A 237,074-nucleotide genomic window follows, 5' to 3' on the forward strand; every position below is an offset into this window, starting at 1 on the left:
CATTACTATCACTGTGCATCTTTTGTTTGTCATGTTCCTGCATGGTGAAATGCACATACTGATATCCAATAAATATCCATTAGTCCAGTCTCTGTCACACCTTTACAGCAGGCATACCTTTAGGTAACATATATTCCCAAGAACAGGGGAACCAGAGTTATGTATGTGTGTAGCAGACTTGGGTTCAATTACAACGTAATTGGTTTAACTGAGTAATTAAGTAGAATTACACTGTATTTGCAAATCACAAATACTGTGATGTCCTTTGGTAGCATTTATGACAGAATCATTAGGGTTGTGATTTTCAACACGGTCCATATTAATAATAATTCTAATACTTAAAAAAAAATCACTGAATTTTAGTATAAGACCCACTCCGATATGATACAACAACCCATTAAAAGGTCACTCTCAGTTTCTCTCTTTGTATATGTAATATTGTGATGTTAATGTAATGTGTATGACGTTGCCTTTCATCTCTCCTCTTCGAATCTCTGTCATCTACAGGTTCTTCCAATATATAATGTGTATGACGTTGCCTTTCATCTCTCCTCTTCGAATCTCTGTCATCTACAGGTTCTTCCAATATATCACTCTGTCACTCTCACATGATTTCTCTCTGATCTGTAACAACTCTTCCAAATGGTTGCCTGCATTTCATTAAATAGTTTTGTTTGGTTCCTTTGAACTTCTGTCACTAATCGAGACACCTTGTGTGAATATTGTAGCCCATTTCTTAACGCATTTACGGCCACACCTATTGCTGTGCTAAGGCCAGTGATGACATTGCCCACATTGTCCATCATTTTATTTGAACATGATGATAATGTTGTCCCTGAGCTAGAGTTGGAACATGACTCACTCTTCTACCGCAAGGCCAGCAATTCCTTACCTGTAACACAGCAGTTTTATTCTGACTTATTTTCTATCGCAAGGCCAGCAACTCCTTACCTGTAACACAGCAGTTTTATTCAGACTTCTTTTCTACCACAGGGCCAGCAACTCCTTACCTATAACACAGCAGTTTTATTCAGACTTCTTTTATACCGCAAGGCAAGCAACTTCTTACCTGTAAAACAGGAGTTTTATTCAGACTTTTCTACCTCAGGGCCACAACTCCTTACCTGTAACACAGCAGTTTTATTCAGACTTCTTTTCTACTGCAAGGCCAGCAACTCCTTACCTATAACACAGCAGTTTTATTCAGACTTCTTTTCTACCACAAGGCAAGCAACTTCTTACCAGTAAAACAGGAGTTTTATTCAGACTTTTCTACCTCAGGGCCAGCAACTCCTTACCTGTAACACAGTAGTTTTATTCAGACTTCTTTAGTGACCAACTTTCGTAAGTCATGACACTTTCTTGGCCATTCTAAATCCGGGACAAGGTTGCAGATTCCAGCATCACGTGAGCCTGTATCAAACTTTCTTCACCTCTTCGAAAAACCATTACTTCCAAACCTGATAAAACCCCTTTAAACCGAATGAAAGTTACTTGGCACTCTTTTTTGCCATTTCAAACAATGGCATGGCTAACTTTGTGAAATCTCAAATAAAGCGTCTTAGTAGGAGCAGGTACCCAAGAACGGATGGAGACTCAATCACATTTTCTGGATCCTTTCATTGGAGTATTTCTGCAACATTAGGTCTCAGCTTCAAATTGGACATCCATATACATTGCAATACAGCTTTGAGTTTTTGCACGTGTTCGCAGAAAGTAGTTCCATACACTATGATGTCATCTAAATTGATGATACAGGAAAAATACTACAATCCTCTCAGTGCAACCCATACCACTCATTGAAAAGTTGCAGGACTGTCTGTCAAATCCAGTGACATAACTGTAAGTTCAAATAAACCATGCTTAGTCACAAACACAGTCTTAGAGATATCTTTGTCCCTAAAATGGCACTTGAAAGTATCCTGATGTACGATCTAATGTACCAAATAAGTTTGCACCTCTAACTGCATCAAGGCATTCATTTACTCTTGGCATATAAAAAGCATCCACTTTTGTCACAGCATTCAGTTTTCCTGTAATCTGCCCATGGATGTACAGTACCATTTTTCTTCCTGACCAACACTATTGGAGATGACCATGGAGAGCTGATTCTCTAATTACACCTTGTTCTTTCAGTTTATCTATAACTTCTTTCTCTTCATTTACAAATGCCAGTTGTACACATATGAAGGGCTGCTTTATGGATTTTGTATTCCCTGTGTCAGTCATGTGTTCTTCAAGATTAGTCCTGGATCATTCTCATCTTGAGAGAAAACATCTTGGAAATCAATGAGTAGTTTTGTTGATTATTTCTGTTGCAGAAACTTCTTCCCATTTGATTATTCTATAAAAATGGCTTTCAAATGTTCAGGTATATGTTTTTCTAGGATTTTCTTCTGTGTACTTTATTGAGCTTGCTTTGCTTTTCTGGTTAGAGGTTTCTATTCTTTACAAGTATATTTTATATAATCTGGAAGCTTGCTTGGTGTCACTGTATTTATAATGTTTCTCTCCATTAGCTTGATACATCTGGTGGCAATGTCATTCCCTTTCTCATTTTCATCTTCCTCTAGAGTTAACACAATTTCAGGAATGCCAATCACAGCTCCTTTTTTCAGAGAGACTGTGATATTCACAACCCCCACCTTTATAGTAGATGTAGTGTTACCAATCTATGCTCTTAAAATAAGTAACAGAAAAGAGTGAAGACAACAAGCTTTGTAAAATTGTACAAATAATTTATTTCCAAAGAGCACAAAGTGAAAAATGAGTAAAAAAGAACATAGGGTAATGAAAATTAAATCCAAAAATGATCCAAGAATTAAAGACACAAGTCCTAGTAAAAAAATGTTCTGACTGAAACTCAGTTCAAGTCCCAAAGAGATTAAAAATTGAAGGTGATGACGTGTTTTTATAGCATGCGAAGTACTGATGTGTCAACAGTCTCTTGTTGAATCACAGAAATATTATTCCAGGTTTGAATTCAGTTTAAATTCCAATGAATGTCTTTATCCAAGAATTTTGTAAGAGCACTTTTGTATTTCCAGAGAAAATAATCACTTGAATTCAGTAATTTGAAGAAAATAAATTTCAGCCCAAACTGGTCATGACATAATATAACTTAAAGTGCTAGATATTAAAGCACAACTGGTAAAATCCTGACAGTCACAAGATAATATAGCTCTGTTTGACCTCAGGTCACAAATTAATATTTTTTAAAAAACTACCATAATTTGTTACCATTACTCCATGGAAAATAAGTTTCTAGCATGATCTCATGAGCTCAGTTTTGGACAAGGTCAAGTCAAAAAAACAATATTTCGTTACAAAAGCAATGAATAAAACAAATATTGCAACTAACATACAAACAATTAAATTCAGTATACATAACAGTAGCATTAAGAATAGCAAGACTGGAAGCCATCACAAGGGGATAACTTTTTTCACAAAGCAGTGTTGGTTCAATCAAAACATCACATTCACCTTTCGGATCATCAGTTTTATGGCGATCAACAAGCACATCTACATTATGTTCTCTCAAATCAGGCATGATGTAATTATCAGCTTAACAAACTCTTCTGATTTGATTGTTAACAATCTGTTGACACTTTATCTCTTTGCCATTAAGGAAATTTATATTCTCACTCAAAATAACATCTAGCTTTCTGATCAGAACCTTTGAATGTACCAATATCAAGGAAAACATCATCTTCGATTTTAGTAACAATTGCTACATCATCCATTTTGACAGTGTTTAGTTCTAAGGTGACTTTACACATCCCATAATCCAGAAGTGGTTCTCCTGCTGCATGTACAAGACATCCTTTGCTCCTTATTTCTGGTCTTTCAGACTCCTCTATTTTCTTGTATGCATGTTCAGCTAGAACAGTTTTCTCATCACCAATATCTACTACAAATGTAACTGAACTGGGACTCCTTGTACAAAACCCTTAACATGCATGCCTTTTGACTTTGTTATACCTCTACAAACAGTTATATTGACAGAGATATTAATGTCTGTTCATTGGACAATTGCTGAATTTGATCACTAACAAGGCCATTTTCCTTTAAAGCTCGACTGTCTCTTGGCCAATGGAGCAATTTCCCATTAGTTTAAACATTTTTCCATGCTGTATGCCCTTAGTTCGGAGCTGTTTTTGGAGGTTTTATCTGTTGTTGGCTTTCTGTCATATCTCTTCTGGTTTCTTGGACATTCACGTTTGAAATGAGAAAGATCAACAGACCTAAAACAGACCTTATTGCATGACTGGTAACTCTCCCTTTAACCTTGTGATCCATCTGTGTAACTTTGTTTCTTATGTGACAATTATCAAACCTGCTGTATGTTGGTTTCCATGAGCTTGCATGAGAACTCTGTTAAATTAGCAATCTGTTTCTTTATCTCTTGTATAACCTCCCTCACCTTATTCAAATCAACTGAATCTGTCTTTGAGTCTTTCTTCTCAGTGTTGCTTTTGTCAGCTCTTGCAGATTCTTCCATGTTTTTCTTAAAGATTTTATTCTTGTTCTTCCCTGCTGCCCTTGCAACTCTGGCACATTCCCCACCCCCCCCCCCCGCCCGGTTTCACCTATACACACTATACACATATTTTGGCCTACATCCATAAAACGAAATAGCTGACTACTACATGTCTGCCCCACCCACCAATTCTTCGGGTGCCCTGTCTGACATGCACAGTTTCAATTATTATTTTGACAATTATTTCATGTTTAACAACCGGACATCCTTACACATATGGATGAACAGATGGTACCCGGATAAACACATCACAATGTTTTATTATTGGTCAATACTGTTCGAGCACAAAGAGCTGATGCCATCCAAAACACAAATGCCAATGCAGGGCGATAACATATTTTGTTAAACATTAGCTTTACTTTCATTCACGGCTAAGGCAGACATTCTTCATTTTTAGGAAATTATATGGATAGCGGCATAACTTGCACAAAAAACAATGCAGAAGCACATGCTATTTTGGTATATTGCTGTAATTCATTCCCCATTCAATGATTGACCATTCATTCTTTCATCCACATCTCCATGGATCCATACAAACATGCACACACACAGACACATACACAGCTAGAACGATATACGTGTCCACAAAATGAAATTAAAACATGTCCATTATCTTTTGCAGACATAAATAAGATTGTTTGTGCCCGATTTACTCAGCGAAATAGTCCAGTCCCTCATTTGAATAGCGCACTTTTCTGAATGGAGTTTCTGGCTGCAAATACTTGATTTCAAAACTATATATTGTTGATGGCAAAACACATTCATACTGGATAAACCTGATTGACTAATTTGTAAATTTTACAGTCAGAAGATACCGACGCTCAACAGTTGAAGATGGCGAGTACAATGTCAAGCAGGTATGCATCAACACCTGAGAGTCGGAACTTTGCAAAGTTAACCCGCCTTTTTGTGGAATTGCTCAGAGATGTGTTGTGGGAAACATTGACTAAACGAATTCATCCTGAAGAGCTTCCAGATAAAGTGCGTATAAACAAGCAGAAGCTCGAGACACACGGCAGGATGACAGAGGACCAGTACAAGAGAATATGCAGACCTGGTGGTAGTGTAGTCTCAAATGTGGATTTTGATATTACTTTGCTTTATATTCTTCTTAGAAATTTACCCATGGAGGAGAAAAAAATTCAGCGACCTTCCAAACAATGGGGATGCGAGACCTATCCTGATAAAAAGCATTTAACTGAAGGAGATGACATTGAAAGAATACGTTTAGGAAGAAATCTGGTGTTTCGTCACGTGGGAAAAGCGTCCATGTCAAAGGATGTATTTGATCAGATTTGGGCAGATATGCTGGCCGTGGTAAAGCGATTTGACATTCGTTTAAAGACACATTTTGAGAGTGAAATGGAAGTCATATATAATGAAGAAATGCCATCCGACTTAGAGGATTCACAAACAAGAGAGATTGCTATGGAAGCAAAAAGAGAGGCAGAAGAAGTCAAGAAATTGGTGGAAAGGAACTTACAAGATGATAGTACGGTTAATTATTATTTGTTTCTAAAAACTCCCTTGATCACTACTGTAATTGGCCGCATTGTCATTATGGTTGGTATCAAACAAGGTATTTGTTTGGGGAAAAAAGCTTGGATACAGATATGTGATGTTTTAGTTGGATTTTTGATCTGGTAAAATTTGTATGCTATAGTCTCATGATTTTGTGACAGACAAAATGGCTGAAACTGATAGAAAAGTAGATGAACTTACAAAAGATGTCAAGGAGAAAAGAAACGGTAACTTGAGAATTACACAGTATGGGGGGGGGACAGCTATGTAGTTTCTTTGATTTTTGCACTAAATGCAAAGAAATATAAAGATATTTTTGGAAAAGCATGTTTTCTGTACATTGTTAGTAATAAGATTATTGTCATACTTGAAGTATATCAATATTGGTGTTGTATGTATCTATGTATGTATGTATGTATGTATGTATGTATTCGAAGTTGTACAATTATGTTTAGTGTCTATCACTGTTCTATAATGGTGTAGTTCAACAAAGTACAACAATACAGTACAATGCAGTTACAATTCAGTTTTTTCCCCATGTAAATAATAAACAAACAGAGAAATCTGATTGTGGTCAGACACTAATCTGCTAATTAAGTTGATCAGATTCTTGTGACTCTAAGGCGCTTCCCAAAATGGAAAATATTTTTTGGTTAGAATATGACTTGGACTAGGAGAGGAACAAATCCCTAAAATTTGCATGTAAACGATATTGAACTTCTGTAACATAGGTTTCATATGCGTGTTATTTTTATTTTAGATGCTGACCGAGAACCGAATGAAACCTTGAAAATCATGTTAGGTACGTATATTTCACGCCTTTAAAGAGATTCATGGAATTAAAATACAAAACAGTTCTATAGAAATAGTTTGTACGCTTCATTTGACAATAACAAAACATTGGCTAACCAATGGTAAAATGTTGGGAAGCAGAGGCCATGACATCAGAAATAAAGGAATTTTTCCAGTGAAATGACATGTCCAATGATTTATGGTATTCAGTCTATTGTCACATATCATTTACGTAAAATGTATTTTCCAAAAACAAGATATTTATACTAGTCTATTTTTAGGTATTACATTTGTTCAATTGTTTTGTTATTTAAAAGGTAAAAAGTATGGATTGAATTAGATATCTGGAAAGATCTTGAAGAACATCGATAGATCTATCTCTGCTGTTTTAGCTACTTTATGGTCGTGATTATACAGAAGTGCTAATTATAGACTCCTTATCACTGAAATAGGTACCTTTATCTTGAAAACTTACGCTTGTAAAATCCAACATCAAATTGGTTTAAACTGTAATTATTTCAAAACACAATAACGTTTGCTTTGATTTGTATATTTTATGTATCGATATCAATTTGATCATCTGTATACGATTGTGCCGTGAGGAATAAGTTTATGAAAATAAAACAAACATAATTAAATGAAATATTGTAAAGTTAAGTCTGACCGTTGTTAATTTGGTTTCTATTACATGTAATTGGGGTTGAGCCCAGTAGTCTCAAATCATGTTGAGCAAGACATTCAAGCTATTTCAAGACACCCCCACCCCACGCCAGTCCCCACGGTCATTCTGAGATGCTTTCAGTACTTAGCAGGTTGAACAAGAAAGAACAGTCTTATCTGGAATTTCTTAAAATACTTTTGGCCAGTAGAACAACTGCTGTCTTATGAAAATTAAATTGTTCCCAGATATATTTTACTGTAATCTTTAGTTTGTACAGATTTTAATAAATACATCATTCAAATTCAATGTTTTGCTGTATTGCTAATTAGCTGGGACAAATTTTCTTTTGCTGTAGGAAGTCATCAAGCTTCAGAAGTCCAAGTGAGCAATGAAAGAAGACATCCTGTCATTGAGAATACAGACACACAGATAGGACAGAGAAATGTAAGTGCTTCATACATGCATTTCATATAGCTTACCACACTGTGTACTGGTAGCTCACTTCCAGTATGACTCTGTCACAATACAGAACTTCTGAAGTATGATATGCTTTGATGATACACCTTTACTACTAATCAAGCATTTCTACTTTTAAATCAGTGTCTATTCTACAGTAGAACTGAAAAAGTTAGGGGGAGAGGTTATTTCCCTTAACATTTGAAAGTCAGGGAACATTTGCTAAAAATAACACAGGTTGTAAATGAAGACATGTAGTTGGAGCTGGAAAATAATGACCTTGCTTGAATTTCATTTGGTCAATGTGTTGGCACGAATTTTATATAGCAGTCTACAGGTATATTTAAAGATTAGAAGATTGTATGGGATGGCCCTCATCGGATGCTATTCTTAAACTTCATAGAGGATTGCCATGAAAATTTGCTGACATGTTCATGCCAAGATATAGTTGATCTTAGTGATAGGAATCGGACAGAACTTCACAATCGATAATCGGTTCCACTTAACCAACTGGTAATCAATTATAATTGGTTACTGATAGCAAATTTTAATTTTTGTTCGTTATACAGTTATATCTTTGATCAAGAGTTCCAGATGTTAATACATATACAGGAGTAATCTCTTTTAATGACCTGTATACTTTAACCTGATAATATTTTTACATTTTTTCTATTTTGTGTTAGTTTTGTTCTACAACTTTGTAAAATATACGCAACTTTTTATGGCTGATCAGTCATATGTAACTGAAATATCATAGCAGTCCCCAAAATCCTTTCATCCATATGAGATGCGTCTAAAGTTAGAGTATAGAAGGACATGGTTTTCTTGTTTGTCATTGTTTACAAATACTACAAAGGATTCTACATTTGAACTGAAACAAATCATCAAAACGTGTTTAAATTTATTAACTCAATAATTTAACAGCTTGATCATGTAATCCTGACATTATGTTCCTATTTATGAAATTTTGCACCTATGGAATATCCGATGGTTTTATTTATATTTGTAGTTGTAGAGGGAATTAATAATTCATATCAACTTTACTGGCAGGGAGTGTTATGAGCCTTTGTGCTTTGCATACAACTTAAAAGAAGTAGTCTTCCTTCACACACAGTCGATTATATAGTGTCAATCGATTATCTTATTGGTTTGCTCCAGCAACTGATGATTGATTATATCTGATAAATGGAACAAGACTAGTTGATCTTAAATGAAAACATTGCCACTTGGATATCCAATGTTGCCACTAGGGCTGTACCGAATAGGTGATTATCACTATTCGGCTGAATACAAATAATTGGACCAACTATTCGGCCGAATACGAATACAAAGTATAAAATAGGTCTACCGACAACATTCAGAATTTGAAATGTAGGCAAAAGCTTTTGTTCAGTAAATTTAATACATAAACTAAAAGTAAACAGTTAACTGCATGTAATTTTTGCATCCTTCTGCCAGTCTATGTAAACTAGGAATGGAATTAATTTAACTAAACTTAGAAATTGTCACTTACAGTTCAGCTTTCTGGTTTATGACCTGGTTGTACTCGTCTGGGTGTTTATACGACAAATGGTTATTCAGTGGAGTTGTTGTGATTGACTTCGCTGAACTACCGTTACGAGAAATAAATGCGCTGCACAACTGGTACATTGCTCAGAGAATGAGACTACTGACACTGCAATAGCGCGGTCCAGGCATTAGGCAATGCCTGGCTGCAACCACAGCACATTTTATGTTAATAAGAGAGTTACTTCAGTCCACTCACTGTAGCAACCGCATATGCAGAAACAGGTGTCACATGACCATTATTCGTTAACGGTCCGACCGCTACTATTATACCGAATAGCTATTTGGCTCCGAAGCGAATACGAAGTGAATGGTCGGTACAGCCCTAGTTGCCACCACAATTGCCATCTTGAAATTCGGAATAGATGATCCTATCAGCATGGGATTTTCACTAAAACACTTGCATTGTCAATTTGGTCAGAGATCAAAATGGCATCCAATAACATATATCCCTTTTTGGCGGCCACCATCTAAATATTTTTGGTACTCCTTCTAAACAGAAAGTTATTTCAACTAGTCATTGTTTCCTCTGATCTTTCCCACTGCATCAAAGATTCTTTTTAATATATGTTTGGCTAAGGGTCGTTATGCATTGCCCATCAAAAACTTGGGATTCACATAAACAACATTTTTTGGTAGCTGCTTACTAATAAGCCTGGCAAAATTAAATGACCTTACATTCTTCTATAGTGGTAAAAATCAATTAGAAGATAATTCATCTTCTCAAAAATTGCAAATAAAACTCGTGTTGGCAAGGTTTGACCTAGTACATGTACTCTAGTTTTCATTGTTGGTGAATTGAGTCTGGCGGCCTATACATCTATGAAATCGGAGGTCCAGTTTTCATGCAATAGCAACAGAAGCCTCGTTTCCAATGTTTTTGGATAAAATATCAAAAATATTAAATAAAAGTCATGTTTGTGAATTACAATAACATGACACATAATTTTTAATATTTATTCCAAGAACATCCACAAATATGCTGCTGTCGCAACAAGGTAGAAAAGCAAGATTCATCATGCAGAGAGAACATTCCAACACGTCACATTATACTAACTAGGAAGAATATCCAACATTGGCTGTTCTTGGTGGAATCTTGACAATCTTCTTGTTACTTCTTTTAAATGAAAAGTGACATATACATGTGGTTTTATACCAGAAGACTCATTGTGATCTCTAGTTGGTCCTAAATAAAATGGTGCTGATCTGACCCTGAATATGTTGGCCATCTTGAAAATCTTGTCATCGCTATCACTAATAGAAGCTATATCAACAGGCGGTTTTCCACAAAATACGTCATTTTCATGTATTGTTGGTCCTAGTGAAAATGGTGATAATATGTTATCCAGTATGCCCTCATTACAGATACTGTGAAATATTGTTCTTGCTGCTGATGCTACATAGAAAGTTGTATTGATATAGGGTTTTCAAGAGAAGACTAGCATTGTGTAGTTGGTCTAAAATAAAACTTGTGCTCTTCTGTCATCCAGTATGGCCCAGATGAAGCTATTATGAAATATTGTTCTTGTTACTCATCCTAAACCTTAAATTGTATTGATATAAGTTTTTGAAGAGAAGACTTATTATCATTTTGTAGTTAATGCAACATGAAAACTAGGTCAAGATGACATCAAATATGGCCACCATGGCTGACATTTTAAATCCGTGTTGCCACTGAAAATTATTTCAAGTTAGAAGTTTCTGAAGATTTTTAAAATGTTTTATATGTCACATATGAATGGACATTCAGTATAAGCATGAGAATATTTTAGTAAAATTTATTGGGATTATTTAAAGTTTAAAGCTGTTGAGCAGCATCAGTTATCAAACAATGCAATGTTTTGGTTTTATTTCATTTATATATTTCTTTATTGGTCATATAAATTGAAGTGCTCAATATTTTACTTGGTTTTGAGAAATAAATGAAGAATATTCATGTTGAGACTTCCTGAAGTGTGCTGCTGAGGAGCTAATTTTTGTTAGAATTACTAATATGACTGTAGTTATTTTAAATTAATCCCTTTGTCTTGCTATATATGACTATTTTAAATTGCTACAGGATTATTACCATTTGTCAAATATAATGACTGTAACAGCTAAATTTCTTTTGTATTTTAAGTGCAGTGCAGGCTTAGTAATGGTGTCACAGACAGACCTAGCTTTCGCCAAAAGTCTTAACCATGAGTATGTATCCTACTCAAGTTTTGATCATCTCTGATTTTGGAAATTACAACGAAAATACTATGGGTGTGGAATGCGGTCAGATTTTTTAAAATTCTAAATCCCTGTCATGAAAGGATTATTCACTTTTGCAGTCACACTGGTAATCCTAATGGAGGTGCCGTATTCCAGTCAAGGGAATTATTTTCTCCATTTTTCCTTAAAGTTAGATCCACTGTTACTCTTTTGTGTTCTGCTTCTTTCACTTTCTTCACTAATGATTTTTAGTACACGTTTTAATCTGGAGATCACTTTCTCGTGCAACAAGCATTGAGGTTAAACATCTAGGTGACAGCTTGGAAATTGTGTGAGAGCTCGCAAGATTAGGGGAAGCTACTCCATCATAACATTGCCTATGCTAGTCTGGTTCATTGTTTCGTATGTTCCCTGTGGTCACTCTGCTATACGAATAGAGGAGCGCAAGGCAGGGAGCAAACAAAGCGGGAAACCAGCGAATGCCTATGATCGAAGTATATACGATGCCATCCATCGTCCAATGCACTGGGTAGTAAATAAATCCTGGTGACATTATGAAAATCCTTTGCATCAAAAAAACGCACGGCAACAAAAAGTGTGCGTCAATTTTCTCCAGCGTGTGTCCCGGACGCACAAATGTGCATAAAGGGAAACACTGTTTATATCTGATCTATGTTGGTTCATACGTTTAGATATTTATTGACTGGTTTGTCCAACATTATATCGATCAATCATTTTCATCTCATGTTGCTGCACATTTTAACAAAATTTCCCATACATTGCAAGATTTCTTCTTCCAACCTATTGTTGAAGCTGATTGTGAAATGGAACATCTGCTAAGGAAACCTATTGGATTCACCTTATTAATACGGTATATCCAAAAGGTCTAAATTCAAAAACACTATATGACATTCATTAATTCTGTTTTCCTTTTTCTTCATCTTTTTTTTTTTAATTTTGCCCCCTGTTTACAATTAGATAAGAATAGTTTTATATTATTCTATTTTGCAGAAAAACTTAATTGGTAAAAGTATAATCTAATATCTGTTTATTTCATTGATCACTTAGAAACAACATATTTAATGACGTAAGCAGTGAAATTGAATTCTGTTTGAATTCAGTCTGATGAAGCATTAAAGCGAAACATGTCACACATTCTACGTGTTGGTGTTGTTTATTTTATAATTTATATAAATATTATATATATATATATATATATATATATATATATATATATATATATATATATATATCATCATCATCATGCATATTCATGAAATACCTATGGAACTTATAATATCATTGATGTAAACCAAGACCATCCAAATGAAGATTAAAATTAGGCATCTAGGAACACAATTCAAGTCTACTTTAGAGTTATGTCCCTTTAGTGTCACTAGAATGATTTGTTATATTCTGAGGCTCAATATGGGGATAGTTGTTGGAACAAAAGAAAGATGCTGCCAGTGCATGTGATAATTTGTATGAATTTGCACATTTGGAAACCAGTGATGCCTGAGAACTTCAGCGAATCAGTTTAAAGTTGTGCATATGAAAATACACTCTGTACAGCAATTGCTATTTAGCCATTTACCTTCAAACTGCTTGTCTCAACACAAGTCATGCCTGTGGAAATATTGTAGCACTTATAAGAACTTCTTTTTGTAACTGTCTACACATGTTTTCTTTGTCTTGACATGACTTGTACATGACAACCATTATGCTTTTGGTGAAATTATCCCACTTTTTTTTACACCAAAATACATCTTACTCTTACCTGTTTATGGACAGTTCTTTTCCAGTACATTTAAAATAAAAATAAAAACAAAGCCATAACAAGTTGTGTTTGTCACTTGTATTATCTCTTGAATCCCACTCATCATATAAATTTGAAAATACATGTATTCTTAAATAAAAGATAGCTGTGTCAGAAGAACGTAAGAGTTATTTTTTTTTCCATTGGTGGCCCCATCATTCAGATGTTTTATCAATAAAATATGATGAAATATGTGACAACACAAAATGACCTTGTCTGTTTGTTTGTTTTATTGATAAAACATCAGACTCTTGTGTCTAGACCTGTATATACTGTCCTTATTTTATATTTATAGCAACTCTATATGACCCATTTCAAAGAAGGCCGATTTTTTAAATTAAATTTGAAACTTTGCCTTGCAGATTTGTTATAATGATAATCAAGATAGACAGCGGACTAATCTGTACTTTTTAAGAATTGGTTTCAGATGTAACTTGAAAGGTTGGCGCTCTACAGGATCATATCACAGGACATTGATAAACATAATAAGCTTCAAGGTTGCTAATGATTTCTTTTGTTTGTCACCTAGGTAGATAAAGGGCAGTCAAGTGTAGAGACGGAAATGCCTCCATCTATGCCATTCCCTGGGCATTCTGAAGATAAACAAGGTAACCTTAACTTCACGACATTGTTACAGGTATAAGATTTGATGAATTTAGGATTTTATCCTTAATTGAGTGTTTAGAACAAATTGAAAATTGTAAGGGTTTCCTTATATTAGGTACATTTATGTGACATACTGATTTACCAAAGAACAATTTTTGCATGCCACAAGTATATGAAAAGTAAAGTGATAATACAGTAGTTTGCTGATTGTTATTCTGTATAAATTATGTTTATTTTCAGAATGTCTATCATCTGAAGAATCAATAACATGGTTCCACCTGGTTTCAGCAACCAACATGGTACACAAATGTTTTTGTGTATAACGTGACCGCTTTTTGTTTTCTTAAGAAGTTTGGGTCCTGGAGTGGTGTATAATTTTTTTGTGTGCAAAACATGGAGTCCACTAAGCAGGGAATGAGACTAACTGTTGATCCACTACAGAACAAGATTCCTTTTTATCAAAAACATGCAATGTTTATTTTCTGAGACAATCATCTACATTGAAACTCAATTTTTGTATTGCTCAGTTAGTAAAATAGGATGCTGTGATATCATTGCAAGTAACAGTGAAACATTTAATCATCCTTGAAGATATCTCAACATGCAAATTCTGGTATTCTCTGAAACTCTATTCCCCACAATGATCCGTACCTGTAAAACAAAGTTATTTTATTAGGTTGTCGTTTGCCTTGCTTTCTTTGGTCACAGTTATGAATGAGTCTGTTATTGTAAGGAAGTTTATTCAGATTACTTACCCAATAACCAGAGCCGTAGTGAGCGATCATGCAGTAAGATACACCTGGGCCTGTCTTGTTCAAACAAAATTTTTCTTTTAAGTGTTGTTTGACCTGGGCCCTGGGTATATATTCCTGGTTGCCCCCCCCCCCCCCATCGGCCCAGACAATAACATTAATAACAGTGTTCGATTGATCAACTGAAAAGAGGAAACCAACATGACTGGTGCCGCTTGTTCTTAAGCATACAGGATTTGTATACCTTTTGACATTTTTTTTTTAATTCCAGCAGCAGAGAGGCTGGACAACCTCTAATTGGTTCACTCTCCATTTCATAAAATAAGCCTTTCTCCTGGAAAATCGTGATTTTTCTCAGTATCCAATATGAGACAACCCTGTCAACGAACTTGACCTGCACAGTCTATCACTGATCGCAAAAAATCTCAGGAAGATCAGTTATCGCGTCGGTGCCATGTTGAGAGCCCAACCTCTCTGCTGCTATGAATTTATCCTAAAATGTTATCAAGACCCACATGATATCTTGTTCTGGGATCATGTAGATTTATTCTTATAAATCCGCGTGGAGTAGCTTGCGCTCATGAAATTTATTTATATCCTATCACCGCTACACCAGGTCTGATGAATATTTCTCAGTGTATGTGTATCAACTCTGTTTAACACAGCAAGAATATTACAATTATCCCTGATCACTTTAGGAATTTGTGTATATCACTGGGTTACATAAATCACATCTGTGTTTTTACGTCTACCTCTGGAAAATATCCTAGCTGGATTGGACTGCTTATCCAGCATCACATCATCATAAACGACCAAATTGTTAACGAATCTATCAATATCATCCACAGATGGTGCTTCATCAATATTGGTTATAAATTCAAAAACATCCTCGTTTTCATTCAACGATCTTGCACTTTCATTAAAATCCTTTAGTACATTGTAGCACCATTGATCATCAGCTGATGGTGCTGTCAGATATAATTTATCCCACTTCATCCACTCATTATTAAATTAAGTAACAGTTGCATCATACCACTTCCAGATGGACCTATAATAATCATACGAACAGAGTTTGGTAGCCCAGCATGATGCTTGACTGGTTCTCGTTTCCTTGTTGCAGAAAAGTCAGTGATTTCCATTTTATACAAATATATAAAATACTATGGATCTATATTGTGTGAAATGCAGGACACATACCCTCACAGGTGATCTAACAACTCTTACAACAAAAAATAACATCAGCAGTTACAGGTAAGTGTGAACGATGCGGTACAAAAAAAAAATTAAATTTATTCCCTCACAGTCAGTTGATAAGCCATAGTCAAAGCCAAATAATATTTATAAAAAAAACGAGTAGTTGATATTGCCACAAAATTAACAGAGTTACCCATGACTCCGTGGGCTAAATATCCAGGAGATAAACATCTCCCAGGATATAATCACTGCGGACCTGGTACCAGACTTCATATCAGACTTGATAATCAAGATCAACCAAGACACGGTGAATAAAGTTAATAAATGAAATTGATAAAGATTGTCACGCTCGTGATGTAGCTTATAAAAGTAAGGATCTACAGCAGTAACATATTGCAGATGTAAAATTAATTCAGGCGCTAAATTCCATTCCAAATAAATCTTTCAAGGAAAAATTAGCTAATTGGTTAGTAAGACTCGCAATGAAAGGTAAGCTTGTATTAGGTGCTGGTAATTAACTATAAATGGAATCAATTTATTATTATCTAAGAGGATATTGGAAAGGTAGTACAGCAATCAGTAAACTCACCGAAGCAGCAAAAGTTACACTTGCCACTGCTGAAAAATGGTTAGCACGACAAGCAATATGGCAAATTTCTGTCACCACCTAAACGAATTCACTTTGCACATTTTGATGTTGGAGTTCCTAATAAAGTTCATCAGACTGATATTTTATTTTTACCTCATGACACCGTTAAAATCCAAAGACGTTACATAACATATAAATATGTGTTAACTATAGTTGATGTTGCAAGTAGATGCAGAGAAGCAGAGGCATTGTCAACAAAGACAGCTGCTGAAGTTGCTTCTGCATTTAAACGAATTCATCAACGAGGTTGTCTGCGATGGCCAAAGTTGTTACAGGTTGATCCTGGCAAGGAATTTCAGGGTGCAGTATCATCATTGATGAAGCAACACAACATCCAGATCAGACGAGGACATACTGCAATTCATCGTGATCAGGTGATCGTTGAACGATTTAATCGAACACTTGCTGAGCGGTTATTTAGATATCAATACACAAAGGAATTCATTCAAGACAAGAGATCTCGTGAAAGGGTTGCAAGATTACCGAGTGTGATAGCTGTGTTAAATAATGAAATAACTCGAACAACTGCGTTGAAACCCGTTAATGCAATCACGAGCACGCATATAACTATACAACAACCTGATTTTTCAGAACAGCCAGTGTTGGATAATGTGACTGTTAGATACTTATATGAACCCAGTGAACTTGAAGGCATTAAAAAAAAGAGCAACTTATCCTATTTGGAGCATTACGACACACAAAATATCTAACATAACTAGATCTACTGGTAGACCCACAATCTACAGACTGGATTCAACTGCTCCTCAACACGGATTTACACTTGAACAATTACAAGTCATTCCCTAGGATACACAATTACCACCCCGATCACTTAGCTAGTACCTCTACATTGATTACATTCAAGACATGTCAGTATCACAATTTCTCGTGTATGACTGCGACTACTGTCTTTTCTGTCCACGGTAAATTGTCTTGGATTAATATTCGAGTACTGCCATAACATTATACAATTACTTGCGCAATGATTATTATGTTGTTTCAGCGTGGTGATTAATTCAACATCAAGGTCAGAATCACGTTTTTTTTTTGTCACTATGTTTATAACCAGATAATTTTTTTCTTATTATATCGTTGTCACCGAGGTCATTATTGATCACTGACTCATCCAAGACAACCTTTCGTAATTGTGATATTCTTCTGACTCTAGACAGTGCGAGATAAACTATGTTTGACCATTCGATATGATCATCAGCGATCCAGACAATTGTATCAGTAATAGTTAATCCCTGAAATGAGTGGATTGTCATCGCATATCCTAGCGTCCATGGAGATATATCATCGTGTAGCGCATCCTTGACAACACTGACAGGGACTAAAACAACATCATTTAATACAAGATTATGTTTCTCCCTTGACTCTGTCAAGGATCCTGGTATATCAATGTCACTATTCTGCCGTCGTGTATCAACTAGTCTATAACATAACAGCACTGGCAACACTGAGGATTTTTCTTTGTGTAACTGAAGTAACTGTTGTTGAAGTGTGTCTTTATCTTTCTGCTTGCCACTATCAAATTATTTTGGTCTCCACATATCCCAAAATTCGCTCAGGGAAGTTTCTGGAATTATTTTACGTGCTATTTCACACTGAATTTTATTTGGTTTAAGTCTGATTAGCTTTTTTAACTCCTTTCATTTTTCATCAAGTGATCTATGATCATCAGTTATCTCTGAGTAATAATCAAAATAATTCTTCAACCAATCATGTGGAGATGGTCCAACAAAAGGTGGTGATTGATCGTGATCGCCACACATTGTCACAGCTGTGTTTTTCATTAACAACCGATCGAGAAATGTTTTTAATGTTTCTAATGACACTGTGCACACTTCGTCCCAAATGATAATCCCGGGAATATATTTCTCTCCCATTCGGTCAGGAGTCCACACACCGCCGCTGTATTTGAAAAAGCTCTGATAAGTACAAGAATTAACTCCTCGTTGTTTCAATTCTCGTGCGAGTCTGTGTGTTGGTGTTAACACAATCATGTCATCGTGGCGACATTTAAATAATTCGATCACCCGAGTTGTCTTACCAGAACATCCCGGTCCGTTTAGATAAACCGTCTTGTGTGTGGATACTGAATCATACACGGATGGCTCCGACGTTAATTCTGATATCTGATTGCTGTAATAAATAGCTTTAACCGCAACATCTGCAGATGGATCATAATCACTAACATTTCTTGTTTTATTCTCCATGAACCCCATGATGCACCTTGTCAGTAAAAGGAGTCAATAACATTGAATATTTTTTATCGTTTTAAAATGAATCCGTTGCAACTCTAACTGCAGTGTGAGGAAATCTATTTATCATCGATAATAAATTTTTAGAAACATAAGTGAGCATTGAAGATCTTAAATGAGTATACTGAGGAGATTCTCCGTCGATGTAACTAAAAATTGTGCCTAACTTTTTCCCGTCAGACAATTAAACATTTCTCAGGTCACAAAATATATTACTCGCAGCAGCATCAGCGATTATAAAGCCTAATTCAACATCATCTATAATCAATCTTGCATGATATCGTTTATGATCATATGCTCCATCTTGAGTAAATTTACCGATTATTTTTATACCAAGATCCTTTGTGGTTTTTTCACTGTTGCTGAGTTCAACGATGACATCAATAGGAGTATTTGGACATTCCTGTTTGTATTCTTTGATAACCTCATCTACGTTGATACGTTGTGGTGTTGGTAACCAAACGTCAGTGTCTACCAAACCAAACATAACAACACGGATGAAGATTTTTAGCGAATTCTAACGACGCTGCATGAGCAAATCCAGTTTGATCAAAATCGGGTAATGGTCCGTTATAGCAACTCGTATCATCTCGTTTGTGGTGTGTCCGAATCTTTTAAAGTACTCGCTACATTCACCCATCCTGAGAAAACTTCACAGATAACACGCGACCATGTCCACAGATATCATCTCATCACAATCATACTTGGTATTCCACAAACCACCATGTCCATATTCAATACAACTTACATCTTTGAGAAATTCAGCGCGTGTTGGTTTCTACGAATTTCTCTCTCTCACAACGTGGGCAGCAACTGATGGAACTGTAAAACAATTAGTTAATAATTGCTCAGTATTTTCTGAATATCTCTATGAGTTTTCACATTTCCTCGTATAGAGATTCTCAACGATATAAATCACTGTTTGGTTGAACAAATTGATCATATGCTCCATCTTCGGAACTTTTAAACAACCACACTGACACAGGATTGTTTTTACTTATCTGTTTAATAAAAAACATAATTTCCCCAGAGAAAAATCTCACAACACGATCTCGTGGAAGTATTGTTACTGCATTAGTCCAGGCATGTACGTTATGATCAATAATTTCAGTTGGTGTCCCTTTTCCTTTATTCGCTGATTCATACAAAACCTCTCCGGCTAACGTTTTTACAGTTATTAGAAATTATTTATTTACTTGATAACTCAGCGACATCATTTATTGTAGCTCCTGTATGCTTGACCTGTTCAGCCCACTTCACTATTTTTCATGTCGCAGATCAGTGAAACCATTTCCGCATTTCGCATTTTTAATATGTTCTGTTACTCGCTCGGCTACACAATTCTGATGAAAATCTCGTCGGCGCAAGATCATTAATGTTAGATCTATCATTTAGCTGATAAATTCCATAAATTTACTGCGGTCACAGTATATCCTCGAGCATAATATGGTCTGTCAATTCCAGTTAGCGCTCCTGGTTTGGAATCTTTACTTAACACAGTGGTTTTTCCATTAGCAAGGACAGGGTCACATTTGTCGCGGATAATCCACATTTCAGAATCCAATAACACAATAAACTTTATTATGAAAAGATATTTCTGATCACTTTAATGAATATCAAAGAGGTAATCGATAATCATTTTCGCCCATGTATCATTCATTGTGGCATCAATGACATCGTCGTTGCGTATAATTTCAAATGTCGACCTTACATGAGATGCTCCATCATCACAAAATTCTTTTTTGGCATCTCTGATAATATTAATCAGATCCGTAAGAGCTCATGTCCGCGAATCGGGTTATTCTGTCAAGATTGAATCTGGAAGTTTTCCAAAGCTTGCTTGTGGATAATCTCTCAAATTCTTCCATTTTATAATTAAGACAAGTATTTAAATGAAAAATATTATATATAATGAATCGGTGCAAATGGCTTATTATAGGATCTGTAACTCCATGTGGCAAATCCTTCGTAAATGAATTATGCGGACAACATTTGCAAAGTGTAAAGAGAGGTAGTCTAAGTCCAAAACCCTGCCTATGGTGTGGTGTCGGAGTTAGAGGTAAAACACGATAATTTCAATTTAGTTAGAAATTACCACATTATTTAGATCGCATTGATCATTGTTTAGAATCAAAGAGAAGATGGCATCAAGAAAAGATCACAGGATTTAATTCATTTATGTAAACATAGATATATATATATATATATATATATATATATATATATATATATATATATATATATATATAGTTTATTTCTACACAGAGAGCAATATCGATATACATGTTTATAAATGGGTAGTCCTACATTCGTAACACATTTCACCAGATTAAATGGGAACAAGAAAACTGAGCTCTAACCACTGAGGCCATCGGAGTGGTCGATGCTGATGACTATGATGATGATTTCAATAATGATGCTGATGATGTTGTTGAGTATATTTGATTTTGTTTGCTTTCAGAGCGCTAGGGAACATATAAAGTCCTTGACAGTAGCTGCTGAAAGAGAACATCTCTTTGTAAATAGCACTGATTTAGACACCACAGCCCATACAAACTTTGAAGGTATCAGACAGGATCCAGGCTCAAATACCATCGTGGTGGCTTACCATATGTCTTCAAAAACTGCTTTGTACAGTACTGGTGACGGAGACTGCCTGTTCAGCTCCTTTTCCACCTACCTCGTTGGCAACGAATCAAAAAGTATAGAACTCCGTTACAAATGCAGCATCAAACTTGTCCTAAACAAAGAAAAAATTCAGAAACATCCCAGTATTCAGGCTTTTTACTGTGCTCGCCTGACTTTCACAATGAATGTCTGGAATGTCCAACTCTTGGAAAGCCTATATCAGTTGTTTTGTTCCAGAAAGCTGATAATCTCCTATCTGATATTATAACCAACATCGCGCTTGCCGAATACATTGGAAAATTCTCATCCCAAACATATCATGCATCCGTGAAACATCCGTCGCAAAAAGTCATATACATTAGAACCAAGCCTTCCATTAGAGAAAGATTAACAAACGAACTAGAGTACAAATGAGTGAAGGAAGTAGAGAGAATGGTACATTCTGAAAGAAATGACGATTACCAGCAACCAAGAGACGAGAAACAACTCCGAAATATTAAACATTCAATAGCAAGAACAATGCACAGCCCATCCAAATCAGGGAACATCGTTGACCATATTGTTTGCATGGAAGAAATGACCAAAACAAGCAAATTCGTCCAAACTGTGAAACATATGAATGGCTTACAACATCCAGTCCTGACTCTTTACAACGATCAACAGATGACATACATTAAGAGGTTCTGCCGTACTGAAGGCGGTAGCATTCTTGGAATGGACAAGACCTATAACCTTGGTGATTTTCATGTGACTCTGACAGTTTTCAAAGACTTATCCATTATAAGGAGATCTACAGATGACCATCCAATTGTGTTCGGCCAACTTTCATCCATACCAATTCCAGCACCATTCTGCATTCCTCCATGACGTCGCTGATAACTTGACAGACAACCAGCTCCAGTTACTGACAGATGAGGGATTGGCATTAAAAACTGCTGTAAAACGCTGTTTGCCTGGTAGCACACACGTTCTTTGTACTCGTCATCTAAAGCAAAGCGTAAACAGACAAATGGAAGATATAATTGGATTTCCATTAAATGATCGCCTGGAAGTTCTTGTTTTAGTGTTTGGCTCAAATGGTCTTGTACAAAAAACAGACGTTGACACCCACCAAGAAAGACTAAACCTATTACATTCCATCATCAATGACAAAGACTCGCATGCCTGCGAAAGAAAGTTCCGCACCTACTTTGATATAAGATTGTATCCAGTGCTTAAAGAACATGTCATAGATCCGGTCAATAACAGAAAAATTAAAAGCACATGGACAAACAACAACTCTGAGAGTGCAAATCACATCCTAAAATCGGCCACAAAATGGAAGCTAGCTGAACTACCAAAGTTTGTCAAGCTGCTTCATCAATTAGTTATCAATGAGCAGGAAGAGAGATGTCGTTCCTTGAGAAACATGGGTAATTATCGCCTCAGTGAAAGATATTTAAACCACCTTGTCGACATTGATCACTGGGCCAGAATGATGGAAGAACAACGGGATAAAAGGAAAAAAAAAGATTCTCACTGACTGCGGTAAAGACCATCCAGAAATGATATACTCAAAAGATGGCAGAAGAACTGCAACCAGAACTCCATCTGCAGTCGGAAGAAAGCAGGCAGAAAGGTCTAGAACACCATTAAATAAGCCAATGCGAAATGCAAACTGCAAAGTACAGTCTATTGTATAGCAGTTTCGAATATATATTTACATTGATGCAAATGAAGAGAACGAAAATCTTTGCTATTATTTACTTGTTTTAATTAAAAAAATGTAGAGAAAATGACTTTGTTGCAAGTCTGAGCGATGGAAAATTGGATTTCAGTTATGATATTAACCTTTTGATGCAGTTGTGGAAAGAACATTTCTTCTAAAACAAAAGAACATTTCTTCTGAAACATTATCAAATAAAGGAAATCATTTGTAAACAGTTAACCAAATTTTAGATATAGTATAGCTTTTGGGAACAAAGAAGCTTAAATAATAAATTAAAAGCAACTTTTTTCGTCCTAGCTTAATGTTTTTTATTTTTTTTCTTCATCTTTTTGTAATTTTTCTTTTTTGTGACTTTTCTCAACTTTTCATAACTTTTATCACTTTCGTAACTTTTCGCACTTTTCGTAACTTTTTGCAGTTTAGTCATACCCCGGGTCAGGTGATGGTTGTTTCCATGTCCGAAGTCACTGCCTTGTTGGCATTGAAACACCCTTTTTCATTTCATTAACTCGCTCAACAAATTCTTCATATTTGCGCTTATTTTTTTTGTGCTGATTTGTGAAATATCCTTGTACTCACGAAATACTCTAGCGGTCCACTCGTGTTCTGGAGTGTTATGATGTTCTGGCTTTAGAAGCTGATGCCGTATTTGATATCCCACTGCAGCAACCTAAACAGGATCAACTATAACTTGTGTATAACCCTGCTGAGTCAAGTATCTTGTTTTTAATTCTGGTTTAGATAAATTCTCGACAATATTTTTAACATCCCCGATTTCAGCACGTGTTTTGTTAGCAGACTCCATAACTTCAGTAATTTGTTTTGGGAATTCAGCGATAACTTGCTGTGATGCTGTTATAGCCTCAGCGATCTTTTTGGTTGGTTCAACAATTGTTCTGTTGCTGTAGCAAATTCAACTTGAGACTCCCGACGTTCTTGTAATTTTTGTGTGACAGAATCTTGCATGGGAAGATATTTCTTTATTGCCTCCAATCGCTTTTGAGCTAATCTAGTGGTATATGCCTCTCTGATGTTTGCCATTATTGATATAATAATGATTTAATTCATAGCTGCAGAGAGGCTAGGCTCTCAACTTGACACTGACGCAATTGCTGATTTTCCTGAGATTTTTTGCGATCAGCGACAGACTGTAAGTCAATTTGAGTCTGTTAAGTTCGTTGACTGGGTTGTCTCATATTGGATACGGAGAAAAATCTTCATTTTCCAGGAGAAAAGCTTATTTTGTGAAACGGAAAGTGAACCAATTAGAGGTTGTCCAGCCTCTCTGCTGCTATTCCACCTCCTTTATTTGATTCAAAAGACGTACTTGTCATGATAATATAAAAGATGGCCAGCTTTTTATTTAGTGCAACAATACAACAAATGCTTCTGCTAGTCTGATATCAAAACATGGTCAGTACTTAATTAGGTTCTCAGAGAAATGCTCCTAGACATAACTTTTATACTGACATATTTTATGTTTAATTACAAGAGAATACATTGCATTTATGATTACTCTTAAAAGGGAACTGAAAGATAGAACTAGAACCTAAATTTCATTTGATAAAAAATTTTTAATTGGTATTTATTAATTAAAGTATGTACTGCCTCCACTAACATTTTCATTGATAGAAATTTCCTTGAATATCAGTAATTATGGTGTACTATTAATGTTGTTTGGAGAGAAAATGTAACAAATTATAGGACTTCATTTCTTTTTGGGTATTGTCTGGTTTACAAAATGGGATCCACGCTTGTCCCCACATTATAAGCGGGTTCGCGAGATATCAGGGTTGTTAAACCCGCATGACTTCCTGCTTTTGAAAACTGACAGTCCTTCTGACTGATAATGGGTCCTTCTCGTTTACGGTTATACTTACTGTAAAATGTGTAATCTATACAATAAAATAAAACACTCGTACAAGATTGTATTTTATTATAGTTTATATTAAATTCATCAACGATTTGTATGCTTTGTTTTGTAATGTTGACAGATCTTGTGTGTGGTATTTGTTATCAGCATAATCATCAGAAGCATCAACTTCACTGTCGCACCATCCGTTGGTAGCAAATATTTTCATCCATTCATTGTCAGAAAATTCTGACATAAGGTTCACTATAACATGACTGATGGTTTTACTGTATAACTTTTCTACATTTTCTATACCAGTAAAGTGAGTTTAAACCTAATATGAAATTATTGAAATCTTAAATTACTGAATTAACAATATTAAATAAACTAGAACTGATCTAAAGTTAAATTGGTGGTTTAAAAGTTTCCGTTATAAATGGAATGGATCTAAATTTAGGTTTATGGCTTAATAGTTTAAATTCCTGGTTTAATGATTTAAATTCAATAGTATAAAATGAAAGTTAATAACATTTCACTTTGCGCTCAAAAGCATACATACAATTTCTGCCTCTTTGTTAGACGTGGAGGCATTATGGTTACTAATAACTGACAAAAACTGCCGGGTGAAAATGATACATACCCTGCCCCCAGATATAAGCGTAATTATTGCTATTATAAGTGGAAAAAAGTGTAATTTGGGTGTACAATTTCTAATCTTTATATTACATGCCAGAATTACAGGATGTATGAAAAAGACACATTTGTATGACTAACCTGGTTCTGCAGCTGGTCAAAGTTCTTGTCACAAAGGGCAAAATCCACATCGATTAGAACCAGAATAAAACAAAATATACTGAAAATGTATTTGTATTCAGCAGTCATTTCAACTAGTCTTCATGTGTAACGTTTGAAAGATTGTGAACAGGAATTCTGCAATGATCACGGTCAAGTGCTCAGTGATGTATTACTCTGATATTCTTCTTTTAAACTTTGTAAATTGGTGTTGATTTGTCACTTTTTCTGATCGGACATATTTAGAAGTTTGAATAGATCCATCTGCTCTAACATTTTTGCCATATGACATCCAAACATTCACACCATAAAGCATATCACTTATAGATTGGTTCACTAACTAAACGATGTGATCAGTAAAATGAATCTGATAGGCAGAAATGACTTTTGAAGAAACCAGTCTGTTTTCTATGATATGGGTCATATACAGTTACTATAAATAGCAAATTTGGAAATTACTGTTATGCTATTCTTATGCAGCAGTCACTTTTTTAAAGAATATTCTCAAATTTATGAGTGGAATTTAAGAGATAATAAAATGCCAAAAGTAATTTTTATTGCTTTATTTTTTTTAAATGTAGCAAACAAGTATAATCTGTATGCAGTCTTGCAAAAAACTTTATTTGGTGAAATAAAGCTGAATGGTTGGCATTTCTAAATTGATATGGTCCTGTTCTGATTTTCTGAATATCGACAATAGCCCTGATAAATTGCTAAATTGATAAATGGGCATCCATTCTTTTTGCGCACATATTTTGAGTTTCTTGTCTTTTGGGGAGAGAGACATCAATAAATCTCCACATTTTTCAAACACGCAAAACCTCGTAACAAAAAGTCAATTGCCTAAACGCTTGATGTCTTCTATGATTAACAAAGTAAGCACCCAAATGACAATTTATGGTGAGCGCCCATATGACATTGATAATTTGGATTAAATGGCATATGCAAGATCTTTATTTTTTAAAATTTCTTTTTCCTTTTGATTTTTATCATGGTTGACAATTACAATTAAAAGAAAGATTTATACAATCCTGTAACATGGGATAAATATATGTGTAATATCCACAGTTTAAAATAGCTAGCTTGAAAGACCACCCATCTTTGGGAAAGTGGTGCTCCTTCCGAAAATCTGGTGGCCTTGGGCCAGTGTACCTGCATTAGTGTCAAACCCTGCAGACCTGGGACAGGAGTGGGGGGTAACAAGGCCCCGAGTCTACACTCCGGGGCTTGGAAAAATGCTGAGGTCTTTAATTGCCTAATGCTGTTCTGAGCCTTGTATGTAAACCTGGTTATTAATATCTTGGTGATGTTTTGAAATCCATGGTGGATCAACCATTTTTTTAAACTGAAGAGCCACAATGACCCGTGACATGAGCAATGCCCAGTACACTCCGATGCAGTCACTGGCAGGTGCCCAAAGAAATTGTCGGTTGCACACATCAACATGTTTTCTGAATTTGATGTGCATTTCAGTTTATCTCTGACAGGAGACATGTAATTAGCCGTAGTTTAATAATACTAATAATGAGTGATTCTGCTCTAGCTATGGAATTTTGTACAATTGAACTAGCTCGACAATGACAGAAGTCAATTAAGAAATATCTCCCCATCCAAGAGTCTTTCAAATAGTAACTACAACATCAGGAAGCCCAAGCGGAATTTGTAGAAGACACAGAACAGATATTTAAGTATATTGTCAAACCAACTTTTGAGACATTATCTGCTGATATTGCTGGTAGCCTTCAATCCACTTACCCAGCACCCCAGTAACCCAAGGTTAAACCACCACCAATGCAGTCAACTCCACGTGGTAAAACTGACATAATGGATAAATTGACAGAGGAAGGTATTGCCACTATCAGGGATAAAAACCAAACGATAGGTTTTCCCAATGAATCTGTGAGCGTGTGCATGACTGGGATGTTTTTTTTATTGTTCTCGACAATAACTATTAAATAAATCCTTTGAGTAAAAAGAACGCATGGCAACATAACATATGCATTGATTTTTCTCCAGCGTGCATCCCTGACACACAAATGTGTGTAAAGGGAAACACTGTATTTAATATCATCTCAGCCAGGCAGGGTCATCTCCTCAGTATATAGAAAGAAACATTTCTGTCTATGGATATAATATGAACCCCGAAATAAGTTGTCTGCTGTGGCAGATTTCACTGTTTGGAGCTGTGGTCAACCGAACTGACCATTACATTACTGACATTTATTACAAGGATATATTTCTGAACTGATATATAAAGTTGCATGGGGGATAAAATGAGTGCCCCCTCCTTCTTGAAAGTCCACCCCAGGAGATGGCTAGCAAACAACATACTGAACTTGGCTTTCCTGGGATAGTAGACATTCAAACTAATTTTTGTGCCCCCCCACCCACCCCATGAGGGATCCCTGCCAGCAAAGCTTTGCTTTGCCATATTAGCTTTCCTGGGAAAACAGACACACCAGCTAATTTCTGTGTCCCTCAATGAATGATCCCTGCAAGCAAAGCTTTGCTTTGCCAAATTAGCACACACAAGCTAATTTCTGTGGGGTGGGGTGAGGGTGAGGGATTCCTGCTGGATTTGCTAGCAAACCCCAAGGAAAGATGTGCTTTGCCAAGTTAGCCTTCACACACAGGCTGATTTCTGTGTCTTGAGGTTTAAGACTCCCAGTGATTTACAGACTTATCAGCCTATCTCAATTGGTCAATAGAGAAGAGCCGCGTATACATAAACTTGTATTCAATGAAATCAGCGCTGTGCTAATTAAAACTAGAAATGTAGTTTATTAGAGTTTTGATAAATATTCGCTTATCAATAGCATCAATGAAAATAATTATTATTGCGGTGTGGTCTGTGTGCCTTAACCTAACTAAATGCATCATGATATATACTGCACTATTAAAAATGACGTTTAAGCAGTGTAGTAGGTCATTGAACTAAATATGTCACTAATAATTCCTTGTTATTTTTAGCAAGCGCCAGATAAATCAGCAGGCGAAGGTTCTGGCATTGGTTCATGGGTTGTAAAAAAATGGTACATTACTTGTATCTTGTAAATGCTCAGCGTTTTGATAAATATTCACGCGTCAGTAGTGTTATTGAAAATAATTACAATAATGGTGCTGGCGAAGTGTATCATGTCATTGAACTCAATACATCACTGGAATTTCATGTCATTTATATCAAGTCATTAGACTCAATACATCACTGGAATTTCATGTCATTTATATCAGGTCATTGAACTAAATACATCACTGGTATTTCATGTTATTTTTAGCAGTGCAGTGTAGATCAGTTCATGGGGTCCTGGTATTGGTTCATTTGTTTGAAAGAATACAGTACATTACATGCCTGTTTTATCTTGTATATACTGAAATCTTTTTTTTTTATTTACCAACAACTACACTTTACTGTATTTGGATGAAAGTTCAAATATTCTCCAGCAGCGGATATTGATGGAAATTCTCTTCTTTCGTCTCTGTAAATTTGTAGAACAAAGTTGTCACACAATCTTTTTGTATTGCCTGAACATCCCCCATTTGTTATTCTCTTGTTTAATGGCCTGAAGATTTTCTAAACGATTATCAATTTTATCACTATATTGGTTAATAACAAAACTTGTTTTACCCTTACAACACTTATAAACAAATCTGAGCGAGAGATAATTCATGCTCCTGGCACCAATCATGAGGTAACTAGCATTATTATTCAAGCCAAGATGTCTTCGCAGACAACAATGTCTAATCACATCCAGGCTATTTGTCTCATAATTATACATGGTTGGTTTCTAATAATGGGTTTTCTTTCAAGAGCAAATCTTTAGTGTCTTTTATTGTGGCACCCACAACCTCGCTTTGTTGATCATAGTATTGTACCTCTGACACCCACCCTGCCTTTCATGCATGGTTTTGGCCCTAAACTCCCCCGTCAAACACTTGCTAAATGATATCCACAATTCTCGTTACAACATGGTTTGCCACATGGGATTGTTGATCCATTCATAAGCCACTTACTACCAAATTGTTGCTCATGACATTATTATAATCAGGGATAATCTTTAAATAGAGAAAAACTTGCCTTAATTATGTAACGAGTAAGTGGAGTGTAGCAAAACTAGTGCAGTAGAAATATTTTCAGCTAACTGGAAATAAAGTTCAGTTTCTGAGACCAAAGGTTGCCAAAGAAAATTTGAGAGATCAGATTAAATCATTAGAAATTGTGTGAGCGTTTACAAGATTTTCTATCATTAACCCATTGACCACAAGGTTTGATTTTGATAGAGTAGCCAATAAGAAAAATCACCCAGCATAAGATTTACAATTACATGATTAAATCAGAGCGGTTATGGATGAGTTCAAGCGCGAATGTGCAGATCATGATTGGTCAGTGTTCCGAGATCACGGTGGTATTTTCTTTGATGCTACAATGAATGTCCACAGGGTATGAATTGATAATTTAGTTGGTGATAAAAAGTATTTATTTAGAATTAAATTTGTTGTCAAACATGATGGTGGGCATTGTGATGGCATGACATGGATTATCCAGGATAAACTCGTCCATGTTCGGAAATCACAAGCACATGGGCTGCATATCGACATTGCAGATAAAAATTCTGCACTAGGAATTCTGATGGGCATTGACAGGCTATATTCTATGGACTGCAAGTGTAACAAAATTTATGCCAAGAAAAGCTACTAGATTTTACCAGGGTAATACTTTTGAGTAAGTTTATAATATTAGTAAAAGCAATCCAGTTTATGGACCAAGCAGAACTTGGTATTATAATCACATATACAGCATCAAAAGGTTTGTTAGCTACAAGCATTGTGTCCCCTGGAGGTGAAAGTCTGAGAGTCAAAAATCCCCTTGGTGTCAGAACTGGGGGTCAGTTTGAACAAATGATAAACTTTGGTAACAAAACTGGGAGTCAGATTAAAATTTTGGGGGTCCCTGAGGCACAAATAAGGGTAAAGGGAAACGCTGTAATAGGGAAGCATGCAAACCTACCAAATGGAATCACAATCTGCACCATCATCAGTTACTGTGATGGTGATTCACCCCAGTTTACTCATTGAGATCTTCCATGCTAGAATGCACATCAATAAACCTGTTATCGATGATTAACTGATTTCCATTGATGATATTAGAGTAGCCACAGATTCATTTTCTATAAGTAAATCAAAATTAGATTTTTAAAAAAATCTTCCAGTGATGCATATTGACTGCAATTTTACTTGTGGAATCTTTGGAGAAAAATACGTAATTATTCTGAATTTGCAGATTATAAGCCTCTTGGCGTATATTACTGCAATGATACATTATCAGAACGGTCAGTGGTGCCATCAGTGAATGATCCTATAACATGACATAAAACTGAAATGTTGAATTTATTGTGACTCTAAAACATCAAACGGTTCAGTTTTCTTGCTCTTAAACAAAAATATTGTTGTTTTATTTTCCGTGGACAGAATTAATCGTAGTTTGCACCATACACATGAAAATTTCACACTGACTTGTCATGAGTGTAACCAATGTTGAGAAGCTAGTGTCCTTTGCTAGCGCATGAGGGGTGATGACTGACAATTATATATCACCATGCCCATGAGGCAGGAGGACTTCCAATATTTTAACTTGTACATGCATACAATTATTAAGGGAAACAAGCCGGATATGAAGATTTGCAATTTGATCAATACAGTACCGACAAATGGGCAGACCATGCAAAACATATTGCACTAGCTGGCCAGATTGTAAAGCATATATTGTTTTTGTTATGCTGTTTCCACTGCCGGCTAATCTGTCTCACCATACAAATGATCTGTAAGGTTACTCTGTTTGCTCCAGCTTGTGATTCATCCTTCCAAACAAACCACATAGCCAGCCAGCTGTATCAACTATAGACCATGGTTTCCATTTCTGTTAGGGGGTTGAATTGAGGAGGTGAGAAAGCAGGAGTAAAAATGTTGCCCCTGGTTTAGTTGACTATCTTGGCATGACCCTGTTAGGGAGCATACATGAGAAGGGGATTTTCGTTGCCAGATAATTTACTGTGTCAATTTTCAGCAATGACATGTCATCTGGCCCTATTTTCACACATGGGCATCGAGGAGAGAGAGGAACAGAGTTTCTCCTTCCCCATTTCTTCCATCAATTACCACAGGTATACTCTTGCCCACATACTCTGGTGAGCCACCTGAGGTACCAGACTACTCACTTTTATCAGATTGGACCAACCATTCTTGCAAAACAATAGGTAATCCGAACCATGTCATGGGGTCTCCAAGTTTTGTTTATTCTAGCTTCTGTGCTTGTGAAGGGTGGTGTAGATGATAGAAACACTGCACAAGCAGGGCGTCTACACCAGAACATTTTTGGTTTCAAAGTCCGTTGGTAGTTGAGACCAGTGATAGTGATAGTAATTAATTTTAACAGATTGAAGTAACTAGATTCCAGTATTGTGATTGCAATTTATTAAAAACGATTAATATATATATATATATATATATATATATATATATATATATATATATATATATATATATATATATATATATATATATATCAGTAGAAAGATTTATAACCTGCTTTTAAACAACCCCTGTAAAACATTATCTGAGAGCAAAAGATTAATGCAGAAGTGACTTAAGTTAGACCATATTATTGGTCTCAGTTTCATTTGCACCGAATAAATATTACCATGAATATTCATAGATAATACACTGAAGTATCAAGTCGACATATCAATGAACTAAACCCTTTTTCCAATCAAATCGACACATCCAAGAACAAATATGGCACCAAGATTGACATGTGAGTGTCAAATTTTTAGACAGAGGGATATTCTCTATATAACCACATCACTAACTTCGTTACAACAATATATTTAGGGGCCCCGAGTGGTTTAAAGTGCTCTCCATTACGGATATTAATGTGATAGCTAATTTCAGGTTTCATTTTATATGAACTTGTAGTTCACGTTATTCAGTCATGAATAAGTACCACTATTTGCTTAACTGCTTCTTTTGTATTTCCACAGTAATGACTGGTGTCAGATACAAGTTTGACCATACATAGCTTTTCCTGAGCATACCAGTAGACAAGTGATATCAACAATAAACCACATTCTAATGTTGTAGAGCACATGTGTTTGTGTTAAATATTACTTTGACACAACCTTGACAAGCTCACTGCTGGATGAATCTGGCTTTGTCCAGGTTGTAACATCGACAGGTATCTGGTCATTGCTTTCAGAATAAATATGTCGAGAATTGTGTGTCCTTTTGTAATTTGTCAAACAGTATGTGATGTCTATTTAATATTTTCAAAGTTTTCTACAAAAAACGTTGGAAAGGGGTTTATTGATGATATCACATGACTATTGGACCTGATGTCATGGTTATGTGACCAGTGATGACAGTGGCAAGAACCAGGTCACATTTCATCAAAACTATCATTTCATCTTATCTGTCAGTGGAATAAACACGCCTCGATTAAGTGAGCTTTAAGCCAGAACTGTTTGTTAACTGAATCATTCAGGCTGTGGGATGGAGATCAGAGTGCCCATTCTCTCTCTGGCTCTTATCGTCAAGATTTGACATCCCAGAGGGCACAGTTCTAAATGGTAAGACCTATATTTGCAGCTCAACAGTTCACCCTTTTAGATCGATTGACAACTTCTTAAGATGCTGCTTCACTACTTCCACTGGATTTTGCTGGGGTGGGTGGGTGTTTCCCTTTTGAAACCGTGCCTCTTCAGATGGTGTCCCTTCCAGCCGGTTTATCTAGAAGCTGTCTCAACCTTGGGGGACTGGGGATAATATCACATGGGTAAGGGGATATACCTACTTCCACCTCTTACATATTCTCCTAATGCATTATGACTGGATAACTTGTCTGGAGAAAAAACCAGTTTTTCCCATTAACCCTTTAGCTACGACTACTGCATCTTAGCGTCATCTGTAAATAGCTCCTGAACCCCACTGACGCATATATGCAGCATCGATAAGGTTAGTTTACTATCCCAGTGTTGCTTATGTGCATATAGTTAAGCAGTATTCTAAATCCGAGTGTCGCATCTATGCGGATGGACTGCTATGTTAACGAAGAGTTGATTTGTTGAAAATACAGGAGTTAACAGATTTTTGATTATCATAACCAATGAGAGAACTGTTTACTCAGCATTTTGATAGAAATGTGAAACCTGATTGGTTAAATTTAGACACACTGTTGGGGATTTTCTGCACTTTATGAAACTAGTGTAGTTGAGATAAACAAAGATGGATTCCGATTCAGATATGAACAACTTTAAAGGGTTCAGTGCACGTGATATCTAAGAGTTTAATGGATCATTCTTTGAAAATGGATCGGATATTGATATTAGTCTTGTTTCAATACCAGATGCAAGTAATGTTTAATTGGATGACGAGGCGGACATAGTCCCACTTGCACAATGGAGTTATGACATTGCCGTCTTCGAGATCAGTGATTTTGATTCTCATGTTGGTTCAACAATCAAGCTTGGACTAAGCATTGAGAACCATTTTTGTCTCAAGTTTTTTCCTGAATGTCTGGTGGAAAAGATTGGGAAAGAAACAATTATGTCAAGAAAAATGGGGGACCAAAGGAAAGACCAGAGGCTGAAATGGTATGAAATCAGCATCACGGAGATGTGGGCATAGTTTGGAATATACATCGTCATTTATGTGTGGATAATGACTGTTTTGAGAGGTACCACTCTCAACTCTGTAATATAATGTGGAAATATATGAATAATAAACACTATACAAGGTAAGGTGTTTTTTATTTCAGTGAAATCGAGTAAAAACTAATGAAATAATGAATATAAATGTGAGCATGTTTTCATTGTCAGTTTCTGTCGTCAGCCTAGACCAGCAAGTTGTTCTCCACCTTTTTTTCTTCTTTGACTGGCAGCGGAGATGCCAGTCAAAGAAAAAAAAGGGTGGAGAACAACTTGCTGGTCTATAGTCAGCCTTGATGATGCTCTAGTATTCAGCCATGGAACCAGCCTCAGTAGTCTCAGTAACTGATATGATAGCACACAGCAGTAGTGAAACTGCACAACAGCTCTAGTAGCTAAAGGGTTAAAATATGTTTCTTCATGAATACATACCCAATGATAATACACATACACCCTCCCACCTTCCCCATAGTTACAGCCATAGACTGTGCCTTGTGCTTCAGTAGTAACAGATAAGTTTGCAGTCTTTGCCGCCAGGTCATATACCTAAGTGGAGATCACTCTCTCTGACTGTCACATAGGCCAGCAGACAATTTTTAGTTCCCTTTAGCTAAACATAGTCTCTGGGAGGGCTTGATCTGAGCGGTAGTAGTAGTTCTCTGAAAGTATTATGATTGGGTTAGTATTCCCAAAGAAACATATTTTCTAGGAAATAATGGTTTCCTAACAGAAGAAATTGAAGTAACATTTTTAAGGCATGACCACAGATGTAGGGAAATTAAAGTCACAATCTCCAATGTGTACGTTGCCAATACAAACAACTTATACCAGGCCTTCTCTCAGAAGTATGTACTGAATGTAGAGTGCTGCCGTAAAGACAAAATAGTTATTATTGCTGAATGATTAAACGTTGGCTGTTTGGATGAAACATTTAAGTTGCAAGCGTCTAAACATCCTTTTGAATACTTCCCATGTTTTTCGTTCATGGAACATTATTTATTAATGGCAAAGTCTCAAATTAGCCTAGCATCCCCCTTCCCCACTACCCCAAAATAATACAATGCATATTCTCAATATAGAAACAAATAGTGTGCTATAAGACAGCAAAATGAAACTTTATTCCTGCAATGTTGCTAAAATGTTTCACAGTTGTATATGGATATACAAGAAAAGGTACAAAGAGGTAAAATGCTAATTCTTCTAACACTACTGGTAGTGCATGTACCTAGAAGAAAGTGAATATTGTTTGTCATTTTTTCCCCCTTAATTTGATTACAACTTTATGAAAATAAAAATTGTTTTCCATTTTTCTTTCACTTAATCCATATGTTGTTGAAAATGTCTGTTTTCAGGCCCTATTATTCCTGTGGAGATCCTTCACATGGATAATAAATCCCTTATGTTGTACAAAAAGGCTCTGCAAGATGGAAAGGAGAAAGTTTATAACTGCAGAGTCATGGTGGTTGGTCAGTTTGGGGTTGGAAAGACGACATTAACAAAGCGCCTCCTTGGACATCAAGTTGATATTTCCAAGAGGACGAGCACAGAGGGAATCGATGTATATAAACATTGTTGCAAAATCTCTCTGGACACTGGTGAATGGATAGCACAGCACGGAGGTAGGCCGTCTTTATCCATAAATCTTACGTGTAGGTACTATGAACAAAAGTACAACTTGAAGGTAGGCCATTATTAACTGATAACCTTACGTGTAATCACTAAAAACAGATTTACGCCTTGATGGTAGACCATCCCTATTTGTGGACTTTTTGTGTAATCACATGAACAAATATACAACAGCCTATGTTCTTCATCTTATTCATATGACATATATTGGTGTTGGGATGTTACACCAAAGTCAGATCTTGACATTTCTTGAGATTCATATGATATAGTTTTTGTTGGGATGTTGTGTCAGGGTCAAACTTTAAAAATAGTTGAGACTCAAATGAAATCTATTGGTGTTGGGATGTTACACAAGGGACACATTGAAAATGATTGAGTGTTGGTGTTGGGGTGTTAATGCCAGGATACAATTTGCTGGGAATGGTTGAGATGCATATGACATATATTGGTGTTGGGATGTTACACCTAGTCAGATCCTGAAAATGCTTGAAATTCTAGTTAATCATTTCAGTGTACCAATTTTATGAATGTCAGTTTTACAGTTACTAAATGACCTTGGATGTGTGTAAGACTGAATGGAGAGATTTCAATGATATCTTGAAGACTATTGTTTTGATTATCAGGGGGAAAACTTGTATGAGAGATGACTTTCAGTATATTTTAATGATACCTTGAGGTATGTTCCTTTGATTGTCAGAAGGAAGACTTTATATGGCATGGCTCATCTCAGTGGTTTAGATATTATTTGCTGTCCTTATTTTATTAAAAAACAGGACATATTCCAAATCTGATTCAAAGAGCTATCGTGTCATATGGACAATGCATATTACAAAAGTAAGTTGATCATAGAATAGGCATATTTGCAGCCATGTATGGCTAAAGGCCAGCAAATTATAGCACAGTCCTGTGTACATTTTTTGTGTGTCTGGGGTAATGCATTTATGCAAAATTACTCGTGTATCTACCAAAGGCATTACTGACATAAATTTAAACATTTTGACAGAACTTGAAATGCAACTTTTTCATCCCCTCCCATTATAGCAAGGGGATGTATAAATATTTTCTGCTATCTGTACATAAGCTTATCACCGCCATCTGTCCATCAACCGATATCTGTACATAAGCTTATCACCGCCATCTGTCCATCCACCAACATCTGTACATAAGCTTATCACCTCCATTTGTCCATCCACCAATATCTGTACATAAGATTATCACCGCCATCTGTCCATCCACCAGTGTGCTATAAACAGAAAACCTGTTACTGATTCGACTCCATACATATAGGCCTGTCTCTGAACTGTTAAGCAGTGCAGTGTATTTTACTTTTAACGGCAATTTTAACCATTTTACATTTTTATTTCACATCTATTATGTATTGAAAAATTGAAGAGTAAAGTCCAATCGTTATAGCTGTGTAATTGATTTTCATGGAAGAATTTTTTATGTGCTTTAAAATCTTGACAGAATTCATTCAACGTCAAGTCAGTGAAGCCGCGTGACCAACTGTAGCTGCCATTTTTCATACTCAAAATTTACAAGTTCTTTGTGCCTACATCACTAAGTCATCTGAATTTGATAATTTATAAAAACTAAGTGCTGCCTACATCAATATCAGAGCCTATACCTAAGTTATTGAAGCTTTCATAGTTGTGATTCTAATCGTGAAAACTCAAGTAAGTACTGAATGAAATCCACGACCTCCATTTTAGGAAGTGGAGAATCATCATCATCATTTAAATTATAGACGTTTTTGCCCAAACGGGCATGTACGTCTGGTTAATGTCCATAAGCAGACTAGATCCACATCCCCCAATCATTACAGTGCATAAAAGACACTATTTTAATTGAGCCATCAGGTCTTGGGTCAATATGACTGGCTTCATAGACCCTACTAGCGACCTGAATGTAAGGCTATACTCGAGCGGGGATAGACCCAGCACACACTTGAGTTAAAGGTAGCAATTCAGTCTGCATTAGCTGCACTAGGTGACAGCCAAGCAGTATGTGATGTCAGTAGCAATTGGTCGCCACTATGAGGTCACGTTGGGACACCTAGGCTTTTATTTCCATGCAGACGGTTAATTAATTGTTCATGAAGAAGGAAAAACTGCCTCTCCCTTCATGTATTTAATATGTGCTATGCACGTTTCTTAATTTAATGTCCGGCGGTGGTGAGGAGGAAGGTTTGGTCAGGGAGGAGCCTGCTCACTAGGATGGCACCTTGGTTTATCCAGGGTAAAAACTTTTGACTCCTTTGCCAAAAGGTTAATGAATTGCCATCATGACGGAGTTTTGGAGATGTATTCTGTGCTGTTTTTTTTTTTTTAATGATAGTACAGCACTAGTGATTGCTTAGTAATAGTCTGTAGGGTTATTTAAACTTTATCGATTGAATCTGATTTGGGTGGAGTGGTTCGGTTCTTGGTTTGGGTTCACCCATTTGTGTATGGTTATTTAAACTTTCCTAGGCTTGATGGTGTGCTGCTTTGTGCAAGCTGGGCCGATGGTCCTTGGGGTTTGGACCACCTTATAGGTATTAATTTTGGGGTTATAGTAAGTTTTCCTGTCTTGATAGGCTTTGCCGCCTTGTGCAGCTGGACCTGATGGTCTTGGGCTTTGTAGACCACCTTATATATTCTAGTATTTTAAGGTCTTATCTAGGTGTTGTAATTGTTTTTAGTGCCTCGAGGAGAGGTTGTGCCTTAGTGCAGTTGCATTTATTATACTACAGATAATCTGTGGTCACCTTGCGGTAGGAAAAGATGTTAGTGTACTGAATTTCATGTTGTATGATTGTGGTGCCCTAGAAAAATAAATCATTAATTATGTTTTTTTAAAGGTTTATGGTTGGGCTAAGTACTTGCGAATCTATCTTTATGTTCGATTTATTTTCTTAGGTTTTTGGATGAAGCTATTAGAATGTTGTTATTGTATTTTCAGGCAAAGTCTATTTGATTAAGACTGATATCTTTGCTGAATACTCGGATTGCTAAGACATGTCAAGAAGCTCTGATCTTACTTATTCCCTAAATTTAAGTTTATTAGCCTGTCTACTAGTTATGATAATTGCTTCTATTTTGTTTTATTTGTGTGATGTTATTTTATTTTCAGGCTAAATCTATTTTGATAAGTCAGATATCTTTGCCGAATAATCGGGTCGCTAAGACTTTTCAAAGACATTTGTTCTTATTTATTCCCTAATTTTAAGTTTGTTAGCCTGTCTACTAGTTTTGGTAGGCTGGGACTCGTTTTGTTTTGATTATTATCCTGGCTTGTGGATAGTTATTTATGTGATGTTATTTTCAGGATAAATCTATTTTGATAAGACATATCTTTGCCGAATATTCGGGTCGCTAAGACATGTCAGCAACATCTGGTCTTGTTGTTCCTTACATTTAGTTTGTTAGCCTGTCCCCTAGTTGTAATTAATTGAATGGTATTTATTTATTGTTTAGCGGGTCATATAGTTTTGTTTAAATCCCCACCTTTTTTCCCAATATCGGTGAGGAAGTTTATAATAATTTTGTAAGTAATGTCCTTATTTAAGTTTTGTTCTTCAAGGAAATCTGGATAGGTCAGTGGGGACCCTATTTTATGTTGTTTAGTCCTCAACCTAATTCTTTCAGTTCCATTCTTATGGCAGGTGTTAAAAACATGTTCTAAATCTTCTTGGAGTGGACAGTGTGTGCATTTGCCATTTGAGTTTATGTTGATGGTCAAATATGTCCCAAAGCTGCAGGCTAATTTAGTTTTGCCTATTAGTATGTTATTGATCAGTTTTTGATCCTGACTTATAACAAGTTCTTTTGGGTTGGTATGTCTTGCGACCTTATTTAGTATGGAGTATAGCTTGCGTCCCTTTTTGCTGCTATCCGATTGTTGTTGCCACTTATTGTCAATTTTAATTCTGATGATGCTATACAATTCTTGGATGCTGTAGTATAATGTTATGGAGTTGGGTTCATGGAGATATTGTTTAGCTACTTGGTCTGCTTTTTCGTTACCTGCTAGTCCGATATGGGAGGGCACCCACATGAACTCTATTATATGTTTGTTATTTAGCATTTGTTTAATTAAGTGGTTGGTTTCCTTCAGGAAGCGGCTTCTTGTGATAGAGTGGTTTGATTTAATCAAGTTGATGATGCTAAGGGAGTCGTTAATGATAACTGCTTGTCTAGTGTTTGTTAGTTGAATCCATTTTAAAGTTCAGTAATGGCCCAGAATTTGGCTGTGTAAATGGAGCAGGTGTCGGGTAATCTAGCTCTGAATTCTGTGTTCGTTTCAGGGTTTACTATTGCCGCAGCAGTTTTGTGCAGTTTTGTCATTTTTTGAGCCATCAGTGTATATCTTGGTGTACCCTGTGTATTTTTATTCTGTCTCGGCTGATATATTTGAGCTTATATCATGTACCTGGTCTTTTTTGTTGCCATAAGTAAGGGCTATTTTGTTACAGTTAGGGCTACCTCCCGTCCATGGTGTTGGGTCAGGGTAACTGCATTGTTCAGCTTGTAGAGTGGGTAGGATAAGATCTTTAGTTAGTTCATAAATTTCTTTTGCACCAGGCGGTTGTAGTTTCAGTTTTTTTAATGAAAGGGATATTACTTTCTTTAATAATTTTCCTGGTGGGGTGGCTTGTTTTGTGGATCGAAACTTGCGCGGCATATCTTAATATGCTTTCGTTTCTTCTTAGTTGCAGTGGTAGTTCTCTTGTCAGTATTTGGAGCTCTTCTAGGGAGGTTGAGTTTAGTGCTCCGGTACAAATGATTAGTGCCTTATATTGTATGGAATCTAGTTTACTAAGTAATGTTTGGTTAGCTGATGCATAGACTTGGCATCCATAATCTATTTTTGTTCTTTTAAGTGCCTTATATATCGTTAAAAGCGTTTCTTGGTGGACCCACCATGTAGTTCCCTTGAGGTTTCTTAATAGACTTAGATCAGTTTTACATTTTTGGGTGAGCTCTTTAATGTGGTGTTTCCATGTTAGGTTTTCGTCAAGGAACATTCCTAGGAATTTGGCTATTTTGACAAGTTTGATTATTTTCCCTTGTATGTGTAGTTTAGGGTATTCTATGGTATTTCTGTTGTGTGGTGAGAACATAATGGCTTCTGTTTTAGTGTTGGATATTATAAAACCCCATTTATCTGCCCACTGACCTATTTGGTTAAGACTATCTTGTATTTGAGCGTCTGCCTCAGATGTATGAGGTCGTGGGTTCACTCCTCGGCCGAGTCATATCAGAGACTTACAGAAATGGTACTAACAGCTGCCTTGCTTGGCGTTCAGCATTAAGAGGTTAGTGTTAGGACTGGTCGGCCTGGTGTCAGGATAATGTGACTGGGTGGGACATCATGCTATATGTCTGTGGCATGATGTCCCAGTGCTAGACATCACAATGAACTGCCACATTGAAGACATCGTAGTGATATGACTGAAAAATTGTTAAAGCTACGTTAAAAATCAAAATCACATCACGCACACATCTTGTATTTTCCCTGTGACTGTTTTGCTGTTTGGATTGGCTGCTTTCCAGATCCCACTATCGTCAGCAAATTGGGATAGATCTACCTTATATTTGTTAATTATAGTGTCAAGGTCATTTACCATGATGTTGAATAAAGTGGGGCTAACCATGCTACATTGTGGCATACCGTTTTCTAGGTTATATATATCTGAATATTGATCCCCTACTTTTGTCAGTATCTTCTGATCTGTTAGGAAGTCTGCTATCCATTTATGCATGCAGCCAGTTATTTTGTATAGATTAAGTTTTGCAATAACACCTTTTGTCCAGACCAAATTGAATGGTTTTCTAGATCGAGAAATACTGCGATTAGATGTCTATTGCATTTGCGTTTTGCATTAAATGCTAGCTTGATGCTTGCTTTGAGTCTGAACAATTGGTCCTGGGTGGATGTTTTGTTGCAAAAGCTGCTTTGTGTTTCTGCAATGTAGTTGTTGTTTTCTAGATGGTATTTTAGGCTGCCATTAATCACTGTTTCCATTATTTTGCATATGTTGTCAGTTAGAGATATGAATCTATATGCATTGATGTCATTTGGGTTTTTGTCAGGTTTGGGTATTGGAATGAGAATAGCTTTTTCACAACTTTTGGGTAGTTGGCCCTTCTGACAGCTATTATTAAGTAGATCTAATATGATTTCAGTTATGTTTTCTGGGATGTGTTTGTATATTTCATAGCCAAGTTGGTCTTCTCCGGGTGAGGTTGCCTTTTTCTTAGCAAGTGCAGCTGTCCATTCTGCTATTGTGAAGTCCTCGTTTAATATAGATTGCTTGGATCCTAGGTCGGAGAATAGGTTTGGATACTTTTGTTCTACATTTTGGTGGTGCTCTTGGAATTTTCGGGTATGGTTGGAGTTGCTGCTCATGCTTGCAAAGTGTGATGCTGAGCAGTGTGCCTTTTCTTTGTTGGTTAGATTTCCAGTCAAATGGGTAGTTGGTTGCTTGCTTTTCCCCTTTATTGCTTTTATCTTGTCCCATACCTGTTTTGCATTGGTTTTGAAGTTTATGTTAGAGCAGAAGGCTTGCAAGGATTTTTTTTTTTGCATTTTGGATTATTTTCATTTCTTTTTCCCTATTTTTGTAAATCTTAAAGTCATTGGAGTTCCCTATGTGTTTAAATTGATTAAGGGCCTTTTTTCAGTGTTTTGAGCTACTTTACTTTTTTCGTTCCAACATGGGACAGTGGGTTTAAGTTGTTGTCCTCCTGTTCTGGGTATACTTATTTTAGGAGTGACTATGGTGAGGTCGATTGCTGATAGTGCACCTTTGATGGGGTTTAATTTTGTTCCTGCTCCATTGATAACCCTTTACCTCATAGAGCATAGTTACAAAGTGCAGCGTGCTATAAATAGAACACCTGTTACCTATTCGACCCCATATGCATAGGCCTGCCTGTGAACTGTTAAGCAATGTAGTGTATGTTACATTTAACAGCAATTTTAACCATTTTACATTTTTGGTACACATCTATTATATGTGGAAAAATTTAAGAGTAAAGTCCGATTGTTATAGCTGTGTAATTATTTTTCACGGAAGAATTTTTTTATGCTTTAAAATCTTGAGAGAACTCATTCACCGTCATGTCATTGAGTCCACATGACCAACTGTAGCTGCCATTTCTCATAATTGAAATTTACAAGTTTTTCGTCTGCGTCTACATTACTAAGTCATCTGAATTTGATAACTTATAAAAACTAATTGCTGCCTACATCAATATCAGAGCCTTTACCTAAGTTATTGAATCTTTCATTGTTGTGATTCAAATCGTGCAAACTTCGTAAGTACTGAATGAAATCTGCAACCGCCATTTTGGAGAGTGGAGATTACGACCCAGTCACTTTAGGTAGCAGATATTGATTAGTGCATAAACAGTGACCATGTGATCTGACTTGAATGTGATCACTGTGTCTTTGTGTCTAAGTTCAGTGGGCAATTCATTTCACGTTGCTGGGACCTGGTATGCAAAAGAATGCTGTCCATATGACTTTGTTTTCATAGTGGGAATAATGAGTATACGATTGGCAGAAGAGGAGTGTAAGTATCTTGCGGGTGTGTACACATGGTTGAGGTCGGATAGGTATGTTGGACTAGAGTTCGACAGTGAAACGTAGCACAGAGAACAAATTTTGTGTTTGATTCTGGATCAAATGGATAGCCAGTGTAGGTACAGAGCAGTGGGGAGGTGTGCTCTGATCGTGGTACTCTAAGTATGATCCAAACAGCTGTGTTTTGAACTTTTTGAAGTTTCTGGAGCAGATATTGAGATGAACCATACAGAATTCAGTTACAATAGTCCAGTCCAGAGGCTTTACAATGGCAGTTTTGAAAAATGAATTCCCCGGATGAGAGAGCAGTATTAATAATAACATCAGTTAGTGAAGGCAGTACTGGATTTGTTTCTTGTAAGCAGATAATGTCAGGTTTACATTTGTCAGAGTTTATTTTTGGGATTAGCTCGGGGATATTCTTAATGATCACGCAGCAGTTCCACTGCCACAGTATCAAGCATTTATGTTGAGTGGGATACATATTGATTATTGATATTTACTATTGTTATGATGTTGGTATGGTTTATTATGATCTCTGGTTTTGATTGGGAAATAATCTGTTATTAATTTGGTTAGCACTTGATGAGTCATGTCGATTGGGACATGATCATTCGTTGTATTTTGTACAATGCTATTATTTCACTAATGAACTGAAGGACAACATTTGTAGAGTACCTATTTGATTTGGTGGCTTGATTTTGAATGATATTTAGTTTTGCTTCTTTTTATGATGTGTGGTTCAAATTCATATGTTGTACTATAGCAAATTCACACGAACTTAGGGGGCATTCATATGATTTAGGGTGGTGAGGTCCTGTATAGTTAGCACATTTAATTTCTTTCCTTCTACACTGCTTCTTATGTGTGCCCCCACAGTGGTCGCATTTTGAATTGTTTTTGCAAGAGCTAGTGAAGTGGCCCCACACTTTGCAGTTTCCACAAAAGCATGGTTTGTTTTTGTAGTTTTCCAGTTTGTATAGCTTTCCATAGGGACCTAATCTTACCATTGGTTTTGGGTGGGTATTTGGTTATAGCAATTGGTGTTTCCTGTTTTCGGGAATTCTTGAGTTTGAGTTTGTATGTCCTGTTTGTATTAAACCCGTAATATTCAAAGTCTTCTTCGAGGTGTTTGATTGTTTTAAGTTGTTGTTCTCTGGGCAGCCTAAGGACTTTTTTTGTATATTGTTGCTGTACTGTTTTTGGTTGTGTTTTGATTGATCTCAGTACTAGTGTTTGCAGTTAGTGTAGGTTTCCTGCTTCCAATGTTTCCTTTTAGTGCCGCATGTCTAGTTATAGCAACTCTAATTTTTGCAGTTTGTTCAATTTCCATTTACTTATTTACTTGTTGGATTGCGCTGCATCAGATTATTATATAGTTTGTGTTGGGTCTGATGAACGAGAACTCCCATCCGTGGGCCTCTGTGATTGAGAACTCCTGTCTGTGGGCCTTTGTAAGTGCGCTTGCTATCTTATTTTGGTTTAAGTTGTTGAATTTTGAGTTTTTGCTAGAGATAAAGATTGTGAGATTGATGGAGTGAAATTTTTGCCTATGTCTTGGGTTTTTCTTTGTTTTGGGGGTAGGTTTTGGGTCTGGTTTGGTGTCTGATTTTGTCCCCTGTTTATCTGTTTGGTGTTTTGGTAATTGGTTTGGTTTTTGTGGTTTCTGATTTTGGGTTTTCCTGTTTAATTCCTTTTCGTTAGTGTTGTTTATGGTTATTTTGGTTTGATTTCGCTCATGGTTAGTCAGTGTTAGTGGGTTTGTTATGGGTTGCATTTCTTTCTTTAGTTCTTTCATGGGTAGCTTACTTCTACTTAAGTATGTTTGTTTAGTCACTTGTTTCTTCACTTTTTTGTTCCCGAATTGACTTTCTAAACTATCTAAGAATTCTGCCATTTCCCTTTGTTCTTCTTGTTCTGTGGTTTTGGTGTCTGTTGATGGCCCTGGGGTTTGGCTGCAATGAATGGTTTCCTTACTTTGTTGTGTTTTAAAGTTGTGTCAGATTGTGAGGTTGCTGATTGAGAGATTGATTATATTGCTGTATGATTTTCCTGGGTTTTGGATTTTGTAGGTTGGGGTGGGGGTTATCAGTTTCCTTATCCATGTTTGTTTTGGTAATTTTGATTGTGATTCATGGTTTTCCAGTGGGTGTTAATGAAAGATTTTGGTTGATTTCGTCTATCGAGGGTTTGACTTGTGTTATTTCTGTCCTTGCTGAGTCATTAATTAAAATCGGGAGTGTGTCGTCTAAGTCAGTATATTCTGGTCCTGTACTCGGGTGTAATTTGGGAAAAGTGACATGTGAGATAAAGGGAGGAATTGAGTTTGGACTACTACTTGTGGTTTGAAATGCAGCTAGCCTGTGTGAGTTTGTCTGTGGGGGGTGGTAGCCTTGTGACTGCAAAATTTAATGTTCTGACCAGGGTGTCAGTGGTGGTGGTTGGGTTGGTGTCTGCTCCCACTATATGTTATGGGTTGATTGTTTGGCGTAGTTTTTTGGTGGCTTCGACAGGGGTCATTAGGGGTCCTGTTTGGTGTTGGGGTTTTGGCCATTTTGTTTGAGTAGTTGTTTTTTCTCCTATCCAACTTAAAGTTCCTGAATGAGGTTTTATATGTTGGTTCTGGTTTAGACATGTTTGAGTGTTTAGTTTTTTACTTTTAGTTTTGTTATTTATTTGTTAGTTTGTCATTAAAGTATTTATATGTTATTTGTTTATTGTTTTTACTTGGGTTTAGTTAATATAATATAGGGTACGGTAATATTTGGATTATTTGAATATATTGCAGTTAGTTATATGTTTCAATGGCCCGTTGCAGATATACTCACTTTGTTTACAATAGTTTTATTGTCGTGAGGTAATGCTGCTATGGCGGATGTTAGTATGGTACCTAGTGTTTATGATCTCGATATCAGTTGATTCAACTGTTTGAGCCAATAATCCCTTCCTACGTCTTTGTCTAATCTGATAGCCTGGGGAGGTTTTGGAAAAAGATACCAAATCTGTAATCTTGAGAACCTAGTGCGTGCATCTAGTTTATTCAGGATTAGTAAAATTTATGTTCTTTGTTCAGTGAACTTACTTTGTATGTTAGTTTTAAGTTTGATAATTATGCTTTTATTAGTGTTTTATTTAAATAGTTATTCAATTTTGATTAATATTGATTTAAGAGATTTTATGATCGATTGAAATTGATTATATTGATGTTGAATTGTTGTTTTTATTTCACATGACGGTAAATCTCCGTGGTTAACAATAATTGTTAGCATGTAAGAATACCATCCAGGTGGGTGCTAACATGGTTCCTAGCGCCTGTTGCATTTTTAACTGAACATTATTTCAACTTATCAGATCAATTTTCTTAACTGGTAGGAATGATTGAATATTTGGTAAATAGCGTTATATTAATGTAAGTTACAAGTTTAAAGGTTAAATAGGTGATGTTTTAAAATAGTTATGGGTTAATTAAGTAGATTTGATGTAGAGTTAATAGAAATTTGAAACATGGCACAGAATAATGGTACCTGAAGGTTCAAAAAACTTACTATTCCTCTTTTGATTAATCTATGATTACCTTTGTTAGGTGGTATTAAATGGTGGCGAGGCTGGCTGGTAGGTTATGGGGCTGGTTGTGTACACTGCTGGGCCGACTGGTAGTGGTGGCTTTCTTTGAATTTTGCATTCAGAAAAAAAAAAATTCCCTGTGGCCAACTTTCCCCGTCTCCATCAAGAGGACATTGTCTGAACAAAGCTAGAAAAGTGTTTCTATCACCCAGTCCTTAACTACCAACATACAGCCAAATCCATTAGATGACAGAATTTGTTTTAACTTTACTGTTCCATTTGTTTTGCCTGTATAATCCAATTTCCGTAAACTGACACAATGTTGGAAAGGCTATCTAAATGTCTGTACATGTATAATTTTTAGTCCATTGCTTTATACATATGAGCATTTAAGTTGTACTCAAAGGTTATTCTCTGCATTCACGGGGACCGACATAACTATTTTTAGTGAGTGAGAGTGGAGAATATGACCCAGTTACTTTAAATAGAAGATTTCGACCAGAGCATAACAGCGACCACGTGATCTGATGTAATGGTCATTCACAGCACTGAATGTAATATCTAATAGGTGTTTTCCCTGAGGTGGCGCTACGAAAACCTGCTCAAAATGGTTGATGCTTATAGAAGGCATCGAAAGGTGCTTCCATGAGAATGGTGTAGAGGCATCAAAAAGCGCTTGTATGCGAATGGAGTAGAGGCGTCCAAAGGCGTTTGCATGAGAAAACAGATTATTAATTTATTTGGGAGGGGGATATTCCGAAAACGCATAATCCGAGCACAGATACGCATAAGGCATAATGTAGTGTAAAAAAGCGTAATAGTTGGCATGTATGCACTAATGTGTGAGCTTCTTGTGATTGTTGAAATTGTTCAGATTTTTGTTGCTGGCAGTCTACAAACAATTTCTTGTCAGTCAGGATTGTTTACCAAGGTCAACAGTTTGAGTACCATTGAGTAACAAGTCGACAAAAGTTGCACAATAATACCAGTACTGGTCATTGGAAACGACAAACCTAATTAAGCAACACCTTTTTATCTGATTTCAGCCCATTATTAAAAGATCATCAAATTTGTAGTTGCCTTTGGTGGCTAAACATTTGTAATTGTTTAAGTCATGATAGTCATTACTGAATAAAACCAAAAAAATGGCAAAGTTTGTTGATTTGAATTACTACAAAGGAAAGGACTTATTCAATTATTTAAACCAGGTCAGCTTTGTCCTTTTTTGCAATGTGAATATAGATGGATAGATAGATGGATAGATGCTACTATTCAATGAAAAGAATACAACTGTTTATCAGTGCTAGGGCAATTTTTTTTCGGTTTTGCTTTACTCGTGCAATTAATATGGCAGGAACAGTTTATTTGACAAAATATAGATTTGTAATTAGAGAGGGAGTGGTAAATATGACATTATAGTATATTTGACCGTGTGCAATAATGGGTACGAATTGTCCATCACTTTGGATATGAAATGACCATCACCTTGGGTACGAAACGACTAATTTCTACTGGGTATGAAACAGCTTGAGTACAGATTGACCATAAGTCTATTGGATATCATGTGTTTATTTGTTCACCTCACATGGTGGGAAATATGATCACTGCCAGCACCACAGAGATTAATATCATTGCTTACAAGTTAAATATCGGTCATCCATGTACTGTATTATGTTACACAGTACACATGATTCGCAAATTATAAGCAGTGATATGAGCCCTATGGTTGTAGCAGCCGACATGAATTTATTTTTGTTTTAAAGATTAAATCAGGTTGAGAGGTAGCAATAATCCATTGGAACTGTAGTTTCTGAAATTACTGAAAGTGATTAAGGTTCACTCAAACTTTATAAACTTTTTAGTTGAACAAAATGTTTACAGTTGCTGCCTCAGGATTGAATCTCATTTTTGGACTTGTTTTCCAGCATGACAAGATCAAGACATGGTATATATATATATATATATATATATATATATATATATATATATATATATATATATATATATACAGTGGAACCCCGCTATAACGCGCCCCGCCATAACGCGAATTCGGATATAACGCGGTCGTAGCATGGCTCCCGAAATTTCGTATATTCATTCACACATGGAGAAAAAAAATTGGGAGAAAAGTAAAAAAAAACAAAACAAGAAATTAACTTCATTTTGGGCATGAGATTAGTTGTGACTTTTAAAATAATGTGATCGTGGCATGGTTCCTGAAATTTGAAATTCATTTACGTGTATTTTTATCGGACCGTGAAAATATTTGTTTAACGTACGAGAAATAGTGTGTAAAACGTTTATTATAATTTGGTGGAAAAATTCGCGTATGACTTTTAATAATAAACGATCGGAACTTAACAATTTATCCTGGTTCTTTAAGTGATTTTGGAGAAGTGATCGTGTATGAATTCTAAAATAATACGATATATATAACGTACGAGAAATAGTGTGTACAACGCTTGGCTTCTGAAATTTATCAATTTGAACAGGTTGTGGTGAAGCTCCGTATTCTACTCTAGAAGAGAAAACTGGTTTCATTAGGTTTTTGAATTGTTAAGCCGAAGTAAACATTATCGGAAGTGTTACTTATTACGGATCCATGAGTAAAGCCAGTAAATCGTCTTTGTGATTGTCTTCCATGAATTCTGTATACAGTCGTTGCTCAAACAATAGCCGACATGGGCTTCTTATTTAACTGCAATCACAGCCAAGCAGCAGACAAAGTTGTGGTTGATACAAGAGTCGCACAATTTAATAAACATCAAAGGACGAAAGCCGCCAACATGTATGCTGTGCTTGGCGGTGTGATCAAACAACAAACAGTTGAAAGTAAATAATATCCACTTTATTATCTGTAAATTAAAAGGGTATGAAATTGTACATCCGTTCAGCTTAATTTTGTTTTATATAAAAAGTGATTCGTAACCATTGCAGGCCTTCATTACTTAGTTATTGAGCTTTATCTGTGTACGTTGTTTGCTTATATAAAAAAATATTTTACTGTTATGGAAAAGCAAGTTCAAAAACGCAAGTCGTTTTCTGCTAAAGAGAAACTGTATGCCCTAGATCAACTAAAGAAGGGCAAACAACAAACTCAGCTTGCCAGAGATCTAGGAATCAGCGAGTCCACTTTGCGAGGGTGGAAAACAGATGAAGGAAAGCTCCGTAGTCTACCCAACATTCTTGAAGTGGAAACTGGTTTACAGCGTAAAAGGGTTAAGTTAGCTAATGACAATGTCCTAGATTCAGCTTTGTACCAATTTTTTGTACAAGCTCGCTCAGAAGGTGTTCCAATTTCTGGCCCAATTCTGAAAGCCCAAGCAGAGAAATTTGATCGCCGTATCAATGGAGATGATTCCAAATTTAAGGCGAGTAATGGCTGGCTAGACAGATTCAAGAAAAGGCACGCTATCAGCCAAGTTCTTGTGTCTGGGGAAATCCGCTCCGCTGACAAAGAGGCTGCCAATTCCTACCCGACTGGGCTTAAAAAGTTGCTGGAGGACGGTTGCTACACAGCCGACCAAGTTTACAACTGCGATGAGACTGGTTAATGTTATAAAATGTTACCCGATCGCACCCTTGCAACCAAGACTGACAGTCACAAACGAGAAGGTTTCAAGAAGAGGAAGGACAGAGTGACTCTCTTATTTTGTGTTAACAAGTCTGGCAGCCACAAAGTCAGACCTCTGATGATTGGAAAATCGAAAGCTCCCAGATGTTTTCATCATGTAAATATGAAGGCACTTCCATTCCAGTACACTAACAGCAAGAATGCTTGGATGAATAGCTCCATATTTGACGACTGGTTTCACAAAACATTCGTTCCAGATGTTCGGGCTCATTTACGAAAACTCAAGCTGGAGGAAAAAGCTCTCCTCCTGCTGGATAATTGCCCTGCCCACCCCCCAGCGGAAAATCTTGTCAGCAGTGATGGCAAGATCAAAGTTTCGTACCTCCCGAAAAACACTACGTCAGAAATCCAGCCACTTGACCAAGGCATAATTTCCGTATTTAAACAAAATTATCGCCGTGAAATGATAAAGGGAATGGTAGCAGATAATAACGCATCCGTCGACACATCATTGGCATTACTCAACTTAAAAGAAGTATTAATTTAGCAGTTTTCACATGTTTCTTTTGATGTTCACAAAATCTGAAATAAAAGTTATTTGCACGCTGAAATCATGCGTTGATTGTTAATTATTCTTGCAGTTGTCGCATATGATAAAATTTTAGCGGTATGAAATTTGTACGGACACCGTATGTAGACCCGGGAATAGCTGCATGCAATGGCCGTACGATATCAGACGGCAAGTAAATGGTTTCAATATTTTGTTCATCCTATATTTTACACGACGAATTCAGACTATTACAAAATTATTGAATATTTTAAATCTGTACGATTTTCAATGAAATTACATCCATTATGGATGAACTGCATGCCACGACGGCACGGTAGCATACGGTGTTGATACACTTTTCATGATATAGCGATAGTCTGGTATTATCGGTCAATCTGTATTATCGTTCAAACAAATAAAAATTAGTAAATGTTTTTAATGCACAGTAATAACCTATAAATATAATAGCCTTCGATTATTTTGAATATATCTTAATTAATGCATTCCAGTTAATATTCATCTGATGATAAGCCGACTTTTGATCATTGTACATGTATACACGTATATGTTCTCGGAAAAAAAGTTAAATATTTTAAAACCCCGCATTAACGCGACCCCGCTTTTAACGCGATCCGATTTTATGGACCCCGATCATCGCGTTATAGCGGGGTTCCACTGTATATATATAAAGTAACCACCCTTGGGAAAATGCAAAATTGGCCTTATTACACAGGTGGCCTCTATACAGAGGTTTATCTCATATTATTATTCTACTTACACTATCAACAAAATTGTTTAATGTGTATTATTCAATCATAAACTGTGTAAACAGTATGTTGTTGTATGCCAGTTTAAGCAGACAAATAAAAAGACCAAAAGAATGATTTCTAATGCCACACCCTGTGATTTAAATAAGAAGGTAAAGTACATGAGGGCATAAGTATGAGATAATAAATGCACATTGATTCACATGAAATTTCTGTATGAAAACAATGGTTTCCTTGTAAAGCACAGGTTGAGTTTAATTGCACTGGCAGAATAGTCAGTATCGCTTGACTTTACTGCTCATTGCCTTCTCAGCTGTCTGGGCGGGTTTAAGTGAGAAAGCTGCCAGTAATTTCCTGTTGGTTCTTCCTCCACCATCTATAATGGCCACCATATATATAGCCTATCTTGCAGAGAAATGTTGCTGAGGCACAAAACAGCCAACCAACTCACAATGACTGCTTAATGCCAGGTAACCATTATATATGTGACATTTATGAAGCAAATTTGAAAGGGGCAAATTGGTACATCCTTTGAGGCAAGGTGATATGGTAAGATCAATGTTTGGACAGTGTGTGTGTATATATATATCTAAGACACAGACATGTTACGTTTTCTCTTTTGCAAGATTCTGATCAATTGTCCAGACTTCAACGGCTGATGAAACTGTTGTCTGGACCAGATCAGCTGTCCGCTGTCAGCCAGGAACAGGAAGGTCATATAGATGATATCTACCAAAGGGAACCAGCTTCTGAAGATGACATAACTCATAGCAATGATACATCAACTAGTCCAATACCAGACCAGGAAGTTAAATTAGAATACTCCCAGCCAGCAGAATTGTCCGTTACCAAGGTGGATGGTGGACATGGTGTGGAACATTCAGACCAAACAAAAAGCACTGTTACTGTTCCACTGAGTAAAGCAAAGTCCAGTGAGAAAGAGAAGAAGAAGGATGTAGTGATGGAAATCATCCATTTGATAAATGAACATGCCGACAAACTAGAGAAGGATACAGTGAAATATGCAGCATTGTCAATATGGGATTTTGCAGGGCAGTATGCCTTCTACACGACTCATCAAACATTTCTAACGAGTCGTGCACTGTATCTCCTGGTCATAGATCTCAATCAGCAAATCACAGATCTCATAGAAGATGACAAATGTTTCCTTGATATGGAGGGGATAAAACCATGTAAAGTTCATGGTAAGTAGAATGCTTTTAGCCATGAATAACAAACCAAGAGAATGGGAGTGTACAGAGAGCTAGAGGGAAAGGTTTCTCTTGAAGCTTGTATGTAATAAACTAAGACTACTGTAGTTCTAGGGAGCTGTTTTGAAAAAACGTTAAAATTACATATTGACACAAGTTTTAAAAAAGGCATAAGAAAGTAAAGGGTATTGTTATTTGCACTAATGTATAATGTGTATTGGAGCAAATGGTATTGGTTATTAACACTAATGTATAATGCATATTGGAACAAATGATATTGGTTATTGACACTACATGTATAATGCATATTGGAACAAATGGTATTGGTTATTGACACTACATGTATAATGCATATTGGAATAAAGGATATCGCTATTTATGCTAAATGTATAATGTGTATTCAAATAAAGGATATTGGCATTTTTACATGAATTGTTAATGTGTATTGGGATAAAGGATGTTGGTTATTTACATTAAATGTGGAAAACATATCAAAATAGTTCAAAAACTGGTTATATCTTTGATCAGAATATATTTACTTTGTACATTGTAAACTGTCAGATATTTGGTATAACACATAAAAGTTGTAAAATATAATATATTTGCATTTTTCCATACTTATTTGCTTGCAGAACTGAAAGTCAACCCCAGAATGGGTGTAACAGTCCTGTGTACATAACTTTTCACCAAAGTTTAATTGTATCTTTGTAGACTTGATGTAACATTGTTGAATTTGTTTTTATGTAATTTATGTTATTAATGGAGGACCATAAGGAAATTCATCTAGAAATTAAAATTATTATTATTATTATCATTATTTACTTGATACAGTTATATAGTAAGTAGTTTCTGTTTTCTTCAGACCTGGTTGAGATTTGGATGAACTCAATACACACCTGTGCACCATCACTTCATGCCAACATTCCTCATGTGATTCTGGTTGGCACACATGTGGATAAGCTTTCAGAGGTATATTAAGTTAGAATGTAATTCTTAAAATTTGCATTAATATTTACTTAAAGTTGGTATACACAGCTTTGCCTATTGTATAGTTTTCGCTTTTGTCTTATATTTGAGGATATGAAGAGGAAAGTCTGAAAGGATTTATTGAAAGTAATAAAAATTGAATTGATACGATTTACATTTTGTTGATGTCTATAGAGACAGCATCAAGTCAAGTCCCATTGTCTGATCTTAAAACAGTTTCTGAAATGAAAATTGGACAATTACTCAGGATTTAAACTCCCGGATTCATTATGATTAACATGGACACCTATTCAGATTTTAAAATGTCTTTATCATTACGATCAATATGGACACATCATCAGGCTTTAATATCCCAGACTCATTATGATCACTATGGACAAATATTTAGTTCCATATGTTTGTCTTCCTCATCCATGAATGTTGTCTCTAGAATAGACTTGAATACTAGTTTCATTTATTTGAGGTACGGCCTGTCAGTCATGGTAATATACTAAGACTAAGTAACACCAGAACACCTGATTAGTAGGTGTGGAATTTTTTAATGGACATCAACACAGATTAGTATTATTATATCTCCTTACCAGAGTTTTGAAGTAGGCTTTGCATCCTGTCAAGTGTGTTTGAGATCATGTTGCTCATTAGACAGCATTAACAAACATGGACAATTTATGTTTTATAGAGAGGTTAAACATTTTTGAGGTTCATGGTCCCAAGCTCTCTACAAAATACTATTGGACTTGCTCGTTTTCAAGGAATATGAATCTGATAGACTTCTGTATGAAAAACAGTTTAAAGGGGTTTCATAGAGGCATTTGCTCTTGACAAGACAACATCATTTGGCCATGACCATTGATTAGGACATTTTAAGGGAGAAATAGTGAAATTAAAATGAAAATGAAACTCAACATAACAGTATTCATTACTTGTAGAAATGCATTATTTAGTACTGAATTACTGAATTCCTATATTTGAATAAATAATTATGAAAAGAGTGAATACTGAAATAATACAATAATTGATATGTATTGTCTATGGAGACAGGTGGTTTTAATATGAAGGTGATAGCTATATTTAGGATAGATTGAAATAGAGAGAAGTGCAGGCATATGTGGAGGGACAGACAATTAAAAGTAAACAGTCTGACAGAGAAGTATACAATAGATAGATTGATACACAGAATGTCATGTTGCTAATAAATAAGCAGCAGTGGTCATTAGTATGCTTGATTTAGAATGTAAATGACACTCAAAAATCTGCATGCATGTGAAATGATCACAGTTTAATTCATTTTATTTACAGAAATCTCGAAAAGATGTCATTGAAAAGTACTTTAAGGACCTCCGCTACATTTTGAAAGACAAGCCAACAATATGCCACCTGATGGATGATGTTGTCATTGATAACACCCAGAGTGATCCCATGCTGGAAACACTGAAAAGAAGAATTTTTGAATTAGCATCAGAACAGTCGCATTGGGGGGAGGAAAAACCTGCCCGCTGGATTCCCTTGGAACAAGCAATCATGATGCTAAAAGATTCTGGTGTGAAGGTAAAGCTAACAGGAAAACTTATGACATTTATTGACCTTCCATAACTTAAAACATTTATTGACCTTCCATAACTTAAAACATTTATTCACCTTCCATAACTTAAAACATTTATTCACCTTCCATTCACCTTCCATAACTTAAAACATTTATTCACCTTCCATTCACCTTCCATAACTTAAAACATTTATTCACCTTCCAAAAGTCAACGCATTTGCATACAACTTATCTATTCATCCATATTTTGCATTTCTCATTTCTGTAATAAATGTATAACTTTGCTTTACATGATCTACTTGTTCCGAACTTAGTTGATGTCATGTACTTGGGGTAAAGAAGAATCCTATTGATTTTAAGGTCAGAGACTCTGCAGGTTAAAAAAAATAGTTTCTGTGCAAAAACGGCATTTTTCAACCATATATCTTCAACAAAGATTGTAGATGGCTTACTCTTTTGGTAAGGTTTAATTCTACTGTTATTGGAGTTGAAAGGCTAAAGGTCATGGTTACTGAAATGGAAGAAAAAAGAATTTTGCATAATTTTGTAAGTCATGTACCAAGTCAAGATAAGTCTAATAGCAAGTCAAGTCATAATACCAAGTCATGGTGAGTCTAATACCAAATCAAGATAAGTCTAATACCAAGTCATGTAACTCTGTTCCAAGTCAATGTAAGTCTAATAGCAAGTCAATGTAAGTCTAATAGCAAGTCAAGGTAAGTCTAATAGCAAGTCATGGCAAGTCTAATACCAAGTCATGTAAGTCTTGTACTAAGTCATGGTAAGTCTATTTTGTACCAAGTCAATGTAAGTCAAATAGCAAGTCATTGTTAGTCTAATAGCAAGTCATGGCAAGTATAATACCAAATCAATGTAAGTCTAATAGCAAGTCAATGTAAGTCAAATAGCAAGTCAATGTAAGTCTAATAGCAAGTCAAAGTAAGTCAAATAGCAATTCAAGGTAAGTCTAATAGCAAGTCAATGTAAGTCAAATACCAAGTCAATGTAAGTCTAATAGCAAATCAAGATAAGTCTAATACCAAGTCATGCAACTCTGTTCCAAGTCAATGTAAGTCTAATAGCAAGTCAGTGTAAGTCTAAAAGCAAGTCATGGCAAGTCTAATACCAAGTCATGGTAATTATATTACCAAGTCATGGTGAGTCTTGTACCAAGTCAAGATAAGTCTAATAGTAAGTCACATTAAGTCTAATACCAAGTCATGTAAGTCATGTACCAAGTGAAGATGAGTCTAATAGCAAATCAAGTTAAGTCTAATATCAAGTCATGTAAGTCATGTACCAAGTGAAATTAAGTCTTAATACCATGTCATGGTGAATATAATACCAAGTCATGTAAGTCTAATACCATGTTTAGATAAGTCAAAGTAAGTCTAATAGCAAGTCATGGCAAGTCTAATACCAAGTCATGTAAGTCTTGTACCAAGTCATGGTGAGTCTAATACCAAGTCATGTAAGTCTTGTGCCAAGTCAAGGTAAGTCTGTTAGCAAGTCAAGGTAAGTTTAATACCAAGTGATGTAATTTTAATACCAAGTCATGCAAGTCTTGTACCAAGTCAAGGTAAGTCTAATACCAAGTCATATTGAGTCTGGGGCTCCAAGTGACCAAGTGGTCTAAAGCGCTCTTCGTTTTAGATCACTGTCATCTCACCTCTGTCTGCATGGGTTCGAAGATCAGATTCGGCTAATGTGGGTATGTGAGAAAGATTGCCAGTAGCTTCTCGTGGGTCGGTGGTTTTTCCAGAGTTTTCCCGGGTTCTTTCTCCACCATTAATACTGGCCTCCATGTATAGCCTATTGTGTGTGAAAAATGGCAATAAATCCTACAACAGCAACAAATAATGAGTCTAATATGAAGTTAAGGGAAGTCTAATACCAACTTATGGTGAGTCTAATACCAAGTCATGTAAGTCTAATACCAAGTCATGTAAGTCTAATACCAAGTCAACTAATTCTGATACCAAGTCATCTAAGTTTAATACCATGTCATGTGCATCTAATACCAAGTTATTTAAGTCTTGTACCAAGTCAAGATAAGTCTAATACCAAGTTATTTAAGTCTTGTGCCAAGTCAAGAAGAATCTAATACCAAGTCATGGTGAGTGAGTCTAGTACCAAGTTATGTAAGTCTTGTACCAAGTTATGTAAGTCTTGTACCAAGTTATGTAAGTTTTGTACCAAGTTATGTAAGTCTAATGCAAGTCAAGATGAGCCTAATAAGAAAATAGTTTTCTACTCAGCTCATGTTCATGGAGACATGTTGGTTACTAATCATCTGTCAACATCACTGTGATTGTGCCTACATGGATGACTCTGTAACAAAACAAAATGCCTTGATAATTTGAACTAATGAATAAAGTTGACCTGTTTGGAATATTTAGGATGATTCAGTCCATATGGCTTTTGGAATGAAACAATTCTAGGCCAGTGTAGTCTACTCTAGTAGTTCATTTACATCAAATCATCTTGTTACATAGGACATCCCATCCAAGTCAGTGCAGTGGATGGTTATGTGATATTGTAAACGTAATTTCAGCTATGAAATCAATATGATGTGATGCAGATGTAGAATTTAGCATTCAAATGTAGTTGAAGTGATTTCAACTAAGTGTAATGTGATGAATATTGGAACTCTAAAGGATGTTAACAACAGCATTAGAATAAAATCAACTACAGCATTAAAATACAGCCAACTACAACATTAGCATACAGCCAACTAAAGCATTAAAATACAACCTACACCATTAAAATACAGCCAACTACACCATTAAAATACAGCCAACTAAAGCATTAAAATACAACCTACAGCATTAAAATAGAGCCAACTACACCATTAAAATACAGCCAACTAAAGCATTAAAATACAACCTACAGCATTAAAATAGAGCCAACTAAAGCATTAAAATACAGCCTACATTATTGAAATAGAGCTAACTACAGCATTAAAATACAGCCTACATTATTAAAATAGAGCCAACTACATCATTAAAATACAACCTAAATCATTAAAATAAGCCAACTACAACATAAAAAGACAACATAAAACATTAAAATACAGCCAGCTAGACTTAAAATACAGCATACAGCATTAACACATGGGCAACTACAGCATTAAATACAACCAACAACAGCATTAATATACAAAATACAGCATTAAAATACAGCCAACTACAGCATTAAAATACAACCTACAGCATAAAAATACAAACAACTACAGCATTAAAATACCACCTACAGCATTAAAATACAACATATAGCAGTAAAATACATCCAACTGCAGCATTAAAATACAACCAACTACAGCATTTCAATATAACATACAGCATTAAAATACAGCCCAAATAATAAAAATACAGCCAACTACGGCTTTAAAAACACAACATAAACCAGTAAAATACAGCCAACTACAGCTTTAAAATACAGCATACAGCATTAAAACATGATCATTTATAGCATTAAAATGCAACAGCATTAAAATTCAACATACAGCATTACAATACAGCCAACTACAGCATTAAAATACAACACACAGCGTTAAAATATAACAGCCTACAGCATTAACATACAACCAAGTAGAGCATTAAAATACAACCTGCAATATTAAAATACAGCCAACTACAGCATTAAACTACAACCTATAGCATTAAAATGCAGCCATCTACAGCATTTAAATATAGTTCTATGTGATTGTGAAAACTGATCTTTATTGAGTGAGAAATGAGTAGGGAGTAAGACAATGTGACTTGAGTCCATCTTTCACTTGGGATTGTCTCCATTAAGACACTGTGATTTGAATCCATCTTTCACTTGGGATTGTCTCCATTAAGACAATGTGACTCAGATCAATCTTTCACTTGGGATTGTCTCCATTAAGACAATGTGGCTTGAATCCATCTTTCACTTGGAATTGTCTCCATTAAGACAATGTGACTTGAATCAATCTTTCACTTGGGATTGTCTCCATTAAGACAATGTGACTCGAATCAATCTGTCACTTGGGATTGTCTCCATTAAGACAATGTGGCTTGAATCCATCTTTCACTTGGGATTGTCTCCATTAAGACAATGTGACTTGAATCCATCATTCACTTGGGATTGTCTCCATATGAAAGAGGAAATTGTTTATAGGCATTCAAATGTGATTCCTGTTATTTGATAGGGAGTATTGTATTTTTATTCTGTATATATTATTCCTCAGGGCGAGATTGAAATTGTCTGATTTTTCTACATTTGTTCAGAAAGTTTGCAATGAGAACTTAAGTATGCAAAATATAGATTAGGATGTATCAATCTTGAATGTGCTCATCACATATTACAACTTTTAGTTAGTGGGATCTATCACTTTTATTATTAAGCTATAACTCTTTACATGTCTTTCCATCAGGTTGTTGGATTGTAATACCTCTTTACATGTCTTTCCATCAGGTTGTTGGATTGTACCAACTCTTTACATGTCTTTCCATCAGGTTGTTGGATTGTAATACCTCTTTACATGTCTTTCCATCAGGTTGTTGGATTGTACCAACTCTTTACATGTCTTTCCATCAGGTTGTTGGATTGTAAGACTCTTTACATTTTGTTCCATCAGGTTCTTGGGTATGAAATAGCTCTTTACCTGTATTTTCATCAAGCTGTAGGATTGTAATAACTCTTTACATTTCTTTCCATCAGGCTGTTGTATTGTAATACTCTTTACATGTCTTTCCATCAGGTTGTTGGATTGTAATAACTCTTTATATTTCTTTTGATCAGGTGTTGGATTGTAAGAACTCTTTACATTTCGTTCCATCAGGTTGTTGAATATGTAATAACTCTTTACCTTTATTTTTATCAGGCTGTTGGATTGTAATAACTCTTCATTTCTTTCCATCAGGTAGTTTAATTTTAATAACTCTTTACATGTCTTTCCATTAGTTTGTTGGATTGTAATAACTCTTTACATGTCTTTTGGTTTCCATCAGGTTGTTGGATTGTAATAACTCCTTACATGTCATTCCATCAGGTTGTTGTATTGTAATAACTCTTCATTTCTTTCCATCAGGTTGTTGTATTGTAATAACTCTTCATTTCTTTCCATCAGGTTGTTGGATTGTAATAACTCTTTACATGTCTTTCCGTATCCATCAGGTTGTTCTATTATAATAACTCCTTACATGTCTTTCCATCAGGTAGTTGGATTGTAATAACTCTTTACATGTCTTTCCGTCAGGTTGTTGGATTGTAATAAGTTAAACAATGCTTTACATTTCTTTCCATCAGGTTGTTATCAGGTTCTTGGATTATAATAACTCTTTACATTTCTTTCCTCAGGTTGTAGCACGCAGTTTCATTGAAGATATGAATAGATCGGGATCTGTGAGGATTGAGGACAGAGATGAACTGGATCTGTTCCTTAGGTTCCATCATGAGATGGGCACAATCCTCTATTTCAGGTGAGAGAAAGGCTTATATTTCCCAGTTGAATCGGCAATATCTATTAATTGTCATTTAATGTGAGATTAAAGCTATTTTTCCTAGTTGTAAAATAGCAATGTTTATTAATTCATTCTTTGCTAAGTTAATGATGCATTAAATTGTATGCTTAAATTATTCCATTTTTGTATATCATGTAATATAATGATTGTTTATTATTCAGTGGTCTGTACCATACAAGGGGCCCCAAGTGTAGCTCCCCCTACGAAATGATCATGAATATTTCATGAACTGGCATGAATGGTTCATGAACATGAACCATTCATGAAAGTTCATCAAAAGGTTCATGAACTATCATGAATATGCATGAACTGAAAATGGTAAGTTCATGAAATACTGAATTCATGAACCAACACTTCGCAAAGTGTACTTGAACAGTTCATGAACTATTCATGAACTTAATTCATGAACAGTTCATAAAAGTTCATAAATTGGATCATCATCATTCATGAACAGGTGCATGAACATATTCATGAACTATGATGAACAAAGTTTCTCAGTGATTCATGATTTCAGGAACAGTGCCTATAATTTTTTTTTATATTTCCTGACAAAGTCACAAATACCTATTTCATCCTGAATCATAAAATAACCTTAGATGTGGGGGTTTTAATACAGTATAAAATGCAACATATTATCTTAAAAACTGTATTTAATTTCAGATAAATTTTAATATGCAACAAATAACATGTAAACTGACAAGCGATATTCTTTTTTTTTTTACCCTTAGCAACACTTTTTATAAGTTGTGTAATTTTTCTTTGAAAATTATTCAAGAGATATTGGGGCAGTTGTGTGCAATCAACTGTTGAAGCATATTCCATCGTCATGGAGCTGTCTTTCAGCTGGGGTTTCTCCTGACCAATCTTCTTCCAGAGACTGACCTGTCTGATAACTCTTTTGTGAAGATGTTCATGGCCTATAATTTAATCAAATCCTGCCTATTGTCACTACTGAATGTCTCCATCTGCAACTTAAGCTGTTCCATCCGATTACTGTTTGGATCTTTAACATTGCTGCAGCAGTCACAATTTAATGTATCTTCCATCTTGGCCATAGGATCCTCCAGTTTTCAAATTTCATCCTTAACCTACAAACTTCATCCTCTAACAATTTTACTTTTCTGCAGTCTGGTCTGAAAAAAGAGGTAAAGTTAGTTAATTACAGATAATCTCTGATCAACATTGTTTTTAGCTTTTAGCACATTATCATTATACCCCACTTTATTTACTGGAATAATATGATACAACTCAAAAATTATGTCATCACTTACACATAATACTTACTGAGCATTTATATTATTGCAGAATTGTGTCACTAGTTTTATATTAACTGAAGCTGTCTAGCCATAGGTATAGTCACAGGAGTCGGATGTTTTAATCAATAAAATATGACAATTTTTTTGACAACATCGATACACTAAATAACCTTATCTGTGTGCATGTGTGTGTGTATATATATATATATATATATATATATATATATATATATATATATATATATATATATATTACAGATAATGGTTATTTCGTGCTTTCAAATATTTTCGCCATTTTTTATTGATAAAACATCAGACTTGTGTGGTATAGGCCCTTAGTATGTCACTAATGCATCCACTCCGACTCCACATGTTGCATATAGCTGCTTCCGGTTTCATGACATTGTTATTTGCACCTGTATTGTGTACAGTTTCACGCATTAACTATTTTGTTGTGTTTGTTTTTTTAATTAAAATTACCAAATTACAGCAGATTATAGAAATAGTGATGTCATGTAAAAGAAAACGATCTCGAACATATCAATTCCTATCGTAGATGTCGTACTGCGTCTGGTATCTAGAACAGGGGGTATGATGATGTTTAGTGATTTTGAAAACTTCGTTGAGCAATTTTAAATTAGGTCTGAACAAATTTGTGTATCATTAGCTTGGTTATAATTAATATGCTGACATTTAAAAACCAATAAAATATAGATATAGCTACTACTGAAATAATCGCGAATGACCAAGAAAAAGATACTCATCGTAATTTTGATCATCCAGGCTGGGTATGCTTTTCCACCTAATTTTGCTCACACCAAATAATTAGATTCGGGTGCACATGATATCTCTATATGTCAAATGCACTCCTAGTTTCACATGATGTTTTCATGGCCTCCATTCAAACTAAACCGTGGCATACTTGATCAAAATAATTTGTCAGATTCTCTGCACTTCTACTTACTTAAAAAAAATGATATTGAAAATATTCTCATCTGTCCATTCCACGGTTTTTGTTCAAGGTTTTTGCCTAACCGTCTGCATGCTCTTTTATTTCTGGGAAAAAGGATGCTCAACTGTTGAAACCTCGCGCATATATTAACCAATCATATCACGTCTTCTTTCACAGTCATCCAGTCAGGATAATCGTTGTTAACATATTTCAGTTTTTACGGCAAATTGGCAACTAGTGACTACGTCAATAGAATATGCAGTTCTTAACAGTATTGGAGAAAAAAACTCACATTAGAACAAAGTCATTGAAAGCTTTATATAGCAAATACGTTTTGTTCATGCTGGCCAGAAAATATTTTCCCATATTGATGCAGAACTACTCAGGTTAAGTACACAAGTATTGAATTAAAGTTCTGTATGAACATTTATACAGTATCATATTATTTAAAAAAAGAAAACAATATTCACCTTTATTTAAATTTCACTAATATTGTGAGAAGTTTGTATGATGAATTTTCATGAACATTTTTAAATATAATGCTATAGATATTTAATATACACTTTTTTAGAAATATCTTGGTTGTGCATCAAAGTACTTGAATTGTTCATGAACCAAGTTCATGACATTTCAGGAACTTCAAAGATATTATAATAGTTCATAAACGTTCATCAGTGTGTTCATGAACTTCAAGTACATGATTCATCAAAATTCTTGAAGTGTTCATGGACTTAGTTGTGGAACTTTCATGAACATTTGTTCATGAACTCAAATGATGATCTGATCATAAACATTTGAAGAACGTTCATGAACATTCATAGAAAAAACTACGGAAAAATGATCGTTGCCAAAAATTACGGATAATTGGTTCATCCGTGTTTTATTTTGATCCGGGTTTCATGATAGAAGTAGTGAAATTATGAAACCAGACTAACTTTACAGCAGCACCCCAGATGCTTTACACTGCACTTATTTGTTCATGTGAAGCATCTGCTTGATCAAACTGTCGATTATGACAATTTTAAAAATTACGTCCAGAAGGTGATGCATGTTTAAGACGTAAGGGGAAATAAGCTTCTAGAAAAGTATTAATAATCAAGACAGAAGAATAAAAAAGGAGTATTCAGATTCTTGTGAATAAAATCTGGAAAGGACACAATTACGTTTATATGACATCATGTGCCAATTTTAGTAGTTTTTCTTGGCGGGAGATATGACTGCCGTCGTCTTGTGAAATTTAAAAAAATTTCCAAGAATTATGTCAAGTTGAGAGATAGCAACAAGCCATTGAGCTGAATAGGCTTTAGAATTAGAGGTTTGTGCAACTGTACTAGTGGTAAATAAAGTTGATGCATACTTACAAACTTTTCAGTCGAACATAATTTTTATCATTGCTGCATCAAAATTTTAATTGCGTTTTCCAGCTTTAGAATAGTAGTTATTGATATTTTGTTACACCTTACTGAAAACTGGTCAGTCTTACGGAAAAAAATTGACTGCCTTACTGAGACGGACTCGACAGGGTTAGCAGGTCTGCCTATATTTCATGCACAGTGACCTTATGTTTTGTTTGAATTGAACATAAAACTATAGTTGGAAACAGGAGCACTGTAGGTAGATACAAGTCCTCTTATTTATTGGTAGAATGATATTGCAAATGTTTTGGACGATCAGGTACTTTATTTCTCTTTCACTTTACAACCCGATGCTGCTGATGTCTTATTTGTTAAAGACACCTTATGCACTAGGCTGGATTAAAAGTATGACATAGTCAGCCTTTGTGTGCATACTATACACATTTTATTTCAAGACAAGATTAAAGTAAATCATAACAACAAGTTGAATAACCACCAGTCACCCAGATTCATGGAAATATGTCATGATGGTGGAGATGTGAACCTTGACATAGGGTCTGATGTTCAGGTATTTCGCTTGTACTGTTGATTTTTATCCCTGCCTGTAGTTATGAATGTACAGGGAAAAATATGACTAATTTGTATCTGTGCAGTGCTCAAGAATTATTTTTCAGTATTCTGACAATTTAAAATATCATGCTTTGCATTTTCTGTATGCAGTAAAATCCTCATTTAGAACAAATGATATGTAATACTTTTGTTCTCCTACACGTATCTAAATTATCTTTGATTCAGCTATATTGGGTTGTTCCACAATCTAATCGTACCTATGAAAATTGGCACAATAAGCAGTCTGATATACATCTCACTAGCTATTGTTAGCCAATCAGGTAATATGGGAAATATGATTATACCTTATCTCTTTGCTTTTTAATTGTTGCTAGTTAAGCTGGCTTAAGGATAGTTTTACATCAGCTCCAATCATGACTGTTTACCATTTATTCATGCTACATGTAACCGACATATACTGAATGTGGTTTTTGTTTTATTTTTGGAGATTACATAAAACTGCGTTTTCTTGAAACACAACCAATTTGGAGTTTGGTGTATTACGAAATCATGTTTTAGCATGACATGCCATGTTATAGTTTAATTGAAATCAGATCTTCACTTTACACAGGACGGGTGATTTTGCTTTTAAACAGATTACACCCTATTATGGCATATTTGACAGCATCTTGAAAATACATTTTGCATGTCGTTAGTGAGATCAATAGTTGATCTGGCAAATTGTATTATATTTTTGACAATCCTGATGGAAACCTCTTTTAGAGTACAGGATAGGCCTGATACGAAATTAGACCCCGAGCATCTGGGATTTTTTTTAGCACTGCTATGTGACTGGCGTCCAAAAAATTGGATCGCATTCATATCAGGGTCGCGTTAATATGGGTTTTTTACAGAATTTTACTTTTTTCAGAGAACAACTGATTGTCACATACCGTGTATTCATGTCTAATGTGTATGATGAATAGTGTATCAACACCGTTTACTATCGTGCCGTCGTGGCATGCTGTTCATCTATAATGCATGTAATTCCATTGAAAAATTGCACACAGATTTGCAATATTCAGTACTTTTTTCCCAGATCATTGCGTCTGAATTAAATATCTAATATACAGCATGAACAGAGCATCGACACCGTTTACTTGCCGTCTGACATCGTACCGTCTGTGCTTGCAATTAATCCATAAAATATGTAATTGCATTGCAAAAACTGCATACATATTTAAACTATTCAATACTTTTTTCACACATCATTATGTGTCTGAATTCAGTAGGAAAATTAACAGCAAAATTAGGTTAAGAAAGATGAAGCACATGTAAGTTCATTATTGTTTCAGGATCTATGAACAGTCCACAAATTTCGTACTGCTAAAATTTTCTCGTTCGAGTTTTCGTGGACATTTATCCATTGCAAATTTCCAATAATTAATGCCTGTGTGCCTATTCGTTGAAACGACTACATCAAGAATAATTAACAATCAACACATTCTTTCAGCTTGCATATAACTTTTACTTCAGATTTTGTGAATAGCGAAAGAAATGTGTGAAAACTACTATACTAATCATTGCGCAAAGTGCAGAGATCGACTTGCGCTTGTGAACTTGCTTTTCCATAACAGTAAAATATTTTTATAAAATATAGGAAATTAAAAAGGAGTTCATAAACAAACACCATACCCATGTAAAACCAGAGAACTAAGTGCCATGGGCTTCTAATGGTCACGAGTCACTTTGATATAAAAACTTTAAGCTGAACGCATGTAAAATTTCATACCCCTTCAATTTCCGGCTAATAAAGTGGACATTATTTACTGGTCAACTGGTGGAGTCTAATAACACTGCCAAGCCCAGCAAACACGTTGGCAGCTTTTGTTTTTTGATGTTTATTGAATTGTGAGAATCTACTATCAACCACCGCATTGTCTGCTGCTTAGTTATGTATGCAGTTAAAGAAGAAACACAGGTCAGCTATTGTCTGAGCAATGATTGTATATGGAATTAATTAAAGACAATCACAAAGATGACTTAATGGCTTTACTCATGGATCAGTAATAAGTAACATTTCCGGTAATGTTTATTTTGGCATAGCACTTCAAGAACCTGGTGAAATTGTTATATTTCAGAAGCCAAGCCACAATCGTATTAAATTCGAATTCATACCTGAACACTTCCTGAAAATGATAATAACGTTTTAAACACTATTTCTCTTACTTTAAAAAAGTATTTTTCCGTGTACAAGAAAAATACACATACATGTATTTAAAATTTCCGGAACCACACCATGATCTTATTATATATCATATTATACTCAAATTCATACGTGTATTTAAAATTTCAGGAACCATGCCATGATCGTATTATATATCATATTATACTCAAATTCATACGTGTATTTAAAATTTCAGGAACCATGCCATGATCGTATTATATATCGTATTATACTCAAATTCATTCATGATCAACGCCCCCAAAATGATAATAAATTTTGTTTGCACAAAGTGCAGAGAGAGAATTGTGTTTGTGAACTTGCTTTTCCATAACGTAAAATATTTTTATATAAAAATAGGAAATCAATAACGAGTTCATAAGCAAACCCCATACACGTGTAAACCCTGGGAACTAAGAGCAGTGGGCCTGCAATGGTCACGAGCCTCTTTTATACATTTTTTGAAAACTGAACACATGTTCAATTTTGTACCCTGTCAATTTCCAGCTCGTAAAGTGGACATTATTTACTGGTCAACTGATTGCATATAATAACACCGCCAAGCCCAGCAAACATGCTGGCGGCTTTTATTTTTTGATGTTTATTAAACTGTGATAATATTTTATTAACGACCACATTGTCTGCTGCATGGCTGTATATGCAGTTAAGGAAGAAACACATGTTCGCTATTGTTTGAACAAAGATTATAAACATAATTAACTGAAGACAATTACAGACAACTTACTGGCTTTGCTCATGGACCAGTAATCAGTAACATTTCCGATGTTTATTTTGGCATAACACTTCAAGAACCTAGTGATATTTTTAAATTTCAGAAGCTATGCCACGATTCTATTATATTAAAATTCATACACGAACTCTTCCCCAAAAAAATAATAAACATTTTACAAACTATTTCTCATACTTAAACAAATATTTTTCCCGATACAAGACAAATACACATTCATATATTTGAAATTTCAGGAACCACACCATGATCATATTAAATTAGATTTGTACGCGATCTCTTCCCATAATAATACATTTTTTATACACTGTTTCATGTACTTTGAACAAAAAATATTTTTTCATGTGCAAATGAATATATGAAATGTCAGGAGCCACACCACGACTGCATTATATCCAAATTCGCGTTATGGGTGTGTTGTTGCACTGTGTGTATGTGTGTATATATATATATATATATATATATATATATATATATATATATATATATATATATATATATATATATATATATATATACACACACAGATCAATGCAATGATCACAGATACATTTATTGAATTGAATTGGTGTGATATAAGGATAAATATTTTTTTATCCAATAATCACACAATCTTTACTAGTAAAAGCAACTGAAGAGAAATTGGGTTCATTCAGTGACCACTCACAATTAATAAGAAAGGGGAGATACTATCCAGTTATATTTTCATGCTTAATAGACACACTTATGTGAATATTCCATTCAGCATTGTGATATATAAATGTACAGTTAAAAAGCATTGTCGGTAATAATTACTTATCCCTTTTGTACTTATACTATTCATTTACTTTTGCTTGTATCATCGACTTCTCGTCGCATTTGTATATTTGAAAATTTGGGATATTTGCTTTTCAATTTAATGGGTTTATCTTATTGATGTAGAATTTTAACTGAAGGTCTTTTTCCAGCATGAATTTCGTTACTAATGAAAATGATGTTATGAATGTTTACCAGACTATATATTTTTATTTGCATTTCTACAAAAAAGTGTGACTGCTTGGGTTGCCTAGTGGTTAGAACATCTGCCTTGGAAGCGGGAGGCCGTGGGTTCGATCCCCAGCCGAGTCGTACCAAAGACTTACAAAAATGGTACTAACAGCTACCTCTCTATGCACTCAGCATTAAGAGGTTAGTGTTAGGACTGGTCGGCCTGGTGTCAGGATAATGTGACTGGGTGGGACATCATGCTACGTGTCTGCTGCATGATGCCTCAGTGCTAGATATCACTATAAGCTGCTACACTGCAGACATCAAAGCGATATGACTGAAATTTCTTAAAAGCTACGTTAAAAATCCTAATCACACACACACACACACACACACAAGTTGATTTTGTTATAAAAAACTTATGACTTGCACTGACATTGATTTTGTTATAAAAGCTTTTGACTCTGGTCAAATCCGTTGTTTTGGATTTATGTGAAGATTATCTTGATGGAGTGCCATTTTAGGCACTGTGGCTTCATCTTTTCATATATAATGGTTCGTGAGTAACACAGTTCAAACATATACATCAGATATCAAAATAGCAAACGAGGCGGTCTTGTGTCAGGACTGGTCGGCCTGGTGTCAGGATAATGTGGCTGGGTGGGACATCATGATACGTGTCTGCAAGGAGGTCTTGTGTTGGGACTGGTCGGCCTAGTGTCATGATAATGTGGCTGGGTGGGACATCATGATATGTGTCTGCAAGGAGGTCTTGTGTTGGGACTGGTCGGCCTGGTGTCAGGATAATGTGACTGGGTGGGACATCATGATACGTGTCTGCAAGGAGGTCTTGCATTGGGACTGGTCGGCCTAGTGTCATGATAATGTGGCTGGGTGGGACATCATGATATGTGTCTGCAAGGAGGTCTTGTGTTGGGACTGGTCGGCCTGGTGTCATGATAATGTGGCTGGGTGGGACATCATGATATGTGTCTGCAAGGAGGTCTTGTGTTGGGACTGGTCGGCCTGGTGTCAGGATAATGTGACTGGGTGGGACATCATGATACATGTCTGCAAGGAGGTCTTGCATTGGGACTGGTCGGCCTGGTGTCAGGATAATGTGATTGGGTGGGACATCATGCTACGTGTCTGCAAGGAGGTCTTGTGTTGGGACTGGTTAGCCTGATGTCAGGCTAATGTGACTGGGTGGGATATCATGCTACGTGTCTGCAAGGAGGTCTTGTGTTGGGACTGTTCGGCCTAGTGTCATGATAATCTGGCTGGGTGGGACATCATGATATGTGTCTGCAAGGAGGTCTTGTGTTGGGACTGGTCGGCCTAGTGTCATGATAGTGTGGCTGGGTGGGACATCATGATACGTGTCTGTAAGGAGGTCTTGTGTTGGGACTGGTCGGCCTAGTGTCAGGATAATGTGGCTGGGTGGGACATCATGATATGTGTCTGCAAGGAGGTCTTGTGTTGGGACTGGTCGGCCTGGTGTCAGGATAATGTGGCTGGGTGGGACATTATGATATGTGTCCCCAAGGAGGTCTTGTGTTGGGACTGGTCGGCCTAGTGTCATGATAATGTGGCTGGGTGGGACATCATGATATGTGTCTGCAAGGAGGTCTTGTGTTGGGACTGGTCGGCCTAGTGTCATGATAGTGTGGCTGGGTGGGACATCATGATATGTGTCTGCAAGGAGGTCTTGTGTTGGGACTGGTCGGCCTAGTGTCATGATAATGTGGCTGGGTGGGACATCATGATATGTGTCTGCAAGGAGGTCTTGAGAATATGAGGCAGATTCAGCAGTATTTGATCCATGACATCAGGTTCAAGGTCGAAGGCCATGCTTATAATACACCTGCCTGTATACATGGAATAAAACAGTGTTGATTTGTATAACATTATTTGATGTTGTTGTTGTTTTAGGGTTTAACACTATTTTTGAGCACAAAATAGGTTATACACGATGGCCAGTATAACTGGTGGAGGAAGAACCCTGGAAAACCCAGGGAAGAACCAGCGACCCATGAGAAGCTACTGGCAGGCTTTCCCACGTGAACATTATTTGATATGCATGAGCGGACAGACTGGCCAAAAAGTAAGTTAATTTCCAGTACAATTTCCAGTACACTGGTTGACATGCATGAACTAACAGAGTAGCCAAAAAGTTGGTTGATCTACAGTACACTGGTTGACATGCATGAGCTGACAGACTGGCCAAAAAGTAGGTTAAGTTCCAGCACACTGGTTGACATGCGTGAGCTGACAGACTGGCCAAAAAGTAGGTTGATCTACAGTACAATGGTTGACATGCATGAGCAGACAGACTAGCCAAAAAGTTGGTTGACCTACAGTACACTGGTTGACATGCATGAGCTGACAGACTGGCCAAAAAGTAGGTTAATTTCCAGTACACTGGTTGACATGCGTGAGCTGACAGACTGGCCAAAAAGTAGGTTGATCTCCAGTACACCAGTTGACATGCATGACCTGACAGACTGGCCAAAGCGTAGGCTTGATCTACAATACACCGGTTGACATGCATGAGCTGACAGACAGGCCAAAAAGTAGGTTGATCTACAGTAGACTGCTTGGCATTCATGAGTTGACAGACTGGCCAAAAAGTTGGCTGATCTACAGTGCACTGGTTGACATGCATCACCTGACAGACTGGCCAATTGGACCCCGAGTGGCCGAGTGGTCTAAAGCTCTCTCTGTTACGGATCACTGCCATCTCATCTCGGTCAGCGTGGGTTCGAGTTTCGGATTCAGCCAGTGTGGGTATGTAAGAAAGCTTGCCAGTAGCTTCTTGTGGGTCGGTGGTTCTTTCTGGGGTTTTCCCGGATTCTTCCTCCACCATTAATACTGACCGCCATGTATAGCCTATCGTGTGCTGAAAAATGGCATTAAATCCTACAACAACAACAACAACAGACTGTCCAAAAAGTAGGTTGATTTCCAGTACCATGGTTGATATGCATGAGCTGACAGACCGGCCAGAATGTTGGTTGATCTACAGTGCACTGGTTGACATGCATGAGCTGACAGACTGCCAGAAGTAGGTTGATTTCCAGTACACTGGTTGACATGCATGAGCTGACAGACTGGCCAAAAAAGTTGGTTGATCTACAGTACACTGGTTGACATGCATCAGATGACAGACTGGCCAAAAATAAGGTTAATTTCCAGTACACTTGTTGACATGCATGAGCTGACATACTATCCAAAAAGATAGGTTGATCTCCACTACACTGGTTGACATGCATGACCTTACAGACTGGCGAAAGCGTAGGTTGATCTACAGTACACAGTTGACATGCATGAGCTGACAGACAGGCCAACATGTAGGTTCATCTACAGAAGACTGCTTGGCATGCATGAGTTGACAGACTGGCCAAAAAGTAGGCTGATCTCCAGTACACTGGTTTACATGCATCAGGTGACAGACTGGCCAAAAGTATGTTGATTTCCAGTACACTGGTTGACATGCATGAGCTGACAGACTGGCCAGAATGTAGGTAGATATACATTACACTGGTTGACATGCATGAGCCAACAGACTGGCCAAAAGTAGGTTGATTTCCCAGTAGTATGTTTGACATGCATGAGCTGACAGGCTGGCCAAAATGTAGGTTGATCTACAATACACTCGTTGACATGCATGACTTGACAGAAAGGCCAAAAAGTAGGTTGATCTACAATACACTAGTTTACATGCATGAGCTGCACAGACAGGCCAAACAGTAGGTTGATCTCCAGTACACTGGCTGACATTGATGAGTTGACAGACTGGCCAAAACATAGCTTGATGTCCAGTACACTGGTTGACATGCATGAGATGACAGACTGGCCAAAAAGTTGGTTGATCTACAGTACACTGGTTGACATGCATGAGTTGACAGGCTGTTCAAAAGGTTGGTTGATCTACAGTACACTGGTTGACATGCATGAGTTGACAGACTGGCCAAAACATAGCTTGATCTACAGTACACTGGTTGACATGCATGAGCTGACAGACTGGCCAAATAGTAGGTTCATTTCCAGTACACTGGTTGACATGCATGAGTTGACAGACAGGCCACCAAGTAGGTTGGTTTCGAGTACACTGGTTGACATGCATGAGTTGACAGACAGGCCATATGGTAGGTTTATTTCCCGTACATTAGTTGATATGCGTTAGCTGACGGAATGGCCAAAAGAGGATTAGTGTCGCTAATTAATTTGAAAATTGTTAAACACAGAATGATTACTGTCCCTGATGAAAAAGATGTACATATTGTCCGACATGAATGATTTGTAAGTTATCAGACAATCATTGTGACTGTTATAGATCTTGCAGATTGTATGCTGTACAAAATTGATCAAAGACAACAAGCCCTGTCATTGTTTGAGATAAAATCAGCCCTGTCATTGTTTGGTGTCTTGAGATATATAGAATCTATATTGGGGTTTGGACTGAGACAATAAAAAATCCCCATCAGGGGGTTAAATTATTTATCTCCCCACAAGGTTTGCCTCGTTGAGAGACAAATAATGTAACCCCATGACTAAGATTTCCTTGTCTCGGTCCAAACCCCAACATAGATTAGTTTTCTCACCAAATATTTTCCTTTAAAGTAAACTGAACTCTTCACTAGTGTAATGTAGTTCACATGCACATGTTTACATGCGGCTCATTAATACAGATATGTCAATGAGGGCTGTGGTATGACCGTTCCATCCAAAGTACACAGTTTATACGTTTGGGCAAAGAAAAATAACAACATAAAACATCACATAGTAATGAGGTATTATCATGTGTAATATATGGATGTTATATGGAATTAACAATAAATAATTAATATTTATTACAAGAAACTGTTTCATTTTCATCAGTTCCAATTTTGAAAAGTTCTATTGTAAATAATGAAACAATACTGGGAATTTAGTTCTACTGTAGTTATACTTTGTAACAAAGAGTAACATGTTGCATTAGATTATTCGTGGGTAAGTAGTGATCTGTGTCACTATTGTATATAAGTCTCCTTTTCTTTGGAGGAGGTGAAACTGTTTGTGACATACGTGTGTTGTCCTTGAGATTCATTGTAAAATTACATCCATTTATAAAAGACCCTTCAAATATGGATCCTAGTAGATAACTATGTGCTAAACTTTCAAGTTCATGGATTCTTTGAAAATGTATTTTTCTGTCTTGGAAATATGGCAAGAGCTACAGTGAAATTTGCTTATGGATTAATGTGTTGATGGATAAATGATTCCTTCTGGTTGGCAAATACATTATTTGTCATTAAATATTGTAGGTATATTTTTGATTCAACTGATGCACAATGGAGATGCTTAACAAAATCAGAATAAAGCATGTTTGACATACAGATGTCTAGTTATTACTAAATTTTCTGTAGTTAAGAGAGTTGGGAGGCTATGAAGTGTATAGGTCTATGGTCTATGTGCATGAATCGGTGTTTTCTGTCATAGTTCATTTCACACTGCATTGAAATTTTTATCCTATCTTTGCACAGTCATTTTTCAGGTCTGCATCACTAAATATAGCTAATAGTATATAATGTTTTGCACAAAAGTATTTAAAACTAGTTATGTAGCTTTATTTGATGATGTTGACCTGAAAATGCACTGAGCTATGCCTGCATATAGCATAAAATTGACCATGCTACATGGAATGAGCTAGCATAATACCATAATGCTCAACATCATATGTGTGTGTCTTTGTCTCTCTCAAAATATTTTTGTATGGTGTGTTCTAAAAGATAGACTGACCTTAAGTTGCTATGTTTTTATCATATATTTGTTGTTGTTGTTCCATTTTAGAACAACTACGTCAGGCACAGCAGAAGACAACAAAGGTTTCATTTTTTAAAGTTTGTTCTGAGCGCCTGGACACATTGACTGAGATGATTGGTCTGAGATGATTAGACTGAGATAAGAAAAGTAGCAAAACAGTTGGATTTCTCTGTTGAATGGGTGGAAAAAAATCAGCGCTGTCATTGTTTGAAGTCTTGAGATAAAAAATCAGCCCTGTCATTGCTTGATTTCTTGAGATAAAATCAGCCCAGTTCTTGTTTGATTTCTTGAGATACAAATAATTTTTTACATTTTTTCAGTGTTGAAGCATTGAGAGAGAAGATTGTGCTGGATCCACAGTGGTTGATTGATGCCCTGAAGTCCCTCATCACAGCTGAAACTTTCATCAAGAAATACTCTGCTATCACTAGCAAGTGGTATGAATTCAAAGAAACAGGAAAACTCACCCATGAATTGATAGGTTTGTACATATTTGCCTTTTTAAAAGAATCCTAGTCTCCTTGTTCTATTAATTCTGCATCATATCCAAAGAAAATGTTTATTTACAAATCCATTAATAGTCCAAATTAATGTTGTCACTCTACTGATGATAAACTGCTTGTCCTTGGAAAAAAATCTAATTTGTCTGCTCCACACATTGGGTGACTTTCACCAGGATATGTAATAATCATTCCAGAAGTCATGCCATTTTTCCATGAAGTCATAATTAGTTAACAAAATCTACATCAACATGTGAATCCTTGTGTATGGGTTTAGAAGTTTGCTATTTCTTAAAGCAGTAGGCAGGTATTGCTGATTGTCTGCCCTTTGATAACCAATCTTGTTATGATTGATGCCACCCTTTAGATTCACTCTACTAGCATAGCTATGTGAAGGATGTATTCTAAAAGATTCACCACCAAAATTTATTTTAGAATCCCTCTACCAACATATGGCTGTACTAGTTGTTTTCCGGCCATCTATACCAATTGATTGTCAATATATCTTTACCAAGTAGGAGTTGTCCAACTATATATCTGTACCAATTATTGCCAATCCATCTGTATGTATCAATTAGTTATTGTTCATCCATCTGTCTGTACCATTTAGGTGTTATCTGTCCATTTGTACCTATCAGTTGTTATCCATCTGTCTGTACCAATTAGGTGTTGTCTGTCCATTTGTACCTATTTGTTGTTATCCATCTATCTATCTGTAGCAATTGTAATCCATACATCTGTCTGTAGCAATTGTAATCCATCCATCTATCTGTAGCAATTGTTATCCATCCATTTGTCTGTATCAATTGTTATCCATCCATCTGTCTGTAGCGATTGTTATCCATCCAACGGTCTGTAGCAAATGTTATCCATCCATTTGTCTGTAGCAATTGTTATCCATCTATTTGCCTGTAGCAATTGTTATCCATCCATCTGTCTGTAGCAATTGTTATTCATCATATGTCTGTACCAATTGTTATCCATCCATCAGTCTGTAGCAATTGTTATCCATCATCTGTCTGTACCAATTAGTTGTTATCCATCCATCAGTCTGTATTGTTATCCATCCATTTGTTGTCGGTACCAATTACTTGTTATCTATCCATCAGTCTGTAATAATTGTTGTCCATCATCTGTCTGTACCAGTTTATTCCACGTAATAAAGTTTAGTTTTCCACAATCAGCAGATTCCAAACTTTCAGATAGTTAGCACTTAGGTTAGGAAGAACCCTATTGATTTTTGGTTAAAATACTTAGAGGTCAAGGGCACAAACTGACAGAAGGAGAAGGGTTTGTGCAAAATAACTTGACTTATCCACCATCTACAGCTACCATGTAGTGTGGACATCTGGCATTTGGAGCAAGGAACAATCCTTTTAATTGTAGGATTAAAAAGTCATAAGAAAAACAATGGACCATAACATTAGTCCTACATGACATAGCTTAAACAAACTTTCTTGATGTCTTGCACATGGGGAATGGATGAAAATTTAGACTTTGGGGGCAAAGGTCAAATGTCGAGGTTAATGACTGAAACAAGATAAAAATGGTGTCGCTCTGAAGTCCAGTATGGCCACCATGACAGCCATGTTAGAAATCTTATTATTGCCAGTGACTTACCGAACAGAAAATTGTATTGATAACAGTGTATGTAGTTTTTGCCAAAATACTTCCTTTGCTGCTTAGTTGGTCTTAAATGAACATGGGACCAATTTGTTATCCAAAATGGTTGTCACTTATTGGCCATCTTGTCATCACAATTCTACCTGAATGTATGACCATATCACCATGGGGTTTTCCCTAAAAGACTTCTTGTGATGTCTGCTTATTCCTATGCAAAAATAGTGCCACTTTGAATTACAATATGGTCACCATGGCAGCCATCTTGAAAATTTTCTTATTGCAGCTCCTACTGAAGTTGACCATATAGACAATATAAAGTATGATTCACTGCAGTCTTATCTAGATTTCATTCATGAAGTTCAGTTGGTAGAGCATAACTTTCATTATCCACGTTAGGTTCTTCAGGTAACATTTCTACTTCTAAAGGTTCCACGAGGATAAATCCATCTGGCAATAAGGTAGTGCATGATTACAGTGAACTGGTTATTGTTGTCAGGCTCAGTAATATGAGAGGGAAACCTATTTTTCGATCCCAAGTCCAGTGTTTGCCAGATTAGAACAGTTGATGTAGTTGATAATATCACCTCTGATCTTTTTCCTACCTGAAAAGCCTCCCCAGTTGGTAATTTAAGGATATATGTTGATACTCAGAACCTCACACAAGCCATGTGCTGAGAGTGAAACTGGTCCTAGGTAGTTGGATTTGTGTGTTGTCTAAAAGTGACACTTGTATTGGACTTGTTAGCACACTAGACTGTGTTGGAAAATCCTACGCCTTTTAAGCAGGCATATCGTAGAATTCCACCGTGATTCTATGAGGAGGTATGCCAGTACGTAAAGGAGATGCTAAAGGATGGAGTTATTAGAGAATATGAGTCTCCCTTTATCATCCAGTGTAGTCTTGATCAGAAAGAAGAATGGGTCCCTGCATTTCTCAATCTACTGATATCAACTTAACGCTTGTATCAAACATAACACGTATTTATTGCCATGGTTTGATTATATCCTCGATAGTTTGGTAGACTTTTTCCAAGCTTGATCTCAGATCTGGATACTTGAATGTGGAGATTCAGTAAAAAAGATAAACACAAGACTGCCTTGTCTGTAGGTAAATTAATTTCTTTGAGTGAAACAATACAGGGTGACCTACATTGGAGAGAGTGTTTAATCATTTTGGACGACATCCTGATCTTCTTAAGAACCATTGAGGAACATATCCAATGCATCGAAGCAGTTTTCGGAAGGAAGGACCTAAATCAGATAAGTGTGAGTTCTTCAAGACTTCCATTGTTTACCTCGGTCATGACACTGGTGAGTGAATATTATGTACATTTCTTGCATTGTGTGTGCCTAATATGCACCAGCCAATTTCTGTTGACAAGTTCCCTGTTCCAATGACTGCAGGAGTCAACTTCAACATTTCTGGGTCGAATACGTTACTCATTACTTTGTAAATGGTATGAAAGAAAATAACTATTGGACATCAGAATACTACACAGTGCTGGCAAGGTTTAGGAATTACATTGCAATAGTTTTATAATAATTCCTCGCCTTGTCATTTTGTGAATTGCATGTGTGTTAGATTGGTTTACTTTTAATTATTTATATATTTCATATGTATATGTTGTAGGTCTTCTCATAATTCATTTTCTTCCTCATCACCATGTCTGATTAAATCTGACATCCAATATGGTCATCACACTGTGACTATCTATAACATCATTACTCCCGAATGTATGGTCTTATGATGTCTGCCTGGTCATAAATGAAAATGGTGTTGATCTGGGGTCTAATATGGCTGTATCAGTCGCCAGCTTGACAAAATCTTGTTAACTCTACTTCTCTTCAATGAATCGCCATATCATCATGGGATTTCGCTAATAGACCTTTGTGTTTTTAATGTTGATCTTTAGTTAAAATGGTTCTGATCTTAACGTCAAGTATGTGGCCATATCTCTGAAACAGAAATTCATTTGGCATGGGGTTTCATCAGACGTATTATGATATCCACACATACCTATCAGCTCTCAGCTGGGAGATAAAAACTCTCATAATCTCATATCTCCAGATTTGGGCAGAGAACTCCCAGTTATTACGTTATACATGTTGATTTTAATTTCTCCTAAACCCTACATAGATATATTGCATGCAATCCACAGAAACCATGTTCTGTTTTATTACCTATGAATATTGTTGTGAAGAAATAATATGACACTACAAGGTTTTGTTTCTTCATTGATTATAATGTTAAGTTTAAATATTATTGACATACATTTCAGAATATTTTTTAACCACTGCAACAATACCTTAGTCACAAAATACATCACAGCACTAAAATTTTCACCAGTTAGTTTCAATCCGATGATTGATCACTGTGATTGTTGTGCATTTGTCTCTACATGCAAAATAGCATCTCCATTCCCACCAAAGAAACTTACATCAGTAAACACCTGTCATTCCTGTTCAGTGTATATAACTTTGATAACCATAATTAAATTAATAGAAGGAATGAAAAACTAAACCAACCACATAGTATATGTGCCCCCAAAGAACCACTTCAGAATAACTGCTGTATTTGGTAAACAGTGTTGCATGACTTAACAAGTTGATCTTAAGGTGTTACGAGCCTATCTTTTTTAATATAAGTAACATAAAAGTGTGAAATCAACAAGCTTTGTAAAATTTAACAAATAATTTCTTTCCCTAAAATACAAAAAGAAAAATGAGGGAAAAAAGGAACTTACGGTATTGCGAATTAAAGTAAAAATAATCCAAAAATTAAAGTCAAGTCATGGCAATACAAAGTTTTGAATACAACTAATTCTATTCCACCAGTATAAAAAAACTTTGTTAATTGTTAAACAGTGTCTCAGTGAACTTGATACCATTTAAGCCACAGGACTTGATCATATTGATCCATGATCATTAAATATTCTGGCTCTGCTCTTTTAGATAGCATAACATTCATAATCAGTTTAAGTATTGCAACCTCATTTTCCCCAAGATATGGAAAACTTCATAAGCAACTCCTATTCACAAATCTGGTTCTATGGATGCTGCTGATAACTATCGACCAATCTTAGTACTACCAAACTTGTCAAAGTTGATTGAAAAACATGTCCATGAATCATTCGTGTCATATTTAACCGAACACTTGCTGTTACACCCTAATCAGTCAGGCTTTAGACAGAACCATTCATGTGAGACTGCCTTGATCTCCCTAACTGATAAATGGCTTCATGCACTTAACCAAGGTAGAATAATTGGATCTGTATTTGTCGATTTCAGGAAAGCTTTTGAAATAGCGGATGATAAAATCCTTTTGGAGAAACTGAAATTCTAACTTTGTGATGAAAGCACAGTTAGATGGTTTACTTCTTCTTTAAGTGAGAGAACACAACATGTTTTCCAGGTAACCTTCATTTGGTTTTGCCCGTCACCCTCACAATATCCAAGCAAGACAGGTGCAGGTATACAGTCTTATAATGTATTGTTCCTATAGATGGTATTGTCATAGTTACCTATGCACTTCATTCCTTATTACACTGGTTGTTATCTTTTGCTTGGTCAACTTAACATACAGCTCTGCAACAACATTGCATTCAAAAGACGGGTGCAGGGCTCCCCAATTTGTTGTAATCTGCTCTATTTGTCCTACAGATTAGAACCATGGGCAAAGCACGAAAATGTACAGTGATGGATGATTACATCAGTCTGCATGCTGACGTTTGGTGCAAGATTTTATGGCACACAAGGGAGATAAGTTGACATGTCACCCTTCAGCATCGGAGACGATTGCAGCAACCAAGTAACCACCACTGGATTCAGCCTTTTTGGCAATTCTTATGGTCCTTTCCTCCACAGGATTCAACTTCATTTATGTCGCATAACAGCGAGGGAAAGCTAAATAAACTGCCAACTGTTCCCTCTAACCAGCATTTACATGGATCAAACATCTGTAACCCATCCTAAAATTACAAGTCAGATGACACCTCGCCATACACAGATGGCTTAATTCCATTTCAGTGTCAATGACTAAACAGCAACAAAACTTATATTATATCCAACCTGACCTATGGCATTGTGTACATTCATCAGATGTTATTTTGTAAATCCCTCTCGCTCTGCCATACGAAGAGACTCCTTACAAAGGGACAATTTCAGAGTCATGGCTTATATTTCGGGCGATCTATGAGTTTCATGAGCTGCAGACTTTGTCACACCAGCTAATTGCCAGGTATCACAGGAGACCTCAGCCTCACCTCAGACCAGCAAGAATGATGATGCTTGCTCTCAAGTCATTTCATCAGTTCTAGACAATACGATGACTTCTGCAGTGTGAGAGGATTACAGACATTCTAAACTATCTTCATTATCAACTACATGATCCAAGCATTAACCGACTTTTCTTCTTGCAAAAGTGACTCACATTTAGTTCATGTCAGTGACTACCTTTTGTTTAGAAATCCTAGCAGGTGATTTTGATATCTTATCTTCTGGGGATGAAACGCCACATTCAATATGTAAGGATTGGATGGCCTTTGATGACACTGAGCAGTTAATGCAGAGTATTGTAGCTGTGGGTTTTGTGCTGCACTTTGTCTCTATGGCTATCTTCAAACAGGAGGCTTATCTTCTTCCAAGAATGACCAGATTATTGAACACTTTGGCCAATGCTGAAACAACAGCTACAAAGTTACAAGTGGTGGAAAGTAACTCAGTTTTCTCTCAACCTCCACTTTCCTTAAGGACCAACATAAGGCGAAGCTGCAAGCAGTCTTTAACCCCTGGAGGTTTTTGTCATTTTTCCCTGAAAATCGAGTAGGAAACACATTTTGAAAGCTATTTCAGAATAGATCCAGAAACACCAAATCCCCAGTGATCTTTTAATAACATACTGCCTAGTTGTGTTAGAAACATCATTTTTCATTGGTTATTTGACTCGTGCATGAGCAGAAGGGTAAAAGTTGGAGTTGCTTTTTGTGGGGTTTTTTTTTGGTGCTAAACAGAGCCATTATTTTTGTATCGAGACCACTTTTTATTCCAAATGAAAATCTTATCTTACTTTTTGCAAATGCTCATCTGTCTGTTTGCAGTTCATACCAGTTTGCTATAGATCTGAGATAAAAAAGTCTAAAATCCATTAAAAAAAACCAAAATCAGATAACGACCACATGCGAAGTTTTGGTAGAAAAAGTTGGGTCCAAAAAGTGAGGTTTTTTATCAGTATTTTGTAGCGCAACTAGATTTTCCAAATTGTTTGCTTTCATTGTAGAGCCACATCTGTCTTCCTTTATACAGTACCACCCACTTTAGTGTATCTTGCTTGACCATGATGCATAGCTGCCAACCCTCACGAATTTGGTGTGAATTTCACGACTTTTTCAGCGATTCATGGATTCACGCCACAAGCCAAAAATTCATGAATTCTGCAATCCTCAATTATTTTAAATCTTTAATAAAATAACCGATTTCCCGTTAAGCGCTAGTCGTGATATTTGCAGTTGCCGAAACGGTCCGGTACTGCTGGTCGCAATATTAGTAGATATACAGCCGATTAGTACAGTTGGCCCGGTAGCAAGCATTTTAGCCTATTTTGATCTCTAAGCAGCGGGGGGGGGGGGGGGCGAATCAGACATTTTGTCCAATCGTCATTTGGTTTAATTACTACTTTCTGCACCCAGCGGATCCGGTGTCGTCAGCGCCTGGTAAAAAAAAACCACGTCGTCGTCGGGGGGATCGTCCAATCGTCATTTGGTTTAATTAATACCTTCTGCGCGCCGATCTCAGCGTCAGCGTCCGGTAAAAAAGCGCGATGACCGCGTCGATGTCATCGCCCTCCCTGCTGCTAAGTGGCTATTTACAATGAAAATTATGTACAACTAACCGAATATTTGGTCAAGTCCGATACGATATCGTGTCCGAGGATCATGTAAATTTATCGTTACAAATCCATGTGGGGTCGACTGAGCATGACTAAAAAGGTTTCGAAAAACATTAAAGTCCATGTCACCGCCGCACCATGTTTGCCAAATATGTCGTAGCGTGTGTGTATCAACGCCGTTGAACACAGCAAGAATATTACAGTTGTCTCTGATTACTTTTGGAATCTGAGTGTATCGTTGAGTGACATATATCACGTCAGTGTTTTTATGCCTGCCTCTGGAAAATATCCTAGCTGGGTTTTTTTGATTGTCTAACATAACATCATCGTACACGACTAGATTGTTAACGTCGCCATCAATATCATCGATACCTGGTGCATCATTGATATCTGTAATAAACTCAATAACATTTTTTTCAGCGATCGCTGATGCATTCTCGTTGAAATCTTTCAACACCTCGTAGCATCGTTGATCATCTACGCTAGGGGCGATTAAATACAACTTATCCCACCTCATCCATCTCATTATTAAATTAAGTAACAATTGCGTCTTGCCGGATCCAGATGGTCCGATGATAATCATCCGGATCGAGTTTGGTAACGCTGCAACATGCTTAACTGGTTCTCTTGTTTTAGTCGCCGAAAAATCAATTATATTCATATCTCTATACATAAATTATGGATCTATATTGTGTGAAGTGTAGAGTGCGTACTGGCACAAATGATATGACAACCGTTACAACAAGAAATAACAGATCGGCACTTATTGGTAAGTGTGTACAATGCGGTATAAAGAAATTTAGATTTATTTCTATTAGACCCGGGGATGTTTTAAAAAAAAAGCGAGGAGGTGATATTGCAGCCAAGTTATCAAAACTCCCCGGAACACCGTGGGCAAAGTATCCAGGAGAAAAGCACCTCCCAGGATATAGCTACTGTGGCCCCGGAACACGATTAGATATCAGACTCGATGATCAAAATCAACCCCGGCCCGGTGAGTATCCAATAAACGCTATCGTTAAGGCGTGTCATGCTCATGATGTTGCTTACTACAAAAGTAGCGATCTGCAACAGCGTCATATCGCGGACGTAAAATTAATTCACGCGTTAAATGCTATTCCTGATAAATCCTTCAAAGAAAAATTGGCCTCATGGTTGGTAAAATCGGCTATGAAAGGTAAATTAATGATGGGCGCTGGTAATTAATAACAACATGGAATCCATCTATTATTCTCCGAGAGGATACTGGAAGGGAAAGGCCGCAATTGGTAAGCTTGCAAGCGCTGCAAAAGTAACGAGGGCCACTGCGGCTAATTGGTTATCCAAACAGGCTATATGGCAAATCTATCTACCACCGCCTAAACAAATCAACTTTTCGCGCTTTGATGTCAGCGTACCTAATGAAGTTCATCAAGCTGATATACTATTTCTGCCGCATGACAACGGTTACAAATACGCGCTAACCGTAGTTGATGTTGCGAGTCGATACAAAAAAGCGGGGCCGTTAAAAACAAAGTCAGCAACTGAAGTGGCCGATGCGTTTGAGCGGATTTATCGAAGAGGTCCTCTGCGCTGGCCAAATCTATTACAAGTTGATCCTGGTAGTGAATTTCGCGGCGCTGTTTTATCAACGCTGAAACATCATAGCGTCGCGATACGACGAGGTCATACTGCGCTACATCGTGATCAGGCAATTGTTGAACGATTCAATCGGACTCTTGCTGAACGGTTATTTTGGATATCAATACGCGAAGGAATTCATCCAAGAAAAACGATCTCGTGAATGGGTCAAAAGGTTGCCAGGCGTAATTGCAGCGTTAAATAACGAGATTACCCGAGCAATCAACATGAAGCCCAGCGACGCGACTAAAAAAAAGTATATACCCGGAAGATCAAAAATAGATAGCGTTTCCAAGCCAATTCTCGGCGATGTCACTGTTAGATATCTGTATGAACCAGGAGAGCTTGAAGGCGGTAAAAAAAGAGCTACTGATCCTATCTGGAGTGTTACCACACATAACATATCAACGATAACACGATCAACTGATAGACCACCGATCTATAGACTGGATTCAACTGCCCCGCAGCGGGGGTTTACACGCGAGCAACTACAAGTGATACCTGACGATACTCAATTGCCCCCGCGTGGTCTTAACTAGCGCCGTTGCGTCTATTGCACTCAAGATAGGTCAACCTCACATTGTTTTTAACATGACTGAGACTGTTATCGATCCTGTCCACGGTAAATTGGCGAGCGTCTTTATCCGAATAACGCCAGCGCATTACACAATTGCAACTCGCGCAGTGATTATTCTGTTGTTGTCGTAACGCAATTATTAATTCGGCATCAATATCAAAACGCCGCTGTTTTTTTGTATCCTGTTGGCGGTAACCCGAGAGTTTTCTATCAATGACGCTTTCATCGATGATGTCGTTGGTGACTTTGTCGGTGACTTCGTCACTGGCTTCGTCAATAACAATTCTTCGAAGCTGATTTATCCTCCGTACTCGGGACACTGCAAGATAGACTAGATTTGACCATTCGATGCGATTATCAATTATCCAAGCAATTGTGTCCGTGATGGTTAGTCCCTGCGAGGAATGTATTGTTGTTGCGTATCCTAGCGTCCACGGGGATTTATCAGCACGTAGCGCGTCCTCGACGATGCTGATATCAACGAGCACGATATCATTCAGCACAATAATTTGTTCTGTTGTCCCTGACGCTGTCGGGCCTGGAATTTCAACTTCAGTGTTCTGCCGCCGTGTATCCGCGGGTCTATAACACAGCGGCACTGGGCGCGTTGGAAACTTTTCCTTATGCAACGTAAACAACTTTTGCTGAAGTGTGTCTCTGACTATCTTTCTACTCGCTACAATTAAATCGTTTGGTCTCCATGTTTCCCAGAATTCATTTAACGATGTTTCCGGAATCACATCGCGGACTATTTCACATTGAACTCTATCCGGCTGTAATCTGATTAATTTCTTAACCTCGCGCAGTTGTTCATCAAGTGCTCGGTAATCAGTATCGGTTTCTTCATAATAGTCCACAAAACCCTTTAACCAATCATGTGGACCCTCGCCGACAAATGGTGGTGGTTGGCCATGATCTCCGCACATTATCACCGCTGTATTCGCGCGCAGCAACCACTCAAGAAACATTTGTAAAACATCTAACGAAACAGTACATATCTCATCCCAGATGATAACCTCAGGAATAAATTTTTCACCCATTCGATCAGGAGTCCACTCACCACCGCTGTATCGAAAAAAGCTGTGATAAGTAACGGCGTCAACATTTCGTTGTTTTATCTCTCACGCTAGTCTATGGGTTGGTGTAAGCACGATTATACTTGCCCGCGTTCGAAATAATTCAATTGCCCGAGTCGTCTTTCCTGACCCGCCACAGCCGCTTAAATAAACTGTTTTGTATCTACAAATTGGATCAGAACACGGTGGTGCATTAGACCATTCTGATAGATTATCACCGCGTAAGTAGTTGTTCTCAACGGTGACATCTGCTGATGGTGAATAATCGCGTTGTATTTCTTTTTTAATTCTCCATGTACCCCAACTCTCGTCCGGACTAGTAAACTCGGCTATGTTTCCCTTATACTTTACGTCTATGTAAAATGAATCAATTGCAACTCTAACCGCGGTGTCGGGAAATCTATTTAACATTGAAAATAAATTTATGCAAGCATAACCCAGCATAGACGCCCTCAAATGTGGATATGCCGGGCTGTCTCCATCGCTGTAAGTAACAACTGTACCCAACCTTGTTCCATTGGACAAGAAAGCTGTTTTGCAGTTCACGTATCTATTTTTCGCCACTGCGTCCTTGATTACGAAATCATATTCTGCGTCATCTATAATCAGCCGTGAGCAATATCGTTTGTAGTCGCAGTTTTTTCCACCTTGTGTAAACTTACCGATTATTCTTCTACCGAGATCTTTTGCCTCGCGGTTTCGTTGGTTAAATATCCTCCTGGACCATTCGATGATATATTCCTCGTCGGCATCAATCTGTTTTCTGGATTCGTCAATTATACTATCTAGACGCTCCGGTTCTGGTAACCAGACTTCAGTCTGCGCCCGGTATGATATAATTGCGTCACTGACAATCAACGAAACTAGCATTTTACAATCAATCATATACCGTAGCAGCGCTATTGGCAACCACTTCTTTTCAGCCATGTGTCTACCGATCCAAATATAACAACAGCGATGAAGTCCTGCTGCGAATTCAAATGATACTATGCTAGCGAATCCGGTTAAATCAAAATCAGGCAGTGGTCCATTAATAGCAACACGAGTCATTTCATGTCTGGGGTGTCCAAATCGTTTAAAGTACTCAGCGGCGGATCCATACCCGAGAAAACTCGCTGGATAACAGGCAACCATATCAACCGAGATCATAGCGTCGCGGTTGTATCCAGTGTTCCATAGTCCACCGTGATAGTATTCCAAACAACTGGATTGTACATCCGGTAGAAATTCCTTGCGTGTTGGACTCCACGCATTTTTCCTTGCTGCAACATGAGCCGCAACCGATGGAATCGTAAAACAATTTGTTAGCAGTTGTTCATCATGCTCTTCAAATTCCATGGCGGTTTTTTTCATCTTGTTGTGAAACGCTTCAGTGCGATATAATTCACCGTTTGGTCTTACAAACTGACCAAAGGTATCCGCATCGTTTTCAGCGCTGCGAAGTAACCACACTGACACAGGGTCGTTTTTACACAAACAAGCAATAGCATCAAATAGTTTCCTCTCCGCGAGAAAACCGTCCTCTCCCAGGAATTCCCCCGGGATATACTTTACTGTTCTATCCCGTGGAAATATTGTGACCGCGGACGTCCACGCGTGTTCGTTATGATCAATAATTTTGATTGGGGCTCCCTTTGATTTATACTTTGATTCGTATAATACTTCACCGGTTATCGTTGTAACGGTTATTGGAAATCTCAACGACGTTTCTAATTTCGCTATGTCGCTGATGGTTGCTCCTCGCTCGCGCACTGTCTCCTCCCACTGGTTGATTTTGCTACGTCGTAAATCAGTCAATTTGTTTCCTCGACATGCATTTGTAAAATGCTCTATTATTCGTTCTGCTACACAATTTATCCCCGTTGACTGTTTCATCGGCGCTAGTTTTCCGATATCAGGTTTCTTATTTAACGGGTATATTCCATAAACAACTGCTGTTTCAGGATACGCTCGTTCATAGTATGGTCTGTCAATTCCGGTTAACAGCCCGGGCTTGGAGTCGCGGCTAACAATAACTGTTTTCTTGTCGCTGAGAACTGGTTCAAATTTATCACGTATGATCCAATTACCTGATTCCACCCGGACAATGAATTTTACTCTGAAGAAATACTTTTTACCGTCAAGTTCTGATATTATCGTTGCTGCGCGGTTGTCGTTCATGGTAGCATCAACAACACCATCAATTCGAAATGTTGACCAACTATGAGATGCACCATCACGCTTGAATTCATTGATACAATCGCATATTTTATTCAACAGGGTTCTATCGTTTATTAACGCTTTTGGTGCGTCCTTGAGGGCTCTATCGAGATTGAACTTAATATTTTTCCAGGGCTTAATTGCTGATAATTTCTTGAACTCCTCCTCCATATAATTAAAACAAGTATTTAAATAAAAGAATATAGTATAATGAATCACTGCAAATGGTTGATGATTGGGTCGACAACCCCGTGCAATAAATCATGTAGAGGTGAATTCTGCGGGTATCATTTACAAAGCGTTCGTAATGGTTCAAACGGCCCCCTCCCGTGCTTGGTTTGCCACGTTGGGGTGCGTGGTAAATCACAATTATGTATCAATTGTGGCGGCAAACGATACAGGGAACTAAAACGCTATTATGACAAACGAATAAAAAATGCCGTCATTGACCCCACCGCTGACTCCGTCAAGGACAAAATCATCAAAACTCCTCAAGACTACATTGAAAGGTTTATAATTAAACCAAATAATGAATTAGACAGTAGTATTATTATACAAATGGACCAAGAGTTCAGACCTCACCCTATGCTTGTTAATTACGAGGCATCTCGCGACAGCGTTGTTCGAAATCGCAGACTGAAGAGGCCGGTTGGTGTTGTTAGTAATAGCGGGTATTTGATGTTTACTGCGGGAGGAAAAAGCTATTATGTTCACAGGATGGTATTTGAAGTATTTAACGGATTAATCAAGAATGGGTTTGTGATTGATCATATTAATAATAATAAGACTGATAATTCTCTTATAAACCTGCAAGCTATCTCGCAAAGTCAGAATACCAAAAAAGGCGGAACTGGTAAATACTCAAAGAAAGCAAAGAGTGTAAAATCATTTGATACAACAACGCACGAAGAAAAAACTTTTCAGTCGATGAATGAAGCCAGTAGATATTTTGATATTTGTATGCCCGCAGTACGATTTGTTGCAGAAAATATAACTAAAACAGCGATCTCAAAAAAGACCGGACACAGAATTCGATTTTCATATTATCTGAATGGGCATCAAGGGAGATAACTCGTTTTGTGATAGCGTCGCATGACAAGAGTTACATCCCTTGGAGTCCAATTAATGTTACGATTAATTAATCATTTTACGATGAAAACTAATGAAATACACGCTGTTATCTAGCGGCTGTATTCTTTTTTTTAATGTTTTATTCCAATATTTGGTTTCATTTAAATGCTGTGAAACACCATTAATAAGTATTCAAGGATTTAACGATTCAAGGGAATTCAAATTAACACACACCTTGTGACTTACGCGGTTGTATTAGTCACCTTATATATAAGACGACTCGTTATAAGCCTGGGGCTTTCGAAAGCCAATTCAGCTAATCAAAACTAACCCACGCTCTTGACCCGAGCGTGTGGTTGTCTTTTGTTCACAATCATGCAGCCGGGTTAATTTAATTGGGTTGCTTTTGATTGGTTGAATTGGCCGTAGAGTTCCGCCCCGCCGTTTTATGTTTGTGCTGTCTTGTGATATAAAGACGAATTATCACGTCGTGGTGATCCCATTTACGACGCATTCCTCGATAAGGTTAAAAGTAAAAAACCCAAAAAAGGAAAAGGATACAGCGGTGTGGTTGAAAACGCTTGTCCTGGTAGTGTTCTCAGTGACATATCACGGCTGGAAGTACTAATCGGAGGAAAACGAGCCGGAAATAACTCTCCGGAAATAATCAATGAGGCCGCTGATATTTGCAGGCGGTTATTTGCAGGCGGTATCATGGACATTAATGCATATCGAACGCTCATAGACGAACTCGTGGATGATTAATTGGAAAACTGGTGTTTTTATAATAAAGATGATTATACACTACAACCATGATAAACCAGTCAGCGTCTACGTGGTAAACTCACGATTGCCCGTATACCGCGCGTGGTACGGAGACGGTCTCGGTAGCACCATTGCGGGGTTATTTACAAGAATGGCTCCAAAAGTGGTGCCGTTAGCTAAACAATTATCTATGAAAACCATTGATGTTATTCGTGATAAGGGAATCAGCGCTATTGGAGATGTTGCCGGAAAGGCGTTTTCTGCAGCAAAGGACAAACTAATGTCGTTGGTGAGAAGAAAAAAACAAACGCCGCTGCGTTCTACAACAGTGATGCCTGCAAATGTCAGCAGGGTAATAAATAACGCGGTGGAAAAAAAACTAGCGTTGATGGCTTCGCCGTCCACTGATGCAACAACCAACGCGCTCATGAACGCGATAGCGGTAAGTGGTCTTAAACAGAATTCAAAGAATTTACGACGAAAACGACGTTGATGGATTTCAAGTGAAAACACTCACATGATAATAATAAAATGTTTGCGCGAACCGCTGATCCCGCGTTTGATATGGATGCCCCAGTGCGCAGGGATGATTCTGTCCGTGATTATCAATTTTATTCCTATCAACCACCACAAGCCGACCTACGATCGCGAATTGAACTTCAAGTCCAAGATACCAGTAAATACTTTTTGCCGTGTGAAGCGTTTATCGAAATTGAGGGAGAACTCGTGACAAATGTTGCCGCTAATACACCATACGCAGATGACCATCGTGTTCGAGTTGGCTTTGTCAACAACGGTATCATGGCGTTATTTGAGAGCGCCAGATATCTTATTGACGGGCGAGAAATTGAATCAATAGAACGCGAGGTTGATGTTGCAACAACGATAATTGGGTTAGCGAGATACTCGGATGATTATACAAGATCGGCGGGCCCATCTATGATGTTCGCGAAGGATACCACTAATAACGCTGATCACTTTCAGTACATTAACGTGCTGATGAAAGAAAATACCGCAGTTGACCAGGCTGAAGCAGCTAACCCAGACCGCAGAGCAAAACCAGGTGCTGATTTCACTGTTATAAAAAGTACTAACGATAATTTTAATCTAGGATTCGCAACACGAGTAGGGATGTTGCAAGGACCACGCCGACAGTTTTCATGCGCGATTTCACTCCATCACATATTCGGATTTTGCAGAAATGTCAGAAAAGTTATCTATGGGGCTAAGCATACAATTGTGCTAGCGCGAAGGGGCGATGATAACAATGCAATATGGCGTGCTGCTGGCGTCGATAACGGTAAAGTCGTTTTAACTAAAATGGCATTGTGGATGCCGGTGTTGACTCCATCAGTTACCACGGAAGCACGATTGTTATCATTTATGGAACAGGGGGGAAAATCGTTGTTGAGTTGGCTAGCGGTAACAACTGATGCTAAAGAGGATAATGTTGCTGATACATTTACATGGCACTTGGCATTAAAACAAGGCGTTTCAGCCCCGCGTCATATATTTATAGCGCTACAGAATAGGGATCGATTGGGTAATCAAGAACGCAGCCATATGATATTTGATCAATTAGGAGTCAGGGATGTTTCGCTGAGAATAAACGGACAACAGGAACCATCCGAGGATATACAGCTTAATTACGGCGACAACCATATCGCACGTGTGTATCATCGATTGCTGTCATATATGGGTCGTGATCAAAACGTCGACACTGGTTTGCAAATATCACAACTTGATTTTAAAAACCTGTATCCGATTTATTACTTTTCGTTGGAACATCTTGATTTAACGAGACAATCCGTCGTTGATATACACTTCCGAGCTCGTATATCCCCGGGTGGTGTTAATTATAGAGCGGTTGCTGTCATTCTCAGCGATAAATCATTGCTGCTAGAAGGTGTTGGTGGACGAATGAGAATCGTTGATGCGCCAGTGGAAAACATCTAATTGAAAACACAAACGCGTTTACAATAAAATGTCGTATAGTGTTGTCGGCGTTACACTAACTGATGGTCAAGTCAAAAAATTACGATCAAAGTCGGCTAAACAATGCGGGACCACAATAACGCTGAAGCCGTCGCATATGGCAGGTGGTAATCATAAGATATCGTTGACGGCGCGTCAAATAAAACATTTCAATGATGCAATGAAAAATAAAAAGGGTATTCAAATAGATTTTTCATCCGCAGCGATTAAAAACATGGAAAAGACCGGTGGGATATTTCCGCTGTTAGCTGCGATTCTAGCGTTGATTGCCGCGGCCGCACCAGCAGTGGCTAAGGCGGCGGCGTTGGGGGCCGTTGGTACCGCGGCGGGAATGGCATTGAAGAAGGCGACCGGGAGAGGCTATAAAAAAAAAGAAACGAGGACGATCCGTAGCCGGAAAGGGTCTAAGACTACCGGGAACCCCGTATTCATGGTATTCGGGAAAGGGTCTAAGACTACCGGGAACCGTTTATTAACGCAAGAGTCTATGGTTCCGTTATCCAATTTTGATTTAATAGATGCCGCCGACGTGTTAGCGATAAAAAACTTCAGAGGTGTTTTTATGAGGGATCAATTATCAGCAAAACCAAGGAATATTGAAACCGGCATAATTAACCTCGATAAATCCTCCGGAACGGGAACTCATTGGGTTGCATACGCGTTTGATCCGCGTGCAATCGTCTATTTTGATTCATACGGGTTAGCCCCGCCGAACGAGTTCATGCGGTATATCCGGGCGTGTTCAGCCCCGGTTTTTTATTCCACGCTGCCAACACAGCAATTAAGTGACCCACCGATATGTGGCCGTGAGGTATTGAACGTACTCGCGGCGATTTCATCATCGCGGAAACCACCTCATGTGGTTGTAAACGAATACACTAGTGGGGTCGTAGAGGCCCGGCGGGTTAATTAAAAACACTGTTTTTTTTTACAATAACGATGATTGATATTTGGGGACGACCTATTTCGGCGCTGAAAGAATCCACGGAAACGCCCGCCACCGATGACATAAAAAAACTAATCGAGGATGAAATCGCCGATACGTTAAATCTAACCAGTGTTGACCCAGGTGAAATAGTTGTATTTCAAGACCGCCAGGGTAAATTGAAATCCAGTAATGTGTGGCTGGATGACGTTTTAACACGACAGCGTGATGCCGCCGAGAACGCTATCGCGCTGTATACCAGCGACGGACGACTCAAACCGGGTGAACATCTATCGACAATAACGAATAGGGTAACATTAATCCAAGACGGTTTTATAAGGTTGGATAGATCGGTGACCGAACTTGACGCGCAGGTGAAAAAATCTGTCACCGAGGTGAAAAAATCTGTCACCGATATACAACTCACTACCGCTAGTTTTTTTGGGACCCCGACGGTAACCGACCCAAATATTGCAACAATAAAAAGTACTATTTTGGAGTTTACAACGCTGTCGGGCCAATTTTACACGTTACGAAAAAATGTTAACAGGATTGATGACAACTTAGATAAATTCTTTGGTAAAAAAAATACCAAGCTGGATGAAATTACAACAACTATAAATGATATCACTGCGTATGGACAGGAAATAAAAACAATCAAAACTGATGTTAAAGCGAACAAAGGGAATATAGACGCGCATACAGGGGAAATAAGAACAATCAAAACTGATGTTGAAGCGAACAAAGGGAATATAGACGCGCATACAGGGGAAATAAGAACAATCAAAACTGATGTTGAAGCGAACAAAGGGAATGTAAACGCGCATACAGGGGAAATAGGAACGATCAAAACTGATGTTGCAGCGAACAAAAAAGTATAACCGAGAATACACGGGAAATAGGAACGATCAAAACTGATGTTGCAGCGAACAAAAAAAATGTAGACGCGTATAGAGGGGAAATAGGAACGCTTAAAACTAATGTTGCAGCGAACAAAAAAAGTATAACCGAGAATACAGGGGAAATAGGAACGCTCAAAACTGATGTTGCAGCGAACAAAAAAAATGTAGACGCGCATACAGGGGAAATAGGAACGCTCAAAACTGATGTTGCAGCGAACAAAATAAATGTAGACGCGAATACAGGGGAAATAGTAACGCTCAAAACTGATGTTACAGCGAAAAAAAAATGTAGACGCGCATACAAGGGAAATAGGAACGCTCAAAACTGATGTTGCAGCGAACAAAAAAAATGTAGACGCGCATACAGGGGAAATAGTAATGATCAAAACTGATGTTGCAGCGAACAAAAAAAGTATAACCGAGAATACACGGGAAATAAATATACTCATTACTAAGGTTGCAGCGAACAAAAGGAATATAGACGCGCATACAGGGGAAATAGGAACAATCAAAACTGATGTTGCAGCGAACGGAAAAAATGTAGACGCGCATACACAGGAAATAAATACACTCATTACTAAGGTTGCAGCGAACAAAAGGAATATAGACGCGTATACAGGGGAAATAGGAACAATCAAACTTGATGTTGCAGCGAACAAAAAAAGTATAACCGAGAATACACGGGAAATAGAAACAATCAAAACTGATGTTGAAGCAAACAAAAAAAATGTAGACGCGCATACACAGGAAATAGTAACGCTCAAAACTAATGTTGAAGCGAACAAAACAAATGTAGACGCGTATAAAGGGGAAATAGTAATGCTCAAAACTAATGTTGAAGCGAACAAGAATAATATAGACGCGTATAGAGGGGAAATAGGAACGATCAAAACTGATGTTGAAGCGAACAAAAAAAATGTAGACGCGTATTGGCGGGGAATAGGAATAATCAAAACTGATGTTGCAGCGAACAAAAAAAGTATAGACGCGCATGCATATGAAATAGGAACAATCAAACTTGATGTTGCAGCGAACAGAAAAAGTATAACCGAGAATACACGGGAAATAGGAACGATCAAAACTGATGTTGAAGCGATTAAAGACAGACTACCTAGAATGACAGAGCAACTCGAAAAAATAAAAATCCCTCATGAGAACGCCATCAACACAGTATACACAATTCGGCATGGATCATTCGATTGGATTCCTACGCATACTACAGTAAATATCACCGCAACTGTTAAGGGCATTTATCGATTGACATTGATTTCAGCGATGCAGTTCAGTATATCATCGTCGAGTTCATCCGGGTTTAACAATACAATATCAACAATCGTTGACAAAAATGCAACCGAACGGTTTATAATTAGAGCCGTTGATAGCGGTCTATTTAGGACAAACATCACATGGTATTTTGAATTTGTAGTGGATCTAAGTAAGTAATTGAAAACACTAGGTTTTTTTTTTTAATAAAAATGACCACCAAGGTAATTGAATCGGAGGTATCACCGACGTCACATCAATATCGATTCGATACCGCAAAAGAATTCTCCGCGAACTTGAAAACGCTTTCCGAACAATACCGCCCAAAAAAAAAAAAAATACCGCCGAAAAATAACCACCATCGACGTGGCCGTGTACTCGGTGTCCGGTATAGTAGCTGGTACCGGTGTCATTTTATCCACGGTGACCATGATAGCCCCGATCGCTGTTCCAATCGCTATCTCCGCGGCGACAACAATTGCTGGAGTCGCCAACGCAATCACTAGAAAGATATCATCGTGTTCTCAAAAAAAACTCAACGAGTATACAGTAAAACATCAAATAATATCCGACGCGTACTCGAAATTATCCAGGTTGATCTCGTTGTCGATCGATAATTCGTTCATATCCGATGTTGAATTCTCCACGATGGTCCAGTTGTATGACTCCGCGATGTCAAAAATCGAGGATTTTCAACTGGAAACCGGAAACCACGTCGCTGAAACCACTTCAATGGGCTTAAAACATTCTCCTGAAAACAAGCAGGTTGTTAATATTCGGTGTTGAAATTAAACACTAAAAACAGCGAATAATAATAATGTCGCTGAACCCCGAAGGGTTTCAATTACTTCAACGGATCGCGGAAAACACCACTCCGGTACAAACAAGTATGATATCGATAACGTCAACGAAACCCGAATTCAGTGTGAACTTCCCATCATCGGTTCCAGTGAAGGAAATAGCGCTGGCAAAATTGCGAGTATATCACAGTTGGCCTAATATCCGAGCGGAAGCATTTAACGGACAACAACCTAATAACTTGCTGGTTTTTGCATGGACAAATAAACCCGATAGGACCCCAGACTGGAAGGAGGTTACAATACCAACTGGGTCATACCAAATAGAACAAATCAATAAAGAATTTCAACGCAGGATAAAATCGATCACAGGAAAAGAATCAAAAATCGCTATTACGGTTCATGAACCGACGTTATCGTCGACGATTGAAATAAGCACACCGGGGTATATGGTTGATATTTATAACAGTTCAATAAGAACCATACTAGGATGGCCTAAGAATCCACCTCATGAAATCCCCGCGGACTTGCACACGAATGCGCAATCGTATCATGAAATTAATCCCAGTTATCGAGATGATTTGTCTATTATAAAAAACACATTATTACCCAGCAGGTTTATATTTCAAGACAGGAATACCATGCAATGGTATTTTCCGTATAAGGAAACTCCTGAATCATTCGCCGTGGTCACAGTTAGTTTAAATGATATCACTGGTACGTTTGCCGAGATTAATCGTAATTACCGATCACAACTAGAACAGCTACGGAAAACAAAAGCACGAAAACACGTTGAGGTGTTAAATCAACTTATATCAGACATGGAATATATTAATGAACGAATCGTTAAAACAATATCTGCTAACAGCGATGATAATAAACAAAAAATCCTAACCGAGTATAATATCACAGAAGCCGATTTACCCGATTTCAAGTTTCCAGGATACAACGCACCAGAACTAAGAAAATCTCTTAATGATTTTCTCGCCCCATCAACTATCCTCAGACACGATAATGGAGAGGATGGTAGGCATATTGCTCCATACAACGTAAATATTACGTCTGTGATAGCAATCAATCTAGTGTGTGATGTTATCGAAGGGAGTTACCAGGTGAATACCAAGCAATCAAATCAGGCTCAACAGGGGTATATCCTTTATTCATTTTCACCAACAGCCCCTCCGGGATTTTTAATCGTTGAGAGTCCGATTAATCCGGTCTATATGCGATGCCATAATCAGTTTTTAACAAGAATTAATTTTAAACTTACCGATCAGTCAAATAACCTAATTGATCTACAAGAGGAGGAGTTAGTGATCACTCTGTTTGTAAGATCATTGTAAATAGCCACTTAGCAGCAGGGAGGGCGATGACATCGACGCGGTCGTCGCGCTTTTTTACCGGACGCTGACGACGCTGGGATCAGCGCGCAGAAGGTATTAATTAAACCAAATGACGATTGGACGATCCCCCCGACGAAGACGTCGTTTTTTTTTACCAGGCGCTGACGACACCGGATCCGCTGAGTGCAGAAAGTATTAACTAAACCAAATGACGATTGGACAAAATGTCCGATTCGCCCTCCCTGCTGCTCTCTATGTATAAGAGTAGTTTTACAAATGCTTTTGAGAGGAACTGGGGCCTAACCGGAATTTTGCTCCGTGCATGCGTCACCAACACTGATTTGAGTTAAGGTTCAGCATCGCATGTATGATTTTGAAAACATCTTCACCACTAAGAAAAAAGAACTCTATTACTCAAAAAGTGAAGTTTAATTTGGAATATATCAAAAATTGGCCGTGTATTCTGACATTAAACATTGATATTCATCATGCTTTTTGCACTCAGTGTGCCATCGCAGAGACCATGCGAGGAAGCACGTCAGTTGCAAAAAACACGTAGAAGTTGGGAAAATTAAGAATTCGCAGATTTCATCTCCGGAATATTTTAAACAATTGGCGGAAGAAATGCAGGCTACCAATGCTGAAGCATTATTTGTGAGTTTTCTTGTCGAACACAATCTACCTTTATCAGTTGGAGACCATGCTAAACATTTGTTCTGACAAATGTTGCCAGACACGAAAATCAATTCCAAATTTTCCTGTGGAAGGACCAAAAGTGCTGCAGCTCCTGTGCATTCCTCACAGCAACAGTGCAAGCGAAAGTGTATTTTCTCTTGTGAGGAAAAATAAGACTTTAGGGCCTTTTTAGCTGCAGAAAATTTGTCAGCAATTTTAGTCACCAAGATCAACCAGCCGGCAAGAAGTCTGAACTGTTTAGAAAACAAATTTACTATCAAGCAGTTGAGGAAGTTCAAGTCTGCCACAGTATCATGTCTTGATAAATACAATTTCTGCATATATGTTGTGTTTTAGTTTTATATTGCGAACTTGATATAGTGTTGAATTGACGGTCGGAGTGGTCAGAGTGGATGGAGTTATTGTCATGGTATTTTTCACAAATTCGTGTCCAGATTCACGACTTTTTATCCCTATTTTCACTAATTGTGAGCCTGGAAGGTTGGCAGCTATGCATGATGCTACAGAGTTTGGCCGTAGGCTACTACCTCCTGCCCCATTAAGTCGTCGCTGGGGGTAAATGTGCTAATGGCCAGATCAAAGATGTCAGCATACAAGCAACCAAGGAGACCAATATCCCTTCACTGCAAGCACACCATTTGTACACAGATATTACGGAAAATCAACAAAAGAATCCAAGAGGCACACATAGGACACAAACCTCTGGAAAAATGTCCTATTCAGCCTCCACCCAGCAAAAGCCACAGTCCTCACAAACCAAGGCAAATAAACATTTTTCTCCCAACAGCTTGCTGTCCTCAAAAGATGATGTCATCTCAACTCTGCCTTTTCCACACATTCTAGTTAGAGAATGGCTCAAATTCTTTGCTGCCAAATGAAACGAGATTTTCCATGACAAATTATGGACTTGACAAGTGATTTCCAGGGTACTCTGCCTCACTTTTCACACACTTCATCCTCTGTCCAGAGTCCCACCAATTACAGACCTACAATCCGATCCATTCAAACCACAACCTTGCCGGAAGAAATAAATAACCTTCTTCAAAAATGGTAGTATAATTAATTCATAACATAAATTCTCCTGGGCTTTAATCCAAACTTGTCTTGGTCCCAAAGGCAAACGGCACTCTTTATTCAGTCATCAACCTCAGCGTCTTTAATCAATTTATTCATGCACCTTGGTTCTCAATGGAAACACAGTGGCACACGTTGAATGCCGTCCAAGAGGGAGACTTTGTCATCAGTGTGCACTTAAAAGATACTTACCTTCATGTCACTATTCACCAGGAATCCATTAAGTTCCTGCAGTTCACCATACAGTGATATTGCATACCAATTAAGAGCACTTCCATTTAGACTTAACAACATCCCTTGGGTCTTCACACATCTCACGAACCATGTAATGACGCATGTCCGGACCATTTATACAGCTGCCAATCATTATCTGGATGACATCATGCACAAATACTGTACCATAGTTATATTTTAAATCACTACATGACTTCACGGCTTAAAAATCTAGGCTTTCTCATCAACAAGGATAAATCCAGCCTAGTACCAGCTTAATTTCTTCACCTAGGTATGAAGTTCAATATACAGGCAAACATAATATATCTCCCTTATGATTGGGCATTGAAAATCCGAACCATAGTGGGTTCTTTACTTTCGATGAAGACTCTAACTGCATGGGACTTCCTTTGCCTACTGGACTTTCTCAACACAGCAGATCTCTTTTTGTCCTAGATTACCCTTTTATGCACCATTGCAAATGATTCTTCTGTCATGATGGAAGTCTGCCCAATAGACTAACCCCTCACCTTCTGTCATGATGGAAGTCTGCCCACTAGACTAACCCCTCCCCTTCTGTCATGATGGAAGTCTGCCCACTAGATTAACCCCTCACCTTCTGTCATGATGGAAGTCTGCCCACTAGACTAACCCCTCACCTTCTGTCATGATGGAAATCTGCCCACTAGATTAACCCCTCACCTTCTGCACACAAATGAGGTACCTTCTGCAGACCTGGTGCAAATAGAATTGGCTCAGCTGTGGTATACCTATGCAAGTACAACCACCTGGGATTACAATTTGTACTGTTGCAGTCACCAGAGATGCACCCAGGGTGTGTGATTCACACAAAAGTTTACGAATTCCCACACTTGGAAAGTGAAAATGTTTGTGAACTTCCACATATTAATCTCATGTCATGCATATGATAATTTACCTAGGATAAAACTCTATTCAGCCATTCACCCTCAAAGTACATGTGTAAATGGTAAAAATATTATACCGCTTGTCACGATGCACACTTTTTCGTAACTGTTTACACACGTAATTTCTTATGTTTGATATGTATTATTGTTAAATTTAATTGTATTGGCACATTAGGCCCCGTAATAAGCATTGTGTCATGGTTTGAACCTTGCATAAACACAGTTTTGCAAATGCGCGTTTATAATATGGCCTATCTGGAAGACCCAATGTTGTTGCATATGTAGATGACAAGATAGTTTGGCTAATGCTGGTTGATCATAGTAATGAAGGCAACTTATTTTTAAAGTCGGGAAATATATCAGAATATAGGAACTCAGAAAGTATTAAAAGAGATACAAGTGAGTGATTTGGAACAACAACAAAAATGACGTTAAATTGGAATCCAGTGTAGATGATGGATGGAACAAAACAGAAAGCATGCCAATCAGCTCCACATTTTGGCAGTACATGTATTTTGAAATTAAATGTGGAAAAAACAAAAAAACAAGCAAAACTAAAATACAATTTAAAAGTAGAGTGCACTTTTTTTAATAAAACCTATTAATACAGATAAAATGTGATGCAACATCTGTTAAATATTTTGATTTCATTAGAAGTCTTACAGAGTGGATAAGGAAGAAAGAGATGGATATTGACGTGTTATGTATATGTTGAACTGTGGTCATTTTCTCCTTCCAATCATCTTTATTCTATTCCCCTTCCCTTATTACTTTGACAAGGGGAGTGGGTGGAGGAAATCCTTCCCTAAAATAAAATCATGGGAGCATCTCTGAAAAACAGAAGGCTGAGGAGCCCATCTAGTACCATTCTTTCGGGAATCCAGTGTTTTTATGGTTTCCCCAGGAATGAAATCTGCATAGCAATGTTCTGGCGATGAAGGTCATTTTGAATGCCTTTCACTGGTAGCAGGAATGTTTAAATGACTTAGAACTTTCTAAAGTGGTATGGTTAACAACACATTGATGTTCAAGTTCACCATTTCCCATTATTCCTAATCATACTAGCTGATTCTTTTTCCTGGAACAATCAACTAATACAAACAGAATGGTCTCTCCATCCCTCTGTTGTCACTGTTATATATCAGATGGGACCCGCCATAAGTGAAATTGTTTGCATCAAGGTAGAATACGTAACAATATACACAGCCAAATACTTTAGCTCTGTGCCCAATGTGGAACCTATGTTTGAAATTAACCTGGTTGAACAAAACCCCTTTTGAACCTCTTTCAGGGGTATATCTGGAATGCCTTTCACACAAGGCCTGTTTCCTCATGGTGTTATTGACTTCGGGCAGAATTATTGAAATGCATGCAGCAGACCCAAATTAATTACAGTTCCGACAAGATGAGTCCGTCTTACTTATGACTGCATCCTCTATCATTGCCAAGAAGAGGCTTCCTTCCACGGGTAACCAGACTTTACTTATGACTGCATCCTATATCATTGCCAAGAACAGGCTTCCTTCCACGGGTAACCAGACTTTCATCATGAAGCCTCTGTCTAGTCTAGACACATCAGCTCAAGACCCAGTTTGAAGTGGTACCGTAACAGAACAAGATCTGCTGAGGGAGATCATGCCTATGTTATTTCTGAAGAAAGAACAGGGGTGTATGTCTCTTATACCTAAAGGGATCAATGATGGTATCTCCAGGGTAAGGGGATGTACCTCCCTCCATATCTTACTTATTCTCTCAAGGTATTATGATTGGGGCAACGTTTTCAAAGAATAAACCAATTCTCCTAGCAAAATATTTTTTCAACAATAATTACCCATCCTAAATGCACACATGTCCTCCCAGCCTTCCCACAATTATATCCATATAGAGCATTCCTTACACTCCAGTAGTAGTCGAGTATTATCAACATTACGTTTTTACCCAGTTCATAGATGAAATGAAATTACTACATTGTTGATGAAACTCAACCTGGTACTCAACATTTATATTGCTTGCTATGTCTACTCAAATCTCACAACCTAAATGCCCAGTACATCAGAGGTCCAATATTCACATGATATCAACAATAAACCCATATCCAATTTTTGTTGTAAATAAATTGGAAAATAATAAATGAAAGCCACTGTTTATGAAAAACCCAAAAGGACAACTAATTTTCAACATATTTATTCCAAGAACAACTACCAGAAAGTTGTCAAAGCATCCTGGACAAAGCCAGATTCATGAAGCAGAGAGCATGTCATTTTGGTTGTCTAGTGGTACAACAAAACCATCATTTACACATGCTCCATTCTTGATAAATTGGAATATTCTCCAATGTGATGTGAAAATAATTTGTGATTAAAAGCAATAAGCAATAAGCAAATAATAGGCATTTTTATGTTGTATCCATACTAGAAACATACTTTTAGAATCCAATTAAGATCGTGAAAAAGGCCAATAACTTTCTTTTTGTCTCATCTTGAGTAAAGGCCATTTGAGCTTATGCTATAGTCTTACATGGGTCATGTGCCGTCCATCCATGGAAAATGACTTCTTACCATACAGGAGTCCATACTTGAGGCACACAAGGAGTATGGGATTATGTCATTAAATTCTCAGAAGTCCATATTTCATTCACGCTTATATTATCATTGTCATAGACAGGTTAGAACTACAAGTGGGACCCCGAGTGGCCGAGTGGTCTAAAGCGCTCCCTGTTACTGATCACTGCCATCTCACCTCTGTCTGCATGGGTTTGAGTCTCAGATTCGGCCAATGTGGGTAAGTGAGAAAACCTGCCAGTAGCTTGTCGTGGGTCGGTGGTTCTTTCCAAGGGTTTTCCTCCACCATTAATGCTGGCCGCCATGTATGCCTATATTGTGCTGAAAAATGGCGTTAAATCCTACAACAACAACAACAACTACTACTACTACAAGTGTTACCACTTGAAGTTCCAAATTCTAATTGTACTCACCTTGGTTAATAAGCTTATATTATCATTGTTGTAGACTGGTGCTGTAATAAGAGTTACCACTCTAAGGACCACATAGACATTGTTGTAGAAAGGTTCCATAATAAATAAGAAATGATCATATTAATCAAATGCCTTACTCAGATCTATTGTGTTACCTCTTAAGATCTAAAGCAGGCATGTGCAATTTACTACCCATAGGCCTGATCCAACCCACGACCTGGTTGTTTCCACCTATTGAAAATGTACTGCCCATGGGCCTAATCCAACTCACAACCTGGTTGTTTCCACCTATTGTAAATTTACTGCCCATGGGCCTAATCCAGCCCACAATTTGGTTATTTCCACCCATTGAAAATTTACTGCCCATGGGCCTAATCCATCCCTTTATCCATCCTTTGACCTGGTGTTGTCCACCTATTGACATCATCGGGGGTGGGGTGCTGATCTGTACCAATGTCTGGAGAAAGTTTCATTTGCCTGATATTTCTCATCAAGTTTCTGTAAAACTTGGTAAATGAGTTTAATTCAGCAGGGGCCCTGAGAAGTTTGATTGTCATCAATGTTAACAGATGCTTAATTATTAGGTTATTGTTTTGGATCCAAGAATATGCATTCCACAAGAAAGAATGTTCTGTTGATCACAAACAATGAAACAGTATTGATCAGAAACAATGAAACAATATCAATCACAAACAGTGAAACAGTATCAATCACAAACAATGAAACAGTATCAATCAAAATTAGATAATAAGCAGATAAACACAAACTTTTTAATGGCTTAGATAAATGGATTTAATTGTGAATAATTCACTTTCAAACAGGGCTTCTTTCATGGTGCAAAGACTTTTTATGGTGCAAAATCCCATCTGGCTGTTTTGTGTGTGTAGTTGCTATTGACAGATTTGTCCAGTCTCTTGTTTGCAAAAGCCTGTCTTGTATGTTTCTGTGTAACTGCTATTGAGAAATTTGACAAGTCTCTTGTTTGCAAAAGCCGGTCTTGTATGTTTCTGTGTGTAGTTGCTATTGACAGAGTTGACGAATCTCTTGTTTGCAAAAGCCTGTCTGGCATGTTCATCTGTGTAGTTGCTGTTGACAGATTTGACATGTCTCTTGTTTACAGAAGCCATCTGGCATGTTTCTGTGTGTAACTGTTATTGACAGTTTTGATTTTATATTGAACCGTGTGATTGTTTTGTTCTCCACATGTTCTAAGACATTGCTTTAATGATGTAAAAAGTTGTATGTATCCACAAGGAGTCAACATATTTTATTAAAAGAAGTAAACTTGAATTGTACTTCATTGTATATATGGCTAAAGAAAATTATCAGGGATATGGGTTTGATAATAATACAATTTAAATTAACCAAAATTTACCCCACATTATCAGATTTTAAAATTATAATTATCTTACTTTTTAATGTAATGGGTAAGCTCATTACTGATACTGCATCAGATGAGTATGTTGTGGAACTTTAATATGACTGAGACTAAATGTTTGGTTTGAATTTTTCTCCACAGGTAAGTCATTTGAGTGATGCCAAGTATTCAGGTGGTCATAGTTTGAGTGACTGAAGTTTGTATATATTACATAATTTTAGCTTCAGACTAGAAACAATTGAAAATTCTATGAGTAAAATATTTGACATTGAAAGTACAGCCATTTTTTGTGACACTGACAATCATGAATATGCACCCATTAATGTACAATCCTGTAACTTTTTTTATTGCATCACTGACAGTCATGAAGTACATACACATACTTGTACATGTAACAGTTTTGTATTGTATCACTGACAGTCATGAAGTACATACACATACTTGTACATGTAACAAGTTTTTTTTATTGTATCACTGACAGTCATGAAGTATATAGACATACTTGTACATGTAGCAGGTTTTTCTGTTAAATTGTGAGCCAACAAAAACTTAGTTAATGATAGTACATCTACATGATATGTATAGTACTACCTAAAAATGACTTTTTCTGATGTCATGTTCTTCATTTCTAGATGCCATCTGGACAGAGGAAAACCACCATGAGTTCCATGACAACAAGGACCATCTCTTGCTCCTAATGGAAAAATTAAATATCATTGCAAGGCCAAGGTCATTCACTGAAGAAGGAAATGAAGCCAAGGTATGTTAAATAGAAATTCTGAAATTTTAGTGCTGCACTACCATGTTCTGTATTGACCCTACTATGTTCTGTTTTATTGACTCTAATATATTATGTTGTATTGACATTCCACATTTATTGACCCTACTATATTCTGTTAAATAGGCATGTGGTGTTGATGTATAGTGATTTTATTTAGTTGAATTAGCAGACAGTGTTGATGGATTATAACTGTATTCTGTGAAATAGGCATATAGTGTTGGTGAACAGGTATAGAGTACTGATGGATAGGCACTTCATGTTGATGGATAGGCATATAGTGTAAACAGAAAGGCATGTAGTTTAAATATTATGTTGATGGATAAGCATATCATGCTATACTGATGGATAGGCATATAGTGTTGATGGATAGGCATATAGTGTTGATGGATAGGCATATAGTGTTGATGGATAGGTATATAGTGTTGATGGATAGGCATATAATGTTGATAGATAGGTATATAGTGTTGATGGATAGGTATATAGTGTTCATGGATAGGCATATAGTGTTGGTGGATAGGCATATAATGTTGATGGATATGCATATAGTGTTGATAGACAGGCATATCGTGTTGATGGATAGGCTTGTAATGCTGATGGATACGGTTATTGCGCTGATGGATAGGCATATAGTGTTGATGGATAGGCACATAATGTTGATGGATAGGCATATAGTGTTGATGGATAGGCACATATTAGTGATATATAGGCTTATAGTTAGATGGATAGGCACATATTAGTGATAGATGGGCTTATAGTGTTGATGAATTGGCATATAGTGCTTATGGATAGACATATAGAGTTCATGGATAGACATATAGTGTTCATGGATTGCCATATAGTGTTGATGGATAGACATATAGTGTTGATGGATAGGCATATAGTGTTGATTGGATAGGCATCTAATGCTGATGGATATGATAATAGTGTTGATGGATAGGCATATAGTTTTGATGGATAGGCATAGTGTGTTGATGGATAGACATAATGTTGATGGATAGGCATATGGTGTTGATGGATAGGCAGATAGTGTTGATAGATATGCACATAGTGTTGTCGGATAGGCACATACTGTTGATGCATATGCATATAGTGCAGATGGATATGATAATAGTGTTGATTGATAGACATATAGTGCTGATGGATAGGCATATAGTGTTGATGGATAGGCACATATTAGTGATAGATAGGCTTATAGTGTTGATGAATTGGCATATAGTGCTTATGGATAGACATATAGTGTTCATGGATTGTCATATAGTGTTGATGGATAGACATATAGTGTTGATGGAGAGGCATATAGTGTTGATGGACAGGGTTATAGTGCTGATGGATAGGCTAAGTGTTGATTGGATAGGCATATAGTGTTGATGGATAGGCATATAGTGTTGATGTATAGGCATATAGAGTTAATGGATAGTCTGATGGATATGGATATAGCGCTGATGGATAGGCATATAATGCTGATGGATAGGCTAAGTGTTAATTGGATAGGCATATAGTGTTGATGGATATGTATATAGTACTGATGGATATGATAATAGTGTTGATAAATAGGCATACAGTATTGATGGATCGGCTAAGTGTTGATTGGATCGGCTAAGTGTTGATTGGATATGCATATAGTGTTGATGGATATGCATATAATGCTGATGGATAGGTATACAGTGTCGATGGATAGGCATATAGTGTTGATGAATATGCTTATTTTGTTGATGAATATGCTTATAGTGCTGATGGATAGGCTTATATTGTTGATGGATAGGCATATATTGTTGATGGATAGGCATATAGTGTTGATGGATGGGCATATAGTGTTGATGGATAGGCTTATATTGTTGATGGATAGGCATATATTGTTCATGGATAGGCATATATTGTTGATGGATAGGCTTATAGTGTTGATGGATAGGCATATAGTAGTGATGGATAGGCATATAGTAGTGATGGATTCTAATTCTTTCGCATGAATCTCAAACACAAGTCAACCATGACTTCAACGCACAACTGGCGTGACACACATTATCATCCACAGACCAACGCTAGACATGACACTGACTCAGTCACAGTTCACCACGAGTACTAACTCTACAGGGAAAAACAAACAGTACACTAACCTCTAAACAATCATACATAATGCCACCACCTTTTGTTCTCAGTTTAGCTCTGCTTCACTCCAAGCCCAACCCAAACAAATAGGTCCAATTAACAAAACTCTGGATTCAGGCAGCAAGCTACTTCTAAAACCATTCTGAATTAAGACTGCACACTTTGAATAATACAACTTATCCATAAGAACATACAACAAAATAGAAATGATATCACACAATTAATTCACTGGAATCACACTATTTACACTGCCGATGGGTGCAGATTAATATGATTCTAACTGCGTGGCTTTTGTATTTCAACTTGTTTGAATATTTGTTCTGTACCCAACCAATTAATAATCTCGGAGAAATGATCACATGTGAGCCAGGCATCTATTTTCCATCTTTTTTATCTCACTGCGGCTCCCAACTGATCTTTCTCTTAACAAATGGTCCATGGTTGTGCCTAATTTTTCGAACTTCTCTGTACTGAGGGTATATATAGTTTTGAGCAGATTATCAGTAGGCGAACTAATCGTTCTTATGGATACTGGATACATGGTTCGATTGTAACTGTCGGACCTCAATTTCTCAGGCGCACCCTCCTTCATAGTTTCGAACCTCGTATCATCGGACCTGCCCCCAAATGCACGTGCTTTTCCATCAAATATATTGGCCTTGCACGGAGTCGAGGTCACTAGGAACTGGATATTACTGTTTACGTCCACGAGTTTTCTCTGCCTCGCATCAGTAGGCAACAATGGTGACAAGAGTCGCCAATGAACAGACTGTGGTAAAGGCATATCGATTAAAGAGGTAGGTGTAGCTCTGCCTGTAGCCATTATAATAATTTATAATAATTCCCCTTCAGTATTCCCAATTAGCCTCTCACAATGTACTTTGTAAGAAACTTGCAACTACCAGTTGCTATTTAAAACAGATATAGAGGTATTTGTTGTTGTTGTTGATGTAGTTGTTGTTTTTCTTATTGACAAATCTGTTACAGAATTTTAAAAAATTCTGTATTAAGTTTAAAGTATCGAAATCAGATGAAATGACATGTGAAGGTATTGTTGTTGTTGTTATTGTTGTTATTTTTATTCTTACTGCCAAATCCATTACGAAATTCCAATAAATTTAGTGTAAAGCTTATGAACTGAACACAATATAGCGGGGGGGGTTTGTATTATCAAACACAAGTTATTAATTAGGTCCTGGGTTTGATCCCTGGCAAAGTCATATTAAAGACTTACAAAAATTGTATTAACAGCTGCCTCGCTTGGCGCTCAGCATTAAGAGGTTAGTGTTAGGACTGGTCGGCCTGGTGTCAGGATAATGTGAATGGGTGGGACATCATGCTACATGTCTGCGGCATGACGTCCCATTGCTAGACATCACTATAAACTTTCATACTGCATACATCGTAGTGATATGACTGAATAAGTTGTTAAAGCTACATTTAAAAAAAAATCAAAATCACACACCTAAGTCAGTACTCCTGGATGGATTTTTATTATGACATGTTTTTTTCTCATTTTTTACCCAAAAACTTCCAACGATGTCAACTTTGCCCTGAATTAAAATGGTGCCAATATGTTGTCTCCTATCTGTATCATGGCAGCTGGTTTGAAAATGTGATCATAGCTAAAGAATATAAGGATGGTTTGAACACTCAACACTTTAACCCTTTACCTCATGCAAGCATCTTTAGACGCCTCTACTCCATTCGCATGGAAGTGCCTTTTGACACCTGCTGTAAACGTCAGCCATTTTGAGCAGGTTTTCGTAGCGCCACTTTCGGGGAAAACCCTTATTAGATACTACATTCATTTCTGCAAATGACAATTATGTCAGCTCATGTGGTCACTGTTTATGCACTGGTCGATATCTGCTATTTAAAGTAACTGGGTCTTAATCTCCACTCTCCAAAATGGCGGTCGTGGATTTCATTCAGTACTTACGATTTTTTCACGAATATGATCTCAGCTATGAAAGATTCAATAACTTAGGTAAAAGCTCTGATATTGATGTAGGCAGCAATTAGTGTTTATAAATTATCAAATTCAGATGATTTAGTGATGTAGACGCAGAAGAAAAACTTGTAAATTTCGAGTATGAGAAATGGCAGCTACAGTTGGTCATGCGGCCTCACTGACATGACGGTGAACGAGTTCTCTCAAGATTTTAAAGCACATACAAAAATCTTCCATAAAAAATAATTACACAGCTATTACAATCGGACTTTACTCTTAAATTTTTCCACATATAATAACTGTGTAGCAAAAATGTAAAATGGTTAAAATTGCTGTGAAACGTAGCATACACTATATTGCTTAACAGTTCACAGTCAGGCCTATTCGTATGGAGTCTAATAGGTAACATGTGTTCTATTTATAGCGCGCTGCACTTTGTAACTATGCTCTATGAGGTAAATGGTTAACAAAAAGGTGGTCTTGTCTTAAATTCCTAGTAGAGTTCCAGCCCTCGAGGGACTCTTGCTTACATTGGCCAGAACATAAATTGATTTCCTACCAATTTACATTTTTCTATTTAGACCACCTGATAGGATTTTATTATCATGATTTTTATTTTTGTTACTACAGCCAACTTGAGTCATTCAATTTTCATGAAAGACAAATTAAAATGTGTTTCCAGTCAGCCGACGATCGCTATTTTTTGTTGCTGACCCCTGCACCTTTTTCCCTCCGGATTAAAAAAAAATGGAAAAAAACATCCTGGAAATTAATGTGTGCATCTAGTTTAGCCTAATACTTTATATGTTTAGTAAATTATATACTAATCATTATCGTAATTAATGTTTAAAAAAAATATCCCAATCTACATACTCTAATTTTGAAGCCAGTGCAGTTGGAAACACACATATTTTACATATGGGTGGGGGGGAGGAATTTAGTTAAGTTGTTCATCAGATCTGTGTGAACCACTCTACAAATGATATGCTTTAGTGACACAATGTTTCACACAAAATCCCAGACTTCACCAATGCTCTAATTGTAGACATGATATTTATATATGGCATTCTGCCTTTGTGTTATTTTCAGTGATTTTTAATTGTAGGCATGGTATTTATATTTATAACATTCTGTCAGTGTGTTATTTTCAGTGATTTCTGAATGTTTTTGTAAGTTAGTCCAATTGTAAATCAGCTCTCTCTCTGGCAGATCTCCAGGTGTATGACGTATGCTGTATTGATTGAAGTTGTTTATCTTGCACAGTGCATAGTTTTAAAAAACTGACATAAATTCCTTATACATTTGTTAGTTACGGGTTAATATACATTAGATTGTTTTTTTCTGTTAAATTCCCAGCTCTAGGTATGCTGTCAATATAACACTTGATCATTCTGTTTATTGCATCACTGTGCTCTTATTCAGTGACAGTAGGTTTATATATATGGCATTCAGTCTGGGTGTTATTTTCAGTGATTTTTAATTGTAGGCAAGTTATATATATATATATATATATATATATATGGCATTCTGTCTGTGTGTTATTTTCAGTGAGTTTTAATTGTAGGCATGGTATTTTATTTATGACATTCTGTCATGTGTTATTTTAAGTGATTTTTAATGTAGACATGGTTTATGTTGTTGTTGTTGTTGGGTTTAATTATAGTGGCGTGCCCACAGTTGTGCATGTGCCACTTTTTTCTGACTGCACCGCAGCCTGCTATTTGTTCCTGGGGAAGGGATTGGTGCCACCTCCCCCAGGCTTTTATGGGTTCAAGGAACCCATATATATATATATATATATATATATATATATATATATATATGACATTCTGTCAGTGTGTTATTTTCAGTGATTTTTTGATGTTTTTGCAAGTTAGTCCAGTTACAGATCAGCTGTCTTACTGGCAGATCTCCAGCAGTACGTATGCTGTATTAATTGAAGTTCTTTAGCTTGCACATTGCATAGTTCTAAAAAACTGTCAAACATTCCTTATACATTTGTTACTTATGGGTTAACACCCATTAGATTGTTTGTCTTTATGTTAAATTCCCAGCTCTTGGTATGCTATCAATACAATACTTGATCATACTATGTATTGCATCACTGTGCTCTTATTCAGTGACATCAGGTCACAGTGATTTACTCTTGAACATTAAATACTTTACTGCGGGCATCACTTCAGTGTCAGTGTACAAGTGAGATTGTTGTATATGTCACAAGTAAAGTTGCAACTCTTGTTAAACTAAACATATAATTGATGAAAAACTCAATTCTCCCCGAATACATTTTCACACATTTTTATGACTGATACTTTATTAGTTTTAAATTGATTGAGACGTGCCACTCCGAATACATTTTGACACACCTTTGTGATTGATACTTTATTAGTTTAAATTGATTCAGACATGCCACTCCGAATACATTTTGACACCCCTTTGTGACTGATACTTTATTAGTTTTAAATTGATTGAAACATGCCACTCCGAATACATTTTGACACACCTTTGTGACTGATACTATATTAGTTTTAAATTGATTGAGACGTGCCACTCCTAATACATTTTAACACACCTTTGTGACTGATACTTTATTAGGTTTAAATTGATTGAGACATGCCACTCCGAATACATTTTGACACACCTTTGTGACTGATACTTTATTAGTTTTAAATTGATTGAGACATGCCACTCTGAATACATTTTTACACACCTATGTGACTGATACTTTATTAGGCTTAAATTGATTGAGACATGCCACTCCGAATACATTTTGACACACCTTTGTGACTGATACTTTATTAGTTTTAAATTGACTGAGACATGCCACTCCAAATACATTTTAACACACCTTTGTGACTGATACTTTATTAGTTTTAAATTGATTGAGACATGCCACTCCGAATACATTTTGACACACCTTTGTGACTGATACTTTTTTAGTTTCAAATTGATTGAGACGTGCCACTCGAAATACTTTTGACACACGTTTGAGACTGATATGTTTAAATTGATTGAAACGTGCCAAGTCAAAGCTTGCTCGGGATGATTATTGCCAACTTAAAATGGTCCCGTCTTAATTGTATTTAAACTTGTGTCACTGAGCAGAAAACATTTTTGCACACTGTTACATTTTCAGAGATAAATTAATTTGTCAAATACACTCTATATCTACTCCATGAGTAGTAAATCAATGTATAGTGTATTTTCTATTGAATTTTGTAATGTATATTTATTTTATTTGCCGCACCTTTGTATATGATTGGGGGTAGCACAGTTCCAGCCTACCTGACTTTCATCATCATTTTAATAGTTCTTTATTGATATTTGTGTTCAATGTCTACCCTTATTTAAAAACTTTGAATATTCTGGAAGTTTACTTTGATCCACATCCTGATCTTTTTCTTGTATCTTATATTTTTATATAAGTTTGAGGTGTTTAATATGATTTCATTCCTTCTTTATGTTCAGTCTGCGGAATTATTTACTGTTCTGTTCAAATATGATCTGAGAGGAATATTTTATTTTAAAATTATTCATTGTGATTACAAAGTGCTCATTAACATTTTTGACAAACACTACTTTTGGATTATTGTCGATTTATTCAAAAGCATTATGGGTTACATCATTGTGATACATCAAGACTATTGATACATCAGTTTTTGAAACTATTGGTACATCAACACGTTCAAAGTATTAGAATTTGTTTGAAACGTTCTATACTTTTGGATTTGTGATAGAACCTTTATAATTATTAGGGTTTTAATTTACAACACGGTAAATTCATCGTAAATTTTCACTGTTTAACTTAAAAATATTAATGTTTTTGTTGACTTTACTAAACTTGTTGCGTTTTCCCCTTTGTTATTAGTTTAAGACCAAAGAATCATATCAATTTTGTTACACAAAGCAAACTTGCACATAAAGACATGTACACCTTAAAGACATTCCAACGTACGGTTTCACCCGTTTGTATATCATGAAATGTTTGGTTTTATTTGAAAATTTATATTACAAGGCCAAGTTATAGTAATATGTTTGTCTGTCACCAAAAAACCCTAAACATTGTCCATAACATATTGTGACTGAATTAAGTTACTATAGAGAAGATCCAGCTGTGTATCACAGATTAAGTTGCTATGCTAAAGGCAGTCAGTTATCAAGAAAGCGTTAATAAATAACAAGCATATAGTATTGCCATGCAGATTTGTATAAAGAAGAAATAAGTGTAATTTATATTCAGAACTACACTAATACTGGGAATGACTACATGCTTTATTCTTTCTAAGGATGTCAAGATGTGTAAATATTTATCAACTTAGTGACACAAGTTTATGTTTGATAGGAGACCTATTTGGGAAGTTTTTGTTAGTTATCATGTACAGGCACTGTCTTTGCCACTTTCCTCTACGATTGCAAATTTGAAAAGAAAATTAAAATAAAGCAATGATCGCAAAAGGTATGTGGATAAAACATCTTTGTACAGAGTTCAGTGGATTGCCCAGATATATTTTCGGTTTACTATCTTTATTTTTATTTCAAATTAAAGCGAATGCCCCCATTAACAAAAAAGTAATTTTCTTTATCAGGAGGAAAATTACTTCCTTGCCCCATGCATGCTTCAGCAGAAAGCACCAGTAGAGGTCATCTGTCCAAAACCAAATGACCAGATGGGAAGTTCATCAGTCCTTTGCTATGTATTCAAGGAAAGTTTTATGCCATCCCCGATCTTCCACAGACTTCTTGCTTCCTGTGTTGCTCACTGGCCAATAGCTACAAAGAAGAAAGAAGATAAACAAGAGAATCAGATATTTTGTGGCTGTTGTGTTTTTCTGCTGGACCGGCGTCACAAACTGATTTTGCACTTTAGAGAGCATGTGATCTTTGTGAAGGTCATAAGAATGGGGATAAGGGAAAATACTCCATCTTCAAAGCTGTGTATTGAGGCAAGAGAGTTCATCACTACCAATCTCCAGAAGATAATTGGAAACCTGGGACAAAGCCTGAACTTTGAGAACTCTATACAATGTCCTGAATACAATGGTGAAAGTGTCAACATCCTTTTTCCGGTATCCGATCTTAAAGAGAATGCAGAGGTAGACTGTGATTTCCATGGCAACGTAATTGAGTCCTGTCGTCTATTGGACTTTTGGTTTGAAAATATGGTGAGTATAATTAACATGTTCTATAAAGTTTTACAAGCTTTTACCCTGTAAAATATGTATTATGCTCTCTTAGCTTAAACCAGTTTTGTTATGGTCAGATTTATCTTTTTTAAAATTTCTTTTTTAGTTCATGTAGTCATAAACTTATAAAATGTTGTTATCCCTTGATTAGCATAATTTGTATCATTACCCTTTGTAAATATCCTGAAACTTTACAATTACATTAACATAGTGGTCTGGTTGCTGCTAAAAGAAAATAGAGGTGCCTGGAGGTCTGATTTCCCACCTCAGTAGCCATTTGAAAAGTAATGTATGACTACTTTTCCTGAGTGAAGAATCATACTGGCATGAGGTTTTCACTAGAAGATTTCTTGTGATGTCTGATTGGTTGTAAATACAAAATGGTGCTGACCTGATATCCAATATGACCACAGTGGCCATCCTTAAATTTTTCTTATCACTATGAATGAAAATTAATATTTCAAAGTGAATTTCACAGAAGACTTCTTAACATGTCTTTTTGATTTTGAATGAAAATGGTGCTACATGCATATCAAATATCGACAACACAGTCACCATCTTGAAAATATTATTATTGTTCTTTCTGCTGGGATGTTTGTGTAAAAATGGTTGTTTTTATCAAATGAATTCTTGTGATGTCTAGTTGCTCAGAAATGTCAATGCTGCTTTTCAGACATTATATCAATGTGACCATCTTGAAAATCTTGCTTTTGATTGCCTTCTTGAATGGATGGTTTTTTCTATAAGAGTTGTCTTCTATTTAATCTTAAATGGAAATGGTTTCAGGATGATGTCCAATATGACCACCATGATATACATCTTGAAGATCTTGTTATCATTACCCCTTGGAAATTTGGAGGCATAAGTCTTTAAAGGTCTTGTTGGTCTTGCTATAAGCACCAGGGATGTTTGTTTAGAAATTGTGTTTATCCAAACATTGATTCACATATTTTATATATTTCAAACTGCCTCAAGATATAGGCGTTTTAAATTTTAAAACTATAGAATATAAATCATTTTTTTTTTAAAGAGAGGAAGAAAAAAGATATGCATCATTGGTTTCAATCATATTGGATGAGTATAAATGGTTTGACAATACATATTGTGAATAAATTAAACATGTAGCATCTACTTCATGGCATGTAATGTACAATTGAATTGTGATATTCATTTTCCCTTGTCATTATTTTTAAATGTTTATATCAAAACTGAATTCCAATTTATACCTAAGACACGAGTGGATTTAATAACAAAACTTGTATATATGAGCAGAAATACCATCTTTTATTGTGAATTTAATTTTGAATCATCACAATGTAAACGAAATTAAGATATAGATTACATTGCCCACACATTTTGTGTCATAGTTTGATGTCAAACGTATACCAGAACCTGTACAATGCCAGTACACATTGTGTCATAATTTTATATATTAGTACAACAAATGTCAAATCTATAACACAAACGGTAAGTTAAAATGTGATTTGTTCTAATTTCAGGAACAATCTGCCGATATTGATGCTTGTAAGTATTATACATTAATATTGGTCATAATAGTACTTTTCTTATACAGCCTAACCACACCAGTTGGATTCACCTGGCTAGTAATCAATGCTTCTTATACAGCCTAACCACACCAGCTGGATTCACCTGGCTAATAATCGGTGCTTCCTATAAAGCCTAACCACACCAGTTGGATTCACCTGGCTAGTAATCGGTGCTTCCTAGAAAGCCTAACCACACCAGTTGGATTCACCTGGCTAGTAATCGGTGCTTCCTAGAAAGCCTAACCACACCAGTTGGATTCACCTGGCTAGTAATCGTTGCTTCCTATAAAGCCTAACCACACCAGTTGGATTCACCTGGCTAATAATGGGTGCTTCCTATAAAGCCTAACCACACCAGTTGGATTCACCTGGCTAATAATCGGTGCTTCCTATAAAGCCTAACCACACCAGTTGGATTCACCTGGCTAATAATCGGTGCTTCCTATAAAGCCTAACCACACCAGTTGGATTCACCTGGCTAATAATCGGTGCTTCCTATAAAGCCTAACCACACCAGCTGGATTCACCTGGCTAATAATCGGTGCTTCCTATAAAGCCCAACCACACCAGCTGGATTCACCTGGCTAATAATCGGTGCTTCCTATAAAGCCTAACCACACCAGTTGGATTCACCTGGCTAATAATCGGTGCTACCTATAAAGCCTAACCACACCAGCTGGATTCACCTGGCTAATAATCGGTGCTTCCTATAAAGCCTAACCACACCAGCTGGATTCACCTGGCTAATAATTGGTGCTTCCTATAAAGCCTAACCACACCAGTTGGATTCACCTGGCTAATAATCAGTGCTTCCTATACAGCCTAACCACACCAGTTGGATTCACCTGGCTAATAATCAGTGCTTCCTATAAAGCCTAACCACACCAGCTGGATTCACCTGGCTAATAATCAGTGCTTCCTATCAAGCCTAACCACACCAGCTGGATTCACCTAGCTAATAATCAGTGCTTCTTATAAAGCGTAAATGTACCAGATGGATTTCCCCCTGGCGCATAATCAACACCACACCAGTTTGATTTCCTCTGGTTTTTAATCAGCCTTTTCGTACCAAGCCTCAACACACCAATCAGACCTTTCCTTCATTCATAATTAGTTTTCCACATCAGGCCTAACCGCATCATTTGGATTGCCTATGGTTCATAATTAGTTTTCCACATCAGGCCTAACCACACCATTTGGATTGCCTATGGTTCATAATTAGTTTTCCACATCAGGCCTAACCACACCATTTGGATTGCCTATGGTTCATAATAAATCTGTCCATATCAAGCCTAACCACAGCATTTTGATCTCACCTTGTTTATGATAGGTTTTTTCTTCATATAAGCCCAGCCACAACAGTCAAACCTCCCCTGGTTCATAATATGCTCTTCATATCAAGCCTAAAAACATCATTCAGACCTCCCCTGGTTTATAATAATTAGGAATTCGTATGACTTTACTCTTCTTTCAGTCAGGATCATTTTCTTTCTTGTATGAAATTTGGATTGTTATAAGCTATAATTTTGAGTGACTATGATCTGTTCTTTGATGAGTGTTACACCTTGGTTGAGATATGAGGGGCACATTATGTGTACCTTTGTCTCATTAATTAGTTAATTGTACAACATGGTAATTTTTTTAAATATATGGGGACACTGGCAGTTTCATGTGAGAGAAGCTTCCCTTGAACTGATCAAGGTGAGGTACTGATCAGGGTCATCTCTGTTTTTGTTTCACCAGCAGTGAATGAACATTGTATAACTATCATCTTTTCTTGAACAGGATTTATCTTCCCTTCAGTTAATATTGCAGTAAGCCAGAACTTACATAATGATTATCTGTTCTTGATCAGGACCATCTTTTAGTCTTGCCTGTAATGAATATTCATCTGGGTATCCAGTGTACATTTTAGGGGTAAAGAATTTTATAAATATATCTTGCTTTTATCACTGGTTGACCATCAGCAATTGCCAGGTCAAATTAAAACCCGGAAAAAATCAATGATGCAAACATTTTACAGCAAATAACAAATTTCTATACCTTGATTTATACCCATCTACTCCGGTGGCCTAATGGTTAGAGAATCCGCCTCAAATGTGGGATGTCACGGGCTCGAACCCCGGCTGATTCGTACCAAAGACTTTAAATAATGGTAGTAAAGCTGCCTCACTAGGTGTTCAGCATTAACAGGTCAGTGTTAGTACTGGTCGGCCTGGTGCCATGATAATGTGACTCGGTGGGGCATGATGCTACATGTCTGCGGCATAATGGTCTACTGCTATACATCCAAAATTACACACACACATTAAAAATATGCATCCCTTGTGCATTACATAATTGATATGAGTTAAATTTTGAAAACCCAGTAATTTTGAGATATTTTAAATGATGATTGTATGATATTAGCACTTACATGGTCCTTTTTAAATAAAAGGCTTGCCACATCATCTGCACACAAAGAACTTTAAGCTTAGCCCTACCAAACCAAAACATTTCTGTGTAACACTAACATAGTGTCACTAACAGTTTTTTAAGTCCAAGTATGTGTATCAGACAAGCAACCATTTTTTTACTTCACTCAAATGATCTATGTTTTAGCACTAAGTTTGTGTGACCCTGGTGCGTGTTTGTCATGACAGCGTGTGAATGAGTGAGTGATCTATCAGTGCATAATGTGCATGAAGGGGACGATAACATCGATTGCCATACACTTACCAAATGCCCCAGGCGCATTTCATATAGTCTCTGGAATAACGACACCTTTTTCATTGTGTCTACGCCTATGGTGGTGAATACAATTTGCGAGAATTGTTATATCTGAATGCTATTGGTCTTCATCTGTAATTTTTGTGGTTTAATTGTTTATCCGTCATCCTCCATCCTGTCATGGCCCCACATCAGGTATCATTGTGAGCTGGGTGTTGTACAGAAGAAACGAACACAGTGCCATCGGGTTGTGGGATTTATTTAGCGAGAGTGATATGAGACAAAAGAAAATCAGGGGAAACAAACAAAACCACAAACACTCTAAACATTCACATATAACATGCACCTTGTGCACTGATCGATCACTCACTCATGACAAACACGCACCTGGGTCACATGAGGATATGTCTTAGTTTTGATTGGCATGGTGCTTTACAACACAGGAACACAATTAGGTTATTTAGTACCAAGGCAGTTGAAGTAAACACACCACGATATAGCTAACCCAGGGAGGTCTGACGGTAGGATTATGGCATGCTAACAACTAAGCCACCGTGGCTTTGCAAGGGTGATCCAGAGTTCTGGATTCTTCTGGTTCACCTTAATAGCAGTATGAAATTGCATAATTCAGTTGGGAAATATTCCTCTCAGAAAAGTATTAGTACCTTATTGGAAACCACAGACACTGAGACTGATGACCATTACATCACATCACCAGGTTGCCATTTAATATCTATCTATACTCTGCTATTTAAAGGAACTGGGTCAGATCATCTACTCTTCAGAATGGAAGATGCGGATTTAGTTTAGACATCATTTGGATTTGAATTATTAGATTTGTGACAATGGAGGCTTCAACAAGTCAGATATATGTTTCAGTATCGATTTATATGGTATATTTCGAGGTTTAGAAAGGTCATCGGTAGTTGATAATGTTGCATCACTAACATGATGGTGAATTAGTCATATCAAGAATTAAAGATAATATAAGATTTATTCAATGTTGGCATGATTTAAAATAACAGTTCAACATAAGTTTAGTTAACTGTTACAAACATTACATAAAACAAATGAGTCATTACAACAAGGATGATTTGCAAGACATACAAATAACGTGTGTATATATATATATATATATATATATATATATATATATATATATATATATATATATATATATATATATATATATATATATATATATATATTGTGTTGGACAAAATACAGCCCATAACTTGCCGACACAGGCAGACTCAGATCTAGTATTAAGGGAGCAATTGTCAACAAATAGGAGATCAAGAACAGTCACTTACAATAACTTCATCTTTGCTTGTCCGGTATCTGACCTTGATTTCAGTATCCAAGCTGCAGATGGCATCCGTGTGCATGACAGAAAACGTTATACTAAAGAGAATTGGAGTTCGCATGCAAACTCCCATGACTCCATTGGTGACGGGAAAAATTCAAAGAACTTCCAGTGATGCAACTAATTTACATGAAAACTAACTTATATTGACAACCACATGATCTTCCAGAGGTAACAGTGACTGTATCATGTGATGTTGTCAGTTCAACACATGTTATGTGCAGTTTGGAGTTATCCATGTGGCATTTATTCTAGATTTGACAAGCTGCAAGCACCATGCATGTAGTCCTTCGCCCTTTTCTAAAGTGACATGGACTCTGGAATCTTAGGCAGGATTTCATGACATGGCAAATCAGCAGAGTTCTGGTGAGGATTTAACTTAACTATTGAAAGCAAGTACATGGCCTGATTGTTCTCACAAAACTGTGCTTAATTTATGCTTCATCGAGTTGACAGTTTTTACATCTTTTTATTCCAGGGGTATTGTTTCCTAACCCAAATTGACTTGAAGTGTTCAATCAGTTTCTGTGCATTATGGCATTGCTGACTTTTGATGGCATATAACCTGATACATGTATTTTGGCTATTGACAGCTGGTTTGTTACCTTCTCAGCTTCTATCAGCATTGCACGATCAGTAAGAGATGCTGATTTCCACTTTGTGCATTGAATCAGTTGATATCTGATTATTGATTCAGAATAGTGCTGACCATCTTTGTAAGATCTTTTCTTTGTCATTGAGTAGTGTGGTTCTTTCAGCACTCAGTATTGGAGATGTTTCTGATGACAGTATCCAGGTTATTGTCTTCAAAGTGCCAAAGAAGTTCATTATATCAGTCAAGCCTGCACATAACTGAATTTTGTCTTCCTTGTCGCTCAGCATGGATCTTGCAGTTTTCTGAGTTTGCTTTAGATATTCTTGCTGATGTTATTGAATATGCCTTCTTATGTGAGATAGTGCTGTCATGTTGGAGCATTACTTCTGATTCAGTGTTTTTGTATGCCCGCTTCATTCACATGAGACAGATCATGTTTCGTTGTGGTGGAATTGAATTTTGGATACCACTGATTACAGATTAGCTTTTTTCATCAGATATAAAGAAAAGATTTCAGACACTATCTGTCACACTATTACAGAAGGTAAATCATGTTTCTGCAGCAACAAAATGGCTAATTTTCACACATCAAGCTAATAAGTGGCTTTAAACTGCTCTCAAGATAAAAAAATTGCACATTGGATTTTGACATATATGTATTGAAAATTGTTACTTTCATTGCACTAGGGTACAGGGACAACATACAAGATAGTAAATTAATATATGTTAGTAATTTATCTGAATATATGACGAAATTGTCTTACAGTAGAGCTCATGTGTATTTTCGGGTGCCCACGCAATGTGGTGGTGGTGTAGAGAGAGAGTGGAGAGGATTAAGGAAAAAAAACTTCACCATCTCTCCATGCATCCTGACACAGTGGCTGTGGTTGCTTGCGGAGAATTGCTCTGCGTACTGCGCTTCCTCATGGAGTCATTGAGGATGACCACCAAGGAGTGGACATGATCTCTATCAAATGTGTATGACCCCTGCAAGCATGTTCTTTAGAAGTTGAGAGAGATAAAGAGAGACAGATGCCAGTTAATATACATCATTATTAGATGATTGCATACGTACCAGTTCATACGAATACTATGTAATATGTATGATGCCAAATATAATTTTAGATAGAATTAATATATTCACAATACCTCGAAAACTGTACAAATACTACTGTAGTGTTTTTATTTAGAAAAGGCTGATTAACGAATCAAGTTTATGATTTTACTTTATTCAAAGAACTGTTAACAAAAGTGCGCACAGACTTTACGAGAACTCTTTTGATCTTCTCTTGAACAGTGCCAAGTTATGCTACTGTTTAAACATGAAAAGTAATCCTTTGAGGTACGTACATTTAAATTCGAGATGACAGCCGCTTCCGTTTGAAAATAGCATTGAATGCACACTTAAAAGCGAACAACATGTTTAATCCTTGAAAAGTAATGACCCAGCCACGTGGGTGAATATACGAATAGACAGCTACAAACTTGAATTCAATTCTGACTGCATTTATACTGCATGGGACTAGTCATTTAATTCATGGTTCTTTCTGACTGGGCACATTTTTAAAATCCTTTCGTTCATCAAAATATAAACTTTTCAAATAATATAACTCTTTGGAAACTTAAATGGTCTCTCCCTAAAAAAGAATTATCTTGATTGGATGTTCAGAAGAAAATAACAAGATAGTAGACTTTCTGAATACAATTATAAAAACTAGCATCAGTTGACTATGTCATTTTCAGTATAGGAAAGATACATTTCTAAAACGAAGCTATCTGACTTGGTGCCTTGTGATTTACAGCTCAAATTATTGTTTTGTCATTAACATCTGAAGTTTGGTACTTGTTTCTAATTAACCTGACCTTAGCGTATTGTTGAAATGAATAATAATTGTCAGATCTCAAATGTTCAACAAATTTAAGGCGTTCTGTGTGGTTCTATCCACAAGTGTCCTTTTATTTGATCGTTCTTGTAAGGAAACATATGTAAACAGTTTTAATTCATGATAGAAAAAATAGTCAGCCATATAGAAATGATGTGTCAATAACCTAATCATAATCTTGATCCAAGACGTTTAATTATTTCAATTATTTCAATGCGGTTTCCTGTTTGTGACTACTCAAGCATTTGGCCATTCATTGGAAGATATGGGATTGATTTTTTCTTTTGAATATTTACTTTGGAACTATTTGGGATTAATGTTCGGTAAGAAAAATACCCAACATTTATTTTTCCTTAAATGAAGACACTTTAATATTTCCATTCTTTACCAACAACTGTCCATCTAATGTCTGTCATCCCAATGTTTGTCTTTCCAATGTATTTACTTCCAATAGCTGATTAATCACTCAGTCACATGTTACCAATGTCTCTCCTTCCAATGTCTGTCATATCAGTGTCTATCCTTCACATGTATGTCATACAAGTGTCTGTCCTACCATTGTCTGTCCTTCATATGTCTGTCCTACCAGGGTATGTCCTTCATATGTCTGTCCTACCAGTGTTTGCCCTTCATATGTCTGTCCTACCAGTGTATGTCCTACCAGTATCTGTCCTACCAGTGTATGTCCTTCATATGTCTGTCCTACCAGTGTATGTCGTTCATGTGTCTTTCCTACCAGTGTTTGTCCTTCATATGTCTGTCCTACCAGTGTATGTCCTTCATATGTCTGTCCTACCAGTGTCTGTCCTTCATATGTCTCTTCAATGTCTGTCCTACCAGTGTATGTCCTACCAGTGTCTGTCCTTCATATGTCTGTCCTACCAGTGTCTGTCCTTCATGTGTCTTTCCTACCAGTGTTTGTCCTTCATATGTCTGTCCTACCATTATCTGTCCTTCATATGTCTCTTCAATGTCTAACTTACCAAATAATGTCATTTCAATGTCCGCATTACTAGAGCCTACTTCTCACAGCAGTCCCACCTTTAGATATAATATCAACCGATTTAAACGTGCTTCTGATCCTGAAAAATAAATTGATGTTATGATGATATCATAGATATACATAGTCCCTAAATCATGTCTATCGCTGGTTTGGTTTATAAATAAACGAAAATATATACTTCATAACCGTATCCATGATCTGTTTAGGTTAGACACATTTCAAAAGTGTACATGCATATAAATCATTTAGAAGATGCACTTAGTTGTAAATATTTTCAAAGATGTTCCTAGTCCATAAAGCATGTCAATCATCTTTGTAGCTTATATTATAATTCATTTCATTGATGTACCTAGTTCTAATTCCAATTGTTTATTGTTTATAAAATGACCAAGCTTTGGACACAAACGGTCACATGATACTGATCTGGAATCTTTTACATATTGGTAAATTCTCCAGACTACTTTTGGTTCCCTGTTTTAGGTTATTTGATGTGAAGCTTTGTTAATGCAAATGTCTTGCACTACACTAATAACACAACAATAAACCTGACTCACCCATCCTGGTGATTTATGATAAAACTTTTCAAATATCCAAATTAACTCGCCCATTTGAAGTCGAAACAATATATTTGCACAGGCCTTTCTGCACCCCAGATGCTCAACCCTTTTGCCACAGAAAGCATGTGGTAGGCTTTATAAACCAATCTTTAGAAATTATTGCATTTGTTTAGATCATATGTTTCACTAGCTGTTATCAAAGTTCAGGGTCATGTAATGAGCAAGAGTGGGATTTGCTTTGAAAGATCGAAATGCATAGAAAGGAAAAAAAAAATAATGCTAAAAGAACGTGTGCTATATGCAACCATAATGTTGATTAATAAATGATCAGGAAGGTTTATGCAAGTAGAGTTCTTTGGATCATTGGCATTACCCGCCCTGACACTCTACCCTATCATACTGTACAAAGTATAGAGTCGGCTATTGTTGGCTAGCAAAGACGGGAATATATATTCATGTGCAGTGAAGAGGCTAATGAAGGAAAACTAAGAGCTACCAAAAAGTGAATGCTTTCTTCATGCGATCCTCTGATATGATGACAGAAAGGAATACAATTGAAATTAAAAGAATTAAATAATCATTGTTTAGTATTTACTGATGTGTAAATTGCTACTTAATCACTCGCAATGTTAACATAAAGTCCTTCAGACATTGTTTACTCTGTGTGTGTGATTAAGTCAGATTCACGAACTGATAAATACCCAACCATGATTTGTTAATCCTATAATACATTTTTTGGAAGATGTTCTTAGTCCATAAACTATGTCCATTATGTGAATAGGTTAGACATTATTTCTGAGATGTACATGGACAATCAACCGGGTACATCACCTAAGTGTCAGCAATAACTTATTTCAAAGATGTGTTTTGTTACCAGGTTTGTCATTGTTTACCAATGTCTGTCCTTTCAGTAGTTGATTTAACCATCAGTAATTCTGTATCAAGATATGTCCTTACAGCGGTTGATTCATCCATTAGTCATGCTGTACCATTGTCTGTCCATCCAATGGTTGATTCATCTATAAGTCATCCTGTACCATTTTCTGTCCATCCAATAGTTGATTCATCTTTCAGTCATGTTGTACCATTGTCTGTCCATTTAGTACTTGATTCATCCATTAGTTATGTTGTACCATTGTATGTCCATCCAATACTTGATTCATCTATCAGTCATGCTGTACCATTTTCTGTCCATCCAATAGTTGATTCATCCATTGGTCATGCTGTACCATTGTCTGTCCATCAAATAGTTGATTCATCCATTAGTCATGCTGCACCATTTTCTGTCCATCAAATAGTTGATTCATCCATTAGTCATGCTGTACCATTGTCTGTCCATCTAATGGTTGATTCATACATTAGTCATGCTGTACCATTGTCTGTCCATCCAGTACTTGATTCATCTATCAGTCATGTTGTACCATTGCCTGTCCATTCAGTACTTGATTCAACTATCAGTCATGTTGTACCATTGTCTGTCCATTCAGTACTTGATTCATCTATCAGTCATGTTGTACCATTGTCTGTCCATTCAGTACTTGATTCATCCATTAGTCATGTTGTACCATGTTATGTCCATTCAGTACTTGATTCATCTCTCAGTCATGCTGTACCATTGTTTCTCCATCTAATAGTTGATTCATCCTTTATTCATACTGTTCCATTGTCTGTCCATCCAATGGTTGATTCATCTATCAGTCATGATGTACCATTGGCAGCCCTTCCAATGGTTGATACGTCCGTCAGTCATACTGTAACCATTGCTTGTCCTTCCAGTACTTGATTCCTGCATCATTCATGTTGTAGCAATGTATGTCCTTCCAATAGTTGATTCATCTATCAGTCATGCTGTACCATTGGCAGTCCTTCCAATGGTTGATGCATCTATCAGTCATAATGTAACCATTGTTTGTCCTTTCAGTACTCGATTCCTGCATCATTCATGTTGTGCCAATGTATATCCTTCCAGTAGTTGATTCATCCATGGGTAATGCTGTACCATTGTCTGTCCATCCAATAGTGGATCCATCTATCATTCATTCCGTACCAATGTTTGTCCTTCCAGTACTTGATTCCTGCACCATTCATGTTGTACCAATGTATGTTCTTCCAATAGTTGATCCATCCTGTACCATTGGCAGTCCTTCCAATAGTTGATCCATCCATAAGTCATGCTGTACCATTGCCTGTCCATCCAAAAGTTGATTCATACATTAGTCATGCTGTGCCATTGTCTGTCCATCCAGTACTTGATTCATCTATCAGTCATGTTGTACCATTGTCTGTCCATTCAGTACTTGATTCATCCATTAGTCATGTTGTACCATTGTATGTCCATTCAGTACTTGATTCATCTCTCAGTCATGCTGTACCATTGTTTCTCCATCTAATAGTTGATTCATCCTTTATTCATACTGTTCCATTGTCTGTCCATCCAATGGTTGATTCATCTATCAGTCATGATGTACCATTGGCAGCCCTTCCAATGGTTGATACGTCCGTCAGTCATACTGTAACCATTGCTTGTCCTTCCAGTACTTGATTCCTGCATCATTCATGTTGTAGCAATGTATGTCCTTCCAATAGTTGATTCATCTATCAGTCATGCTGTACCATTGGCAGTCCTTCCAATGGTTGATGCATCTATCAGTCATAATGTAACCATTGTTTGTCCTTCCAGTACTCGATTCCTGCATCATTCATGTTGTGCCAATGTATATCCTTCCAATAGTTGATTCATCCATGGGTAATGCTGTACCATTGTCTGTCCATCCAATAGTGGATCCATCTATCATTCATTCCGTACCAATGTTTGTCCTTCCAGTACTTGATTCCTGCACCATTCATGTTGTACCAATGTATGTTCTTCCAATAGTTGATCCATCCTGTACCATTGGCAGTCCTTCCAATAGTTGATCCATCCATAAGTCATGCTGTACCATTGGCAGTCCTTCCAATGGTTGATTCATCCATGGGTCATTTGTATTATTGTCTGTCCTTGCAATAGTTTATTCATTTATCAATCATGCAGTACCACACAAAAAATATACTAGTAATTGCTAAAAATTGGTGTTTATTTTACTAAAAATAAGTAAAATGTTGGTAAAATGTTTTGTCAAAGGGATGAGTAATTGCAAAGAATTCAAAATAATGTTAATGTTTCAATTTTCAAGTTCCATTAGGTTTGTTATTAGCCTTAGAAGCTTCTTTAAGGATACAATAATCTTTTTTGCATGTAAAGTGTAAATATCGTATTCACTTAGAGGGGAAGACGAATTAGGTACGAAATGACACTTCCATTTGTTTAAACGGCATGAACTTTATCATGCAAGCTAGGATGTGCATGTGTATTTTGGAAAGGGTGAAAGCAAATTGATAAAATAGACTTAGGCCTTGTCACAGAAAACCAAATTTTGTAATGAGTGAGTGTATTATTTTTTTTTAAGAGATCAAAATTCATGAGGCGTAATTCTATATGGAATATTGCCAGAATGGGATGGGGTTCTCTCTCTCTCTCTTTCTATCAAAGAAAACAATAATTATATACCAATCAAAATTTTAAGTTAGTATGATAAGAACCGCCAATTACCGGGAGGGTGGGTGGCACTTTGTTTCCTTCTGGCAGCTGATGATAATAACCCTGATGATAAGAAGCATAAGAGTCAGAACAATGGAATTGTATAAATAGTGATCAATGGGTTTTTATTTGCATGTACTTGTATACACATATATAAAAGGAAACAACTGCAGGGAATGATGTTACCTCTTTGCATGGGGCCCCGAGTGGCCGAGTGGTCTAAAGCGCTCACCATTACAGATCACTGACACCTCACCTCTGTCTGCGTGGGTTCGAGTCCAAGGCTCGGCTAGCGTGGATACGTGGGAAATCCTGCCAGTAGCTTCTCGTTGGTCGGTGGTTCTTCCCTGGGTTTTCCAGGGTTCTTCCTCCACCATTAATACTGACTGCCATGTGTACCCTATCTTGTGCTGAAAAATGGCATTAAACCCTAGAACAATAACAACAACAAGAACCTCTTCGCATACATGCAGAAAAGTGAATACTGCCATTATTCATTTACTTATTATTGCCACTTCACAAGCATGCATTGTGATATGCTGTGCATTCTGAGTGATCACTTTGACACCCGCAGCAAAATATAACAGATTAAATAATACTTTGCTTTATTGTGATCTGTATAATAGGTTTGGTAGAAACAAGTAATTGCATGTCCCAAATATTTCAAAAGTGTTATTGGCTTGAGACTCTGATATATGCATTAATGTAAAATCCTACAAATTTGTTGGCTTTTATGAGTGGTTTTCAGTTTGTAAACAAATTACAACGTTTGTAAAAAATAAATAAATGACGTATTCTGTTACATCCGCAGATACACGTCCGCTCTGGCCCAACTGCTTGACATGGCTATGATGCTGCTTGCTTGAATTGGCTATGATCTTGCAGGGGCCCCGAGTGGCCGAGTGGTCTAAAGCGCTCTCCGTTACGGATCACTGCCATCTCATCTCTGTCTGCGTGAGTTTGAGTCTAGGATTCGGCTAATGTGGGTATGTGAGAAAGCTTGCCAGTAGCTTCTCGTGGGTCGGTGGTTCTTCCCGGGGTTTTCCTGGGTTCTTCCTCCACCATTAATACTGGCCGCCATGTATAGCCTATCGTGTGATGAAAAATGGCGTTAAACCCCACAATAACAATAACAATAACTATGATCTTGCTTGCTTGACATGGCTATGATCTTGCTTGATTGAATTGGCTATGATCTTGCTTGCTTGACATGGCTATGATCTTGCTTGATTTAATTGGCTATGATCTTGCTTGCTTGACATGGCTATGATCTTGCTTGCTTGACATAGCAGTGCACTGAGCTGAATGGAATAATGTCATCTCATTAGTCAACTGAAAATGACATATTGCATTTAGAGTTCAACTGATTTTCAGTAGTTACGTGAATGGTCATTATGCTGTTCTCCATGATTCCTGATTTGGATCCAATCTCCGTGATTGTGAACATTGAGATCCTTGATTTGGTCCTCCAAGCATGTATGGCATGTATTTTTGTGTTAATAGTAAATGTATGCATTTCCTTTTTCCAGCAAAATCTTTGTCTGATGCATACAGATTATTAGCAAATAAAATTGAAGAAAAAAAACTACTGACCATTTTAAATGAATCCGTCCAAAACAGTGCATCCTTTTCATTAGCAGGGTAGGTATAGCACATCATATGTGCATTACAACAAAGTTGTTAGTCTTTGTTTCATACAGAACAAGTGAAAAATAAAAATGTAAATGTGTAACTTTTATAAGTGAGAATATCCTCCAGTTTGCTCAGCAGTTTGGACATGCCACTTGGTGTAGATAGTGTGAGGTCCTTAAATAACTCCTCCAGTGTGCTCACAATGTGAACATGCCACTTGTTGAAGATAGTGTGAGGTCCTTAAATAACTCCTCAAGTGTGCTCAGCAATGTGAACATGCCACTTGGTGAAGATAGTGTGAGGTCCTTAAATGAGCATCCTGCCTAGCATGAATGGAATTGCATGCAGTAATAAGCATAAACTGGATCTGGCATCAACTCCTTTATTCAAGGGGATATAATTATTGCCTGACTCTACTTTTAGATTTGTTAATACCTTATTAATTAGCTTGTTAGGGCTAGATTATTGAGGTAGTGATTTAGTTCTCCATCATCTGTAATTATATACACAATAGTTAATTGGATGATTTTCACTTGAGCTATTAAAGATGTCTTTGGCAAAAACAAAGGTAACAGTTCTTGAAAGAATAAAAGTGGTTTCTGTGCATACTAGATTAATGTTTCAATGCATTAGCTTGTAATTCTGGAAAAAAGGCCTGTTGGGTGAAAATATATGTATCGATGAGTCTAAATATAAATATTGTTCACTCCAAATAAAATGACTGATAAGTCTAAATAGAAGCACTGATCAGTCTAAATATGATTAGTGTTCAGTCTAAATATGTATTGAAAAGTCCAAATATAAGCACTGATCAGTCTAAATGTAATTAATGTTCAGTCTAATGATAAGTATTGAAAAGTCCAAATAGAAGCACTGATTGGTCTAAATATAAGTATTGATAAGTCCAAATATAAGCACTGATCAGTCTAAATATTATAAATTAGTGTCCAGTCTAAATATAAGTATTGATAAGTCTAAATATAAGTTATTGTTGTTGTAGGATTTAATACCATTTGTCAGATCAAGATAGGCTATACATGGCAGCCAGTATAAACGGTGGGGGAAAACCCCGGAAAGAACCACTGACCCACAAAAGCTACTGATAAGCTTTCTAACATACCCACATAGGCCAAATCCAAGACTCGAACCCACGCAGACACAGGTGAGATGGCAGTGATCCTTCTTAGTGAGCGCTTTAGACCACTCAGTCGCTGTGGGCTCTCTCTAAATATAAGTACTGATCAGTCAAACTATAAGTACTGTTCAGTGTAATTATTTTTCAATCTAAATATAAGTATTGTAAATCAATATATTCCAAGAAATGCCTCAAAAAGGTAAGGCAAATACAGAGAATGATTATAATTTGTTGTTGTTGTTGTTGTTGTTGTGGGGTTTAACGCCATTTTTCAGCACACGATAGGCTATATATGGCGGCCAGTATTAATGGTGGAGGAAGAACCCGCGAAAACCCCGGAAAGAACCACCGACCCACGAGAAGCTACTGGCATGCTTTCTCACATATCTACATTGGCTGAATCTGAGACTCGAACTGGCGCAGACAGAGGTGAGATGGCAGTGATCCGTAACGGCGAACGCTTTAGACCACTCGGCCACTCGGGGCCCCGATTATAATTTGTAATTAACAAAACCTTATTATTCTCAGACTGAAGAAGTATTCATCTAGGGTCTGACAATACAAGTATCAGCCACTGTTGTGGTTGGTAAAACAATGATAAATAGTAAAAACAAATTGCTGTACAGTACATTATTAAAGTCATAGTTTGTTGTAATGTTCCATTATCTAAAACTCATGATTGCATGTACATTTTAATGGGCCATCATCTAAAACTCATGTCTGCATGGAACTGTAAGTACATTTGAATGGGCCAGCTTCTAAAACTCGTGTTTGCATGGATCTGGAAGTACATTTTAATGGGCCATCATCTAAAAATCATGCTTGCATGGAACTGGAAGTACATTTCAATGGGCCAGCTTCTAAAACTCGTGTTTGCATGGATCTGGAAGTACATTTTAATGGGCCAGCTTTTAAAACTCGTGTACATTTTAATGGTTCATCATATATAATGCATGATTGCATGAAAATGGAAATACATTGTGCACCTCATTTTGAAAAATAGGTCCACAACCATGACTTTAATTGTCTGTCAGAGGTACCACGTTTAAGTAGAAGAAATCTTTGCCATCACTTGCAATAAAAAGAATCGTTGGTTGTGGCATGCTGTAAAGAATGAATTTATCTCAGATGTGTCTTGATAACCACCATCATATGAAAAACAATTACTTATTATCATTCATTGTGTAGGACTATTAGAGAATGAATGTACTATATGCCTTGTATGGTACTCACATTGTAGACACAAATTCCCATCATGTCTGTCGATAGGACTATTAAGTACAACATTGTTAATTACCATTAACAGTTCATAGGACTATTAAGTACAAGTGTTATATGCCATTAATAGTTCATAGGACTATTATGTACAACATGTGTTATATGCCATTAATAGTTCATAGGACTAGTAAGTGCAACATGTGCTATTTGCCATTAATATTTCATTGGACTATTACGCACAACATGTGTTATATGCCATTAATAGTTCATAGGACTATTAAGTACAACATGTGTTATTTGCCATTAATAGTTCATAGGACTTTTAAGTACAACATGTGTTATATGCCATTAATAGTTCATAGGACTATTAAGTACAACATGTGCTATTTACCATTAACAGTTCATAAGACTTTTAAGTACATGTGTTATATGTCATTAACAGTTCATAGGACTATTAAGTACATGTGTTATATGCCGTTAATGTTCATAGGACTATTAAGTACAACATGTTTTACATGCCATTAATAGTTCATAGGACTATTAAGTACAACATGTGTTATATGCCATTAATAGTTCATAGGACTATTAAGTACAACATGTTTTATATGCCATTAATAGTTCATAGGAATATTAAGTGCAACATGTGTTATATGCCATTGGTAGTTCATAGGACTATTAAACACAACACTCTAATACTGCCATTCATGGTACTCACATTGCATATTGTAATATCCTATTTCAAACTGGTTCATATGACTATTAAACACAGCACATACATATTATATGCCATTCATGGTTCATAGGACTATTAAACACAAAACATATATATTATATGCCATTCATGGTTCATAGGACTATTAAACACAGCACATACATATTGTATGCCATTCATGGTACTGTCATTGCACACACAAGTTGATGTTACGTTTGTGTTAAACACAGCATGCATATGTTAAATGATATTCATGGTTTATATGACCATAAACACAGCACTCACATTTGAAGAGCCATTCGCTATATTCACATTGCAGATTTTAATATCCTATCTCAAATTGAATGTTGTGGTGCGATTGCTAAAATTGACATCATTTTGTTTTCTATGCAGCAGGTCACATCACACTGGAATTCACAGGAAGTGATGACAGGAAACAGATTGTCACTGCAGCAACATCAACATGGATGGAACAGGATGATGTAAATAGCCATTTTGCGATTTATGCAAAACTGTACTGTTTACCACTCAAATGAATAAGGAATCAGACTGACATAGTGCTCTTTTCAATTCAGGGAATATTATCATAGACTATGGGATTAGCGTTCTAAAAAAGGAAAAATGTGCAATAGTAACGGCTACGTATTACATTATTAAAAATAATTGTAGCTGCCTCCCCCCAATAATTATAACCTCCAACCAAACAAAAATCGTATTCCTTGTTAAGAGTGGGAACTATCAAGAAGTTAAATATTGCAAAACGTCAAGGAAATGAGAAACATTTCAATACAGCAGGGTCTGTCAGGATTTATACAAATGTTTTAGAGCTGATGTGTTTTGAAAACGTGTTGGACAACATACCTTAGAATGCCGATGCGAAAAATTGCAGATGGGATGATGACTCCACCATTAATTAACAAAGGAAAAATAACAGTTGCAAAAAACAGCAAATTGATATCTGAAACAAAAGGTTGGCTCTTCATTAAATACGTTAACCAGTCATAATATTACTTCCTCCCAAATCCAGCTCTCCCAGATAAAACTTTTTAGCTAAAAGAGATAAAAGTTATCTGCCCACTGAGGCGGCGATTGGCCAGAGTGATCTAACCTTTATATAGGAATTCTCACTTCACTAATGTTTGCCTGACATTGTCGTCTTTACAGATTTAATTGTACTTGGGTACATACAGAGGTAGCCTATGTGACTTCACAATGCATTTGGACTACCTTTATTATCTTAACATGCATGTCTCTGAGACTAATAGATAATTCTTAATATGTGTATAATTCCATAATGACTGGCTTTACCCAGGTATGTTTTCTCTGCCAATACATTTAGTGTCCGGATGCAATGTTTCACTGCATTTACTTGAACTGGTCGTTGTTGAACCTCTTACAGATAGTATGGTGAATTATTTGGGCAATTTTTTTTCCCGCTATTGTCCATGTAACGCTACAAAGCATAGCTATGCACCAACTTTCTGTTCAATTATATGAGACAGGTGCAGAGATACAACAGGTTTATTCGTTCTGCTCTATTCGTCTTACAGATTTGACCATTGAAAAATCAAATAAACACATGACTAAGGATGAAGACACTATAAGCCTTCATACTGACATGGACACAGTGCGTGAATGTTTGGCAGATTAAATGAGATAAATCAAGAGGACTCTGCAGTTACAAAACAAAGGAAATCTACAATTGAAAACCCCAGTACCTTTGTCACCACCACAGGACTCCAAGCAGTGAATGAACAATACATGGCATTCGTTCACTCCACCAATACACGTGGACCAAACATCCCTATCCCAACATTATTATTTCGATGGTGTCATCCTCTAAACATGGCCTAAATCCATTTCGACCGGCCTAGGCTTACTACATGGGATCTTCCAAGACAACGACCTGTTTGCATCATCAATTGCAATACCCTAGCTTCAGCTATCTCTTTTCCTTGAAAGATGCCTTCAACGTATCGTCATAAATTCCAATATTTTCATACATCAGTTTCTCATTTGGAAACCCGTGCAGTTAACCGGGATATCACATCTCTGGAGATAATAAAACCATACTTTATTTTCATGGCTTAAAAATCCTTCAATGACACTCAACAGTTGGTTCGCCATGTGGTAACCATGGTCTATATGTTGTACTAGGTATCGATGGCTATCATAATATAAAAAGAATAGAATACATAATTTCATATTCAGAATCCCACAATACTTGCATGAGAATCAGCCAACTGAATGATCCGGGTCTTGAGTAGAGTTACTCAGCCTACTTTAGTCAATGCCGTCATATCAGCTGCAAGTTTACAACTGTTAGAACAAAATGCATTTCTCTCCACTTCCACATTCCTTAAGGATCATCTTAAGGTCAGGCTAGGATCACAAACATTATTTTCTAATCTCCTTTTTAATCGCCAGATCAAGTAAATGCACAAACAAGCCACTAAGGATACAAATATCTCTTCTACTCAACCGCTACACCATGCATGGATGTTTTGTTAAACCGATAAACCAATGTACATGACTTGAACACAAACATCAGGCAAGTTGTCCTACCATAGCTTCTTACCTATAAAATTACAATAATCGTGACTAAAAGTGGGCAAAAGACGTCTTGTAATCACTGACACCAGTTTCTATACATGACCTCCAGTTCTCGAAAATTTGAATTGTCCCTACATCGCCCTTCCCATCGCTTTAGGTATGAGGATGGCTTCAGTTTCGCTGAATGGGACAATATTTGACGTGATCAGCATTAGACTCGACAAGTGGTTTCCTTGGGCTCGGTGTCTCTTCCGAAACAACTCCTCTTCTTCCAGAGTCCCATCGGCCATAATCATTCCAAAGCCATAACCTTCCAGGAAGAAATAACCGACCTTCTCCATAAAAGAGTGGTAAATATCGTTCAAATATAATTCCACTGGATTTTATTTCATACGTTTCTTGGTCCCACGGATGAATATCACTCACTGTATTACCCTGTCCTTGACCTAAGTAGCTTCATTCGATTAATTTATGCTCATTTGTTCTCTATAAAATCGCCACAGTGCAATATGAATGAGTGCAAGAAGAGACCTCACAATCAGCATGGATTTAAAAGACGCATGTTTCTTCATCCATGTCGACAAGACTTAAAGAAGTTCTCACATTTCGCCTACAACTACATTGTTTATCAACTACAAGCACTCAAATTTGGGTTCAGCATCAGTGATTTTTATATTAAGGCAATTTGATAATCCTTGTCACAGAACATGCAAATCTGAATTTCTTCATCAACAAGGAAAAGACTGAACTAGTTCATTCATTCATCCACATTACGGATTTACCACAGAAGTAAAGAACATCTCTCAGGAATGAGCATTGGAAATCAGGATGGTAGTGGCTTTGTTTCGAGGAATTCTCTCTCCACATGGGATCCTTGCCTTTTAGGCTTTCTCAGTGTGGCAGGGGACCTCATCATCCTTGAACGCATTTATATGTGACCATTACCAGTGATTATTTTATCCAACAAATGCCGTCATTTTGCCCCCTGGACCAACCTCTCACCTTCTGGGCATATATGAGGTACCATATATAGTCTAAGGGCAACCTAACTTGGCTCACAGCATGTATACCTCTGTCAGTCAAACCACCAGAGATCAGTTTGTACCAATGTAAGGACAGATGGTTGGGAGTTCATCTACTACCATCCTTCCGGGAAGCCAGTGGAATGTGGTTTCCCCCAGGTCCAGCATCTAAATATCAATATTCTTGAGAGGCCATTTTGAAAGACTCGCTGGAGAGAGTCCTTATTATATATGGCAACTCTACGGCAGTGACATACCTCAAACAACAATTCAGAACCAAGTCCTGAGGCGTTTGTCAACTGGTGTAGGACTTTCTAATGTGGTGCTGTCAACAATAAATCTATGTCCAATTTTGTTATATTCCTAGATAGGCAAACATTATGTCCTTTGGCTGCTGTAACAATGGTGCTGACTGCTTAGCAGCATGGGTGACCTATTTTCAACTTCTCGAGTTAGCCAAGTTTTATTTAATTTGTGTTAAATGATCTTATACGATTGTCCATTAATATCGTGCTCCAGGTAGCTACCCTACATCACTGTGGACTTCATAGTTATATTAAAAGCCTCAATTTTAACATTCACAAAAAAGCCAAGTCGGTTTTAATCAAATTCAGTATGAATAATTTTACGATAGATTCTATCAAACATTTTCTTTGGTGGTATTTGTATATATTTTGTAGCATCCTTAGCTAGTTCTTCTATGGATCATCTAAACAAATTTCAGTCAGACATTGTAGGCACAATTATTAGGAAATGTGCTATCGAAATTGTGTTAAATTATCTCCTACAAATGGTTTGGTTTCTATTACAAGTGTATGGACAACAGTTCAATGTCTTTTTTAGAATATATATGTCAATTTTGCTCAGTCTTAGAAGGAATGTCTCTATGCATATTCTACATCATAATTTCGGTCAATGTTGATCCACAGGCAAGATAGTGGTTTCTTTGTCAACAAGGATGAAAATCTATTTGCATCTTCTTCCCCAAAATGTATGAGTTAATTTTCACAAGTATGGTTGGAGAGTTAATGTGACTACAAATTAAACTAAATGAAATATTGTCCAGGCATGAACATCTTTTACATTCATGCAGTCGCGGACATTTAAACATCTAGTCCTAGCGTGAAAACCTTTCACATCCATACAGAGGATCACATTTCACAATATAGTCAGACAGAAGTTAAGCAGAGTAGAAACACTGTTAAACACCACATCAGGAAGCTCATTTTTCTAGCAATTGCTTCAACTATAGCTCTTGTCTTATTGATGTATTTATGTTTGAAATTAACGTACACTGATCGATAACAGGGCCTTTGCATTACAAAATCAACATTATATGTGTGTGATTCATGTAAAAACAACATGGAAATCTATGTTTGATTACATTTTCTGCCCTCATAAATGTTGTTGCAACATGTATTTCTTACTTTGGAAGCAGTGTAATGTTAAACTTTTTTTTATATAATAAGCAGACGTTAATATTGGTGTTATATTTCTTTGTAGCAAAAGAAGGATCCAACTGAGCAAATATATTATCGGGAACTAGATCTGGCTGCATCAGAGAAACCCCAGCTGTTATTGCCACCAGGAAAGAAATACCATGTATTTTTTAGTTACGCTAACCCAGATATGCAGTGGGTAAAGGATACAGTTGAGAAATTAGAAAAGGAACACGGACTTGTGTGTCGTGAGTATGATAGGGACAATAGTCCAGGAACACCACTGATGCTCTTTGCTGAGAATAGTATTATAGATGCGTACAAAACTGTTGTAGTTATGACCAGTGAAGCTTTTGAGAGTGGTTTTGTTAATCACGAAATTGAAATGGCCTTGAGTCAAGGTATTCATGAAAAGAGAAAATGTCTTGTCCCAGTATTACTAAAAGACTGTAAAGTTCCTCTGCGCCTTCATACCCTGAACTATGTTGATGTTCGGCATCCAATTCCGAGAGAAATCTGGTGGCCCAAGTTATTAACGGTGCTACAGACTCAAGGTGAGAAAGGATTTTACTTGTATTCTCATTTAAATGTTTGTAACATTAAATATTTCGCAGTTGTAATTAAGTTTCATGCACGTTTCTTAAACTGTTAAACGGAGAGTAAATTTAAATTATTTGTTGAAATTGTTTTATTGTAATTCATTCAATGAAGTATATACTAAGCAATCACGTTGTACCAGTAATAAATAGTTTTATCAATAAAATTGGGGGGAGTTAATGTAATTGTCAATTAATCCATTGGCATTATATAATGATAGTTATATCTTACATATAAATAAATGATTTCAATCACCTTCTCGCTTTGTGACCGCATGATGTATGGCTTGAATAACTGTATGTTGTTTGCACTATTATCACCATCTCTTTAGAAAATAGTATTACACTGATGATGCGTATAGATTCTATTCTTGGCTAAAATAAAATTTCATGACATAAAATTGTAAGTATTTGATGTTATGACTTAAATTGTTTTGAAACTAACCCATCTCATTTGTGTTTGAAAGACACAATTATGCAATCTGATGGCCACATATAATTCATACATCATCAGTCTTGTGCTAAATGGCCACATATAATTCATACATCATCAGTCTCGTGCAAAATGGCCACATATAATTCATACATCATCAGTCTTGTGCTAAAGCTACCGCAAATAGCTCTGTATGCCATGTAATCTAATTGCCCTGTATCAGTCATATATCATCAATCGTGTGTCCAGGCTAACATTAAGAGCTCTATATGCCGTGTAATCTAATTGCCCTATATCAGTCATATATCATCAGTCGTGTGTCCAGACTTACATTAAGAGCTCTGTATGCCGTGTAATCTAATTGCCCTGTATCAGTCATACATCATCAATCGTGTGTCCAGGCTAACAGTAAGAGCTGTGTATGCCGTGTAATATAATTGCCCTATATCAGTCATATATCATCAGTCGTTTGTCCAGGCTAACATTAAGAGCTCTGTATGCCGTGTAATCTAATTGCCCTATATCAGTCATATATCATCAGTCGTTTGTCCAGGCTAACATTAAGAGCTCTGTATGCCGTGTAATCTAATTGCCCTATATCAGTCATATATCATCAGTCATGTGTCCAGGCTAACATTAAGAGCTGTGTACAACTTCTTCATACATTTTTTAAAAGTATTTTTTTTGTTTCTTTTTCTACCACAATTATAACAATTTTGTTTTCTGCACATAAAGTTAATCTTTCATCAGTCATAGCTGGATTACAAAATGCAAACTTATTTCATCGACCGTCAAAACTAATACTAAAATTCGTACATTCTTCATTGTAAATTATTATTTGACAAATTTGTGATTAAAACACTACCAGATGGTGGAGTCCACGAACTGAAACAGTACATAAACATACTGTAATTAAGAAGAAACTTTGCAATGAAACACACCATATATTCTGACAGATGTCCAAGCCTCGAACCAATACAAAAATCAAGACTGACATCGAATCTGGTAGCCACGAGTTTCTCATTCTGTAAAGATGATGGATGCGGGAGGTCACAGGTTCGAGCATTGTCTGATTCATACAAAAGACTTTAAAAAATGGTACAAACAGCTGTCTTGCAAGGTGCTCAGCACTGGATGGCCTTGTTTCAGGATAATGTGACTTTGTTAGACATGATGCTAATTGTCTGTGGCATGATGCTCTAGTGTTAGACATCACTATAAACGGACACAATGCACACATCATAACGATATGACTGAACAATTGTTAAAGCTATGTTAGAAATCTAAATCACAAACACAGTAGATAAGAACCATAGTGCAATACATGCAGCTTTGATTATGGATTGTCCATTCTGTACGATTGATGTAGGCGCAGTGGTAGGTTTCCCACTATATCCCTAGGATGTAGACGCACAGTCAAGTGTTCACTAGATATCACTGATGTAGACACAGGGGCCGTTATCTACTTTGTACCTTGCATCTAGACACTGAAGATGACTGACCGCTCTTTCATTAGATGTAGACACAGAGGGCCGTTATCCACTTTGTACGTTGCATCTAGACACATACAATGACTGACCACTCATTACATTAGATGTAGACGTAGAAGACGATTATCCATTGTAGAAAATATGTTTCATCTGGTTTTTATTTGCTTGGATATGTCTCATTCCTGTCTCATTTCAGAACTAACATGAGTAATATGAATAGAACCTTGCTTCTTCATCAACTACTTATATTTAAATACCTTTAAGTACAGATGATGGATGCGGGAGGTCACAGGTTCGAACATTGATTCATACCAAAGACTTTAAAAAATGATACAAACAGCTGTCTTGCAAGGTGCTCAGCACTGGATGGCCTTGTTTTTTTAGGATAATGTGACTTTGTTAGACATGATGGTACATGTTTGCGGCATGATGCTCTAGTGTTAGACATCACTATAAACAGACACAATACATACAGCATAGCGATATGACTGAACAATTGTTAAAGTATGTTAGAAATCTAAATCACAAACACAGTAGATAAGAACCATAGTGCAATACATGCAGCTTTGATTATGGATTGTCCATTCTGTACAATTGATGTAGACGCAGTGGTAGGTTTCCCACTATATCCCTAGGATGTAGACGCACAGTCAAGTGTTCACTAGATATCACTGATGTAGACACAGGGGCCGTTATCTACTTTGTACCTTGCATCTAGACACTGAAGATGACTGACTGCTCTTTACATTAGATGTATACACAGATGGTCGTTGTCCACTTTGTATGTTGCATCTAGACACAGAAGATGACAGACCACTCTTTACATTAGATGTAAACACATGGGGCCGTTATCCACTTTGTATGTTGCTTCTAGACACAGAAGATGACTGACCACGCATTACATTAGATGTAGACACATGGGGCCGTTATCCACTTTGTATGTTGCATCTAGACACAGAAGATGACTGACCTCTCATTACATTAGATGTAGACACAGAGGGCCGTTATCCACTTTGTATGTTTCATCTAGACACATACGATGACTGACCACTCATTAAATTAGATGTAGAAGACGATTATCCATTGTAAAAAATATTTTTCATCTGGTTTTTATTTGCTTGGATATGTCTCATTCCTGTCTCATTTCAGAACTAACATGAGTAATATGAATAGAACCTTGCTTCTTCATCAACTACTTAGATTTGGAAACACAGATGGAGTAACTGTCACATACTATAGTATAAAATATTGTTTATACCTTTAATGCTCTTTCCAAAAATGCTATTTCATCACGTTAGTGTTGGGGTTTGACCAAGTAAAAAGCATGATTAACATTATTAAAATTAACAAATATCAACCCTTTAAAGAGAATTTTCCTCAGTACATTTAATATATAATGTATAAGGCAGCAGTGCTGTAAGCATGAACATAATGGAAATGGAACAGAATGGAAATATTTAATAACAACTGTAGAATCAATAATAAAAGTTCACTTTAGGCCTGATTCTGATGTGCTTCTGGTTATGTTACAGCTTATTACACAAACTATATTCCAAAAGTTAGTCAACATTTTTAAAGTTACATTTTAACCTTCAATGAAACACGTAAAATATACTCCTGTGTTGTAAGTGGACGCGAGGATTCGATTCTTAACACAAAATACAACTGTACCCCGAGAAAAACTGTGATGTTATATTGCTGTTAGATAGAACATGACATTTGTTCTTGCATATAAGGCAGAGCATTCTTATCAGACAGGTTGGTACTCGATTGTGTTGAAATCATCCATATAGCAGGACCATGTGCAGTGCACTTGGATGAGGTCAATATAATCCTTTGCAGTTCAGTAGGAAACAAGGACAGCATCTTCATAAAGTTGATGTCAATACAGCTTAGCATGGAAGCACATACTTACTTATACTGCAAATGTGAGATCATATTATCTAATGATGTTCCTAAGAGTAAGCATGCCTGAACCAACCAGCAAGATGGTTTCACAGCAGGTGTGTATTTGATTTTCCAGGCTGCATTGATTAGTATCCAGCCAGTGAGCCATGGGCTTGCAGTGGTTTGCACTGCAAATATGCAGATGATAAAGTGATCAGTTTCCTTGTATTCAGATACACATACATCGGTATGTTTCTTTCATCATTGTGGGTAAGTATGCCCATTCGACATTTACCATAGCAGCAATCATTCATAGCGAGCAGCCATATTGTTGATAGCATTGTCAAAGTGATGGTCAAGCTCAACAGTGATAATTGGATGACATTTTGGCGCAACGGCCTAAGTGCACAGCTGTCCAGATATTGAATACGCTGTCCACAAATAGACAGCTATGTTATCACATTGCTCAGGCAGTGAAACATTTAAACATTTGGGCACTCGCTTCCTTGCCCATGCCCAGTCTACTTCCGGGGTAGGAGGCATACATGTCATGACTCAAAATTGCATCCATATTGTTGCCTTTTGAGCTGTTCCAGGGACCACCATGTCAAAACTCAACGCTTCATTCTTCTTGACTCGTAGTACTACCAAATGCGAAGCCTAACTGAAATATTTTTTCTAGCCAACTTGTACGGGTTGGATGTGTTATTTTTATTGAGGCCAATATGATTGGCAAGTCTTTCTCATACATTTGAAATCATTTAATTTCAGCCAGGACAAACTGCTTCTAGTCCTTTCTCTTGTTTCCATTGTCAAGAACCCAAACGTAAATTGGCACACCTTCCCTGTTCCGCTGAATGGCGTCATATATATATATATATATATATATATATATATATATATATATATATATATATATATATATATATATATATATATATATATATATATATATATATATATAATATAATATAATATAAACATTGTGGTCATGTTCAGTCAAGTGTGGCAGTTGTGGTCCATGAGCTTGGCTGCTTGGACACGTAAGTGCTAGTTTCATCTATTCCATATGTCACCACCATCATTTTTCTTCAAGATAATTGCACACTGGAGATTTCTTTTGAGATAGACTAGGCATATGGCTGCACCCGTTTTGTTCATTTGATTTTCCAAGATCACTAGCATTTACCACCTTGCCCTTTTTCGGCATTGTCCTCAATGGGTATTTTCAACTTTTTCTACCACACACTGTGCAATGCAGCTCACGTCACAGTCCTCATAGTGGCCAGGTTGTTGTAGTGACGCTGGCAGATGGGGTTGAAGTCATACATGGATGAATTCTTAGTGGCTGCCACAAATACTGGGAGAGATGCAGGAATAGATGCTGCATATACATCGCCCATCCATCTATTCAGGATCATCCAGTAGCCCCAAACTTAGTGCCTTCTCATAATACCATGGTTGCTGAGTCCTCTTGGACGTGAAAAATGCTGAAGATGTGTGCATTGACCTGAAACTCTTTCTTGGTATTGCTAAGATAATGATACCAACAAGGGTTTTGGGGTGTAGTTGCAGGATGCGGCTTTAACACTATCAAAGGGAAGATCCATAGATTACAATATCTCCCAAGCAGCCGAATTCCTACCTTCTGGTTTTCCATGATTTTTATCATGTTTCACTGACCGACACCCCATGCGGAGTTGATTTCTTTCCCAGGAGCCACTGCAGTGTAATACATTTCCTGTGACAGAGCTATAGTCGATGTTTCAGGTGCATTGTGCACGATACACCTTTTCCTCAATCACTCATGTGCAACGAGGTCCAAAAACGTACAGCATACAAAACCGTGAGGGCAGGACTTAAATAGAGACCTCAAGCATATGGAGAATGGGGTATGCTAATGGTTAGACATCGAAAAGACAATTTAATGGGGGTTGTGGTAGTGTTTAATGGAAGAATGCTTATCTTATGATCAGTTTATAAACAATTCTCACAAAACAGCTTTTTCTAATGAAGGTATTATCTTTGGCATATATGCCCTTATTTCCAAGATAACCAATTTCTGATAAACCATGAAAAGATAACTCAGCGAGACTTCACACATTATTTATATGAGTGGAATGTTATGTGCCTCCACAACATTGTGCATTATTTCACTGCCTTTTGCAACAAAAACTCTTCCTTGAATTGATAAATTCAAGAAATCTGTTTAGTGAAATAACCGTCAACGTTGAAAGTTAATTTTCTAAATTGTTTTGTTAGTGGACTATTGATACTATGATTCTATTTCAAGTAATAATGAAGCTGCTGCTCGTCATGTAGCAGATACCTGAGTTCCACATTATGAATGTTAAGGTCACTACACCATTATGAACCTTAGCAATTACACAAAGCAATGAATTCAAAAGAAACTCATTTTGATTGCCTTCCTTGAAATTTTTTATTACAGTTTTGACTGATTAGGATAATCAAATGCAGATTAATTTTTGCCAAGACAATAATAATATAAGTGTTTAATTGGTCAAGGGAAATGAACTGACACAACAAACAGCTGTAACCACATTTAGGATTAGCGTGACAAGAAACTGGTTTCATGTTCCATTCCCTCTGACATGTAAAAAGGCATTAGTGTGATAAGACAGTAGAGGTGTGCTTTTAATCGGGTGTTACTATGCAAGAAATACGTCTGCAAATATTAGATCCAAACACAGGAGTTAATTAGGTTCTCAATGAAACACAGGCATATCTTTGATGATAGATTTACATATTTATGTTTGAGTACAAGAAGATATGTCTCTTTTATTATGATAACACACAAACCGAAACAAAATCTATGAATAAACCAAAACTTCCACTTGACAAAGGTTTTTGTTGCCATTCGTTTCTTAAAGTGTTGCCACTGGTAGGCACTATTGACATTTTCACTTATCAAAATTGCATCAAAACTTGTTATTTACAGTGTACTTAGGATGTATATTGTAAAGAAAACGTAACAATACATAGGATTTATTATGATAAGTTGTACATTTCATGATGTCGATTCCAATTTTTCAGACACAAATCACAGTCTTTTTTTTACAATAAAACAAGCATTATTTTCTAGCTTTATTTACCAACTTCGGTCGCGCTTTTCTTCCCATTCCAATAAGGGTCACTTCCTTTTGCATATTTTATCAGATTCATGCCTGTTTTAAATATGTTCACAATTTATCCAGCGTGCAACTTATTGAGGGAGTTTTGAATTTTCTCTTTGTGCATGTGCTATCCTTGTGAATGTTACTAAACCAAAGTACTCTAAAATGTGGTAGGCAAGCTCTTTTGCCAACTATTTGTGCCCCACAAGACCTACACATATCTTTTTTGTCTGTAGCCCTTCCCTGCAATGACGAGAAAGCAAAGAAGAACTGTGGCCTTGTCTTTGTTTCTTGGCTATGAAGTGCATAATACTTGTAATTTTGGAACTTGTAAAATTTTATCTGTACTAACCAAACTTCACTGACATTTGTTGAGTTCCCTTATATTTGGGAATAATTTATCTTTCATAGTTGTATTTAGATAAAAATATTTAGTGTGTGTTATATGTTATTTTATTATCAATAATGGCAAACTCTTTATCTTGGATAAGCAATTGGCTGACCTCAGGCAATCTTACTTTATTTTCGACTTTTGCAGCTTCTTATTATGGCCTCATCTGTGCCATTCTGTGAATCCTTTAGTGTTGCCTCCAAGTCTGTGCCATTATGTGCATCCTTTAGTGTTGCCTCCAAGTCTGTGCCATTCTGTGCATCCTTTAGTGTTACCTCTAAGTCTGTGCCATTCTGTGCATCCTTTAGTGTTCCCTCCAAGTCTTCAACGTGTACCTTAAGCCTTAAAATCGGAATTATGGGCTGTGTACTTTTAGTTTCAATAGTTGATTACAATGCATTTGTTTTTTTACTAGATCATTGGCTCTTTGACACTTATCCCATATAACAAACCACAGGGGTCACCTTAAAAATTTTTTTAATTTTATTCGCCCTGAATTCGATAGATTTCCAATGATGTCTAGCTGGCCATAATGAAAGTAGTGCTGATGTGACATCCATTATGGCTTCCGTGGCAGTCATATTGAAAACCTAATTTGATATTGTTATTCCTCTTGAGTGGAAAGTCACATTAATATGTGATTTTCACCAGAAGTCTTCTTCTGGTGTCTAGTTAGTCCTAAATGAAAATGGTGCCATCTGATGTCATCTTGAAAGCCTTTTGTTATCACTAAACCGTCTCAAGGGATAGCTATATCAGCACATAGATTTCGCTAATTCTAGTAAGTCTTGAATGAAAATTGTGCCGATCTGAGGTACAATATGACCAATATGGCAGCAATCATAGACATGTTTCATTACTCCTTCTGATTGTCCTATGGATACCATACTGATAATTTTGAATGTTTGTCATCAATGTATAGCATAAGTGTCTAGGGAATCGTGTTACTCAGAGACTCCTATCTTCCACAATGTATGAAGAAAAAGGAGCAATTCAACACATTTGTTGGTATCATCAATACAGTAGACTTCAATTTTGCAGAGGCAAAACTTGACATGTATATGGATGCACACGAGTAATACTGAGCTATACCATATTATATTTTTGCGTATGTGACCCATCCTTCCAAACCCACATAATTGTGCATACATTAGAAAAGACAAAAAACTGTTTAAAACATTCTTGTTAGCAGACTGTTTTTCATAGACAGATGTAATAAGCGTTTTTCATTTTTGCAGAATTTAATTAATACCATAGTTCAGATTTAGTGTCATGGTTCTGTTGGTAAACTTAATATCATCTTTTTTGTTTTGTTTTTCTTGCTGGAAAAGACAACTCCGCAGGTGTCCCAGAGAGCAATCAAAGAACACAATATTCAATTGAGGAGACATCTACACAGGCAGAACATGGAGATGTAAGTAGTCTATATCAGTCTCTTAAGCGTAGGCACCATGCCACCTACCACAGTATAACATATTCATAAGCGTAGCCACTTTGCCATCCACTACAACATATTAGATTCATAAGCGTAGACAATATGCCACCCAAAAAACAGTCAGCAGATGTGTAGTCTACCCAGTATATCAGATTCATACAGCACAGCGAACGTGCTACCCACTACAGTCAGTAGATGTAAATAAAATATGTAGTCTATATGAAATTCATAAAACACAATCAGTATGCCACCCATTAAAGTCACTGCACGCAAGTAATATATATCCGATGTAAACAAGGGAGCCAATATGGTACCTGCAACAGATATAAGTAGTCTGTATACTATTCATAAAGCACAGTATACTACCTATTAGAGTCGGTAGATGTAAGAAGTCTGTATCATATTCATAAAGCACACTCAGTAAGCTACCTGTTGGAGTCAGTAGATGTAAGAAGTCTGTATCATATTCGTAAAGCACACTCAGTACCCTACCTATTAGAGTCAGTAGATGTAAGAAGTCTGTATCATATCCCAAAAACACACTCCGTACGCTAGCTATTAGAGTCAGTAGATGTAAGAAGACTATCCGGTACATTAGATGCTTACAACACAATCAGCATGACTCATAATGTAGTTAGTTGATGTAAGTAATAGAGATGTATATAGTAGTCAGTATGCCATCCACCACAGTCATAAAATTTAAGTAGTTTATATCACAAAGAGTATTCCGCCTACTGCAGTCAAAAATGTATTTTTTTTTGTAGTTTAGTCAATGCAGGTACAGTGTGTATAGCACAAAATCTGAATAAAATATTAATAACATTTGTTTTTAAAAAAGTTTTGTCGCAGACCTTTTTTAAAAAGGAATGGAATATTTTAATAAGTTCTATTCAGAAGATGTAGTTTCAAAGATAAACAAACCTTCAGCCAACAAAGTGTGCTTAATATTTCTACAGCATGCAGGTTAGGAAAATCGAGATCTGCAATATTAAGGCAATAATTCTCTGTAGAACTAAAATGTACAGTACGAATCATTTGCATGATTTAGGGTAAGAATAATTTTAAAAATCAATGACTGTCCATGAACTTAACAATTTGGTTACACGTATCTATTTCTGGTTGGCCAGTATGTTACTATTACTGAACCCAAGATCGATGCAATCAGCATTATTGAACAGGTGCTATCATGTACAGTCGAACCTGTCCTATTGATCACCTTTGCTCAGTGGTCACCTCTTCACCAATTGCAATTCAAATGCCTCCACCCCCGACAAATTTCCAATTTAAATGTCGTGCGTGTAATAGGCACCTGCCTTCTGTGGTCACGATGAGCCATGAATTAATTTCCTTTTCATTAGGGTCAAGGGTCATTCAGTATTGAAAATTTGTCTATAAAGGCAGGTGAAGGTTTTTGGTTCAATGGTCACATTGAATAACAATGTATGGCATCATTTAATTTTATGTTCATCACATGATTTTTCATAAAAGTAATATATTTTGATCTTGGTGAGGTTTCACCTTCTAATCGAGATATTGTTTCATAGACGAACACACTAAGGTTTGTTTATGATGAATTTGTATGGATTAATGTGAGCAGCATACAGTAATCTTGTGTCGCACGTATATTTGAGAGAGAACAACATATACACGTAATTATGATTTTGCTGTATAGTGTACATATTCTTAGCCAGTACATGATATTTACGTACAAAAAAAAAAAACAATTTTGAAAGGTTAACCTGTGCAGCGCATCACTTACACGCACCGGCCAATTCTGTTGTTGTTGTTGTAAGGTTTAACACCATTTGTCAGCGCAAGATAGGTTTTAGATGATGGCCAGTATAAATGGCAGAGGACGAACCCAGGAAAAGCCCAGAAAGAACCATCGGCATACAAGAAGCTACTGGCAATCTTTCTCACATACCCACTTTGGCCAAGCCTGAGACTTGAAGCCATGCGGACAGTGGTGAGATGGCAGTGATCTGTAAATGAGAGCACTTTAGACCACTCGGCCTTCTATTCTTTTCTGATTTTTCCCATTAGTCGCAGCTGGTAACTTTAATTGTATATAACACTCTCTTCAGTCACCATGGATACCTGTTCCTTCTGTAACAGCATCCCTCATTAATACAATATAACAACCTGCAAAGGAAACATGGGATGCTGAGCATTACCCTCCGATGGCCTATTAGCTCAAGCTTTTAGCAAGTGTTAGTAAGTTTCAAGATTATCTATTCAACAAACAACACTTTCTAAAAATTAATATAAATGAAAACATAACCCATTTGTATGAAAATATTTTCATACAAGATGAGCAATATCTCTTTTAAGCGACACCCATAGTCCTCCTAAAATGATTTAGGCAATTGCAAGCTGATCCATTTCATTAGATGCAGGACTCGTCTTTTTAGACAAGACCTTTTTTGCACTGCACGCATGATTTTAAAATATATTATTTCCAATTTCATGTCTTTGCTTACATTAAAAGACCTTGAAGTTTTATCTTCAAAATCGAAAAAATAGTGCAATTTCCTTGTGCATGAAAATTCTTATCAAGCCCATGTTTCTGAGTGTCAGATCGGAAATTAACAAACAAATCCTTTATGTTCTACAAATTTTAGATGCAAAACGGTTGCTGCAGACACCAACATTCCTGTATGTGAATGAACAATGAATTTATTGACAACACATTACCCCAGTCTGCAAACAAACAAGGCGACAATAACTTGTCTGTTTTGGAATTTACTCTTCTGCCAATTTTATACAAAACATTTTTTATCATGTTGGCACGTTTAGTCATTGATTACACGTGTCAGCATACAGTAACACATTCTAATCTTGTTCCCTATGAACGATTTGGTTGTTTTAAAGATTTCAAAGCCATGTTTGTGCAAACTCTCTATGTTTCTTTGTATCTGTTTAGATTTCGTTTGGATGCCAATACTTAGGTATGCAATGCAGTGAATAAACTGGAGTTAGTTTGGATTGGTAATTATTGTTTTGCTCCGGACGTAAATGAGCAAAGACCACCTATTGGAATTGCATGCAACATATTTCACTACATTACACACCAAAAGTGCATCCCTCTTAATAAAAACCAGTATAATAACTGCAATCAGGATGTATTTCATACAACATGTGCTTGGGATTACAAAAAACATGTATTTCAGACTCTGTGTCCAGTTTTGCAATACACGTTTTTCAGAGAGTGTGTATTGTTTTACAATAGCCACGAAGAGCAGAGACTGTGTGCTCAGTTGTACTATAGACATGTACATGCACGTCAGACACCATTGCTCTGTTTTGCAGTTGGCATGTATTGCAGACACTATATACTCAGTTCTACAATTGACTTACACTTGTATTTCAGTGATTGTATGCAGACAATGTGTATTCAGTTCTACAATTGGCATATACATGTATTTCAGTGATTGTATGCAGACACTGTGTTCTCAGTTTTACAGTAAGCATTTATTACAGACTGTGTTTATTTTCTTCAGTATACATATGTGCTTCTTTTTACAGTATTCACATACTGCAGACAATGTGTGCTCATTGTTTCAATAGTAATTTGTTGTAGACAATGTGTGTTCAATTTTTCAATAGGCATGTATTTTAGACACTGTGTGCTCACTTGGACAATATGAGTGTATTTCAGACAACGATTAGTTTACCAAAGGCATATACATGTATTTTGGACACGTTATGCTCAGGTGTGCAGTAGAGTGTGCCCTAAATACAAGTCATTAAAGATTTAACTAAATGCATTTATTTAAAGATATCGCTAAACTAAGCATTTTATATCTGTGTGATGTAAAGCAAATATATTGAGTCCTGAGTAAAATATACAAAGTTCAATACAGCAATATGCTAGTGGACAACACTCAGTACATGTGAAAAATAAAATAAACTGGTTTAGGCACAGATTTATTGTCTGCCGTAACGAAATATGAACACAATGACACAATTTGGCAAAGACAGCCTATAGCCGACTTCAATTATCTATAATAATATATTTCCAGAGAATAGACAGGACTGACCTATAATAGTAGTTTCTCCAAAATTCTAGTTGAGAAGCAAATATACTGTAAATTTTCACGTTCTATTTTGTAATGAATATACGCTAATCAGCATGTCCCCATATATCATAGACTTTTATATTAATCCTAATGACATTATTGTCAACATAGTAATTTCTGTACTGTGACATTCAATTCATGTGTGGAATTCTTTTTTGTCTTAATTATAAATGGTCACTTAATTGTCAGCATACACAAGTATTCCTCGGTTCTGCAGATCAAAGACGACTGTCCCCAACAGCAGTTGTACATAACAACAGAGAGTGGAACCTGGGTCTAAGAAGGACCAAGAAGACGAAGGTCCAGCTAATTCAAGTAAACCGAATACCCAGGAGCATATCAGCCATCTACATCTTTGTAACTGCTTTTAAAGAATCTCTGATGGCGATGCTTGTCAGCCAATTTCAACATCAATCAATAAATCCTTGAGAAAGAAATCACATTCTTGACCTGTAAGAGATTGCTGAACAATGATCACAGGTGGGATACAGGAAGAGTTGACAGATTTGATACTTCTTTCTGTGTAGCATAATGCAAAATTGAAGTTCAGTTCCTGCTCCAACAACAGGCTGTGGACGTCTTTCAATAGATCAGTGAAGGGATGCAAGTCTAGTGTGGAATGAATCTGGTTCTCTAAGAATAATATTAGAGCTCATTTGATGGATTACAAGAAAAAAATCATGTGCGTCATGACTTTGAAAGTTTTATTGGATTCCATGCTTGCCAAGTACAGTTACATAGACACGAAATTCAGACTGGACACAAAAGCCTGTTTATGTTGATACCAAACGTTTCAAGTCAGGCAGAGGGGAGATACAGCATTGTTCTACATTCAGAGTGTAAAAATAGTATTTTTTTTTTGTTAGCCATTAAAACCCTTAAACATAAAATGTTAAGTTTGGCAACTAATCCAACTTACAACAAGATGGAAACTAATTTTGTTCCTATGTTCCTCTCAGTCCCAAAATAAAAGATACAGAATGCCACGGAGGTTCTTCAGAACCTGTAGAGAAATGTACATTTTCTCTTCATAACTGAAATGTGGTCAGCAGTCTTGCATGTATTGGAAGTTTCCGCACAAACTGATGACCATTCTCTTGACAGAAGGTACTCAGTTACAGGTATGTATATTTATGTTTTAGAGTTATTCTTCATCTTATAAATACATGTAGCTACATGTCCGCTTTCTATCCATGGAAAATAATTCATGACTTATTGATGGTCTTAGTAATTTTGATTGAAAGCAATTAGTGTACATTTTGTTATTGATGGGCTTTGTAGCATTGATTGAAAGTAATTAGTCTACTTGTTCTTAATGATTTTCTTTATAATATATATTGGAAGCTATTATAGTATATATTGAAGGCAATTAGTCTACTTGTTCGTCTTTATGGGCTTAGCTATAGAGATTTATTTATGTCTGTTCCTTTTGAGTGGAGAGAAGAAAAGCAAGGCCAGAATTATGCGAGAACTTGTAACACTATTGTTCTTGTTTAAGATAATCACTACACTTTGTTCATGTTAATGCTAATGGTTGCAAGATACCTATAGGGGAGATACAGTATTGCAGGTTAGATAGAGAGATGGTGCCTCAATGCTTGTGGTACAGATTTGACAGATTACAAAACTAGTGTAAATGTTTTAGGTTATTTTCTGTTCATATTGAACACTACTAAACTAAAACATATGATAATTTTAGCAACAAATCAAAGTTGAAACCAAGTGGAACAATTTCATTCTTATCTTTGATCTAGATGGAAATGAAAATGTTTGAATTGCCATGGAGGCTCTTCAGGACCTGCAGATACAACTCTGACACTGAAGACTTCCTTTTGAGGTATGTATAAATGTGCTTCCAACATGGTGTTCACCTATGATTTGTTTTCTGGGTATGTATACACTAATATAAGTTTCAGCATGGTTTTCACAGCCAATCCCCTGTCTGGGTTTGGACCCACTGATATTGGTTCCAACATGGTTTTCACAGCCAACCCCTTTCCTGGGATTGGATACTGTTGGTTACAACATCGCTTTCACAGCCAACTTTCTTTATGGGTTTGGATACTGTTGGCTACAGCATCGTCTTCACAGCCAACCCCCTTTCTGGGTTTGGATACTGTTGGTTGCAACATGGCTTTAACTTTTGAATTCCTGTCTGGGTATGTGAACACTGATATTAGTTCCAACATTGTTTTAAACTTTCTACAGCCTGTCTGTGTATGGATACTATTGGCTACAACACTGACATTTATGTCACATTCTGTCCTGGGTGTGTATACTACTGCTACCAATCTGGTTTTTCTTTATTAACTTAAAATCATTTTCAACATGATACACCTGTGTACACGTTTCAATTTGATGGCTTGACATATACTTAAGTCAAGGTCATATATTGAAGGTCATGATAACTTGTAGATTGTCACACTCTTCAGTGCTCCTACTTGTATGTCCTTTGTGTCAGAACCACTTTATCCTGTCTGCATGTGTGCCCGTAATATATAAAGCATTATGAAGGTCATAGAGTTCATCGTTCATGGTAACATCATGGTAATGACAGTATCAATGTTCCAGATGACCTAGATCTGGTAGGTACAGGATAGCAATTCATCAGATTTGCTCTTGTCAGTTAATACAGGAGCACTTCCTACACCTCTTTGGATGTATATCACTCAACCCATTGTAATCTTATATCTACAGTATCATACTGTTTCTTACAGTAGTTGATTATAGGATTAATTGCACAAGAAAGATGAAATGAAAGTAAAATTGCAATGCCCACATTTTCCTACCTTCTTTGCAAGCAGTAATCAATTTCATAAATATTATAACATTTACCATTGTAAGATGTACCATATCAGATTTAAATAATTATTTTTGTACAACAGAAAGTATTTACCACGTGAAACAAACTGCATCCTCTGATGAAGAGAATACCAGTCCTGTGTGTGCTACATCTTCTCTGAAAGTTTCTGAGGTCTTCCATCAGCTTCATGCAGACTCTTAGGCCCAAAAACCAAACACTAATGGGAGCAGTACGAATTGTGTGTGTGGATTATCAACCTTTTGAAGTTGAACATTGTCAGAAGCTACTGAACACACCAGTTACTACGTTTACCAGGATTAAAAACCTGTGTCACATAAATAGAAACTAAATGTGAATGTGGACCTCCTGTTTATATTCATGTTAGGCAGTTTGTGAATAATTTTAATTTGAGCTTTTTTTGTAATGACCCTTATCTAAGTCAGACGATTGAGAAAAAATATTCCCCATATGGGAACTACGAACATCGCAAGGTTATGCTGTGATTCCAAAGAGATGACCCTATTGTCTCAAATAGCATGCTAATATTCTTGTTCAAAGTTCATGTAAATATGATTTTTGATATGGAGAACGAGTTTCATTGCAAAATTGCTTATCAAGGAGCTATTTGTCTGAATTCGTCTGGGAACATGCGTTGATTGGAGACACTGTTAATAAGCAGCAACATGTAGATAAGGGTGAGGCATAGGTGAAGATCTAAATAAGTGAATTTAATTATTAGCTTGCCACTATAAAGTAGAGTACGGTGATTTCAGTGCAGTTATCAGCAAACATCTTGATCATGCCTCTATACAGTACAGTCTATTTGTGAAACAAAAAGACCAGTATTTATGCATAACTGCATGTAATCTCAGGTATTCATTGTTTCTATATGGTATAGATGGTACACACGTCAGAAAGAAGGATAAATAATCAAAGTTACATAAGGCGCTAACTGTGTACATACATGACATATTCCCCATGAACTGTTTACATACACGACATATTCCCTATGAACTGTGTACACACATGACATATTCCCCATGAACTGTGTACATACATGACATATTCCCCATGAAATGTGTACATACACGACCTATTGCCCATGAACTGTGTACATACACGACATATTCCCTATGAATTGTGTACATACACGACATATTCCCCATGAACTGTGTACACACATGACATATTCCCCATGGAATGTGTACACACATGACATATTCCCCATGAAATGTGTACATGCATGACATATTCCCCATGAAATGTGTACACACACGACATATTCCCCATGTAGATGTATTATGTTTAACTCATGAGCATCCATCCTGTTGTGCATGCATATAGACATATAGACAGATGACTCTTGGTGAGATGATGCATCCTGTTGTACATGCATATAGACACATGACTCTTGGTGAGGGGGTGCATCCTGTTGTACATGCATATATATACATGAATCTTGGTGAGGAGGTGCATCCTGTTGTACATGCATATAGACAGATGACACTTGGTGAGGGGATGCATCCTGTTGTACATGCATATAGACAGATGACTCTTGGTGAGAGGATTCATCCTGTTCTACATGCATATAGACACATGACTCTTGGTGAAGGGATGCATCCTGTTCTACATGCATATAGACACATGACTCTTGGTGAGGGAATGCATCCTGTTGTACATGCATATAGACACATGAATCTTGGTGAGGGGATGCATCTTGTTTATTGTACATGCATATAGACACGTGAACCTTGGTGAGGGGATGCATCTTGTTTATTGTACATGCATATAGGCACATGAATCTTGGTGAGGGGATGCAAATTGATAAGTATTTCTGAAATATCACAAATGTTGTGTTTATTGTTTTGGGGTTTAACTACATTTTTTAGCGCATGTACTTACATGGCAACCAGTATGACTGGGGGAGGAGAAACATGGGAAAAGATCAGTAAACAGCATACAGCATAGTCATTTAACCATATGTTCTGATTTTTTGAGTTTGATTAATGTTTACATTTGAATATTATTTATCAGGTCCTGTTCATGTAATGTAATTTTCAATTTGTTACAAAAGTCTTGTCTTTGGCTTGTTTCTGTACCTTTACACATATAGCCACCAGGCTGGCACTGAGGTTACACATGTAGCCACCAGGCTGGTACTGAGGGTACAGCTCATGATTGACATTGTTGTCACACATTAAAGCCGTTATTGTGAGCAACTTTCCAAACCGTTTAACATTGCTTAAAAAATTTCATTTGTTCCTCGTGATCCTATAACTCTCATAATGTACCTATTGACAGCAAATTTTGCTTGTGCAGTTTGTAATTAATACGTTTTGCACACAAAACTTGGATCAATCAAATATATTGTTCAGATTTGGTCAAGATCAACACTATTTAAAAGCATGTTCTTACATAAATTGTCATACCATTCAAATACTGCCACCAATCTTATACTGGGGTGTGTTTTCTGTTGTATGATTTATGTGTGTTGCACACCAGAATGTGACCATTGTGACCTATTTTCAGTGTTGATACGAACAATTCTGACTTCAAACCTTCTTTCACTAATAAACATTTAATTGTAAATTACCATACCAGTTTTCACAAGCTCTGCTAATCACGACATAATCTGAAATTCAGGAATCAAGATACACTAGCTTTCAGATAAAGACATACTCTACAAAATAATAACTAAATACAACATGATCCCATATTTAATGGTTCTTTTCAAATTTGTTTAGTTGCACATAAAATGTTTTTATAAAACATACACCTAAACTATAGGGAATATATAAATATATAACAGGCTTTAAATTTTCAGATGACTGTAGGGGGGACACTACAAAGGTCAATAACATACACCTAAACTATTGGGGATACAGAAATACATAAATGCCTTTCAAAGTTTCGGATGGATGTATGGGGACACCACAAAGGTCGATAGCTTAACATAAGTAAAGGACGAGAAGTCCCCACATATAAAACAGTATACTGTCCACCATTTCTAAACGAACTTTTATGAACGATCGAATTGTTGTGGAACAAAATTGCTGGATTATAGATCATTATGATATTAATACTCAACAAAAAAAATGGAAAATAAAGGAAATAAAATAGACAATGGAACAATGTAAGGCAATGGAAATAAAATAGACAATGGAACAATGTAAGGCAATGGAAATAAAATAGACAATGGAACAATGTAAAGCAATGGAAATAAAATATACAATGGAAAAATGTAAGGTAATGGAATTAAAATAAGCAATGGAAATAATATTTTTGTTTTTAATTTTTTCATTTGAAAAAAGATCAAAAGAAGTTTTTAGACATCAGATATACACATATGCAAGAATTATGCAGTATAAAATATAATTAATTTTCACACTGAAGCTAATAATTGTATGAAACATTTGAGAAAGGATGCAACCGCCATATGCAAGTGGAAATGAGCACTCATGAAATAATGTTCGTTGCCAACTTTCTGGAATGTACAAAGATTTAACGCAATGGTAAAAAAATATTTAATGGAAATTATTGATTTCATTTGCAAATGATTTTTATTAATGAAGGAAAGATAACATATGGATTATTCATTTTAATTAAGGAAGGATAACAGATGGATTATTTATTTTAATTAAGAAAGGATAAAGATGGATTATTCATTTTAATTAAGTAAGGATAACAGATGGATCTTTTATTTATTTTAATTAAGGAGGGGTAACAGATGGATTTCATCATCAAGTGCATATTTTCAGCATTATGCATATTATAGAACTTAATCCTGAATGAAAGTACATAAATTACTTAATTAAATAAAATGTTATTTTAAACATTCAGTTTAACTTTTGTTTTTGTTTGTTTTCTTTATTTGGTTGTATAGTTGTTGTCGATTAGCCAAGGAATTACGTTTTTCTATTTTATTTTACTTCCAAAGTATCTTCTTCTACATGTTTTTATAATTTCATGAACAATTATCTGCACTGGTTATACAAATACCCTTTGATATCCATTGTGCCTAAAAATTAATCATTAAATACTTTATCATAGATTTATTTAGGGCATTTGGTTGGAAAAATTACCCAACAAGAGAAATCTAGTTTCATTCACTTCAGCAGCAGAGGGGGCGAATCGGACATTTTGTCCAATCGTTATTTTGCTTAATTATTACTTTCTGCACTCAACGATCTAGTGTCGTCAGCGCCTGGTAAAAAAAAAACGACGACGTTGTCGGGGGATCGTCCAATCGTCATTTGGTTTAATTAACACCTTCTGCGCGTCGATCCCCAGCGTCGTCAGCGTCCGGTAAGCACATCGACGACCGCGTCGATGTCATCGCCCCCTCTGCTGCTAAGTGGTTATTTACAATGATCTTACAAACAGAGTGATCACTAACTCCTCCTCCTGTAGATCAATTAGGTTATTTGACTGATCGGTAAGTCTAAAATTAATTCTCGTTAAAAACCGATCATGGCATCGCATATAGACCGGATTAATCGGACTCTCAACGATTAAAAATCCCGGAGGGGCTGTTGGTGAAAATGAATAAAGGATATATCCCTGTTGAGCTTGATTTGATTGCTTGGTATCTACCTGGTAACTCCCTTCGATAACATCACACACTAGATTAATCGCTATCACTGATGCAATATTTACGTTGTATGGAGCAATATGCCTACCACCATCTCCGTTATCGTGTCTGAGGATAGTTGATGGGGGGGTGTCCGCGGGTGGATTCTCAGGCCAACCTAGTATGGTTCTTATTGAACTGTTATAAATATCAACCATATACCCCGGTGTGCTTATTTCAATCGTCGACGATAACGTCGGTTCATGAACCGTAATAGCGATTTTTGATTCCTTTCCTGTGATCGATTTTATTCTGCGCTGAAATTCTTTATTGATTTGTTCTATTTGGTATGACCCAGTTGGTATTGTAACCTCCTCCCAGTCTGGGGTTCCATCGGGTTTATTTGTCCGTGCAAAAACCAGCGAGTTATTAGGTTGTTGTCCGTTAAATGCGTCCGCTCGGATATTAGGCCAACTGTGATATACTCGCAATTTTGCCAGCGCTATTTCCTTCACTGGAACCGGCGATGGGAAGTTCACACTGAATTCGGGTTTCGTTGACGTTATCGATATCATACTTGTTTGTACCGGAGTGGTGTTCTCCGCGATCCGCTGAAGTAATTGAGACCCTTCGGGGTTCAGTGACATTATTATTATTCGTTGTCTTTAGTGTCTAATTTCAACAACCAGGTGGTTCCGGCTTCCAGTTGAAAATCCTCGATTTTTGACATCGCGGAGCTATATAACTGGACCATCGTGGAGAATTCAACATCGGATACGAACAAATTATCAATCGATAACGAGATCAACCCGGATAATTTCGAGTATGCGTCGGATACTATTTGATGTTTTACTGTATACTCGTTGAGTTTTTTCTGAAAACACGATGATATCTTCCTAGTGATTGCGTTGGCGACTCCAGCAACTGTTGTCATCGCGGAGACAGCGATTGGAACAGCGATCGGGGCTATCGTGGTCACCGTGGATAAAATAACACCGGTACCGGCCACTATACCCGACACCGAGTACACGACCGCGTCGATGGCGGTTATTTTTCGGCGGTATTTTTTTATTTTTGCACGGTATTGTTCGGAAAGCGTTTTCAAGTTCGCGGAGAATTCTTTTGCGGTATCGAATCGATATTGATGTGACGTCGGTGATACCTCTGATTCAATTTCCTTGGTGGTCATTTTTATTTTAAAAGAACTAGTGTTTTTAATTACTTAGATTCGCTACAAATTCCACATACCATGTAATGTTTGCCCCGGCTAGATTTCTATCAACGGCTTTAATTATAAACCGTTCGATTGTATCCTTGTCGATGATTGTTGATATTGTATTGTTAAACCCGGATGAACTCGGCGATGATATACTGAACTGCATCGCCGAAATCAATGTCAATCGATAAATACCCTTAACAATTGCGGTGACATCTATTGCATTACGCGTAGGAGTCCAATCGAATGATCCGTATTGAACCGTGTATACGCCACTGCCGATGATCCCATGAGGTGTTTTCATTTTTTCGAGTTGCTCTGTCATTCTAGGTAGTCTGTCCTTAATCGCTTCAACATCAGTTTTGATTGTTTTTATTTCCCCTCCATACGCGTCTACATTTTTTTTGTTCGCTTCAATATTAGTTTCGAGTTGCTCTGTTATTCTCGGTAGTCCGTCTTTAATCGCTTCAACATCAGTTTTGATTATTTCTATTCTCCGCAAATTCGCGTCTATATTATTCTTGTTCGTTGCAACATTAGTTTTGATTGTTTCTATTTCCCGTGTATTCTCGGTCATACTTTTTTTGTTCGCTGCAACATCAAGTTTGATTGTTCCTATTTCATATGTATGCACGTCTATACCTTTTTTGTTCGCTGCAACATCAGTTTTGATTAATCCTATTCCCCGCCAATACGTGTCTACATTTTTTTTGTTCGCTTCAATATCGGTTTTGATTGTTCCTATTTCCTGTGTATGCGCGTCCACACCCTTTTTGTTCGCTTCAACATCAGTTTTGATTGTTCCTATTTCCTGTGTATGCGCGTCTACACTCTTTTTGTTCGCTTCAATATCAGTTTTGATTATTCCTATTTCTTGTGTATGCGTGTCCATATTATTTATGATCGTTGTAACATCAGTTTTGATTGTTTCTATTTTCCGTCCATGCGAGTCTACATTATTTATGATCCTTGCAACATTAGCGCCGATTATTTCTATTTCCCGCTCATGTACTACTACACCATTTCTGTTCTCTGCAACATCAAGTTTGATTGTTTTTATTTCCTGTCCATACGCAGTGATATCATTTATAGTTGTTGTAATCTCATCCGGTCTGGTATTTTTTTTACCAAAGAATTTATCAAAGTTGTCATCGATCCTGTTAACATTTTTCCGTAACGAGACAAATTGGCCCGACAGCGTTGCAAAATCCAAAATAGCACCCATTATTGCTGCAAGATTTGGTTCGGTTACCGCCGGGGTCCCGAAAAAACTAGCGGTAGTGAGTTGTATATCGGTGATAGATTTTTTCACCTCGGTGACAGATTTTTTCACCTGCGCGTCAAGTTCGGTCACCGATCTATCCAACCTTATAAAACCGTCTTTGACTAATGTTACCGCCGATATATGTTCACCCGGTTTGAGTCGTCCGTCGCCGGTATATAACGCGATAGTGTCCTCGGCGGCATCACGCTGTCGTGTTAAAACATCATTCAGTGACACATTACCGGATTTCAATTTACCCTGGCGGTCTTGAAATACAACTATTTCGCCTGGGTCAACACTGATTAAATTTAACATATCAGCGATTTCATCCTCAATTAGTTTTTTTATGTCGGCGGCGGCCGTTTCCGTGGATTCTTTCAGCGCCGAAACCGGTCGTCCCCAAATATCAATCATCGTTATTGTAGAAAAAAACGACGTTTCTAATTAACCCGCCGGGCCTCTACGACCCCACTAGTGTATTCGTTTACAACCACATGAGGTGGTTTTCGCGATGATGAAATCGCCGCGAGTACGTTCAATACCTCACGGCCGCATATCGGTGGGTCACTTAACTGCTGTGTTGGCAGCGTGGAATAAAAAACCCGGGCTGAACACGCCGGGGCTGAACACGCCCGGATATACCGCATAAACTCTTTCGGCGGAGCTAACCCGTATGAATCAAAATAGACGATCGCACGCGGATCAATCGCGTACGCAACCCAATGAGTTCCCGCTCCGGAGGATCCATCGAGGTTAATTATGCCGGTTTCAATATTCCTTGGTGCCGCCGGTAATTGATCCCTCATAAAAACACCTCTGAAGTTTTTTATCGCTAGCGCGTTTGCGGCGTCTATTAAATCAAAATTAGACATTGGAGTCATAGACTCAGGAGTCATTGACTCCTGCGTTAATAAACGGTTCCCGGTAGTCTTAGACCCTTTCCCGAATACCATGAATACGGGGTTCCCGGTAGTCTTAGACCCTTTCCGGCTACGGGTCGTTTTTTTTTGTAGCCTTTCCCGGTTGCCTTCTTCAATGCCATCCCCGCCGCGGTACCAACGGCTCCTAACGCCGCCGCCTTAGCCACTGCTGGTGCGGCCGCGGCAATTAATGCCGGAATCGCAGCTAACAGCGGAAATATCCCACCGGTCTTTTCCATGTTTTTAATTGCTGCGGCCGAAAAATCTATTTGAACACCCTTTTTATTCTTCATCGCATCATTGAAATGTTTTATTTGACGCGCCGTCAACGATATCTTATGATTACCACCCGCCATCTGTGACGGCTTCAGCGTTATTGTGGTTCCGCATTGTTTAGCCGACTTTGATCGTAATTTCTTGACTTGACCATCAGTCAACTCTACACTGACGACACTATACGACATTTTATTGTAAACGCGTTTGTGTTTTCAATTACATGTTTTCCACTGGTGCATCAACGATTCTCATTCGTCCACCAACGCCTTCCAACAGCATTGATTTATCGCTGAGAATGACAGCAACCGCTCTATAATTAACACCACCCGGGGCTATACGAGCTCGGAAGTGTATATCAACGACGGATTGTCTCGTTAAATCAAGATGTTCCAACGAAAAGTAATAAATCGGATACAGGTTTTTAAAATCAAGTTGTGATATTTGCAAACCAGTGTCGACGTTTTGATCACGACCCATATACGACAGCAATCGATGGTACACACGTGCGATATGGTTGTCGCCGTAATTAAGCTGTATATCCTCGGATGGTTCCTGTTGTCCGTTTATTCTCAGCGAAACATCCCTGACTCCTAATTGATCAAATATCATATGGCTGCGTTCTTGACTGCCCAATCGTTCCCTATTCTGTAGCGCTATGAATATATGACGCGGGGCTGAAACACCCTGTTTTGATGCCAGGTGCCATGTAAACGTATCGGCGACGTTATCCTCTTTAGCATCAGTTGTTACCGCTAGCCAACTCAACAACGATTTCCCTCCCTGTTCCATAAATGCTAACAATCGTGCTTCCGTGGTAACTGATGGAGTCAGCACCGGCATCCACAATGCCATTTTAGTTAAAATGACTTTACCGGCAGCGACGCCAGCAGCACGCCATATTGCATTGTTATCATCGCCCCTTCGCGTCAGCGCGATTGTATGCTTAGCCCCATAGACAACTTTTCTGACATTTCTGCAGAATCCAAATATGTGATGGAGTGGAATCGCGCATGAAAACTGTCGGCGTGGTCCTTGCAACATTCCTACTCGTGCTGCGAATCCTAGATTGTAATCATTGTTGGTGCTTTTTATAATATTAAAATTAGCACCTGGTCTTGCTCTGCGGTCTGGATTGGCTGCTTCAGCCTGTGGGTCAGTTGCGGTATCTCTTTCCGCCAGCACGTTGATGTACTGAATATGGTCAGCGTTATTGGTGGTGTCCTTCGCAAACATCATAGATGGGCCCGCCGATCTTGTATAATCATCCGAGTATCTCGCCAACCCAATTATCGTCGTTGCAACATCAACCTCGCGTTCTATTGATTCAATTTCTCGCCCGTCAATAAGATATCTGGCGCTCTCAAATAACGCCATGATACCGTTGTTGACGAAGCCAACTCGAACACGATGGTCATCTGCGTATGGTGTATTATCGGCGGCATTTGTCACGAGTTCTCCCTCAATTTCGATAAACGCTTCACACGGCAGAAAGTATTTACTGGTATCTTGGACCTGAAGTTCAATTCGCGATCGTAGGTCGGGTTGCGCTGCATAATAAGAATAATATTGATAATCACGGACAGAATCATCCCTGCGCACTGGGGCATCCATATCAAACGCGGGATCAGCGGTACGCGCAAACATTCTATTATTTATCATGTTGATGTTTTCAATTGCGATTTTTTCGTCGTAAATTCTTTGAATTTAAACCACTCCCCGCTATCGCGTTCATGAGCGCGTTGGTTGCCGCATCGGCGGATGGCGAAGTCGCCAACGACGGAGTCGTCGCCAACGACTGAGTCGTCGCCAACGACTCTAATTTTTCTTCCACGGCGTTATTTATTACTTTACTGACATTTGCAGGCATCACTGTCGTTGATGGCATCACCGGTGGTTTCTGTTTTTTTCTCCTGGATTTCACCAACGACATTAGTTTGTCTCGCGCGGCAGAAAGCGCCTTTCCGGCAACATCTCCAATAGCACTAATACCCTTATCACGAATAACATCAATAGCCTTCATTCCTAATTGTTTGGCTAACGGCGCTACTTTTGGAGCCATTCTTGTAAATAACCCCGCAATGGTGCTACCGAGACCATCTCCATAGTACGCGCGGTAAACAGGCAATCGCGAGTTTACCACGTAGACGAGTACTGGTTTATCATGGTTGTAGTGTATGATCATCCTTATTAAAAACACCAGTTTTCCAATTAATCATCCACGAGCTCGTCTATGAGCGTTCGATATGCATTAATGTCCATAATACCGCCTGCAAATAAACGCTTGCAAATATCAGCGGCCTCATTGATTATTTCCGTAGAGTTATTTCCGGCTCGTTTTCCTCCGATTAGTACTTCCAGCCGTGATATATCACTGAGAACACTATTAGGGCAGGTAACGCCGTAGGATTCTTTACCAACAGGGTATCCTTTTCCTTTTTTTGGTGTTATACTCTTAACTTCCTTGTGGAATGCGTCGTAATCGGATTTACTACGATGTGGTAATGCATCTTTATGTTTACTTGCTAAATACACTATTCTTGCCCAGTCTTTTAACGACTTTATATTTTTCTCGTAACCGCTATTGATATGCTTCTTATCTCGTATGTTCTTAGCAAAATTGTTGGCAGTAAAATTAATTAATTCTTCCCTGTTGCTGAAGCCTCTAATTTGATCTATTGTGCTCTTCTTGAGTACAATACGGGGTATATTCCCCTCTTTTTCTTCCGGTATTTCTTCTTCTGGTGTTTCTTCGGGTATTTCTTCTTCTGGTTCTCTTGCGGTGGCGCCTGGTTCTTCTTCGTCGGCCATTGTAACATAAGGTTCTTGTGGTTCGGTTATAGCGAGTGGTGGTGGCCTCCGTGTTGTAGCAGCCGCTATTTTTGCAGGGAGTGTTTCTAAAGACCTTTTTGTTTGTTTTGTCTCTGCCGCTATCTTTTCAAGCGCACCAAGAACGGGTACAGTTGCCGCCGTAACATCCTTAGTCGCTTTAGTTACCGGGGCAAATAACTGTTCACTTCCAACAGCAAAATCAGTTTGCATTTGTTGTCGCGTTTGAAGTTTCTCTCTCACTCTGTCTCGTAACGGTATAAACTTTCTAAGCGCTGCTAGCCGCTCTCTGGCTAGCCGAGTAGTAAGTGATTCACCTACCATTATTGTAAATTGATCCGCAATTTTCTAATTTTCCGCCGAGTGTACCATCGGGAGCTCCACGGAGTTTTCGTCTATAATCCTTCTAATGTTTTTGATCTTACTAGAAATCTCCCGGCGTCGTTCATAAACACGTCCGAGTTTTTTTCGTATTATTTCAACGGCAGTAAATAGTCCAATGAATGCATTTGCGTCATTGTGGTACAGGTTCTCATTAATCGTATGTTGTAATCGTTTTATAAAAAAATACTCGCGGGCCAGGGTAAAACGCCCCCGTTTCGACTGTTCGTTAATAATCTCATAATCGGATAATATTTTTTCACTGTCGAGACCATCAGATAATTCAATTCCTTGATTTTTTAATTTTGAAATCTCAGTTAATATATTATTGATGTCTTCGATATTCATTATTCTTATAAAACATCTTATTTCTAATATCAAAAATTTTAATAAAATTATTGGGGCCATTTTTGACCCCGTTTTTTGTATGGACAGTACAATGCCGTAGATCTCCACTCGAGTGTTGTGGCAGATTGCAGGCATACATGGACGGTACAATGCCGTAGATCTCCACTCGAGTGTTGTGGCAGATTGCAGGCATACATGGACAGTACAATGCCGTAGATCTCCACTCGAGTGTTGTGGCAGATTACAGGCATATACATATACTTAATTAAGGACATTCACATCTTGGAACCCCAAAGCATACATCTCCGGGAGGGAGGCCTAGGGTGACAAACGTCATCGTAGACCGCCCAGAAGATATGCTTGGGGGACATCACTACATGTACTTAATTAAGGATGAATATATTTACAATGAAATGATTGATGGATGATGGGACGGTACAAGACAGCACAAACATAAAACGGCGGGGCGGAACTCTACGGCCAATTCAACCAATCAAAAGCAACCCAATTAAATTAACCCGGTTGCATGATTGTGAACAAAAGACAACCACACGCCCGGGTCAAGAGCGTGGGTTAGTTTTGATTAGTTGAATTGGCTTTCGAAAGCCCCAGGCTTATAACGAGTCATCTTGTATATAAAGTGACTAATACAGCGGCGTCAGTCACAAGGTGTGTGTTAATTTGAATTCCCTTGAATCGTTTGAATCCTTAAATACTTATTAATGGTGTTTCACGGCATTTAAATGAAACCAAATACTCAAATAAAACATTAAAAAAAAGAATACAGCTGTTAGATAATAGCGTGTATTTCATTAGTTTTCATCGTAAAATGATTAATTAATCGCAACATTAATTGGACTTCAAGGGACATAACTCTTGTCATGAGACGCTATCACAAAACGAGTTATCTCCCTTTGATGTTATATATGAAAATCGAATTCTGTGACCCGTCTTTTTTGAGATCGCTGTTTTAGTTATATTCTCCGCAACATCTAGAACTGATTTACTACAAATATCGAAGTATTTACCAGCCGCATTCATAGAGCGAAATATTTTTTCCTCGTGCGTTATTGTATCAAATGACTTTACGGGTTTTGCCTTTCTCATCCCTCCTGTTTTTCCAAATTTGGAATTTTGACTCGGTGTAACAGCTCTTAGATTACACAGTCTGTTATTTTGAGGACATCCATCAATGTGATCAATAACGAGACCGTCGTTGATCAGTCCGTTAAACGCTTCATACACCATCCTGTGAATAAGACAGATTTTTTTCCCAGCATTAAATCGCAAGTATCCGTGATTATTTACGGTACCAACCGGCTTCTTCAGTCTGCGGTTTCTAACAATACCGTCGCGAGATGCCTCGTAATTAACAAACACAGGGTGAGATCTGAACTCTTGGTCCATTTGTATAATAATACTACTTGTCTAATTTATTATTTGGTTTAATTATAAACCTTGCAATGTAGTCCTGAGGAGTTTTGATGACGAAGTCTGCGGTGGGGTCAATGACGGCGTTTTTAATTCGCTTGTCATAATAGCGTTTTAGTTCCCTGTATCGCTTTCCGCCACAATTGATACACAACTGCGATTTTCCTCTTACACCGACGTGGCAAACCAAGCACGGTAGGGGGCCAAGAGAGCCATTACGAACGCTTTGTAAATGATATCCGCAGAATTCACCTCTACATGATTTATTGCACGGGGTTGTCGACCCAATCATCAACCATTTGCAGTGATTCATTATACTATATTCTTTCATTTAAATACTTGTTTTAATTATATGGATGAGTTTGAGAGATTAGCAGTAATTAAGCCCTGGAAAAATATTAAGTTCAATCTCGATAGAGTCCTCAAGGACACACCAAAAGCGTTAATAAACGATAAAACCCTGTTGAATAAAATACGCGATTGTATCAATGAATTCAAGCGTGATGGCGCATCTCACAGTTGGTCAACATTTCGAATTGATGGCATTGTTGATGCTACCATGAACGACAACCGCGCAGCAATGATAATATCACAACTTGACGGTAAAAGGTATTTCTTCAGAGTAAAATTCATTGTCCGGGTGGAATCAGGCGATTGGATCATGCGTGATAAATTTGAACCAGTTCTCAGCGACAAGAAAACAGTTACTGTCAGCCGCGACTCCAAGCCGGGGTTGTTAACCGGAATTGACAAACCATACTATGAACGAGCGTATCCTGAAACAGCAGTTGTTTATGGAATATACCCGTTAAATAAGAAACCTGATATCGGAAAACTGAAACCGATGAAACAGTCAACTGGGATAAATTGTGTAGCAGAACGAATAATAGAGCATTTTACAAATGCATGTCGAGGAAACAAATTGACTGATTTACGACGTAGCAAAATCAACCAGTGGGAACTAACCGTAAAAGAGCGTGGAGCAACCATCAGCGACATAGCGAGATTAGAAACATCGCTGAGATTTCCAATAACCGTTACAACGATAACCGGTGAAGTATTATACGAATCGAAGTATAAATCGAAGGGAGCCCCAATCAAAATTATTGATCATAACGAACACGCATGGACGCCCGTGATCACAATATTTCCACGGGATAGAACAGTAAAGTATATCCCCGAAGAATTCCTGGGAGAACAATTCTCCAAGGACGGTTTTCTCGCGGAGAGGAAACTATTTGATGCTATTGCCTACTTGTGTAAAAACGACCCTGTATCAATGTGGTTACTTCGCAGCGCTGAAAACGATGCGGATACCTTTGATCAGTTTGTAAGACCAAACGGTGAATTATATCGCACTGAAGCATTTCACAACAGGATGAAAAAAACCGCCATAGAATTTGAGGAGCATGATGAACAACTGCTAACAAATTGTTTTACGATTCCATCGGTTGTAGCTCATGTTGCAGCAAGGAAAAATGCGTGGAGACCAACGCGCAGAGAATTTCTACCGGATGTACAATCCAGTTGTTTGGAATACTATCACGGTGGACTATGGAACACTGAATACAACCGCGACGCTATGATCTCGGTTGATATGGTTGCCTGTTATCCAGCGAGTTTTCTCGGGTATGGATCCGCCGCTGAGTACTTTAGACGATTTGGACACCCCAGTCATGAAATGATTCGTGTTGCTATTAATGGACCACTGCCTGATTTTGATTTAACCGGATTCGCTCGCATAGTATCATTTGAATTCGCGGCAGGACTCCATCGCTGTTGCTATATTTGGATCGGTAGACACATGGCTGAAAAGAGATGGCTGCCAATAGCGCTGCTACGGTATATGATTGATTGTAGCATGCTAGTTTCGTTGATTGTCAGTGACGCGATTATATCATACCGGGCACAGACTGAAGTCTGGTTACCAGAACCGGAGCGTCTAGATAGCATAATTGACGAGTCCAGAAAAAACATTGATGCCGACGAGGAATATATCATCGAATGGTCCAGGAGGATATTTAACCAACGAAACCGCGAGGCAAAAGATCTCGGTAGAAGAATAATTGGTAAGTTCACACAAGGTGGAAAAAACCACGACTACAAACGATATTGCTCACGGCTGATTATAGATGACGCAGAATATGATTTCGTAATCAAGGACACAGTGGCAAAAAATAGATACGTGAACTGCAAAACAGCTTTCCTGTCCAATGGAACGAGGTTGGGTACAGTTGTTACCTACAGCGATGGAGACAGCCCGGCGTATCCACATTTGAGGGCGTCTATGCTGGGATATGCCGCTATCAATTTATTCTCGATGATAAATAGATTCCCCGATACCGCGGTTAGAGTAGCCGTTGATTCGTTTTATGTTGACGTAGCGTATAAAGGAAACGTAGCCGAGTTTACTAGTCCGGACGAGAGTTGGGGTACATGGAGAATTAAAAATGAAATACGACGCGATTATTCCCCGTCAGCAGATGTCACCGTTGAGAACAACTACTTACGCGGTGATAAATTGTCAGAATGGTCTAATGCACCATCGTGTTCTGATCCAATTTGTAGACACAAGACGGTTTATTTAAGCGGCTGTGGCGGGTCAGGAAAGACGACTCGGGCAATTGAATTATTTCGAACGCGGGCAAGTATAATCGTGCTTACACCGACCCATAGACTAGCGCGAGAGATAAAACAACGAAATGTTGACGCCGTTACTTATCACAGCTTTTTTCGATACAGCGGCGGTGAGTGGACTCCTGATCGAATGGGTGAAAAATTTATTCCCGACATTATCATCTGGGATGAGATATGTACTGTTTCGTTAGATACTTTACAAATGTTTTTTGAGTGGTTGCTGCGCGCGAATACAGCGGTAATCATGTGTGGCGACCATGGCCAACCACCACCATTTGTCGGCGAGGGTCCACATGATTGGTTAAGGGGTTTTGTGGACTATTATGAAGAAACCGATACTGATTACCGAGCACTTGATGAACAACTGCGCGAGGTTAAGAAATTAATCAGATTACAGCCGGATAGAATTCAATGTGAAATAATTCGCGAGGTGATTCCGGAAACGCCGTTAAATGAATTCTGGGAAACATGGAGACCAAACGATTTGATTGTAGCGAGTAGAAAGATAGTCAGAGACACACTTCAGCGGAAGTTGTTTACGTTGCATAAGGAAAAGTTTCCAACGCGTCCAGTGCCGTTATGTTATAGACCCGCGGACACACGGCGGCAGAACATTGAAGTTGAAATTCCAGGTCGGACAGAAAAACAAATTCTCGTGCTGAATGATATCGTGCTCGTTGATATCAGCGTCGTCGAGGACGCGCTACGTGCTGATAAATCCCCGTGGACGCTAGGATACGCAACAACAATACATTCCTCGCAGGGACTAACCATCACGGACACAATTGTTTGGATAGTTGATAATCGCATCGAATGGTCGAATCTAGTCTATCTTGCAGTGTCCAGAGTACGAAGGATAAATCAGCTTCGAAGAATTGTTATTGACGAAGCCACCGACGAAGCCGGCGACAAAGTCACCATCGATGCAAGCGTCATTGATAGAAAACTCTCGGGTTACCGCCAACAGGATAAAAAAAAACAGCGGCGTTTTGATATTGATGCCGAATTAATAATCTCGCTACGACAACAACAGAATAATCACTGCGCGAGTTGCAATTGTATAATGAGTTGGCGTTATTCGGATAAAGACACTCGCCAATTTACCGTGGATAGGATCGATAACAGTCTCGGTCATGTCAAAAACAATGTGAGGTTGACCTGTCTTGAGTGTAATAGACGCAACGGCGCTAGTTAAGACCACGCGGGGGTAATTGAGTATCGTTAGGTATCACTTGTAGTTGCTCGCGTGTAAATCCGCGCTGAGGAGCAGTTGAATCCAGTCTATAGATCGGTGGTCTACCAGTTGATCGTGTTATCGTTGATATGTTATGTGTGGTAACACTCCAAATAGGATCGGTAGCCCTTTTTTTACCGCCTTCAAGCTCTCCTGGTTCATATAGATATCTAACAGTGACATCGCCAAGAATCGGCTTAGAAACGCTATTTATTTTTAATTTTCCGGGTATATACTCGTATTTAATCGCGTCGCTGGGCTTCATGTTGATTACTCGGGTAATCTCGTTATTTAACGCTGCAATTACACCTGGCAACCTTTTAACCCATTCACGAGATCGTTTTTCTTGGATGAATTCCTTCGCGTATTGATATCCAAATAACCGTTCAGCGAGAGTCCGATTGAATCGTTCAACAATTGCCTGATCACGATGTAGCGCAGTATGACCTCGTCGTATCGCGACGCTATGATGTTTCAGCGTTGATAAAACAGCGCCGCGAAATTCACTACCAGGATCAACTTGTAATAGATTTGGCCAGCGCAGAGGACCTCTTCGATAAATCCGCTCAAACGCATCGGCTACTTCAGTTGCTGACTTTGTTTTCAACGGTTCCGCTTGTTTGTATCGACTCGCAACATCAACTACGGTTAGCGCGTATTTGTAACCGTTGTCATGCGGCAGAAATAGTATATCAGCCTGATGAACTTCATTAGGTACGCTGACATCAAAGCGCGAGAAGTTGATTTGTTTAGGCGGTGGTAGATAGATTTGCCATATAGCCTGTTTGGATAACCAATTAGCCGCAGTGGTCTTTGTTACCTTTGCAGCGCTTGCAAGCTTACCAATTGCGGCCTTCCCCTTCCAGTATCCTCTCGGAGAATAATAGATGGAATCCATCGTTTTTCTTGGATGATTGTTATTAATTACCAGTGCCAATCATTAATTTACCTTTCATAGCCGATTTTACCAACCATGAGGCCAATTTTTCTTTGACGGATTTATCAGGAATAGCATTTAGCGCGTGAATTAATTTTACATCCGCGATATGACGCTGTTGCAGATCGCTACTTTTGTAAGCAACATCATGAGCATGACACGCCTTATCGATAGCGTTTATTGGATACTCACCGGGTTTGGGCTGATTTTGATCATCGAGTCTAATATCTAATCGTGTTCCGGGGCCACAGTAGTTATATCCTGGGAGGTGTTTTTCTCCTGGATACTTTGCCCACGGTGTTCCGGGGAGTTTTGCCAATTTGGCTGCGATGTCACCTCCTCGCTTTTTTTTAAAACATCTCCGGGTCTAATAGAAATAAATCTAAATTTCTTTGTACCGCATTGTACACACTTACCAGTAAGCGCCGATCTGTTATTTCTTGTCGTAACGGTTGTCATATCATTTGTGCCAGTACGCACTCTACACTTCACACAATATAGATCCATAATTTATGTATAGAGATATGAATATAATTGATTTTTCGGCGACTAAAACAAGAGAACCAGTTAAGCATGTTGCAGCGTTACCAAACTCGATCCGGATGATTATCATCGGACCATCTGGATCCGGCAAGACGCAATTGTTACTCAATTTAATAATGAGATGGATGAAGTGGGATAAGTTGTATTTGGTTGCTCCTAGCGTAGATGATCAACGATGCTACGAGGTGTTGAAAGATTTCAACGAGAATGCATCAGCGATCGCTAAAAAGAATGTTATTGAGTTTATTACGGATATCAATGATGCACCGGGTATTGATGATATTGATGGCGACGTTAACAATCTAGTCGTGTACGATGATGTTATGTTAGACAATCAAAAAAACCCAGCTAGGATATTTTCCAGAGGCAGGCATAAAAACACTGACGTGATATATGTCACTCAACGATACACTCAGATTCCAAAAGTAATCAGAGATAACTGCAATATTCTTGCTGTATTCAACGGCGTTGATACACACACGCTACGAAATATTTGGCAGACATGGTGCGGCGGTGACATGGACTTTAATGTTTTTCGAAACTTTTTTAGTCATGCTCAGTCGACCCCACATGGATTCATAACGATAAATTTACATGATCCTCGGACACGATATCGTATCGGACTTGACCAAATATTCGGTTAGTTGTAAATAATTTTCATTGTAAATAACCTCTTAGCAGCAGAGGGGGCAATGACATCGACGCGGTCGTCGATGTGCTTACCGGACGCTGACGACGCTGGGGATCGACGCGCAGAAGGTGTTAATTAAACCAAATGACGATTGGACGATCCCCCGACAACGTCGTCGTTTTTTTTTTACCAGGCGCTGACGACACTAGATCGTTGAGTGCAGAAAGTAATAATTAAGCAAAATAACGATTGGACAAAATGTCCGATTCGCCCCCTCTGCTGCTACTTCATTCTGTCTTATAAAATCAGAGAATGTTGTCCAGCAGCAATTCCTACAGCAAATGCTTCTAGTGCAACCTCTATACACTAAAGAGGTCGGAAAAAAGGGCAGATAATGAGGTCACCAAAAAGGGCTATAATCTAAGCACAAACATACATTGTAACCATTCCATAAGTGCATACGCACATGCAATGGGACTATGTCATATTCATATAAAGACATGCAATGTAACTATGTCAGATAAATACACAGTCATGCACTGGAACTATGCCATATTCATATACAGGCATGCAACGGAACTTTGCCATATACATATACAGACATGCAATGGAAATATGACATATGCGTATACAGACATCAGATGGAACTATGCCATATGCATATACAGACAGGCAATGGAACTATGTCATATGCATATACAGACAGGCATTGGAATTATGCCATATTCATATACAGGCATGCAACGGAACTGTGCCATATGCATATACAGACGTGCAGTGGAGCTATGTCATATGCATATACAGACATGCACTGGAACTATGCCATATACATATACAGACATGTAATGGAAATATGACATATGCATATACAGACATCCGATGGAACTATGCCATATGCATATACAGACATGCAATGGAACTATGCAATATGCATATACAGACATGCAATGGAACTATGACAAATGCATATACAGACATACAATGGAACAATGTCAAATGCATATACATACATGCAATGGAACTATGCCATATGCATCTACAGACATTCAATGGAACTATGTCATATGCATCTACAGACATGCAATGGAACTATGTCATATGCATATACAGACATGCAAAGGAATCATGTCATATGCATATACAGACATGCAATGGAGCTATGCCAAAATCATATACAGACATACAATGGAAGTATGTCATATGCATCTACAGACATTCAATGGAACTATGTCATATGCATCTACAGACATGCAAAGGAATTATGTCATATGCATATACAGACATGCAATGGAACCATGTCAAATGCATATACATGCATGCAATGGAGCTATGTCAAATGCATATACAGACATACAATGGAACTATGTCATATGCATATACAGACATGCAATGGATCTATGTCATATATATATATACATGCATCCATGACATAAGTAAACAAAGCAATTTTGCCTGATCATTCATGATAACAAAGTGTTCATCAAAAGACAAACATGACATACATGGAAACCAGAGATGGAACTTGACTATAAGCATTTACAGAGATGGAACTAATCCATAGTGCACACACAGAACCATGCAACAACAGCAAACATACATTGAACACGATTTAAGCACACATATATAATTAACCATGCCACAGCCACAAACATACATTGAACATGCTTTAAACATACAATTACAATTAACCATGCCACAACCACAAACAAACAATGAACATGCTTTAAGCACACACATACAATTAACCATGCCATAACCACACACAGACACTGAACATTCTTCAAGCACATACATACAACTAACCAAGTCAGAAGCACAGAAAGGCACTGTACCATGCCACAACCACAAACATATATTGAACATGATTTAAGCACACATATATAATTAACCATGCCACAACCATAAACATAATATATGATTTAAGCACAAACATACAATTAACCATGCCACAACCACAAACATACATTGAACATGATTTAAGCACATACATAAAATTAACCATGCCAGAAGCACATAAAAACACTGAACCATGCCATAAACATACAAAAGTCATGGAAACCATGCCATAAGCACACAAAGACATGTAAACCATGCTGTAAACACACACAGACATTGAGCCATACCACAAGCACACGCAGACATTGAGCCATGCCATAATCAAACACATATTAAGCCATGACATAATCACACACAGATATTAAGCCATGTCATAAACACAGTCATTGAGCCATGAGATAAACACACACAGATACTAAACCATGTCATAAGCACACACACACACACACACGGAAACCATGCCATAAGAACGCACAGACATGGAATGGAACTATATCATAAGCACACAATGAACCATGCCATTAAGAACAAACAGACATGGAATGGAACCATGTCATAAGCACACACGTACGTGGAATAGAGCCAAGTCATAAGCACACACATACATGGAAACCATGCCATAAGAACACACATACATGAAACAGAACCATATCGTAAGCTCACACGTACACGGAAACCATGCCACAAGAACACGCAGACATGGAACGATGCCATAACCGCATAAAGACATTAAATCATGCAATAAGCACACATATACATTTAACTATGCCATAAGGTTTGTCAACGTTCAGCATGGAAAATAGTTCCTATAATCAACACTAGAATATATCAAAATATTTTCACTGGTATATTATGATGAGAAAATAATGCACATTACTCAGCAAAAGATATTAATAAAAATAAATAAAAATAAATAAAAAGAAGATGCTTCTTCTTAATTGGTGCTAAGGTTTTGCAAGGACCCTGCACAAATCATAGAGGGTAATGCCACTGGCAGTTTTCTAGTCTTTACGGTAATTGCATCCTTCACATTCAGGACCAAGTCGCTTTGTCAATTATTACAATCAATGACTTACAAGATCAACATACAAGCTATTTGTAAATAGCATGAATCCGTAGCCAAACCCGATACCGTAATCATCAGAATGACCTAATTTAATTCAGAATGAACTCGTTGAAATAATTACGGAATCAAATGAATCTGATTTCAATTGCGCGTCATGAAAGAGTGGGGATGGCTTAAATGTTTTTTTTTTTTTTTTTTTTTTTTTTTTACAGAATAAATTTTCAACACTGAAATCGTCAATGTTGATATATTTCATTGCAAGATTTTTCATTTTTGTATGAAGAAAATTTGTTCGATAAATAACGCCATTCGGTCTTACAAACTGATCAAACCTATTTTTTTCCTTGGTGCAAATACTTCCATCTGATCTAATCAATTCCTCATCGTTTTCAGAATTTTGAAACAGCCACACGGATACAGGATCGTTTTTACTTATTTCATTAATAAAATAAAATATATTATCGTTATAAAATTTAATAATCCGATCTCGTGGAAATATTGTAACTGCGCTTGTCCATGCATGTGCATTATGATCAATAATTTCGATCGAAGCTCCTTTTGATTTATATTTTGATTCATATAAAATATCCCCGGTCATCGTTTTTATAGTTATTGGGAACTTTAGTTTTGTCCTAACTCAGCGACATCTTTGATACACGCCCCGGTATCTTTAACTATTTCTCCCCACTCATTTATTATTTTACGTCTTTTATCCGTTAGACCGTTCCCACGAGTCAAAACAGTAAAATGTTCCGTTACCCGCTCGGCTACACAATTTATTCTTGAATATTTCATCGGGTTTAGGTTATCAACGCTGGGTTTTTCATTTATCGGATAGATTCCATAAATAACTGCTGTTACAGGATACGCTCGCTCATAATACGGCTTGTCAATGCCTGTCAACATTCCTGGTTTGGAATTTCTAATCAATATGGCATTTTTTTCATTATAATGGGCAGGATCATATCTGTCATGGATAATCCAATTATCTGTTTCTGTTAGCAGAACAAATTTTACTCTGAACAAATATTTTTGATTGTCAAGGTCTTTAATGATAGTTGCCGTTCGTTTGTCGTTCATGACTCCGTCCTTGACAGAGTCAAGGTGTATAGTTTTGAACGTTGACCATACGTGAGATACGCCATCTGGGTGTAATTCTTTCTTGGCGTCGTGAATTTTATTAATCAAGCTTTCATTTTTCGGATAAACCATATCTTTTATTGGCAGGTCAGAAGATATCCTGTCAAGATTAAATTTACCTTCAGAAAACATTGTTTTCCAGGGCTTGATCCTGGATAATCTCTCGGATTCGTTCATATTATATTCAAGACAAACAATTAAATTAAAATGTTATATATACAATGTCTCAAACGAGATATAAATGCAAATGGCTTATTAAAAGTTTATAGACCCCTTGTAATAAATCCTGCGTAAAAGAATTATGCGGGTATCATTTACAAAGCGTTCGTAATAGAAGGTTAGGACCAATACCGTGTCTGCCATGTGGTGTTAGAGTCAGAAGTAAAACACAGTTGTGTTCACATGTGGAGGTAAAAATGTAGAGATCTTAAGAGATATTATGATTTAAATAAAATGTGTAGAGGATTATCCAGATAAGTTCCCAGACAAATTATGATTTAAACAAATAATATTACATATATGGAGCAAAATATAGCTAACCACATAAACCAAGAGCTTGTAAAGCATCCTATAATAACGAACTACCAAGCAAATCATGATGGGGTGATTAGGCACTGTCGGTTAAAAAAACAGCTGGTTTTGTTAATAATACTGGCTATCTAATGTTTACTATTGGAAAAAAGAAATATCTGTCATCGATTCACATACGAGTGTTTCTTCAGACTGATCAAATATGGTCTTGTGATCCATCATATTCACGCAAACCATCAGAACTATTCTTTATCCAATCTGAGAATTGTCACGCAAAGTCAAAACTGTAGATTTGGAAACATTGGCTGTAATGATAAGATTCCTAGAGCGAAAAAATCCTTTAATACAGAGACCAGTGAAGAGGGTATTCTTTAATCAATGAATTCAGCTGGTAAATATTTTGATATCTGCATGCCTTCAGTACGAAAAGTCACAGAAAATACATACAAATCCGCTTTCTCTTTAAAAAAATCATTTTCCAATGTTATTAAGAGAGAGCCAATATATCTTTAGAAAGTGGTTACCTCGATTATATTAATCAACTATTTTTTTAATTATTATTTTTTTTTGTGGTCAGAAATTCACATTTGCATACTACTCATTTTCGACCTGAAAGAAGGACATTTTTGCAGTCCTTATTAATTAGTTAACCATCTACGTCGTAATTAATATCAGTGATGTAATTTAATTGTATTAGTAGAAGGGTATTTATGGTTTCTAACTTATAAACAGAAAAAAAGCTGCGGTTACATTGTACAATATAATACAGTAAGCTATTTTTAATCCGTTGTGAATATACATGTATTTAATTTGATGACTGTCGGAAATAATGTAATTTTATGCACTTCTGCCAGTCGCAAATATATAAGGATACAACCATTATTTTATCCAGGCAGAAATTATGCAATTTTACTCAGTACTGTCTCTAATACACTCACATTATTTTATCAATGCAGTAATTATTATTTTATAACGTCTGAATGATTGTTAATCTGATGTGGAAAGTATACAAAAATATAAATTTGTATAGTTTCCGCATCAATCTGAACCATTACAGAAATCATGTAATTTTTCAGTAATGCTCTATATTACACTCACTATATAATACTGTTTAAATCTTATATCTGTCATGCTTCCGTGGCTCGTTGCTAGAGCATATGATTATGATACAAGAGGTCTGGCAATAGAGTCCCATTACTGACAACAGTCGGTGGTTACGCATATTTGCGATTTTTATAATTAATTGGGGGACCCCAAAACTCAACAGAAAAAACACGCCCTCCCCACACTCACCACGTGGTGGGTGCAAGTTTTGCATCACCAAAGGGCTGATTATGGGGGAGGGTGTGCATAAATTTGTTGTGTAGAGATTGACCCCGTATATGTTGTAAATAATATGTGTTGTACTGTCTTTAGAATTAAGTTACGTGCGCAATTAAGTTATATGTGCCCTCTGAATTTGCTAGAATGCTGTGGCAAGCTAGGAGTTTATATGAGTGGTGTACTGTCCTTAGAATTAAGTTATGTGTGCCCTCTGAACTTAGTAGAATGTGGTGGCAAGCTAGCAGTTCATATGTGTTGGTGCACTCTTGGGCCTGCTAGACCGTTGTTTGAATGGTTAGGGTGTTTCGTGTAACATCTGAACTTACTGTAATGCTTAGCAAGTTAGGAGTTTATATGAGAGTTGTATTGTCCTTATGTGTACCATCTGAACTTACTAGAATGCCGTGGCAAGCTAGGGGTTCAAGTGAGGATTATTTTTGTGTTATATTTGCGACTGTTTCATTGTTAAAAATTTAATTTGACTATATATTATATTGTGTAATGAACCACGAAAATATTAATGATATTATTTCTGCTATTGAAAATCTAGATTAAAAAAACGGAATTAATATATCTAATGAACTAAATCCTGAAAAAATTATTTCTGATTTTGAGATTTTAGAAGAGCGTAAAAACGATGGAGATTATAAACTACCATCTGAATACCAGTTCATAAAACGAATTCAGACGGCGATGTTTAAGTTACTAGCTACTGTAGAAGATCATCAGGTGAGGGAATTTGTCCCTCTCTCTACCACAGTAGAAAAAGAATTAGATCAGAATTATCCCATGAATACGAAGCAAAAAAAAAAAGAATAATACTCGTATAAGACAGTTAAGACAAATTATGTCTGACGAAACGACTATGACCGAGCACGTTTAATCCTTGAGAAACATCTTATTATTATTCTGAATTTTTTTGGTAGAATTGTTTACAAAATTGATCAATTTACACGATTTTGAGTACCAGCTACCAATCAGAATTACAAAATCCGATCAATTTCATAAATTTTTATATTTTCTCCATCATAATATGTCAATCTACATCAATAATTTGTGTTAACATTTTCAGTATTATGTTGTTGGAATAACTATACAAATTTATATATATATATATATATATATATATATATATATATATATATATATATATATATATATATATATATATATATATATATATATATATATGTATATGTATAATTATTCCAAGGACATAATATGTCAATCTGAAATTTGTATAGTTTTTCCATCATAATTGTCAATCTAAAATATATTCTTAAAAAATAAAATATTTCTGATAAAAATCTTATGACTTTACATAAAGATTTATAATTAATTCCTCTCCATGCAGGTCAATTAAGTGTCCGAGGTAGTCGGTGAGTTTGCAATGTATTCTTGATAATACACTATTATGACACTGTAGATAAACAGGCATGGTTGGTTCTTGCACGATCAAACTTCCAGGGGATACTTGCAGAGTGAATGTATATAAAATATATCGCTGCTGAGCCTGATTTGATTTTCCAAGATCTATTTGATAGATGCCATCGATCACATCACAAACAAGATTTACCGCGATCGTTGATGTTGACGATTCCTGGTGAGATATGGCGTTCGCTCCATATACGTTATTATCAAGTTCGAGAATAACTGATGGTGGAGTTTCCATGTCTCGACAATTTTAGGAAAGTTTTGATAAGGTCGTTGAGTGATTTTGTCAATTCGTCTGGGGAAAATTCTGTTATTATGAACGTTGATAACTCTGCTTCAGTTATTATATAATGATCTAGAAATGCCTGCTTAATTTATTTAATACCTCTACTTATGACAACATCCACAGTTTCTTTGTTAACATAATAAAGATCTTGTATAATTTTCCTAAATTTTGTTGTGATTCAATGCTTTTCATTTTTAGATCGTCATTTGGATACTCAAGAATATAATCCTTAAATTGTTGTTCAAATTTTGCAGAGACACGCATATATTCATTTTTAATTTTTCCAGCTAATGATCTTATCAATTGTTCATTGATAAAATACCCACCACTTTTATGATATAATAAATTTATAATAAATTTACGCGATATAAATACGGAGTAGAAGGAGATAACGGAAATTTTTTGTCCTCATAATATGTTGGATTAGTTGTAAATAATTTTAGCTGGTGGAAAAATCATCTCGTCGCGGTTCCGGTGGCCCATGATACCCTGGCGAGATTTCATGTCAACCTAGAACATTTCTGATCGAAGAATGATGCATATCAACGACGTAATCAGGTGAGTGTATTTCAATCGTGGTGGATAAAGTTGACCCATGAACGTTAATTTATATTTTTGCTTCCTTTCCGGCTATTGATTTTATTCTGCGCTGAATTTCATCATTGATCTGTTCGACCTGATAACTGCCAGTTGGTATTCCAACAACAACCCAGTCAGGTGTTCCATCCGGTTTGTTCTTATTAGCAAATGCAAGCGAATTGTTTGCTGGCAATCCACTAAATGATTTCTATCAGATGTTTGGCCAACTGTGATATACTCGTAATTGTGCCAATGCAATTTCTTTTACTGGAATTGCAATTGGAAAGTTGACGTTAAATTCAGGATTAGTCGAGCTTAGTGAAATCATCGTGGTTTTGGGTGGAGTTTTGTTTGTCACGATCTTCTGGAGTAGCTCTTATGATGTCATTATTGAATATACTTGTACCTTTAATACCAGCACAGTTGTATATTTTAATCATTTCTGAAAACTCAAAATCAGAAATTATTCCATCACTAAGACTTGCTGATAACAACGAAGATAACTTGGTGAATGAGACGGTAACTTTATGGTGTAATCGGATAATTTTTCATTCGTGCAAGTACATATTGTTTTTGCAATGATATTACGAACACCTGCAATTGTTGATGTGGCTGAAATACAGATTGTTACAGCTACTGGTGACATCATTATCATTGTTGATAATGACACACCGGTTCCAGCAACAACAGCGGATACTGAGCAAACAATTACGTCGACGATAACTAATCGTCTACGATATAATTTTTCTTTCCGCGTATTGTTTGACGGTATCTTTTAATTTCATTTGCCATTCACGTGCTTGATTGTACCTGTAATGTTGCGATGCATCGTCGATTGAGGTACTCATATTTTATACAGTAACAATACTGATTTAAATAATCAACGGATAGGTTTTAGCTACAAATTCTAGACACCAATAGTAAGATGTTGCGGTTAGTTTCTTATCAGCTGCTTCGAGAATAACTATTTCTTCGTCTCCGCTATTTAATCAGATAGATAGAACTCAAGAACACTTATCGGTTGAATTCCGTGATGGATACGTTGTAAATATCTCGAACCTTGCAGCACTGAACGCATACAGCGTGTACACACTAGTGACTGTTGCAGTATGCTTGAGAGTTTTATTTTGCTGTGACCATGTCGAGAATCCAGATGATACTGTGTATACTATGTTAGTAATTGGCACGGAGTTACCCGGGGTGGAATTTTAATCAGACTAATTTTGTTAACGATCTCAAGAATCCCACTTACGATGTCTTCGAGTGTTTATTTTGATTGTGTCAATGTTCGTTTTAATATCAGAGAATTTTGCGTCAACGGTCAACGGATCATCAAAGAATTCATCAGCGATTTCATTCAGTTTCTAAAATTTCTACGGAGATTTGTGTACGCGCTTACATTAACATCGTACTCGGCCCGCAACGTGGATAATTTACGATCTACGGTGTTGTAGTTAACGTCAACGTATTTTTTTTCTTGCGGCATCTACTTCGGATGTTGGATTTCTCAAAACCACTATCTTATTCTCGTTCATGGTGAGTTCGCCAGTCACTGTGTCACCAGTGTTTTTCAAACGATTAGCGGTTCTTTTTGCAATTTCATGTCTGATGGTTGCAAACGACAAACTTGAGTCTTTGATGTTTCCGCTGTCAGTAAACACAGGGATGTTATCGGTGACCGCACCAAAAACTCGTCGAACTATATCAGTCCGTTTGATGTTTCTCGTTTTTAAAACGCCGTGTTTATCATGAAAGAAAAAAACCCAACTTCATCTCGGACAACTCCAGCAAGATTCATGATATCAGGAAGTTCATCTTTAGTCGCATTCTTCGACAGATCGATATCATCTTTTCTTTTCGTAACGCTGGTAGAAGAAGATCTTCCGTAAATATTAACCATTATAATTTAAGATCTGTTTAAAACGAAGCGGTTACTTGTATAATCATGCACGACTTTATGAGGTGGCGCGGAAGACTTTGATATAGCGTTAAGTACATTAATCACTTCACGGCCGCATATTGGCGGATCTGTCATTGTTTGTGTTGGTAGCGTTGAATACCAAACTTTTGTACCCAACGGTGTGACATACTTGATAAACTCACGCGGTGGAGCTAACCCGTACGAATCAAAATAAACGATTCCACGTGGATCAATTGCGTATGATACCCAATAAGTACCGGTCCTGATTTTGAGTCAAGAGTGGTAATACCCGTTTCAGTATTGTTTGCTCGTTGTGCTAATTGATCTCGTACGAAAACACCTCTAAAATTTTGTATTTGTAGTTGTTTAGCAGCATAGGGTAAATCAAAATTTGACATTGGTGTAAAACCCCATTGTCAGTTCAACGTAGATAAGTTCCTGGAAGCCTCAGACATCTTCCTCGATGAGATTCTGGTAATCTTAACCCGGTCCCTCTTTTTTAATCCTTTTCATGTTGATTTCTTTAATGCCATTACAGCAGCGGTTCCAACAGCACCTAACACATAGACTTTTGTTACGGCTGGAAACGCCTTGTCATGATGCTATATGCCAAGTAAATTGACCGTTAATATGAGTTTTAAAACTGTCAGTGGTTACTGTTAACCATGATAGTAAAGATCTACCACCTTTATCCATAAATGACAATAATTCCTGTTCTTTTGCAATTGTTGGAATCATTACAGGCACCCACAGTGAGAGTTCTGTTATATTTACTTCACCATCAGCAATACTAGCAGCTCGCCATATTGCATCATTATCATTGCCTTTTCTCACGAGTATAACTGTGTGTTTACCTCCAAAGATGATCTTTCTAACATTTCTACAGAATCCAAAAATATGTGATTGTGGAATAGCGCGTGAAAATCTTCCATTATTTCCTAACAAAGTTGCCACACGAGTTGCAAGTCCGAAGTTGTAAGTATTATTAACACTTTTTATAATATTAAAAGTAGCACCTGGTCTAGCTTCATGTTCGGAATCATTTGGTTGTGGATCAAATGTAGTATCTCGTGGTGTTTGCACTTTAGTATATTGAACATGATTATCGTTCATGGTAATATCTTTAGAAAACATCATTATTGGACCGGCTAATCTTATGTAATCATCAAAATATCTCGGTAGACCAATTATTGTTGTAGCAACATCGACATCATTCTGAATTGATTCAATACTTTTTCCATCAATCTGATAAGTGGCAGTTTCAAATAATGCCATAATGCCACTGTTAACAAAACCAACTCGTAAATTTGCAGCTTATGCTGCATTACCGTCAACATTTGTTACAAGTTCACCTTCTATTTCAATAAATGCCTCAGCAGGCAAGAAATATCTACTTGTATCCTGAACTTGAAGTTCAATGCGTCCTCGTTGATTTGGTTGTTTTGCATCATAGGAAAAAAAACTGATATTCACGTACTGATACATCTTTGAGAACCGGTACATCCATGTCAAATGCTCGATGGGATACACGTTTAAACATTTTATTATATACTTTCGATTTAAATCAACTATCGACGAGTACGAAATCCACTTCCTGCTACCAAAATTTGCAGTAATATTTCTTTGTATTTCATCAGATCCTTGATCTACTAGAGCTGCCAGTTTTTGATTTGCAGCTCGATTAATTATTTTACTGACATTTGCAGGAATAACTCCAGTGCTTGTTAATTTTACTGGTGGTTGTGATTTTCGTCGCATTAATCGTGCTATTCTTTCTTTGATTGCCGAGAACGCCTCATTAGCAACATTGACACTTGCACCAGGAGCTTTGTCACGAATAACATCAATTGCCTTCATTGATAATTGTTTTGCAACAGGTGCCACTTTTGGAGCCAACCTTGTAAATAATCCCTGAACAACATCACCAAGCCCATCTCTGTAAACTACTTTGTAGACTGATAATCGTGAGTTTACTACTCTAATCATTACGGATTTACGATGATCATTATGTATGATCATCTTATTTTATTTACCATTTAACCAATCATCAACGAGTTCATCAATAAGTTCTCGGTAAACGCCGATATAAATAATGCCGCCGCGAAATAATCGTTTGTAAATATCAGCTGTTTCATTAATTATTTTCGGAGAATTATTTCCAGCACGTTTTCCTCCTATGAGAACATCTAACCGTTGTACGTCATCGAGGATACTATCAGTAAAAAAAAACACGTACAGTAAAACCACTCCCCGTTACTCCTTCTTCCTCCGTCCTTTTCTTAAAGAGTCTTAAGGGTGATCTTTCCACTTTTGCTTTTTTAAGTATCTCTTCAGACCTTTTAAGTTCTGAGATCAACTTTTGCTGTGGTAATTATTGTTGTTCTATTTGTTGCTGCGGTGGAGGAAGTTGATATGAAGGTTCCTGCTCGAGGGTTTGTAGTCTTTGTTGTTGTTGAAGTTGTGGTAACAAACAAAACAATATTAATGTCGTTAATATATTCAATGTATACGTCATCATCATTTCTAGCCTGGGGTTTGTTATAATACACGCGATATAGCCATTTAAAATAATTATCAGCACCTGTGTTAACGTACTTTGTTTTTAAAATGTTAGACCTCAGAGAAAAATAACAAAAGCAGCACGAGAAAAATCTTTCTTTTTAACTTTTTCTCTAAGTTCTTCAACAACACCTTCGTTAAATTTTGTAATCAGTTTAACATTTTCCTTTCTTACTTTAGGTTTTGGTGCAAGTTCTTTTTTCACGTCGGCGACCTTTGCCAATGCCCTCAAGTATTTGTTCATCGACACGTGGAGTTTGAGCTGCAGCTATATCAGTTGAAGAGCTCGTAAAATCTCTCTGGTTTTCTTAGCTCCCGCTGCTATTTTTTCAGTTTGCTCAGCGTTGTTTTTTACTGGCGCAAGTAGACCCTCCTCCTTCTGACTCCCCTTGATAGCCGTTACGACATTTTCAGTAACTGCAGTGACGGGTTTAAATAACTGTTCTGTACCTGCTGCGTATTCAACTCGTGCTTCTTGCCGCTCCCGTAGGTTTTTTCTCAATGAGACTCTAACAGGAATACATTTTTTAATTGCTTCTAGTCGCTCTCGAGCTAGCCGGATAGTATAAGATTCTGGATGAACCATTATTTTGATATAAATCTTTTTGATTAATATCAGCAGAGGAGGTGCGACCTCAATTAGACGACATATGGGTAAACAAAACATACATAATACATTTAGAAAAACACAAGCGACAACTGTAAGGTAACCACCAAGAGGAACTCTTAGAGAGGAAATCTTGGAGAGAGATTCCGGGTTGGTTAGAGGTTTGGTTTAGTGTTAGTGACCTTGTTTATTTTTATTTTTTTTGTATAAGGTTTATTTTAAGCAAATGACGTTTCAGCAAAAGGTCTGTTCACCTCCTATGCTGTTGGGGAGATTAGCATCACCTAATCAAATTTTAATTCAATATGTCAATATTTTAAATAGATTTAAAAGATTAAAATCTGAACCCAACTTACCGTGGGAATATATATATATATATATATATATATATATATATATATATATATATATATATATATATATATATATATATATATATATACGGTTATACTATGAGGAATAGGAGGGGAATATATCAAAATAATAAATTTAAAAAAATTAGAAATACCTAGGAAGTTCAGGCTTGTTAAAGCATTACTAATTAAATATCGCGATAAAACAGTAATGGGAAAAATATGAAAAAGATGCATACCAATGGATAAGAGAAGATACAACAAAAAAAAGTAGAAGCAAAGTAGAACACGAAAATTTAGGGGTAAATTGGGACAGGGCCTGGGGGCACTGGAACAAGTTAGGATCACTTAAAATTCAAAGCCTCTGTTTCATATGCATGCACAATGCATGGTTGACAGGAGAGGTGGCAGTGAGACGGCACATGATCAGATTATCGCCAAAATGATTACTGTGTAAGAACGCCCCTTTCAGTAAATATCAAACTATGACACAATGGGGAAAAAGAAGGGATGAAAGACTAAAGTTAAAAGGGGAAATATGTGAAAAAATACAAATATAAAAGAAATAACATTTTATTTTTGATAGGGAATTTGACAAAAACACACTTTATAAAATTACAGATTACATTGTTGGAAGAATGATGGCATCTGGGCAAATAATAGTGATAGGGAGATAATTATGAAATAATTTGTCAAGAAATTGGAATCCTGAGGAGAGGACGAGCAAAATGGGGAGGGGATTGGAGGGAGAGCTTCGGTTGGCTACCCACTAGGGGTGTGATACTGTCAGTGCACAGGCCAGAGCCCCCAACTCATCCACCGACCCAGACATGAGTCCCACCAAACCTTAGGATCCAATTCCAAATTTTAAAATTTCAACTGGTTTCAAATCCTAAATTTAACATAAAATAAATTGGAACCCCAACTCAATATAAATTACATAAAATTTAAATTGTAATTTTTTTAATTATCCGGAAAAACTTGAAAATTTCAAAAAATTATGTATGAAATTGAACAGAGTTTAAAGTTTTCGAAACTTTAAATATTGTTTATTCAATTTTTTTTCTTCTCCCAAAATTAAACCTATATAGATAATTTTTAAAAAAATTACTAAATTATAACAAGGTTTACATAGGAATCCTAACTTATTGTATCTTTCAAATACCATTTGAACTTTCTAGAGAATCCTATGACGCTACACATTGGAAGATTCCAAAGTATTATTACCTGAAATACGAAACCACAGGGAATCCACAGTTAATCTATATAGGGAAAGTACAAGGCGATGACATCATGTGGCTATGTCAAAGGGCGCTACGCAAAGTTGACAGGCCTATGAAAGAGTCTCGGAAAAACACCCGATATAGAAAATAAACAGACCAAACAAAAACACAACAGTACAACCCCACTGACTCTTCTCTCTTTCTCCAACAATTCAGCTCCCGCACTATATTGTTGACAAACCTAACAATCTTGTAGTGATTAAACAATTTTTTGGAATTTTCTAAAGAAATAGTTTAAATAATCAAAGGAGGCCTAACTCGATTCGGGAGAAATACAAAGAATAAAGAAGTGTGGACCTTGAATCGAGCACAGCTTACCTGTCTCCTTCTTTAGCACGTATTGAGAGCAACGACACCTATTACCACTCAAATAAAACAATATAATTTTTTTTTATAACCTAATATATCACACCGATCCGATCTACAAAATTGTAAACTGATAATAAATTAACGGAAAATAACATAAAATATATTGAATGGATTTTAAATAAAAAATACTTGGATAAATGAGGGAAGACCGAGGGGTAGTCAATTTAATTCTTACAGAGAATATAAAGATAAGAAGAGAGACTTTAGAAACGTTCAAAAACTGGCTGTGGAAAAATATATGGGGGAGGTGTATGAAGAAATTGAAAAAGCACATGAATGCGATGTAAGACACTTTTGGAAAATGATCAACATTAAGAGAGGGAACAATACAAATTTTTGTCAGGAACTATCAACTGATGGAGTTTGTGTCCGTGATGATGATTCCATCGCAAATGGCTTTGCTAGATACTATGAGGACATTCACACGCCGAATTTAAACCATAGTTTTGACGGAAACTTTTATGAATTTATAGAGAGAGAATTAAATCGGGGTCTACAGGACGAAGTAAGCCATATCGAGGCCTTACAGACCAGTATCAGTTTAAATGAAGTAAGAGAAATCATTAAAGGTCTAAAGAAATCAAAAGCATCGGGCCATGATCAAATTTGCAATGAACATTTGATCTATGGCAGCGACTACCTCATCGAGTGTATGACAATTTTATTTACTCGGATGATTGATCAATCTTACATACCTGTAGATTGCAAAAAAGGGTTAGTAATACCACTGTACAAAGGTAACAGAAAATCAAAGAACTCCCTCGAAAGTTACAGGCCTGTTACTTTACTGCCTGTTATCTACAAAACCTTTGAGAAAATTATTCATGAACGTTTGGTAACTTGGCTCAAAGATACTAATTCTAGTATACCCAGTTCACAACAACATGGTTACCAAAAAGGTTTAGGCTGCACAACAGCGAGTTTTGTGCTGTTGCAATCAGTACAATATAATGTAAACATGGGTTCACGGGTTTTTGCTGCTTTTCTTGATACAAAAAAGGCATTTGATACCGTGTGGCACGAAGGACTGCTTTTTAAATTATTCACGTTGGGAATTACGGGTAAATCCCTTTTGATATTTTTTAACATGTATACAAATTTACAGAGTAAAGTTCTTGTAAATGGGCAATTTTCAGATTGGTTCTCAATTGGCCAAGGAGTGAGACAAGGGGGTGTTTTGTCAACCTTGATGTACACAATATTTATAAATGACTTGCTGCTACAGTTAGAAAATAGTGGATTTGGAGCAAAGATTGGATCCTTAGCTGTGGGAAATCCAACCCTAGCTGATGATATTTCACTTTTGGCTATATATCCTAGCAATCTACAAAAGCTGTTAGATATAGCATACGACTACAGTAATAAGTGGCGATTCGAGCTTAGTGTTACAAAGTCATACATTATCATTTTCGGACCCCAATACAAGAATTTTATCAATATGAAATGGTATCTTGGCTCGTCATGTTTGCCGGTCACCGATTCGGCAACACACCTGGGTCACCGGATTAACTCAAAGCTGACGTCGCATGACGCAATACTCGATGCATGCAAGAAAGGGAAAAAATCTTTTCACGGTCTGTTTGGTATTGGCATTAAACCTAATGGTTTAAATCCTTTGGTTGCTGCAAATGTAATTAAAAAGGTAATTTTCCCTTCAATGTTTTATGGAAGTGAATTATGGTGTAACATTTCAAAAAGTGACCTCGCTTTATTGGATAAAACTCTGAGGTATTTTGCCAAACATTTACAAGGTTTTCCAATACATACAAGATCAGACATTGCCCTGGGAATGCTAGGATGGACATCAGCGCAGTCCGAAATTGATAGAAGAAAATTGATGTTTTTACACAGATTGTGTTTGATGCCTAACAATGTACATACTAAACGTGTGTTTAACGTTGCGTTATTTCACTTCATTCTGAGCGGATGCATGTCAAGCTGCGGGTTAATTTCAAATTTATATTATACCTCAAAGAAGTTTGTCTTGCTCGGGTATCTAACTGATTATTTACATTATTCTGAAATTCCAGATAAACATAATTGGAAAGAAATTGTAAGGTCAAAAATTGTTGGTCTTGAAAATAGCCTCTGGAGAGTTCGTATGTCTAATCAAGCAGATTTTGATAGATTCTCTTCGATACACGAATACTTACGACCTGCCTCAGTGTGGCAGTGGGCTAAAACTAGACAACACACTAAGGTATTTACATATGTAGCTAAACTATGGGCTGCTGTTCCACAAACACAGCTTGATATGTGTATTAGATGTGGGAATGTTTATACAGACTTGATACTTCATTGTTGTGTTAGTTGTCCTTATATGTCGAACTTTCGAAATTCTTTCTGGGATTTCCTTACTGATAAATTTCCCCTGAGCCTGCACATTACGTTATTTAATGCAGAAGATGAGCTGCAACTACAATATCTTTTAGGTAAAAGGTTACCATCAGGAGTAATCGACAAAGAAAACTCCAAGCTATTCGTCCTGTATGCAGCATACTTTGTCATGCAGTGTGCAGCTATCTTCTGTAAATAAGGTACTGAAACTTGCAACTTATGAGTTGACGAACACTTTGTTGATTGATATTGTGTAAGAATTTGTATTCCAATATAGAATTTTTTTTTTTTTTTTTTTTTTTTTTTTTTTTTTTATTGATTGTATTCAGATGATTTATTCTTATATCATGTAATCTTCCATGGAAGGAAATAAAGATGATGATGATGATGATCTACAAAATTGTAAACTGATAATAAATTAACGGAAAATAACATAAAATATATTGAATGGATTTTAAATAAAAAAAATTGAAATAAGACAAATGGAAAGAAAAACAAATGGATCTATACTTGCTGTCTGAAACATACATACAATATAACATACACACAATATAGCACTAATACACATAGCAAACACTGAGACTAAGGAGACCTCTAGCAAAGGTCACAACAGTACAAGGGAAGGGACTTCGAGCAAGGTCAATAAAACCAGGCTCAGACGAACAACCCTTTAGAGAACACTAGGGGAAAATAAATACCCCATCAAAAACACAAATTAAAATTTCTGATACAAAATTCTTTATAAATAGAACATACAATATATTTGAGGGAGAGACACACAATCTTAAAATACTTTATATATTTTTTTCAACGGGGGCATCTGTCTGGTGTCCCCCCCCCCACAAAAGAAATTTGTCGTGAAGTTACGTAAAAATATAAGGGAAACTCTAAGAAAGAGTATATAAATTTTGATAGTAAAACAAACGCCATCAGATACGAAAGTGTATTTTTCATGGAAGACAAGTGATTTATTTTCGTGAATATAAGTAACTCGTCATAATAAGGTCTCCATGGATATATATATATATATATATATATATATATATATATATATATATATATATATATATATATATATATATATATATACATGCGGCCATGATACATGCGTTTAAAGTTAAAAATGCCTATACTTTCCTCACCAAAATAAAATAGCCACTTTCTTCGCAAACAGTTGTCTTCGTTAAAAATCACAACGGAACTTATATGCACGACATTTCACATGATTGATTCTTTAATATTCTTGAACATGACGAAATGTGCAATAACCTTTAGGGAAATAAAACTCGAAACATCGATAATTATAGATCTTGAGTTTGGATCTTCAGGCATGGTAAATATTTCTCTTGAAAAAGGTGATAAATTAACCTCAGAACTGCAATAAAATAAAGTGATAACCCCAGACACATTTACATTGCTCAAGTGTAAACATCTTAAAAAATTATTACTTCGATCGCTGCAAATGTTTACCAGGCGTTTGCACATAACAACATCATCAACCATGATAACCATTTGGTTAAAAGCTGACGATGTATTCTTGTTTTGTATTATACAGTAGCCTAATTTACCAATAAATGCAATCTTTGAAACATAAACTTATGTATAATCTGTTTTCCGTTATGTTTGTCTAACTTTTTTTTATTTTTCCCAGACCGTTATTAAGTAGGTGGGGTTCAAGCGATACAGTTGAAGACACGCGCTCATTTAAACCTGGATACTCAAACTGTCATCAGGTTAAATTCTTGATATTTTCTATATTTTTTCGGCTTTTAATGGAATTTGAAACACAATTGAAATTTTTAAAAGATACTATTACAGTTGTAATTTAACGAAGTGTTTCTAATTTTGTTATGGTTTTATTAACAAATGGCAGTTAAGTTGACTGTGTTTAATTCAGTGTGCAATCATGCTTTTTTAAAAGTTGTAGTCGACGGCCATTATTCTGTTTTGCAAAACTGGTAGTCTATCCGTTTATTTCCTGGTTTTGACTAAAATCACGTTTATATATATATATATATATATATATATATATATATATATATATATATATATATATATATATATAAAATATATCCCCCCTCATTATGGTCTATGCCTTGTTTTGCGTACATTTATTACGTGGTAGTGGGATGAAGACTTTCACTCTATATTATTCAAGGAATGAAACAGAGACTCAGTTTTGTAATGTAAGGATGGACTCCGTGTCTTAATTTGTCTTGTCCAGTTTTGGAGGAGTATACGATTAATACACACGCACGTATGCACGTGCGAGACCTGATCAAAAATGAGGGATAATAGCAGTTTCCACACAGAACCTTTAAACACACTATTTTTGTTATCTTCAGTTTCATAAAATACTTGTACAGAACTATAATAGTGTGATTACTAGGTCTGTGTGATGTCTGCTGTAAATCTCGCTTGTAATAATAATCAAATGCTGGCACCATTACGACAATTGTAATGGTCAATTATTTAGTATTTAAATTATACATGCATCGTATTTTTGTGTAGATCATACGTATATAACCACTCCCATATACTAAGCGGTGAAGACCCACCAGAGTGTCTTTCTTGCAATGAACCATTCACTGTTAAACACTTTATGATAGAGGATTTAGACATGTAACCTACGCGAGATCAGTATTACAATGCGCATAACATGAAGGAGCTCTTTGATATAATAAACGTTACTTGCGTTACATAATTCCTGAAAGAAATAAACATTTGTTCTAAACTATAACTTTTATGCCTTCACCTAGATCATTTTTATGTAATTTATATACCGTCCCTTATTTTCAATACCTTTTCTTCTGCTTTCATTAGCATCCACCATTTACATCACCCGTTGATAGGGAAGCTTTATTTTTTTACCGTTACTTATCGTTTTTCGTTCAACTATTTGGTCTTTGATATCACGAACGATATATAACCTTTTATCATTTTTGCATAATCATAAATAGAACGCTAATATGGCGCTAAATAGCCTACCAGTGCTCTTCGCCGTAAAAAAATCAAAAAAAATCAAAAAACAAAACAAAACAACAATCCGTCAATCAATCATTGTGTAGATCTTGCATTATTCTAATGTTTATATCACGTAAATATACAAGTCATCTTAGTATTTTAATATAAATATACCTATGCAAATTTAGTAAATATACTATGACAACCACCACGACCATTGCAATTTTTGAGAGTTAAATTTAGAACAACACAATAAGTATAAAAAAAATTAACAGGAATGAATTTTTAAAGTCATAAATATAATTAATTACAGTATTATTAATGTATTAATACCTTAACACTGCAAATGTACAATTTATTTCATATTTTAATATAATTATATATGTTTAATATTTTTGTGTAGATGTGTATTCATGTTTATATTACTTTATTTCCACAGCCGACAAGTCCCCCTCGTACAACTCTATTGTCGTCTGCCAAGACAAGATAGTTGTCCTAGACTACAAGACGGAAAAAGTCCGGATTCTTCGACTCCAAGATGGAAAATTCCTGGCATCGTCAGACGAATTGGAGTCAGAACCACGTGACATGTGTCTGATGGACGCCATGACAATTTGTGTCCTTCATCAGGACGGTCTGATGAAAATGGTGTACATTGATTATACAGACAAGTCACGTAATATTAAAATGACCAGGGCTTTATATCTAGAGGGAGTATTGGATTGGTATCATGGTATTGTCAGATTGAATGAAAGTCTTGTTGTCACTGGTGTTAAACGGGGCACGATGTACTGGTGTGTTGTGTCACTTCACGACGGACATGTTGACACAATTCACCAGATTTGTAAAGGGGACGAATGGAGTAGAGTGACAACAAAAGACAACATAATTTATGTATTGTGTGTTGCTGGTTATAAATCCCCCAATAATGGCGTCTATGGATTCCACATTTTGAATCCAAGTCAATGTAAATATACATACAAACATCAACGTCTACGATACCCAACATCAATCGCTATACATGAAGACAGGAATATTTTAGTATGCAATGGATTCCCTGATTATCCCAGTATTCATCAACTTACAGCCTCATGTCAACTTGTCGCCATTTTCACACAGGGATTTCCATTAGGTCTATGTGCCATATTCTGGGACAATGGACGTCTGTATACCACATGCTTGGGAAGTAGTGACATTACTGTATTCCAACCCGTGTATCAAGGTAATTCATATTTCTTATATTTTATTGATATAAAAAACGTTTAATGACGTCATAAATAAAATTACAAACTTCATTTATTGACAATTCTCAAATATTTAATTTTAAATTTAGAAAAGATAGTGTCAATATGACAGTTTTGTCACGTTGATATTAAGTTACATATAAATAAAAGGTATTTGTTATATTAAGTTGACTTTAATAGTGTTAAGTAATTAGATTTATTTATAACATTTATTTATAATATATTCATTTGTAAGTTTGTAAAAATAATACACTTTTTATAGACATAATTTATCATCGACTGAAAAGGACGACGATATTTTATACCGAGTTTATCCACCAGGTGTCGCTTTCATTCCAAACGAGTGCAATTCAATCTGGTTAAATATTGATTACAAAGATGGCCGTTGGATGTATTCACTTGTTCTGTAGACCGAATTCCTTGTCATGATTATAGAATAATTTACCAAAAATATGCATATATCTTCTTTAACCATATCTACATGTTTAAAAATGTGTACACATGTTTACTGGCTTTAAATATTAATTTAAGTTTATTTATAGTTTTATATTTATAAATTTTTTGTCATTGGAAATTTATGTTACAACATAACCGTCAGTAAAAAATGATTTTAAAACCAAAAGGAAGACGTTGTCAAAAATAAAAAAGATGGTCCTTTCCGGGTTTCCGTTTTCAAGAAAAACCTCCACTATTTTGAATGCTTAGTTTTAATATTTTTTGTAAGAAAAATTGAACAAAATGAAAAAGCGTACTTGTGTACACCAGTCCTAAAACAATAAAATTACCATGGTTACGAAAATAAAAAATATTTGTCTAAGACGGCAAAATACAAATCTCACTCGTCTGCCAAAACATGGACTCGCCCACGTAAATATTAAGCCGTATGAGTATAGAAAATCACTTATATTTGGAATACACAAAATGTAACAGTGCTAGAACCCACTGCTTATTTGACAGTTTATCAATTTGATATTGATCAATGAAATGAGGAAGTAAATATTAGGCCGCATTAGTAATGAAAATCCCGTGCAGAGGAATGATGTCAGTCAGGTTATAAATTGGAAATTAATCAATGAAATGAGCACGTTTTGTACATTTGTTTCTAAGACTATGACGTTTTCTCTACCGCCCCGCTCCCCGCCTCCTCGTTTTTGTTTAATTAAATCTTTAGTTGGATAAATAGAAAAATCATCTATACGTTTTAAACTTTTCATCTTGTTACATTTTGTATAAAATAATCTGTTTATGTGTGCATCGGAAATTGTGAAATGATAGTTGATACTGTACACTTGCCTCATTACATAAGGAAATTTTAAGGTTCTAATTTACAAAAGAAAAATAATGGAATATTTGTTTCTGATGTAATTTAGCTTTATGATGCGAAAACCATGGATTGTTTATTTTTTAAAAATAACAACAATTTTTGTCATGCTATATGACAGTATTTTGTGTTACCCCCCTGGATAATTATCATATAATTTTACATGCGGTGGTAAAAAAAAAGAGTTTGAAAATGTAATGAACAAATTTATATCAATAAAACAAACCTAAATGATATATTGTAAAATCAAGTCTGACTTTCATCAGCTGATTTTTGTGAATTAATTGGCATTGAGGTTAGATTGGACAATTGAAATTGATGCACAGAATTAGTAATTTTTGTGCAGTTTTTATAGAACCTTTTTCATTTTTTTTTGAACATTAAATCTGAAACGGGCTATAAACGGATAGTAAGGAAGTCTTAATTTTTTAAAAACTGTATCAACCTAGATACAATGTAGATTTTTTACTCTGCCCTTCCCCCAAACCAGAGAAGCATCGTATAATTTTCCAGTGGGGTGGTGAAGAAAAGATACAAGGGAATAGGAAGAAAGAAAAGAATATCCACCGGTCAGTTTCTCTAAATTTTACTTACTGACTTAAGAGTGAAAACGTGAGGAATAATTTAATGAAAATATAACAAACATAATTAAATGAAAAGCAGCAGAGGTGGTGAACAGACTAACTTTTTGAAGCGTCTAAAAGCCGAAATAAACCCTCATACGAAAATAAAAAATAAGGTTACTAGCACCAGACCTAAACCTCTAACCAACCGAGAGTCTCTCTTGGGGGTCGGTTTATTTTGTTACCTAATCGCTGTCGCTTGTATTTCATTTTTTTGGTTATATATGTTGTATTTAGCGCAGGACGCCTTAGCGAAGTCACGTCCCCTTTGCTGCTATTATCCAAAAATTGTATCAAGATTAACACGGTATCGTGTTCGAGAATCGTTTAAATTTATCGTGATAAATCCATGCGGGTTATTTGAGCCTGACTAAATAAATTTCTAAACTTAATTATATCCATATCACTACTACACCAGGTCTGATGAATAGTTCGTTACGTGTGAGTATCATCTCCGTTAAACACAGCAAGAATATTACAATTATCTCTGATCACTTTTGTTATTTGTGTTTACAGTGGGTTACATAAATCACATCTGTGTTTTTGTGTCTGCCTCTGGAAAATATCCTAGCGAAATTTGATTGTTTACCAAGCATTACATCATCATAAACGACAAAATTATTAATAAATCCGTCTAAATCATCAACACTCGGTGCTTCATTAATATCGGTTATAAATTCAATAACATCATCTCCGTTTTCATTTAACGATTTTGCGCTTTCATTAAAATCTCTAAGTACATCATAACACCGCTGATCATTAACTGATGGTGCTACCAAATGCAACTTATCCCACTTCATCCACTTCATTATCAAATTGAGCAGCAGCTGTGTCTTACCCGATCCAGATGGGCCTATTATAATCATTCTGACAAAATTTGGTAGAGCAGCATGATGCTTGACTGGTTCTCATGTTCGTGTTTCAGAATAGTCAGTGATCTCCATGTTATAGAAGTATAATAAATAATATGGATCAATTTTGTGTGAATTGTAGGCGCGTACCCCATAAAGTGATCTAACAACTATCACTACAAAAAATGACATATCAGTGGTAACGGGTAAGTGTGAACGATGTGGTGCAAGAAAATTTAAATTTATTCCCGGTGACAAGCCAAAACCAAAGTCAAATAATATTAATTATAAAAAAATGAGGAGATGATATTGCAGCAAAATTAGAAAAATTACCCGGAACCCATTGGGCAAAATATCCAGGATAAAAACATCTCCCAGGATATAATTATTGTGGTTCTGGAAACAGACTTGATATCAGACTTGATAATCAAGATTAACCAAAACCAGGTGAGTATCCAGTAAACGCTATTAATAAGCCGTGTCATGCTCATGATGTAGCTTATAAAAGTAAAGATCTGCAGCACAAGCAATATAGCAGATGTACATTCCACTACGATAAATCTTTCTAGGAATCATTAGTTAACGGGTTAGTAAGATCTGCAGTGAAAGGTAAATTAGCGCTGGGAAACCGAGTTTCCTGAAGTGAAACCTCCCGTGCTGGTATTTAATCAACCGATTATTATTATAATTGAATCGATTTATTATTCTCCAAGAGGATATTGGAAAGGTAAATCAGCAATTAGTAAACTCGCCAAAGCAGCAAAAGTCAAACATGTTACTGCTGAAGCGTGGTTAGCGCGACAGGCAATATGGCAAATTTATCTATCACCGCCCAAAACAATACAGTATGCATATTTTGATGTCAGCGTTCCTAATGAAGTTCGTCAGGCTGATATTTTATTTGTACCACATGATACTATACGTCGTAAAACATACAAATATGCGTTAACTGTCGTTGATGTTGCAAGTAGATACAAAGAAGCAGAGCCGTTGTTAACAAAGACAGCGACTGAAGCAGCTTCAGCGTTTAAACGAATTTATCAACGTGGTAGTCTACGATGGCCGCAGCTGTTACAAGTTGATTCAAGATATCGTGAATGGGTTGCAAGATTAACAAGTGTGATAACCGCATTAAAAATGAGATTACTCGAACAACCAACATGAAACCCATTAATACAGTCACACAAAAAAAAAAAAAAACATATACCCGTACAACGACGTGATTTTTCATCACAGCCAGAACTGGGTAATGTGACTGTAATATATTTATATGAAAACGGTGAACTTGAAGCTGGTAAAAAAGAGAAACTGATCCTGTTTGGAGCATCACGACACACAAGATATCTAACATAACGAGATCCACAGGTAGACCCACAATTTACAGACTCGATTCAACTGCTTCTCAACGTGGATTTACACGTGAACAATTACAGGTGATTCCGGAGGATAGACAATTACCAACCCGATCACTTAACTAACACCCCGACGTCCATTACATTCAAGACAGGTCAGCATCACATTTTCTCATGTATGACCGCGACTGTTATCTTTTCTATCTACGGTAAATTCTTTTCGATTATTACTATAGTACTGCCACAACATTATACAATTACAACTTGAAAATTATTATTCCGCAGTTGTTTCAGCATGTTGATAAATTCAACATCAAGGGCAAAATCGCGTTTATTTTTTTTTTGTTACTTTGTTTATAACTAGCTTTTTTTCTGCTTATATCGTTGTCAATACCATCATTAATGGTTTCTGTAGCTGTCCTGACAATCATTCGTAGCTGAGATATTCTTTTGACTCGAGACTGCGAGAGAAACTAAATTTAACCATTCGATACGATCATCAACGATCCAAACAACTGTATCAGTAATCGTTTAATCCTAGAGATGATTTAATCATCATTGCGTATCTTAGCGTCCACGGAGATTTGTCCGCGCGCAATGCATCATCAACAACAATGACGTCAACTAAAATAATATCATTTAATACGAGATTATGTTTCTCCCTTGACCCTGGTGTGTGAACGTTAATATTCTGCCGTCGCCTATCTGCTGGTCGATAACACAGCGGCACTGGCAACGATGGAAGTTTCTCTTTATGTAACTGAAACAACCGCTGTTGAAGTGTGACCCTGACTATCTTTCTACTTGCTGCTATCAAATCATTCAGTCTCCTCGTTTGATAAAATTCGTCACAGAAGTTTCTGAAATTATTTTACGTATTATTTCACATTGAATTGAATTCGGTTGTAGTCTGATTAATTTTTTGAACTCGTTTAATTTCTGCATCAAGAGATCTATGATCATCAGTTATCTCCTCGTAATAATCTACACATTTCTTTAGCCAATCATGAGAAGATGGTCCAAGAAACGGTGGTGGTTGACCGTAATCGCCGCATATTATCACTGCCGTGTTTTTCAATAACAACCAATCGAGAAACATTTTTAATACATCTAGCGACACTGTGCATATTTCATCCCAAATAATACGTTTTGGAATATATTTCTCTCCCATTCGATCAGGAGTCCATGCGTCACCCTTGTATCTGAAAAAGTCGTGATAAGTACATGATTGCACCCCTCCTTGTTTCATTTCCCTTTGCGAGTCTGTGTGTAGGAGTTAAAACGATCTTACCTGAATTCTGTCGAAATAATTCGATCACCCGAGTTGTCTTACCAGAACCACCCGGCCGGTTCAAATGAACCATCTTGTGTCTGGATACTGGAGCATACACAGATGCTGCACTCTACATTTCTGGTATCTGATTATTTTTATAATAAATATCTGTAATCGTAACATGTGCGGGTTCGGAGTAATTATATAATAATTCTTCTTTTATTCTCCACGAACCCCATGATGCATCAGTGTTTGTAAAACTAGTTAACAATGTTGTATATTTCGTATCGATATAAAACGAATCCGTTGCAACTCTAACTGCAGTGTTAGGGATTCCATTTATCATCGATAGCAAGTTTGTAGAAACATAAGCGAGCATTGAAGATCTTAAATGAGTATACTGAGGTGACTGTCCATCAGTATAACCGACAATATTTCCCAACTTTGTTTCGTCGGATAAATATGCGTTTTCGCGGCTTACAAATATATTTCTAGCTGTTGATCATATGCTCCGCCCTGAGTAAATTTACCAATAATTTTTCTGCCGAGATCTTTTGATTTTTTTTTCATTGTTGCTGAGTTTAATCTCCAGAATTTTAGGAGCTTCTTTGATAATATCATCCTCGGAAGTATTAGGGCATTTTCCCCTAAATTCCTTAATGACCTCAACGAGACTGATATAATCGGGTGTTGGTAACCAAACTTCGGTCTGCTTCCGATATGATAAAATTGCCACACTCACCGTCAACGATATCAGTATTTTACAATCGAGCACATATCGTAATAAAACTATTGGTGCCCAGCGTTTTTCTGAAAAGTGTCTGTCAAACCAAACATAACAAACCGGATGAAAACCCCTAGCAAAGTCGAATGATACTACACGGGCGAATCCGTTCAGGTCAAAATCGGGTAATGGTCCAGTAATGGCTACTCGCGTCATCTCTGTTTAAAGTGTTCAGCGCATTTATCCATCCGGAGAAAACTTACTGTATAGCACGCAACCATATCAACTGATATCATATCATTATAATTATACTTAGTATTCCACAATCCGCCGTATCTGTATACACAACAACTTAAGCGTACGTCTTCGATAAGTTCAAATCGTGTTGGCTTCCACGAATTTTTCTCTCTGGCAGCGTGGGCAGCAACTGACGGAACCGTACAACAATCAGTTAGAAATTCGTCAATATTCTTTGCTGAAAATTTCAACGCAAGATTTTTCTATTCCTCGTGGAGAGATTATTTATGGTATACTTCGCCATTAGGTCGTACAAATTGATCATATTTTTCATCATCTGAACTTTTAAATAGCCACACTGACACAGGATCGTTTTTACCTATCATATTAATAATATCAAACATATTTCTTCTCCCAGAGTTCTATGGGGTGTAAAATTTTACAGTTCGATCTCGTGGAAATATTATGATTGCGCTTGCCCAAGCATGATCGTTATGATCAATGATATTTATCGGAGCTCCCTTTGATTTATATGTCGATTCTTATAATACTCCCCCTGTTATCGTTGATACGGTTATTGGAAATTTTAATATTTTTTCTAACATAGCAACATCTTTTATTGTACCTCCGGTATCCTTGACTAAATTGGACCATTTGTTTATTTTTTCACGTCGTAACGCTATTAGACCGTTTCCACGCATCGCATTTGTAAAATGTTCCATTACTCGTTCGGCTACACAATTCAGCTTTGATTCTGTCAAGGATGAAAATTTCATTGGCTTCAGTTTATCAACGCTGGGTTTTTCATTTATCGGATAGATTGCATAAATAACGACTGTTACAGGATACGCTCGCTCAAAATATCGTTTATCAATACTAGTCAACATTCCTGGTTTGGAATTTTTACTCAGTATGGCAGGTTTCCACTATGATGGACAGGGTCATATTTATCTGTTTCTGCAAGTATGATAAATTTTATTTTGAAAAAATAGTTTCGATCATCAATGTAGTTAATGGTAGTTACCGCTCGTTTGTTATTCATCTATTTCCTTGCTTATAATTCTGAACGTTGACCATATGTGAGATGCACCGTCGTTGTTAAATTCTTTCTTGGCGTCGTGAATTTTATTGATCAAACTTTTTTCGAATCAACTAGATATTTTATTGGCAAGTCAGGAGATATTCTGTCGAAATTAAATTTATCTCCAGAAAACTCCGTTATCCTGGATAATCTATCGAATTCGTTCATATTATATTTAAGACAAACATTCATATAAAATTATATATATATATATATATCTGTGTGTGTGTGTGTGTGTGTGTGTGTGTGTGTCTCACATAAGGAATCAGTGCAAATGGTTTAAGGTGGGTCCATTGACTCCTTGTAACAAATCCTGCATGATACAATTCTGCGGGTATCACTTGCAAAGCTTTCGTAATGGGAGTTTAGAACCAATACCGTGTATGCGATATGGTGTCGGAGTCCGGAGAAAGACAATTGTGCGCGCGTTTTGGTGGTAAGAGATATCGGGAACTTAAAAGATACTATGATAAAAATATAATGACAGCAACAGCGATATAAAATGTGAGCACAATTAGATAATAAACTTTCAGACAAATTATAGTTTAGACAAATAATATTATTATATAAATAAGCCAATAATTTGTCAGACATCCTATAATATGAATCAAATCGTGATGGTGTAATCAGACACTGTAGGTTAAAGAGACCAGTTGGTTCTGTTAAAAAATACTGGTTATCTTAGATTTACTGCTGCGGATAAGAGGTATCTCTGTCAGATTTATTGTTGCGATTTTTATGGGGTGATGAAAGATGGCCTTGTGATCGATCATATTGATGTACAAAAACTTAATAATAAATTAATTAATTTACAAGCTATTACACAGAGTGTAAATTATGCATGAGCGGTTATTGCTATCTTGGATTCCTTTCCTATGATATTTTGTATTCGACGTTGTAATTCCTCATTGATTTCTTCGATTTGATAGCCTCCGGTTGATATTCCAATGACGGTCCAGTCGGGTGTACCATCAGGTTTATTTTTATTTGCAAACACAAACGAATTATTTGCATGTAATCCACCAAATGATCTTGATCCGATATTTGGCCAGCTATGATATACTCTTAACTGTGCTAGCGCAATTTCGCTTACCGGAATCGCAGTTGAAAAATTAATAGTAAATTCAGGCCTGGTTGAGCTTATTGTTATCATCGTGGTTGTTGGCAAAGTTGTATTTGCGGCTATCTGCTGAGGTAGTTCTACCATTGTTATTTGTTTTCTTTCTTCTTTAAAATCAACTTCATCGTATGTCTTAACCATTAGCGTGAATTCGGCATCTGATTATTGTTGTGTCATCTAGACTTTATGATATCAGAGACGATAATTTATAATATGCTGATGTGGCTGTGCTTAATCGTGTAACATAATCGTGCAATTTTATGCTCGTGCATGTCGATATTTTTTCGCGATAATATTAAAAACACCTGCAAGAGCCGCTGATGATGAAACAGATATTGTTACTGCTACTGCAGTTGTTACTGGCGTTAACGCTGATAATACTACCCGGGTGGACGCAACAAACGCAGATACCGAGTATACTGCAACATCGATGACAGCTGCACGCCGCTTGAATTTGTTTCTTTCAGCGTAACATGGTCAATGATGGTTTTTAACGCTGATTGCCATTCACGTACTTGATCGTGTCTATATTGCTACATCATCATGTTGAACCCTTAACTCTGTTATTCACATTATTATTTTATGCAGTAACCAATTGAGGTGTTTCAGCAACAAATTCTAGATAACATTATTAAGATGTTGCGGTTAATTTCTTATCAACTGCTTCCACTATAAATGTTTCTTCATGTCCTGTATTTAATATGATAGACACAACTCCGGAAACTTATCGGTTGAATGCCTCAAAGGATTTGTTGTGAAAATCTCAAATTTTGCACCACTGAACACAGACAGCCAATACACACCAGTGACTGTTGCAGTATATTTGATAGTATTATTCTGCTCTGACCATGTTGCGAATCCAGATTATACGGTGTATATGATGTTGGTAATATGCCCGGGAGTTACACCAGGTGGAATTTTGATCAAACTAATTTTGTTAACGAACTCAGGAATCCCATTTGCGATGTCTTCTTGTGTTTTCTTAATCGTGTCCAGTGTCTTTTTATATATGAGAGTTATATATGAGAGTTTTGCGTCAACGGTGAATGGATCACCAAAAAAGTTATCTGGGATTTCATTAAGTTCTCTAAAATTTCTACGGAGATTTGTAAACATACTGACGTGAACGTCATACTCGGCTGTAGCTAACGTCAACATATTTTTTTGTTTCTTCGTCGGATGTTGGATTTCTTAACACTATTATTTTATTTCATGTTGAGTTCACCTGTCAATGTGTCGCCAGTGTTTTTTAAGCGATTAGCAACACTTTTTGCAATTTCATCTTTGATGGTTGTAAATGATATACTTGAGTCTCTGATTATGCCGCTGTCAGTAAACATAGGGATGTTATCCGTGACAGCACAGAGTACTCGTCGAACTATGTCATTGCATTTAATATTGCTGCTTTTTAGCTTGTCATATCGATCCTGAAAAATATCAACCTCATCTGGGTCTGTCCCGGATAAGTTTAAAAGATCATTAATTTCATCTTTAGTCCGGTATTTTGATAAATCAATATCATCGCATTTTTTTTTTTTTTTTGCTTTTACTTGTGATGAGAGATCTTTCGTAAATATCAACCAATATTATCCTAGGGATTATATAATATGTTAAATCTGGCTGCGGTATACTCGTACACGACTTTGTGAGGTGGTTTGGTTGATTTTGATAACGCGTCAAGCACATTAATTACTTCACGGCCGCATATTGGTGGATCTGTTAACTTTTGGTGCTGGTAGCGTTGAGTACCAAACTGGAATTTGAAATGGAATACTTTGTACGTATTTGAGAAATTCAATTGGCGGTGCTAACCCATAAGAATCAAAATAAACAATTCAACGAGGATCAATCGCGCAAGCAACCCAAATGAGTCCCTGGACCATCGCTGTTATCGAGATTCCTGTTTCTGGATTATTTGGTTGCTGTGGTAACTGATCTCGCATAAAAACACCTCTGACATTTTTTATATTTAATTGTTTAGCAGCATCGAGTAAATCAAAATTCGACATCGGTATTAAAACCGATTGGGATACCATGAGGGCGGAGTTCCTGGATGCCTTAGACCAGCTCTCTTTTTATATCCTTTCATAGTTGCTTTCCTTAATGCCATTCCAGCAGCGGTTCCAACAGCACCTAACGCGGCTGCCTTTGCAACAGCTGGTGCAGCAGCAGCTATCAGCGCTGGTATTGCTGCAAGAAGTGGAAATATACCACCGGTTTTAATCATGTCTTTGATGGCACTTGGAGCGAAGTCAAGTTGAACCACGGTTTTTGCTTGCTGCGCTTTATTGAAATGTTTTTGTTGAGTTTTAATCAACGATAACTTGTTTGGGCCACCACTAGCAATTTGATCTCGCTTTAATGATTATTTTTGTCCCACATGTGCTCGCGCTTTTTTATTGTAATTTTATCGCCTGACCGGGAGTCAGAGTGACATTAATGTGACTGAATAACTTTTGTATAATAACACGGTTGGTCTAATAATCTACATGTTTTCCACTGGGGCATCAAAGACTCTCATTCGCCCACCAACACCTTCAAGTAACATTGATTGATCACTGAGTATAACTGCAATAGCTCTATAATTAACACCACCTGAATTTACGCTAGCTCAAAAATGTATATCAACGACAGATTGCTTAATTAAATCATGATGTTCCAGCGAAAAATAATAAATCGGATACAACGATGTAAAATCTAACTGTGATATGTGCAAACCAGTATCAATATTTTGATCACGTTCCATACATGTCATCAAACGATGATATGCACATGCTACATAATTTTCCTTAAAATCCAATAATATATCCTCTGGTGGTTCTTGATGCCGGCTTATTCTTAAAGGTACTTCATAGACACCAAGTTTGTCAAATAGCATTGGATTTCCTTCTTGATTGTTTAATCGTGCAACATTTTGATGAGCAACAAAGATATGTCTTGGTGCAGAAACACCTTGCTGTGTTGATATATGCCAAGTAAATACACCATCGACGACATTTTGATTACTATCGGTAGTTGTTGTTAACTACCATACTATTGATTTACCGCCTTGATCCATAACAGACAGTAGCCGCTGTTATTCAGCGAGTGATGGAGTCATTACCGGCATCCACAGTGAGAGCTTAAATAATATTACTTTACCATCAGCAGCGCCATTTTCTCGCCAGATAGCACCATTATCTTCTTTTCGGTGAAGAACAATTGTATGTTTGGCTCCAAAAATGACTTTTCTGCAAAGCCCAAAGATGTGGGACAGGCTTTTATGGAATCAAGGAACTCTGATAGTTTGGACTCAATCTGTGGGTCCATAAAGGTTCCTTACAATTGAATGGTTGGATGTCATTAGTGATATAATATATATATATATATATATATCACTTTTGAATAACGCCATGATGCCATTATTCACAAAGCCAACCCTGACATCAGCTCCGTATGTTCATTTTTGCTGTTGTTGTTGTTGAGTTTAATTATAGTGGCGTGCGCACAATTGTGCATATGCCACTTTTTCTGACTGCACCGCAGCCTGCTAGTTGTTCCTGGGGAAAGGAATGGTGCCACCCCACCCCCCCAGGCTTTTATGGAATCAAGGAACCCTGATAGTTTGGACTCAATCTGTGGGTCCATAAAGGTCCCTTACAATTGAATGGTTGGCTGTCATTAGTGAGAAGGAGAATTCGGAAACGGTCCTGCTTGCTTTACATCGCTGGTTTCTTGTTGCATATGCCTGGTGTTTCTTGAGATTTTCTTTTCGATTTTTTCTTCTTCTTCAAAATAAAAAGGGGGGATGTTCTATGCTGTTTATAGAGGTTCTTAGTAGAAGTCATGTATGAAGAGAGATTTTCAAGCTTATTATGGTATTACTAGTCGAGGTGTTTAGGGTATGCTTCCTACGTTATGCTATTTATAAGTTTTTCGATATTGCCTCTTTAAGCTATTTCTTTATTAATGCTTTTTAGAGATTGAATGTTATTTATACGTTATTTAGCAAGAGACCAGAGTCCTGGCCAATTACATGGTTCGTTAAGGACATGTATGGTGTATTAGCGACAACATTTGTTTTAAGTTCATCTGTGACTTCAATAAATGCTTCAGCGGGCAGGAAATACCTACTTGTATCCTGAACTCGTATTTCAATTCGTCCACGTTGATTTAGCGATACTGCTTCATAAGAATAATATTGATAATCACGCATGGATTCATCCTTGAGTACTGGCGCATCCATGTCAAATGCTGGGTCAGATGTACGTTTAAACATTTTATTATAATTTGTTATCTTCTAAAACGAATAACACTTCCTGATATCAGACTTGTATTTATTTGTTCAGCCCCATGATTTATCAGCGTTGCTAGTTTTTGATTTGCAGCTTGATTTATTACTTTACTGACATTTGCAGGCATCACTTCATTGCTTGGTAATTTCACTGGTTGAAACACTTTTGGTTCGCGTATTAATCGTGCTAGTCTGTCCTTGATTGCCAAGAACGCTTTACTGGCAACATTGCCAATAGGACCAGGAGCTTTATCATGATCAACGTCAATAGCTTTCAGATTTCATTGATAATTGTCTTGCGATCGGTATTGCTTTGGGGGCTATCCTTCTGAATAAACCCTGAACAACATCACCAAGTCAATTTCCGTAATCATCCAATATACTGTTAATAGTGAATTTACCACACTGACCATGATTACTCTACGATGAGATTTATGTATGATCAATTTTATTTAATTATGTATTTATCTAATCACTATGACAATTAGTCGCTATGATAATCATCAACGAGCTCATCGATGAGCTCTTGGTAAATATCAATATTCATGATATCGCCTTGAAGTAATCGTCGACAGATATCAGCTGCTTTATTTATGATTTCTGGTGAATTATCTCCAGCTCGTTTTCCTCCTACGAGAACTTCTAACCGTTGCACGTCATCGAGTATATTGTTAGAACAATCAAGACCAATTCCCAGACCACTTCCGGTTGCTCTATCATTATTTGTTTCCGTGTTTTTCTTAAATAATCTTAAGGGTGATCTTTCTTCTTTTGATTTTCAAGTTCCTGCATCAACTTTTGCTACGGTGAAGAAGATTGTTGTTGTTCGATCTGTTTCTGATGTTGTTCTATTTGTTTCACACTCTCTTTATAAACTCTCTGTATTTCTTCAAAAAGAATTCTGTATTCTAAATCACCATCTCTGGCATGTGTTTTGCTTCTATATATGCGATATATCCATTTAATAAGATTATCGTCATTTACTTTTTCAGAACCGGGATTTAAAATATTGGATTTATTAAACATACTAATTAATATTTTTTCAGGTAATTTTTCTCTTTTAGTATTTCTAATATCTTCGACAAAACCTTCCTTAAATCTTGCGATCAGTTTAATATTTTCTCTTATTGGTTTGGATGCAAGTTTTTTTTTTTTACGTCGGCGACTTCAGTACTAATTTTGCCAATACCTTCAAGTATTTCTTTGCCGACGGATGGAGGTTGAGCTGCAGCTATATCAGTTGGAAGTTTTCGTAAAATCTTTTTTGTGTTTTTAGTTCTTTCTGCAAAATTTTCAGTTTGCTCAGCGGTTTATTTTAATACTGGAAGAATATCCTTCTTCCTCTCCGCCTCATCCTTAATATCTTCCCATATAGCTTATAGCCTTTTCAGTAACATTTGTAATGGGTTTAAATAACTGTTCTGTACCCTCTACAAATTCAAATTGTGCTTCTTCACGTGTTTGAAGTTTTTGTCTTACAGAATCACGAACAGGAAGAATTTTTTGATTGCTTCTATTCGCTCTCGTGCCAATCTAGCGGAATATGTTTCTCCGATGTTTGCCATTATTGACATAATACTGATTTAATTTAAAGCAGCAGAGGGGGTGTGACCTCGATAAGGAGTCTCGCGGTAAATAAAACACACATAACAAAAACAAAAATACAAGCGACAAGCGACAGCGATTAAGTAACAACATCAACTAACCCCCAAGAGAGACTCTCGGTTGGTTAGAGGTTTAGATTTGGTGTTAGTGACCTTATTTTTTATTTTCGCATGAGGGTTTATTTCGGCTTTTGGACGCTTCATAAAGTTAGTCTGTTCAACCCCCTCTGCTGCTTCAAATATTGTAAGGTTAAGTCTGACTGCTGTTAATTTGGTTTATATTACATGTAATCGTGGTTGAACCCAGCAGCCTTAAATCTTGTTGAGCAAGACATTCGATCTATTTCAAGGCACCCCCACCCCATCCCAGTCCCCACAGTCATTCTGAGATGCTTTCAATACTTAGCAGGTTGAACAAGAAAGAACACTTATCTGGAATTTCTCAAAATACTTTTGGCGAATAGAGCCCCTGCTGTCTTATGAAAATTGAATTGTTTCTAGAAATATTTTACTGTAAAGTTTAGTGTGTAAATATCTTGATAAATACTTAATTCAAAATAAATGTTTTACTGTATTGCTAATTAGCTGGGACAAATATTCTTTTGCTGTAGGAAGTCATAAAGCTTCAGAAGCCCTAGTGAGTGATGAAAGAAAACATCCTGTCATTGAGAAGACAGCCATACAGATAGGACAGGAAAATGTAAGTGCTTCATACATGCATTTCATATAGTTTACCTGACTGTGTACTGGTAGCTCACTTTCAGTATGACTCTATCACAATACACAATACATTACTTCTGAAGTTTGACAAGCCTTGGTGGTACACCTTTAATACTATTCAAGCATTTTTACTTTAAATCAGGTTCTATTCTACAGTAGAACTGAAACGTTAGGGTGAGAGGTAATTTCCCTTAACATTTGAAAGTCAGGGAACATTTGCTAAAAATAACATAGATTGTAAATTAAGACATAAAGTTGGAGCTGGAAAAATGACCTTGTTTGAATTTCATTTGATCAATGTGTGAGCATGATTTTTTAAAAAGTAGTCTACTGGTATATTTATAGACAAGAAGATTTCATGGGATGGCCAATTTTCCATCATCTGATTCTATTCCTAAACTTCATAGAGAATTATTGTGAAAATTTACTGACACGTTCATGCCAAGATATAGTTCATCTTAGTGATAGGAATCGGAGAGAACTACATAATCAATACTCAGTTCCACTTAACCAACTGTCAATTGATTATAATTGGTTGCTAATAGCAAACTTTAATTTGTTTGTTATACAGTTATATCTTTACTCAAAAGTCCCAGATGTTAATAAATATATAGGAGTAATCTCTTTTAATGAATGTATACTTGAACCTGATGATAATATTACATTTTTTCTAGTTTGTGCTATTTTTGTTCTACACCTATTTTTATGGCTATTTAGTCATATGCAACTGAAATACTGTAGCAATACCTCAAATCGTTTCACTCAAATGTTATGTGTCTAAATTTAGAGTATAGAAGGACATGGTTGTCTTGTTTGTCATTGTTTGCAAATGCTACAAAGGATTCTACATTGAAACTGAAACAAATCATCAAAATGTGTTTACATTTATTAACTCAATAATTTAACAGCTTGATCATGTAATAATGGCTATATGTTCCTAATTATAAAATTTTGCACCGCAGTATTTGTAGTTGTAAAGAGAAATAATAATTCAGATCAACTTTACTGGCTGGGAGTTTTACTAGACTTTGTGCTTTGCATACAAGTATTCTCCCTTCACACACAATCAATTAGGGAGTGTCTCAATTGATTATCTTATTAGTTTGCTCAAGCAGCTGATGATCGATTATAACCGATAATCGGAACAACACTAGTTGATCTTAAATAAAAACATTTCCACTTGGATATCCAATGTTGCCCCCAAAATTGGCATGTTGAAATTCGGACAGGATGATCAAATCAGTATGGGATTTTCATTAAAACATTTGCAATGTCAATTTGGTTGGAGATCCAAATGACATCCGATAAACATGTAGCAATTTTGGCAGCCTCCATCTAAATCTTTTTGGTATTCCTTCTAAACAGAAAGTTATATCAACTGTCACAATTTCCTCTGATGTTTCCCACTACATCAAATATTCTTTCTAATATATGTTTGGCTATGGGTCAGAATGTCAGAATGCATTGCTCATCGAAAACTTGGAATTCATATAAATCACATTGGGGTAGCTGCTTACTAATAAGCCTGGCAAAATTAAATAGCCTTACATTCTTCCTTAGTGGTAAAAATCAATTGGAAGATAATTCATCTTCTCAAAAATTGCAAATAAAACAACTCGTGTTGACAAAATTTGACCTAGTACTATCTAGTTTTCATTGTTGGTCAGTTGAGTTTAGCAGCCTGTGCCTATACATCTATGAAATCGGAGGTCCAATTTTTCATGCAATAGAAACAGATGTCTCCTCAATGGGTTGTACAAAATATAACAAATATTAAATAAAAGTAATGTTTGTGAAAGCAATAAGATGACACATGAGTTTCAATATTTATTCCTAGAACAACCAGAAACCTGCTGCTGTTACAGCAAGGTAGAACAGCTAGATTCATCACACGGAGACAATATATCAAAACATAATCATGTGATACTAACTAGAAAATATATCCATCATGGCCATCTTGGTAGAATCTCGACAATCTTCTCATTACTACTTCTAAGTACTTCTAAGTGAAAAGTGACATATACATGTGGTTTTAAACCAGAAGACTCATTGTGATCTCTAGTTGGTCCTAAATAAAATAGTGCTGATCTGACCCTGAATATTTTGGCCATCTTCAAAATCTTGTCATCGCTTTCTCTTGTGATGTGTACTTGATCAAGAAAAAAACGTGTGCTATTCTGTCACCCAGTATGGCCCAATGAAGCAATTGTGAAAATCTTGATATTGTTACTTATCGTGAACATAAAGTTGTATTGACAAAATGTTTTCAAAAGAAGACTTGTTATCATATGTAGTTAGTGCAACATGAAAACTAGGTCAAGATGGCATCCAATATGGCCTACATGGCTGACATTTTAAATATGTTGCCACTTAAATGTTTTTCCACTTCGAAGTTTTTGAAGACTTTCTTTAATGTTTTGTATGTCCCATATGAATGGATATTAGATACAAGCATGATAATCTTTTGATAAATTTGGTTTCAATTATTTAAAGTTTAAAGCTGTTGAGTAGCATCAGTTAACAAACAATGCAATGTTATGGTTTTTATTCCATTTATATATTTCTTTATTGGTCACATAAATTGAAGTGCTCTATATTTTACTTGGTTTTGAGAAATAAATGAAGTATATTCATTTTGAGACTTCCTGAGGTGTGCTGCATAGGTGATAATTTTTCTTAGAATTACTGAAAAAACTAGTTATTTTTTAAAAAAATCCCTTTTTTAGCTAGATATTTCTGTTTTATATTGATACAGGATTATTACTATTTCTCAAATATAATGGCTAACAGCTAAATGTCTTTTGAATTTTAAGAGCAGTGCAGGCTTGGAAATGGTGTCACAGACAGACCTAGCTTATGCCAAAATTCTTAACCATGAGTATGTATTCTACTCAGACTTTGATCATTCCTGATTTGGAAATTAAAACAAAAATACTATGAATAATCGAATTTTGAAAGCAATTGTCCATAAATTTGGTGGTCATAAAAGTCTAGAGATAGAATATTTGAGTCGAGTAGATGAATACATACATACTGTATGGGTGTATATAACTTTGTGATATTGTTATCGGGTAGTGTTGAACGTTAAACTTCCAGTGACCATTCAATGACTCACAATGTTCTATATGGCTTATTAACTCTCATTTGAGTAGAGACCTAGTTAAACTTAGACCTTTTCTCCAAGAAGTCTCTGATTATCTAATGAAGTGGGGAACCCTTGCATTCAGACTCAAATTCAAGTTTCATCTAGTTTATTGACATTCACAAACTTGAATGGCATTCAAATTTCAAGACTCAAATACCAGGTGCATTATTTCCAAGTAATAACTCACTGATTTTAAATCACAGTGGTTGTGTGCAATTGACAAACGTAAGTAATTTAAGTAACAGGTTTTATGATAGAAGTTGATATTAACATTTATCAATGTCGAAGTTTAATGTTCAGATGTTATATTAAAATTATTGTTTAATGATAGACTTTTTGGAACATTGGCTAACCTTTCATTAAATTCATATAGGTTCCTTTCAAACGTGGAGAAACACTCAATGCTATAACAAAGCTAACTAACATCATATGTACAGAGCCTTGAAAAACACTCGACAGCTTTACAATATAACAAATAACTTTAGAAAAGAGCCTTGCGAAACATGCATTTGCTCCATATTCAAACCCGCACTTATTAGTACTATTATTATATTTCCTATTTATATTGAAGTGTATTATACATCATGTTTTTCAACAAGATCTGCAAGAAACACTTGACTTATATATAAAGGTTTTATTACACATATGTAGATTTCAAAACTTAGTTTTTAGATCTATCCAAAATTTTCTATAAAAGAAACATTGCTTTCTTTGCAATTTTATTCATGTACATGTTGTGAAATTACTATGAATTTTGATTCTTGCAAAAGAGTCCCGATTTCTTCGCGCATTTCCTTTGATGGTATTCGTAGTAAAATAATAGTAAAAGATTTTCCCACGCTGTTTCTAAACCCGAAACCCGAACAGGTCATAGTAGAGACGCTGACAAGCCTTTTATACCTCCCGCAGAATTCTGCGCTGTGCAGGGAAAATTCTGCCGTTCGCTGAGTAGCAACCGCAGGTGAAAATTATATGAGCGTGCGCTTGCAGAAGCAACTGTACTCTGCTACCGATAGCAACAAAGCTACATCTAAATTATAAATTGTAATTGAAAACCTATATAACCCAGAGTGTTAGTTACGTGTGCATAGAACGAATTTATTCCTCAATGGTCAAAATATGCAGTACGAATACATTTTTTAGCTTTAAAATGAGTGATATCGTAAGCGACTCCCAACTATTATGCAAGATAACGACGGGGGTACTCCAAATGTGAAAAAATTAGAAACGAGGCTAATAGCCAGGAAAGTTATACATGCATTCCTTGCATAATAGCAGTGAAATTAAAGAGTTAAATGGATGATTTATTATCAAATTATATGGGAATATGAAATATACCAAACAATCATCATTTTGTGTTGAATAACCATCGATATTTATAAATAAATTAATATTGCTCATCAATATTGACAACACCCACCCACCGAGCTGCGATGTCGTAACCCCGTCTACGAAGTAGAGGCACCAGTATTAGTACTACCACTCATGCTGCTTTACCACCAAAAGCTGTACAACCAATGACATTGATTTGTAACTGTTTTAAACAAAACGTATAAGCTAGATTTTCCTGCCCATTACAATATATTAACCTATGTTTGTTTAATAGATATGGCCTTATCTTATTTAACTACCACTTACATGAATTGACTTCATGACATATTACTTGAAATACATTCATTCCATTGCAATTTGACCATTATCATGTGGATTTTATATTGCATATCAATTTGGGGACATATTTTATTTCACATGAAATTCATAACTTCGTGTTTGTTATTTCTGGAAGCTTTTTAAATGCTGTAATGAATACAAGTATCTGAAAACATAATCATTACTCGGCCTAATTGCTATAGAAATTGAACTTTCATAAAAAGTGCTCAGCAAATTGAAGACAGACATAGTATGGATGGGACAAACATTATGGAAAGAAACACTGCAACATATTTCTGTACATACGTAAAGAGTGTGACTTGATCTTTGCCTGCCAATAAGATTTACTTGTTGATGCATAAAAATGTATTTGTTTTGCTTTATTAAAAAATAACTGCGTGTTTTTTGTTGAACATATCATTGTTTGTATATGTAGTTAGTGGATCACACAATGTATACTGTAGATAGGCTTTTGTTTGCAACAGATTCATTGTTTAACCATTTGATTCATCAAAAATAGAATCCATGCTAATAATATGCAATTTACAACATGCTTGCTTTTGGCTTTCGTATGCACTCTTTGGCTTTTAATCACCCTCTGTTTTATGCTAAGCTGTTTTGTAACATAGCTGCATGGTGAGTGGTATCTGTTCCATATGAGACATTAGACAGGAAACCTAGTACAGGACCTGGGGTTTCGAGTTAGGTTAAGACTTAATTGGTTTGGTTTGTGGATTTTAACATTGTTTTTCAGTAATGATAGCATATACGTGCTGGCCAGTATACTTGGTGGAGGAATAACATGGAACGCTACCAACAAGCTTTTCCACACCCTAAATTGACCGAGCCGAAACCAATTCATGCAGAGGTGAAATGTGTGACTGATCTGTAAAAGTGAGAGCATTAGACCACTCAGCTTCCCATGGCTCCGGGAGAGTGGAACAGATTATGTGGCTAAACAGGGCCCCGAATGTCATAGTGGTCTAAAGCACTGACCATGTGTGCTAGATTCTTGGGCTCACCCAATGTGGGTACATGAGAAAGCTTGCCAGTAGCTTCTCGTGGGTTGGTGGTTCTGCCCAGGGTTTTCCTTCCTTCTTCATCCACCATTTATACTGGCCACCATGTATATCCTATATTGTGCTGAATAGTGGTGATAGCCCCTATAACAATAACAACATGGCTATACAGCGAATGAAATCAAGAATATGAGAACCAGTTATCTCACTATCAGTGTGCATCATTCTTTTGTTTATCATGTTCCTGCACAGCAAAATGCACATAATAATATCCAATCAATAGCCATTAGCCCAGTCTCTGTCACACTTTTACAGCTGGTATATATGGATGTAACATATGTCCAAGAACACAGGAACCAGTGGTAGGTATGTGTGTAGCAGACTTGGGTTCAATTACAAAGCAATAGGTGTAACTGAGTAATTAATTACAATTACACTGTATTTGCAATTCACCAATACTGTGATGTCCTTTGGTGAAATGTGTATAAGTGACTGTCAGCATTGCGGATATATGTAGTTATTTGTAATTGTAGTACAATCAAGTGAATGCATGTGTGTATAGGTATGTTAAAATTAATTGAATAACCACTGTGATTTTAGGTTCCTCAGTTTAACTGCAAAAATAATTTAATCAAACTCAACAATTATAACAGATGTAAATATGTAATTAAACAATATGCTTAAGAATTAAAAATAATTGAAACTATCATCTTAGTTGATTCTAATGGCACAGGGGTGAATATCACAATAAAACAGAGAAGAAAAAAAAAACCTGGTTTTTAAATCGAATCTCAATTACAGCAGTTGCAAAAATGTGAAAATTTCAAATCACTAAATTTTCAAATGTACAGTTAATATTTGCTATATGAAAATTAAAGCTGTATGCTTATAATGAAAAAACAATGTACTTTGTACGGTAAGTTAATAAATATTCATTAAATAATAATTACCTTACGTGGAACACAATTTCTTTGTGGAGAAATATAAAAACAAAGCCTTCTACAAAACTTAAGAAATTTTGGAAGTGCGAATAAAAAATTAAGGATCACTCGGAAGTGAACCCTAGCGAGGTATTCCTATAAGGTCAAGCACATTAATGGACTAAGAAACAAATGCCAACTGCAGGCTCAAAATAATAGAGAGTAAGACAATTATATAACGGATACAGGTATTTATAATGTTAGAGTTGGTTGCATTCACTGCCAATAAATTTCATTGTTGATTGTTTTAAAACGTGCTCATCACATATTGACAGGATCCCCCCACCTGATGTAATACTGCTGTAAATGCTAAATCCTCATGTTACCATCTCCTTCATGTGAAGTGTCCTCACAAACATAACAAAATTACAATACAATACAGTATTTATGCCCTGGTTAGGAAAATGAATTGTTAAACAAATATATAAGTGATTTTAGTCCATACAATAATCATAGCGTCACAAACAGAAACAATATTGAGTCTTCAAGAAACAAGTCATCATCTATGAAATATCAACAATAATAGAAAGTTATCCATGATATTACCTGTGTCTTGAGAACTCAAATCATGCGTAAATATAATTGCAGCCATGTAAAAATATGTTGATTACCTTATACAACAAATGCAAATGTTTATACATCCATGAACCATAAGAACGAGAACACAAACTGCCAATAAGCTAATACAACAGTTAAATGAAACAGTCAATCAGTATCAACCATCAACAGATAAGATGCAATAGTTCTATTAATAGCATGACAACTGTAACCATATGAAAAGAAACTGAGCATATAACTTCCAACATAAACTGATCAAATGTGTACAATATGAACACTGTTTAATATTCCATTGATCCAGTGTTTACAATATGAACACTGTTTAATATTCCATTGATCCAATGTGTACAATATGAACACTGTTTAATATTCCATTGATCCAGTGTGTACAATATGAACACTGTTTAATATTCCAATGATCCAGTGTGTACAATATGAACACTGTTTAATATTCCATTGATCCAGTGTGTACAATATGAACACTGTTTAATATTCCATTGATCCAGTGTGTACGATATGAACACTGTTTAATATTCCATTGATCCAGTGTGTACAATATGAACACTATTTTCTATTCCATTGATCAATGAAATGAACTTGACATTGACTATCATCGTCCAAAATGCATAGAGAAATTAAATATCGTGTTTATGAAAAATAACTTCTGCACATTAATTAAAACATTTAAAACAAAATATATTTTTAATCACTATCATGGGATGTATTACATGTGAATACTTAATACAGTTACTTTACAAAGGCCCTAAATCAATAGTCTTTAAATTTTCTTTATGTATGTAAATTTCAATATCACTCTGTCACTGTCACTGTGCATCTTTTGTTTATCATGTTCCTGCACAGTGAAATGTACATACTGATATCCAATCAAGATCCATTAACCCAGTCTCTGTCACACTTTTACAGCAGGTATACTTGGAGGCAACATATATTCCCAAGAATAGAGGGACCAGAGTTATATATGTGTGTAGCAGACTTGGGTTCAATTACAATGTAATCGTTGTAATTGAGTAATTAATTACAATTACACTGTATTTGCAAATCGCCAATAATGTGATGTCCTTGAGTAGAATGTGTAGAAGTGACTGTCACCATTGTGGATGTATGTTGTTGTTTGTAATTGTAGTGCAATCAAGTGCATGCATGTGTGCATAGGTATCTTAAAATTAATTGAATACCCAAATTCTGATTTCATGTTCCTCAGTTGTACTGCGAAATAATTTATTCAAACTCAACAATAACAAATGTAAATATGTAATTATGTAATATGCTTAAAGAATTTAAAATAATTTAAACTATCATCTTATTTGATTCTACTGGCACAGGGGTGAATATCACAGTAAAACAGACAAAATAAAACTTTTGGCTATAAACTCAAATCTCAATTACACCAGTTGAAAAAATATAATAAAAATTTCAAATCACTCAACTTTCAAATAGGCAGTTAATCTTTGCTATATGAAAATTAAAGTTGCATGCTAACAATGAAAAAATCTCCAAAAAATTTTGGAAGTGCGAATCAAAAACTAGGGATGACCCGGAAGTGAACCCAAGCGATGTCTTTGCATGAGGTCAAGCACTTCATTAGATTAAGAAGTAAAAGTAAAAAAAAGAAACAATTGCAAAATTGCAGGCTCAAAACAATGGACAGTAAGACAATTATATAACAGATACAGGTATTTATAATACTAGAGTTGGATGTATTGAGTACCAATGAAATTTCATTGCTGATTGTTTTAAAACATGCTCATCACGTCGAGACTCCCCACCCCCAAGAGATGTAACACTGCTGTAAATGCTAAATCCTCGTGTTACTCTCTCCTTAATGTGAAATGTCCTGGATTGTTCTCATCTTGAGAGAAAACATCTTGGAAAACAATGAGTAGTTTTGCTAATTATTTATGCTGCAGAAACTTGAATTCTTCCCATATGATGATTCTTTAAAAATGGCTTTCAAATGTTCACGTATATATTTTTCTAGGATTTCTTTTGTGTACCTTATTAAGCTTGTTTTGCTTTCCTTGTTAGATGTTTCCATTCTTTACAAGTATATTTTATATAATCTGGAAGCTTGCTTGTGGTCACTGCATCTGTTATGTTTCTCTCCATTAGCTTGATAATCTGGTGGCAATGTCATTCCCCTTATTTTCATCTTCCCCTAGAGTTAACATCTTCATAAGCAATCCAAGTGAAACTTTTTCAGTAGTGCTAATCACAGCTCCTTTTTAAAGTGAGACTGATAATATTCACAACACCCACCTTTATGGTAGACGTAGTGTTACCAATATATGCTCTAAAATAAGTAACAGAAAAGAGTGAAGATAAAAAACTTTGTAAACTTTTACAAATAATTTATTTCCAAAGAGTACGAAGTTAAAAAATGAGTAAAAAAAAGAACTTACATTATTGCAAATTAAATCCAAAAATGATCCCATAATTGAAAACAATGTCCTAGTAATAAAATGTTCTGACTGAAAGTCAGTTCAAGTCCCAAAGGTATTTAAAATTGAAGGCCATGATTTGTCTTTAAAAGCCTGTGAAGTACTGATGTGTCAACAGTCTCTTGTTGAATCACAAAAATGTTATTCCAGGTTTGAATTTAGTTTAAATTCCAGTGAATGTCTTTGTCCAAGAATTTTGTGAGAGCACTTGAATTCAGTAATTCGAAGAAAATAAAATTCAGCCCAAACTGGTCACGACATAATATAACTTAAAATGCTAGATATTAAAGCACAACTGGTAAAATCTTGACAGTCACAAGATAATATAGTTCTTTTTGACCTCAGGTCACAAATTAGTATTTTCTGAAAACAACCATACTTTTTTACCATTACTCAGTGGAAAATACCTTTCTAGCATGATCTAATGAGCCTTGTTTCCTTTCAATACAGTAACCTATTAAATTCACTTGGGGATCTCCAAAATCCTGATCCTTGTCAACATGGTTACGCCTTCTTGTTTACTTGAATAATATTTTGGTCAATGAGCTCATACCTATAGAGAATAATGAAGCTAGCATTATTTGTCTAAATGAATAAAAGTCAAACAGGTCAAACAGAAATGAACTCAATTTTGGACAAGGTCAAGTCCAGCAAACAAACTTAAGTTACAAAAACACTGAATAAAACAAATGCAACAACTAACAGATAAACAATTGAATTCAATCTACATAACAGTAGCATTAATATTGGCAAGACTGGAAGCCATCACAAGGGGATAACTTTTTTCAGTGCAGTATTGGTTCAATCAAAGCATCACATTCACCTTTCGGATCATCAATTTTCTGGTGATCAACAAACACATATACAGTCTGTTCTCTCAAAAGAGGTATGATGTAATCATCAGCTTAGCAAACTCTTCTCATTTGATTGTTAACTATTTGTTGACACTTTATCTCTTTGCCATTAAGGAAAATTTTATTCTCACTCAAAATAATGTATGCTAGCTTCTGATCAGATCCTTTCAATGCATCAATACCAAGGAAAACATCATCTTAGATTTTAGCAACAATAGATATTTCGTCTATTTTGACAGTGTCTAGATCTAAGGTGATTTTACACTTCCTATAATCCAGAAGCGGTTATCCTACTGCATGTACAAGACATCCTTGGCTCTTTAATTCTGGTCTTTCAGACTCTTCTGTTTTTTTATATGCATGTTAGCTAGAACAGTTTTCTCAGCACCAATATCTACTACAACTGTAACTGGGACTCCCTGTATAAAACCCTTAATATGTATGCCCTTTGACTTTGGTATACCTCCATGAACAGGTGTATTGACAGGTATGTTAATGTCTGTTCATTTGACAATTGCTGAATTTGATCACTAATGAGGCCATTTTCCTTTAAAGCCTCCACTGTCTCTTGGCCAATGGAGTAATTTCCCATTAGTTTAAACATTTTTCTGTGCTGTATGCCCTTAATTCGGAGCTGTTTTTGGAGATTTTATTTGTTGCTGGCTTTCTATCATATCCCTTCTGGTTTCTTGAACATTCACGTTTGAAATGAGAAGGACCAACACACCTAAAACAGACTACATGACTGGTAACACTGCCTTTAACCTTGTGATCCATATTGCTAACTTTGTTTACTTTATGAGCATTATCAAACCTGATGTATGTTGGTTTCCATGAGCTTACATGAGAACTCTGTGTTAAATTAGCAGTTTGTTTCTTTATCTCATATTGTATAACCTCCCTCACCTTATCCAAATAAGCTGAATCTGTCTTTGAGTCTTTCTTCTCAGTGCTTCCTTTGTCAATTATTACAGATTCTTGCCGAGTGGTCTAAAGCGCTTTCCGTTACGGATCACTGCCAACTCACGTCTGTCTGCGTTGGTTCGAGTCTCGGATTCGGCTAATGTGGGTATGTGAGAAAGCTTGCCAGTAGCTTCTCGTAGGTCGGTGGTTCTTTCCGGCGTTTTTTCTGGTTCTTCCTCCATCATTAATACTGGCCGCCATGTATAGCCTATCGTGTGCTGAAAAATGGCGTTAAACCCTACACCACCACCAACAACAACAACAGATTATTGCATGCTTTTCTTAAAGACTTTATTCATGTTCTTCCCTGCTGCCCTTGCAACTCTTTTCTCTGTAGACTGATTTTCATCTTCATTCTCTAGATTACCAGTTTCATCAGTGTCTGCACACCCGTATTCTTTAACTGCTCATGTTTCACACTTCTTGCTTATATTCTTACCTGTTTCTTGGAGGTTTACTATTTGAAAGACGGCATCATCTGTCTTTTGCTTCTTTACATACGGTACTCAAAGTGAAAGTGAGCTTTATCATCTATCAACCTGTCATGGAATCTTCTCAGAAACTCTTGTATGGTCTCTTCATCACGCTTGGCATACAACTTGACATATATCCTCTTTAAATCAACTGTATACTCTTCAGCAATCTCACCATATTTCTGATCTCTGTGACTAAAAGGGTGCCATATGTCTCTGCAGTTTCAATTATCCTAGTTTGATCAGCTAATTCTTTGCATAATGCTTCATAATTTGCATATAGTCTGTGAGACAATTGTCCATACACAAATTTACAAGCAGCACCTTGTAACCCTGGAAGTAATTCATCTACTTCTTATCTGATTTCCACCTCTGACAATTGGCAACGTCATCAAATTTGTTGAACCACATCTTCCAGCTCTTTTCCAATAATGGGTAGTAACTTCAGGCTTGTGCTTTTCCTCATCCTTCGCCCGTATAATGCTGCTGTGATTACGTGCACTAGATGTGTAGACCGATTCACTATCACTCTCTGATGACAGTCTTCTCGATTGCATATTTCTTTGGACATGTCTTGACATTTTACTGCTTCTCTGTGATGACTGACTTGCCTTCCGTGGTGCAGAGAAATATTTCTCATCATCTTGTCCAAAATTCTCAACAGTTTTGTGATATGTGGTCTTTTCTTCTCTTTGAACTTTCCTTTCATCAGCATTAATTCTTTACAAAGCTGCTTGTAGCTACCTGCAACACCCATACAAGTGTTTTCTAACTTGAATACCTTCTTTTCCATCGCTTTTATAGCTCTGCCTAAATAAGTCCAAATCCTGGAAAGCTGGTTCCAAAAACTATTTCTCAAGAAAGCCGCAACATTGTTTACATCTCTAACCCTGGGTATAACACTTGTATCCTTAATACTCCAATATACTGATGCTTTTGGATTTCATAGACAGCTATAATTTCCCAACACATATTCCCCAGCAGGCATCACAGTGTCCATTTTAGCTGTAGCTTAGAAAGTAGGATTTTTACCAAAGTCAACTGTACTTTGAGCAAAATGATTGTCTCTACAACTTCTTGTATCCACCATAATTGTACTTATGCCATTGGTAATCCAGTTTACTCTTTCAAAAATTGTTTCACTTGGCATATTTCTTTGATGGGTACGGGAATTTGTCTGTATCATCTTCATGGAAATCTATTTCAATGAGTTTCAATTTTCTAAAATTACTTTTAAAATATTTTCTAATTTAAAACCTATGTACGTTTATTCATATCCTACCATAGGTGCACTTTTATTCTAATGCTAAATCTTGAAGACGTAAATTCATATCGCTGGATTTGAAACAAAGTGGCCATTCCTGCCGTTAATGTATTAGACAATCATTTACATGCAGTGAATTTACTCGTTACTTCTCCTTCCCTTATCTGAAATAGACTACCAACCAAATCACTTTTATTTAGTACAATTTGAAATGCTAGCAAATGTAATATATTTACCTGTAATTTTTGCTTTCTGACCTAATATAAATGTCAGATCACCATCCCAATTCCGCCAAGCTTCTAGCTTATATACCCTTAGAAATCACGTAATGTGTACGGAATTCTGTGAATACAGAATTCTGCGAAAAATCATTGCGAAATATATTACCACCACTGCGGAATTTAAGAAAATAAGAATATTCAATGAAGAACAACGTAGTTTTAATAAATATTCATTAAATTATAATTACCTCACATGAAGCAAAATTTCTTTGTGAAGAAAAACTTTTTGGAAGAGCGAATAAAAAAACAAGTGATGACCCGGAAGTGAACCCAAGCTAGATCACCACATTAGACTAAGGTCAAACACCTCATTAAAATAAACAGCAAGGAAAATAATTACCAACCTCAGGCTCAAAACAATAAACAAAACCAGAATTATATAGCATATAAAGGTATTTATAACACTAGAGTTGGATGCGTTCACTGCCAACAAATTTCATTGCTGGTTATTCTTAAAAAAGAAAAAACATGCTCATCACATTACGACGGACCCCCCCCCCCCCAACCAACACTGCTGTAAGCATCCTAATTGCTAACTATAATGGTTAAACTATAATTGTAAGGTAGCTCTAGAATTGTGTAATTGCTGAATTACAAGTCAATTACAAAATCAAAATTAAATTTCTTTTTTAAATCCAAACAAATTATAAAAATTGAGAAAAAATACATATTTATCTTAAATGCCAGTTGTTAGACTAATTCTATAGGAATTAACATTAGAAAAAACAATAAAGCTAAGTTTTAGATAAGAAAACTGGAAATGATTTTTCTTGGTATACTGTGGGATTCAGAATTGTAATAATGTAATTGAAATCGAACATCACCAATACAGTGTAATTATAACTGAACCACCATAACTTTGAGTTATTGAAACTGCAATTGTGACTGACACCTGCAAGCACATTGTAATTGTATTTGACACAAGTAACTGAACATATATTTAATGTGTACCGACATCTACAATACTCCTACCGTTAATAAGAGGACCCCATTTAACACACGCATATGTTTGTTTTAACAGCTCAAATATATATACTTATAACTGCTGGTTTGTGAAAATTAAGTCCTGACGTGAGTTTAATATTGTTATATTTCAAGGTGAACATCTTTCTATTTAATTGAAAGTAACATTGACGTGGGTTTGCACTAAAAGATGTATTATGATATTTAGTTGGCTCTAAACAAAATTGGTGCCTGTTTTAAATCCATATGGTTGTCAAATGATATTATCTTGGTTTCCTGTAAATTACTTTGGGTCAGAAAAGCTGTAGTCCTTTAAATGACACTTGTTTCATCTGAATGGCAATTTGAAACAAACCTCCAGTGTTACTTCAAGTATGGTCTGTTTTAGTTTTTTTTTAATTATAACCTTTCTGATCTTGAAAATTTTTCAGGATTTTCAGACTTTCCAGAACTTCAAGCTACAAAACTCATTCTTCCAGTAGGTACCTTCTCATTCATTTGTCATGAAGATATTAAATGAAGTATTATGTTTGGAATTAATAGGTTCAGTCATAAAGACAGACATATAATACCAAGCTAATAATAATTGTTACGAGTCTATGCCTTTAAAGTAAGTAACAGAAAAGAGTGAAAACAACACGCTTTGTAAATTTTAACAAATAATTTATTTCCCTAGAATAAAAAGTAAAAAATGAGAAAAAAGAAGTTATGGTATTGCAGTAAGGAAGCTTTTGCCTCAGAAAGATTATACTTTCTGTCAAGTTGAAGCAATTCTTTTGTTCAAACAGTCTAACTGCTGCTGAATGGGATTTGAAATAAAGATCTCCACTTTTTTGATGACATTGAAAAAAGCTTGCTGATTTCACTAATGATTTCTAAAATGTTAAGTAATACCTGGGATTTAAAAATTAAAAAATCTAGGGGAGTTTAAATTTAAAAAACAAAGTTTTCTGAAATATTTGAGTAAAGTTTGTATCCCAAGGATGAGTACCCAATTTTCTGTTACGAGTCTCTGCTCTTAATATAAGAAACATAAAACAGGGAAAACAATAAGCTTTGTAAAATTTAACCATATAATACAGCGTGAAAAGTGAGAAAAAAGAACTTACGATATTGCAAATTAAATCAAAGAATAATCAAAGAATTAAAAATACAAGTCCTATTAAAGTAAAGTCCCAATGACATCAAAATTGGAAGGTGATCATGTCTGTTATACTCAGCAAAGTGATGTGTCTCCAGTCTCTTGCTGAATCAAATAAATATTATTCCAGGTTTGAATTTCGCATAAATTCCAGTCAATGTCTTTATCCCAGAGTTTTATCAGATCATTTGTATATTTGAAGAGAAAATAATCGCTTGAATTCAATAATCTAAAGACAATAAAATTCAGCCCAAACTGGTCACAACATACCACAACTTACAGTGTTAGATGCTAAAGCATCATTATCATCATCAGTCCTGTAGTCTGTTAGACTGTTGGGGCATCGCACAAGACCAAACAACCAGCTTCCTCCGTTCCTCTTGAGTTTACGTCTTTCTCATTGAGGCGCTCAATGTCAGGCCTGTCCACTCTTGAATGTTATCTTCCCACCTCTTTCTTTCCCTGCCTCTCTTTCTTCTTCCTTGTCCAGTACCTTGCAGGGCTGTCTTGGTAAGTCCTGATGTTCGTGAGACATGGCCATACCACTGCAGTTTATGTGTTTTCACTGTGATCAGGAGATCTTTGTGAGACCTAATGGCTTGTCTGATCCTTTGCCATATTTCGTCATTGGTGACAGAGTCTTTGTATGTGATGCAGAGCGTCTTTCGGAAACATTTCATCTCTGTGGTCTGTATCCTTTCCTCAAAGTCAGCTGTTATGGTCCATGATTCACAGGCTTAGATAAAAATGGAGATCACCAGTGAGTGCGTCAGTTTAACCTTTGAACTGGGTTTGATGTTATTGTTGTTCCAGAAGAGCTTCAGTTTTGTCAGCGCTGCTGTTGTCTGTGCAATTTTGGAGAGTAGTTGAGGCTTTGAACCTTCATCTATTACACTTGTCCCCCAAAGACTGAAGCTTTGGACTGTTCTTAGCTTTGTTGGAAGCTGATGTTAGTGCTGATGCCATTGGTGTTGTTAGTCATCATTGTGGTCTTCTCTGCACTGATTTCTTTGCCGTAGGCTGCAGAGGTTTTGTCGAGACTCTCTACTAAGCTAGTTAATTCTTGTTCATGTCCTGCTAGTCCATCAATGTCGTCTGCAAAACATAAGCTGGTGACTGTTCTGCCTCCGATGCTGACCGTCCCTTCATGCTTTTCAAGTTTTTCAGCATTGATACTCTCCGGAAAGATGTTGAATAGCATGGGAGAGAGCAGACAACCTTGTCTGATTCTGATTGTCATTCTAAACCAGTCGTTTATGCTGCCATTGAAGCATACTGCACTGGTGACTTTGTTAGAGAGGTGCTCTATTACTGCGATGAGGTTGGCACTTATGTTGTACAGTCTCATGGTCGCCCACAAGGCTGCGTGCCCTACCGTGTCAAATGCCTTCTTGAAATCCACGAAGACATGATACAGATATTTCTGGTGCTGAAGGTACTTCTCAGACAATATCCTGAGGTTGACCATCTGCTGTTGTGCTGCTCCCTGCTCTGAAACCTTCCTGCTCCTCGGCAATGATCTTTTCAGCCAGTGGCTTTAGTCTGTTCAGCAGTATACCCAACATGCCCTTGCATGGATGGCTTATAAGACTGATTGTGGTTTTGACACTGTTGTGCATGTTGCCTTTCTTGGGGAGGGTGATGATCAGTGATTGGGTCCACAGCGATGGCCATATTCCTGTTTGCCAGATCTTGTTGCAGATGTTTGTGAGGGCGCATATCATTGCTTCTCCCCCAGCATGGATCAGTTCTGCTGGGAGAGATGTTAAAGCACAACAAGTACAATTCTCAGTAACAAGTTAATACGTTCTATGCTTGACCTCAGGTCACTTAACCATTTCCTACAAACAGCAATTACCTAATGGAATATAATTTACTATGATGATCTTTCTTTACTTACAACACAATAGCCAATCAAAATCACTTGGGGATCTCCAAATCCTTGCCCTGATCAACATGTTTACGCCTTGTTGTTTACATGAATACTAATTTGGTCAATGAGTGAGCTCATGGAATATCATGAAGCTATTATGATGTTTACCTAAATTAAAAATAAAAATAAAAACAAAGCCAATACGGTCAAACAGAACTGAACTCAATTTTGGACAAGCTCAACTCCAGTAAACAATGTTACATTATAATAACATGCAATTAAATAAACATTTAAAACTAAGACAAGCAATTAAACTAAACATGCATAACATAATAATAATAGTAATACAAAGTAAATAATTAATAATAAATTAACGATGTGTTTGTGTGTGATTTGGATTTTTAATGTAGCTTTAGCAATTTTGCAGTCATATCACTATGATGTCTGCAGTGTGGCAGTTTATAATAATGCCTAGCACTGGGACATCATGCCGTAGACATTTAGCATAACATCCCTACCAGTCATACTATCCTGACAGCAGACCGAACAGTCCTAACACTAACCTCTTAATGCTGAGCACCTATCAAGGCAGCTGTTAGTACCATCTTTGTATTAGTCTTTGGTATGACTTGGCCAAGGGTTCAAACCCACGACCTCTTGCATCCTAGTTGGATGCTCTAAGGACTTGGCTAACGTAGTGGATAATAATAATAATAATAATAATAATAATGATGTGTACTGTTAAATGTTATGTATAATAACTTACCAGGTATATCGCAGCAGTTTCTAATGTTTCATGAATTCCTATTTCATAAAAACAAAATGGCCTATTTGTAAATAGTTAATAATCTGAGATAATTAATACTTAAGATAAATAGTTTAAAGTACAAATACCTAAACTCGAAATTCACATGAAGAGTTCATCTACTTTAGTAATGAGAAGTTAGAGTTTCCAAGATATAATTATTATGAAATTTTGTAGATGAAATGTCCTTTTCAGACTTTAGCTCTGTAAGCTCCTTATCTCTGGACAACATACATCTCCATCCCAGCGCAAACAGCTTTAGGAGGGATGCCCCCTGGACACCACACATCCCAATACTAGCATATAAAGCTTTAGGGATGCCCCCTGGACACCATACATCCCCATACCAGCATATAAAGCTTTAGGGATGTCCCCTGGACACCACACATCGCCATCCCATCACAACAAGCTTTAGGGATGCTCCTTATGTTTTCTAAAACTAGTGCATGTTTATCCCTGTCAGTTATTTGATCATTGGATATTTTATCTACAAAAATAAAAATAATTTGGAACATATAATTTTGAATCAAGATTTTTCTTTGTTTTATGTTAGTTTCCTTATCTTTTGTTATATGGCTAGTTCAGCATAGATTTCTAGGTTCATACTCATTTTCCTTCAAGCACGATTCAGTTTATCTGGACTCCTTGTCTTTCTCCCTTTTAAATCAGTAAGTGACCTTTTGCCAAAGGTCTATTAAGTTTCGTTACTTTTGTCCCCATGATGTGTGTTTGTGGTATTGCATTTGTTTTACATTCTTTACTTCTTTGTTCTTGTAGGGGATGGGAATGTCCAAATCAAATCTTGTCTTAGGCTTTCCCATATAGAGATACTTTTAATAAAAAGATGCATGTGCTGCACAGTGTTAAGGCATGTACTTTTATTATTTAAATTTTTACTGTTCTTAGTATGTACAATTCTATGGAGTAAAAAGATAATATCTAGTACTAAAATATTTTTTTTTTAAATATATAAAAATATATAAGAATGTGGAAGAAATCAGGTCCAACATGTTCTTCTTCGGGAAATACCAGTGTCCCAGACCCAGACCAAAATAAACATGTTTAACTTGATTGATAATGATCTTATTATTTAACCCAAAACTAATAGAACAAAATTAAAGTTACTGGTCAGATATACAATGAACTTGACCTTGGACATGGTAAAGTCCATGTTACAATTATACGTAACATATACTCATGGAGAAAAAATAACAACCAATACAAATTGAATAGCCCACAAAATAAATTCATTATAAAATATGAATGAAATGCACTATAATTACCTAACAGTAGTGGGTAGTGGTACAATTTGGGATCCATGCCATTAAACAATATATGGACAGTTTTCTTGTCTTTCACGGCAAAAACAGACCATCTTCAGTTTTGCTTAATTTTCATGTCCCCCTGGCTTTTCAATTCAGTCTTTGTTTAAGGTTCTGGCATTCCTTTCTTTATTTGCTGAGACTACATTACAATAGATGAGTCCATCCTGAAGTAAATCATCAAACAACATAAGACTTGAACACAAGTTGTCCACACACACACACTCTATATTTATATATTATTTGTTATTTTTCTTGTAAGGTCTCTCACTACTCTAGTTCATAATACTTCTGTCATTTTTCCTCTCTATAGACCATTAGGTTTACATATACATACAATTTGTGGACATAGCTGGTTTTGTGATGGGTTCTTTCCCAGACTTGTATGCTAATTAAGGGGGCAGGGGCCAGTTTAATGCTGAAATCAGTGACCTTGTATAAAAAATAATAACAAAATCAAATACAGAAGTGAGGTCATAAAGGTCCATATTTTTAGATACCTATATTAAAACAAAGCATAAGAATATTGTTCATTTGATAAGAGAAGTCAATGGTATTTCTGGTATTTCAAAGCAGAATAAGTTTATGCACCCCAACCCCTATTTTAAACATGCATTTTGCACATCCAAAGGCCAGTTTTGACAGCATGTGGTGCTCACAGTGCAAACGCAAGCCCTTTCCATGATATCGGTGCTGATACTAAATCTCATTACAGGTGATAGTGCTACTAAGTGTCTATGGAACAATTACTAGTTATTTCATGTGACAAATGGTGTCAGATGTGGGATTATGAACCTATCGATCGTAAACCGATATTGAAATAGGAATGAATGAAATGATGAACCTATCGATCGTTCATATAACGACATAACAATAGGAATGAATGACATTATGAACCTATCGATCGTTCGTATAACGACATAACAATAGGAATGAATGAAATTATTTATGCTATTTTGGAAATAACATGGAACACTATAACTATCGTGGCGACCATTTGACGATCAACATGTTAACCCCGGTTCCACGCGCTCTAGTAAATGGCCTGAGAAGCACCCACGCATTGTCCGCTCCTCTCATTCTGCTGAAGGATCCCTCATATCACAGACCCGATGGTCGCGAAGACCTGGTCCCTCGCATCGAGAAAACCAGTCCACTCTTCCGATCCAACGTCACTAACACACAGCGTATACATCACACGAAACCCCACAGAGTTATGTGACTCCACATCAAGCGATGTACAAGGCATGGCAGGCATGTATAAAGCGGCTCTACAGCTGGTGACTCCACATCAAACCATATACAAGGCATGGCATTTAGGCAGTTAAAATGACAAATAAACCGTGTAGTGCATATGACACGGTTAAGTACTTCTGCATTGATATATGTAGCGTATGCGCGCACATGAATTCGTTATCCATTACATTAATCGTTTAACGCAAACAGGATATAATTAAATTAAATGTGTCGGTTCAGTTGCAACAAATAGCTAACTCGAACCAGCCTATAGTATTTATAATATAGCGTTGGATAACCTATATATTGACTCTGTAGAAGTTAGAATAAATATATGTTCCCTGCTTGTTAGCTACTGCATTCAATGAATATGTTTGCAGATATAAGTCTTTTTGAAACATTAATTACGGTTCTAAAACATCTAAAGTATAAAAACAATTCTGTCATATAGACGATTAATACTAAAGAATTTCATTACCTCTACAGCTGGAGATTTGCTTCCGTAAAGGGTTAAGCTTCCTGACAAGACTTGACGTAAAATTTGCTCTATGTCTACACTAGCTGTGAAATATGCGCAGCTAGGTACTTAGGTTTCTCCGCTGCCGGCAATTTGCACGTGCAGAGGTCCGAGTTTCGCTCAGGATATCGAAAAAACTAGACCGAAAAAATATACCCCCCCCCCTCGGGTGACGCTGTACGCGGCAACGAAACCCGAGTACATTTTTGACAACATATACTGTATATTGATATAACTTTTACACAATTCCGTGACACTTGCATTGTTGTACAAAAAAGTCAAAACTGGCATTGAGATTTATCAGGGGTCATCTCAAGACCCAAAATGTCTGAGCAATGCTACAATAAGAATGTGTGACTCTGAAATCTTCTGATTGGAGGACGCGTAGAGTATATGTATAAACATTTAATTGGAAGACATGTATTTCAAAGTGATAGCTTCCTACTAGGAACGTAGTATAGATAGGGTTGTAAAAGGCACATTTGTTATGAATATCTTTTTTAAGTTAATAATGTGTTAATATTTTATGAGCTGTTATGGAACAAAAAGCCCACTTATTCAGTAGTTCTTGAACTCACCTTTACATTATGGAGATGGCTTCTGTTTCTGTAATTATACTAATAGTTCTGATGACATAAACTTCCCTGTATGCATTATACCAATAGTTCTGATGACATAAGCATCTTTCCTTGTATGCATTATACCAATAGTTCTGATGACATAAACTTCCCTTGTATGCATTATATCAATAGTTCTGATGACATAAGCTTCTTTCCTTGTATGCATTATACCAATAGTTCTGATTGCATAAACTTCCCTTGTGTGCATAATACCAATAGTTCTGATGACATAAACTTCCCTGTATGCATGATACCAATAGTTCTGATGACATAACCTTCCCTTGTATGCATTATACCAATAGTTCTGATGACACAAACTTCCCTTGTGTGCATGATACCAACAGTTCTGATGACACAAACTTCCCTTGTGTGCATGATACCAATAGTTCTGATGACACAAACTTCCCTTGTATGCATGATACCAATAGTTCTGATGACATAAACTTCCCTTGTATGCATGATACCAATAGTTCTGATGACACAAACTTCCCTTGTATGCATGATACCAATAGTTCTGATGACATAAACTTCCCTGTATGCATTATACCAATAGTTCTGATGACACAAGCTTCTTTCCTTGTATGCATTATACCAATAGTTCTGATGACACAAACTTCCCTTGTGTGCATGATACCAATAGTTCTGATGACATAAACTTCCCTGTATGCATTATACCAATAGTTCTGATGACACAAACTTCCCTTGTGTGCATGATACCAATAGTTCTGATGACATAAACCTCCCTGTATGCATTATACTAATAGTTCTGATGACATAAACTTCCCTGTATGCATTATACTAATAGTTCTGATGACATAAACTTCCCTTGTATGCATTATACCAATAGTTCTGATGACACAAACTTCCCTTGTGTGCATGATACCAATAGTTCTGATGACATACACATCCCTGTATGCATTATACTAATAGTTCTGATAAATATGTTTATGTTTAAAATGATTAATGCCATTAAAGTGAAAGGCAATTCCCTGCCCCTCTAAAATAATATTACTACATTGCATTTGCTGAGTATCGATAAATGATACATTGAATTTATCACCAGTCTTCGTGTAAGGAGCAGCTATATAACTTCATAGGTTTCTCATGAACATTAATACCATGCTTTTGAAACTCGGTTATGTCGTTGCTGAACATGATAAGGAAAAAACATGAGATGATCCATGTGAAGGTTAAAAGTACACATCTAGGGAAAACAATTACAAGCACAATTGATAGTTATGTCCCTTTTATATAGTGTCGCTACAATAGTAATTTGCATGATTATGATGGTCATGATGAAGACAGTTGTTGGCACATATTAGTATCTTTGGTGACATGGGCCAGATCTGGACCATGAAGTGTTTGAGGTACTTTCACATATGAATCATTGGAAAATCACACTTACTGTACACACAAATAAAGGTCAGTCATTTCGGGCACTTTCACAAGCGTATTGTTTGTTGTGCACATGAAGAAATTGTCTGTCATTATTCTATTCATCTAGAACCGATTCAACACTGAACTATTTGTATTTACCTTCTGCAAGTTTATTTCTAAGATACCCCCAGACCAAAACAATTTACAACATTTGATACTCCATTTTAAAAATTTGTCTTGATTTGCAATTAAGAACTATGTAAAAAAGATTGTTGCAAATGAGCCAGTTTAATTTAATTCAATATTGAAATATGCAGAGGTAAATGCCATATAATGATTTTATCAATTATAATATAGTAATGCTCTGTTGTGTTTCCTCATAAATGCCTGTGCCTCATGTCAGATATATGAGCAAAATTGAAAGTGTTGATGCTGACTCCAGTATTGTATCACAGACCATTGTTCTTTTGTACATTAAGTTTTGCCATAGTTTACCAAGAATTTCTTCTATTTGTCTAGGTACACCAATGGCAATCAAGTGTAGCAACAGAAATGCCTCCATCTGGACTGGTCTCTGGTGAATCTGAAGATGACAAACAAGGTAATGGTAACTATACAACTTTATTACAGGCACACATGCATGACTCTATAGATTTAGGCTGCAATGAATTGTAAAGGTTTGTTTATATTAGGTACATTCCTATGACAAACTGTGGGGCCCAGAGTGGACAAGTGGTCTAAAGTACTCGCCATTACGGATCATTGCCATCTCAGCTCTGTATGCGTGGGTTCGAGTCTCATGTTTGGCGAATGTGGGTATGTGAGAAGGCTTGTTCAGTACCTTCTTGTGAGCCAGTGGTTATTTCCGGGGTTTTCTCTAATTTTTCATACGCCATTTATACTGGCCATTATGTATAGCCTATCTTGTGCTACAAGATGACGTTAAACCCTACTACAACAACAAAAAATGACATTCTGCTGTACACAAATATTGTTTGTTGCAAATGACAATCATATGAAATTTAAAGTGAGAATAGAGAAATTTTTTAAAATGTTGACATCCATCATTTCAGTGTTTGTTATTCCTGTTTGTATAAAAAAAAATACTTTATTGAGAGAGAGAGAGAGAGATTTATAGAATACCTGGATCCTATAGTAGAATGTTTACTATTGCATTTTCAAATATGAAGAGATGTTACCATCCACTTTGAGAACTTTGAAAATTCTATAACCTACATGATATTTAGACATTTATTTCATGTTATCAAGTATTGTCCTGTAGGATCCAGGGATAGCACATTCCTCTCTGTTTGTTGTATATAAAACTCTCTATATTGTATGAAAATAATATTTCTTCATAAAAAGATAATAACCTATATACATCTCGATTTCTGTCATAGGTATCAGCAGTAACTGTATTTAAATTTGAATTAATTACTACGTCGATATGTGTGTCTTCTACGCATGAATCTGTATGCAAGTGACTTTGTAGAATCATATTTTAGTGCTGTGTTGATTGTTGAGGGGTATATAGATTCATGCATACAGGCAAGGCAATGAGTGCCATAATCTCCATAAAGTATGAATTAAAACATTATCTGTCCTGTATGATAATACTGTTTGAATGGGTGTGTGTCTCACAATACATGATGACAGGATTCTTCCTTGATAAATTGTCATACTGTATTTTACATTATGACCATTCCCCTGCTCCATTATCATTCTATACGCATCATAATGTTTGTACCAGTTGAGGAGGAGACTAATCTAATGTAACACCAGATACGAAATAGCAAGACTTGGTTAGAGATGTGTCAAACTGTACATAGCAGCAGCATGAAATAACAAAGCTTGGTTAGGGAAGTGTCATACTGTACATAGCAACAGCATGAACTGACAAGATTTGGTTAGGGAAGTGTCATAATGTGCATAGCAACAGCATTAAATAATAAGACTTGGTTAGTGAAGTGTCATACTGTACATAGCAACAGCATGAAATAGCAAGACTTGGTCAAGGAAGTGGCATACTATACAGAGCAACAACATGAAATAACAAGACTTGGTTAGGAATGTGGCATACGGTACACAGCAACAGCATGAAATAGCAAGATTTGATTAGGAATGTGGCATACTGTACATAGCAGCAGCATGAAATAGGAAGACTTGGTTAAGGAAGTGTCATACTGTACATACCGACAGCATGAAATAACAAGACTTGGTTAGGGATGTGGCATACTGAACATAGCAACAACGTGAAATAATAATACGTAGGGAATAGCTTACTGTACATGCCAAAATACATGAATTACCAAGAATTAAGCAGCAGAGATAGTGAACAGATATTTTTCTGAAACGTCATTTTTGAAAAATAAAACTTCTTGCGAAATGAAAAAAAAAACACAAACAAAGAAGGTCAATAACATCAAACCAATGCCTATAACGATAATGAGAGTTTATCTATTTGGGTTAGTTTAATTTGTTACTTTATTTTTATTCTTAGTGTTTTTCTAAATTTATATGCGCATTTTTGTTTACCCACCGGGCGTTTCATTGAGGTCGCACCCTCTCTGCTGCCATAATTAAATCATTATTATAGCAACCAAATATTGTATCATGTTCCATATGATATTTTGTTCTGGGATCATGTTAAGTTATTGTTATAAATCCGTGTGGAGAGATTGTGCTTTCGAAAAGAAATTTTTGAACTTAATCATGTCCATATCTCCACTTCACCAAGTCCGATGAATATTTTGCAGAATATGTGTATCGACTCCATTAAACATTGCAAAAATATTAGAATTACCTCTGATCACTTTAGGTCTTTGTATGTATCGTTGAGTAACATAGATAATATCTGTATTTTTGTACCTTCCACGGGAAAATATTCTCGCTGGATTG

The 237,074-nt window shown here is 36.6% G+C and overlaps 1 protein-coding gene across 2 annotated transcripts; it reads left to right on the plus strand.

Moving 5' to 3' along the window:
• The first annotated feature begins 35,263 nt into the window (after window positions 1-35,263).
• LOC149773266 (uncharacterized) lies at window positions 35,264-210,656 on the plus strand. Of its 2 annotated transcripts, XM_089946537.1 has the most exons (16): window positions 35,264-36,308; window positions 52,969-53,547; window positions 54,416-54,522; window positions 55,840-56,088; window positions 61,412-61,533; window positions 75,751-75,911; window positions 105,864-105,991; window positions 114,659-115,234; window positions 116,755-116,779; window positions 133,583-133,671; window positions 138,268-138,757; window positions 147,466-147,548; window positions 151,866-152,769; window positions 153,403-153,485; window positions 194,693-195,475; window positions 210,568-210,656. In XM_089946537.1, the coding sequence occupies exons 1-13, from the start codon at window positions 36,071-36,073 to the stop codon at window positions 151,926-151,928; spliced, it is 2,910 nt and encodes a 969-aa protein (XP_089802663.1). In that variant the 5' UTR covers window positions 35,264-36,070; the 3' UTR covers window positions 151,929-152,769; window positions 153,403-153,485; window positions 194,693-195,475; window positions 210,568-210,656. The 2 variants fall into 2 exon arrangements, with proteins under 2 accessions (XP_089802663.1, XP_089802662.1); XM_089946536.1 differs by lacking the exons at window positions 194,693-195,475; window positions 210,568-210,656 and adding an exon at window positions 154,534-158,290.
• The last annotated feature ends 26,418 nt before the right edge of the window (window positions 210,657-237,074 follow it).

Source organism: Sinohyriopsis cumingii, unplaced genomic scaffold (assembly GCF_028554795.1).
Source record: "Sinohyriopsis cumingii isolate HCF-2022 unplaced genomic scaffold, ASM2855479v2 utg000721l, whole genome shotgun sequence".
NCBI classification, from domain to species: domain Eukaryota; kingdom Metazoa; phylum Mollusca; class Bivalvia; order Unionida; family Unionidae; genus Sinohyriopsis; species Sinohyriopsis cumingii.

Excerpts from the sequence above, each read along its gene's own strand:
- LOC149773266 (XM_089946537.1), top strand. The coding sequence starts at position 36,071 with ATGGATAATAAATCCCTTATGTTGTACAAAAAGGCTCTGCAAGATGGA. Across the intron at positions 36,309-52,968 it reads ATGGATAGCACAGCACGGAG|ATTCTGATCAATTGTCCAGA; the intron begins GTAGGCCGTCTT and ends CTCTTTTGCAAG. Across the intron at positions 54,523-55,839 it reads ATGTGGATAAGCTTTCAGAG|AAATCTCGAAAAGATGTCAT; the intron begins GTATATTAAGTT and ends TTTTATTTACAG.